At 45.4% G+C, this 288,358-nt stretch overlaps 1 protein-coding gene and 2 pseudogenes across 1 annotated transcript; all 3 read left to right on the top strand.

Annotated features, from left to right (window-relative positions):
* Positions 1 to 44,560: 44,560 nt before the first annotated feature.
* On the top strand, positions 44,561 to 212,575 carry AUH (AU RNA binding methylglutaconyl-CoA hydratase). Its single transcript, XM_062208586.1, has 10 exons — positions 44,561 to 44,822; positions 69,248 to 69,315; positions 69,425 to 69,512; positions 95,772 to 95,858; positions 120,185 to 120,277; positions 122,643 to 122,699; positions 202,436 to 202,623; positions 206,415 to 206,465; positions 207,852 to 207,899; positions 212,239 to 212,575. Exons 1-10 carry the CDS (start codon positions 44,561 to 44,563, stop codon positions 212,314 to 212,316), a joined length of 1,020 nt encoding a protein of 339 aa, XP_062064570.1. The 3' UTR covers positions 212,317 to 212,575.
* LOC133771897 (small ribosomal subunit protein uS5-like) lies at positions 64,933 to 66,148 on the top strand (annotated as a pseudogene).
* On the top strand, positions 126,013 to 127,093 carry LOC133771898 (dolichyl-diphosphooligosaccharide--protein glycosyltransferase subunit 2-like; annotated as a pseudogene).
* Positions 212,576 to 288,358: the final 75,783 nt, after the last annotated feature.

The following is a 288,358-nucleotide window of genomic DNA, read 5'->3' on the forward strand; positions in this document are numbered from 1 at the left end:
GATGTTAAGCTCATTTTTGAAAACTAGAGATGTTGCCTCAGAAGTAAGAATCATTGGCAGCACCCACCTGGTTTTGGTTTCCTTGTGCTCGGCAGGGTGGGGACGAGAGCTGTTTCCGAAGTCATGTAACCACTGGGATGACTTGTCCAAACTGCCACTAGCACTGGAAAATCTTGAATGAGAAACTTGCCCCCGATGTGCAATTGTGTGATGCTCCAAACACCAATAAGGATAGAGAAATAAAAAAAAGAAATTTAGATTTATGAACGGCAGTCAAAAAAAAATGTGAACTAACTAAGCCGTCTTACGGGAAGTTTCATCTCAAGCTCGGCTGGTTGTTAGACATGGGCAGTATTTTCCACGTAGGTGGCTTATGCTGATTCCAGTGAACAAAAGGAAAAAAGTGAATCCAAGAACTAACGGAAATCAGGCAAATGTCTCAGAATGAGCAAAGGGGAATGCATGACACTTGAAGGTAAGGGAGAAGCACTGCTGATTCATCACACCCACCCCGCTTCTCAGAGCTGTTTGCTGAGTACCCATAACTTGATTGGCAGGCGAGGGGAAGGGTTAGCCTCCAGGCTCACAAAGTGCACTAAGCCAGACAGGTAGGGCTGCCATTTTGGATACCTCCGTTTTACCAATTGTACCCATTTGAGAAGGAACAAGAGAGAAGTACTTGAATAAAGCCCAAGGTCCTCTGGGAAAAGCAGGAATTTTTTTTTTTTTTTAAGATTTCAGGGGGCCAGCGCTGTGGGGCAGTGGGTTAACGCCCTGGCCTGAAGCGCCAGCATCCCATATGGGCACCAGTTCGAGACCTGGCTGCTCCACTTCCGATCCAGCTCTCTGCTGTGGCCTGAGAAAGCAGTAGAAGATGGCCCAAGTCCTTGGGCCCCTGCACCGACGTGGGAGACCTGGAAGAAGCTCCTGGCTTCTGGCTTCGGATTGGTGCAGCTCCAGCCGTTGTGGCCAGTTGGGGAGTGAACCAGCAGATGGAAGACCTCTCTCTCTCTCTCTCTCTCTCTCTCTCTCTCTTTGCATCTACTCTGTGTAACTCTGACTTTCAAATAAATAAATTAATATTAAAAAAAGAAGATTTCAGGAAGAAATCCTGAGCTTAGGAAAAGCTAGTGGGAAGGGCGGGGTTGAGGTGGGGGTAAGCCAGAAGTGTTTCTGTTTCTGCGATTGCACACAACAATTTAACAAAAGGGAGACAGCAAGCAGGAAGAAACCTCTAAATGAATGGCTCCTGAAGCAAACAGATATCTCAGTATAACGAGGTTAAAAGGAAAGTTGTCCTAACCGCTGGGTCAGATTTCCAGTGAAAGAGAACACTTCCCTTCTGAGAAAGGAACTTTGATACCCTGCTGGGGTCACAGGAAAACCCTCAGAACAATGATGCCTGCAGGTGCCTGGCACACACAGGTGAGTTGCTTTACAGAGAAAGTGAGAGGGAAATTGGTTTGTGCAGTGGGGGGGAGGGGGGAGCAGAGCTTGGGGGTCACTTTTGAAAGGAAGGCGTTAGGGGAGGAAAGAGAAGGGAGGAGCCGAGGCAGCTACGCTTGGCTCCAGGTCAGTGTGGGCTCCCCAGGAGGGGTGGGCAGGGGCAGCCTCAGGACCAGAGTGGCCATGCTGAAGGGAAACAGGCGAATAACTGGTTCTTCCATTTCTCCAGCGGATTTCCAGCAAGTTGCCACCAGGTTGCCCAGTACTTTGTATGAGTGCATTTCCGTGTGTGTTGGGCTGCCTACCCAGGTAGGTATTCCTGCAGAGCAAGGCACAGCTTGCCTGCAAGCAGGAGCCAAAGGCTGATGTCCCCGAGGGGTCTGCGGAGTCTGGAGGGGGACTTGGATGTGGACGGCGTGTGCCACTGAAGCCGGGAGATGGTCTTCTCTGGATCTCACAGGCTGGGGAGGCATCTCGACGTAAGGCATGGAAGCTGCCCCACGGATCGACCCGTTCTGGGCCACGTGCCAGGCAGAAATCCGCTTGTGAAGGAAGGACCAACACTCTAAAAGTAGACGTCAACAGTACACTCTCCAGGAGCGGACGCGGTGACCACAGCAGTGAAGCCCCTGCTTGTGACTCCCACGTCCTGAGGTGCCGGGTTTGAGTCCTGGCTACTGTTCTGATCCAGTATCCTGCTTGTGCATCCTGGGAGGCAGTAGGTGGTGGCTCAAGTGCTTCCCACGTGGGAAACTGGGAGGGAGTTCCTAGATTCTGGCTTTGGCCTGGCCCAGCCCTGGCTGTTCGGGCATTTGGGGAGTGAAGCAGTGGAGGAAACATAATTTTTTCTTTTGACAGGCAGAGTGGACAGTGAGAGACAGAGAGAAAGGTCTTCCTTTACCATTGGTTCACCCTCCAATGGCCGCTGCGGCCGGCACACCACGCTGATCCAAAGCCAGGAGTCAGGTGCTTCTCCTGGTCTCCCATGTAGGTGCTGGGTCCAGGGACTTGGGCCATCCTCCACTGCACTCCCGGGCCACAGCAGAGAGCTGGCCTGGAAGAGGGGCAACCAGGATAGAATCCGGCACCCCAACCGGGACTAGAACCCGGTGTGCCGGCGCCGCAGGCGGAGGATTAGCCTATTGAGCCACGTCGCTGGCCAGAAACATAATTGTTTAACTCTTCCTCTCTCCCTCTTTTATGCCTTTCAAGTAGATGAAAATAAATTTAAAAACAATAACGCACTCTCAAGAGGTGGCATACATGGAAAAGAATATACCTTCCAAAGAAACTCAGGAGCCAGACAGTAATCCTGGGCAGGGAACTAAAGGACATTTTTGCAATTAAGGACCCTGGATTAGACCTTGCCTCAGCACAGGAAAAGGGTTGAGCGGGGCTAATACCACCATGCTGGGGTGGGGATGGGAAAACCAATAGGTATTCTGCATCATTTGGAGAAGTGAATTGTATGGAGGCTTAGGAAGGAATCAAATTCAAAGATCAACAAACACAAAACTGGTTCCCAGAGGACCTTGAATCCAGGCTTAAGAAATTGCCCTTGATTCCCTTAGGAGTGGCCTGCCTGCTTTGAAAGACAGGGAGGAAGCTGGGGCTGGGGTGGATTCCGGTGTGAGGTCAGAGGAGCAGGTCGATAGGGGAGGCCAAAGATTTGGAGAAGTCCAGACAAGTCAGAAATATTCTAGAACGGCTGGCGCCGTGGCTCAAAAGGCTAATCCTCCACCTTGCGGCACTGGCACACCAGGTTCTAGTCCCGGTTGGAGCGCTGGATTCTATCCCGGTTGCCCCTCTTCCAGGCCAGCTCTCTGCTATGGCCCGGGAAGGCAGTGGAGGATGGCCCAAGTGCTTGGGCCCTGCACCCCATGGGAGACCAGGAGAAGCACCTGGCTCCTGGCTTCGGATCAGCGTGGTGCGCCGGCCGCAGTGCACCGGCCACGGTGGCCATTGGAGGGTGAACCAACGGCAAAGGAAGACCTTTCTCTCTGTCTCTCTCTCTCACTGTCCACTCTGCCTGTCAAAAATAAAAAAAAGAAAAGAAATATTCTAGAACCATTTATTTCCTTCTCCCTGTCACTGATGGGTACGATACCACAGAGCAGGTGACTTATGGAGAAAAAGGGTTTGTTTTGGCTGAAGGCTGTGGTCCAAGGTGGAAGACCTGCATCTGGTGATGGACTTGCAGGTAGAGTCGGGAAGGGGTACAGGGTGAGAGACAGGGAGCAGGCGTGTGTGTGTCTCTTATGTTTCTCTCCTTTTAAAGCCACCAGCATTCAGTAATAGGAGACCCCGTGATTATCTTAGCCAATCCAGATCACCTCCCAGAGGCCCCGCCTCCGATCACTACAGCTGTGTTGTATCCAACCTCTTCACACCTCACAATGGAGATCACGTTCCAGCATGAGCTTGGGGAAGGGGCAAACCGAATCCCATCACAGCAGTCTGGAAAGGGTAGAAAGTAAAGAGTGGGGTAGGTGGGCAGCCACGCAGAGGTCAGGGCAGCCCCACCGGTAGGGAGTTGGGCGGGAGCCATGAGGTCTTTAGTAACCAGGGTTTTCAGAATCACCCCATGATGAAACTCACCATGGCCCTGCGTCGTGACTTCCCTGCCCTGTGGGGAGTGCTGGAGGTCCCTGACCTGAGCCACCCTCATGTCCAAGCGGGGGCGGAGAAAACGTCAGGTGACCTTTGCACATTGCATCGCCAGGTTGGCAGTGTTCTAAAACGTACTGAGGAGCCAACAGCAGTCACTTGCCTTCAAAATATATACATTTATTTGAGAGGCAGAAACAGAGCTCCCATCTCCTAGTTCACTCCCCAAACGCTAACATAATTTGGGCTAGAACCAGGAGCCAGGAACTCAATCCACGTCTCCCTCATGGGTGGCAGGAACCCAATGATTTTAACCATAACCACTGCCTCCCAGGGTCTGCACGAGCAGGAAGCCGGAGTCAGGAGCCAGAGCTGGGACTCGAACCCAGGCACTCCAATGTGAAACTGGGCATCTGCATCAGTGGCTAACCCACTAGGCCAAATGCCCACTCCTGCTCGCTTTCGACATTTGGATTTATGACTTCACTTCGTTCTCTTGGTTCTTTGCATGTGGACATAATTTTTCTTGGGAGAGAATGGGGGAGGAATTAGAAGACGAGAGAGCATTTGGAGGAGAAAGGAAGTGGTGTAGGTAGGAAGGAAGAGATGGGAGACAAGAAGAAGCTGAGAAGAAAGTGAATGGATAGGAGGGGGGAAGGTCTGGTTTTAGGGGAAGCCAAAGATGGCTCCCACCATGGGCTGGAGGGGGTGTAGCCCAGGAAAAGTAGTTTTTCTCCTCTTCCAGTACTCCTAAACTAACACAAAAACAGTATTTTCTACTAAACGGTTTAATACCTGCATAGTGTTTTGAACATTGTCACAATCAAAATATAGTCACAAGGGGTGGGAATTGGCACAGCAGTTAAGCCCACAGCCCATAGCAGAGTGTCTGTTTCAAGTCCTGCTGCTCCACCTATTGATTCAGCCTTCACTAATGTACTCCCTGGAAGGCTTCAGGTGATGGCTCAAATAGTTGGGACCCTGCCACCCATGTGGGAGACCTGGATTGGGTTCCAGGCTCCTGGCCTCAGCCTGATCCAACACTGGCTGTTGCAGGCATTTGGAGAGTGAAGCAGTAGATGAAAGATCTCTCTCTCTCTCTCTCTCTCTCTCTCTCTCCATGTGTATGTGTGTGTGTGCCTTTCAAATCAAATGAAAATAAATAATACAAATGTTTAAGGCTATATCTTTAAAAATGATGGAGTCACTCTTATCCAACACTAATCCCCCAAAATGATAAGTAAAGGCAGGAGGTTGTGAAGGAGAGGCTGTTGATCAGGAGCCTGTTCCTGATAACAGGAACCATCAGAAAAGACAGCGAGAACCTCAGCTTCCTACAAAGAACAGTTCTGCAGGGAACTCTGCTGGACTCAGTCTGACACCACCATTGTTATTGATTCTTAGAGCCAAGGATAATTGATTCAAACCAACTTACATAATCCACCTCATTTTGCCTTTATAAACTTCCCTTTGCCTCAAACTTTTTGAACAAACTTGTACTTTACTGGGCCACACATATTCCTATCGCAATGCCCTGCTACTCCCAAATAAATCTCTTTATTTGTTTATTGCTTTTTACATAGGCTGGTGGGGCATGTTTATGAGTTAGAAGGCAGCATTTTTTAAAAAAAATTATGTATTTGTTTTCATTTTATTTCAAAGCCAGAGAGGGAAACGGAGAGGGAGAGGGAGAGGGAGAGGAGAGGAGAGGAGAGGGAGAGGGAGAGGGAGAGGGAGAGGGAGAGAGAAAGAAACTTCTAACGCTCCCACCAGGAGCGTTAGCAGGGAGCTGGGTTGGAGGTGGCACAGCCAGGATTCAAACTGGTACTCATATGGGAAGTCAGGGTTGCAGACAGCATCTTAACCTACTGCATCACAACGCCGGCCCCTCCGCAAGCTTTTTGAACTACCTTGGGTGTCACCCACTCTTCTTTCTCTCCTCGGTTGTCAGAAACATGATTAAGCCATTCTGGACTTAGAGCATACACTCAAACGCAGTCAGAAGGTTGCTTCTTTTCCTGGCCTAAAACCCTAAAGCCATGTCCCATATTGTATGACAAGAAGTCTTCGCAATTTTACCTCACTTTCCCAGGTACATCAACATTTTCTGAGTGCTTCCGAGTGAGGAGGTTGAGCCAGGGTTACTGAAACAGGTGGATAGTAATGAACCTATTCTTAGTCTTCTACAAAGAATGATAAGTATCACAGAAGTTTATTTTTCTTCCTTGGTTTGTAGTTGCTTTTGTACTATATGCCTCGCATAGTGCCTAACATCATACCTACATCACTACAGAACCAAATTGGGATAACTATTTTGATAACTCAAGTGGAAGAATTCTGAATATTTTTGTATTGCAAATGAGGATGTTTTTAGAAAAGCAAGATAATTGTCTCTATTTTCCTCTTGCCATGAGCATACACATGAGGCCTGAAGTTGGCAAAACACATGGAAAACGCCTTTGCTGCAGGTGGCATATCCTTAGAGTCACACAGATGGAAGAATCGAGAAAGCGTCACTCTGAGTATTCATCGAGGTTGAAAGTAAATTAATGCCAGGCCAGAATGATCTATGATGGGGAAAAAGTGTGAAATGACAACTGAAAGCGACAAACAGTGGCTATGCAGAAGAAAGCACCTGCTATTTTTGTCATTGTCTGACATTTTTGCCAAGTTCTTTTATACCTAAATGCTACAAATAGAGTACGAAATAGTAAACTCTGCCTTAAATAAGAAATAATGGAGTAACAACAGCTCATGCCTTTACAAGCCCTCAAGGTGTAGTAGAAACTTAAACCATGATAGCCAGCACTACAGCGAGAGTGCTGGAAGCATTTCCCCTGTGCTTTCCTTCCTCTACAACCCGGAGTGCAGAAGCAGGTACCCAGGCTACGGGTGACTGAAGATTTGGAAGCTACTTCAAAGAAATGTTTTGCCTGTGCAGAGGGAAATTGTCTTCCCCTGGGGAGTGAGCATGCATGCATGAGGAAGTGCTAAAGGTGTTTAAAAAGTTAATGGAAATGGAAATTGTGCATATGGAAAAAAAATTGCATGCATTTTTAAAAAGCATGTGCACCTTAAACTTACCTTTGGTTCCATTTTCTACCCACTTTTTGAAGTGCGCTTACCGAGTGGCCTCTGTTACCCTTAGGGAACACATCCTGAGGCTGCCAGTGGATGCTTGAACTGCAAATCCCTTTTTCTTATCATGTACCAGGGCCATAACGTTTGCAGTTTAAAGTGCAGTAGCAAAACTAGTAAAGACTTTTTTTTTTCCCTCTTCATGATTTTACAGAAAACATTCTCTTACCATACATCTTAGCAGCTTCAGCATATGATTTTTTTTTTCTTTTATTAAGCTGAAAATGTTCATGTTTATACTTAAAGGCTTTCTGGCTTCTCTTCGGCCTATCTGAATTGCCAGCATCACCACTCTTGTACTTTGGAGCAATTGTTAAATGAAATAAGGGTCACTTCCAAAAACAAATCCCATCTGCCGAAGTGCTACTGTAGATCTGATAACCCAGGCTAACAAGAGCACAGCCTACCCAGTATGGATGCCCTGGACAAAGACAGGATTCTCATTCTTTGGTGGGACAGAGCAGGATAGTGTGAGAGCGCATCACACCAATCAAGATGCCGTGCAATTTAAATCTCATGGATTGCTTATTGCTGGAGTTTTCCTTTTACTGTTTTTTTAAAGGTTGTTTACTTATTTATTTATTTTTATTTGAAAGGCAGAGCAACAGACGAAGAAACAAATAGAAACAGATCTTGTGTCCTTTGGTTCACTCCCCAGATGCCTGCACCAGCCAGAGATGGACCAGGCCAAAGTCAGGAGGCAGGAAGTCCTTCTGGGTCTCCTATGGGTGTGGGGACAAGAACCCAAGGACTTGGGCTGTCATCTGCTGTCTCCAATGGCATGCACTAGCGGGAAGCTGGGTCACAAGCAGAGGAGCCAGGACTCCAACCTGGACACTCCAGTATAGTATATGGTTTCCCAAGCAGTGGCTTTTTTTTTTTTTTTTACAATAACATGACTTTATTTTATTTATTTATTTTAAAAGATTTATTTATTTTATTTGCAAGGCAGAGTTACACAGAGAAGGAAAGAAAGAGAGAGGAAGACCTTCTATCCACTGGTTCACTCCCCCAAATGGTGGCAAGAGCCAGGGCTAGCCCAGGCTGAAGCCAGGAGCCCAGAACTCTATCCAGGTGTCCCATGTGGGTGCAGGGGCCCAAGTACCTGGACCATCCTCTATTGCTTTCCAAGGCACATCAGCAGGGAGTTGGATCAGAAGAGGAGCAGCTGGGACATGAACTGGCACCCATTTGGTGTTGCAGGTGGCAGTTTAACCCACTATACCACAATGTCAGCCCCAATAACATAATTTTTTTTTTTGACAGGCAGAGTGGACAGTGAGAGAGAGAGAGACAGAGAAAGGTCTTCCTTTTGCCGTTGGTTCACCCTCCAATGGCCGCCGCGGGTGGCGCGCTGTGGCCGGCGCACCGCGCTGATCCGATGGCAGGAGGCAGGTGCCTATCCTGGTCTTCCATAGGGTGCAGGGCCCAAGCACTTGGGCCATCCTCCACTGCACTCCCTGGCCACAGCAGAGAGCTGGCCTGGAAGAGGGGCAACCGGGACAGAATCCGGTGCCCCGACCGGGACTAGAACCTGGTGTGCCGGCGCCTCAAGGCGGAGGATCAGCCTAGTGAGCCGCGGCGCCGGCCCAATAACATAATTTTAAACACAAATATTTTCCTTAACTCAGCACAGGATCAAGGATTGCATTATAATGTTAATTCTTTTTCCCCCCAAAGAAACCTTTTATTTAAGAAATACAAATTTCATAAGTACAACTTTAGGAATATAGCGATTCTTCCCACCATACCAGCCCGCTCACCCCAACTCCCACTCCTCCTCCTCCTCCCTCTCCCATTCCTAGTCCCATTCTCCATTAAGATTCACTTTCAATTAACTTTATACACAGAAGACAAACTATGCTAAGTAAAGATTTCAACAATTTGCACACACACACACAAACAAAAACTGTTTGAGAACAAGTTTTACAGTTAATTCTGTATGGGAATTAAATGCACAGTGACTCCTGTTGTTAATTTAACAACTAACACTCTTATGTATGATGTAAGTGATCACCTGAGGCTCTAGACATGAGCTGCCAAGGCCTTCCTTTTCCATTGGCTCACCCTCCAATGGCTGCTGCCAGTGCACTGCGTCCACCTTTTTTTTTTTTTTTTTTGACAGGCAGAGTTAGACAGTGAGAGAGAGAGAGAGACAGAGAGAAAGGTCTTCCTTCCGCTGGTTCACCGCCCCCCCCAAATGGCTGCCACGGTCGGCGAGCTACACTGATCTGAAGCCAGGAGCCAGGTGCTTCTTCCTGGTCTCCCATGCGGGTGCAGGGCCCAAGCACTTGGGCCACAGCAGAGAGCTGGACTGGAAGAGGGGCAACTGGGACAGAACTGGCGCCCCAACCAGGACTAGAACCCAGAGTACCGGCACTGTAGGCAGAGGATTAGCCTAGTGAGCCACGGCGCCAGCCAATCTTATTTATATGATACCTTTAACACTTAATCCTATCTATATGATCACTTTATCATTTAAGATGACATTTTTACCACCCAGCTTAATGGGATTTGGGGGTCCCATGGAAAGTTTTTAAACTGTACCCTTAGAAGTAAGTCTATAGGAATGTATGCAGAACTATACAGCTTTACAGTTACAAACTTCCTTCTCCCTCTTATTCCCACTCTTATTTTTTACTGAGATATATTTTCAATTGACTTTATACACATATGATTAACTCTGTGTTAAGTAATGAGTTCAACAAATAGTATGAAGAAAGGGAAAAAACTGTTCCTCAAAAGTCAAGACAAGGGCTGTTCAAGTCATTGCTTCTCAAAGTGTCAATTTCACTTCTACAGATTGCCTTTTAGGTGCTCTATTAGTTATCACAGATCAGGGAGAACATATGGTATTTGTCCCTTTGGGACTGGCTTATTTCATGAAGTATGATGTTTTCCAGATTCATTCATTTTGTTGCAAATGATTAGATTTTTTTTTTTTTGCCTCTGTGTAGTATTCCATAGAGTACACGTCCCATAATTTATTTATCCAGTCTTCAGTTGATGGGCATTCAGGTTGATTCCATGTCTTGACTATTGTGAATTGAGCAATAAACAAGGGGGTACAGATAACTCTTTTATTTGCTGATTTAATTTCCTCTGGATAAATTCCCTGGAGTTGGATGGCTAGGTCGTATGGTAGGACTATATTCAGATTTCTGAGGTATCTCCAAACTCCCTTCCATAGTGGTTTTACCAGTTTACATTCCCATCAACAGTGGATTAGGGTACCTTTTCCCCCACATCCTCCTCCGCATTTGTTATTTATCGATTTCTGTATGAAAGCCATTCTAACTGGGGTGAGGTGAAACCTCATTGTGGTTTTGATTTGCATTTCCCTGCTGGCTAGTGATCCTGAACATTTTTTAATGTGTTTATTGGCCATTTGGGTTTCCTCTTTTGAAAAATGTCTATTTAAGTCCTTTCCGAAGCAGTATCTTAACCACTGTACCAAACACCTGCCATATATTTCCAAAGTTTAAAGCACTAACCTGTGCCAGGATCAACCAATCATCAACCAAGTGGGATCTTGTCCTATTTGTATCTCCTCAAGGTAAAACAGGGCTTTCATTTTGGGTATTCAAGGCGAAGTTTTCAGGACAATTGTTGTATGGATTAAATAATACCTATGATGTAGTACCAGTGTTACTGATCTTTCTTTGAAGACAACTTAAAGAAATTATCTCACCTGGCTCTGGAAATGTAAAACAAAATCATCTTGTTATTTTAGACCAGAGATTTCCATTTTTTTCTCATTAGTTTATTTAGCTCACAGTCCTAGTCATAAAGAAAAGAAGGAAGGGTGGGAGGAAGGAAAGAATGAAGGGAAAAGAAAGAAAACAGAAAAAGAAAAAAGAACGCATCTATCTACATACTTACATACAGATCCACTATCTATCATCTATCCATCCATCCATCCAACCAACCACCCATTTATCCACATTTTTATATATCTATCTATCCATCTACTCATTACCTATTTATCCATCCATGCATCTATTTTTTATAAATTTTAATTTTTTAAAGATTTATTTTATATATTTGAATGGCATAATTACAAAGAGAGGTAGAGACAGAGAGAGAGAGAGAAAGAGAGAGAGAGAGAGAGAGAGAGAGGTATTCCATCCGCTGGTTCACTCCCCAGATGGCCACAACAGCCAGGATTGGGCCAGGCCAAAGCCAGGAGCCAGGAGCTTTTTCTGGGTCTCCCACGTGGGTGCAGGGGCCCAAGCACTTGGGCCATCTTCTGCTGCTTTCATAGGCACATTAACAGGGAGCTGGGTGGGAAGAGGAAAAGCCAGGTCTCGAACCAGCACACATATGGGATGCTGGTGCTGCAGATGGAGGCTTTAACCTGCTGTGCCACAGTGCCAACCCTGGTGCATCTATTTTATATAAATTCTTTGCAAGAAGCTTCTCTGGATGAAACTTTTGCAGAATTTCCATTTGGTCTCGATGTGTACAATTGTAACTGACCCCAAAGTCATTCTGTTTAGTAATTTTCTACCTTGTATTCCAGCAGCCTTTCACAATATTTATAAGATATTAAGTTTACCATCTTCTCTTGGTCACTAAGTTATAGGCTTCTGAAGTAAGAGAGGTATTGAGGTATTAATTATTTTAAGTGGTGCATTTTTAAACTTCTTATCTCTTTTTATGAGTGTTCACTAATGAATTCTTATTAAGCCATTAAGGTAAGATAATTTATTGTTGCATGTTTTTTTCTATAAAATGAGAACAGCTTGTCTTGATCTGCCTGAATCATAGTAACAGAAGCTTCCAGAACATCTGCTTTGGTGTGAATATCTAATGGGACTTACACAGAGCAAGCTGTTCTTGTCTGGACTCAGACGCGACTCAAGTCCCTGAGAAAAGATGGCACCAAATCAACTACTGCTGGTTTTATTTACATTCTTTTATGTCATTCTATTTTTTGCTCTAGATGTTCTGTTATTGAGGCATTCTTGTGACTTGCAAAAATTCCATTAAGATTCTACATCTAAACCTAAGACTACAGTGTTAAATCAGGAGAAGGCGTCCATTGTACATGCAGAGAAGGCATATTTTGTGACTCCTTGTGCTATTCTTGGCACTTGAGGGATCCCTGCCATGAATCAGAGAGGCTCCGGGACACTAAGCCAACCTTCCATAACACAAGGTTGTGTATCTGCAGAGCCGTCAGTGTAGCATTAGCTGCAGCATCAAGTCACTCGCAACCAGTTTTATACACGTTGTTTGGTTTAACTTCCTTTTTTACGTTCTTTCTTTTTATTTTCTTAACAGGAATCTATTTGCTTATTTTTTTAAGATTTATTTATTTATTTGAGAGGCAGAGTTATAGACACAAAGAGTGAGAGACAGAGATCTTCCATCCGCTGGTTCACTCCCCAAATGACAGTAACGGCCAGGGCTGGGCCCAGTTGAAGCCAGGAGCCAGGAGCTTCTTCTTCATCTCCCACTAGGGCCAACTTCCACTGCTTTCCCAGATGCATTAGCAGGGAGCTGGATCAGAAGTGGAGTAGCTGGACCCCAGCTGGGGCCCATATGGGATGCCAGCACTGCAGGTAGGGGCTTAACCTACTACACCACAGCACCAACCCCAGAAATTTATTTTCTCACAGTTCTGGAGGTTGGACAGTTCAAGATCCAGGAGTGGGCAGACTCTGTATCTGGGGAGGGGCTGCATCCTGACTTGCAAATGGCCTTCCCTTGCTCGGATTTGCCTTCTGGAAACAGCCGTGCTCATGCCAATCTTCTCGTGTGTGTGTGTGTGTGTGTGTTGTCATAGATACTAAGTTTTGCTGCTCAAGATGTGGTCCTGGCTCCAACAGCCAATCCGACTTGGAGGCTGCTTGGAACCCCGAGTGTCAGGCCCGCCCAGGAGTGGGAAGCTGCACTCTGACAGCATTCCCAGAGATGATTCCCATGTGCTCGTTAAAGCTTGAGAGGTATGATCTATTGGAGTGGCCCCCAGAAGTCTACCTTGGTGAAATCAGTGAAAAATGAAAATTATAGGATGCTTTTCATAGAGCGGGATGTATTCGACTTCTTTTAGGAGACAGTTAGGACCCTGCTACATTTTCTCTGTTGTTTCTTGCATAAAATGGTGTTGAAGGGCAGATGATAGGAGATTGATTTTCTTGCTTGGTAAAATAAAAATTCAACAATCTTACATCACCTATCATTTTTTTTTTAACCTGAGCAAAGAAATGTGGAATTCTGGGAATCATTGATCTATGGGACTAAGGCCACGTGTGGAAGGCCCCACAGGAATGCTGCCCCTCCGGGTAGGTGATTGGCACAGTGGTTAAGATGCTGCTTGGGACATCTACATCCCATATTGGGCGTCTGTGTTCAAGTCCTGGCCCTGCTCTGTATTCCAGGCCCCTGCTAATGTGCGCCCTGGGTTGCTGCCACCTAAGCTCTGGTCCCATCCAGCTGTTACAGGCATTTGGGGAGCGAACCCGAGAATGGAAGATCTTAGTCTCTGTTTCTCTCTCTCCTCACCCCAACAACCTCTGTGTCTCTGCCTTTCAAATAAGATGAAAATGAATCAATAAAACCTGGGGAGGGGGTACTGTTTAGAGAAAAGAAATGCCACACCTCCCCGCTGCCGTCCTCCAAACTATTCTATTCCTCCACGTCCTGGCGCCCACCACGCACAGCCCTGGGTCTGCTCCTGTGGAGCCACTGCTGCTGTCCGTCTCCGTCTCACCAACTCCCTCACATCCTCTGAGGCCAGCTGCGAATCCAGCACACCCATGACCACGTCCTCTCTGGTGCTTCCACAGGGCAGCTCTCACACTCGCATTACTGTTGGTGGATGGGTCTTTCTGAATGTGTTAACAGAACAGAACGGCACCGCCAGAGTGATTCTCTTGAAATACTCTGTTTGATAGGTAGAAAATGATAAGCAGAAAAGCTGTGGGCCCAGTGCTGTGGCGCAGTGGGTTAAAGCCCTGGCCTAGAGTGCCAGCATCCCATATGAACGCTGGTTCAAGTCCCGGCTGCTCCACTTCCGATCTAGCTCTCTGCTATGGCCTGGGAAAGCAGTGGAAGAAGGTCCAAGTGCTTGGGCCCCTGCACCCATGTAGGAGACCCAGAGGAAGTTCCTGGCTCCTGCTTTGGCCTGGCCCAACCCCTGTCATTGCAACCATTTGGTGAGTGAACCAGCAGATAGAAGACTTCTCTCTGTCTGTCTCTACCTCTGTCTGTAACTCTGCCTTGCAAATAAAAAAAGAAAAGAAATCTTGAAAAGAAAAGTAAAGAAAAGAAAAGCTGTTAGTTCAAGAGACAGCTGAAGAGATGGTGGTTGTGTTACTTCATCCCCCTTGCCTTTGCCTCTGTTTCTTTGTTTGGAAAACAATACCTGATTTAGCTCAGTGGACTGGATGACCCTGACAGTAAAACACAAGGAATCCGGCAGGCGCCGTGGCTCAATAGGCTAATCTTCCACCTGCAGCACTGGTACTCCGGGTTCTAGTCCCGGTCGGGGCACCGGATTCTGTCCCAGTTGCCCCTCTTCCAGGCCAGCTCTCTGCTGTGGCCCGGGAGTACAGCGGAGGATGGCCCAAGTACTTGGGCCCTGCACCTGCATGGGAGACCAGGAGAAGCACCTGGCTCCTGGCTTCGGATCAGCGCGGTGCGCCGGCCGCAGCGCGCTAGCTGCGGTGACCATTGGAGGGTGAACCATCGGCAAAGGAAGACCTTTCTCTCTGTCTCTCTCTCTCTCACTGTCCACTCTGCCTGTCAAAAAAAAATAAAAATAAAATAAAAAACACAAGGAATCATGGAAGAACCTTTCAAAGGTAAAAGCTAAAACATTGAACATATATTAGGCGATTTTCTTTCTCATGGTTTACTTATCTCACTGGAAGCTGAACCATAAGTGAGTCTTAGGTGCCTGCACCATATTTCTAGGGCTGCCGTAACAAAACACGATAGGCCAGGCGGCTAGAACAACATACACTTACACTCTCACAGCTCTGGAGGCTGAAATCAGAGATGAAGCTGTGGGCAAGGCTGGTTTCCCCTGAGGCCTTTCTCCTTGTGTCCTCCCAGGTTCCATCTCTGTGTGTGTCTCTCCTAATCTCCTTGTGAGAATTCCCATCCAGATGGGGTTAAGGCCCACCTTAACGACCGTACTTTAATTTCGTTTCATCTTTAAAGACTCAGCCTTGGGGCCAGCACTGTGGCTCACTTGGTTAATCCTCTGCCTGCAGCGCCGGCATCCCATATGGGTGCCGGGTTCTAGTCCCGATTGCTCCTCTTCCAGTCCAGCTCTCTGCTGTGGCCCAGGAGGGCAGTGGAGGATGGCCCAAGTGCTTGGGCACCTGCACCCACATGGGAGACCAAGAAGAAGCACCTGACTCCTGGCTTCAGATTGGTGTATCTCCAGCCAGCCGTAGGGGCCATTTGGGGGGGGGGGTGGTGAGCCAACGGAAGGAAGACCTTTCTCTCTGTCTCCTCTCTCACTGTCTAATTCTGTCAAATTAAAATAAATAAATAAATAAATACTCAGCCTTCATATTCTGAAGTTCAAGGTTGTAGGACCCTCAGCTTAGGAATTGGGGGTGGGGAAGGCATAATTCAGCCCCTAACAGTGACTTATTGACCTTTACACAAGTATCTGCAGTAGTCTGAATAAAGCAGAGGTACCTCCTACATGGTCTGTCCAACTCCACAAACTCAACCGGTTGTTAGGGTTCCCCATCTGCCCATTGCAGAAATGCAAACGCCATCAGATGAATCACGGTGAAGCTAAGGTGGTTCACCCTTGGAGGATAGACTGTGACCCAAACCCGACTCAAATGACAAGGGCATTTTGATGATATTTTTAACATCAGAGAAGTATAAAAAGAACATGCCACTGGACAGAAATAAAATGTGAAGGCTCCCCCTCTACCATCTGATCTTCCTGTGATGACCGGTGGGAAACCGTTGAGTGTGTATTTTTTCCTGCTGGAAGTGCTGCTTTGTGCTCATGTATGCAAACCTATACTGAAACGTACACACATATGGAGACTCCATCTGGAGGCATTTTCACATTCGTTTTGCTTTTATCAGTAACCCATCATTCCCTCTTGGTTTCATGATGTAATTTAGTGGAGCTGCATTTAACAGCTTGAAATGACAAGTAATCACCACATTTCACTGGGAGAGGGGATGGCAAATAATGTGCCCTTCCACTTGCTGGTGACAATGGGAAGCCCCGGTGCTTGGCGATGTGCTGGTGTAAACTTTGTCAATTGCCACTGTGATGGCTAATTGGTGTGTCAACTTGACTAGGGCAAGGGCTGCCTAGATAGCTGGGAAGACGTTACAGTCATGCACCACGTAATGACATTTTGACCCACAATTTATTGTGTATATGACAGTGATCCCGTAAGATTACCAAGGAACTGAAAAACCCCTGTGCCATCAGAACATCGTAGCACAATGCAGTACTCACCATCTGGGGTGATGCTGACACAGGCACATTTACTGAGCTGCCAGTTGGATGGCACGTAGTTAGGTACAGTACATAATACTTGGGTATGTTAATAAAGAACTACATTATTGGTTTATGTATTTATTATACCATCGTTTTAATCATTAATTTAGAGTAGATTCATTCTATTTTTTTTTAACTATACTGTATTCTGCCAGTACCAGCCTTATACAGGGGCATTACAAAAAGTTCCCAGAAAAATGAAATTATAAAATAAGCTTAGGAAAAAAAAATTTTAAAAAATAAGTTTAGGGCCAGTGTTGTGGCACAGCAGGGTAAGCCATAGCTTGTTACGCCAGCATCCCATATTGGAGCACCCGTTTGAGTCCTGGCTGTTCTACTTCCAATCCAGATCCCTGCTAATGCACCTGGGGAAGCAGAAGAGGTGGTTAAAGTACTTGGGCCTCTACCACCCACCAGGGAGACCAGGACAGAGTTTCTGGCTCCTAGCCCAGACCTGGCTGTTGTGGCCATTTGGGGAGTAAACCAGCAGATGAGATATCTCTGTAACTGTCTGTTTCTCTCTCTTTCTCCACCTTTCAAATAAACTGGAACATAAATAAGTAAATACATTTTTAAACAGTTAACTTGATTCAAATGAAGCTGATGGAAACGAAGAAAGTAAGGTAACAAGTGAAAATAACTGCAAGGAAACAGGCAGATAAATCCAGAAGGTGGGACTTTCAGTAGTAAAACTGGCCTGCTGATTCAAATACTTACAACCACATAAAAGGAATCAGGGCACAGGAAGGAGCTACATTTTACTGAGAGATTATAGCAGATGTCAATGCGATATATAGTCTTTAACTGGATCCTGATGTGTACACAAAAAGGCAAGGTTTGAGATAATTAGAAAACTTAAATATGAGTTGATGCTGGAGTTACTGGGTAATTATTCATTTTGTTAGGCATGATAATGACCATGAAATTAAAAGGAAAGTTTTTTTTTTTTTTTAAAGAGAAGTACACTGAGGTATTAATGGGCAAATGCCATCATGTCTGTAAGTCATATTGCAAGACTGCAGGCAAAATGGAAAATGCCTTTTTTAATAGAAAGACACAGAAAAATACTTAGGATTAAAATTTCCTGTCTATAGCTTAAATTAAAATATTTAAATGAGGGTAGGCATTGTGGTGTAATGGGTCCAGGTACTGCTTGGGATGTCCAGTCCCTGCTACCCTGCTTCCAACCCAGCATCTTGCTGATGCATTCTGGGAGGCAGTAGATAATAACTCCAGTGCCTGGGCCCCTGCAACCCCTACAGGCAATCCAGATGGAGTTCTTGGTACCTGGCTTTGGCCTGGCCCAGCCCTAGCAATTGTGGACATTTGGGGAGTGGTCCAGTGGATGAAAGATTTCTCTCTCTCTCTCTCTCTCTCTCTCTCTGGTGCTCTGATTTTCAAGTAGATGAAAGTAAATAAATTAATATTTAAAGAATATATAAATGAAAAACATAACATATATTGTCATTATCTAGGGTCACCCTACTATGCAATAGAACATCAGAAGTTCCTATTCCTATCTAATAATAACCTAATACCTATTAAACAACTTTTCCTCAAAAGGATTTTGGATGTTTTCATAATAAGCAATAAGAGACCAGAAGTTGTGTCTCAATGGGTTAAGTGGCTGTCTGGAATTCTGGCATCTCATATGGGTGCCAGTTCAAGTCTTAGCTGCTCCACTTCTGATCTAGCCCCCTGCTAATGCTTCTGGGAAAGCACTGGAGGATGGCCCAAGTCCTGGGGCTCTAGCACTCATGTGGGAGACCCAGCTGAAGCTCCTGGTTCCTAGCTTTGGCTTGGACCAGCCCCAGCTGTTGTAGCCATTTGGGGAGTGAACCAGTGGATGGAGGATTTCTCTCACTGTATCCCTCTCGCCCTGTAACACTGCCTTTCAAATTAAAAAAAAAAAAAAAAACAAAAAACTTAAAAAAACAAGTGTTTGAGAAGATAGATTATGTTTACCCGGATTTGGATATTATACAATATCAAACATCACAAGGTACCCCCAAAATAGGTAGAGATTTTATGTATCAGCTTAAATTATAAATGCTTAAATATATTTACAATATATATATGTATATATATATATATATATATTTAAATGAAGCAGGTAGAATAGAACCAGACATGACTAATGCCCACTGGCATCTGAGTGCCCCTTCTGACAGGCAGAGAGGTCGCACAGCAGTGAGCAGATTGTCAGGGCTGGCGAGCAGAATGGATGCAGAGTAAGGAAGAACTTCCCGGCTGAGCATTTGTCCACCTGACCGACACCCCCTTCTGCCTCAGCTCGTGCCAGGGCTCTCTCTGAAAGCTCTTGCTTTGCTTTGTTGAATCGCAAGATGGTGGAGCCTGTGTCTACCTGGGTCCCTGAGTCATTGCTCAGTGAAACACAGCCCCTGACCTCCCTTCCAACCCATGGTGAACCTGAAGCCTAGATGAGAGAGAAATGTTTTACGAGCCACTGTAAAAGATGATGGATTGTCTGTTGCTGAAGTGTCAGCTAGACCTTCCCCACTGATACGACCGACAAGCATTCAAACTAGGAGATGAGATTGTTGTATCAGTCTTTCTACCCTTCTGGCATTTTTGTTTGCAGTAAAAAGTCTAGCTAATACTTTTTCAAACTTATTTTTAAATTTTTAAAATTAAAAGAATTTAAGATTTTATTTATTTATTTATTTATTTTATTTTATTTTATTTATTTATTTATTTATTTGAGAGGCAGAGCCACAGAGAGGAGAGGTAGAGTTACAGACACAGAGAAGGAGAGGCACAAAGAGAGATCTTCCATCCACAGTTCACTCCCCAAATGGCTGTACTGGCCTGAGCTGGGCAGATCTGAAGCCAGAAGCCTCCCCTGGGTCTTCCATGTGGGTGCAGGGGTCCAAGCACTTGGACCATCTTCTACTGCTTTCCCAGGCCATAGAGAGCTGGATAGGAAGTGGAGCAGCCGGAACGTGAACAGGTGCCCATATGGGATGCTTGCACCACAGGCAGAGGCTTAGCCCAGTACACCACAACACCAGCCCCTAAAAAAATTTTTGAAAGGCAGAGTGAGAGAGAGAGAGAAGAGGGTGGAGAGGTAGGTAGGGAGGGGGGCAGGGAGAGAGAGAGAGAGAGAATCTTCCGACCTTGGTTACTCCACAAGTGACACCAACTCTTGATATGGAACGTGGCAGCTTAACCTGCCTGACCACAATGGCCGCCCCTACACTGCTTGCTTCACTGAGCCTTCATCTTATTAACTCCTCCACTGTGGTGCTGAAGCTACATTATCTGAGAGGCTGTTCTGGTAGAGTAGAAAAAGTCAGGACTCAGTGTTGCTTCTCCCATTAATTCTGATGGGCAAGAATCACCTTCTCTGGGTTATGGATTTGTTCCTGCAAAGTGAGGGGTTTAGGGCAGTCTCAGAAGTGCTTTCCACGTCTACAATGTAATGATGAAGTAATCTCAGTACTAATACTAATTATGTTTAGAAGGATACACATATATGGATATATAGCATACACAGTTTACGTCTGTTTCTACTTTCTTTGTATTTGCATTTCTCTCTTGACCATATTTTGTTTCTTATGTAGATACATTGCTAAGTAACGTATTTGGAAGAAAATAATGAGGTGCCAGCTCTGTGGCAGAGTAGATAAACTGCTGCCTGCAGCGCTGGCTCTCCCTATGGACACTGGTTCAATTCCCTGCTAATGTGCCTGGGAAGCAACAGAGGATGGCCCAAGTCCTTGGGAATCTGCACCCATGTGGGACACCTGGATGAAGCTCCTGGCTCCTGGCTTTGGCCTGGCACAGCCTCCGTGTTTGTGGCCATTTGAGGAGTAAACCAGAGGATGGAGGACTTCTCTCGCTCTTGTCTCTCTCTCTCTCTCTCTCTCTCTCTCTCTCTCTCTCTGCCTCTCCCTCTCTGTAACTGTTTCAATTAAATAAATAAATCTCTTTTTTAAAAAATGAAAATAATGATTGAGGGTGGGAAAGAAAGTTCTGTTTTATGATCTCAAGGCATGAGTCATAAATAACAGACTATGTAAGGAAATAGGTGCACATAAAGCCCCTTGAGAATGGGTGCTGTGGAGTAGCTGATTAAGCCACCACCTGCAACACCAGCACCATATATTGGAGTGCAGCTTCAAATCCTGGCTGTTCTACTTCCAATCCAGCTCTCTACTAATCCGCCTGGGAAAGCAGCAGAACATGGCTTAAGTACTTGGGACTCTGCCACCCATGTGGGAGACCCAGATGGAGTTCCTGGCTCCTGGTTTTGGCTTGCCACAGTCTCAGCTGTTGCAGCCATTTGGGGAATAAACCAGCAGGTGGAAGATCTCTCTCTCTCTCTTTCTCTCTCTCTCTCTCTCTGTCTTTCTCTCTCTCACTGCCTTTTGAATAAGCAAATACATCTTTTAAAAGTTTATAAAAAAGCACTTCTAAGTGGTCCATTGCTGAAAGGGGAGAGCTTGTGTATGGAGCATATGTTTTACAAAGCTAAGGACATTGGAAACTTGTAATTCCTAGGAAGAAAATAGAGATATTTTAAGTGTCAAAATTCAGGATTTTAGTGCCATTTCAAGGCAATACATAAGCAAAAATAGCAAACTGCAAAAACCACACAGGAATACGCTAATGAACATTTACTCTGTGGCTTTGAAGAACAAGAGGTTGGAAGCTAGCATGTACAATGCTCCCTCCTGTCACTTCTGTCTCCCTCCTGGCGTGGTTCCTCTCCCAACTCTCTTCACTTTGTCCCAGGGAAGAAGAGCAGCTCATTGGATGGGTCATTTGGTAAGAAGGAAGGAAGGCTTTGTGGGTAGCCCTTGGCTGTCCCTCTGTCTTTGGGATCGCCCCAAAAAGCAAGCATGCCTTCTCTGGCCCTTGGCTCCTTGAGTCTACGGGCACTAACTGCCCCAAGATGTGGAGCTAACTGTGACAACAACTACAGCGGTTGTCTGTCCTGTCAGAGACTGAGCAGGTGGGTCTTATCCGGAGTCTGGTTTTGGTGAGCCCGTTCGGCCAGCAGGTGGACAGCCATGTTCACTGATAGCCCTCTGAGTAGGAAAGAGAAGAGATGCCACAGAAATGGAGGCTCCCTCCCTTCCAGTGCCAGCCCCATTTCTCAGCTGGGTGGGGTGGGCAGGAAAGCACAGGGTCCTGTGCATTTGGGACATTGTCAATATTCAATTCTGCTGTAGAAGAGTAAACCAGTGGACAGGCGGAAACTCACGTGGTTGAGACTAGGTAAGTTAGCAAGCTCGTAGCTCGAAAGAGACTTGGAAACTCCTCAGACAGCTTTGATTTTAAAAGTGCTTAAGGAGCACAGCTTGCATATGTTCAACTCAGAGAGAGAGAGGAAATGAAAGACTAGGCGATACCTAAAATGCACGGTTCTCAATGTTCAACCACCTGTTGGTGACGTCCTTTCTGGCCTCACAGATCCTCTAACAAATGCAAATAAACTCCACAGCTGTCCAGCAAGTTAATTAATATGCTGTAAAGGGAAAAGACATCCTTGCCCTGTGGGTCCCAAGCACCTGTTCTGCTTGGGCCCCAGGACCAAACCTCAATTCTGTCCTCATGACATCATGGACTGGGACCGCAGATGTGACTGACACTGTGTGAACACTGCCTGAACAGGATTTAGAAGGTCTGGCCTGCCACCCTGGGGCACCCAATCTGCTCCACCAACCAGCCCTGTTCCTTCCCCCGCGGGCTTTAAATGACTCCATTAACTAAGAGCTTGGGACAGTTGAATCCTGCCAGTGAGGCTGTCCTGTGACCTCCGGGACCACTTGGCAGGTGATGTCAAGTGGGTGACGAGTACAGAATCCATCCCAGCTAAATTAGCAGGGAAACAAGGTCATGCTGCGGAAATGTTCCCTAACATCAAAGCGATGTTAAAGAGGAAAAACATCCACCCTGGGAGGACTATGGGAAACTGACTCAGGGGCTAAATGGAGAAAAGGCATGAAATAAGAGATTTAGAAATAAATCCAGATCAAAACTCAGTGGAGGCCTGACCAAATCCATGAGCAAACAAACAAACAAAAGCCACAGGTGGTGGCCTCTATCCTGGTGGGTGCTTTGGTTATACACATGAGAAGGGTTCAGCAGAGACCAAGCTGCCCCAACAGCTATCTGACTCCGGGGAGCTTGCCCTGGGGTCTCAGACACCCTCATCTCTGCCTGGAGGGCATAAAGGGGAGCACTGGGTAGCCGGCATTATGGCATGGTGGGTTAAGCTGCAGCCTGGGGACCCCTGTATCCTGTATCGGAGTGCCTGGTTCATGTCTTAGCTTCTCTGCTTCATATCCAGCATCCTGCTAATGCAGAAGCTGGGAGGCAGCAGAGGGTGGTTCAAGTACTCGGTCCCCTGCAAACCATGTGGAAGACCTGGATGGAGTTCCAGGTTCCTGGTTTAGCCCTGGACATTGCCACCATTTGGGGAGTGAAGCAGCAGATGGGAGTGCTCGCTCTCTCTCTCTTTTCAAGTGGATGAAAATAAACATTAAAAAACAGAAGAGAAGAGCAAGGTGTTCCACTAGTATGAGGATAGCGTCTGTACCATGAAAATCTTGCTTATGATCCTGTCACTCAAGTGACCAGAAGGAGGAGCTTAACACTAGGTCAGGCTTTTCACAAAGGAGACATGAATTTCACCGAATCTTAATAAATATAATGAGTTAGCAGGACAAATGAAACTCTGCTGAGAGGCACTTTGTCATTCTAGTTTTCCTTTGAAGAATGTCTTATTCATGGAATCACAGTAGTTAAGCTTTGAGCCAGATTTTTCTCATTGAGCAGAAAACCTTTTGAGATGATACAAATTGTGCACATCAATAGCTGGTTCCTTTCTGTCCCAGAGTAGCATTCCATGGTCCTATGGAACCACAGTTTATTTATCCATTCCCTCATTGAAGGACATTGGGTTGTTTCCAGTGTTTGGCTATTAAGAGTAAATCTTGTACTGGTTTTTATGTGACAACAACTTTTCATTTCTCTACAATGATAACCCAGGAGTAGGATGGTCAGGTCATCCAGTTAGAAACTGCTAACTCCTCTTCCAAAACAGCTGCACCGCTTTGCATTCCCCAACAATGTGTAAAACTTCCGGTTTCTTCTTATTCTTATCAATACATGCTGTTGTCAGCATTTTTCCTTTCAATCATTCTGATAGGTGTCTAGGAGTTCCTATTTTTTTCTCTCTCTCTCTTTTTTTTTTTTTTTGGAAAAACTTTGGGGATTAACTTATAATTTAGAAAAACATAACTTTTTCATTAATATCTGAAAGCAAATACATAGAAAATGACTTAGGAAAAAATCCATACAGACAAAAACAGCAATACAACTTTTAGGCATCATCAGAAGGGGTTTGGTGCCAATTGTTAGAAGGAAGCCTAAAAATAATAGGTTTTCTTTGACCAAAACCAACTAACTAACAAAAACAAAAACAAAAGGCCAATGGAGACTTTTCAGTGTTGAGATAAACAATTGTATCTCAATGTCCTTGGGGATTGGTTCTGAGATCCCTTCAGATACCAACATTTGTAGATGTTTGAGTTGCTTCTGTACAATGGTGTAGTATTTGCAGAAAATTTGTGCACATCATCTTCTGTACTTTAAATCATCTCTAGATTACTATTTAATACAAGGCAAATGCACTGCAGATAATGGCAAGAAAAAAAGTCTATACATGTTTAGTGCAGTCACAATCATGTTTGATCCATGTTTGATTGAATCTATGGATACAGAACCTACAGAAATGGAGAACAACTGTGTATTTTAACCTCTGGTAACCTCTCCACATGGCTACTGGAAGACCGGAGTCTGGGACAAGGACCTTCACCACAGCTCAGCTTTGACTAACAAAAGAAACCCTTCTCACCTCACTTCTATCCTCATCCCTTTATTGGATGTGGCTGCTGCATGACCATGCTTTCCTATCCCTGCTTGACATCAACAAGTAGGCTGTTGGACAGTCAAACTCTAATGTGCCAATACATACATGTATATGCATATGTGTACATGTGCACACACACACATGTGCCTTGACAATACCAAGCATTACAACAACCGAGCCTACCACAAACTGGAAACTAGCCGAAACCACTGACCACCACAAGCACTGTGGACAAGACTACCCTCAGATCAGCCTTAGGGAGACCCCACATCTCTGACACAGAGGAACGTCACAGAGTAACAGAGCATGTGTATTCCCTGCGTGGGTTCACTGGGGTCTGACAACACTTCAGGAGCTTGGGGGTGGTGGGGAGACTCTTGAGAAGAAGCCACTGGGGACTTTTGGTTTCAGGCAATACTTAAATAAAAGTAACAGTCGCTATGGGCTAGCGCTGTGGCCCCCAAGGGTTAAGCTGTCATCTGTAACGCCGGCATCCTATATCAGAGTGTAGTTTTGTGTCTTGGCTGCCGCTTCCAGTCCAGCTCCCTGTAATGCACCCGGGAAGGCAGTGGAAGATGGCCCAAGTGCTTGGGTCCCTGCACCCATGTAAGAGACCAGCGTGGGATTTCTGCTTCCTGGATCCTGCCTGGCCCACCCCAGGCCATTGTAGCCATTTGGGGAGCAAACCAGCAGATGGAAAGTCTCTCTCTCTCTCTCTTTCTCTCACTCTGATTTTCAAATAAATGCAATGAATCATGTTTAAAAGCAGCATGACAATTATATACATTAATAGACTTGGTGGTAACACAGGATGAAGACAACATGAACACGTCCAGTCCTTTCTTCTCTGGTTTTCTGGTGGAGGGAGCACACTGGAGTCACACTCCTGGCTTCTTTTCTCTCCCCAGTTCTTTTAGTCCTCCAAGGGAAGAGGGGAGACTCATCTGATTGGTCATTTGGAGAGACAGAAGAGCTTGAGGGGTAGCCACTGGGGCCTGGGACCCTACCTGTTTGAGGCTCCCAGCTCTCCTGAGAGCCTGCTCTTGCCAGGAAAGGGGGGAAATTTGGCCTATTGTTCAGCAAAAAACTGTGTTCAAAGATATAATTGGTAACATGTTTTCTACTGATTCCTAAACAATACCAAGTGATGGAACTCATTGGTCTGCAAATTGTCAGACTATAACAGGGTGGAGAAATCTAACACAGGAATCACAAAAATTCCCTCCCAAAAAAGCACCACACAAAAAGGATATGGCTCAACCCTCATCCTACAGAAGCCATAGCACAGGAGGCAAGGGAGGAAGTAACTCAGAAAGCATGTGCATCAAGAGCAAATTATCTCACAGAAAATAGCAAGTTGGGGTCCTGATGCCTCAGAACGTTCAGAAACAACGTCTCCAATAACAGGGGTCAAATAAAGTCACATTCCTTTAAACAATGTTGCTGTTTTAACAGCTTTCCAAAAATGTAACTCATGCCATGCCAATGAAATAAGTCTTTCATCCCTCAAGGGACAAACTGAATTATCAGAGGAGACAGAGAGTAGACAGGTTATAGGCAGGTAGTATGCAGACCCCTGTCATGAAGAAATACTATCCCACTGCCACAGATACAAACTCAGTGTCTGCCAGCTGGCCAGACCTGCACTACTGGCCAGTACTTTAGAGGCCCCCACATCTTTCTAGAAATGGCAGGTGTTCGTGAGTAGAATAACCAAAGAACATACTTCATGGGTAAGCTTGTCAAGGAAGGGGCAGGGTTACCTGGGCTAGTACATTCATTTATTCTAATAAACTGGCCAGTAGAGTCTCATTTTTTTTAATTTTTAAGAAGTTTTTAAAAAATTGCTTTACTTGTGTGTGTGTGTGTGTGAGAGAGAGAGAGAGAGAGAGAGAGAACACTTTCAACTGCTGGTTCATTCCCCAAATGCCCACAATGGTCAGGGCTGAACGGGGTCAAAGGCAGGAGCCCCAAATTCCGTTCAGATCTCCCATGTGGGTGACAAGGACCTGGGTACTTGAACTATAACCTGCTGCCTCTCAGGGCACAGGGCAGGAAGCTGCAGTTGGAGTGGAGCCTGGACTTAACTCCTCCAATGGGATCCAGCTGTCTCAGGCACCATCTTAACCGCTGTGCTCAAAATATGCCCCAGATTTGTGCATTTCTGTGTGCCTTTTATTTCCTCTAGAACCCCAAGTAGGAGAATTAGATGATGTTTCTTTCACTGGGTTAGCCTATAGAGATTTAAGAATCACCAAAATAAGCCAGAAGCTTATTTTTGTCAAGCTGGAGTGGATAACAAAATAAACTCTTACTGTTTTCAGGGTGCTGGTCTTTTAAAATCATCCCTCCCTTATGGATCTAGTCAAGAGAGAGTCCATACAGTAATTAAATAGCTGCCCAACTAGATACACCAAAATGCAATAGAAATACATTAAAAAGTCAATGCTGATAAACATAATTTAAATAAGCTCTAAAATGTGGTCAGTCCAGGTGGGCCCTGTGGAGCAGTGGGTTAAGCCACCACTTACAATGCCTGCATCTTATATCAGAGTGCTTGCTCCAAGTTCAGCTTCTGATCGAGCTTCCTGCTAATGTACCTGGTTGGCAGCAGGTGATGGCTCCAGTATTTGGACCCCTGTCCTGGATGTGGGAGATTCAGATTGAGTTCCTGGCTCCTGGCTTTGGACTGTTACCCTGGCTGTTGCAGCCATTTGGGTAGTGAACCAATGGATGGAAGGTCTCTCTCTCTCTCCCTCTCTCTCTCTCTCTCTGTTTTTGTCTCTTTCTCTTTCTGCCTTTCAAGTAGAGGAAAATTAACATATAAACAATTTTTAAATTGAAATGTAGTTGTTGATTTGATGAATAACAGCATGGGTAATATCCATATTTAACATGAATACTTGGATAAATTGTATTAGTTTGGTAATTCTGGCTTCAACAACAGCTATTTGTTGAAGATGGTCTCTGTAGCAAGAGCAAAAATGTAGCCGAAAGAGGGGCACTGGAACACAGAGACTCAGAGGTTCCAGGAAGGCTTATTTTGCAGCAGCATACTGAGAGGGAGCCAGACCACCACAAAGAAAACTGCAAGGTACCTGTCTGAGTCAGATTTGTTTGAACAACTAGATGAAGATGAAGATGAAGATAAGATGAAGATGAAGACTGAAAGAGGGGCCGGCGCCGCGGCTCACTAGGCTAATCCTCTGCCTGCGGCGCCGCCACCCCAGGTTCTAGTTCTGGTTGGGGCACTGGATTCTGTCCCGGTTGCTCCTCTTCCAGGCCAGCTCTCTGCTATGGCCCGGGAGTGCAGTGGAGGATGGCCCAAGTCCTTGGGTCCTGCACCCGCCTGGGAGACCAGGAGAAGCACCTGGCTCCTGGCTTCGGATCAGCGAGATGCGCCGGCTGCAGTGACCATTGGGGGGGGGGTGAACCAACTAAAGGAAGACCTTTCTCTCTGTCTCTCTCTCTCTCTCTCTCACTGTCTATAACTCTACCTGTAAAAAAAAAAAATTAAAAACAAAAGACTGAAAGAAGAAAAGGCCCTCTCCCTCCCTTCTCTACAACCAGGACATCTCCCAGTACCTAGTGTACAAGCTCCAGCGAGCTACTTTTTGGGGAGTCATTTTCCTTAGAGAACGCTACCCTCCCACTGTCTCCTTTACTTGTCACAAATAAATAAAGCTGTCCTCTGAGTGGTTCCAGCTCGAGGCTGATTATTCAATGACACTCCCAAGAGAATGGACGCCTTGCATCCAGTAACACTACTCTGGAGTTGAAGTTTGAGTTACACCAACCAGTGCAGAACTAATAGCCACCAGCGATACTGATGACCAACTCACAATAGAAGTTGGTAAGCTGGGACTGGTGCTATGGTGTAGCAGGCTAAGGCTCTGCCCGTGGCATTGGTGTTCCATATGGGCACTGGCTTGTGGTCTCCTCTTCTGATCCAGCTCTCTGCTAATGGGAAAGCAGTGAAAGATGGCCCAAGCACTTGGGCCCTTGCACCCATGTGGGAGACCCAGAAGAAGCTCCTGGTTCCTGGCTTTGGATCGATCCAACTCCTGCTGTTATGGCCATTTGGGGACTGAACCAGCAGATGGATGATCTCTCACTCTGTCTCTCTCTCTCTCTGTAACTCTACCACTCAAATAAATAAATAAAATCTTAAAAAATAAAAAAGGAAAGAACAAAATTGGCAGGCGGTCAGACCTTCAGCCAGACACAGTTTATTGAGGCCTTACACTTGAGCACAAGGGAGACAGAACAATGTGAAGGAGTTCCTCTGACTGGCTCCCCAAGGGAGCTGAACAGAGGTTTTTATCGGGTTGGGGAGGCGTTTCACACCCTCTGGGTCTCTGGCTCTTTCCCCTCAGCACACAGCGCTTGGATTTGCACCTGCTCAGTGTTCTGCATAGGTGCGGTGGCTCCTTTGGCACATGGCGTGCTCACTTCTGCATTCTCAGGAAGGCCATATATGGGTTGTGCTGGGTTGTTCTGGACATGTGCTCCGGGATGGGACTGTGTTAAGGTTAGAGTCTGGTTGCTTCTTGCTCCTGGTTGGTTTGGAGCTGGGTAGAGCTACCCATGGTCAGGGATGGTCACATGATCTGGTTGCTAGGAGCCTGATTTCTTGAGTCTTGTTTCTATCCTGGGTCACCAGGATGCATCTTGTTCTTGATGCTATAGTTCAGAAGAGATTTGGCATGCTAGAGCTTTATGTTGACATGCTCCAATAAAGGATGATACCAGATACCAACAGACTTTCCCTAAGGGACAATGTTAGGATTTTTCCCAGGATGCCTTGTGTTTGGAAACAGAGGACCCTTGAAGAAGACTGCTTAATCCAAGTTTATCAATGTATTGCACAAATGAGGCTATGACAACTGGATATCCTTGTAGGGCCAAAATAAAATTAAATCATTATGCTACACCATAGATAAATAATTCTTGTTAGATTAAAAACATAACTGTGGACCGGCACCGCGGCTCACTAGGCTAATCCTCCGCCTGCGGCACCGGCACCCCAGGTTCTAGTCCCAGTCGGGGCGCCGGATTCTGTCCCGGTTGCTCCTCTTCCAGGCCAGCTCTCTGCTGTGGCCCAAAAGGGCAGTGGAGGATGGCCCAAGTGCTTGGGCCCTGCACCCCATGGGAGACCAGGAGAAGTACCTGGCTCCTGGCTTCGGATCAGCGCAGTGCGCCGGCCGCAGCAGCCATTGGAGGGTGAACCAACGGTAAAGGAAGACCTTTCTCTCTGTCTCTCTCTCTCACTGTCCACTCTGTCTGTCAAAAAAAAAAAATAACTGTGATAAATGAAAAGTTTAAGAATTCAGAAACAATATAGGAAAAATATGTGCTAAGACCCTCAGGGAAATAGACAAGATACATATGACAAGAAAAGACTGGTAAATCTGACACCATTAATATGAAGCCTTCATTCAACCAAAGAGAGCAGAAACACAGTAAAAATAGAGGTCAAAGAGTGAGAAAAGATATCCAAAATGTACATAAGATATCTGTAAAGAACTACAAACCAGTAAAAATGGGACTCATTCCCCAGAAGAAACCTGGGCAAAGGATGTGCATAAAGAATTATCAGAAGAAATCGAAGTGTTGATTAATCAAGTGTAGAGTACACAGTCTCATCAGCTGAGACATTTGCTGAGAAATGCAAATTTAAACTGCAGTGACCAATCAATTCATAGCTACGAGAGGGAGAAAAATTTTTTGAATACATTATCTTTGGAGAAATAGAAATTTTTTTGTACTAATGATGAAATCGTAAACTCACAGAACTGCTTTATGATAAAGTTTTTCAAAATCTTATGAGCTGCACTGTGGTGCAGCGGGTTAACGTCCTAGCCTGAAGCACTGGCATCCCATATGGATGCCAGTTCAAGACCTGTTTGCTCCACTTCCGATCAGCTCTCTGCTATGGCCTGGGAAAGCAGTAGAAAATGGCCCAAGTCCTTGGGCCCCTGCACCCACGTGGGAGACCGGGAAGAAGCTCCTGGCTCCTGGCTTCAGATCGGCGGAGCTCCGGCCATTGTGGCTAATTGGGGAGTGAACCAGTGGATGGAAGATACCTCTCTCCCCCCGCCCCTCCTCTCTCTGTGTAACTCTGACTTTCAAATAAATAAATAAATAAATCTTTTAAAAAATCTTATGAGCCTAAAACTATGCAGATCTTTTGAACAGTGTCAGGTTTTGGTTAGTATTGGAAAATTTGGGGCAAGTGTATATAAGAAGACAAGTAACAGAATATCCACTTTAGTATCACTGACAATAGTGAAAATATTTTGAAAGCAACCTAAGTACCTATCAACAGAAAATGAATAGATAATGCCATCCATCTAAGTAAACACAAACAGTAAAAAAGTGAGAATAGTGACATGTGTCAAAAAAGATACTTTTCAAAATCAAACAGTAAAACAAACAACAAGTACAATGAATTTGAAGAGTTAACAGTATGAAGACTTGCAAGCAAATAAGTACACAAAATTTTAAAAAGCGGTTATCTCTGGGAAGAAAGAAAGAGGGGACAGGGAGTTTTAATAGTTTCAGTTCTATCTAATACCCTTAGAATAATCTTAACTATTGGCAAAATACTAGACTTTGAAAGTACTTGGTTATGGGCCCATGGGGGCTATTATGTTATCCTGTATAATTATCTCTTTTCTAGAAGTATTTTATCACAAAAATGCAACAAAGGAGTTCATTCTTACAATAATTTCAGTTGCTATAATTTAACAAACCTAATCTGGAATAGATTCTCAGCCCTTGTCTTTATGCCACTGACATTTTTTAAGATTTAGTTTTTTAGAATGTTCTTCATTTTGGATTGTCTAATACTTTCTCCTGGCTGGAGTCAAGTCACTTGGACACGATGCAGATGATGTGTCCTCCTTAGGATGCACATCTGGTGACATGTGATGTCACTCATTGTGATGCTAATTGCGATCATCTGGTTAAGCTCTTGTCCAGCTTCTTCACTGTATAGTTATTTTCCCTCTTACAACACAATAAAGAATCTGAAGGGAAATACTAGGATCTACTCTTCATCATGACAGCCTGTTAACCCAATTTATCATCCTTTGATGTTCCTTGATGGCATCAATATTTACTTAGGGTATTGTAATATGATGATTTTCCAACTTCAGCTTTCCATATTTATCACTTGGTGCTTGGCATTCAATGGAAAGCAATGTAAATAAAGTTTTATCTTTATATCCATCCATTCATACCCCCATCCATCTGTAAGTCCATACATCTTACCCATCCATCCCTCCATCTTTCTCTCCCCATCCATCCCTTCCTCCTTCCCTCCATCTATCCATCCATCCATCCATCACTATCATCTATCATCAGTATGGACTAATGGATTTATTTCCATTTTCACCCACCAAATTTCGTACTCAAATTATCCCATATTTTTCCCATGGAAGCTCCTAAAAGCTTGCTTTTGTGACAAGTGTCTAACATTTTTTAATCACTTCCTTCTTTTTTGTATAACAACATGTTCCAGAATCATCTTGTTCCATCTTTGCCTGAGGCCTGGAAGTGCTCCTCAAGGACTAGGTACATAAATCACGTGGATGAATTCTGTTCCCTCTCAGGGTGGGTGTGACATTCACTGAAATCCAGTTAGACTCAGTTTGCTTTCAGTTTTAGGTTTTCTCCTTCTCCCATTCTCCTAAGTTAATCTTACGTTTCCAGTATGCAGAACATGAACATGCCTCTAGAAGCCACACTGATATAAAAATAGTGTCACTACCTTCTGTATCCTTCCCTCTCACTCACTGAGTGTTTTCTGGTTTACCCTTCTTGTGTTTTTCGTTTGTTTTTGTAAACACATGCAGACACATGTATATCTTCATATTTTCCTTTTTCCCTCACTGAAGCTGTAGCACACCATATATGCCTATACTTTCATTTTTTTTTTCACTTAAACATATGTCTTGGAAGTCATCTATTCAAAGATTTCTTTTTTGTTCATTTTACAACTGCATAGCACCCCTCTGAGTAGAGAGATTTTGAACACTACAACAAGAATCGATGAATCAAGCACAGAGAGAGGAGAAAAGGCAGGGGATAGGTTTTCTGCAGGGGTAGAGGAAAAGGACATTGCAGTTACTTTAAAGAGTCACCCAGGGTTGTGGTGGTGAGTGTGCCAACTTCTCAGGATGCAGTTAGAGGTATGCATTCCATAACCTCTCTCAATTCAATTTCAATCTCCTTTTGAGAGAGAAAAGAGGAGCAAAAGAAAAATGCACATCCACCACCTTCCCCTTCTCTTTCTTACTGTAGCATCTGGGTTTTCAGACTGGAATCTGACCCAGACGTGACTGCCCTATACTTTTGTGCTTAGCCCAGCCTTGCGGAAACTGAAAATAGAAGTAAAAGATGCTAATAAATCCAACTATTTCTTATTTTTTTAACTCTTCATCCCTCCCTTCTAAACTGTATGTTTATGATAAAAATGAAATAGAAAATTATAATCTATAAAAATCATTATGCCACAGAATGTTTAAAAATCATATTCTACATTTCTGTCTCTCTGCATAGTATAAGAGCTAATAATTTTACCTCTGTGCATAGTTTAAAAAGGGAATCTCCTAGGCCTCCTCCCAAACAAATCATAATTAATTCTGTTTGCTGTCACCTTTCTTCCTGGAGTGTGGAGGAGGACTTTATATAATTGTCACTTAGTCCCATACTATCTAAACTAACCATCTATGGGACACTGTGTCCTCTCTTTCCCCAGAGCTCCACAGCAGCACCTCCTGTGAAATGGGCTGGCCTCTTACCAGCTCTGGGAAACAGAGAGAGCCTACTAATGATTTCAGAGAAGCACCCATTCCCTTAATTAAGTAAGGAGCTAGAAATGAAGATAGAGACCAGTTACTGTTGGGATGCAGCCCAAGTTTTGTGATCCTGGCTAGATGGTAACTGAGGTTCCACAGTTTTGTTCCTGCTCTGTAATTCAGAGCAGGGTGATCCAGAAGAGCAGTCTTATGGGAGACTGGGCCAAAAGAGCCCCCATTGGTCAAAACAGCTCCTCAACCAGTATTCCTCCCTGCTTTGCTGAGTCACTGATACCTTGGCTTCCTGGGGACATGGGGACTATGAAGCTAATAATTTTTGCCCCTAGAGTGATTTCAAGGATGCTTTGCAAACATCACTAATTTCTGTAGGTGTAGTGACATGACACAGGTGCAGAAGCACCGCTTTGTAACAGCAACACCACTTACTGTTTATGTGCATTGAGGGGCAGTAAGCAGTTTCCAAGAGTCAAGTTTCAAATATTCTTTTGGGTACTTTCAAAAAGAAACTGTACCTTAGTTGAATGCAGGATAATAACAACTATTTTTTAAATACTCATATGTATTATATGAAGGGACTTCCAAAATTCACAGAAAATGGAATTAAAAGCTAAGTGCAGTTGGTGTAAAACATTTTTTAAATCCTTGCTGGCCAGCGCCGTGGCTCAATAGGCTAATCCTCCGCCTGTGGCGCTGGCACACCGGATTCTAGTCCCGGTCGGGGCACCGATTCTGTCCCAGTTGCCCCTCTTCCAGGCCAGCCCTCTGCTATGGCCCAGGAAGGCAGTGGAGGATGGCCCAAGTCCTTGGGCCCTGCACCCGCATAGGAGACCAGGAGAAGCACCTGGCTCCTGGCTTCTGATCAGCGCGATGTGCCAGTGGCAGCGGCCATTGGAGGGTGAACCAACAGCAAAAAGGAAGACCTTTCTCTCTGTCTCTCTCTCTCACTGTCCACTGTGTCAAAAAAAAAAAAATCCTTGCATAGAATTTTTCCCCCCATAATATGCATCTATTATGAACATTGTGAAGATCCCTTGGGTATAAAATAACTAACAAGGCCTGGAAACTCTGCCTCCCCTAAGAGTACTTCAGTGCACTGGTTCTCAGTCTTAGTTGCACCTTAAAATCTTCTTGGGAGATTTTACAAATCCTTGGATCCAGACTGCAGCCCAGAACAATTCCATCAGAATCTTTTGGGGGTGGACATCAGTATTTTTAGAAGTCTCATTCAAACAGTTGTAAAAGGGTCTGATCAAAATGGACTCACTAGTGTCTAACCCTGGCTGAACAAACCTTGGTAGGTTGGGGTGGGGTGGGGTGAGGTGGAGGGCATCCAGGAAGGGCTCTTGTGTACAAGTTTCCAGATAACAGGAAATATTGCAAGAAATTCCACAAAACCACACCCTTGCTCAAAGGCCATGGCAACCTTAAACAGAAAATGCCCTGCAAGGATGTACGTCCAGCAGCTATCCACATTTGCAAGGGTGCTGCCCTTGTTATTGTAGATAAGGCCCCTGCCTGCTACAAGGGCATCCCATATGGTTGCTCCACTTCTGATCCATCTCCCTGCTAATGTGCCTGGGAAAGTCTTTGGGCCCCTGCCACCCACATGGGAAACCAGGAGGAAGCTCCTAGCTCCTGTCTGGATCATTCCAGCTCCTGCTGTTTTGGCCATTTGGGAAGTGGACCAGTGGATGGAAAATCTCTCTCTCCATAAATTCTGCCTTTCAAATAAATAAATACATCTTAAAAAAAAACCTAAAGAAATGATGACTTAATTATTTAATCTACCAGAAGTGACATAAACAGTAGCAGATTAATACTACCTGCTCTACAGTTCTAACCGAAAAGCCAAATGCTAAGTCTTGATATACTCTTAAAAATAAAAAAGTATTTGGGGGGCATGACTTTGGCCCTAAGTTCTTATTGACTTCATAGACAACTGCAGAGACAACATTTATGTGATGAACCAGATGAATAAATTTTTCCTAAATGTACAGATGTGGGTGTTTTGGCACAGTGAGTTAAGCTGCTCTTTGGAAAGCCCACATTTCATATTGAAGTGCCTGGCTGAGCCTGGTTATTCCCTGCCTCCTGTCCAGTTTCCTGCTGATGCACCTGGGAAGGTAGCAGAAGATGGCCCATGTACTTGGGTTGCTGCCACCCATGTGGAAGACCAAGATAGAACTCCTGGCTCCTGACTTTGGCCTGACCCAGCCCTGGCTGTTGGGGTATTTGGGGAGTAAACCAATGGCTGGATGATTTCTCGCTCTCTCTCGCTCTCTCTCTCTCTCTCTGTCTTCCCCATCCAACTTTGCCTTTCAAATAAATAAATCTTTTTTAAAAATGCTATACAGTAAGTCCCTTATACTTCCTAGAAACCGACACTACTGATAAATATTCATAAAAAGTAACATGCACTTTCCCAAGCAAGATTTCAAGCATAACTTTCTTTACTAGTAGCACCCCAGTGATGTGCTTGTTAAAAATACGTTTTCTTAGTTTCATATTTAATAGGGAATGACATCAGTGTTCATTTTAGGGCTGAAAGTGTGTCCTGGGTCTAAAGGCCACCCTATGCTGGGGCATTCACTGGGTTAGGATGAGTGGACCATGATGAGGCTGACATGAGCCACAGGGGGCTCTGGACTCCGCTCACTTCTTTCTACCCAAAACGTTGAATACCTCAAGGAAGCACCCTTAGTGTTGAAAAGATAAGTTAGATAATTTGTTTGAATCATATCATATTCTTAAATTTCTCTTTCAAAGTTGTGAGTTTATTCTTTCAAGTAAAATTTTGCTGTGAACGGAATTATGCACTACTTTTTTCTTAGGAAAAAAAAAGTCCAAGTCCCTACTGCGGTGGATGGCCTTTATTGGTCTTACACGGTAGCCACCCAACATTGACAGAGGTGCAGGAAATGCAGGTTATAAGGGGCCAGAAATGAAGGGTTCATCTTCCCTGTCTCCCAAGCCCTAACTGATTTGTTAACTAGGTTTTCTAATTCGGAGACAGGTCATGAGCAAGTGACTTCAGAGACGACGATCTGAAGGGAACCTCTACTGGACACAGTCATGGTCATACTGATGTTTGGAAGAAGGCCTGACTCACTTCCTGAACTATTTATAAATTCAGGTGCTTAAAAGAACCCAAGCATCCTAAGCAAAACCCTGCTCCTGATCTGGTGATTTCACAAAGGCACTTTCATTCAGTGCCGAGGCTGGAGATAAAACGCACCCATCAGATCAGCTACTTTGGCCCAGGCCCCAAACGGGACTACTCACAGGTCAGCACACTTAAATACTTAATTAATGATTTGAAAATGTTTCATGATTTTCCTGAAACACACTTCATTTTGGGAATGAAACTGCTATAATAACACATGTTTCTGCTTTTTTGTCTTACTAAGTCTCTGAGCCAATAGTCTTCAGTTTCTTTTTTTTTAAGATTTATTTATTATTTGAAAGTAAGAGTTACAGAGAGAAAGAGCAGAGAGAGAGAGAGAGAGAGAGAGAGAGAGAGAGAGAGAGAGATCTGGGTGCTGACGAGGGCCCTGTCTCACAGAGAAGCAAGGTGTGTTGCCAGAAGTCACATCACTAGTAAACCATGGAGTTGTAAGCAAATCATCAAGAGAGAGAGAGAGAGATCTTCCATCCACTGGTTCACTCCCCAAATGGCTACAACATCCGAAGCTATGCTGATCCAAAGCCAGGAGCCAGGAGCTTCTTCCAGGTCTCCCACATGGGTGGAGGGGCCCAAGCATTTGGGTCATCTTCTACTGTTTTTTTCAGGCCATTAGCAGGGAGCTGGATCAGAAGTGGAGCAGTCAGGACTTGAACTGGTGCCAATATGGGATGCCAGCACTGCAGGCTTGGGCTTTAACCTGCTGAGCCACAGTGTCAGTCCCCATCTCCAGTTTCTTAAATCACATATTCTATCAGTAAAAACTATTCAAACATATAAATCTAAATATATATATATGTATATATATATGTATATATATATGTATATATATGTATATATGTATATATATGTATGTATATATGTATATATATGTATATATATATATATGTATATATATATATGTATTCACACCTATGTATCTGTAGGTATGTATGTATATAAACATACATGAATAAAAGTTATAGGAAGAAGGGGTTGGCATTGTGGTCCAGTGAGGCAAGCTATTGCTTCAGGTACCTGCACCCCAGATCAGATTGTCTAGATCAAGTCCTGACTTATCTGTTTCTGATCCAGCTTCCTGCTAATGCATCCTGGGAGGCAGCAGAAGATGGCCCAGGTTCTGGGCTCCTGCCACCCATGCAAGAGACCTGGGTAGAGTTTTGGGCTCCTGGCTTTGGCCTGGCTCAGCCGTGGATGTTGCAACCAATTAAGGAGATGGAAAATATCTTTATGTCTGTCTCTCCTTCTTTCTTCTGTCATTCTGCCTTTCAAATAAATAAATAAGTAAGATAAATCTTTTTAAAAATGTTATAAGAAGAGGAAAAAATACAAGCAGAAGTTCTAAAATTTTTTCCCTACCTCAGCACCACTCTTGTACTACATACCCTCAATGTTACCAGAAACAAGCTTTAGGAAAACATGAAGGGCCAGTGCCACGGCTCAATAGGCTAATCCTCCGCCTTGCGGCGCCGGCACACCGGGTTCTAGTCCCGGTCGGGGCACCGGATTCTGTCCCGGTTGCCCCTCTTCCAGTCCAGCTCTCTGTTATGGCCTGGGAGTGCAGTGGAGGATGGTGCTTGGGCCCTGCACCCGCATGGGAGACCAGGAGAAGCACCTGGCTCCTGGCTTCAGATCAGCGCAGTGCACAGGCCGCAGCGGCCATTGGAGGGTGAACCAACGGTAAAGGAAGACCTCTCTCTCTCTCTCTCTCTCTTTCACTGTCCACTCTGCCTGTCAAGAAAAAAAAGAAAGAAAGAAAAGAAAAACATGAGGGGCTGGTGCTGTGGCATAGCAGGTAAAGCTGAATGTACTTTGCTGCTTTTTAGGCGAGGGAGAGATTTGATATCCGGGAGTCATGAATCAAAGAGACAAGCCCACTGCACAGTCATCTGTTGCTGCCTTGTGAAACTGCTAAAAGAACAAGAGATCAATAGATTAGCCACAGTATGTCTGTTCTTTGAGTGGAAGAAAACGTGTTGCTAACAGGGCTTCCACAATCCATGTGTCTTGCCTACCTATGAAAGACTCAATGAAATAATTACATGTCCTGGGAAAAAAGTAGAAGCAAGAGTAGAAGCAAGAGGTGGGAGATGAGGACAAAATGTCTTAAGGATTTGCTTACAACTCCACGGTTTACTAGTGATGTGACTTCCGGCAACACACTTTGCTTCTCTGTGAGACAGGGCCCTCGTCAGCACCCAGGAGGGCTGGGCTGGGCTAGTGGCACTTCCTCCACGCAGTGAGACTGCTGCAGGTCTGGGGCTGGGCAGGTGCATGGGGATCAGCAGAACTGGTTATGGGAAACTGAGGAACAGGATCCCTCTGGTAATGCCTGGCTTATGTCACACATACTCAGTCGGTTTAGGACTAAAGTATGAGTCAAGCTTTGCCTTCTTCTCGAAATGTATTGTGTGCGTTGAAGTTATAGATATTTGATGTGCCTATTTTGTACTTTTGGACAGGTTGAGAGCAGATAGCTGAAACCATGGAAACAGAAGCCATGGATAAGGAGGACCACTGTACTCATTCCCTTTTTCTCCTGTCTTGCGGGTGGCATCTCTTGGATTCAGAGAAGCAAGCCACATGCTGGAGATGGCAGAGCCTTTTTACTGTCCCTGTACTGTTGACATTGCCTCCTAGTCAAGCCAGCATATTCACAGATGCCTTTAATACAGCAACCCAGTTTGTGTTCATGAATCCGTTCTTTCTCTATGTTTCAGGCAAAATAGTATAAAATACGCTCTTATCTTCAGAGAGCCCCAAGTTCTGCTTTAGTTCTCTCACTATGTTTAGCTATTTGTGTGCTTGGTAATGCTTTCATATCACAGGTGACACCCACGCCCCGGTACAGGTCCTGTGCAGCAGAATTGTATTCTAGGGATGAAGCCTTCTGTCGTTTGGGCTGCATCCCAGGCACCCAGGGCTGGTGATCTTGTACTGCACACCCTAAATATTACCAGAAACAAGCTTTAGAAAAATAATGAGGGGCCGGCACTGTGGCGTAGCGGGTAAAGCTGCCGCTTGCAGTGCTGGCATTCCATATGGGCACCGGTTCAAGTCTCAGTTGCTCCACTTCTGATACAGCTCTCTACTATGGCCTGAGAAAGGAGTAGAAGATGGCCCAAGTCCTTGGGCCCCTGCACCCACGTGGGAGACCCGGAAGAAACTCCTGGCTCCTGGCTTTGGATCAGTGCAGCTCTGGCCATCTGGGTAGTGCTCTCTCTCTCACTCTCTCTCTCTCTGCCTCTGCCTTTCAAATAATTAAATAAATCTTTAGTAATAAAAAAAATGAAAGTGGGGCTGGCGCCGTGGTGCAGTAGGTTGATCCCCCACCTTTGGTGCGGCATCCCATATGGGCGCCGGTTCGAGTCCCGGCTGCTCCACTTCCAATCCAGCTCTCTGCTATGACCTGGGAAAGTAGCAGAAAGATGGCCCAAGTGCTTGGGCCCCTGCACCCACATGGGAGACCGGGAAGAAGCTCCTGGCTCCTGGCTTCGGTTTGGCGTAGCTCAGGCCGTTGTGGCTATTTGGGGAGTGAACCAGTGGATGGAAGACCTGTCTCTCTGTCTCTCCCTCTCACTGTGTGTAACTCTACCTCTCAAATAAATAAATAAATAAAATCTTTAAAAAATAAGAAAGAAAAACATGAAGCCTGTGGCAGATCAGATCAGGAAAAGTGTTAGCTGGGAGGCAAATGTTCCACTCCCATAAGGAAATAGTAGAAATCTGTATTGGTTCAGTTTACTGAGCACTCTGAATACCTCACCTTTTCCACATTTGCCTTCCAGATATTCCAAGCCCTACCCCTCTTTCTCAAATTGACGCTCTTTCTTCCTGTCTCACATTTGCAATCTTTTTCTGAAAAGTAGAAATGAACCAGAGGGAACTGAATTTTACTGACTGCCTCAACTGTGCAAAACAATGATTGAAAACAGGGTTTTGGAGGATGGCGTTTGGCTGAGTGGTTAAGATGTGCTTGCGACGCCAGCATCCCATATCAGAGTGCCTGCACTCTGTACTTCATCCAGCTTCCTGCTAACGCACACCCTGGAAGCAGCAGGTGATGGCTCAAGTGCTTGGGTTCCTGTCATCCATGTGGGTGACCTGAACTGAGTTTCTGGCTCCTGGTCTGGTCCTTTGGGAATGAAGTAGCAGATGGAAGATCTCTGTCTGTCTGTCTGCCTCGGTCTCTCTGCTTTTCACATAAATAAGTAAATAAATGAACAAGTGGAGGCTCTGGGGACAGAGAGAATGTGGTCTGAATTCCAGCTCCCTGGCTTCCTAGGTCAGGCTTCGGTAAGTAACTTAACTTCAGTTTCCTCTTCTACAAAATAGGGATGACAATGCCAACTTCAAAGCTTTCTGAATACGAAATAAAACGTCTAAATGCCTGGAACAGCCTGAGAGGGAAGCCGGCAGATGGCAGCTAATATTATCCATTCTGTTCTCATTTCTTGGTGACAGGTGCTTTACATACTTATCATCCCAATGAAATGGGCATGATAATTCTCAGTTTATAGACAATGACATTGAAGTTACAGATTGTGTGAGATGAAACAGATATTAGACTAAGCTGTTCTTCAGACGAAGACATTTCTGATGAAGTATTTACATTACGCACCACAATCTCAAAGTGAAGCAATGATGGAGTGAATCTGAAGCCATTGCTGTTTGATTTGGAATTTTTTGAGTCCATCCTACTTGGTATTTATGAGTTGTCATTCCTGATGGGTTATAATGGTCGTGGTGATGTTACCCATGATAACTTTTTTTAAAAAATCTATTTACCTATTTTCATTTTATTTGAAAAGGAGAGAGGGAAAGAGACACAGAGATCTTTCATCTGCTGGCTCACTTCCCAAATGCCCGCATTAGTCAGGATGAAGACAAGTCTCCCACATGGCTGGCAGGAACCATCTGCCAGCTCCCAGGAAGCTGATTTGGGAGCAGAGGATGCTGGACCCAAACCAGGTACTCCAACATGGCATGTGGGCATCCCAAGTGGTTAACCCAAATGCTGTGCCAAGCACCCAGCCCTGCACTACTTTTTCTTAATATGATTTATTTATTTATTTTACAGGTAGAGTTATAGACAGTGTGAGAGAGAGACAGAGAGAAAGGTCTTCCTTCCGTTGGTTCACTCCCCTCATGGCCGCTATGGCTGGCACTGTACCGATCCAAAGCCAGGAGCCAGGTGCTTCTTTGTGGTCTCCCATGCGGGTGCAGGGGCCCAAGCACTTGGACCACCTTCTACTGCCTTCCTGGGCCACATCAGAGAGCTGGACTGGAAGAGGAGCAACCCGGACTAGAACCCGGCACCCATATGGGATGCTGAGGCCGCAGGTGGAGGATTAACCAAGTGAGCCACGGCGCTGGCCCGGCACTAACTTCTAAGAATCAGCTTTTACCACCAGCCTGGGTTATCTGCATGACTGTTCCAGGTAAGGAAGACAGTCGAAAATGTTGGGGAAGGAGATAGTCCTGCTGCCGGCATTTCCCTTCCAGGTAACACATCCACTCTTTCAGTGGGCAGTCCTTCCATCTAACTTTGTATATAACTCAGACAACTTGTCAGCTTCCTGTAGTTGGCCTAATCAATCAATTAGGTAAGCTTGCATTATTTTAAATACTGGATGTTCTCCATAACTCCTATCTTAAAATTTACAATCTAGGGGCCAGTGCTGCTGCCTGCATTGCCGGAATCTATATGGGTACCAGTTTGAGTCCCGGCTGCTCCACTTCTGATCCAGCTCTCTGCTATGGCCTGGGAAAGCAGCAGAGGATGGCCCAAGTCCTTGAGCCCCTGCACTCATGTGGGAGACTGGGAAGAAACATCTGGCTCCTGGGTCCTGGCTTCAGATCAGCCCAGCTCCAGCCTTTGCAGTTGTTTGGGGAGAGAACCAGCAGATGGAAGACTCTCTCTCTCTCTTTCTCTCTCTCTCTCTCTCACACACACACACATGCTCTCTCTCTCCCTGCCTCTCTGTAACTCTGCCTTTCAAATAAATAATAAATCTAAAAAAATTTAGTCTGCTGATGAGTCAACATCAAGGTGTCAAAACAGAGACCAACATAAGTGAACAGTACTATAATTAGACTGCAATATGCAATGGTTGAGTTGTAAATAAAATTCACAGCTTTCCTGGCATAATGATTTCTCATCATCCTGTGTTGTCCTTGCATCCATTTAGAATATAAGTTTAACCGTCTTACACCAGGAGCAGGGCTCAGTCAGACTTGACAGTTTCTAGCTCCCCACTTTCCCCTAGTTCCTCCATGTGGTCCATCCTGGGATATGCCTCCTACAACTGCCTCCTGGTGACCACGTCCCAAGGGGACAGGTGGATACCATTTACTTTACTTGTCCCCAACATGGACTGCATAGAGAACCCCTCAGGGACCACTTCCAAGAGACAAGGTGACTGTGGAACTCCTGCCTACTTTCTGTACACACACCGGTTAGGGCTCCCCATTGGAAACTGGTTAGGACCCAGCCAGATCCCAGTAAAGGCCTTAGCCCCACAGGTCTCTCCCCAGCCTCGTTTGGTGGTTGGGATCCCTGTCACCTTCAAACTGCCTACCCACCTCAAGAGAGCCAAGACCAAACTGGAGAGAAACCAAATCAGCCAGCAATCAAAAGGAACATCATTATCGGAAGAGAGGGAAGGTACAAGGAAAGCAATGCTTTTCCTTGTTCTAAGAGAACCGCCACGGGTACTTTACCTAAGATGCAACGAAAGGCGCCTTCAGACTCATTCCCACAGCAGACACCGGAATGCCATTCCTTCCGTGTTTTCTCGCCATTTTGGGCAAACGCTGGGGGCACAGCATTGGGGAAAGTTGTGCTTAGCTCTCAAAAACGTAGCACATGGGCAATCGGAATATGCTCATAGCAGGACATTTTCCAAACGGTATTCCTGATACAGGGACAGGTGATTCAAAGCTAGTTGGTGACTTCCACACTACAGTGAAATGGAGTTCCTGCACGAGCCACCTGTCCCAAATCCCACCTCAGTCCATGGTTTGGAGGAACCCCTTTCCTTTTTTAAATTTTTATTATTTTTTAACTATTTACTTGAAAGTCAGGAGGAGAGCCAGAAGCAGAGCGAGAGCGAGAGCGAGAGAGAGAGAGAGAGAGAGAGAGATTTCACCCACTGGTTCACTCCCCAAATAGCGTCAACCCCCAGGAAGCCTGGAACCAGGAGCTTCCTCCGGGTCTCCCACGCGGGTGCAGGGGCCCAAGGACTTGGGCCATCTTCTACTGCTTTCCCAGGATACAGCAGAGAGCTGGACCGGAAGTGGAGCACCTGGGACTTGAACCGGAGCCCATATGGGATGCCAGCACTGCAGGCAGCTGCTTAACCTTCGAGGCCACGGGGCGGCCCCAGGCTACTACTCATCAAGACTCCTACCTCGGGGAAGGTCCAGTGCACCTGCAGAAGTCGGTGGGCTGGCGGACCCAGGGAGTAGACTCTCCGCTGTTGCTGTCCAGGCATGGCTAACCCACAGCCTCGGGCTCTGAGACACGGGTGCAAAGCAGAGCCCCTCACGCAGCGGCCACACTTTCAGCCAAACCCGAGGAGGCAAAGCATTTTAAGTCGCTCTGGCGTCTCACCTAGCACAGGGACCCCGGGGTAGGGGTAGGGGGTGCGGGGAGGTGACTCCCTTCGGGGAGTTCTCAGAATATATTAAAGGGAATATATTCCCTCTAAGTATCCGAAAGCCTTGGAAAACTCGTCCTCCTCCGCACCGGACAGATCAGGGAACAGGGGGCCTGCCCAGTGCCACACAGAAGCAGGTCTCAGGGCCCGGGGGCGCCGAGGCCGCACCGCCGCGCGGGCCTGAGAGCCAGGCCGAGGGGGCGTGGCCGGGGGCGGGGCGCCGTGCGCGTTCGCGGGCGCGCGGCCGAGCTGCGCCGGGCTGGGGCGGAGCGGAGCGGCGGGCCCGCGCCGTAAACAGACAACATGGCGGCGGCAGTGGCGGCGGCCCCGGGGGCCCTGGGCGCTCTGCAGGCCGGCCGCGGCCGTTGGGTGGCCGCTGGCTGCGCGCAGCTGGGCCCTGGGCTGCGGCTGCCCGGCTCCTGGGCGGGCCGGCTCGTGGGGCCGGCGATCGGGGCACTGGGCTGGGCGCCTGTGGCCAGGGGTCCCGCCCCGAGGAGGGGCTACAACTCTGAGGCGAAAACGGAGGAAGAGCTGCGGGTGCGGCACCTGGAGGAGGAGAATCGAGGTGAGGGGCGCGGGCGGCGTGGAGCCGCGGGCGGGGGCGGCTGCGCTCGGCCTCCGCACCCGCCGCAAGGTCGGGCCCCGCCCCGCCCCCACCCGCACCCCCACCTTCACCCTGCCGGCTGCGGGCGTGTGGTGTTGCCCCTGGTCGGTGCAGTGAATGCCCGGGCGCGTCCGGGCGAGCGGCTTCCCTGAGCCTTGGCCGGTTCGGCGCGGCCGGCTTGAGGGATGCAGCGTGCGCTCTGCGCTCCAGACGAGCCAAGGTCACTGCACTGGCGGGCCGTTCTGGCTCGCAGGTTTTGTGCTTGGCCGTGGGGCGGCTTTGGGTCAGGTCAGGTGTTTGGAGGTAGAGTTGTGGAAGCTGCAGTGAGAACGCGCGTCGTGGTTCCCAAAGATCTCGGACGTGACGCTGTCCTCTTGTCCGTTTCATCCGAGAAAGTTAGTCCCTGGGGAACTGTTCCACTCTAGGCGAACGGTTCTGAGCGCTTTGGGGTATGTGGGTGATGTTGAACTTGCCCTTGGGCCACGAGCCTGGAAGGGACGGGTACATTAGCGACCCGATAAAGAGGGTAAGATTCGGAGGGAGTACTTGGGTCGGTCCCTTTCGCTTGCAGTGTTGGGGTCCCCCTGGGCGGAATAGCAGCTCGCCCGGTGTACGACAGAGGACCAGGTGTTCGGTGTGGACATGCATGCATCGAGCACCTTTGTCACTAAAGCAGAAGTGAGAAATGAGTGAGTCACGATGGCGTCTTTTAGCGTAGTGAAGAGCCAGGGGATTAATAGGCTGTGCAAACTTTAAAGGCTTGGTGAGAGCAAAGGGCTGTGAAGATGCGTTTACCAGGGAGAAGGGCAAGGCATCGTTCAGTAAGCCGTGGATGTTGCTGCTAGGGAGAATCCTTGGGCAACCTCCCCGTGCCTCCACTCGAGTCGTGTAAAATAGGAAAGGTAACGCCAACTTGATAGGGTTACTGTGAAGATCAGATGCGATCCATACGCACTGCCACCCAGTATCCATCCCGCTGGAGGAGGTTGAGATATTTCATCCCTTACTTGTTTGTTCTTTCAGATGGACAGGAGCTTGGTCCGAGGTTAGGGGACGGGAGCCTGTGTGGTGCATTTGGGAAGTACCCTGAGGTAGAGGGGACTGTCCTGTAGCGTGTCAGGTAGCATAGTGAAAGCCAGCCGGGAGCTAGCTGCCGCTGGAGTGGTTAGGGCTGTGGATGGCACATCTCGGGTAAGCTTGGTTGTGCTGGGTTTTCAGTTACATTAGTATGTAACTGAAATGATATAATAGTATGCAACAGTATGTTGGATGCAAAGGAATTGCAAGTACAGCTAGTAGGAGACACCGTATTTTGGGGTTTTGTTATTTATTTATTTATTTTTGGTTTTAAATGAATGCAGATCGAAAGTAAGCTTACACAAAATGTCCAGGAAAGTCTTTAAGTTAGGATCTGAATGAGCCAAAAGAGGAGGTACCAGAGCATAGAAGGTAATTTAGTAAATCCTGATGTTTTCAGGTTATCTAAAATGTAGGAGTCAGTGATTTAGGACATCATAGTGTCTTAGGAAAACTGGCCCAGGCTTTTCTCAGAGTTGGCTATCGATACCTGTGCTTCGCTGTACCGTGGAACCAGCAATAAGCAGCATAAAGTGTACCAGGAGGTCAAGGATACTACTGGTGTAGCAATCTTGTCTTACAGGAGACCGGTCCAGAACTGGCATTCTCAGCTGCCGGGAGGGATAGAGGAGCCTCAGACTGGGTTTACAGCCAGTGTACAGATTTTATGCTGCTTTTGTTAAATTTATTCCTAAATATTTTGTTCTTTTTGGATACTTCTTTTAAAGGCAGAGTGACAGAAAAGGAGAGAGAGAGAGAGAGAAACAGAAACAGAGAGAGAGAGATCTTCCATCTGCTGGATTACTCCCCAAATAGTTGTAATGACTGTGGTGGCGTTAGGCTGAAGCCAGGATCCTGGAACTCAATCCTGGTCTCCCATGTGGGTGCAGGAGCCCAAGCTTGGGCCATCTTCTTCTGCTTTCCCAGGCCATTAGCAGAGAGCTGGATTGGAAGTAGAGTGGCCAGGACTCCAACCAGTGCCCCTATATGGGATTCCAGTGTTGCAGGTGGAGGCTTAAGCTCCTGCACCACAGTGCCAGCCCTGATATTAATAGTTTTTTGAGTGGACTTCTTAATGTTTTCTGCATATACAAGGACATGTAGCATGTAAATAATGATAATGGTATTTTGTTCTTTTCAATCTGAATATCTTTCTTTCTTTCTTGTTTTCTTTCTACTAGGGCTTTCTGTAACAGATTTGAATAAAAGTAATGAGCGTGGGGAGGTGTTGTGACTCAGCAGTTTAAGTTTCTGCTTGGGATAGCTCTGCCCCATTTAAGGTGCCTGGGATTGAGTCCTCTCTCCATTTCTGATCCAGCCTCCCACTAATATGCCTGAGAGGCAAGGCTTACTCAAGTACCTGAGTCCAAGACGTTCCCTGGCTGGAGTTGCTTGCTCCTGGCTTTGGCCTGACCCAGCCTCAGCTTCTGCGGGCGTTTGGGAAGTGAACTAGCAGGTGGAAGATCTCTCTCTCTCTGTTGCTCTGCCTTCCAAATAACTAAACATGAAAATAAGTAGGGAGAGCCAGCGTTGTTGTCATGCTTCTGATCTTGCGGTGGGGTGGAGAGAGGTGAAGAGAATTAGGACTTTCATCATCAATCATTAGTGAGGGATTTTTTTTTTTGTAGATTGCCTTTATCAATTGGAGAAGGTCCTTTTTTTTTGTAGTTTGTAGAGTGTTTCTTTGTTAAATTTTGTCAAATGCTTTTCCTGAGTTTGTGGACATGATCATATGATTTTTCTTATTTAGTCTGCTGATGTGATGGAGTATGTTAAATGATTTTCAACTATTGACTCAGTTTTGCATACTTAGAGTAATTGCACATGGTTGTGGTATATGATTGTTTTTATATATGATTGGGTTTGATTTGCTAATTTTATGTTGAGAATTTTTGCATCCATGTTTTTGAGAGATACTGGTCTTTGGTTTTTCATTCTTGTAATATCTTTGGTTTTGGTATGAGGATAATGCCAACCTCATGGAATGAGTTAAGAAGTGTTCTTTCTGCTTCTGTTTTTTCGAAGACATTGAAGAGGAATGGGATCATTTCTTTGATATTTAAGTAGAACCTATCTGTGAAGTCATCTGTTTCTGAAGCCATTTTTTTGGGAAGCTTATTAATTCCCAAGTTATTTTTTACTAGAGAGAGAGAGAGAGAGAGAGAGAAAGATAGATCGATCTTTCATGTGTTGGTTCAGCTAATTCAATGCCTTCAGCTCCTGGGCTGGATCAGGCTGAATTCAGGAGTCAGGAACTCATTCTGGGTCTCCCCCAAATACTTGAGCCATCACTTGCTGTCTTCTAGGATCTCCATTAGCAGGAAGCTGGAATCCAAAGCAGACCCCAGACTCAAAATCCAGGCACTCTGATGAAGAATGCAGTGGTCTTAACCACTGTGCCGAATGCTTATTCCGCTTACTAATTATGGATTCAACTTCTTTAGTAGATACAGGCCTGTGCGTTCTTTCTCCTTGTACGAGTTGTGGTACATCAGATCTTTCAAAGAATTGGTCCATTTCATCTAAATGATCATTTGTGACCATCGAATTGTTTGTATTTCTTTATTATGCTTATGGTATTCGTGGGATTCAGGAGTGATGACCAAACCCTTTTCATTTTTGATATTAGTGATTGCAGCAAGTCGGGCTAGAGGCTTAACAACCTACTGAAGTTTTTAAAGACGTTTTGGTTTTGTTGATTTTATCATTAATTTCTTGTTTTCAACTTTATTGATTTCTGCTAATTTTTATTTCTTTTTGTCCTGCTTACTGAGTTCAGGTTTCTTTTTATTTTTTTATTTTTTGACAGGTAGAGTGGACAGTGAGAGAGAAAGACAGAGGGAAAGGTCTTCCTTTTGCCGTTGGTTCACCCTCCGATGGCCACTGCGGCCGGTGTACTGCAGCCAGTGCACCGCGCTGATCTGAAGCCAGGAGCCAGGTGCTTCTCCTGGTCTCCCATGCGGGTGCAGGGCCCAAGTACTCGGGCCATCCTCCACTGCACTCCCGGGCCACAACAGAGAGCTGGACTGGAAGAGGGGCAACCGGGACAGAATCCGGTGCCCCGACCGGGACTAGAACCCGGGGGGGGGGGGTGCCGGTGCCGCAGGCAGAGGATTAGCCTAGTGAGCTGGCGCTGGCCTGAATTCAGTTTTTTTAGTTTTTTATTGTGGAAGGTTAGATCATTGACTTTTGATCTTCCTAATACATGCATCCAGTAGTATAATTTTTCTTTAAGCAGTACTTTTTGCCACATCCCACAAGTTTTTAGGTTATATTTTAATTTTCTTTTTTTTTGTTTTTTTTTTTTTTATTCACAGCTCAGCAGCGCTGTGGTCAACATGGCCCCTGCTTGCTGGATCCTTGCCGACAGCGTTCCCGGCCACCCCGGGGCCTCGGTTTATATCTATTTTAATTTTCAATTAGTTACAAATATTTAAAAATTTCTCCCAAGACTTATTTCATCATTATTTATTTATATATTATTTATATATTATTTATAAGGGCCTTTAAAATTTCCAAGTATTTCGGTATTTCCAGCCAACTATTAAAAGGTTTGTAGCTTATTTTGATTGTGGTCTGAGAACACACTTTTTATGATTTCTTTTCTTTTAAATAGTTTGGGTGTGTTTTGGTCTAGAATGTGATCTCTGGGAATGCTCGCTGTGAGCTACAGAAGAAATGTGTTCTGCAACTGTTGAATAAAGTATTCTGTGTTCAGTTTGCTCCACTATGCGGTTAGATCTAGTTGATAGTTGGAAGTGTTTCAACTTTACCCTTCCTGATTTTCTGCCCACTGAATCTGTCAATTAATAATAGAAGTACATTGATACTGGCGCTGTGGCTCACCAGGCTAATCCTCTGCCTGCGGTGCCAGCACCCCGGATTCTAGTCCTGGTCGGGGTGCCGGATTCTGTCCCGGTTGCTCCTCTTCCGGTCCAGCTCTCTGCTGTGGCCCTGGGAGGCAGTGGAGGATGGCCCAAGTACTTGGGCCCTGCACCCGCATGGGAGACCTGGAAGAAGCACCTGGCTCCTGGCTTCAGATTGGCGCAGCGCCGGCCATAGCGGCCAATTGGGGATGAACCAAAGGAAAAGGAAGACCTTTTTCTCTCTCTAACTCTGCCAGTCCTAAAAAGAAAAAAAAAAAAAGTACATTGAAATCTACACCTGTAATAGTGGATTTGTCCATTTCTCTTTACGGTTCTTTTAGTTTTTAATTCACATAATTGTATGGTCCGTTGTTAAGTGCAGCAACATTAAAGATTGTTATGTATTATTGGAGGAGCGCCCCCTTTTCCTTGTGTAACGCTCCTCTTTATCCTTGAGTCCATTTGCTCTGAAGTGAGCGCTCTCTGAGTTCATATAGCTATCAAATCGCGATTCTGGCTTTCTTCACTCAGTCTGCATCTTTATATTTCAAGTGGGTTTCTCAGGTGTGACGTGTATTGGGTCTTGTTTCTTGACTGCTCTGACAGTCTCTTTCAGTATTATTGTTTCTTTTTCTCCTTTTTCTGTTTTCCATTCTTTTTCTGCCTTGTCTGGTTTTCATCAAGCATTTCATATTATTTTATTTTCTCATATTTTAGCATGTCTTTTTTTTTTTTTTTTTTAGTGCTTACCTTAGAACTTGCAATGTACATTTATAGTGAATTCAGGTCCACTTCCAAGCAACACTATACTGCTTCCTAGTAGTAAAAATATTAGAGCAGTCAGTTTTTACCTCCTGTCCCCTGTGTCATTGCTGTCTGCCTTCTCTTTTCTGTAAGGTATAATTACTTAATACATGGTTGCTGCTGTTTTGAAGAAATTGTTATCTTTTTGGTCACTTAAAAACTATGAATCAAAAAGAGTTTTGAAATTTATTTAGTAGGTTTGTTAGCAGTGGTATGTATATAGTAATTAATCTGCTGTTTTTATTGTAGGGTAGATCAGATGGGAAAATACATTGTCATGGGGACCAGGCTTGCTATCATGATGGAAGGAAGGAAAGTACAAATGTGTAACCAGGGAAGATAAGAAAGAATCCTGTTTTGCTGCATTTGAGTTAGAGCTGTTAGGATGAAGTCATGGTTTCTAATCTAAAAACCCCGAGTGCGTTAATCATATAATATACATTTTGGGTCTAAAAGAAATAATCTTCCAGAAGCAGTGATGGGAGCTGATCCCTGGGTCATGGGTTCTAAGTACAGTTTGCCAGGTCTGCTACAGGGAAAGCGTAAAGGGGAACATGGGATATCTTTTTGGGTCAGCAGTCCAGGAGTGCTCAAGTACTAAAGGTCAAAGAAAGGGGCTTATAAAGGCTCCCCCAGGCTCTAGATAGGGTGATGTGAGCATGGAAATGTATAGTGGTGGTAATGGCTTTTAGCACTTTGAATAAGGAATCTGTGATGCTCAAAAGTAAGAGTGTGTGTGTGTGTGTGTGTGTGAGGAAAGAGAGAGAGAGAGAGAGAGAGAGAGAGAGAGAGAGAGAGAGAGAGAGACTTGTTTTTAATGGGAGAATGGAGGTGGAACATCACTGTTTTGGAACCAGCAAGGTAATAATGAAGTAATTATCCTGGCAGTGCAAGGTGAGATCTGAATCCTTTGTCTTTCTCCAGTCGGTACCCAGCTGTCCCAACGCTGTTTACTCCTTGTTATCCCACTGATTTGAAAGTCTTGTAATTACACTTTTATTATAAACTAAATTTCATCTGAACATTTGATTCTGTTTCAGTATCCCTGTGTTGTGCTCCAATGTTACTCTAATTCCTGAAGTGCTGTGTTGTGTTTTAATATATAATAGAGCTGGTTCTTCCCTCCTACACCACTGTTCTTCTTTTTTGTTTTCTGTGCTCTTCCTCCATTGTTATTTTTCTACATAAATTTTCGAATCTTCATGTATAGTTTCAGAACTTGAATTTTTAAATAAGGGAGATACTTGTGAGATTATTTTTTCCTATATAGGAACATGATATGTGTTATTTGTTCACTTCTACTGTGTTTTTTTTTTTTTTAAGAGGAGTTCTACAAAATCTCTGCCAGTAGGACTTGAACATTTTTGGTTAAGCGTAGCCCTGGGTCATTCCCCCTGCTCCCTTGCCTATTTTCTGGATAATAAAAACGGAGGGTTTTATCCTAAGGTATCTTATGAGTGCTTGTCTACCTCTATCTCTCCCAGCCTGAAATAGTAATTTCATTTCTCTTAGAGGGTGCTTTTTGCTTTTTATTTAATTCTTTTGTGTTCTCAAGGTTTATAGTCATCATCTCGTAATGAATTTCCAAGTTGTTTCTAAGGTTTGGCTAATATAAAAATTCCTGAAAGTCTTGTGCACATCTCATTTTGTTCAGGTGAAGGAGTTCCAAGTCATTTCAGTGTATTCTCAGTGTATGTTACAGTACTTTGCCAGTTTTTCAGGGACCTGGATTATTTATGAGGTTTATCAAAAGTATTCTGTCAGTGATTTTACATAGTTTACATAGTTTCTTAAGTAATAGTTGAATCAGTGAAATTTGCAGAATTTTAAATTTATTGTTAATTTAAAAAATCTTATTTATTATATTTATTTGAAAAGAGGAGAGAGAGGGAGATAGAGAAACAGACAGAGGTCTTCCATCCATTGGTCCATTCATCAAGTGGCGGCAACAGTTGGGGCTGACCCAGGCTGAAGACAGCTACACAGAACTCAACCTCAGTCTCCCACTTGGGTGTCAGAGACCCAAGCACCAAAGCCATCACTTTAATGCCCTCAGCTGTGCATTAGGAGACTGGAATGGGAAGTGGAGCTAAGACTTCAGTGCAGGTGCTTTGCTATGGAATGTGGGAGACTCAAGCTGAATTTTTTTTTTTTTAAAGATTTATTTATTTATTTGAAAGGCAGAGTTACAGAGAGAGGGAGAGACAGAAAAAGAGAGAGATGAGATGGTCCATCCACTGGTTCACTCCCCAGGTGGCCACAATGGTCAGAAGCCAGGAGCTTCTTCCTGGTATCCTGTGTGGGTGGCAGGGGCCCAGGGACTTGGGCCATCTGCTGCTGCTTTCCAGGCCATTAGCAGAGAGCTGGAGCGGAAGTGGAGCAGCCAGGACAGGAACTGGTACCCATGTAGGATGCGGCATTGCAGGCTGAGGCTTTACCAGCTGTGCCACAATACCTGCCCCTAGAGCAACATTTTCACTGCTGTGCCAAATGCCTACCTCTGCAAAAATTTTTAAAGTAAGGAAATTATACACAGTCATGTTGAAATGTAAAGAAAAAAGCATCCTACTTTCATGCCATTTCATCAGAATTAAAGATTTGAAACATCTCCTGAGTGACTGCTGTGAATGATAGTTTAATTCATTGTCTCTCTGACTTGTGTTACCTATATTATTTTTATAGACAGTATCTGGGTCTCCTGTTGGTGTAAGACGAGATGTGTGCTGTTCTATTTTGTTTTCTGCTTTTCAGTTTCTGGAATTTATTAGTTTAAGTTGCTTTTTATGTGAACGGGAGAGAGTGAGAGGGAGGGAAGGGAGGAGGGGGAAGAGAGAGAGCTGAGAGAGGAGGGAGGAGCTAGATAGGTAGATATCTTCACCTGCCTGGTCACTCCCCCAAATTCGCATAGCAGCCAGGGCTAAGCCAAGGTAGGAGCTGGTGATTCCATCCAGATTTACTGCATGGGTGTCAGGGATCTAAGCATTTGAGCCCTCAACTGTTGCCTCCCACGGTGTGCATTAGCAGGAAACCTGGAGGGAAGCCAAGGTGGCACTCTGACCCAGGCACTCTGATAAGGGATGTAGCTGCTCAGCCTGCTGTACCACTATGCCTGCCCCAGTTGCTAGCATTTATAACTTTGTTTTTATCATCAAGGTTTATGATAATTGCATTTTGTTCTCATCTTAATTGTTAAATGTCTTACCTCAAAATTAAATATGTATAATGCTTATAATATTGTTGATAATAATTATGTTGATATTGTGGTTGAAAGGGTATTAATTTTTTTTACTCTAGGCTGTTTTCATGCACAATGACAAGCATGCTAAGTTCTGACACAAATAAGGTGCACAAAGTGATAAAATTTATTTAAAAGATGAGAAAGTGAACATACACACATGTGAGCATGGGTTGCCTCACACAGAGAGATACCCATCAGGAGTGGGCAGTGGGGCAGAGGGTTTGCCTGAAGGGAGTAGGGGTGGTGGAGGGGAGGCGGAAAGAACACTTGGCAGCCCTCCAGCCATGGTCTGCAGTAGAAGCGAGACTCCCTCCGAGTTGTTGGCCTCCTTTGTGAGTTGGGGTGGTGCCTCTCCAGGAATGGAGCCATCTGAGAATTATATGGCACCTTCACAAGTTCCATGTGGAGCTCAGTATCTATATTTTCATGGCATCCCCTCTAGGTCCTGGATGAAGCAGATGCATCCTGGGAAAGGGGGCATTTTGATTGATAAGTAGGAGGATAGAATTACATGGGGGCTTTGTGACTTCTAGCTCAGCAGTCTCCTGCTTATTTATCCTACATTAGTACCAACTTCAGCAAATCCCTGGACTTGGTCTACTGCTCATCTTCATTACTAAAAACTGAAACTTAGGTACTGTCATCTCTGCAGTAGCCTCAATTTGCCTTCTTTTTGGTAAATTGATGTGACAATTTCATAACACAAAATTGACCATTTTTAAAAAAGATTTATTTTTATTTATTTGAAAGAATTACAGAGAGGTAGAGAGAGAGAGAGATCTTCCATCAGCTGGTTCACTCCCCAGATGACTGCAACGGCTGGAGCTGCGCTGATCCGAAGCCAGGAGCCAGGAGCTAGGAGCCAGGAGCCAGGAGCCAGGAGCCAGGAGCCTCCTCTGGGTCTCCCATGCGGGTGCAGGAACTCAAGCACTTACTTGGGCCATCTTCTACTGCTTTCCCAGGCCACAGCAGAGACCTGGGTTGGAAGAGGAGCAGCCAGGACTAGAACCAGTGCCCATATGGGATGCTGGCGCCACAGGTGGAGGATTAACCTAGTGTGCCACGATGCCGGCCCCAAAGATTTATTTTTATTTATTTGAAAGAGTTACAGAATGAGGTAGAGACACAGAGAGAGTCTTCCATCCGCTTGTTCACTCCCCAGATGGCCACAACGGCTGGAGCTGCGCCGATCCGAAGCCAGGAGCCAGGAGCTTCTTCTGGGTCTCCCACGTGGGTGCAGGGGCCCAAGGACTTGGGCCATCTTCCACTGCTTTCCCAGACCATAACAGAGAGCTGGATCAGAAGTAGAGCAGCCAGTACTTGAACCGGTGCCATATGGGATGCCGGTACTTCAGGCCAGGGTTTTAACCTGCTGTGCCACAGCGCTGGCCCCAAAATTGACCATTTTAACGTTTTCAAGTGTCCTATTAGCCTTTTGTTTATCTACCATTTAAATAAAAGTTTTGGTTTATTTATTTTATTTACTTGGAAGGCAGAGAGCGAGAACAAGAGAGCTTCCGTCTACTGGTTGAAACCCAAATGCTTGCAGCAGTTAGGGCTAGGTCAGGCTGAAGCTGGAGTCAGGAACTTCATCCAGATCTACCATGTGGGTGGCAGGGTCTGTATACTCGAACCATCATTTGCTGTCTCCCACATTGCTTATTAACTTAACCCACTTCCACAGCACCTACTCCACCATGTTTTTTTTTTTTTTTCTTAAGGTGTATTTATTCATTTGAAAAGCAGAGTTACAGAGAGACAGAGGCCTTCCATCTGCTGGTTCACTCTCCAGATGGCCACAATGGCTGGAGCTGGACCAAGCCAAAGCCAGGAGCTTCTTCACGGAAGTGAAGGACTTTGGCCATCTTCCACTGCTTTCCCAGACCATAGCAGAGAGCTGGATTGGAAGTGGAGCAGCCAGGATTCTAACTGGTACCCATACGGGATGCAGGTACTGCAGGCGACAGCTTTGCCCGCTATGCCATAGTGCCAGCCACTTCACCATGTTTTACCTCAGCATTGATCTCTAATTCTAAAACATATTCATTACTCCAAAACAAACACCCAGATACCTTCATCTGTCCCTCCTTACTCCCTTCTCCCTTCAGCCTCTGGAAACCACTTTATCTTCTATCTTTATTGATTCACCCTAGAAATAGAATTTCACAATAAATACTCTTTGTGTCTTGTCTGTTTATTCAGTGTACTTTCAAAGTTCTCTGTGTTACAGGGTATGTCAGTACTTGATTCTTTTTTGTGGCTGAAGAATATTCTACTGTATGACTGTACTCTTTTGGACATTATGAATATTTTTGAATATTTGTGTGTAGTTTGTTTAATTGTATTGTAATAATTTTATATTTTACTTTTGGAGGAACCCCAGTGTGTTTTCGTTAGCCAGCTGTGTCAATTTACATTTCTGTCAGCGATGTATGAGAACTCCTGTTTCTCCTGTCCTTGCTAGACACTTTTTTTTCTTATTTAAGCAAAAAATTGTGAAAGTCATCCTTGTGGGTGTGAAGTGAAAATGCATTGTGATTTTGATTTCTGTTTCCCTGATGACTAACCATGGACATTATTTCAAGTGCTTCCTAGGCATTTGTTTATATTTGGAGAAATGGCTGTTCAAGGTCTTAGCTCATTCTTAATTCAGTTTTTTGATTTTTTTTTGTTTTTTTGTTGTGAGTTGTAAGAATTGTTTATGGGTGCCGGATTCTGTCCCAGTTGCCCCACTTCCAGGCCAGCTCTCTGCTGTGGCTTGGGAGTGCAGTGGAGGATGGCCCAGGTCCTTGTGCCCTGCACCCGCATGGGAGACCAGGAGAAGTACCTGGCTCCTGGCTTCGGATCAGCGCGATGCACCGGCCACAGCAGCCATTAGGGGGTGAACCAAGGGCAAAAAGGAAGACCTTTCTCTCTGTCTCTCTCTCTCACTGTCCACTCTGCCTGTCCAAAAAAAAAAAGAATTGTTTATAACATGGCTATTAGCAGCTGTATGGTTTGCAAATATTTTCTACTCTTCTGTGGACTTTCTTTTTACTTTCTTCACACTTTTGGTGAAATCTAATTTATCTTTTTCTTCTTTTTTGCTTGTGCTTTTGGTGTTTTATACACACACACACACACATATTTACGTTTTACTCATTTGAAATGAAGAGAAGAAATAGGAGAGAGAGACAGAGACAAAGGTCTTCCATCCACTGGTTCACTCTCCAGATGCCCACAGTGGATGGGAGGCAGGAGCCTGGAACTCCATCCGGATCTCCCCTAAGGATAGCTGAGACAAAAGTGCTGTAGCTACCAGCTGCTGTCTCTCAGAGTGGACACTGTCAGGGAGCTGGACTCAGAAGTGGAGCTTGGGCCTTGAACCCATGCACTCTGATGTGGGATGTGAGCACCCCACGTGGCGTTTTCAGCCCCGTGCTGATCATCTGCCCTTTGATTTTGTATTTGAGAAACTGTTGCCTAATCCAAGGCTCTGAAGATTTGTACCTATTTTTCCTTCTATAGGTTTTATAGTTTTACATTTGTGTCTTCTATCCATTTTGTGTTAACTTTTGTGTAGAGGAAAGTGTCCAACTCCATTCTTTTACTAACCTAGTTTTTCTTGCCACCATTTGTTGAAAAACTGTTTTGTTGCTATTGAATTATCTTGGCATCCTCATAGAAAACCCAGTGTTTGTAAGTGTAAGGCTTTATTTTTGCGCTCTCCTTTTAGTCTGTTAATCTATACTTCTGTCCTTATACCAGTACCACATTGTTTCATTGTAATTTTGAAATCAGGAAATGCGAATCCTCCACCTTAGTTCTGTTTCAAAATTGTTTTTCATTATTCTGGGTCCTTGTTTATCAGTTTGTCCACTGCCAAAAAAAAAAAAAAAAAAAAAAAGCAGTTTGAATAGTTTGAATTTAATTGTGGTAAATAGATCAATTTGGGGAGTGTTGCATCTTAATATTAAATCTTCTGTGAACATAAAATGTTTTTATTTAGGTCATCTTTAATTTTTTTCAATGATGTTTCATAGTTTTCAGGGTGATGTTGAACTTTACTGATTAAATTTATTCTTCAGTATTCTATTCTTGAAAAATTAACTGCTTTTCCATTAAGTAATATCCATATTTATTCCTGAGAACTTTCCTTGATCAGAAGTCTGCTTTGTCTGAAATTAATATAGCTACTTCCTCTTTTATTTGATTAGTGTTAGCATGGTACATTTTTTTCCATTTACTTTTTTTTTTTTTTTTTTTTTTGGACAGGCAGAGTGGATAGGGAGAGAGAGAGACAGAGAGAAAGGTCTTCCTTTTTGCCGTTGGTTCACCCTCCAATGGCCGCTACGGCCGGCACATTGCGCTGATCTGAAGCCAGGAGCCAGGTGCTTCTCCTGGTCTCCCATGCGGGTGCAGGGCCCAAGGACCTGGGCCATCCTCCACTGCCTTCCCGGGCCATAGCAGAGAGCTGGCCTGGAAGAGGGGCAACCAGGATAGAATCCGGCACCCCAACCAGGACTAGAACCCGGTGTGCCGGTGCCACAAGGCGGAGGATTAGCCTGTTAAGCCACGGTGCCAGCCCTCCATTTACTTTTTTTAAAAAATATTTATTTTTAAAATTTATTTGAAAGGCAGAGTTACAGAGAGAGATAGGAAGTGACAGAGAGAGAGAGGAGGAGAGAGATCTTCATCTGCTGGTTCATTCTCCAAATGGCCACAATAGACGGGGTTGGGACCAGGCCAAAGCTAGGAACCAGGAGCTTAATCTGAGTCTCCCATGTGGGTTCAGGGACCCAGGCAATTGGGCCATCCTCCGGTGTTTCCCAGATGCCATTAGCAGGAAGCTGGATTGGAAGTGGAGCAGCTGGGACTCGAATGGAATTGTTGCCCATATGGAATGCCAACACTGCAGGCAGTGTTTTAATCCTCCATGCCACAGCCTTGTCCTGACTTTTATTTTTTTAAAGATTTATTAATTTATTTGAGAGTCAGAGGGGGTGAGAGAGAGAGAGAGAGATCTTTTATCCACTGGTTTACTCCTCCATTTACTTTTAATATATATGCATGCGAAATATTTAAGTTGTGTTTCTTATAGATAATCTGTAGTTTGGTTGTATTTCTTGATCCACTCCGACAGGCTTTGTCTTCACTGTTCTAAGTGATACTGATTCAACTTGACATGATTGACATTCAAATTGATATAATTGGATTAGTATCTGCATATTTATTATATAGTTGTTACAGGTACTTTATAATAACAAAATATTCCTAATTTCTTACTCCATTTTACAATGCCTTAGCACATCGACAAATTTTTATATCAATTAAGAGTACTATGAAAGTTTCTATTTTACTCTTATTTCTGCTCCAGTGCTTTTCCTTTCTTTATGTAGAGCTGAATGACCTATATAATTTTCATTTTCTCTAAAGAGTTTGTTGTAACATTTCTTATGCAGGACAGGCAAGTTTCCTGGTAACAGATCCCTCCATTAAAATTTTTAAGGCCAGCGCTGTGGCATAGCGGGTAAAGCTGCCGCCTGCAGTGCTGGCATCCTATGGCATCCTATGGGTGCCGGTTTGAGTCCTGGCTGCTCCTTTTCCAATCCAGCTCTCTGCTAATGGCCTGGGAAAGCAGTAGAAGATGGTCCAAGAGACCTGGAAGAAGCTCCTGGCTCCTGGCTTCGGATTGGCGCAGCCCCGGCCATTGGGGAGTGAACAAGTGGATGGAAGACTTCTCTCTCTCTCTCTGCCTGTCCTTCTCTCTCTGTGTAACTCTTTCAAATAAATAAATCTTTAAAAAATTTTTAAATTTATTTTAATTTTATTTAAAAGAGAGATTGAGATAGAAAGATCTGTCTCCTATCTTTGAGTTCACTCCCCACATGCCTGCAACAGCCAGGACTGGACCAAGTTGAATCCAGGAGCCCAGAACTCAATCTGGGTCATCCACATGGGTGACAGGAGCCCAAGTTCTTCATCCCTCGTCTGCTGTGTCCCAGTGACCAGGACTTGTATGAAGCACTCCGTCACATGGGATGTGGGCTCCTGAGTGGTAACTTAACCGCCGTGCCAGGCATCTGCCCTACCCTCAACGTCCAGTTATCTGAGAAAGGCTTTACTTTTCCTCCACTTTGGAAGGGTAATTTTACAACATACATAATTCTAGGTTTTTTTTTTCTCCTTCAACACCTTATATACAGGCATGCATCATTTAACTGCAGGACATATTCTGAGAAATGTGTCGTTAGGTGATTTTGGCATTTTCCAGACATTGATAGTGTGTACTTACACAGACCTAGGTGGTTCAACCTATTACATGCCAAGGCTATATGGTATAGGTATGGCATCTATTAGCATGAAGAAGAAAACCTCACAAGATTAAATCAAGCACAAGCGAATACGTGCAGTCAAGAGACAAGGTAAACATAATGTGCCTGAGACTGCCGCCTGCATACACAGCATACTGTCTTACAGTAACTTCTTTATAAGTGAGAGTACACTTTCTAAAATAATGATAGAAAGGGTAATTTAGTAAACATGTAAGCCATTCAGTAGTTTATTATCATGATCAACTAGTAGACAGCATACATAATTGTATGTGCTGTATTTTTGTGCGGCTGGCAGCATGGTAGCATTGTTTATTCCAGCTTTAGCACAGACGTATGCGTAATACATTGTGCTGTGATAGTGATACAGAGACCATGCCATCACTGGGTGATTGGAAATTTTCTTTTTTTCTTTCTTTTTTTTTTTTTGACAGGCAAAGTGGACAGTGAGAGAGAGAGACAAAGAGAAAGGTCTTCCTTTTCACCCTTGGTTCACCCCCCAATGGCTGCCGTGGCCAGCGCATCGCGCTGATCCGAAGCCAGGAGCCAGGTGCTTCTCTTGGTCTTCCATGTGGGTGCAGGGCCCAAGGACCTGGGCCATCCTCCATTGCACTCCCAGGCCACAGCAGAGAGCTGGACTGGAAGAGGGGCAACCGGGACTGAATCCAGTGCCCCAACTGGGACTAGAACCTGGTGTGCTGGTGCTGCAGGCGGAGGATTAGCCTAGTGAGCCAGGGCGCTGGCCATGTGATTGGAAATTTTCAGCTCCAGTATATGAGTTCACTGTCATACTTGTGTATGTGGTCTCTGGTTGACCAAGGTGCATGGCTGACTGTATTTGCCTCCAGTCGCATCTTCTTTTGGTGTCTTCTGGGGAGAAATTGGATGTAATTCTTACCTTGTCTTCTCTCTCTCTAGGTAAGTAGTTTTCTTGGCCTTTATCCTGCTTGGTCTTCTCTGAGCTTCCTGGGATTGATTTAGTGTCTGCTATTAATTTGAGGAAATAGTTTCAAATAATTTCTTTTGCACCTTTCTCTCTTCACTTTCTGGAATTCTCATTATATGTATGTTATATCTCTCATAACTGTCCTGCTGTTCTTGGAGACCCTGTTAGGTTTGCATTAGTCTTTTTTTCCTCTTTGTTTTCCTGCTTTGGCCATTTCTATTGCGGTATCCTCAAGCTCAGAGAGTCTTATCGCAGCCAGTGGTGAGGTCCCCGCGGAGGTTTTACCTTTCAGCCATGTCCACGGTGAACCTTCAGCCATCTGTCAGTTATGGTTCAGGTTCACCTACCCCCACTTGTCCCTGCAGGGGCTTCTGCTTCTGGGTTTCTGCCCAGACAGACCATTGATTCTCCACATTTGGGGTCAACAGAAAGTCCTGTGGTGCCATTTCTCTGATCTAAGAAGAGATACTGTTTTTTCAGTTTGTTGAATTTCTTACTTGGGACTGAGGGCTGATTTCTAGCTTCTTATCTGCTGAACTGAAAAGTGCAATTCTTGTTATTTTTGATGCAATTGCAAATTGAATTTTTCTGATTTCATTTTTGGATTATTCATTGTAACCATATGTAAGTATAATTGATTTTTTGTATACTGATCTTGTATTATTGTGACTTTGCTGAATTCATTTACTAGTGCTGTATTTTTTTTTGTATTTTTGGGGAGTTTTTTTTCTACATAGGATTATGTTATTCTTTTTCAAGATTTATTTATTTATTTGAAAGGCAGAGTTAGAGAGAGAGAGAGAGATGTAGAGACAGAGAGAACTGGTTCAGTCCTCAAAATGCTGCAACGACCAGAACTGAGGCAGGCCGAAGCCAGGAGCCAGAACTCCATCCAGATCTCCCATGTGGTAGCAGGTGCTCTAGCACTTGGGCCATCTTCTGCTGCTTTCCAGGCGCATTAGCAGTGAGCTGGAGCTAAAGTGCAGCAGCCAGGTTTCCAACTGGAGCTCAGATTTCTGACGTCATGGGCTGTGGCTTAACCTGCTGTACCACAGTGCAGGCCCCAAGCTTGTGTTCCTTTTGAATGGCGCAGGGGGGTGGGGCGGAGAGAGAGCATGAGCTGCTAGTTCACTATCCAAACCTCTACAGTGGTTGGGGCTGGGTCAGGTTGAAGCTAGGAGCTGGAAACTCAGTGTGGGTCTCCCATGTGGGTGGCAGGGACCAAACCATTTGAGCTATTCCCTGCTGCCTCCCAGGGTACACACCAATAGAAAGGTAGAATTGAGAGTAGAACTGACCCCAGGTACTGCAGCAGGGCATGTGGGTGTTCCAGGTGGTGTGTTACTGCTCTGCCAAATGCTGCCTGTGTTACTTCTTTCTAATCTGATGCCATTCACTTCTTTTTCTTGCCTAATTGCCCTGGCTAGAACTTCCGGTACCTTACTGAATAGCAGTGGTAAAAGCTGACATTCTCCTTGTTTATCTTAGGGGAAAGATTTTCAGTTTTTAATTGTTGAGCTCAGTTTTTTTTACCAGTGCCCTTTATCCTGTTGAGTTATGAAACCTCCTGTGTATTACTAGTTTGTTGTATGTAGTGTTTGCTTACTCTTTTAAAGGGTGTTGGATTTTGTCAAATGCTTTTTCTCCTTTAGTTGAGAGGATCATATGATTGTAAGAATTTTTCCTTTATTCCTATTTATGTGATTTATTACTTTGATTTGTTTGTTGAGCCACACTCTTGCATTCCTAGGTTAAAAATCCCACCTGGTCATGGTGTATGCACCTTTATATGCTGCATTGGGTTGAGAATCACCATCCTGAAAATCCAATATCTTAATGCTTCAAAATCCAAAACTTTTTGAGCAGTGATATGGTACTGTAGGTGGGAAATTGCACACCTGCCTTGTGTGAGAGGTGCCCGGCACAGTACAGGGATAAAGTTACCTTCAGGCTGTATTCTGAAGTTACATATGAAATAAAAAATACACATACTGTGCAACATTACCTTCAGGATCTATTTTGAGGTTATATATGAAATATATACAGATCTTGTGTTTAGACTTAGGTCCCAGCCCCAAGATACATCATTGTATACATGTGTGTGCATCTTCAAAATCTGAAAAATTGTGAAATCTGTTACACTTGTAACCCATGCATCTTGGGTGAAGTTTATTTAACTTGTATTTTGTTGAGGATTTTTACATCTGTATTTATAATTGGTGTGTGTTCCCTCAGTATGCTCTTAGTTTCTTTTAATCCTTTCTTTACATTATAACTTGAGTGGCCTTTTTAAAATGCAAATTTGATGAGGAGACAAATTTTCATAACTTTATAAAAATTATTAAGAAACCTTTAGCCAACATAACCAAATGATGAAATAATAGGAGCGTTGTTATTAAAGGTATTGACAAAAATAAGGAAACTTATTTTGTTAGTATCCTATACTGGATTTGCCATCCTTGCCAAAATGAGGTGACAAGAGAAGGAAATGAGAAATTAAAAATCAACATTGGAGAGAAAATGTGCCTGCCAGTATTTCTAGATATTGATTGGTGAGTTGCTTAGAAAATTGAAGAGAACAACTAATTAAACCTATTAATAGTACAGAAGTTTACCAGGAAAATATTAAGTAAAATATCACTAAACTTTCTAAGTGTTTACAACATGTGATTAGGAATGAAATACAAATGAAAGCAATGCAAAGAATAACAAGTAGCCTTCTAAGATATGTGTAAGAAGTATATGAGAAAAAGCCTCTAAGTACGTCTTCACTGACCAGGACACCATGATCAGGAAAATGTGGAGCAGGACACTGTGTCCTAGAGCAGGGTGGGAAACATCTGGCTTGCAGGCTGTCTACGACCTGCAAAATCATTTGGTTTGGTCTTGCCAAGGCAACCGCAAGTGGGACTTGAAATACGATAAGTCTATAGAAGGCTAATTTTTAAGTTGATAATTTAATATGGTCCACAAATGATGTTATAAATATGCAAATGGCCCTTGGCAGAAAAAAGTTTCTCTACCCCTGGCCTAGAGGGAATGATTTAATAGGCAAGAAATAAGAACAGTTAATTTGTAAAAGAATGTAAAAGACTTTTAAACTTCTTTGATTTGACCTTAGTTCAGAAAAATGGTGAAATGTGATGTGAAGTGACATCACTTTCCTGGGTATGGTCAGAGTTCCACAAGATTCAATGTTGAATGAAGACCAGGGATTTTCTATAGCATTTCATAGGCCCCATACTGGCTGAAAATGATATGTATAGATAAGGTAGACTCTTCACACACATCATTTTCTTTTAAAGATTCCTAAATATAATCATGAGAAACCAATGGAAAGTAAGTTGTAGTAAAATAGTCAATTTCAGTATGAAAGTTCCAAAACTGCTGGAGGTAACTGATTTAGTGGATTTTGGTGACACTTTGCATATTCATAATGCTGCCGGCAGTGTCACATCTGGCACATACTATGGTAACACTTTAGTACTTATTCCATCCGGACTTCATGCTAGAGGCTGGCGTGGTGGCGCAGAGGGTTAAGCTACTGCTCCCAACGCTGGCATTACATGTCGAGACAACTTCCTGCTAATGCACCTGGGGAGCACTGGAAGATGGCCCAAATACTTGGGCTCCAGCCACCCACGAGGGAGGCTTTGGCCTGGCCCTGAAGTGGCTGCCACAGCCATTTTGAGAATGAACCAGTGGATTAAAGATTTCTCTCTCTCTCTCCTCCCACCTCTTCTTTGCTCCCTTTTTGCTCTACCATTTAAATAAATAAATAATCTCTTTTTTTTCCTTAACCTTTCCTTCTTCTCCAAGAGAACACCAAATGATGGATGATGCCAGTGCAGCAGGAAGGCCCAGAGGCTCTGAGGGCCCTGGAGTGGGAGGCTGCAGCAGCGACATCTGGGCTGCAGCCATGGAGCTCGCCAGAGGCCAGGCCAAGGACAAGGAGTAGCTCCCTGTCACCAGCCTGGGCCACTGGGTTAAGGACATAAAGATCAAGTCCCTGAAGGAGATCTAGCTCTCCTCCGTGCTCATCGGGGAGTCTGAGATCATTGCCTTTTTCTGGGGATGTCCCTCAAGGATGAGGCTTTGAAGATTGCACAGTGCAGAAGCGGACATGGGCTGGCCAGTGGACTAGGTTCAGGGCTTTTGTAGCCATGAGGGACTACAATGGTCATGTCAGCCTGGGTGTGAAATACTCTAAGGAGGTAGCCACTGCCATCCCAGGAGCCATCATCCTGGCCAAGCTGCTAGGGGAACAAGATTGGCAGACCCCACACTGAGCCTTGCAGATGCTGTGGCTCTGTGCTGGTGTGCCTCATTTCCATTCCCAGAGGCACTGGCATCGTTTCAGCCCTGTCTCCAAGAAGCTGCTGTGGTAGGCTGGCATTGATGACTGCTATGCCTCGGCCAGGGCCTGTACTGCCACCCTGGGCAGCTTTGCCAGGGCCACCTTTGATGCCATATCCAGAACCTACAGCTAACTGCCCTGTCCTGGCCCTGATCTCTGGAAAGAGACTCCCAGAGAGTGTCTGTGCAGAGGACCCAGGCTCCAGCTGTGGCTACAACATGGGTTTTTAAGCAAGAAAAATACACTGAATTAAGCCTTTTTTTTTTTTTTTAAATACATTAGAAGGGATGATGATAAGGAGGTATTTGTGTTGTAAGCTTTACTTGATCTTCCCAGTCCCAGAGAGTTTGAGACAGTTAGTATCTCAGCAGAGTTGGAAAGCGAGTGTGAGGAAGGTTAAGTAACTTGCCCAGGGATAAATAACTGGGAACTGGCAGACCCCAGAGCCTGTGCTCCTAACTTCTCTTAGTTAATATCAACGTAGATGTCTCAAAAGCACTTAGGATTCACTTTAATTCAAAACCGACCTCACCAGCTTTACTCTCCCCTGCTTTCACCTTGGTATGTTTCCGTGTGTTTTTTCTCATTCAATGTCATCTCCTTTCCACCAGTTTCTGAAACCAGAAACCTAGTGCACACTCTTGCTACCCCCTCAGATTCAGTCAGCCCTCAATCTTGTCAGCAGTAACTCCTTCTAGATCTGGTCTCTTGAAAAGCTCTTGAGCCCTTTCGCTTTTTATTTCTGGGGCTGCCAATGTCAGCTAGACTGCGGCGTGCACCTTGAAGCTTCTACCCTTACTCATTTCTGGTGTGACCTTCAAGTATGGACTGTTGCTGCCCCCCCCCCCCCAAATGTTGTATGTGTGTGTGTGTGTGTGCATTTATGCCTCCTTAACCACCTCCTTAGGATAAAGACTAGATGTTTAAGCAGAGCCTGCAAGGGACGTTGGGCTGTGCTGACCTCGTCTCTCTCATCGGCCACTCTTCTCCATCTGGGTGACAGGACCTTTAGTGGCACCATGAGTAGTTTGTGTGCTGCCTGCCTGGAGTTGAGCCTGCCTTTCCCACCCCGACCTTTAACTCCTCCTCATCCTTCTAGTCTCGGATAAGCTTTCCCCTGGCCATCTGCCCTTGTCCTCAAAGTACTGTAACACTGTAGCATGGAACACATTTGATTGGACATTTTAATGGATGTTACTGTTTGTCTTTCCCTCTGGATCCTTGAGGGCTGTAGTGCATACTCAGTGAATTTGCGTAGATAACACATATAGTGTTCGCTGCTTAGTTTTATCCTTGAGGAAGCTAAAGCTTTAATGGCATAGTGTGGTGTTAGAATGTGGAGTTGGATTGCTACTCAGGAGCTGAGATTAGTTATTTAACCTCTGCAGGTCCCAGTATTTTTTTTTTTTTTTAATCTCTTAACAAAGGGTAATGGTAAAGCCTGGCTCTGGGTGGTTGTGGGGATTGTGGGAGTTAATGCCTGTGGAGCGCTGGGGGCAGTGCCTGGGCCTGCTAACCTGCTCAGTGGGAGCTGCTGTCCTCAGTATTGGAATCCACCCAAGGTCATGCACTGGTTTCTTGCAAGAGCCTGTCACAGAAACTAATTCTCCTTCCTGCTCTTCTCCATCATGAGATCAAGTGGAACTCTTGCAAATTTATTCTGTTCTGAGTTGAAATTTATCTTTATACTTTGTTTTAAAAATGAGTTTGCACTGCTTCTTGCACAGAGAAGGTGTGTGTACATTTTGGTGCCTTCAGTTTAATCCAGTTTCAAATAAGGACCATACATACCCACCCCAACTCAGTGAAGGTGTTCCTGCTACACAATGAGAATTGATGCTTACTGAGGGAATAAGAGGGTTGAATAGATGCTAAAGAACTTTGCATGTGAAATTAAGGTTTTTTTTTTTTTTTTTTTTTTTTTTTTTTTTTTTTTTTAATTTATTTGACAGACAGAGAGAGAGACAGAGAGAAAGGTCTTCCTTCCGTTGGTTCACCCCCCAAATGGCTGTTATGGCCAGCGCTTCGCCAATCTGAAGCCAGGAGCCAGGTGCTTCCTCCTGGTATCCCATGCGGGTACAGGGCCCAAGCACTAGGGCCATCCTCCACTGCCCTCCCTGGCCACAGTAGAGCTGGACTGGAAGAGGAGCAACCGGGACTAGAACCCAGCACCCATATGGGATGCTGGCGCCACAGGTGGAGGATTAATCAAGTGAGCCACTGTGCCGGCCTCGGGTTGTTTTTTTTTTTTTTTTTTTTTTTTTTTTTTTTTTTTTTTTAATTATTTATTTATTTGAGAGGCAGAGTTAGAGAGAGGGAGAGACAGAGAGGTCTTCCATCCACTGGTTCACTCCCCAAATGGCTGCAGTGGCTGAAGCTGGGATGATTTGAAGCCAGGAGCCAGGAGCCAGGAGCTTTTTCCGGGTCTCCCACATGGGTACAGGAGCCCAAGCATTTGGGCCATTTCCTGCTCTTTCCCAGGCTATATACAGAGAGCCGGCCAGGAAGAGGAGCAGCTGGGACACGAATTGGCACCCATATGGGATGCCCACGCCACAAGCAGAGGCTTAACTTCCTGTGCCACAACACGGACCCCAAATTCAGATCTTTTAATTCAGACATTTTGAAATAAATAATTAAATGATTTTAAACATGACATGAATTCCATAAACAGAATTATTTTTAGAAAGTGGATCTGGCTGTAGCAGTTGGAATGAGAGCCTAGATTTAGAAGGTAGTCCTTGATAAAGTTAGAGGAGTAGGAGTGTTGTGAAAGAGTAATGAACTTTGTTTTCTAGAGACTGAGTTTAAGTTCCCTGTTGGACTTCAAAGTGGAAGCCCTCAGGTTAGGTATGGGACAGAAGTGGTGGGTGAAGCCTGGGATATAAATACTGAAAATTTTATAGTATGACAGAAACAGGAAACACACTGTTAACAAGCGGCATACCAGTAGAGAACAGATGATGTCATATTTGTATGTGACAAGATTTTGTTAGCTATTACTTCTGCATACTGTATTCTTGAGGATGATGAAACCACATTTTATGTAGTGTCCCGTAATTCAGAGATTGTGCTAAGTGTGGCCTTCCATCTAGTTAGTCTGATAGAATGATGTGAAAGTTAGTAAAATGTTTTCAGATTACCTGATGATAAGTAAGAAGAGAGGAATTGAGGCCGGCGCCGCGGCTCAATAGGCTAATCCTCTGCCTTGCGTCGCCGGCACAATTGGGTTCTAGTCCCAGTCAGGGCACTGGATTCTGTCCTGGTTGCTCCTCTTCCAGTCCAGCTCTCTGCTGTGGCCCGGGAGTGCAGTGGAGGATGGCCCAAGTGCTTGGGCCCTGCATCCCATGGGAGACCAGGAGAAGCACCTGGCTCCTGGCTTCAGATCAGCGCGCTGCGCCGGCCGCGGCGGCCATTGGAGGGTGAACCAACGGCAAAAAAAGACCTTTCTCTCTGTCTCTCTCTCTCACTGTCCACTCTGCCTGTCAAAAAAAAAAAAAAAAAAAAAAAAAAAAAAGAGAGGAATTGAAGAGGACCTCGTGTCATGAAGTTCGCCCTAAAAAGGCTGAGGAAAAGCTATGAATATTAAACAGGTTAATTTTATCTGTGTTGCAGGTATCATTTTCTGTAAGAATAGTTTTCTCTTAAGAAAAGAACAAGTTCCTGCAGTGGGCCCCAGGGAGGTGCAGCTTGGTTGGGCCCCAGGTTGGCTAGAGGTGTGCTGCGGAGTCGTTCTCTGAATCCCTCACTAACTCAACTGCCTGTGTTCTTTTCTCGCCTTAACTAGGAATTGTGGTGCTTGGAATAAACAGAGCCTATGGCAAAAATGCACTCAGTAGAAATCTGATAAAGATGGTGAGTGTGAAGATTCCGCATGTGTTTCTAATGCTCAGACACAGTGTTGACATCTACCTGGAAATGATTCTGTCCTTTTTTCTTCCTTACCCTCCCTGTTTTGGTTTAGCTCTCGAAAGCTGTGGATTCTTTAAAATCTGATAAGCAAGTGCGGACCATAATCATAAGGAGTGAAGTCCCAGGGATATTCTGTGCTGGTATGTAAATGAATGTTATTGCAACATTAAAGACTGTCTGATGTTTCCTCAGGAATAGCCTGGTTTTCATTAAAATGTTCTGTGCTTTGACTTCCATTACCAGCTCCTCTTTGTGTTTGCTGTTTCACCAGGAAAAAAAAAATAAGCATAGTCTGTCAGTGTTAGAAACTTCTGCAAAATGTGAGTTGAAAATACTTTGTTATTAAAATTTGTGTGTAGAACATGAATACTATTTATGAAACATGAGTTAGGGAGGAAAAGTTGGGTATCCTTTCACAGCTTTGTGCTTTATACTTATTAGTTGCTTTAAAAATACTTTTAATCACTAGTGGTAGCAGCCCCATCACAAAGTGTTATGTGTAGACATTTGCTTTCAAATTAGTATGGTAGTAGCCACCCAAATATGTGCCCATACATTGAACAGTACTTTTCTGTTGGTATCTACAGCACTGAAAGGCGGAACTAATTCATGTGTATGTATTTTTTTTGTTTGTGGTACATAATCCAAAGCTAAAGATTAAGTCATCTTGCATATTTCCTTATCTCCAAGTGTTTCTAAGCCATGATATTGAATGAGTCCATTTCAGCTAGTAAAAACTACAGGTGATCAAGGTGACCAATACTAATAGCATGCAGTATCATTGTGAATTACTAATAAGCAAATAAAAGTACATGGTGACTGAAGCAGAAAAAATATTTTTTCAGTAAAACTATCAGTGGGATAATCCCCTTGAAGTAATCAAAGAATTTGAGGGAATGACCTGCAGTGTTTTACTCTTTAAGCAATTATTTGTGGAGCATTTTGAGTACTTAGCACCCAAAACAGTTCTAAGGATATGAGGGAATATTTTTAGAGTGTTTTTAAGGGTGTCTTAGTTGTGGTCAATGTTCTTCATCTTCATTCTCAAGGGGCCTCTCTCCCTCCTCCTCTCCTTCCCTCCCTCCCTCCTTTCCTTCCTTCCTTCCAGATTTATTTGAAAGGCAAGGTTAGAGAGAGGGGAGTGATCTTCCATCTGCTGGTTCACTCCCCAGATGGCCACAATGACCCGGGCTGGGCTGGGCCTTGCTGGAGCCAATAACCAGGAACTTTATATGGGTCTCCCACGTGGATGGTAGGGGCCCAAACAGTTGGGTGGTCTGCTGTTGCTCTTCCCAGGCCATTAGCAGAGATCTGGATAGGAAGCGGAGCAGCCAGGGACGTGAACTGGCACCCATATGTGATGCTGGCATTGCAGGTGGTGGCTTAACACGAACGCTGGTCCATTGAGAAACCTTTTAAACCTTAATCTTTATTTTTTATTTTTTTTGACAGGCAGAGTAGGCAGTGAGAGAGAGAGAGACAGAGAGAAAGGTCTTCCTTTTCCGTTGGTTCACCCTTCAATGGCCGCTGCGGCTGGCGCGCTGTGGCTGGCGCACTGTGCTGATCCGAAGCCAGGAGCCAGGTGCCTCTCCCAGTCTCCCATGCGGGTTCAGGGCCCAAGGACTTGGGCCACAGCAGAGAGCTGGCCTGGAAGAGGAGCAACCGGGACAGAATCCGGTGCCCGGACTGGGACTAGAATCCGGTGTGTTGGTGCCGCAGGCGGAGGATCAGCCTAGTGAGCCGCAGCGCTGGCTAAACCTTAATCTTTATGGCTTCCACCTTAAAATGCTGCAGAATTTTATTATATTTGTTATTTGGGTAAATGAGTTATATTTTAACCCGGGTAAGATTTTATTGCTTTTTCAAAGCATAATGTAGTATATCTACAAGGATGAGATTTTACTGTTGTAGGCTTAAAAAAAAAGCATGGAATTATTACCCTCAACTGTTTGGGATACGACGGTGTGAATTTGTCAGACGAGAACAGTCCTATGGAGCTCGTGGGGCTGGTGGAGACTTTGATGTGTATGGTGTATATGAAGCACACAATACAGCACAGTCATTCAGGAATTTCTGCCTATCCATGAAGATTATGCCAGGACCATATGCAAGTCCACAGTGCTCCAGTCTCTTACATGGAAGGGTGTGGTATTTGCATATAGTATACTCACATTATCTGTGTACTTTAAATAATTTCTGGATTGCTTATCCTAATATAATGTAAATGCTTTGTTAACACTTGTTATGCCCTAATGTTTAGGTACATGTTGATTACAGATGCAGTGTTTTTACCACATATTTTTTGGTCTTTGCGTGGTTGAGTCTGAAGATATGAGGGCTAACTATATTCAGTGAGTGGTAACTCTTAATATTTCTTACATGCCTTTATATATTTTGAATCTTTTTTCTTAAATATTGTGAAAAATTAGCCAAGAGAATTAAAGATCCTTTTATCAGTAACTTAAAGGAGCCAGATGAACCTAGTCTGGAGGTTGACCAGTTGTCTGAACTCTGTGACTGGCTGCTGGGAGGCCTGGAGGCTCCTGGGGCTGATTGGAAGGATGGAGAATAGGGTTTAAGGAAGGGCCTACCTGTGTGGATCTTTGAGGAGGGTTTTGTTAAACTGTGAAACCAGAACAGCACTTCAAAATTCAGTGTAAATGATCACCTGGCAGTGACTTAACTCCCTTCCTTCCTCCCTCCCTCTCTCCCTTCCTTCCTTCCTTTGGTTCACTCCCCAAATGGCCGCTATGGCCGGTGCTGTGCCGATCCGATGCCAGGAGCCAGGTCCTCCTCCTGGTCTCTCACATGGGTGCAGGAACCCAAGTACTTGGGCCATCCTCCACTGCCTTCCCGGGCCACAGCAGAGAGCTGGACTGGAAGAGGAGCAACTGGGACAGAACCTGGTGCCCATATGGGATGCCAGCACCACAGGTAGAGGATTAACCAAGTGAGCCATGGCACCGGCCCCTTGACTTTTTTTTTTTTTTTAAAGATTATTTATTTATTTGAAAGTCAGAGTTACATACAGAGAGAAGGAGAGGCAGAGAGAGAGAGAGAGAGAGGTCTTCCATCTGCTGGTTCACTCCCCAATTGACCACAACGGCTGGAGCTGTGCCGATCAGGACCCAGGAGCCTCCTGCAGTCTCCCACACGGGTACAGGGGCCCAAGGACTTGGGCCATTTTCTACTGCTTTCCCAGGCCATAGCAGAGAGCTGGATTGGAAGTGGAGCAGCCGGGACTCGAACCAGCGCCCATATGGGATGCCAGCACGGCAGGCAGCGGCTTTACCTGCTGCGCCTTAGCACCGGCCTGGTTTTGACTTTCTATTGGTAATAGTTTTTTTTTGTTTGTTTGTTTTGTTTTTCTTGACAAGCAGAGTTAGACAGTGAGAGAGAGAGGCAGAGAGAAAGGTCTTCCTTCCATTGGCTCACCCCCCAAATGGCCGCTAAGGACGGTGCTGCGCCAATCCGAAGCCAGGAGCCAGGTGCTTCCTCCTGGTCTCCCATGCGGGTGCAGGGCCCAAGGACTTGGGCCATCCTCCACTGCCTTCCCAGGCCACAGCAGAGAGCTGGACTGGAAGAGGAGCAATTGGGACAGAACCAGTGCCCCAACCGGGACTAGAACAGCTTGCGGTGCAGGATTAGCCTAGTGAGCTGTGGCGCCGGCCGGTAATAGTTTTTGTAACTATCTCAGACTTACTGGTAGAATTCTTTTTGTTTGTTTCTTCTGCATCTCTGTATTGGTAATTTCTTCTGCATCTCTGTATTGGTAATATAGTAATATTCTTTGAAAAATAAAACTTTAGTGCTTTATTACAGTTTTAAGCTGTTACAGGTTGCCTTTTTCAGCACATACTAAATAATATGTGAAATGTTGCTTATCAGACTAACAAGTTAGCCTTGAATATTTTTTTTCCAGGTCAGTAAAGCTATTTGCTTTCCTTAATGTGCTGTTTCAACTTTTGTATCATCAGGGTAATCTGTTGTAACTCATAGGGCTGGAGGTTCTTGACTCACTTGTAATGGAAATTGACAGGTGGTCAATGTTCAACCCAGACAAGGTTTGTTGGGGGCTTAGAACCTTCTGGTTATCTGACTGAGCTGCACTGAGGTTTTTATCGGGTTGGGGAGGCGTGGCCACACCCCAAGGGTCTCTGGCTCTTCCCCCTCAGCACACAGCACTTTGGTTTGCACCTGTTCTGCACAGGTGTGGTGGCTCTTTTCACATGCGGTGTGCTCAAATGGTTGTGTTGCTCTCTACTGCCTCCCAGGAAGGTCGTGGATGGGTTGTAATGGGCTGTTCTAGATATTTGCTCTGGGTTGGGGACGTCCTTAATGGGGGCTGTTCTGTGATTGGGGTCTGGATGCTTCTTGCTTTGGATGGGTTTGGAGGTGGGTGGGATAGTCAGTAATCAGGGATGGTTGCATGGTCTGGTTGTGAGGGGTTTGATTTAGTGAGTCCTGTTTCTATCCTGTCTCATTTGAATTGGTGTAAGTTATTTACATTAGTAATTCAGTATGTGTAGTGAAACCTTGAGGTCAAGGACCTGGTTAAGGGTCTGGTAGTAGCTGAAAGTATGTATCTTTCTCTCTCTCATTTTATTTTTTTAAAAGATTTATTTTATTTATTTGAAAGAGTTACAGAGAGAGAGTTAGAGAGAGGTATTGCATCTGCTGGTTCACTCCCTAGATGGCCACAACAGCCAGCGCTGCGCTGATCCGAAGCCAGGAGCCAGGAGCTTCTTCAGGTCTCCCACGCGGGTGCAGGGGCCCAAGGACTTGGGCCATCTTGTACTGCTTTCCCAGGCCATAGCAGAGAGCTGGATCTGAAGAGGAGCAGCCGGGACTCAAACTGCTGCCCATATGGGATGCCGGTGCCTCAGGCCAGGGTGTTAACCTGCTGTGCCACAGTGCTGGCTCCCTATCTCTGATTTGTAGGAAGACTTATTTATTTGAAAGAGATACAGAGAGAGAAGGAGGGAGAGGGAGAAATCTTCTATCTGCTGGTTCACTCCCCAGATGGCTGTGACGGCGGGGGCTGGGCTGGTCTGAAGCTTCTTCTGGGTCTCCCACATGGGTACAGGAGCCCAAGCAGTTGGGCCATCTTCCACTACCTTTCCAGGCCATTAGCAGAGAACTGGATTGGAAGAGGAGCAGCCAAGACATGAACCGGCACCCATGTGGCATGCCAGTGCCTGCTATACCACAGCACTAGCCCCATTACTGAGGTTTTTCATCTAAATTTCAAAGAAGTATGAAGTCCTCTGCCTGCGGCGCCAGCACCCCAGGTTCTAGTCCTGGTCAGGGCGCTAGATTCTGTCCCAGTTGCTCCTTGTCCAGCTCTCTGCTATGGCCCGGGAAGGCAGTGGAGGATGGCCCAGGTCCTTGGGCCCTGCACCCGCATGGGAGACCAGGAGAAGCACCTGGCTCCTGGCTTCAGATCGGTACAGCTTGCCGGCTGCAACGTGCTGGCCTTAGTGGACACTTGAGGGAGGGTGAACCAACGGAAAAAGGAAGACTTTTCTCTCTGCCTCTCTCTCTCTCACTGTCTAACTCTGCCTGTCCAAAAAAAAAAAAAAAAAAAAAAAGAAGTCTCCTTCTTAAGTTCTTAAACTGTATAATAACATGTCTAAGTGGGCTAGGTTAATTGATGTGTGATGTCCACATGTTGTTATATATTAGTATATTGTTATGAGTTTTTGGCTGTTTATTCATAATGATATCTAAGTGCAGATAAAAACTACATCAGTTATGAAGGAATACATGTGTACTTTCAGCTGGTGGGCCGTACCCTGGCCATTTCTTCAGGGTGGCAATCAATGTTGTGTACTATATCCTGTACACGTTCCCTTAGAAGTAACCATTCTGATCATGAAAACTAATGGTGAAGCATTGGCCTAAATGTGTGCCTCCTCCCTCCCCTATGGTTTCTAGGAATTGTTTATTCATTTAAAGTTTATGGAGGGGGCTGGCGCTGTGATGTAGTGGGTAAAACCACCACCTGCAATGCTGGCATCCCATATAGGCGCCGGTTCTAGTCACAGCTACTCAACTTCTGATCCAGCTCTCTGCTATGGCCTGGGAAAGCAGTAGAAGATGGCCCAAGTCCTTGGGCCCCTGCACCCATGTGAGAGACCCGGAAGAAGCTCCTGGCTCCCTAGCTTTGGATCAGTGCAGCTCCGGCTGTTGCAGCCTTCTGGAGAGTGAACCATCGAATGGAAGACTCTCTCTCACTTTCTCTCTCTGCCTCTGCCTCTGTGACTCTCTGTAACTCAGCCTTTCAAATAAAGTAAATAAATCTTAAAAAAAAAAGTTTATTGGGGAATGCTCTGTAGCATAATGGTTTAAGCTGCCTTCTGTAGCACTGGCATCCCGTATCCATGCCAGTTCGAGTCCCCGCTGCTCCACTTCCCATCCAGCTTCCCAGTGATGTGCCTAGAAAAGCAGTGGAAGATGGCCCATGTACTTGGGCTCCAGCACCCATGTGGGAGATGCAGATGAAGTTCCTGGCTCCTGGCTTTGGCTTGGCCCATTCTTTGCCCGTTGCAGCCATTTGGGAAGTGAACAGTGAATGGAAGATCTCTCTCTTTCAGCTTATCCCTCTCTCTCTGTGATTATGACTTTCAAATAATAAATAAGTCTTGGGAAAAAATAGTTTATTTTTGTATCTTCAGCATATATTTGAAGAAAGCTAAAATAATTCTATTTCAAATAGTATAAGTAGGCAAATTTTTAATATATTGCCTGAATTGCTACTGCATTAGATGTGAACGTGTATCATGGTATGTTTGTTCAGCTATTCTAAAACCAAGTAGCACAGTGCATATGCATTGTTTTTACCATATTGCTGTTGAAATGGAATTTCATGAAAAATTACTGAGACATGATTTTTTCCCTTTGAAATTCCTAAAATAGATGATAAACAATTCTTGGTAATTGGTTCTGTATGTAGAACTCTAAATTGAGTGTTTCAGTGAGTTAAACCAGTATGGGCTTTTTTTTTTTTAAAGTAAAGATAGTTTTACTTCTGCTTTTGAATTCTAGTAAATTGTGTTATGACTAAAGACTTCTCACTAAAATTGTCAGAATGCATTGTTGAACATTGTGTATATTATTCTAGTGGATACATATGTCCTGACATGGATAGGTGAGAGCAAACTTTTGACTAATAAAGTCATTTGTTGAACATCGCTTCAGAGTCTTAGATCAGGAAGCTGGAAGCTGGAGCCAGGACTCTGAACCAGGATGGGATGTGGGCATCCAAGTGGTGTCTTAACTGCCATGCTAAATGCCTGTCCTTGTAATCTTCTCTTAGTTTATAGTGTGTCAGAAGAAGGTTTTTCATTTGGTTGGTTGGTTGTATGTAAGTTTTGAAAAGTTCATTTATGTAATGTGAAAGGCAGAGTGATAGAGAAAGAATGGGTGAGACAGAGATTTTCGTAGTTTATTCTCCAGATGCCTGCAGTAGCCCGGACTGGGTCAGAAACTCCAGTCAGGTCTCCCATGTGGGTGGCAGGGACCCACCATCTGGTGACTTCCCGGTTGAGCATTTGCAGGAAGCTGAATCAGAAGCAGAGGCAGGACTCCATCCCAGGCACTCCTGTATGGGATGCAAGAGCTTCACCTGCTGCACTGCAGCACCTGCCCCTGTATGTAACTTTTGAAAAAAAAAAAAAAAAAAAAAAAAAACATGTTTCATTGAGGTATGAAGTTCTTGCAACACAATTTACCAATTTTAAGTGTGTAATTGCGGAGTTTTGAAAGATATTTATGCACAAAATCATGGTACGGACCACGTTTATCACTTAAAGGTCTCTTGTGTCCATTTGCTGTCAGTCCCTTATTCTTATGCTGGCCCTCTAAATCACGAATCTCCTTGCTGCTACTTTAGTTTAATTCTCCTAGAATTTCTTGTAAACAGACTGTTCCTGTAGGTGATCTTTTGTGTCTAGTCTCTTTCACTTGACATAATGCTGTATTATATATTTCAGTAGCTTCCTTTTATTACTGGGCATGATTTTCATTTTATTGCTGAGTATTTTATGTGTTGAACAATCCATTATATGGATATATCACAATTTATTTTTTTTTTTTAAGATTTATTTGAAAGAATTGCAGAGAGAGAGAGAGAGAGAGAGAGAGAGAGAGAGAGAGAGAAGGTGCCTCTTTTTGCTAACTCACTCTCCAAATGGCTGCTATGGCCAGGGCTGGTCCATGGCTGGGCCAGGCCAAAGCCAGGAGCCAGGAGCTTCATCCGGGTCTCTTATGTGAGTGCAAGGGCCCAAGGACTTGGACCATTCTCTGCTGCTTTCCCAGCTACATTAGCAGAGAGCCGGATCAGAAGTAGAGCAGCCCTGACTTGATGGGATGCCGGTGCTGTGGAAGGCAGCTTAATCCGCTGTGCCACAGTGCTGCCCCTACAATTTATTTTTCTTCTGTTAACCAGGTTATGCCAGGTTATGGTCATTTGGGTTCTTCCATATTTTTGGCTTTTATGCATGTTCTTCTATGACTATTTACGTATATCTAATGTATGTTTTTATTTCTCTCAGGCAAATACTTATGAGTCGAATAACTGAGTTTCATCATTATTGTATATTTTGTTTCATAAGAAACTGCCAACTGTTTTCTTATCATTTTATATTCCCACCACATGCAGATTTTCCACATCCTCACCAACACTTGATATTGTCAGCCTTTAATTTTAGACATCCTAATGGATATGTAGCCCTATGTCATTGTGGTTTTAGTTTGTATTTCTCTAATGACTAATGATTTTGAGAGTTTTCTTGTTGCTTATTCCCTTTATATGGTGTTTGGTGAAACATTTTTTTTAATTTTTCTTTAACTCAGAAAGCCAAGAACTACTTAGAAGGGAAGAAGGCTGTTTCAGCTTACGGTTTGGAGGTTCACAGGTGGTGCTGTGGGTTTCATCATTTGGTGGGGCTGGAGGATAATGGAAGGAGGGTCACATGGCAAGTCAGGAAGCAGAGACAGGAAGCACATTCCTTCCTCTATGTCCAAATGTCAGTCTTTATAAAGCCATCCTGATTTTAGCCTACTGAAAAGACCCTGCCTTCTGTAACCATAATTGGATCAATATTAATCCATCCATTATTAACATTAATTCATTAGCCACTAACATAGGCATTGGAGCTTAAGTGCATGAGTTTGGGAGGATTCTGTTCAGACCATAGCATGTCGATTCACATCTTTATCTCGTGTTTCCTGTGGAATATCTTCTTACTGAGCTGTAAGAGTTGTTACAAGTCTTTTGTCTGATACATTTTATAAGTATTTTCTTCCACTCAGTGCCATGCCTTTTTTTTTTTTTCTAAAGATTTATTTATTTGAAAGACAGACTTATAGAGAGATAGAGCCAAAGAGAGAGATCTTCCATCTGCTAATTCACTCCCCAAATGGCCACCATGACCAGAGCTGAGCTGATCTGAATCCAGGAGCCAGGAGCTTCTTCTAGGTCTCCCATGTGAGCGCAGGGGCCCAAGCACTTGGGCCATCCTCTGCTGCTTTCCCAGGCCCTAGCAGTGAGCTGGATTGGAAGTGGAGCAGCTGGGACTCGAACCTGCACCCATATAGGATGCCAGCACTTGCAGGTCAAGCTTTAACCCACTATGCCATAGCGCCGGACCCCATGTCCTCTTTATTTTTTTTAAAAATTTATTTATTTGAAAGTCAGAGTTACACAGAGAGAGAAGGAGAGAAAGAGAGGGAAGTCTTCCACCCGCTGGTTCACTCCCCAAATGGCCGCAAAGGCCGGAGCTACACTGATCAGAAGCTAGGAGCCAGGAACTTCTTCCAGGTCTCTCACATGAGTGCAGGATCCCAAGGACTTTGGCCATTTTCTACTGCTTTCCCAGGCCATAGCAGAGAGCTGGATCAGAAGTGGCACCCATATGGGTGCCAGGCAGTGGCTTTACCCGCTAGGCCACAGTGCCACTCCTCCCCATATCTTCTTTATATTTTATTTTGAAGAACAAAATTTTCAGTTGATAATTGATTTATCAATTTTTTTGTCCTTTATTTTTCAATTAATTTATTTTTGGTGCATGTGAATTAAGAAATGTTAAGCCACAAAGATTATCTCCTATGTTTTTCTTCTAGTACTTTTGTAGTTTATCTGTTTTACGTTTAGACCTTTGATCCATTCTGAGTTAGTTTGTATATATGTTTTGAGATAAGGGAAGGATTGAGATAATATGGTATAGAACTTTTAGCATCCCCAACCTCTAGGGAGGGGAGGAGAGCCAGAGATTGAGCTCTGTCACCAGTGGCAATTGATTTATCAACCATGCCTAAGCAACGCAGCCTGCATAAAAATCTCCAAACAATGACGTTCAGGTTGGTAGACATGTCTGTGTGCTAGAAGGATGGTATGTGTGCCCATAAGAAGCATGGAAGCTTCACACTGACCCTATTCCTTGCTGTGTGTATCTTCCATTTGTTCCCGAGTGTAGCAGCTTCATAATAAAGCAGTAGATGTACACAAAATGGTTCCTGAGTTCTAGAAGTCATTCTACTGAATTAATAAACCTGAGGAGGGGTTTGTGGAAACACTCAAATTTACAGCTAGTTGGTCATAAGTATGGATTGTCCTTGGGACTTGTGATCGGCATTTGAAGTGTAGGCAATCTTATAGGACTGAGCCCTTGATCTGTGGAGTCGGTGCTGAATTTGGGAATTACTGTCAGAAATTAATTGAATTGTTGGACACCCACTTGGTGTTGGAGAGTCAGAGAATCATTGTGGAGCTCCCCCACCCATTTTGTGCCAGAGTGTAGACAAAAAGTCATTCCAGTTGGTGTGTGGAGTACAACTTACTAGACTAACTCAAAGAACTCAGGAAGCACTTTACCTATAATTACTGATTTATTATCAGGGATAAAAGTGAGGAACATCTGGTTGGAGGAGATGCATAGGGTTGAGCTGGGGTGGGAGTGGGGAGAGCAGAGCTTCCATATGCTCTAAGTGTGCCACCCTCCCAGCACATCCATGTGCTTACTAATACGGGAGATCCATAAAACCTTTTATTGATGGGGTTTTAATGGAGGCTCCATTACATAGGATGAGAGTGGAGAATGTCCCATTAGTTGTATAAGGCCCACGAAATCATTTGGTCTGGCTCTGCCATAGCAACTGTAGGTGGGACTAGAAATTCAGTGAATCTATGGCAGGCTAATTTTTTTAAAAAAAGATTTATTATTTGAATGGCAGAGTTACAGAGAGAGAAACAGAGAGACAGAGAGAGACAGACACAGAACTCTTCCATCTGCTGGCTCACTCCCTAAATGGCTCCAATCACTGGGGCTGGGCTGGTAGGAAGCCAGGAGCCTGGAATTCTGTCTTGGTCTCCCATGTGGGTGGCAGGGGCCCAAACTCTCAGAGCATCTTCTAATATTTTCCAAGTAGCATTAGTAAGGAGCTGGATCTGAAATGGAGCAGCTGGGATTCGAACTGCAACATAGTTAGGATGCCAGTGGGCTATGGCTTAACCTACTGTGCCACAATGCTGGCCCTGCATGCCAGTTTTCAAGTTGACAATTTTGTATGAATAATGTTATGAATATCCAAATGACCTTTGTCAGAAAGAAGGTTTCCCACCACTGAAAACAGGTTTTGCACTGACCCAGACCTGAATAAATGAGTGTGGAACTACATCTGGGTATCCTACATGGGTGTTAGGGACCCAAGTACCTGAGCTGTCACCTGCTGCTTCCCAGGACGTGCCTTAGCTGGAGCTGGAAGTGGAGCAAGATCCTGAACCCAGACACTCAGATATGCAGCATCCCAGGTGGCATTTGACTGCCATGCCAAATGCCCTCCTCATGTGTTTCATGTGTTTTGATGCCAGTATTAGTTAGTGGCATTTCTTTTTAATTTCATTCTCAGTTTTTTCTTGCTTAAAATATATGCAATTGATTTTTTCTATATTGTCCTCATATCTCCTGTGACTTGGTGAAACTCAGAACCGTGTTTTTCGTTTTTTTTGTTTTTTTAGATGGAGCTTTTTATGTAGGTGGTCAGAGTGTCAGCCATCTGCATGTAAGAACAGTTTTGCCTGTTCCTTCCCAATCCTTTTTTTCTTATTGTGGTGATTATGGCTTTCATCACAGCCTAACCTTTGCTTTTGATTCACTGACTTTTTTTTCCCCATTTACTTTTGGTTTAATTTACTCTGCTTTTTCTAGCTTCTTAAAGTGGAAGCTTAGATCGTTGATTTGAGGCCTTTTTATACAGGTAGAACTGTTTACTCTTTTAGTCACATTACATTTCTTCATTGAGCATGCCAGAGTTGCCATTAACCATGAGTCAAACTATTCATGCCCTTTCTGAGGAAGTGATAATTTGTTTCTGACTGTATTTCCAGTTTTAAAAATTCTGCCTACATGAAATTTTAGAGCCTCTAGAGACTATTTTCTTTTTTAGGGGTAGGAAATTATATTAGTAATGACCTGCTGACTCATCCCCTGCTTCCACTCTTGGCCCCTGGCTGCGCTCACCCAGCAGAGCTTCAAGCAACCAGTGGCTCACAACACCCCCTCCTTGAGCTAGTCCTCAGAAGTGAAGCGAGTGGGAGGCAGGTTGGTGATCCTTAGAGCTGCCCACGTCCTGATCCTGGAGCCTGTGAACCTGTAACCTCACGTGGCAAAGGGAAAGATCTGGAGATGGAGAGAGTCTGGATTTTCCTGGAGTGCCCAGTGGAAAGATGGGGTTCACGAAAGAGAGGCAGAAGGGATCTCAGAGGGAGCGAGGGGGATGGGAGGCTGAGGCTGGAAGTGTGGAGTGTGGGCAGCTGCTGGAAGCTGGGAGGGCAAGGAAGCTCAGCCTTCCTTCATGGCCGTAGGAGAGCCCTGCCAGCCCATGTGAGACACCTCATGCCACTCTCTGTGTGCCCTTGTAAGTTTGGGGACCTTTGTGCAGAGCACTAGGAAACAGAAATGTGAGTAAGGTCCCCCCTGTTCTGGCCACGTGATCTCTGCCCTGTCCACCTCCCCCTTTCCGCTTGTCCCCTCCTCTGGGCCGGGCAGAGTTTCTTGTCCTCTGTTAGACACAGCTTGTTCTCTGTCACTGGACAGGCCTCTGCGCGAGTGTCTTCTCCTTATCGAACTGTTCCCTTGCCACTGAAGTCAAAGCAGGCCTCCCTACTTCCCCTTCCCCGTCACATTTTCCTGTTCGCTTCATCTTAGCACTTTTCAGTTCCTGAATTTATTTTTTACTTATTTATTACCAGTCTTCCTCCCCCACAGTTGAGCTCTTTGGCTGGAATTAGGGCAGGGGCCTGTTGGCCAGAATAGTGCCGGGCTCATAGAAAGTGCTCAACAAGTGGTTCACGGAATGATTGTGTGCACAAAGTTGGTTGTCGAGGAAGCAATATTGGCAGAGTGTCCTGGCTAGCTAAAATATGCTCTCATGTATACAGGTTCGTGCAGGTGGCATCTGTGGTTATGAAATGTAGTTTGTTCTTGAGGTGTTGTCAGGGTCTCACAGGTGGAAGGCTGTGCCCGAAGTACCAGTAAATTCCACCACTTCCACGCATGAATTTGTAGCAGGGGCCGGGGAAATCACGACTTCAGCCTTACTACTTACTGTTAAAACTGTCAGAAGAACGGAGTTTTGGATGTACGCCTAAATGGACTTTAAGTTCTGCACTCCACCACCCCCAGAAAGGGACGCCTTGGAGGAGCCGTGCTGCCTCTGGGGTGAGCCGAGAGTGGGCCACAGGGCCTGGGCTGTTCTCCCTTCGTCTCCCTAAGCTGCCCAGCTGGGGGGGAGGAGGGCAGTGGAGGCGTGATCAGCCAGGCAGGTCCTTCCGTGAGGCCAGGGAAACTTGGTTCAGCTCTTCACCCTGGGTCAGCTTTTGTAGAACTCCAGCCACAAGAAAGGCAAAGTTGATAATATTAGGAAAAAAATTCAAATTGTATCAGTCTGCTCCTGGCAGTTTGCTTTCTTACTGTTTTTCCTAGAAACTGGCATTAGTCAAGATTGGGGTCAGCAGACTTTTCCAAGTCAAGGGGCGTATACTTCGTGGGCCTTTTGTAATCTTTGTCACAGTGCTTTCTTTAAAAACACCCTACTCTTTAGAAAAGTAAAGGCCGTTCCTTAGCTTGAGGGCCTTACAAAAACTGGGTGAGAGCTGCCTGCAGGCTGTAGCTCGCTGACCCTGTCTAGCCTAGGTTCCTTGCTGTCCTCTTTGCTTGGCCCTGTCCATTTCTTGGAACCTGTCTCCTGCAGCTTGAGGAGCCTGGCTGAGGGACACTGGGTTCTTTGGGAAGAAGCTCGAAGAGACCAGGTTGTGGCAGCGGTGTGTGCTGACGCACAGGAAATGTCCGTCTTTCATGTGTGATTGTGAGTGATGTGCACACAGCTGTGTGCTTCTAGTTATGGAAGTACTTCTCACAGCGCATGCTGGACGTGAACGCCAGTGGCAGTCAGGAGGATCTTGAGATTTCCAGCTCCCAAAGTCCCCTGATTAGAATTTCCACTTGATACGGTAGAAGTTTCTTTGGGGCAAAATAAGATTGAGAGACATGGAGGTAGTCAGTAGTTTTACGTGGGCTAAATAAAAGTGACGGCACTACGGTTTGTAATTAAATAGTGTTATCATGAATGTGCTCATTTAGAAAGTTTCTAATAGTGAGGATCAAGTACTTGTTCTCTCTTCTTAACTAAATGGTGGGTGATCTTCCTCTGGGAGTTATATGCAGTACCAGTAGGTTGGTTGGTTCTGTGACAGAGGGTGAAGCCGCCCTCCTAGAGTCTGTCTGAGAGAATGTGGCTGGTGCCAGCAGTGGCTCCGCTCATGGAGCACCTGCCCCACCTGGGTGTCGCTGCTGGTCCCAGCTGGAGCACCTTGCAGCCCAGCGTGATCTCTAGGGTTTGTTCAGATCACACAGCTCTCTGGTTGTTTTTGTTTCTCTTACAGTTAATTTTAATCATAGTACTCAGCCTAAAGTGAGAGGGATGCCTATTCCAGAGGGCTACATGCTTTATCTGTGTTCTCTGCCCTGAAAGCCCAGCCCATCAGCCATGACCTCCTCAGGTTAGGGAGGGCTCCATGCGCTAGCTGTGTGGGCTCCCGCCTTGCCCATCTGCACAGTGCCTTCAGTCTGCGCCCACCCTGCTCGTCAACAGCTGGACCAGCCATTTCCTGGATTTTTAAGGGAGCAGATCCAGCGCCAGTTACTCCAGAAAAGCAAGGTCTAGGGGTCTCCGTGGGCTCCTTGTTACTTCGGTGTCTTTGCTTCTAGGTCCTTTGTTGAGACAGAGCTAAGAATGAGATAAATAGAATTATATTATATATGCACACATACATTTCCATCTCTCTCTGTGTATGTGTGTGTGTGTATATGTATATATATATATATATATATATAGATAGATAGATAGATAGATAGCCATCAGTATACTAATACCTCCACTTCCACTTCATTACCACAAGGTTCGTTTTCATTTTCTCTCTTTGCATATTTGTATTGCCTGCTCAATCCTGTAATATACAGAATGTAATTTCACAATTGGTGATCTATACCACTATGGTAAACACACCTAACTAGAGTTTACTAGTAATTTATTGGTAGTGCTTTACAAACTTAGACTAAGGATTTAAAATACTGTAATACAGACTACTAAAAATACTGTACTGAGAAGTTATGCTGGTTGTTTCTTCTTGAATGTGGGTTATGTTTTATTCATTTGAAATAAAATTAGGTTTCCTTCCTGTTTACTTTATTTTAAATATTATTAACGTGCTTCAAAAGCCAAAACCATACAAAGAGGTACAAGCATGGAAGTGTTATTATAACCGTGTACCTGTGGCTCTGGCGTCCCATATGGATGCCAGTTCTAGTCCTGGCTGTTCCACTTCTGATCCAGCTCTCTGCCATGGCCTGGGAAACCGGTGAAAGATAAACCAAGTGCTTGGGCCTGCACTTGCATGTGAGATCCAGAAGAAGCTCCTAGTTCCTGGCTTCGGATCAGCTCAGCAATCCGAACTGGTGGAGTGAACCAGTGGATAGAAGACCTTTCTCTCTCTCTGTAATTCTGCCTCTCAAATAAATAAATTAAAAAAAAAGTAGTGAAATTTTATATTTAATTGGAGTAAAAGATGGCTTCAGATCCTGAATAAGGAGCTCTAAGTAAAAGAATTCAGAAAATTAATGAAAAATGTATATGATGAAATGAAACTGTACATGGATTTGAATTTTTTTGCACCAAAATAAAGTATTTTTTGTTTTTAACATTATTTTTTATTTATTTGAGAGGCAGAGATGGAGACATACAGATGGAGTTCCCTTCTCCTGGTTCACGTCCCAGATGCTCACAATAGCTGGGGTGAGGTTGGCCTGAGAGCCAGCAACTCAATCTGGTCTGCCACATAGGTGGCAGGAACCCAGTCACCTGAGCCATCACTGCTGCCTTCCAGTGTCAGTGTTACCAGGAAACTGGGGTCAGGAGCTGGAGCCAGGATCTGAAGCCAGGTGCTCTGATGTGGGACACTGACATCTTAGCTAGGCTACATGGCCACCCATCAGCTTACCTTATAATTCTGTTTTCCATGAACTTTTAAAAGTCCCTCTCATACTTAAGAATTGGTGACTTTACTAAGGAGGTAGTGCTGTAAGGACAGTCATGTCATATCAAGAAGGTCACGCTGCTGGTCCCCTCTGTACCTTGTCTGGAAGTTTCCTAATCATAAGGGACAGCCCTTGGGCCCCCACCAGTCAAGATCCCAGCCCTTAAGAACAGATGCAGTAGAGATGGACCAATATTGTAATATTTAACATTACCTCACCTGGAAGGCAGTGAGTTCTCAGCTTTGTGTAAAAGGAAAATACTATCACAAATTGACTTAAAACTGTAAGGTTTTAGGATTTCTTGAATCGGTGGTTCCGAAATTCCTTTCACTTTACTTTGCTCTCTGTGCCTTCTTCACCTGCTGCTTGGGAGCCTGAGCTCTCTGCATTTGTGGGCCTCATCTCTGCACATGAGGCTTGTTGAGTAGAAGAAGGTACTGTCCTCCTAGCTGGAGCCTTCAGACGGACTGCGCTGATGAACTCAGGCTAGCCAGGGCCCACCACTCCATGAGGAAGTCGGTTCATCTTCCAAGTACAGGGCCTGTGGGGTGCGGGGAGAACAGGACAGAGGCCAGAGGAACAGTAAGTCTAACACGAGGAAGTGGGAGGAGAGGAGCAGATGCTAGGTAGATGGTCACTATTCATCTTCTATAACTTTCTACTATAAATCAGCTGTAATGAAAATGTTAATTTTGTTCATTCAATTCAGTATTTTTGGGGGAGCCTGCCATATGTCAGGTACTTTTCTTGGATCCATGGATACAGCAGTAAATAAAACAGAAAGGACCCCTGCTCTTGTGGGACCGCTGTAGGCGGAGGAGAGGCACCATCCGTGTTTACTAAGAGGATATGTGACAGTATTCTTGCATCTTGGGGATGATTGTGCGTGTACAGTTACCAGACACAGCTTTAAATGAAAAGTGTCGAAGACAAACATGTCACAGGCGATAGAAGGCAAAAGATGACGTGGAAATAAAAACAAACCACTGGGTTGATCATTCTTACTGATATTTATAAATTACAGGTGAAAATATTTTGCAACTAGGGAGCAAAGAATACGGCTGTCCTGTTCTCAGCCAAATTGTGAACCATCACTTCAGTTTTACATTGCAAGTGCAGGGAGAGCTAGTAACTGTAATCTCTTAGAGCTACATTGGAAATCTGCAGTCAGCTTTTATAAAGCTCTGTGATGCTACTTCAGAAAGTTTATGGAAAGTGGCATTAAAAGGTAAATTTACTTTGAAAAAAGTTTGAAATCCATGTGTTTGAAGGTTCTTCAAAAAGTTCATGAAAAATATGGGCTATGAAAGAACTGCATGGATTTCAAAATTCTTGTTAAAGAAGTATTTATTTATTTGAAAGGCAGAGTGATGGAGGGAGAGACAAAGATGGGGGAAGGAGGGAGGGAAGAGAGAAGAGAGAGAAAGAGAAAGCGAAAATGAGAGCACTTTGATCCATTGATTCAATCCCCAGATGACTACAACAGCTAGGGCTGGGCCAGGCTAACTCCAGGAGCCAGGAACTCAGTCTGGGTCTTCTACATGGGTGGCAGGTGCCCAAGGCCATCTTCCACTGCCTTCCTAAGTACATTAGCAGGAAGCTAGATTGGAAATGGAACAGCACGGACTTGAATTGGTGCTCTGATATGGGATGCCAGAGTTGTAGGCTGTGCCTTAACGTGCCATGTTGCAATGCTGGCTCCTTCAAATTTTGTTTGCACCAAAATAAACTGTATGTTTTAATTCATTTTTTCACAAACCTTTTGAAGTACCTTGGTGTGTTCCAGGATCATGACATCACCAGTCATTCAAATGTTAGAGTCCTTTTCATGTGTTTTTATAAGCATATATATATATTTTTAAGTATGTATATTTATAGGAATGTGTGTACACACATAAGATCATATTAGGAAAATGTAAAATATGAATTTGCCATGTTTATGTTTTTGTTAAAATTTCTAATATTTTTTCATCATCCTCTTACTGTTCTTAAAACTATTTGTAAGATGCAGCTGGCATTGTGGTGCAGCAGTTAAGCTACCGCCTGCAGTGCTGGCATCCTATATGAGTGCCAGTTCGAGTCCCAGCTGCTCCACTTCTGGTCTAGCTCCCTTCCCTGCTAATGCTCCTAGGAAAACAGAAGAAATGGCCCTAGTGCTTGGGCCCCTGTCATCTGCATGGGAAACCTACGTGGAGTTACAGACTTCTGGCTTTGGCCTGGCCCAGCACCAGATGTTGTGGCCATTTGAGGAGTGAACCAGCAGATGAAATCTACTGCCCCCCCCCAACTCTTTCAATAAATAAATAAATCTTAAAAAATTATTTGTAAAGTGATCAAAAATATTAAATAAAGTCAGAATGAAGCACCGGCTCCAGCTGATAGAGAGTGTTGGTTATTTGTCCTAGTCTTATGTAACATACCTGTGTGCATCATTGTCTGTGCTGGTTGATTCCTAGGTACTCATTTCAAGCACACAAGGAATATTTATGGAAATTAACCATCTGCTAGGCCATAAAACCTCCACAGATGTCAGAGGACTGCTATCACTACAGAACATTCTGTCCTCACAGGCAGTTAAGTTAGAAGTCTTTACACAAAGGTAATCAGAAGAAAAGTCCCCTGCATTGGGGTACTTCAGGTAACTTCTAAGTAGCTTACAGCTCAACAGAGGAATCTTCATGGAAATTACGAAATATTTGGAACTAAATGATAACAGAACTACAGTATAATATAATGAAAGTTGTATTTTAGAAAAGAAGAATGGCTTAATGACAAAAACAGCTATGGCATAAACTCCAGTAGGGCAGAGTAAGTGGACATGTACTATTGACGTGGAAAGCGCTCCTTGAGTACTAAGGATAATAGAGCCAGTGCCAGCTCTCTAAAGTCAAATAGTCACAATTTTGGCTAATTCATCAAGGCTGAGGGAATGAATATGCAATATTCAGATTGAAAAGGGGGCCTTAGTCATAAATTCCACAGAGATTAAGCAGGTAATGTAATATTCAGAAGAACTTTATGCCAATAAATTCAGGAATTTAGGTGGAATGGATAACTTACTGGAAAATGAAACTTAACCAAAACTGACTGAAGAAATAGAAAACTTTAATAATCTCAGAACAATTTGGAGATTGAATAAGTAATTAAAAATCTTTCCACAAGAGAAAGCACCTGGCCATGATAATTTCAGAGGAATGTTCTACTCAAACATTTGTGGAACAGATAATTTCAGTTTTACATACATTCTTTGACAAAATAGGAAAAGAGCAGCCCATTCCCAGCTCATTTTCTTAGACCAGGGCAACCTGAGCTAGCCATGATACAAGAACAGCACAGGTAGATGCGTATCCTTAAATTACGTGGAGACGTCCCAGCCAACAGGGAGAGTCCACTGCATGCAGGCTGAGATGCAGACGGGAGCCCCAGAAACCACTGGTCGTCTGACCTGATGTTTTTCCAGAATGGAGGGAATAAAAGCTTATTTGCAGTGGGATCCAGGGTGGCCAGGGGCCTGAGTCAGCAACATGTCACAAAGCTGGAATGATGTAGAAATGATGACTTCAGTCATTGCACAATAATGGCCTTCAGATTTGTGAAGCATTTCATCTTTTAAGAGGAAAGTGTGGCTTGGAACTACTATTTCTCATCCATTAGATTGGTACCATTTAATGAGTGTCTTAGTCAGTGTTCTCCAGAGAAACCAAATCAACAGGGTGTATGTGCAATTGAATCACAGAATTATGGAGGCTGAGAAGGCCTAGGAGCTGCTGTCTGCAAGCTGGAGACCAGAAAAATGGGTTGGGTAGTCAGTCTGAATCCAGAGGCCTGAGAACCAGAGGAGTCCATGAGATAATCCCAGGACAAGGGCGGGAGAAGATGAGTTGTCCCAGCTTAGGTAGTGAGGCAGGAAAAAGAAGAGGCCACTTCCTCTTTCTCTGCTTTTTCTTTTACTTGACCCTCAAGGCATTGCATAAGGCCCACCAACACTGGGATGACCATCTGCTTTACTTAGTCCATGATTCAAATGCTGATCTCATCCAGAAACTTTATGGCCTAGGCAAATTGGCGCAGTTAACCACCTCAGTAAGTATGACAGTGCTATGCGCTGGAGAAACTGAACCAGTACAAAGTTGGTGGCCGGGAACCACTTTGGAAAACAATTTAACATTAATCTTTAAATGACTTACTTACTTAGAGAGCATGAGCACAAGCGATCCTATCTTCTGGTTCACTCCCTACAGGCCCACAGTGGTCCCAGGTGGGAGCCAGGAACTCAGTCCAGGTCTGCCGTGTGGCTGGTAGGGACCCAGTTATCCGAGCTATCACCAGTGTCTTCTAGGGCCTGCATTCACAGGAAGCTAGAGTCAGGAGCCAGAGCCCAGAATTGAAAGCCAGGTCCTCTGATACGGAATATGTATATCCTGAACTGCTACACTAAATGCCCACGCAGATAACACCTTTTTAAGGTCATCATTTGCATTCCATGTGAATGGATGGAGTCATTAGAGGGGCATGACAAAACAACAGTGACTTCCCAGCCTGGGGATGGGGTTTCTGGGAATTCAGGCAGTGCCGCACCCCCCCCCCCCCCCCCCCCCGCCTGTGTATGGCTGTCTGTCAGATATTTGAGTTATGGACGTTTTCATTCATAAAACTTCTCAGGCTGATCTCTAGGGTGCGGTGGTTCATCATTTTCCCTTTCAGGGCCGCACGAACCTTTGCTTCGTTACTCTAGGGTGGGGGAAAGGCCTCTAAACTGTCCACAGAGAGACTTTACAGATGCTACGTTGAGAATTGCAGCTGGGCTCCTGACTTTGGCAGTCCCAGTGCTTCACTTTCAGCTTAAGTCACAGACTGCTTCCTAGGGTTGTTGGAGAATCATTGAGTGTTTGCTGACTTGGTGGCTTTGCAAAGGAGTTAGCTGTAAAGGAATGGCATTGCTCTGGTGAAACTCGTCCGTGTTTCTGTGGAAAGGTTTTCTCCGCGTGAGTAAAGTTGATGAAGAACCCTGCCTTTCTCTAGAAATCAGTGATTTTCATAAAGTAACGGGAAGAGAGGAGATGGGCCCATCTGTTTCATCAAGATGTATTTCTAGGAGGTTTACGTTGAGTATTTAATAGTTACTGGACTTGCAATATACTTATGCTTTAGTTGGTTTTTTTTTTTTTTTTTTTTGATGTATTTATTTGAGAGCAGAATGAGAGAGAGAGAGAGAGAGAGAGAGAGAGAGAGAGAGAGAGAGAATATGAATCTCCCATCTACTGGTCCAGTCCCCAAATGACTGCAGCAGCTAGAGCTGGGCCAATCCAAATCCAGGAGCCAGGCGTGTTATCCAGGTCTCCCATGTGGGTGCAGGGGCCCAAATACTTGGGCCCTCCTCTACTGCTTTCCCAGGTGTGTTAACAGGAGAGCTGAATCAGAAGTGGAGCAGCTGGGACTTGAACTGGTGCCCCTATAGAATGCTGGCATTGCAGGTGGCCGCTTCACCCACTGTGCCACAGTGCTGGCCCCTATGCTTCCGTTCTGTGTTCATAATACTTGTAATGAACATTTGGACTTGAAGAGAACTTTTAAATTAATGCTTTAGGTTATAGGGAATTTCATAAGCAGTAGATCAATTTATGTGTGTATTTCCTTGCAAAGAAATGTGATAGGGTGATCAGTGAAAGATTTTAGGGCACAAACACCAATTATATCTGGGGAAAAAAATGAGAGTTGCTGTGGTTTGAATATGGTTTTTCCAAAGTGGTTCAGATGTCCACTTCCCATCTTGTAGTGCCTGGGTTCAGGTCTGATTCCAATTCCTTGATGACCCAAGTACTCGGGTTTCTGCTGCGTGTGTGGAAGACCTGAGTTCCAGGCATCTGGCTTCGGCCTGATCCAGTCCTGGCCATTGTGGGTATTCCAGGAGTGAACCAGCAGATGGAAGTTCTCTCTCTTTTTCTGTCTCTCTACCTTTCAAATGAATAAATAAATCAAAGTTAACACTTAATTGTCATTGAGGTGGTGTTGGGAGGGCTTTTAAGAGGTTATGAGCTCCTTAAGAGGGATTAATGCTTTTCTTAAAAGGCTGGCACTAGGGTAATTCTCTTGGTGGTAGGTAGACTCTTGTTGTAGAGGGCCTGCATCAGTTTCAGGATGTCAGTTTTTACAAAGCTAGACTGCCCCTTCTGTTTTGCCTCTTAACCGTTTACCTACTCTCTGCCAGGAGTCAGAGCAACCCACAGCTCTTGCCAGTGCTATGCTTTAGTATTTCTTCTACTTTAGCATTAATTTTTCTGTTTCTTATTTCTTGATAGGAATTCTTGATAAGGATGTTTGCCTGCTTTTCAGTTGCTCAGGGAAGCCTGTTGAAAATTCACTGACTGCAGATTGGACAGTGTCTGTTTTTGCTTCTGGCAGTTTTTTCTTTGTATACTTTGGGGCTGTCTTTGTATGCATAATGCCAATTTAGAGTCTTTATGACGTTGTAGTAGATTTTCTTTTTTATTATTATACAGTGACCTTTTAGCTCGAGTAATTTTTTTCCCCTTAGATCTCCTTTGCCAGATATTGGGTAACTTCCCAAGTTTCCTTTTGGTTAGTGTTTGCATCACTCTTGCCCTTTTACTTTAGCCATTGTGCATGCCCTTATATTTTAAAATATTACTTGTAAGCAGTACAAAATGAGCTTGAAAAATCTGTCCTCATGATCTTCTGCCTGAGTAACTTGCTTGAGTGTTCTTTTTTTTTTTTTTAATATAAAAACTTATGTGTTTTTATTTATTTTTTGAAAGAGAGAGAGAGAGATAGATAGATATTTTTCATCCTTTAGTTCATTTCCCAAATTCTTGTGACAGGACTGAGCCAGGCCAAAGACCGGAACCTAGAACTCAATCTGGGTTTCCCATGTGGGCAGCAGGGAACCCAGATTCTTGAGCCACCCACCCTCTGCTGCTCCCCAGGGTGCATATTCATAGGAAGGTGGTTGGGAAGTGGAGGGGCTGGAACTCCAACCATGTACCTCCTGCTGTGTGTGTGTATAAAAATGTACTGCAACATCATATTTGAAGAATTGGCTTGCTTAATTGGAAATTCTAGATTGGTAGTTCAATGGTCCCTCTTGCCCGCAGAGGGTATGTTCTGAGAGTAAGTGAGTATCTGAACTGCTGGATACTACCATTCCTGCATGTCGAGGAAACTCTGTATAAAAAAGCTATGCATGTGCCTCGAAAAATTTTAGCACCAAAATAGCTTATCTTTTAATTCTATTTTTCTACAGATTTTTTGTTATTTATTTACTTATTTGAAAGTCAGTTATAGGGAGAGACAGAGATGTTGATTTTTGGTTAATTTTTAATTAAAAATTTTTGTAGTTGTCATTTTATTTATGTATATTTTTTTTTATTTGAGAGATCGATAGAGCTTACATTTGCTAATTCACTCCCCAAATGCCTGTAACTGCCAGGGTGCCAGGACGGGGCCATGCTGAAGCCAGGAAGTCTGGATCTCCCTCTGGGTCTCTCATGTGAGTGGCAGGGGCCCGAGTACTTGAATTTCCCTGATGACTAGTGTTCTTGAGCATTTGTTTTATCATATACCTATTTGGTCATTCATATATCTTCTTCGTTTTTTTTTTTTTTTTAATATTTATTTTATTTATTTGAAAGGCAGAGTTATAGAGAGGCAGAGGCAGAGAGAGAGAGAGAGAGAGAGAGAGAGAGGTCGGTTAGTCGGTCGGTCTTCCATCCACTGGTTCACTCCCCACATGGTTGCAATGGCCAGAGCTGTCCTGATCTGAAGCCAGGAGCCAGGAGCTTCCTCTGGGTCTCTCATTTGGGTGCAGGGGCCCAAGGATTTGGGCCATCTTCCACTGCTTTCTTAGGCCACAGCAGAGAGTTGGATTGGAAATCGAGCAGCCAGGACTCGAACTGGCACCTGTATGGGATGCTGGCACTTCAAGCAGCAGCTTCACCCATTATGCCACAGCGCTGGCTCCTTGTATACCTTCTTTTAAGAAACGTCTATTCAAGTTTTTTGCACAATTTGGCTATTTTATTGGCATTGAGTTGTTTGGGTTCCTCATATATTTTGGATGTTTTCCTTTATCACCCATGTAGTTTGTTAATACTTTCTTCCATTCTGTAAGTTGTTATGCTCACTATTTTGTTTGCTTTGCAGAAGCTTTTTAGTTTGGTTTAATCCCACTTACCTAGGTTTGCTTTTGTTAACACTTTTGTTTCAAAAATTTGTGTGAGTGATTATCTTGAATATCTTTCTATAATTGTATTTTCCTTGAGTGTTATTATTTGATTTATCTGTATTTATACTCCTAAGTTTCATTTTTGTGCTACATAAATAATATTCTGTTGTATAAATTTGTCCTAGTTTTATTTACTCAATTGGTGGATATTTTGTTTCTTTCCTTTTTTTTTCTATTTTTATATGTTACATTGAATATTATTTAATGGATTCTCTTGGGTGTATGTTTGAGAGGATTTCTAGGGTATACGTTTATACCTAAGAACTGATGGTATGTGCCTTGTCCACTCTGGTTCTCACTCTCCCTGGAAGTATGTGATATCAGAAAGCCCTGTTCTGGATATTATATATTGTTGTGATTATTTTATTGTAGACTAACTGGAGAATACATAGCTGAGTGTATGCCTCCTAGTGTATTGTAATTTTACCTTGTTGTTTGTTTATATAAATGGGGACCAACCTTTCCTTAGATCATCAATTATATTAAAATAAATGTCTTTGTTGATCTCAGTTAATTATCCTATAAGGAATTCCATGTTTGTTCCTACAAGGAATCCCATATGTTTGTTTTTTTCTGTTGCATAGTTATCTTCTGTAATAAAATCATGATTATGCAGTTGCCAGTTCACACTTGAAAGTGAGCTTTTCTCAGATGTGACCACAGTCCTCTGGGTGAACAGCCACGATGGCACCAGGGTCTCACAGCACTGAAACGTGATATGCATTTGCCCTGATGGGCAGTGAGCAATTGTAGGTAGAACTCATGGCGTCTTTTTAAGAACAAAGGAGCTGGCCCCCACTTAGAGACAGTTAATGTCAACATGAATGCATTTATGTGTACTTTTAAATGAATAAATAAACATTTAAAACTTTCTTGGTTTCAATTTCCAATAGAATAGCTGTTGGTTGATATAATCCAAATGGAGTCCCTGCCTCTCAGAGTTTGAACAGGTCCTAAGGTCAGAAGTTTTGAGAAGGATCTGTGCTGTAGTATATTAGCTTGTGCCTCCATCTGTGGTGCTACTGGCATCCAGTGTGGGCATCAGTTTGAGTCCTGGCTGCTTCATTTAGGATCCAGCTCCCTGCTGGAGGCATGGGAGTGCAGTGGAGGATGGCTCAAGTGCTTGGGCCCCTCATCCATGTGGGAGACTTGGGTGAAGCTCTTGACTCCAGGCTTCCGATTGGCCCAGCTCCAGTCGTTGCCACCATTTGGGGAGTAAACCAGCTGATAGAATACCTCTCTTCCTCTCTGTCTCTGCCTGTCTGAAAGTCTGCCTTTTGAATAAATAAGTAAATCTTAAAAAAAAAAAAAAAAACCCGGGAGGGAAAAAAAAAAGAGGGTTGAGAAGCACTGCTTTAATCACATGGAAGATGTTATGAACAAAAAGGTAATTTATTCTTGCTGGTGACGGTCATCATGATGGAGAATTGGGTAGTATAATTTCTTTAAAAGGTGAATTCAGCTGAACTTCAAGTTATATATCACTCTTAAGTAAATTTTTAATTCTTTGCCTTACAACCTTGTTTATAACAAGATTATATTTGTAATTAAATACTTTGCAGGTGCTGACCTTAAGGAAAGAGCCAAAATGAGTTCCAGTGAAGTTGGTCCTTTTGTCTCCAAAATCCGAGCAGTGATTAATGATATCGGTAAGCACACTTGCATTCTCTGTTCAGTAGGAAGATAATCCTAAATGTCAGATTTTAAGTTACCCACTATCCGTATATATAAGTTTTTATCAGATACTTATATAGTTATATAACCATGATGTTTATGGTTATTTATAATTTTATAATTAAGATAACTTCTATATGATGGGATGGCATATATGAGTACTTATTTGAAAACAGAATAGTTTGACCTAAGCCTTTGCCCTAAAAATAGCTCTTTCTCATACACAAGAACATACACAAACATATGAATTTGAATTTTTTGTTTTCTTTTGCATAAATAGAATCATATTATTTCATTAATGTTACCAGATATATCAATTTATTATTAATACTTTTTAACTTACTGCTGCATACTAATTCATAGTCATTTTTAAAAAGTAGTAATTTATTCTGTTTATTTGAAAGGCAGAGAAAGATGAGGTCACCCATGGTAGCTGGGGCCAGGTGAGGATAGGGACCCTGCTTGAGCCATTACCACTGCCTTCCAGAGTCCACATTAGCAGGAAATTGGAATTGGAATCGGAGCCTGGACTTGAACCCACACACTCCTTGGGGATGCAGGAGTCCCAAGCTGTGTCTAAACCATTACGCCTGATCCACTAATCCCTAGTCTTACCCAAAATATTTAATTCTTTGTTAATGAACATTTAGATTTTCTTAAATAAACTGGTTTTTTGTTTAAACTAAAACAGTGAATATCCTTATATAATGATAGATTCCTAAACATAGAGTTGCTTTTCCAAGTATCATATATTAATATTATATTTTAATAAATGCTAGCTAATTGCATTCCAAAAACATTGTAAGAATTTATATTCTCATTAATTATATGACAGTATCTGTTCCATCATACACCTGCTAGCATTCAGTGTTGCTGTTTTTAAAAATATTTATTTATTTGAAAGGCAGAGAGACAGAGAGAAGACGCAGAGTGAGAGAGAAAGCTTCTATCTGCTTGTTCATTCCCCAGATGCCTGCAACAGCCAGGTCTTGGCCAGGCTGAAGCCGAGACTCAGGACTTAACCCACTGTGCCTCAACACCAGCCCCTACCTCATTTCATTCTGTGCTGGTGTATTATCCGAGGCCCTTCTTTGCTTCTGTCTCCAATGTCCAGCTCATTATATTCAGATGTCTTGAGCTGGAACTTTGTTTAGAAGTTCGTCAGAGAGCTTGATCTTTCAAGTCAAAGTTGATGCTGCCTAAAACTTTATTTCTATATATCCTAGGACAACTGGCTAAGACTGGTCTCTTTGTTGAAATTATCTTGATGCTTCTTTAGGAATCTTTCTGTTTTGTGGATTCCGAAATTGCAAAGTGTTGTGAGACGCTCTATCTTTACAGTAGCGTTTTCTTTTTTTTGATTATATCAGTAACTTTTCATTCTGGATCCTGATCCAGGCTCCATTTTTTCCTCCTTAGTTCTTTAATATTTGTTAATAGGACTTTTTATTACATCGTTATGCCAACATTTTTTGAGCTGCCTTTTATAATGACTTGGAGAGATTTTGAAAGTCATGTAGAAACTGAGTATCTTGGATAATCTATACATTAATTATGTTGGAAACCTGAGGCAGGCAGACTTTTTCTTAAGGGAACATACAGTAATGTTTTAGGCTTGGCAGGGCCACAGGGTCCGTGTCGAAGCTGAGTACGCAGCTGCCACAGTGTAGTGTGAAAACAGTGACAGACCATGTAGAAACAAATGCACATAATTCTGTTCCACTAAAACATTGTCTGTGCCTGCTGAAATTTGAACTTCATGTGATTTTTATGTCATAAATGGTTTTTTTTTTTCCAGTCACTTAAAAATGTAAAAACTTGGGTCAGTTATTGTGGCACAGCCTGTTTAGCTGCTGCTTGGGATGCCTGCATCCCATATTGGAGTGCCTGGCTGGAGTCCCAGCTACTCCGCTCTTCCAACTGAGCTTCCTGTTAGTGTACCCAGAAGGCAGCAGATGGTGGCCCAGCGCTTGGGTTCCTGCTGCCCGGGTAGGGGACCCAGGTGGCGTTTCAGGCTCCTGGCTTTGGTCTGGCCTAGTCCTGGCTATTGTGGGCATTTTGACAGTGAGCCAGGGGATGGAAGGAAGACCTAATGCTCTGTGTCTCTCCCTTCCAAATAAATAAGTAAGTAAATCTTGTTTAAAGAAGTGTAAGATTTATTCTTAGCTTACGGTTTTACTGAAACAGACATCGGGTCTGATTTTCTTTCTGTCTCAAGAGCCTCCCAGCTTCTTTATTTTCCCCTGTTGTTTGGAGTTGGTTCTAGTCTTCCATCATTTTTATTTGTTTATTTTTAAAAAAAATTAATGAATTTTAGAGACAGAGAGGATGAATTCTCATCTGCTGGTTCATTGCTCAAATGCCTCCAACAGTAGGAGCTGGACCTGTCCTGAGTTAGGAGCAGGAGCCGGCAGTTCCAGCCAGTGTCTCCCGTGTTATTGGCAGGAATTCAGTTACTTGAGCCACTCAACTGACTGCCAGGCTCTGCATTAGCAGGAAGTTGGCACTGGACTAAGGTGCTTCAGGTATGTGGGCACCTTAACTGCTTGGGTCAATAATACTCATATCCTATTTTTTAAAATATGTGGACTTCCAGTTCATTTGAACAACTTGCTCATGCTTCTCTCAGACCCTTTTGATTGGTTTTTGCTTTAAGATGTAAATTTTTTTTTTTTTTTTAGATTTATTTATTTATTTGAAAGAGTTTAAAGAGAGTGGGATAGACACAGAAAGAGAAAGAACTTCCATCTGCTGGTTCACTCATCTATGGCTTCAGTGCTGGAGCTGGGCCTATCTGAAGCCAGGAGCTTCTTCTAGGTCTCCCGCATAGGTGCAGGGGCCCAAGTACTTGAGCCATCTTCCTCTGCTTTCCCAGGCATATTAGCAGAGAGCTGGATTGGAAGTGGAGTAGTCAGGACTGGAATGACACTTCAGTATGGGTTATCAGCATCACAGGCAGCTGCTTAACCTGCTTACCCACAGCACTGGCACATTTAATAGACTTATTTAAAAAAAAATTATTTATTTGAAAGGCCGAGTTACCCAGAGAGGGAAGGATAAGCAGACAGAGAGAGGTCTTCCGTCCTCTGGTTCACTCCCTGGTTGGCTGCAATGACCAGAGCTGCGCTGATCCGAAGCCAGGAGCCAGGAGCTTCTTCCAGGTCTCCCATGTGGATACAGGGGCCCAAGGACCTGGGCCATCTTCTACTGCTTTCCCAGGACATAGCAGAGAGCTGGATCGGAAGTGGAACATCCGGAACTCAAACTGGCACCCATGTAGGATGCCAGCACTGTAGGTGTAGGCTTTACCTGCTGTGCCACAGTGCCTACCCCTTAATAGACTCTTAAACCAGAGAATACATCTTAGGATGTATGTCATGTGTTAGACTCTAAAGTCTGTTAAATTTCAGAAAATTATAATATACAAATATTATATATATGAAGCAGTTAACTTAGAGATAAAAAAGATGTATGCATATATAGAGATTTTAAAATCAATTATTTGTAAATTTAAAAAGAACTATTGAATTTTACTCATGGGTCAAAGAATAACTATAAAGGAAAAAAAAAAAAACTCTGAATGATTATGAAATCATTGTATATCCAAATATGTGAGATATATATTGGTTAAGGTAATACCTGAGGGAAATTTGCAACTTTAAATTCATATGTTATCAAGTGAACCCACTGAAAGTAAACAGCAAGTCATCACCTCAAACAATTAAAGTTGTACGTCCAAAGACAGTTGAAGGAAAGCAATTATGCAAGGATCAGAGATTTGTGAGGCAGAAGACAAACAGTTGGAAGGATCAATATGAAGCCAAGCCCTTTGCAGGCATAAGTGATTGTAGCAGTACGTGCTGCAGGCGACAGAAGGGCACAGTTATGGATACATGAGAAAGTGTGGCGAGAAAACTCTATGCGAATAAATGTGAAATTTGTGTCTCATGAAGAAATTGTGGGCTGGAGTAGTTATATAACCAGAAGAAAATTGAACCAGTGGTTATTATTTTTTTTAAAGATTTATTTATTTGAAAGGCAGAGATATAGAGAGAGAAGGAGAGAGAGCAAGGTATCTTCCATCTGCTGGCTCACTCCCCAAGTGGCCACAAGGACCAGAGCTCAGTCCATCTGAAACCAGGAGCCACGAGCTTCCTCCTGGTCTCCCACCTGGGTGCAGAGGCCCATGAACTTGGGATGCCTCGAATACTTTCCCAGGTGTTAGCAGGGAACTAGATTGGAATTGGAGCAGCTGGGACTCTATAACCAGAGCCCATAGGGGATGCAGACATTGCAGACCGAGGCTTAACCCTTCTTTGCCACAGTGCTGGCGCCTGGTTATTATTATTATTATTTTTTTTAACATAAGAAAGCACCAGGCCCAGTTTGTAGATGTTAAGGATGTGTGTTTTGGATGTCTTAGCTAACTTGTCAGGAACAGACCATACAATCTTACATAGACTGTTCCACTGATGGTAGAGTGAGATTTACTGCTGAAACTCACTGGTTTCAGGCTAGTATCACCTTTATAACCAAATTTGACAGAAGCAGCTGAATAAAGGAATATGAGGAGCTGGTCTCCTTGTGAGCATAGCAGCAGGTTATAAAAAAAAAAAAAAAGGAAGACTAAGTTGGATTTACCTAGCAATACAAGGGTAGTTTCTATGGAAATGTTAGAAAATATTAAATTTAATTCTTGACATTTGCCAATTAAAAAAATAATGTTCACTTCAGTAGTTCAAGAAAAAGTATCTGCGAAATGTCAACATCTATTCTTAGGAAAAGCTCTCAGTAAACTAGGATTAGAAGGAAACTTTCTTAGCCTGATGAAAACTGTTTCTTGATAGTTAAATGTTAGAAGCCATCTGCTAAAGTCAGGGACAAGATGAGAGGTTCCATTCTTACCACCCCCGACCAACATAGTTCTGAAGTCTTGACCCTTGAATAGAGCTAGGTGATAGAAATAAAGCAAGTAGGGACTGAAAACAAAGAAATCACAGTGTCTGTCTCATGTGGTGGGATTTTTTGTGATAAACTTATAAGGATCAACAAATTATTAGAAATATGGAAAGCACCACAGGATGGCGGGATATGAAGCCTATGTTAAAAATAATCTGTTGCCTTTTGTTGTACCAGCAACAGACAAAAGATGTCAAGAAGAAATACTTTTGAAAATAAGGAGCAAAAATGGAACTAGGAATATATGCAGCATATATATATAAAATTATGAAACTTTATTGAGGGCATTTAAAAATAAGTGAAGACACATCATCCTCTTGGATAGGAAAATTCAGTATCAAATGGATGATTCTCATAAATAATGTACAGATTCAGTATCTTAAGTTCTTAGCATCTGTTATGTGAAGGACTTAAACAAAAAATGGACCTCAAATAGCCAAATATTCTTAAAGAAAAAAAAAAGAGAGTTTTTGCCTTATCAATATTCAAGACTTAGTTTTAAAAATATAGATATTGGGGACAGCACTGTGGTGAAGTGAGTAAAGCTGCCGCCTGCAGTGCGGGTATCCCATATGGGCACTGGTTTGAGTCCTGGCTGCTCTACTTCTGATCCAGCTCTCTGCTATGGCCTGGAAAAGCCGTAGAAGATGGCCCAAGTGCTTGGGCTCCTGCACCCACATGGGAGACCTAGAAGAAGCTCCTGGCTCCTGGCTTCAGATTGGCTTAGCCATTTGGTGAATGAACCAGTGGATGGAAGACCTCTCTCTTTCTCTTTCTTTGCCTCTGCCTCTCTGTAACTTTGCCTTTCAATAAATAAATTAATATTTAAAAGATATAGAAATTGCGGTGTGTATTATTGGATTAATTTAGGGATAGACATGTGGCCCAGTGGGGCACAACAACAAACCCCAGAGCAGACCTGTCCAAGTGGGGAAGCTGATGCATGGGGAATGACTGTCTTACTAACTTTAGAAGAAGAAAGGAAAACATTTATGCTCTTGAGTGGGTTGAATAATGTCTTAAAACAAAATGCAACCTATGAAAGGAAAAATTGGCAACTTGTATCAATTTAAATTTAAGAGTATATTTTAATTAAAGAATACTGTGATGTAGAAAGTTAGTTACCAACTGGGAGAAAATACTTGAAACACATAGTGGCCAAAGGATACCTATGTGTCCATGCACAGGTGCCTATGAATCCACAAGTCAGTAAGACACCACCAAAAACATTTCACACCAGAGGAAAAAGGAGTATGGTAAATCTGGGAAAACAGCAGCAGCTCATTAGTAGCCATAGAAATGCAAATTCAGAGCACCACAGGATTCCATGGGACATGGACCAGATTAGCCAAACATTTTAAAGCCTGTCCTTTCTAAGAGTTACTGAGGAGGTTAATATCTGGGAAGGAAGCTTTATATTCTTCCATTGGGAGTTACATTGTTGTAACTGCTTAGGAGAACAACTTGATATTGTCTTACAAATTTGACCATCCACTTTCCTTAAGACAGGGTAATTCACTTGTTGGGGGCATTTACTAAGAGGGGTGACTCTAAGTCTGTTTTTAGGATACCCATAGTTAAGAAATATATCCACAGTTTGTGCCAGTAAACACATAGGAGTGGGAGAATGTTAAGATGCCAGGTTCCATTCTTTGTGCACTGCAGTCTGATACTCCCTGTGTTAGAAGAATTTCTGATTTGAGTCTCTATTGAATGGATTGCTGCTTGAATTTGAAACATTATTATCCTGTGGATATTTTCCACATGCATCCTTGGGAAACTTACATTGTTAATAGCAACAAGCTGAAAACAACCAAACTTCAGTGACATGAGACTGAATAAATATTTTGGTATGTTTGTACAATAAAATAGGCAGCATTGCACATGTGAGTAAATGAGTTAATATGCACCTGTAACAACATGAATAAATTTTTGAAGTACCATGTTGAATTAAAAACAGCAAGATACAATTTTTATAAAACTAGAAGCATGCAAAGCTGAACCTTGATAGTTTAGAGGCATCTAAGTATGTAATGAAATCACAAACACAGGAAAAATGCAGGTGCTAAAGAGCTGCGTGGGGATGGCACTTTGGGTTGGGAGGAGACAGGTGGGAGTTGATGAGGACACATATGCAGATGGGGATTGGTTCTGACCTAGGTCTGTCTGTGAGTGGGGAACGTGTGGAAATTGTGTTATACTGCATTACAGGAATATATTTCTTGTGTCCTTATAGAGCAAACTTGTTAAAAAGATTTCTCTGCCATGAGTGTTGCAAACATTTCTTATACTTTTTCCTGTTTTTTTTTTTTTTCCTTCTTCTTCCTTATATTCAAGAAAACCCAGAGTTTGTATTTTTAGGAAATATCTCTTAGTGTTAGTTTCTCAAAGGAGAGAAAAAAACCCTTGCATGCCTAACAGAATGGATTTATGGATCAGATACTGCACAGTGGCTTCCAATGACTTCTTGGCCCATTTCATGGGTTCTCCTCACGGCTTGTTCATTTTCTGCAAGACGAGCTTCTTTGATTTATCTTTTCTGTGGGAGGAAATGCCTTGGCTGGTGTGTGTGTTACACTCCCAAAGCTACTTCACATACAGACAGACCTTCCAGTAATTTGGTACCCTGACCAGGTGTGCTGGGGCCTGCCCACAGTCACTCAGGTGGCTGTCAGATCTTCAGAAATCTCGCAGCTGGCAGTCACATCAGGGAGCAGCCCTGAAGCCACGTTGTCCCTGACTGTTGGGTACCACTTTGCCGCCCTGGAGAGCCTCTCTCTCTCTGGGATCTAATAGGCAAATGGCTTTTCTTCTTGGCCAGGATCCTTCTTCCTGGCTGTGAGAATTTCCTGTGCTCTGCTTGCTTTTAATGAGAGAGAATCTGTTAAGTAAAAGCTATTTTATTAAAATAGAAATGAGAAAGAAGTTCTGTATTTCATTCAGTCACTGAATATGTTAGTGTTCCTAGTTTCTTAGAAGATCTGTTCTTACACAGTATACAATAACTCTAGGATACTAGAACAAAATTCAGGTTTTGTTTTTATTGTTTTGTTTTGTTTTTGTCTTAAATAACAACAAAGAAAGAATTCAGATGGCTCTTTCCCAGTTTCTTCATTCAAAGGACAGACTTCTAAAAGTAATCATTGTTGCAGGTCCCCTCCCCCTTCCAGGTAAGTGGGATCTGAGTTGAAAGCAATGCACTGATTATTTTGAATTATCGGGTCAGCAGTTCAGTAAGGATTCACAAACATGAAATTACCCAAATCTGCCAGTTGTCATTTGCCGATTTACCATCCCTTGTCCGGCGTCAGGATGTGTACATTCCTTGCAGTGTTTGGTTGGGACCCGGCTTATGCCTATCGCTGTTAGGACCCACATTGTGCAGGTTAGCCAGTGTAGATATATGAGGGCTGCACACGTGAGGTACCTCACAGATGGCCGTTCTTGTCTTTGATAGGGATTTAAATCAGATGTTTCATGAGGAGCTAGAAGATATTTTTAGAATTCTCTCTAAAATAGAAACTCTGGGCAGGGAGAGGGTATGGGGCAAATCCAGTTCTTTGAAGTTGAGGCATTGAAGACTCACGGCTTGATCAAGAAATACCTAAGATAGGTTTTCTTTCTTTTTTTTTTTTTAATTTTTTTTTATTTTTGACAGGCAGAGTGGACAGTGAGAGAGAGAGACAGAGAGAAAGGTCTTCCTTTGCCGTTGGTTCACTCTCCAGTGGCTGCTGCGGCTGGCGTGCTGTGGCTGGCGCACCACGCTGATCCGAAGGCAGGAGCCAGGTGCTTCTCCTGGTCTCCCAGGTGCAGGGCCCAAGCACTTGGTCCATCCTCCACTGCACTCCCGGGCCACAGCAGAGAGCTGGCCTGGAAGAGGGGCAACCAGGACAGAATCCGGCGCCCCGACCGGGACTAGAACCTGGTGTGCCGGTGCCGCTAGGCAGAGGATTAGCCTGTTGCGGCACGGTGCCGGCCCGATAGGTTTTCAGTAGAATTTTAGATCCGATGTAGCATGAGGTGAGTGATGTTTTTTGTAAGCAGTTCCCCACAATAATCCTTTAAAGCACCTTGCATTTCCACCTTCTTTTTCCTTTCTCTGAGGAAATAAAATTGCAGAAGCTGTAATTTAGCTTTGTAAATGCAAAGCTGAATTTGCATGGGAATACAGGTAATTATGTTAAAAGAGACAGTTGACAAAATTAATGTGCTAAGAAAAATCTTAAGATTTTTTTAATGAGGTTGTATAAAAAGAAATAATTTAATTTTGGAAGTTTTCAAATTCTGTGGTTAGCTTTCCTTCATGTGGTTGCAAATCTGTTCATCAAAAGCTCTCTCTCTGAATCTAATAACAAAGAAGATATTTTTATACAACAGAGTAAAAAATCTCATACAAATTTATGGGATAAACCTATTCTTTAACAGTGTTTCTCATTTTTATTAGTATGTTTCTCAGTTTTAGAATTGTGACACATTTGAATTTTGGAATTGAGAAGCTCAAAGTAACAAAATGTATCACTAATAATTCTCCAAAAAAAGCAAAATGATCATACTATAATGGATGTATATGTGTATTAACCCTTTTTCTTGGCCACCCTTCTGCTGAGGTTTCTTAGTGGGATCAAACTTTTCCTGCCCTAGGTATATTGGTACAAGTGAGTATTCTTCAATGTTTTGGTAACCAGGTGCTATTTCTTTTTTAACATCTTTATCTTACGCTTAAGGTTACATTGTATTATGTAAGAGAACACTTGCCATAACGTGATGCTTATTTTATTGTAGAAAGTTAAATTTTTATATCGTCAAAATGTGATGAATTCTTGAATTGTTTAGTATAAGTTTATTAAGCCTTATGGGCTGAACAGAATCTCTTGATGTGGATTCAGGAAATGTGGATTTCAGCTTTCCTTTTACCATCTGATTCTTTGCATCTGCCCTCCCCTGTTGTAAGAATGACAAGTGAGCTTTCTCTGTTTTGTTTCTTCTTGTGTACCTAGTCTCAAGCATTGTAACGGGTACATGCATGGTAGCTGTCAGATTGAAAGCGTAAATGGCCTAGTGTCTTGTTGGTGCAGATATGTTAGCCAAACTGTAGTTCTTTCCTCCTATCTTCAGGTCAAGTCCTCTCCTGGAATCTCTTTCTGTCTTTGCATAAAATTCCAAGAGTCATGCTGCAAGTTGCCAGAGCCTGATTCTCTTTGTAGTACCCCAGTCCCTCTCCCTGTTGCTCCTTGGCGGTAGGATGGTAGGTTGAACAGGATGGATGCTGTGATAGTAAATGAGGACAGTGGCCCCTTTCCTGGATTGGGATGGGAGGTGTAGCTCAGGAGATGAGGTGTGTAGACTTATGTGCAGAGGTAGTGGTGCCTAGCAGACATCCTCGTGGAAGTGTCAGGTTGGCAGCTGGATAGCAGTTTGGAGTTTACACAGGTAGCCGCACTCCAGAGGTAAATTTGGGAGTCATCAGAATTCTGATGCTGTGTGAAACCACGACCCCGGCTGAGACATGTAGGGAGTACGTGTGGAGAGAACCAAGTCCGAGACCTGTGAGCATTGTGGTGCTCAGAGGCTGAGTTGAAGATCCAGCCAAGGTAGGGAAGCAGGTGGAAAACAAAGTCACTTTTTTTTTTACCTTCTTCAACATTTATTTATTTATTTGAAAGTGTGACACACACACACACACAAATACCTTTCATCTGCTAGTTCTATCCCTAAATGACTGCAATGGCCCAGGCTGGGACAAGCTGAAGCCAGGAGCCTGGAACTCTGGATCACCCACATGTTCGGCAGGGACCCAAGTACTTGGGCCATCCCCTGCTGATTTCCCAAGTGCATTAGCAAGGGCTGAGTTGGAACCCATGCTCCAGTATGGGTTGCTGATATCGTAAGCAGTGGCTTTAAACCCACTGCACCACAATGCTGGCCCTGGGAAAATGATTTTCTAAAAGTCAAGTGAAGAAAATGTTTCGGCAAGGAGGATCAAATCAGATACTGTTGACCAAAAAAGATGAACAACTCAGAATTGTCACTGGTGAGCCCAACAAGCACTTTCATTGTAGAGGAGTGTTGGGGCTATGGATAGCTTTTTCTTTTCCTGGAAAATGATGAAAATCTCCATTCCTTGGCAGTTTTGGGAGCTCTCTCAAACCCCTAGTCTGACGTTTAGGTATAGGTCTGCTTCAGAAAGTACTTACCTGAAATGTGTCTTGGCTGTGGATGAATACCTCCCGTGACTTGGCTTCTTGTAGACCAAATATAAATGAGCATATGCGGAATGGTTTTCCCTCAAAAATATGTGTATGCTTTCTGTGAAGGATAACATCTGACTTATCATGTCTTAGTAATAGCCTCTGATGTAAGATTCAAAGCCTTGGAATATGAGTAAGACGTGAGTAAGTTTTTACTGAAATTTTAAATGTTGCATTTTTCACTGGACATGTTTAACCATTATCTTCATTTTAATTACATAAGAGGCTAAACTGAGAAATGTGCTTATAAAGGTATAAATCTACTTAGATCTCTTTCTTCTACGCCATATTATGATTTAGAGATTCTTGGGTAATGAATACAGAAGAACTGGCATAAATTCATATCCCTTTTAAGATTTCTTTTGATTTAACAGTGTCTGATACTTATTTACAGAAAATAATAGACAAGAGTGATTCCTTGTACTTTAATGCTTTATCACCATTTTATTAAAATCTTAGCTCTTTTAGATATTTCAGCTGTATTTTGCTTTATGTGAAATGAAGCATAGCTTATTATGAAAATACTTAAATTTAATACCACAGTGACTATTAAAATACAATTTGAAAGATTGTACATTTATTAAATTTCCTTTGCTATTGCTTACATGATTACTTGGCTTTTATTTTAGATATATTTTATTAAGAATTGCTTAACAAAGAACATTTTCAAGGTATGCAGAAATGTTTGTCATTGTGCCAGACTGATCTGAAATGTTTATTTATGCTCACTATGACTTAATTGTTTCAGGGTCAAGGAGATTTTTTAAAATATATAATTATTGTAGTCAAATTAGATGCAACCCAGCATGAATTTTACTTTTTTATTTTCCCAATTTGATGTAATGAGCAGAAATTGGAGTGCTGAATTATGGTGTGTGAAACATTGATTGATAGAACATGCTAGTTCATTGTCTTTGTTTTCCATGCAGTGACTTACGGATCTCAATTTTAGTTTTCTTTATCCTCTTGCCAAGAGTGATGGAAAATGAAAACAAGTCTGCAGGAGCCAATTATTTTCTCTTACGTGTTGTTAACATCTCTTTCCTATTGAGTCATCGTTCAGTGCATAGTTAAACTTCATGGTTTACAATTTATGCTTCTCTCCTTTCCTTTTTTGGAATTTTATTGACTTTGTTAACTTTCCCTGGATGTTAATATCATTATGAGTTCTGACAGTTTTTGTGAAAATTATATCATGTAAGCAGGAGCATTGGGTGTAACAGCTAAGCTTTGTTATTGACTCCAAAATAGTACTCTAGAATTTGACAAGACTTAAAAGAAGGGATTCACTCTTTTGGGGCTTTTCTATGTTTGCTGTGTCCCATAGGGAACGTCTGAACATGTTCTTTGTAAGCACTAAAATCTCTTTAGGAACCCTCCCTCCTTCTTTCTCTTATACGCAGTAATTATTCTCAATATTTTAATTTTATATACATATAAATAATTACATATGAATTTGGACTTTTTCTTGACTTTTATGTGAATATATTTTTAGATAGAAAGATACCCATCTTTGTTAAGATTGTAAGATTTTATTTTTGCATTTGACTGAGATACCATATGCATCTTTTACCCTTATCTTCTTTTCTTTTTTGTTTCCCTAACATTCTGCCTATGGTTGGGTTTTACTTCATGATCCAGGTAGAGTTTCTTTCTTCCTAGATGAATGTAGTTCTTTAAATGTACTGGTATGTTTGGTGTTAGGTCTATCGTTATGATTTTCTGTGGCCTTTGATTTAGGTAATTTGACAGTTAAAAAGCATCTTAAGTATGTTTGGTACTTTTCCGGCTTGTTCCATGTATGGGTTTATTCCAAAAATGTGAAAGCGTTGTATGACTATTTTTGTATCATTCAAGATAATGACTAATCCCAGCTCCCCAGGCGGTGCCTGTTACCTTTTTTATACTTTCCTGTTGTTTTGCGTCCATTATTGTGGTATGAGAGCAGGAGACCTCAGGGCCCCCCAGCATTGGGGTGCTTCTCACCACCAGCAAGCAGGCAGGCAGCTCTGCAGTGAGCACCACATCCCCCAGTCTGATTCGGTTCTGACGCGGGCTACTTGGAGGTGGTGTCAGATCTCATAGGGATCTCAGGGGCTCCGTCCCCAAGACTGCTCTCCCCACTTTAGATTCAGATCACGAGCCAAACATTGGCCTGTGCTTCTGACTTACCTTCTCTGAGTTGGAGTTCCCATAATCTCCTCTTTCAGTTACTTTGCTAGTGTGACGGACAGGACTCTGGGAAGCTTGTTTCATGGTTTATTATAAGGGGTATTTTAGGGGACAAAAGTAAACAGTCAGACGCAGAGGCCTGTAAGTCATGGTGCAGAGGGTCCCCAGTGCAGGAGGTCTGTCTGTTTGGAATTGGAGTGACCACCCTCCCTGCACATGGATGCATTCTTGTTCACTTCGTGGAAGTCCCCATGTGGTCCCCTACCCGCAAGCCCTCTGAACCCCTCAGGTTTTCATGGAGGCTTCTTTACATAGTCACGATTCATTAACTCATTGGCCTCTGATGATCAACTTAACTTTCAGCCTTGGCTCTTCTCCTTGGAAGTTGAAGATGGGGCTGAAAGCCCCAACCTTCTAAACTTGGGACCAGCTGCCATCCTGAAGCTACCTAGGGGCTGTCAGTCATCTCATTAGCAAAACAAACAGTCGCTTAGATGAGTCCAGTGATTTTTGGATCTGTGTCTCTGGAATTAAGGGGGCAGATCAGATACATCTTTACAGTATCACAGTAGTGAACTTGAGGCACTGTTTCTTAGGGAACTTGGTTATCATTACCGAGTTGCACTGATAATGCAGCCTTTCTGATAAGGTTGCTGGTGGGAGTGTGTGGATGGAGACCTACCCCCGCAGCCCCTCACCTGCAGATTTCCCGCAGGCAGGCTTTATGTCAGTGGGATTTTGATAGGCAGTAAATGCCCCAGGGTTGATCCTTCCTTCTTTCATGGTCATGCACTGCCACAGTATGGGCGTGGGGGCCCAGAGAAAGCTCAAGTCAGAGCTCCCTTGCAGTCAGCCAGCTGGTGCCATGCGGTTCCCAGGATTCCCTGGTCAGACCCAGCAAAGTAGTGTTGCTCGTGGAGCACAGAACCAGCCTCCTATCCACTTCCCTCAGAGTCTAGCCTCTCCCTGTGCTCTGATGCCTCTCACAGGTACTCAGGGGAAGGATGGAAGGAGGCTCACCATCCTGAAGCCTTCCTCAGGCCTCCAGTCTAGGATGGCAAATCAGTGATGGGCAGTCATGGTCAAGAGTCACACCCTGGGGCTTGCTACACTGCCTGTACCACAGATTGTAGTGGTGCCAGGCAACCAATGACAACTCTGTGCCTTAGTGTCCTGTAAGAAGAGGAGATCCTTGTAGTCATTGTAACTCTGGTCTCGTAAGGCTGATAGGGGTTCCCATGGTATCTACTAGGTTTTTCTGACGTGGCCACCAGTGTAAGCATTCCGTAAGTCCTTGCTAGGTGTATGTATGGATCCGATCCTCGTTAGAAACATTATGCTCCTTTTCTCGGTTTCACAGTGGTCGCTGTAGCAGAGATCTGACCTGGGGTTTGACATTTGAACTCCCCACAGTTATGTTCTACTGCTTCTCTGAAAGCCATCAGCATGGTGCTTGGTGTGTGTTTGAAGCAGGGACTGACTGGAGTTAGGACTAATTCATTGAAACAGAAAGTGGCAGTATAAGCACAGTGTACCAGCTCAGCATTGATGAACCCAGACTAGACTAGTCTCTGATGTGTTGGCTTGGATATTGTCAGTACAGTGTCACTCAGAGTGTGCTCATGTGGAGTTGTGTTATTGACCCTCAGTTATATTAAAGAAGAGATTCTTTTCAATCACTGGATTGCTTTTGAAAAAATTGTAAGTGTTCTCTTCTGTTTGACTAGGGGAGTCACTATCTGTTTTGCTGAATTTTTCCAAATGTAGGGTTATAAGCTTTAGATGGAACTGAAGAGACTTTGTTACCCTAATCATTGAGTATGGTACACAGCATACAGTCAGGGTGTCCTTGGGTTCCTGTGGCTCAGTCTTACCCTGGAGCACTAACAGTCCAGAAGTAGAACAAAGGGCACTTTTACTCATGTCCCTTTGGTTTCAGTGCAATAAGAGATTATTATTTTATACCGCTAGAGCATTTTTTTTTTTTTGTTTTCTTTTTCTAGTAAAAAGTAACTATTTTTCTTTATGGTGTGAATCAGTACAACCTGAAAATACTGTTATGGGCATTGTGGAAACACCTGTGGGAGGGAGTGCCAGCCTTCAGTGTTTGTTCTCGATCTGCTGGTACCCTCAGGAAGGACTACTGCTGTCCACTTGGTAGTTGTTCATCGCAACAACTTGTAGAGTTTCTGCACTTTACTTGGCTTTTAACCTGGTGGTAGAAGTGCAGTTGGCTTGCGGATGCTTGCTCTGTTTGAGGCCTCTGCTGCCCGAGACTTCTCCCTGAGGCTGCGTCTCCGTCTGCGGCCTCCTCGCCTTCCCTTCGCTGTGCTGTTGGCATCAGGCTGGCTCCTTTTGCAAAGGCCGGACTTGGTTCAGGGCTCTGTTTTGTTTTGTTTCGATGATTCCTTTAGAACTCACTGATAGGGGTGGGAGGAAGTACTTTAAGCAGAAGGTAAAATTAGCTGAGTTTAGAGATAGGTAGGGATTTATTGCAGTTTTTGGCAGACTTTGGTTTTACTTCTAATTTTGAAAAATCTTGGTGCTCAGACTCCTAGCATTCTCTATGCGGCATTTTAATTGAAATGTTTCATTTCTCTTTTGCATAGAACACTGTTCTAATAAAACCGAGTTTAAAAGTCAGATAACGGACACTGGCATTCTCCCGTGACCATTGACTTGTTTATATTTTTGCAGAAGCTTACAGAGAGCCTACATTATGTGCTGTAATCTCCTGGAGAGCTGACAGTAGGTACTGTGATTTCCCACACACAGGGTCCTGTCTCTGGCTTGTTGCCCCCGGCTGTGGTGTCCGGAAGGCTGCGAAGTACACTAGAGACCTTCCTCAGAGCTGCTGTCTTTCCCTCTTAAAATAGAAAAACTGTTCAATTGTTTGCTTTAATTATATTTTTAGGAGCATTTCAAAGGATTATTATCTTCTTTGTCATACCTGGCTCATTTCCTGGTACAAAACTCAAAATAGCATCTGATCCCGTTGGTTGCATAACATTGAGTCATAATTTCTTCCTATTGCCGTTGGGAGTAGCCACTGCTCCTTGGATTTTCACTTCCCGTCTCATTCATTTGTGCTCTTATATAACTGCCATTTTAATATTTCTTCATGTCCTTGGAGCTGATAATCTGCCTTTGTAAAGGTGTGTTTTATGGGGTGCTCTCTGAAAGTGCTCCCAAATAGAAGGAGTGCAAAATGTAAAAACAAGTAGTATATACTTTGAGACGATGCATATTTTCTTGGCAAATAAAAAAAAAAAAAGAGACTGAGACACACATCTTTTAGGGAAAAACTAGGAGTATGTATTCTCTGAGTATTTATAATGGTGTAAAACTATATATTAATTACTTAATATAATATATACTTATTTAAGTATAGTGTAAAACTATACTTAATTATGTAGTGAAGAACAAGAAGGCTACTTAATTCTTTAGTAGGAAAAATTTATAGATAGCTTTCTACAATCCCAATTTGTGCAAATTAATATTTGAAAGTATTTAGTAGTTTAGCTACTTATTATTTTTGTATGAGGACTCCAAATTTATTTTCATTTTGTATTATATATTTGTTATTTGTTTATTTGAAAGACACAGAGAGACAGAGAGGGATCTCCCATCAACTATCTCCCCAAATGCTTGCAATAACCAGGGCTGGGCCAGGCCAAGCTAAGAGCTTAGAGCTCAGTCTGGGTCTCCCGTGTGTGTGGCAGGGAGCCAACTACTTGAGCCATCACCTGCTGCCTCTAAGCGTGTGCATGTGCAGGAAGCAGGCATGGAGAAGAGAGCTGGGATGGAAGCCCAGGCACTATGATATGAGATATGGGTGTCCTAAGCTGTGTGTTCACTCCTGTGTCAAATGCTTGTCCTGTTAATATATTTCTTACAGTGTTAAAGACTCAATTTCTCATATTATGAACTGTCAAATTTAAAAAGAATTACCATTCCAAAAGTATAAAACTATGAGGAGAGTGTTATATCCTCTAACTTCAGAATTAACGTTATGTCCCGTTGACCTATATATAGGACACCTAGAGAGGCAGATTGAGCAACAAATATGCCACTTATGGTAACTTTGAAATATTTGCAGAATTGAAAACTTGGACCTAATGGATTAGGAAAACGCAAGCATGAAGCAACTCATTTGAGCCCCTCTTGCCCCAGTCCCTAGGTCAGCCGCTGGGTGCCTTTCCACTGCTCATCTTCCACCGTGGTCAGTGTGAATGCCACACTCCCGGTCAGGTGGTCTCTGACACCTGTCTGCCAAACATGCGCTCCCGCATTTTGTTTTGTTAGCATAAATTTGTTTCTTACAGTACCTCTGATAATGGGGTGGGGCATGTTCATGGATCAGTCTCATTGAAGTACTTTTTAGTGCATCAGATGTTTTCCTTAATGACTCTGTATACTTTGAAAGAGATAATGCTAAGTGTAATGTTTAAGGACAAAATTTGTTAGAGATATGAACTAATAAAAACACAGGCGGAAATCTCATCACTGCCACCCTTTATGGTGTAATGCTGAGAACATTGATCTTGATCTTCCTGCTTTTATTTTGTTGTAATTCAGATTTATACAGCTGGGAATGTTCATACTTTCACAATTTAAGGCCAATGTATTTCTTCACCCTTTTACTAGTCTACATTTTTAGTGTGTCATTGGATGCAAGAAAAATTTTCTCTTCCATGTATATCACATCAGTGTGTTTCCATTTAGGGCAAAAAAAATCTAAGGAATGTGAGACCACTTGTTTACTATAAGTTACACTTTTCTGAAACTGAAACTCAGTCTTTTCTAAGTAGTGCAGATGTTTTAGGTCTGGGTTTGATTTTATTATTTTTTTAAGGATTTATTTATTTGTTTGAAAGTCAGAGTTACACAGCAAGAGGAGAGGCAGAGAGAGAGAGAGGTCTTCCATCCTCTGGTTCACTCCCCAATTGGCCTCAACGGCTGGAGCTGCAGCGATCCGAAGCCAGGAGCCAGGAGCTTCTTCTGGGTCTCCCACACGGGTTCAGGGTTCCAAGGACTTGGACCATCTTCTACTGCTTTCCCAGGCCATAGCAGAGAGCTGGATAGGAAGTGGAGCAGCCGGGTCTTGAACCGGCACCCATATGGGATGCCAGTGCTTCAGGCCAGGGTGTTAATCTGCTGCGCCACAGCGCCGGCCCCTGGGTTTGATTTTAGACACCATCTGAGATCACTTTGCTTACTTTTTTGTCTTGAAGAGTCGATTTTAAAGATGTAAAAAGACGAAAGTGTTCTTTCCTATCTTTGTAGACATAGTGCAACAGAGAACACTTCTGTGAATGGATGTGTGGAGGGGTTTTCCCCCATTCACGGAGTAAGCAATCCTGCATCAGATTTCCGGTGGACATCAACTACGTGTCCTGTGATTCAGCTCTTTCTATCTGGAGATAGCATCAGAGTCCACAGTTTGAGAGCTCAGTCCCACAACCGCCTGCCACTACAGACGCCAGCCTGCAATAGTGGCTGTCGCCTAGACTTTTGGTGGACTTGCTATTGTGGGGTAGAGAGAGATCTGGTCTACCCCTGTGTTGTTCTTCTATGGGCTCTTTGACTGCATCTAGAAACCAAGTGGAACATAAGGCTGATTAACAAGAGAAAAACACACATGTTTTCAAAAATTTATTTCTGTGAAGGGAACAAATCTCATGTATTTCATATATATATTTTTAAGAACGTAATGATACCGCACTCCCTGCTCCTTTCTTTCTTAATTTTAATTTTTGTATGATATACTTTGAGTTTATTTTATAATTACAAGCTTGACCTCCACTGAGTAAAGAATTCAACAGCTAGAAAGACCACTGTTCCTCAGGTGTTTAAACAAGGGTCATAAACATTAATCAGATCTCAAGATGTCAATTTCACTCATATATACTATATATATATACTTTATTTTTTTGACAGGCAGAGTGGACAGTGAGAGAGAGAGAGAGAGAGAGACAGAGAGAGAGAAAGGTCTTCCTTTGCCGTTGGTTCACCCCCCAATGGCCCCTGTGGCCAGTGTGCTGCGGCCGGTGCACCACGCTGATCCGAAGGCAGGAGCCAGGTGCTTCTCCTGGTCTCCCGGGTGCAGGGCCCAAGCACTTGGGCCATCCTCCACTGCACTCCCAGGCCACAGCAGAGAGCTGGCCTGGAGGAGGAGCAACTGGGACAGAATCCGGTGCCCCGACCGGGACTAGAACCTGGGGTGGCAGCGTCGCAGGTGGAGGATTAGCCTATTCAGCCACGGCGCTGGCTATGTACACTTTATTTTTTTGTGTACTCTGTGTATTAATTACCACAAGTCAGAAAACACAATATTTGTCATTTTTGTGACTGGCTTATTTCACTAAGCATAATAGTCTGCACTTGCATCCAATTTGTGGTGAAAGATAGGATTTCATGTTTTTATGGCTGAATAGTATTCCACTGTGTGTGTGTGTGTGTATTTATCACATTTCTTATCCAGTTGACAGTTGAAACCTTCTGGGTTGGATTCCATATCTTAGCTATTGTGAATTGAGCTGCTATAAACATGGGGTACAGATAACTCTTTCATATACTGATTTCATTTCCTCTGGGTAAATTCCCAGGAATGGGATAGCTTGGTCATATGGTAGATCTATGTTAAAATTTCTGAGGAATTTCCATACTGTCTTCCATAAGGGTTGGACTAGTTTGTATTTTCACCAGCAGTGTATTGGGGTATCTTTTCATCTACATCCTCACCAGCATTTGTCGTTTGTTGATTTCTGTGTGAGAGCCATTCTATCGGGGGTGAGATGAAACCTCATTGTGGTTTTGATTTGCATTTCTCTGATGGCTAGTGATCCTGAGCATCTTTTCATGTGTCTGTTGGCCATTTGTATTTCATCCTTTGAAAAATGCCTGTTTATATCTGTAGCCCATTTCTTAACTGGATTTTTTTTTTTTAGTTGTTGAGTTTCTTGAGTTCTTTATATATTCTGGATATTAATCCTTATGAGATGTATAGCTCCAGATGCTTTCTCCCATTCTGTTGGTTGCCTCTTCACGTTGTTGAGTGTTTCCTTTGCTGTGCAGAAGCTCTTAGGTTGATGTGATCCCACTTGTCTATTTCTGCCTTTATCACCTGTGCTTCTGGGGTCTTATCCAAGAAGTCTTTACCTAGGCCAATGTCTTGCAGTGCTTCTCCTATGTTTTCCTCTAGTAATTTGATGGTTTCAGGTTTAAGTTTAGCTCTTTGATCCATGTGGGTTGATTTTTTTTATAGTGTCTAAAGTTAAGGGTCTTGTTTCACACTTCTGCGTGCAGAGATCCAGTTTTCCCAACAAGGGTTGATTTTAGCTTGTTTGTTGGTTTTAGATGTGTGGATTATTTTCTGGGGTTCTTAATCTGTTATTGGTCAAGATGTCTATTTTTGTGCCGATGCCATGCTGTTTTGATTGAAACTGTCCTGTAGTATCTCTTGAAATCTGGTTTTGTGATGTCTCCAGCTTTGTTTTTATTGTTTCAGATTGCTTTAGCTATTTGGGGTCTCTTGTGTTTCCATATGAATTTCAGAGTTTTTGTTTCTAGATTTGAGAAGAATGTCCTTAGTATTTTGATTGGGATCACATTGAGTCTATAAATTGCTCTGGATAATATTGACATTTTGATGATATTAATTCTTCCAATCCATGGACATGGAGGATTTTTTCCTTTTTTGGTGTCTCCTCCCATTTCTTTCTTTAATGTTTTATGATTTTCATTGTAGAGATCTTTCACATCTTTAATTAAATTTATTCTAAGGCACTTAAAGTTTTTGAAGCCATTGTGAATGGGGCTGGTCTTAGAAGTTCTTTGTTAGCCATGGCATTGTTTGTGTATAGAAATACTATTGGGCTTTATGTGTTGATTTTATATCCTGCAACTTTGCCAAATTCTCTGAGTTCCAGTAGTCTTGGTGTGGAGTCTTTTAGTTTCCCTATGTATAGGTTCATATCATCGGCAGAAGGATAAATTGACTTCTCCCATTGATATACCTTTGATTTCTTTTTTCTTGCCTAATAGCTCAGGGTAAAACTTTCAGAATTATATTAAATATTAATAATGAGACTGGGAACTCCCTTGTCTGGTTCTGGATCTTAGTGGAAATGCTTCCAGCTTTTCTCCATTCAATATAATGCTGGCTATGAGTTTGTCATATATTGCCTTAATTGTGTTTAGGTATCGTCCCTCTATACCCAATTTGCTGAAGGTTTGAAAGGATGTTGTAAAATTTTATCAAATGCTTTCTTTGCATGGATTGAGATAATTATCTGATTTTTATTCTTCAGTTTCTTACTGTGATGTATCATGTTTATTGATTTGTGTATATTAAGCCATCACTGTATCCCAGGGATAAATTTCACTTGATGCAGATCTTTTTGGTGCATAGTTGGATTTTGTTTAGTTAGTATTTTGTTGATGATTTTTGCATCTATATTGGTCTGTTGTTCTCTTTCATTGTATCTTTCTCTGGTTTTAGAATGAAGGCGATGCTGGCCTCATAGAACCAGTTTGGGAGAGTTCCCTCCCTTTCAGTTGTTTGAACAGTTTAAGACGAATTGGCATGGATTTTCTTTAAAAGTTTGGTACAATTCAGCTGTGAAGCCATCTGGTACTAGGCTTTTCTTTTTTGGGAGGGTCTTTATTACTGATTGAACCTCCATCTTGGTTATTGGTCTTTTTAGGTTTTCTGTGTTTTTGTGCCTCAATTTTAGTAAATTTTATATGTCTTGAAATCTATTCATTACTTGTAGATTTTCCAGTTTGTTGGCATATAACTATAGCAATTCCTGATTATTATTTTTAATTCTCTTATAACATCTTTTTTTTAATCTCTGATTTTATTAGTTTGGATCTTCTCCCTTTGTTTTTTTGTTAGTTGGGCCAACAGTTTGTTAATTTTATTTTTTCAGAAAACCAGCTCCTCAATTCACTGATCTGTTATTTTTTTTTATCACAATTTTGTTTATTCTCTAATTTTTTAGTATTTATTATCATTTCTTTCCTCTTATTTTGGATTTGTTTTGGTGCTTGTTTTTCTAGGTCCTTGAGGTGCATTGTTAGAGCACTTATTTGATACCTTTTCGAAGTAGGCTCTATTTGTATAAACTTTCCTTTTAACACTGCTTTTGCTGTATCCGTAAGTTTTGATATGTTGTGTTGTCTCCTCCATTTGTTTCTAGGAATTTTTTTTATTTCCTCTTGATTTTTTTTCTGTGACCCACTGTTCATTAATGAGCATGTTGTTCAGTCTCCATGTGTTTGCATATGTTCTGTTGCTTGTGTTGTTAATTTCCAGCTTCATTCCTTGTGATCAGAAGAAGATATATGGTATGATTTCAATGTTTTTGAGTTTGTTGAGACTTGTTTTATGGCCTAGCATATGTTCTGTCCTAGAGAATGTTCCATATACTGTTGAAAACAGTGTTTGTTCTGCAGCTCTGGGATGAAATGTTCCGTAGATAGCAATTAAGTTCACTTGGTCCATAGTGTAGATTAACTCTGTTGTTTCTTTGATATTTCTTAATATTATTTATTTATTTATTTGAGAGGTAGAGCTATAGATATAGAGAGGGAGAAACAGAGAGAAAGGTCTTCCATCTGATGATTCACTCCCCAAATGGCCACAACAGCTTGAGCCAGGCTGATCCAAAGCCAGGAGCCAGGAGTTTCTGGATTTCCCATGGGCCTAAGCACTTGGGCCATCTTCTGCTGCTTTCCTAGGCCATAGGAAGATAGCTGCATCAAAATAGGAGCACTGGGACTTGAACTGGCTTCCATATGGGATGCTGGTGCTGCCGGTGGAGGCTTAGTCCAAAACATCACAGCGCCAGCCCCTCTTTGTTGATTTTTTTGTCTAGTTGATCTGTCCACTGATGAAAGTGGGGTGTTGAAGTCCCCCATACTGTTGTGTTGTAGCATAGGTTTCCCTTTAGATCCATTAACATTTGTTTTAAATAGCCAGGTACACTGGCATTGGTGCATATACATTTTTTAGAGTCAAGTCTTCGTGTTGAATTGATCCCTTAATCATTACGTAGTGCTCTCCTTTGTATCTTTTAACAGTTTTTGTGTTAAAATCTATTTTATAGTCTGATACAAGGATGGTTTCTCCTGCTTGTTTTTGATTTCTGTTTGCATGGAGAATCTTTTTCCATCCTTGCACTTTCAGTTTCTGAGTATCTTTGTTGATGAAGTATGTTTCTTAAATCCATTCAGCCTGTTTGTGTGTGCGTGTAAGCATAGATAAATACATACATACAGAGATCTGTGTATCTATATCCAGCCTAGCTTCACATTCCCATAGTTCAAAGTAAAATTAATAGACTTTTGCTTTATGGAATAGCTAATTAATAGTACCAGTTACTTCAGTTACCTCTGAAGTGTGCCGCGTCAGAGCGCCTGATGTCTTTCCCCATCAGCCAAGCTAACGGGACTGCTGCGTTCTCGATTTAGCGTGTGTCGCTTCTTTGAATGAGATTCATCCTCAGCACTGAAGTAACCCATGCAAGCTCACAAATCTCCCAGTTATGCATCAGTCATTTCACCTTGACGTTTCTGTGAACTGAGCATCTTGTCAATGACTTTAGGCTGTTACGGCTAGTTGTAGTACAGTGATGCTATTAATTTGACAGAAAAATCACCTGTTACAGTAATTGAATAGTGTGGGAAGGTTTAAAGGCATTATTTTATATCCATTTGATGGAACAGTGTACAGTCATTAACTATATAGTGTTTTGAAGACTGACAGTGAAAATGTTTATACTTTGTTACAGGTAAAAGAGACTAGTCCCTATATGGTATCCCATTTAAAAGTATAATCATGAAAAAATACATGAAATGCGTGACACAGTACATGAATGACCTTATTAAAGAAACATAAACATTTTCTGTTTCAGCTAATCTTCCAGTGCCAACGATTGCAGCAATTGATGGACTTGCTTTAGGTGGTGGTCTTGAATTGGCTTTAGCATGTGATATACGAGTAGCAGGTGAGAATACATCCCACTGAAGATACATTCTTTTAAAATAGTTTGTGTTTACTCTTCAAGTGATTCCTAATGTTTTGTTTTGTTTCCTGTTGTTCAGTAAACACTTTTTTCAATTTGTAGACATAATTCTAAGAATATAATGGTGTTCCCTACCTCCCTTTCTCCTGCCTCCCACTCTCGCCTTCTCACTCTTTTCCTTCTCTTTCTTTCTGAGTACTTCACCAAATAAGTTTAACACGTAAAAAAAAAAAAAAAAAACAAAACTTTAGTTTAGTAGGAATATAGGCAATTGCTCTAAGCAATGATTGAATGCAAAATGACCATTTCGTCTATATATAGTCAATTTTTAAGTAATCAAAGATCACTAAAACTTTAATAGTATAACATTCTTAACCATTGATTTGACAAAGATATAAAACAAAGTTTTATAAAACTATATTTGCAGCAATACTGATAAAGATTGAAGTCATACCATGTTTATTCTCAAGACATAAAATAATAAAACTAGAAGTCAACAATAGGAAGAACAATAGAACACTCATAAATACTTGGAAATTAAACAACATGATACTGAATGATACATGCATCATTAATTAAACTGAAAAGGAAATCAAAAATGAAAATATAACATATCAAAACCTGTGGGATATACCAAAAGCAGTATTAAGAGGGAAGTTTATAGCATTAAGTAAGATAGAGAAATGTCTCAAATTAATGATCTAATAATACATCTTGAGGACTTAGAAAAACAAGAATAGGGGACCGACGCTGTTGTGTAGTGGGTAAAGCCACCACCTGCAGTGCCAGCATCCCATGTGGGTGCCAGTTTCTGTCCCAGCTGCTCCTCTTCTGATCCAGCTCTCTGCGATGGCCTGGGAAAGCAGTAGAAGATGACCCAAGTTCTTGGACCCCTGCACCCGCGTGGGAGACCTGGAAGAAGCTCCTGGCTCCTGGCTTCGGATCGGCTCAACCCTGGCTGTTGCAGCCAATTGGGGAGTGAACTAGCGGATGGAAGACCTCTCTTGCTCTCCTTCTGCCTATCCGTCTCTCTCTGTGTAACTCTGACTTTCAAATAAATAAATAAATAAATCTTTTTAACAAAAAAAAAAAAAAAAAGGAAAAACAAGAACAGATCAAACCCAAAATCAGCAAGAGATGAAAAATAATAAGGATCAAAGCAGAAAATAAATGAAATTGAAACTAAAAAAGTAATATAAAGATCAACAAAACAAAAAGTTGGTGTTTTGAGAAGAAAAACAAAGTGAATGACATGGCTGCGTATTGAAAAAGTCTACATAATTTTTTTTAAAGAAACATTTATTTATTTATTTGGAAGGCAGGGTGACAGAGAGGAGACTGAAAGGGAACTTCATCTGCTGGTTCACTCCCCAGATGGTCACAACAGTCAGGGATGGGCCGGGGTGAAGAAGCCAGGAGCCCAGACCTCCATCCAGGCCTACCACAGTGGTGGCAGAGGCCCACATACTTGGGCCATGTTCATTGCCTTCCCAGGTGTGTTAGCAGGAGCTATATTAGAAGCCAACCAGCATTTTGCTATGGGATGCTGCTGTTGCAAGCGGCAGTGTAACCTACAGTGCCATGGCAGTGGCCCCCATAATTCCGTTTTTTCATACTCTTATGTGACTGTGCTGTGGGATTTGTGGTTTTTTGTCTCTGTGTATGTTTTCCTCTTTCCACTTTAGGTCCCTTTTTCTTGCAATGCAATTAATGGGTTGTAAATTGAAAAGCTAAGGTACATCGGATCTGTTTCTGAGGGAATGTGGATTCTGTGAGTTAGGATGCGGGATGTAGTCTGAACACATTTGCATATGTCGGTGAAGGAATAATTAAGTTGTTGTAAAGTAGCCATGAAAACAGACATGAAGAGAGGCAGCCTGTCCAGCTCTCTGGACAGTAAGTCATTTGCCAGAAAGTAACAAGGCAGGTGGTCTGGAGATGCTGCTCTGGCTCATCTGAGACATGGAGCTGTTTGACCCGGGGGAATTCTGGGCAGCTCGCACATTCGTATTGTCAGACTTAGCTTCCTCCCGATCCCGGATAATGAATGGGATCTGAACCTTCACATATGACTTGGCAATATCAGGTTTAGTGAAGTGATCTTTCTTCATTAGGAAGAATTCACTGCTAAGCAGTTTTTAATAGAAAACGTGTGTGATTCTGCCAGTATGTCACATAGCGGGTTTACTTATTTCCATGACTAAGTATCTTTTGAAGTGGTTCTTAAAAGAATTTATGCCATTAATTTCATTACAAAACAGTGTGTTTTTAATACATCTCATTTTACTCACTTTGCAGGTTGTCGTTTTTGAGTATAATGATTTTAATTTTCTTCCTTTGTTTTTAGCTTCCTCTGCAAAAATGGGTCTCGTTGAAACAAAGTTGGCCATCATTCCCGGTGGAGGTATGAGCGTCCACATCAGTGTGAGGCGACAGCACGTTCATGGGAAGGGCAGCGGGCTGGTGTGAGGCTGCACTCTTCGCTCCTCTGGCAAAGTCCCTGTCGCACACGTGTTTTTGGTTAGCCCAGGCAGATGATGTGTTAGCTGTTGATGGCGTTAGCTGCTGCTTTCTCTCACCGCTCTTTCCTGTGATGTTCTGCATTGCTTCTTAAGTTGTCAGTAATGGTTCTGTTTACGCTATCCTCACTCTTTGGGTCTGGTTTCTGAAAGAATTACACAGGTATCCTACAGCTTTTGTGTATACATTTGAGTTTGCCACCTTCCTGAGAGCTTCATGCTATTGTTCACTCCTTTGTGAAGGAGGAGAGAGCATTTCCCAGGCGTTGAGCCCCGAACTTGTATTTCTGTGCAGTGGGTCAGAGGTTGGGGTCAGTGGGCAGCCTGAATTTGGTGCTGAAGAGGTGTCGTTTCTCTTTTCTGTGAAAAACACAGGCGGCCTTCTTGTATTGGAAGTCATGTAAGAAAGCAGCTTCCTAACATTGGTACTGACGTCTTACATTGCCCAGTAAATCTGCATTTTTAGCTCTTTTGCTTCAGAAAATTTGGAGACACTGCATTTTGTGATTTTTTTTTTCAAAAAACATACTTAAGGATACATACTTTTTAAAAGATTTATTGAAAGATGGAAACACACACATACATACACACAGGTATCTTCTGTTCACTGATTCATGAGAGAGAGAGAGAGAGAGATCGATCCTCTGTTTGCTGTTTTACTTTCCAAATGTCCGTAACAGGTAGGACCATGCTATGCTGAAGCCAGGAGCCAGGCACACTAGGAGCTCAAGTACTTGAAATATCACCTACCACTTCCCAGGCATATTAGCATGGGGCTGCATCAGAAGTGAAGCAGCCAGGACTTAAACCAGTACTCTGATAGAGGATGTGGGCATTGTACACCAGCTGTGTCACTTGCCAGATTCAAGTAACTTTTCTTGGTCCATTTTACGTACCACAAATAATAATTTCATGTATGAATGAAGTAATAGTAACAATGTAAAAATTGCAGTGCTGAACATGGCAGACAGGTTTGTATGTGAATAGGTTAAATTGTATGTTTAACCTTATTATGAGAGTATTTATCTTGATTAGGGTATGTAGATAGAAATTAAAACATAAGTTGAAATGAGATTGAAGACTGTTCAGGTCAAAGTGTAAGAAAGACTAAGTTATTTGTAAGACTAAGTTATCTACTTTTTTAATCCATGAAAATGCTCTGCTTGTAGGCTAGAAGCATTTACTATCTACCTGTTCTACCACACCTACTTTTTTCATAGTAACTAATGAAAATGCAGGGTCTCTGAGGAAATAGATCCCCTTGAAGAGAATTATCAGATGAATAATATGTGAAATAAAACAGAATTTAGAGAAAGGGTGGCATGATATGTTTCTGAAATCTTTTTAAGAAGCAACCATTTACTGATATTTAGATGCAGCTAATCCTAGAAAGATAGTAGCTGTAGTGGATTGAATAGTGCTACACCCCATCCGGATTAAGGAATGTCAACCCAGAGCCTGTAGATGTGACCTTATTTGGAAAGGAGTCTTTGCAAATAAAATTAAGTATTTTTTTTTAAAAGAGTTATTGGTTTATTTTTAAAGGCGGAGTTAGAGAGAGAGAGAGAGTTAAAGATCTTCTGTCTGTAGGTTCACTCTCTAATGGCCACAATGGCCAGTACTGGGCCAGGCCAAAGCCAGGAGCCAGGAGCTTCATCAGATTCCCAAACACTTGGGCTATCTTACACTGCTTTTCCTAGCCATTCGCAGGGAGCTGGATCAGAATTGGAGCAGCCACATCTTGAACTGGTGCCCATATGGGATGGTGTCATCACAAGCAGTGTCTTTACCCACTATACCACAACGCTGGCTCCAAGTTAAGGATCTTCACATGATGTCCTCTTCGTTTCTTTGAGCCTTACACCTGATGACAGAGGTCCTTACGGAGAAGGCACGCAGAGAGTAAGGGAAGGGGCTGTGGGGACAGAGACAGGGAGTGATGGCATCTACAAGGCAAGGAATGCTGCAGCTCCCAGCTGCCACCAGAAACTGGGAGCAGAGGAATGGCCCTGGTTGTCCCTTGGTGCTTTTAGAATTAAACAACCCTGCCAACACCTTGATTTTTAACTTCTGACATCCAAAGCTGTGAAAGAATAAACTTTTTTTTAAAAGGTACTGAGTTTGTGGTAGTGTTTTATAGCAGCCCTAGGAAATGAATGTAGTCACATTTTAATGATGCATAAGTAATTGTTTTTGATGAGGGTTTAATAGGTGCCAGAGATTGGGGTAGGAGTACGATGAGCCTGGTAATTTTAGATATTTACTAGGTATTGAATGTAAAATGTTTTACATTAAAACCACTAGAAGGCAGAATGGTTGTATGAAAATAATATTTGGAATGATTAAATGAAAAATTTGATTAAATATACCACAGAAATGGGGTGAAACTTTTTTTTCCTTTTACTTGTGTTAAAGAAATGCATTTATTTATTTGGAAGGCAGAGTGACAAAGAGAGGAAAGGAAAGAGAAAGATATGTTCCATCTGTTGGTTCACTCCCCAGATGTTCCTAGCAGCTATGTTTGGGCCAGGCTGCAGCCAGGAGCCAGGAACTCCATCCAGGTCTCTCTTGCAAGTGGCAGAATCCCAGTACTTGGGCTGTCTTCTGCTGCCTTTCAGGCACATTGGCAGGAAGCTGGATCAGAAGCAGACTAGCTGAGGCGAGAAGGCGTATTCCAGCATGGGAAGTTAAAGTGCTGTGCTGTGCCCCTCGCCCTGCAGAAAGGTGGTAGCTTTCATTTCTGCCATCTTCTTTCATTGTATCACTGTGCCATGCCGTGTGAGGTTCAGAAGAGAGAGTTTTATCCCCAGTATCCTTAAGTTCCGTAGCTTCCTCTTCAGCAGTGGCTCTAGTAGCCAGACAGCACTAAGTTCTGTGCATGTGATCGGATTTGGGTTATATATTCTCATGAATAGAATCGTGAGCTCTAGGATGCTGGTGGTAGCAGCTGGGAATGGCTTGGGGCTTGGGGCTGCAGAGGCTGACCTGTGCCTCGAGTCCATTCTGCACACAGAGGCTGCCCGTGAGTCTCCGTGTCCCATCTGGGGCACTCGTGGAGCCGTTTTTCCAAACAGAAGTCAGCCTGGGTTGTGGGCTCAGTGAGACCTAATAAGGGAAATGGTGCGCTGCATGCCAGCACTGTGTTCCTGTTGGCCCTACCGGTCATAGTCAGGGCCCAGGGGCTGATGTCCACTTACTACCTCGCCAAGTGTGCCGTGGAGTCTGAGAGCCCTACTTGATGGCCCGTTCACAAATTTGGACTCTGCCTTCTCTTCCGTCTTGGGAGTCAATGGCCTTGATGCACAAGTTCCAGATGTAAAGACAGCACGTGCCATCATCCAGTCTAACCTTGATCCCAGCAACGTGGATTCCCTCTTCTTCACCACTCAGTCCTGCCAGGCCCTCTCGGGTTATGCGATCCCTATTTCAAATGAGGCCGAAGACCTTCTGGCAGCTGTCCACGAGGACTCATCTGTTACCAGTTATCTGTTATCTCCAGTTTGAAGAAGGACTAGAAAACAATGTGCTATTTGTGGCTGCTCCCTCATGCTCCTTGGAGCATGTAAGGACTGAACTGTCCGTAAGAAGGTCAGGTCATCTCATTAATTAACACCATCTTCAGCAAAAAGAACTCTGAATTATTCTCAGAAGCCTTCAGCATGTCTCTGCTGCTGCTGGCCTATCCCAGAATCATATGCCACTTGGAGTTGTGCTTGCTGGCTGTGCTTCCAACACTCACAAACAGGATACCCTGTGGTTGCAAGTTACCAGTGCCCTGTTGCAGCCTCTGGCTCAGGCCATTGTTGAACTAGAACATGCTAAACCTACTGCTTTCAGGGCCAGTGTCCTTCAAAAGATGTCTTTGACCTATGGTGGGGATGTGTTTGAATTAAACTTCACGAATTCCAAATTTTCCAGTGATTGTTACGCTTCTCTGTCAAGGTTGAAGGTGACAGCTGTCACATTGCAGATACCTTAGAGCCCCGAGTCAAGATTGCCACTGAAGTTGGTATCAAAAAAGTTGATCTTTCTGCCCAAAAGCCACCTGCGTGACCTTTTGAGCCAAAACCAAGGGCACGTTCTTCACGGACAGCCACCAGAGCTTCACCTTGTTCTTCCGGCCGTTAGATGTGAGCACTTGTGCTGAACTCACCCCTCAGCAGACATTTGTCTGACTCTGTAACCAGAAGACTGGCAGGAAATGTTGTTTGTCGCTGAGCTGGACAACAGGGACGTGTACAAGTGTAAACGGGATACCTCGAAGACAGATAGAATCTGACTCTGCCTCTGGCACATACACTCTGCTTCATCAGAGATGCTGCTTTTTTTTTTTTTTTTAAAGATTTATTTATTTAAAAACCAGAGTGACAGAGAGAGAGAGAGAAGGAAGGGGGGAGGGAGGGAAGAAGGGAAATAGAGGGAGAGGGAGAGGGAGAGAGAGAGAGCTTCCATCTGCTGGTTCACTCCCCAAATGACTAGAGTAGTTAGGACTGAGGCTGAAGCCAGGAACTCCATCTGGGTCTCTCTTACAGGAGGGCCCCAAGTGCTTGAATCATCCTCTGCTGGTCTTCCAGGCGCACTAGCAGGGAGCTGGATCAGAAGTAGAGCAGCCGGGACTCAAACTGGTGCCCATGTGGGATGCCTGTGTTGGAGTTGTGAGCTGCTGTGCTACAACACTGACCCTGAAGATGCCACTTTGAAGAACCCACTCCTCTGGAAAGTGGCTGCTGTGGTCGTCAGGTTCCCAGAGGAAGAAGCTCCATGGACAGTCTTGTCCCAGAATCTTTTCACTCCAAAGCAGGAAATTCAAGCGTGAGCCCGAGAAGAGCCCCGGTCAGTGGTGTCCAGGATGTTCACAGCCCTGATTGCTCTCGCCCTTGCTCCTGCCCTTTGCTCTGTGGATTCAGACTGATGCCAGTGTCTCCAGCTCCACTAGCGTGCTTTTCTTTTCTTCTGGTACTCGTGTGTGCTTACTGGACTCAGCTCAAACAGACCCTGAAATACCTGGCCATCTTGGAAAGTGTTGTTTCTGATTGGCAATCAATGCCGGTGCTGTAGGCATTCAAGAGAACAGTACATTAGTTCTAGAAGAAGGATGGGGATTCTGAAAACTGAAATGAATGTTGAGAAATGGAGTCAAGAACAATTCACAGTGTGAAAAGAAGAATGCAAAATATTTCATTTAACAAGAAACAAGCTGAGATTGTGGTTACACTTTGGCTTGCTGGTTTTCAGTTTCCCGGACATGGAACAGATATCTGTGAGCCCATATACTCAATTTCCTGGGCAAGGCTCCCCAGCAGGATGTTGTGAATATTCCAGACTTACCCTGTTGTTTCATTTGAAAGCTGAAGTTTAAAAGTAACTGTTTTGGAATAAAGAGAATGATCACAGGGAAAATACATTTGTCACAAAAATCAGAATGCTTTAACATTTTCCTGAATATTTATAAAGGATAGTCTTCTTTTTTTGTTTTTCCTCCTGAGACTGAGGAATATATTTCATTTGCTTCTCTATTTTAATTTTTAAAAAAGACTTATTTAGGCCGGCGCCGTGGCTTAACAGGCTAATCCTCCACCTTGCGGCACTGGCACACCGGGTTCTAGTCCCGGTTGGGGCGCCGGATTCTATTCTGGTTGCCCCTCTTCCAGGCCAGCTCTCTGCTGTGGCCCGGGAAGGCAGTGGAGGATGGCCCAAGTCCTTGGGCCCTGCACCCTCATGGGAGACCAGGAGAAGCACCTGTCTCCTGGCTTCGGATCAGTGTGATGTGCTGGCTGCAGCGGCCATTGGAGGGTGAACCAACGGCAAAAAGGAAGACCTTTCTCTCTGTCTCTCCCTCTCTCACTATCTACTCTGCCTGTCCAAAAAAAAAAAAAAAATTAAAAAAAGACTTATTTATTTGTTAGAAAGGAGTATGACAGAGTGAGAAGCACAGAGAAAGAGAGATCTTCCATCCACTGGTTCACTCCCTAAATGGCCACAACAGCTAGAGCAGGCCTAGGCTGAAATCAGGAGCCAGGAGCTGCATCCTGGTCTCCCACATGGGTGGCAGAGGCTTGGGCACTTGGGCCATCTTCTGCTGCCTTCCCACATACATTAGCAGGGAGCTGGATCCAAAATGAAGTAGCTGGTACCCAAACTAAACAGCATGCTGATGTCACAAGCCTTGGCTTAACTTGCTGCGCCACAATACCAGCCCCCAGAGTTGCTCCTATAATACCATGAAGATTTCAAGTTTGTACCTCTTGGCATTTAAATTAAAAAATGCATCTGATTGCATATGAAGCCCGTATTCACGATGAAAAGAAAAGCACATAGAAGTTTTGGTTCCCTTTCACATTTTACATTTACATTGCGTTTTAGAAACCAGCAGAGTATTTAAGGTTTTTTTGGCTTTTAAATGGTGATGTTTTTGTTTCATTAGTTTATTAATGTGACAAGGTCAGAGAGACATACAGAGATCTTCTGTTCATTGGTTCACTCCCCCCTTAAATGAGCACAGCAGCCATGGCTGGGCCAGGCTGAATCTGGGATCTGGGAACTGAGTCCTGGTCTCCCACGTGGCGGGCAGGGACCCAGCTACTTGAGCCATCACTGGTGCCTCCCAGGGCGCCCATTAGCAGGAACTGGAATAAGCAGTGGAACTGGGACATGAACCCAGGCATTCTGCTTTTGGATACACGCATTCCACGTGCCGTCTTCACTTCTGGAAACTTCCATCCCAGTAGGTATGTTTTAACTAAGATTTTGTGTATTACCTAAAGGAACTTTGCTGGAAATTTTATTCAGAAAAATCCTCTTCTGCCCTATCCATAGATTGTTTCACTCACAGATATTTTTGCATCTCCATTTTTCCCCTTCCCTTCACCTTTCTCGTAGATGATCCTCCTGCGAAAAGATTGCTTTTTGTTTGTTTGTTTCTGAGTAGGTGAGTTTTGCCACGATCTCTGAGATGTGCTCTGAGGCTCTGAACGTTTCTGTTAGCTGACTGGGAGATCTTCCTTCAAACACAGTGAGCAGCACTTGAGTTTCCCCCCTTCCTGGTGCATCTCTTTTGGTGCCAAGAAGGTGCTTGCTTCCTGTTCTGAGTGTCCCTGTGAACAGCCAGGGGCGTGATCTGCTGGGAAGGTCTGGCCGAGACCAGTGGTCTGGGCTTCTCTGTCAGCTGCCTCTGCTCTTTCTTTTTTTTTTTTTTTTTGACAGGAGGAGTGGATAGTGAGAGAGAGACAGAGAGAAAGGTCTTCCCCTTTGCCGCTGGTTCACCCTCCAATGACCGCCGCGGCCGGCGCATTGTGCTGATCCGAAGCCAGGAGCCAGGTGCCTCTCCTGGTCTCCCATGCGGGTGCAGGGCCCAAGCACTTGGGCCATCCTCCACTGCACTCCCGGGCCATAGCAGAGAGCTGGCCCGGAAGAGAGGCAACCGGGATAGAATCCGGCGCCCCGACTGGGACCAGAACCCGGTGTGCTGGAGCCGCAAGGCGGAGGACTAGCCCGTTAAGCCACGGCGCCGGCCTGCCTCTGCTCTTTCTTACTCACGCAAGAGCAACTGCTGACAGCCAAGAGATGGGTGGAAAGTAAATGGGGAGAATTCAGATGTGAGTTCTATATTGTGGGAAAAATGAATGCTACCTTTCCTCTTTTGTTATTATAGCGAAAATAAGTATCTTTGGGTCAGTACATGAATCGCATCCCATATAAGAAATGTAATTCTGACAAATTATGCTTTTGCATGTATGTCCATGGTTCTGTCCTGGACAGCATTGGCAGGGCAATCCCAGTGAAAATTTGCCTCCCAATTTGAATTCCTGTCTGTCTGATTGAGACAGAAGACTTAATGTGATGCTGCTGTTGATCCTGTCATCTTTTGACCTTTGATGATACCAGTTTACAGGGAAGCTGTGTGAGGGTACGTCAGGTTTGGAATTTTAAAAGATGCACATTTTCTGTGAATTACAGGTTCCTTGTATTAATCAGCTTTGTGTTACTACAACAAAGTACCTAATGCAGCTGAGTTAAAGAGATAAGGTTTTTATTTTAGCTCAGTTTTTGGAGGCTCAGCGAACACATGTCACGGCAGATGCTTTGTCTCTGGTGAGGGGATGACAGATTGTAGAAGGCGAAACCCACGTGAAGGAAAAGTCACATGATGAACCAGGAAACAGAGACTTTGGACCCAAAGTTGGGATTTTATAACTCTCCTTTTGTGAGAACTACCTTGTGAGGGCATAGACCCACTAACCAAAGACCTCCCACCAGGCCCACTTCCTGAAAGTCCCCACACCTCCATGGGGACCATATCTTTAACACCTGGACCTTAAAGGGTACCCAAACTTATATCCAAACATAGCACAAACAATTGATCAGAAAGTAGCCTTCAATTTTCTTGAACTTGAACTTGAATAAGAAGAGCAATATAATTATTTGTAAGGTATTTTTATAAATTGAATAAGTTGTTATGAAATAATTGTTTGAAGAGATAGTAATATGTAGTTTAAATTAGAAATTCAATTTCAGTCTTTATTAGAAAATATTTTGTTTATCATCAAATGATTATTGAAAGTATATAGTTTAATGAAAAAAGATACAAAGCAATATAGAAACATTAAAAGAAAATTGAGCTCCATTAAGTAATAATTATATCAGATAGAATTAAAAGATAGAATGTGGTTAACTGTCAGGTAGTTGAACAGACATTTCAAACTAATTTAAAAGGCAATAAAACATAGCAGGCAAAGCAGGCTAAGCCACTGCCTGTGACGCCATCCCAGGCTGGTTCATGTCCTGGATGCTCCGCTTCCATTCCGGCTCCCTAGTGGTGGCCTGGGAAAGCAGTGGAAGATGGCCTAAGTGGTTGAGCTCCTGCTACCCATGTGGGAGACCGAGATGGAGTTCCAGGCTCCTGACTGAACCCTGGCCATATGGCCATTTCAGGGGTGAACCAGCAAATGGAAGATTTCTCTTTGTCTCTCCATTACTCCTTGGAACTCTGACTTTCAAATAAATAAATAAATCATTAAAAAAAAATCCTTCTGTCTCATAGAGCCATTCAAAGTGAGTTGCATTTTCATAACAAGGTGTGCCTTTACTGTATATACTTATTATTTTTTTAAGATTTATTTTATTTATTTGAAAGGCAGAGTTACAGAGAGGCAGAGGCAGAGAGAGAGAGAGGTCTTCCATCCACTGGTTCACGCCGCAGATGGCTGCAATGGCTGGAGCTGAACCGATCCAAAGTCAGGAGCCAGGAGCTCCCTCCAGCGGCCCAAGGACTTGGGCCATCTTCTACTGCTTTTCCAGGCCTCAGCAGAGAGCTGGTCAGAAGTGGAGCAGCTGGGACTCGAACTGGTGCCCACATGGGATGCCAGCACTGCAAGTGGCGGCTTTACCCACTATGCCACGGAGCAGGCTCCTGTGTATAATTATTAAATAGGTTGTCGCCACAATGCACAGATGTTGAACCCATTCCTCCTGTGTAACTGAAGTTTTCTGTTTTTTGATCAGCACTTCCCCCAATCTTCCCACCCACCCAAATGCCAATTTGTTTGAAGAATCCAGTGATTATCTTATGTAGGCTTACACATTCTGGATTTCACTTAGCATTTCCTCATGGTTAGGTTTAGGTTAAGAAATTATGCCAGGACTATTTCACAGGTGGTACTGTATGTTTCATTATGTAGCTCTTGATGGGAGAGTCTCCTGTCCTTGGTAATGGTAACTTTCATTACTTGCCTATGGTAATGACTGGTTGTGGATATACTTGAAGTGTTCTCTTGGCATCTTTACGGAGAGAGAGAAGATGGGAGCACCCCGGTTTCATAGACGGAGAGGGAGGTTCCCCAGTCTTGCTCAGGGGCGCCCTCCCCAGGTCGGGGCTCTGGGACATTACTGCACATCCCTGTCAGCCGTGTTCAGTCGCAAGCAGTCTTCTGGCACATTTTCCACTCTATTTTAAGGCATGTCTGTGAGGTGATGACGGAATTTTAAATCCTGTGAGTGTGTTGTCCTGAACACAGTCGTCATTTTGGAAAGCTTTGTTTATAACCTTTGTGGAAATTCTCTTAGCATTTACATCAGAACTTGAGCTTATTTTTTTTCAATATCCTCAGCCGTGACTCATCTTTGTCCTGTGAGGATGAATTTGATTTTCATAAATAGCAATAGATCTTTCTGTGCCAAATCTGATGAATAAGGTCATACTATTTCAGGAAGAAGAAAACTTTAACAAAAATAAGACTGATTTTCCTAAGATGCCAGACATTTCGTCCCCGTTGTGAACACTGGACAGCACTGTTGCGTTCAGTGTAGTGTTTCCCGCGGTGACTTCCTTGAGAGTGACCACTTGCCAGCTGCCTGAAGTTTTGTGTAGTTATCCTATACACGTGCTTATGCTACAGAGTCTCATCTCTTTACCCATTAGACTGCAGTTTAGTAACTGGTTCCTTACATTTAGCTTAGGGTGATTGAGGAGTTGTCGACTGCACACTGTGTATGGGCCACTTGGGTACCTGCTGTGTAGGAAACAGACAACATGGAGGTATCAGCACTGCTCCCTTGGAGTTGGCCCTCTGAAATCTGGTGGGAGAGATGAGCCATGTGTACACGTGTCATAAATGCTCTATGATTGGGATGCTGAAGTGAACAGGAACAAGGCAGTTTGAAACCAGGCATCAGGAGTTTCGAGAACATAGCATGGATTCTGTCGGCCCCCACGATGGAAGACCTGATAGGTCTTATTGGCAAGCTCTGTGGCGTAGGTCCCTGGTCACTCCTTAGAGCTCGGTGCTACTGCTGCTTCCTTTGCTCACACTGTGGTCCAGGCGTACTTGCTCACTTAGCAGATGCCTGTGGATTGGTGTAGATCCTGGGGATGTAGCTGTGAACAAACCAGGAAGGATCCCAGCCGCGTGCTGCTTATGTCCCAGCACAGCAACAGTGGACATGGCGAGTGGTCAACTGAGTGCGATGGCAGAAGTGGGAGATGCTGTAGAAAAAGAAATAGGGAAGGGATCCGAGGGAGTGCACTTTAAAATGAGGAGTTCAGTACAAGTCTTAGTGAGAAGGTATGTTAGATAACACTTCAAGGGGTTGGTGAGAGGAAGAGTGTTTCAGACAAAGGTATCTCCCCGTAAAACGTGCATAAGGAATTATGCTTGGAACATTCATCCTATCACTGTGACTTCAGCAGAGAGGAGGAGGAGGGCGACAGTGGGAATGTCCCAGAGGCAGTAGAGGAGTCAGGTGACACAGGCACTTATGTATCCACTGTAAGGATTGCAGCTTTAACTCTCAATGCTATTATTTTTAAAGGTTCATTGTGATCTCTGTGCGAATAGCAATAACAAGGTTAGAAGTAGGAAGCCTGTTTTTAAAAGATGGAGCTAAGAGAATTTCTTGATATATTTGTTAGGGAGTTTAATTAAAATTATTTTTGTTAAAGATTTATTTATTTATTTGAAAGTCAGAGTTACAGAGAAGTAGGCAGAGAGAGAGAGAGAGAGAGAGAGAGAGAGAGGTCCTCCATCTGCTGGTTAACTCCCCAAACGGTTGCAATGGGGCCAGTCCAAAGTCAGGAGCCTGGAGCTTCTTCTGGGTCTCCCACATGGGTGCAGGGGCCCAAGCACTTGGGCCATCTTCTGTTGCTTTCTCAGGCCATAGGCAGAGAACTGGATTGGAAGTGGAACAGCCGGGACTTGAACCGGCGCCCATATGGGATGATGGCACTGCAGGTGGTGGCTTTACCCACCACGCCAAAGCTCCAGCCCCATGGAGCACTAGCCCCATAGATGGGGAGTTTAAAAGAGAAAGAGATAGAGATGTTAAGAACGACTCAAGGGACTGGTGTATGGTGTAACCAGTTAAGCCACTTCCTACAACACCAGCATCCTATATGGGTGCCGGTTTGAGTCCTAGCTATTCCACTTCTGATCCAGTTCCCTGCTAATGTTCCTGGGAAAGCAATAGAAGATGGCCCAAGTCCTTCAGCCCCTGCACCCATACAGGAGACCTAAATGAAGTTCCTGGCTCCTGGCTTCCACCTGGCCCAGCCCTAGCCATTGCAGCCCTTTGAGGCTGTGAACCAGCATGTGGAAGATCTCTCTCTCCTTCACTCTGCAACTCTGCTGTTCAAATAGATAAAATAAATCTTTTTTTAAAATTATGACTCAAAAGACTGGTTCAAGTAACTGAATATAGAATATGCATTTTCCTGAGAAATGAAAACTGAAAAAAGCATGTTTGGAAGTAGCATTCAAGTGTATTGTTTTAGACTTGTTTGGATAAAGGTCATCATTCAATATCCAAATGCAGTATTTATTTTTTTTTTTTGACAGGCAGAGTAGATAGTGAGAAAGAGAGAGACAGAGAGAAAGGTCTTCCTTTTTCCGTTGGTTCACCCCCAATGGCCAATGTGGCCGGCGCACTGCAGCCGGCGCACTGCGCTGATCCAAAGCCAGGAGCCAGGTGCCTCTCCTGGTCTCCCATGCAGGTGCAGGGCCCAAGGACTTGGGCCATCCTCCACTGTACTCCCTGGCCACAGCAGAGAGCTGGCCTGGAAGAGGAGCAACCGGGACAGAATCCGGCACCCTGACCGGGACTAGAACCCGGTGTGCCGGCGCCGCAGGCGGAGGATTAGCCTATTGAGCCGTGGCGCCAGCGCAAATGCAATATTAATCAAGTAGATGGTTATATAAATGTGAAGATAAGAAGAGTAATCTGGGTTGAAAATACAAATGTGGCATTTATTTTTTTCCTGGAATCCACTCTCCTGGTGTAAATGTATCTTGAAATCTAGAAACCAATATTGGAATGGCCTGGGCAGACTCCTGGAGAAAACCTTTATCTAGGTCATGCTTAAGAAACAGCAAAACAGATTTCCTCTCAGTATTTGCAGTGGCAACCAGGAACCAAAACATCAGGAATTCTTTCTTTTTCTTTTTTTTAAAGATTTATTTATTTGTTTGAAAGTTTCAGAGTGAGAGAAAGGGAGAGACAGACAGAATCTTCCCTTCACTGGTTTACTCCCCAAATGGCTTCACTGGCCAGGGCTAGGCTAGGTGGAAACCAGGAGCCAGGAGCTTCTTCCAGGTCTCCCACGTGGGTGCAGGGGCCCAAGGACTTGGGCCATCTTCCACTGCTTTCCCAGGCCACAGCAGAGAGCTGGATTGGAAGTGGAGCAGCCAGGACATGAACAGGTGCCTATGTGGGATGCCGGCACCATAGGCGATGGCTTTACCTACCGTGCCACAGCGCTGGCCCCAACATCAGGAGTTCTAAGGGACGGCAACTTCTTCAGTCGGAACTGTGGTCTGCAGAGAGCAGGACAAATCCTCGCTGCTTTTCTTTCCTCTGTGCCTCTACCATTTGATCCTGGACACTGGCATAATCGCTGGGAATGAAGAAAACAGCTCTAGTGATTTCTGACAGGGGAGATAGTGAAGAGAAAGCAGTCAGGAAGGTTATGCCATGGCATTGTTTAAGAACTCCTGGATGGGGCTGGCAGGGTGGTGCGGTGGGTTAAGCTGCAGATACAGTGTCAGCATCCCATATGAGCGCCAGTTCGTGCCCCGGCTGCTCCACTTCCAATCTGGCTCCCTGCTAACAGCACCTGGGAAAGCAGTGGAAGATGGCCCAAGTTTCTGGGCTCCTGCTACCCATGTGGGAGACCCAGAAGAAGGCCCTGGTTCCTGACTTCAGCTTGGCTCAGCCCTTGCCATTGTGGCCATTTGGGGAGTAAACCAGCAGAAGGAGGATATTTCTGTCTCTCCCCTCTTTCTGTAACTCTGTCTTTCAAGTAAATAATATAAATCTTTAAAAAAGAAAAAAAGAACTCCTGGATTCTGGATTCATCCCTGAATTGTGCCTGTGTCTCTGATGCACAGCAGCAGACCAAACAGTCTGAACAAAGTTTGTTCAGTTAACAAACTAAATGCAGGTTCAAGACTGGTCAAAGGCATCGAAAACATAATCAACCTTGAAATCACAATCTGCAGAATGCTACTCTGAATGTATGACTCTAATACAGTCCAGCTGACTGAATGTTACAACAAACACTTCCAGATCAAAATCCCGAATAGGAGATGATAAATAAATTCCAACCGAGATGACGATGATGGAGTTACCTGACAAGAGTTTAATTCAACTCTTCTAAAAATGCCCCAAGAAGTAAGGATGAAGGGTTTGAATCTTCTCCAATTACCTGTTGGTGACAGAAGGTATTGTGTCCCAGGGTTGGGAGTATGGCCACGAACACAATGCCAGACAGATGTGATCCTGACTAACCTGAGTTCACAGCCCCAGGGACAGAGCGAGCCAGCAGGCCTCGGGAGGAGGGTGGAGTACCTGCTAGGTCCTGCAGGAGGACGCAGTTGGCTTGTGTGGGTAATTCTGTTCCTGGCAGGGGACTGTACTCTGCTACTCATGCGTAAGTTGGAGCTGTGCCTGGTTTCCTTGATGCAGAGGGCTGTTTTTGGGAGTATAGTAGGGAAAGGAACTTGTTAGATCATTTATGATCCTCCAGTTTCCCTAGATGTTAAAGTAGCACAAAGTGTTGGGCTTTAATGTTAGGTCTTACATCACATGGGCACTCTTGAAACAGAAAATAAAAAGGTAGAGGTTGAGCATCCCTTATTCAAAATGATTGGAACAAGAAGTATTTCAGATTTTGGAGAATTTAAGTTTTGAAATATTTGCACAGACTTTACCTGAAGCTTGAGTATTCCTATTCTGAAAATCCAGCATGTCACCAAATCCAAAATTTTTTCAATGACACATTGGTGTTTAAAATGTTTATGATATCAGAACATTTTGTATATTCTAAAAAGTTTTCATTTATTAGATAGAGAGAGAGAGAGAGAGAGAGAGAGAGAGAGAGAGACACGGACACGCTTCCATCTGCCGGATGGAATGCTCACAACAGCCGGGGCTGGTCCAGGCTGAAGCCAAGAGCCAGAAACTCAATCTGGGTCTTCCACATAGGTGACAAGGACCCAACTACTTAAGCCATCACCTGCTTCTTCCCATGGTACATTAGCAGGAAGCTGTTACTGGGACTTGAACCTAGGTACTCTACATGGAAGGTAGGTATCCTAAGAGATAAATTTTTAACTGGTAGGCCAAACATGCATCCTGACCATTTTGTATTTCAAAATTTTGGGTTAAGGGTGTTTAACTTGTATCAACAAATAAACATTTTAGGACTAAAAAGTATAATAGCTATAATAAAGCACTGCATGGATTGAATTGCAGAATTACGATGACAGAAGAAAGTGGGAGTGGAATTAAAAGATCAATAGCTAATATTCAGTCTTCACAGCAGAGAATAAGAAGAACATAATTAAGTTAAAGAATCTGTTCTCTCCCCCTGCCCCCCAGTGTTAGAGGAAAATGACACATTATTTATAGGGAAACATTATGAGTGACTGACTATAGATTCCTCATCATTAACTATGGAGTCCAGAAGCAAGTGGAACAGCATTTCTAATTGATGGAAGGAAAGAAGAGAATAGCAAACAGAATTCTAACAGCCAGGGAGGTGAAGGTGAAGTAAGAACATCCTCAGATTACGTAAGACTGGGAGAATTTATTGCTTGTACACCCAGTGTGTTATTGGCAAGAGGATAGATAGCACAGTAATCAGTGGAGCACAACAGAATCCAGAAGTAGACCCACACAAATATCTCCAGTTGATATTGACAAAGGGGCACAAAACATGCAGTGGAGAAGATAAGTATTGGAAAAACTAGACATCCATGTACAAAAATTAGTAAAGAAGCTCAACGCAAACCTCACAGTTGTGCACAGTTAGTTCAAAGTAGATAAATGTAAAGCTGTACGAGTCGGTGAAGCTACAGGAACTTGGATAGAGTCTCTCTTGTTTCCTAGAACATAAACCAAAGGCCTGGCCTGTGGTAGGTACTCAGTCAGTATAACTGAATGTGTGAATTGCTGCTACTGGAGAAGATGGAATAAAATGAACTTCAGAGTACTTATACAAAGAAGACTAGAAAACTAATACTATGGGAATATTATTTTTTTGCTTCATTTTCCTTCATTAATTTAATTTTGTATGTTTTATATGTCCAAATTATATAAGTAATGAAATATAATTAATGGGTGATTTTGATTATAAGAAGTTTTGATGTCTTCCTTATAACCTCTAATTTGTTATCAGTCTTAATAGCCGTAACATTTTTGATTTATGTTTTCTTGTTCATTTTGTGAGCAGTGTGTTACTTTCCAGTTTTCCAACCATGATCACCGTAGCCTTATTTGCATTTTAATATTCTATAATGTTTGTTTTATCTGTCAAGTTAAATCAGTGGTCTCAAGAATCACTGGAAGCAGCACAGACAGCAGATGTTCAGAGATCTACCCTTGTCTCAGAGACATCAACTCAGACGTGTAGGGAATTAATAAAGGAGGTAAATGCCACCTTTCAGTTGGGAAGAAGAGCAGTGTGCTGCTGTCATATTTTAAAAATAAAACTTCATTCACTTTTTGTGAATTGCCCGTTTTTGTGACTACTCTTTTACATCTCTGGTGCCTGTCGTATGACAAACAGACCGTGAGCTCCTCAGGCCACCATCAGAGGGCTGTTTCAGTGAGGGCCCTCGAGCATTTCTTCTGAAAACTCGTATGTCTAGTCTAATAGCAGATGTCTGATTTGAATAGTAGAATCCCGATTAGATTCTTTTTACTATGAAATTTAAATACACTTATGAGCTCAGCAGTAACATTGCTGATTACCTATCTGATGATGAGCCATGTCTTCCTATGAGAATTCCCACTGTCAATAAATCAGTTTCAGTTTTTTAGTACTTCCTTGCCTATATTTGATATGGCCAGTCTTTTTTTTATTTAGTCTTCCTTATAAGTGTGTGATATCTGATTGTGGTTGTAGCTTGAATTTTCCTAATGCCTACTGTTGGTGAGCATCTTTTTGTGTACTTATTTGCCATCTGTATTTCTTCTTTGGTGACATCTGTTCAGATCTTTTACCCCTACCCCACTTTTTAAAGATTTATTTACGTATTTATTTGAAGGCAGGGTGAAAGAGAGAGAGAGAGAGAGAGGAGAGAGAGTTCCATCTAATGGTTCTGTTCCCAAAACGCCACAACAACCAGGATTGGGTCTGGCTGAAAGCCAGGAACCAGGAACTCCATCCAGATCTCCCACTTGGGTGACAAGGGACCCAAGTACTTGGGCCATGTACCACTGCTTCCCAGACGCTTTAACAGAGAGCTGGTTTGGAAGCAGAGCAGCTGGGCCTTGAACCAGCACTCCAGTGTTGGATGGCAGCATCACAAGCAATAATGCACTACAGTGGTGGCTGTACTCTTACCCTTTATAAAAATTGCTTTGTTTTATTTTTGAATTCTCACTGAGTTTTTATGCTTTTGAGTGTGTGGATACAAGTCTTTTTTATCAGATATATTCTTTGCAAGTGTTTTCTTCTTGTGACTTGATTTTTTTTCATTCTCTCGAAAATGTCTTTCAAAAAGTAGAGTTTTGATGAAGTCCAGTTTGTCAATTTGTTGTTTCATGCATTGTGCTGTTAGTATCATTTCTAAGAATTTTTTGCCCATACCAAAATCACAGATGTTTTTCTCCTGTTTTGTTCTAGAACTTTATTGATTTGGTTTACATTTAGATCTATAATGTGTTTTTTTTAAAAAAATGATTTTCATTTTTATTTGAAAGGTAGAAAAGAGATCTTCTGTCTGCCAGTTCACTTTCACATGTCTGCAACAGCCCGGCCTGTCCAGGCTGAAACCAGGAGCCGGGAACTCTATCTGGGTCCCATGTGAGTGGCAGGAACCCAAAATACTTGAGCTGTCACCTGTTGTCTCCCAAGACACACATCACTAGGAAGCTGAATTGGAAGTAGAGTTGCCAGAACTGGAACCCAGCATTCCAGTGAGCGAGACAGGCATCTCTAGCAGCCACTACACCAAATATCCACTCACTATGATCCATTTGAGTCACTTTTTGTAAATGGTTCTTTTTCCATATAGACATCTGGTTGTTCCATTTTCATTTGCTGAAAACATTATTCCTCTTGTATGCCATGGCATCTTTTTTCAGAAGTAATGTTCCCATGTGTGTGAACTGTTGGACACTGTTCTGTTCCATTCATCTACTTGTCTATCTTGAAACCAGTACTGACACTGTCTTGATTACTATATAATAAGTCTTGCAATTAGTTTTAGGCCTCTTAACTTTGTCACTGTTGCTTTTTGTATCCAGGTCCTTTGGATTTCTATATGAATTTTAGAATCAGTATGTCAAGGCATGTCAATTTCTTAAAAAAAAAATCCTGCTGAGACTTCATTTGGGAGTACCTTCTATATGTAGATTAATTAGTGGAGACTTGACACCTTGCACTATTCTCTCAGCAATTTGTTACGTTTTCTAGTTTGGCACACTGTTCTATAAATGTGAAATAGATTAAGCCGATTCCTAGTGTTAATCAGTTTTCTCAAGTGTGTGTCAGTCTGTCTGTCTCTCTCTACTGCCATTATAGAAAGAGAGAAATCTGAATTTCCAACTATAATTTAATTTGTCTATTTCCTTTTTCTGTTATATTGGTATTTGCCTTATGTATTTTGAGGTTCTGGTTTGATATTCATCAGCCTTTTGTTACTACAATGAAATACCTGAGAGAACTAATTTTCTTAAGAAAGCAGGTTTAGTTAGGCTCATGGTTTTGAAGGTTCATAGTCCTTGATCCTGCAGGCCCATTGGTTCAGCCTCTGGGATGGCCTTCTTGCTGACACTGTCCCAAGGTGGAGCAGAGTGTCACAGGGGAAGAGGGAGTGTGCAAGTGTCCGTGTTTGTGCTCTGTGGTCTCTTATAAAGCCACTAGAGTTCAGTCATGGGGGCTCTTCTTAACCATTAACACAAGACTTTGGGGATAAAACCTTTAACATGTGGGCCTTTGTGGGACATTGAGCAGCCAAACTGGTATCCAAATGTTAGCAGTTATTAAGCATAAACATTTGGTTTGGTCATATTTTCTTGATTAACTGACCTTTATGTTATTATTTATAGTTTAGTTATTCATTTGAGAGAAAGCTCACATCAGCTGAGATTGGGCAATGACATAAGCTGGGAGCCAAGAACACAATCTAGGTCTCCATGTGGGTGGTATTTGAGTCAACACTGCTGCCTCCCAAGGGCTGCTTTAGCTGGAAATTGGTATCAGGAACTGGAGCTAGGAGTGAAACCTAGGCACTGCAGTGTGGGGCGCATCTTAAGCTCTAGGTTAAACACCTGCCCACCATATATCATTTTTTAAAAGATTTATTTATTTGAAACTCGGCTTTACACACAAAGAAAGAAGGTGAGGCAGAGAGAGAGAGAGAGGTCTTCCATCCGCTGGTTCACTCCGCAGTTGGTCATGCCGGCTGGAGCTGTGCTGATCCAGAGCCAGGAGCCAGGAGCCAGGAGCCTGGAGCTTCTTCTGGGTGCAGGGGTGCAGGGGCCCAAAGACTTGGGTCATCTTCCACTGCTTTCCCAGGCCATAACAGAGAGCTGGAATGGAAGTGGAGCAGCCGGGTTTCAAACCGGCGCTCATATGGGATGCTGGCATTGCAGGCGGCGGCTTTACCCGCTATACCACAGCGCTGGCCCCACCTTATATCATTTTAAAGATGATGTTGTTATCTCTGGTAATACTGCTTGCAATCGAGGTCTGATATTTATATAGGCATTCCAGTTTCCTTTTGGCTGGTGTTGTCTGATGCATCCTTTTCTGGTTCACAATGGGAGCTTTTTTCCCCTTTATTTTTAATCTATCTTTGTCTGTTAGCAGATGCTACTGGATTTTCTTTTTTAAATCTTAGCTCACAGTCACTACCTTTAATTGAAATATTCAAATCATTTATATTTAATATGATTATTGAATTGTATTTAAATCTTTCATTTTCTTATTTTCTATTTACTCCATCTGTTTTTGTTCCCATTTTCTTTTTTGGCCATCATCTGGGTTAATGGAACATGTTTTTGTGGTTCTAGTTTATTTTTATTGGTTTATGCACTATTATTTTTATTTTGTCATTGTTTTGATTATTTTAGGACATATGCTGTACATCTTTCATTGTGGTGCTCTACCATCAGTGGATAGACCATTTCACATATAATTATATTATATTAAGTACTTGTATTTCTTTCTGTGATCTTTCTGCTATACTGCTACTTGTTTGACTTTCACATATTATATGCCCACATTGCATTATGATTTTTGTTGAAATGTTATTCATTAAAGAGATTTAAGTAATTAGGAAAAGCCTTATATATTTACCTCCATTAATTATTTTCAACTCTTTCTTAAAACTTCTCTGTGTAGATCATTTTCTTCACCAGAAAGTTTTCCTTGAATAGTTCTGTAGATTAGATTTGCCTGTGATGAACTCCTTGAGCTTTTGTATGTTTGATCAAGCCTTTATTCTACCTCTGCATTTGAAAATATTTTTCCTGAGTATTGAATTCTAGGTTAGCATTTGTATTTTTTAGTATTTTAAAGGTGTTACTCCATGGTTGTCTTATTTGCATTTTTTTCCTGACAAAGAGTCTATTATCTCTTTTATTCTCTGTGTACAATGTGTTGGTTTTTTTTTTCTGTAGCGTATTTTAAACTTCTCCTTTTCACTGGTTTTGAGCAGTTTCCATTATGTTGCACCCTGGTGTGGATTTCTTCGTGTTCCCTCTGCATGGTGTTTGTGGGACTTCCTGAATTGCTGCTGTTTCCGGTGGCTTTTCACACACCTGGTGGTTAGTATGTGCGCCGCTGAGTCCTTAAGGAGGGCCCGCTTCAGACTGTGGGAGCTACGCCCCTGCACAGCACTGCACAGACTGTAGTCACTGGAATGGGGCTCTTGGCTCCTTCTCTCCAGCTGAGAGGTCCGTGGACTCAGGCCGGTTCTCTCCTCTCTGCTCTATGTCCTGGAAACCCCTTGGAGGCCTAAGATTGGGCAGTAGCAAGGCTCATCTCAGTCATTTCCCATCGTTCAGCAGTCACTGACCTCTGTTGCTTCAAGTCCAGTGTCTCGAAAACAGTTTTTTGGTTTCTCAAGCAGGAGTAAATGCGGTCTTCAGCGCTGGCTTGGCTGGAAGAGGAAGTACTATAGTTTCTGAAAGGGGTAAATGCATCATCCTTCAGTTGCATGGTTTTTGTCAAGTGACTGATTGCTTAAGCCAGCACAGTTCCCTAGTATGCACTTGGAGGGACTGTTATTTTCCCTTTCATTGAAATCTCATCAGATGACTTCCAAGATTTATTGCCCACAGGTCAAATCATACTTAAAAGTGATGATCTCAGATTGGCATGAGTGGTCTAAAAGACCACTTTTACTCTGAAATAGATTTGCCAGTTTTTAGTTACTTGTCTTTAAAAAATAGGTACCATGTGTCAAAATTGTGGAAGAAATGAAAAAAAAAATCCTTAATGTTCAAGTTTCTTTTAAAATAAACTACTCGAAAAGCAGTGAAAAAGATCTTCTATTTGCTGGTTCATTCCCCAGATGTCCACAGTGTATAACACTATTAAATTTTCTTGATTTATATTTTTATTCCTATATAATTTATAATTCTTAGAATACTTTCTTTTAAGTTTCCCAGTTACTTTTCATATTTCTTATTTCCTATTGATAATTTCTTAGTGTTAACCATAACATGTACAGGTAATGCTTTCTGTTGCAGTACTTTTAGGAAGTAGTTGCAGTTTCATTTTTTATAAAAATAGTTACAGTTAGGGCAAGTGCTTTGTGCAGTAGTTAAGAGGATGCTTGAATGCCTGCATCCCGTATCAGAGCGCCTGGGTTTTGTCTCAGCTCTGCTTCCAAGTCCAGCTTCCTGCTAATGTGCACTCTGGGAGGCAGCAGGTGATGGCTCAAGGGGTTGGATTCCTGCCACCTGCATGGGAGAACTGGATTGAGTTACCCGTTCCCGACTCTGGTCTGCCCCAGTCCCAGCTATTGCAGGCATCTGGGAGTGAGCCAGTAGAAGGGAGATCTGCCTCTCTGCCTTTCTAATAATAATTATTAAAAAAAAAGTCACATTGACCAATTTTTGTAAATATATTCCAGGAATCTCTGTTTATAAGGTCTAGTCCCATTTATGTTTTACATCTTATTGTTTTATTTTATTTTTTTTCTTGGACCTGTCAAATTTGGAAGAGCTTTGTTAAAGTATTCGTTGCTGTTGTCCTGTCCCTTTCTTGTTTTGTTCTGTTACATGTATTTTGATTTTGTGTTTTTGGTTATGGCCTTCATCAGAGCCCTTATTTTCCCACTAGCAATTGCTTTTACTTAATGACTTCGATACTGAGATCCCTAGGGCCCTCTGTCTTCTCCCTTGAGTTGCAAAGTGTGTCTAAAGAGATGTTGTGCGGGAGTCTGCAGATGTATTCTACAGTGCACTCCTGCTAGGAGGTGGTTTTTAATCCTGTTGTCACTTTGTTTACTTCAGGAAGAAAACCACAGAGTAAATTTATTTGTAGGCCAGCATCTCCCATACCCTGTGCCTTCTAAAAGCTGTTATTCTTGTGTTTTTGTTTTTTGTGTGCTGCGCCGATCCAAAGCCAGGAGCCAAGTGCTTCCTCCTGGTCTCCCACGTGGGTGCAAGGCCCAAACACCTGGGCCATGCTCCACTGCCTTCCTGGGCCACAGTAGAGAGCTGGACTGGAAGAGGAGCGACCCGGACAGAATCCGGCGCCCCAACCAGGACTAGAACCCGGGGTGCCGGCGCCGCAAGGCGGAGGATTAGGCAAGTGAGCCGCAGAGCCGGCCTATTCTTGTGTTTTGACAGTGTATATCGTGCCTGATTTTATTTCCATGACACTATGTGCAAGATCAGTATTTCTTTATTTTTTCATGTAGCGTAAAACTACTTTTTGTTTTGCTTTGTTTCGTTTTTAAGCTTTGTGTTTCATTACTTGATTCTTTAGATGTGGCACTGGCAAAGTCATTCAGTAATTTTTGTTTGAGTTTCTCTGAAATAATCCTGACCTACTGTTGAAGTGTTTTGTTTTTGTTTTGTATTGCTTAGAAAAGAGTGCAGAACAATTTTATTAAAATCATATTGCTCTGTAGATAAGCATAGGCCATATTTTTGAGAGTTTCCAACTTAGAACAATTTATATATACAACATCCATTTTCATTCAGTACTAAACATTTGAAACTACACTGGGCAACTCTAGGATATTGGAATTTTTTTTTTGTCAGTTAATTCAATTAATCCTCCTTTTTTGTTCAAATTTTGAAAATATAGATAGCATTATTAGAGCCAACATAATTTACATGATACATAAAGGAAATTCATATGTAATACTGACTTTGGTTATTATTTCTGTCCTTGTGTGGAAGAACTGTTTAAACCTTTTAATGCATTAAACTGGGCTTTAGGAAGTTATTTTGGTGCCAGTCTCAAAGGACAGATCGCTGTTCTCTCCTACCCATGAAACTAGGTCACTGATGCCTGGCACATCCCTTTGACACAGGAATCGTGTGACGTTCAGGTGTGCAGAAATGGTGATATGTCAGCAGGGCCACTTTTCATTTCATGAACATAATTTCCAGTGCCCTGGAATTCATGTATTCCTTGACCTGTTAATAATGACACTGGGTCACTAGCATTTCAAAGGCAGAGGAAGCCTCTGAAGTGACCGTAGTCATCTCGTTAGGTGATGAGTTACAGGGTTTCTGTTTAGCCTGGGGGTTTGGCCTGTTGAGGTGGTTGACATTTTATGAAAACAGAGCAGCAAACTTGGGTCTGACGCACAGTGGGATTCCCTGCCTGAAGTGGTTGAGAATACTCCTCTGTCATCTCTAATGGACAGTCGTCAGTTGTCCGAATCTGTGGCTTCCACCCCCACAGAACCAACCATCCTCAGTGTGAAAATATCCTATAAAAATGCGTCTGCACTGAACAGGTACAGACTGTTTCCTCGCCATTATTCTGTAAGCAGTACAGGACAACAGCTATTTACAGTGTGTTAGGTATTGCCTAGAGATGATTTACAGGTTCAGGAAGGTATGTGTGGGAGGTTCTGTGTAAGCACCACCCCACTGTGTCGGGGGAACTTGAGCACCTGTATGTCTGAGCACCCCTGGGGGTCCTGGAATCAGCCTCTCCCCATTACTTGGGGACAAGAGACAGCTGTAGTTTGGGATTGTTTTCCTTTGAGCAACTTTAAACATGCTTAGGGAAGTTTTCTGTTTTCATTCACCAGCAAGAAACAAGTGCTTGGTAGATAGGAACTAACCACAAGGCTCCTCTAGAATTAAATGACCATTGGTCCTATAATATCTCATGTCTCAAATGAACTATTTTCAAATCAGTCAGGTATCAGTTTGGTGTTTCAAAAAGATGATGAGAAAATACAAACTACCCCAAAATCTCTAACCTGTCCCATCTGTCTGGTGATTTGGGGCCTTAGCGGGGCTCCTGGTTCGAATTCTCCCTCTCTGGCCTCGGGAAAGTGTGTTGCAGGTCTGTGCTTCTGTGTTCGAGTAGTCATGCGTATCTTATAATGGCAATGTCAGGACACTGGGAATGAGTGCTGTGCAGAGCTTTGGAAAGGTTCTGGTAGATACCAACGCCCATCTGTGTAGTGTAGGAGCCATGGTTAGTGTTGCTCTGTGTGTTTTATAGCAGTCAGCGTTCTTTTTTGCCATGTTTGTTCCTTTCTTGCCCAGAAACTTGTTATTCTCTTCCCTGCAGTGAGGGGTACTTAGTTCTATTTGGTTTCCCCAACAGGGCAAGTTCTAGGAAGAGTATCATTCTGAACTACTCTAGAAGGAAATTCTCATAGGGTTGACCATATCCTGTGTAATTTAGCCTGGCATAATTGAACAGGAACTTCTAAACTGTAGATTAGAAGGTAAAACTGCTAAAGGCAGGGTATGGATTTGGGGCCTCTTCTGTGCTCTAGCTTTTGAATTTCTCTGTTTAGGAGACTTTTTTTCCCTTGTGTTATGTACAGCTCACTTTCGTCTTATTATTGTTAACAGAAAGACAATTTATTTAATGTGAATTAAGTCTTGTGTTCTTCAGACATATATATTGAGCTGCCAATCTAATGTTTACCTCATTCTTTGATAATTTCCTTACACTTGAATTTGCTGTTATGAAATTTTCACTAATTATTTATTCATAAGCCCCAAAACCACTACTGGGAATGTGGTGGATAGCAAAGTCTTGCTAAATCTGAACAGATTTGGATTTTATTTGAGTGTACTCAAAGCGCGTCACTAGATCGTGAAATAAGACCCTGATGGACATCATGTCCTCTCGCAGTTTGCAATTACATCTCTCTGCTGTGTGATGGTGTGGTGTTCTGGCACCCCGCGTACCCTGAGGGAAGGCACTGCTCCATTTTGTTGACTCCTGTATCAGCAGTGTCTCCCTCAGTGCTTGCTAACTGATAGGAGCTTACAAATGTTTGTAGAATGAACCAGATGATTTTTTCCCCCAAGTTTTGTATTCTTGAGAATTTTAGGAGGCATACCCAGAAATTGTGTTTTATGTTCTTGGAATTTGTTTCTACAGAAAATACGTATGTTTTTCACATTTGTGTTGTGCTTCTGTGTTTTTTTATAGTCTGTTTTTAAATAGGCATCATTTCAGTGCCCTTTGGGGACAGATGATTCAGATTCTGGGTACTTTGTAGAAGCTGTTTCTCCACTATGAATAAAACAGGCCTTGAGAGAGACAAAAGAAAGGTTAAGATTCAAGAGTTATTTTGTGACTGCAAAATTAAAGCTGCAGGAAGTGTCAGAGAGCCTGATACCTATTTTAAATACAAATGACTGAATTTTCATGAGTCAGTGACTGCTGTGGAAATGGAGCCACCCCACTCTCAATGCCTGGTGTTTGGGTTTTGGTGTAATTATGTTTTACTGATTTACCTCATAAATGTACACATATGGGTGTTATATTTGATGCCTTAAATATTTCAGTTATAGAGACGGAGAGTTTTAAAAATATTTCAGTTTGTACCTCTATTCTGTGCAACCTTAACTAAAATATAAATTTCTAATGTCAGCTGATGTTACAGAAATCTAAATTGCTGTTCGAATCTGTGAAATGTAGCATATTGGTTTTCAGCTGTTCTCACAGACAGTGCTGGCTTCCACAGTAGCCAGTTGGAGAAGAATCCTTTTGTCCTACTCTGTAAGATCTCAGGGAAGAGCTTTCTCTTTGGTGTTTATGTTAAGTGAAGGGCTTGGTGAGTGGTCTTTTCATCCTGGCCTTGGCAACACCTGTATCTTTCTTTCTCAGTCTCTGGGTTGCTGCTGTGTGGGGTGGGGGTGAGGGGCTTTGTCCCCTTCCAAGGCACCAGTTCTCTGGCTGTTGGCAGCAGGTCCTTACCAGAGGTGGGCATCTGGGGCATAGTTTGGGGCTGCAGTCCTGGCTCATGGTGTCTCTAGCTTCCTGCCTGTTTTTGTTTTAAATACAATTGTTCAATGTTCCTGTTAATTCAGTAAGCGCCTTTTCTGTGTGAAGCAGCCAAAAGATGGTTTCTGTTGCTAGCTGCTAGGAAGTTTGGTAATAACTATCCATTTTCTAGCCTCCTACATTCAGATTGGTGAGTGCATTGATGCTAAAGCCCAGTGTTACATGGGCTTAGAGTTTTGCTCTTTGGCGCAGCAAGTTAAACTGCCTTCTGCAGTGCTGACATCCCATATGGGTGCCAGTTCTTGTTCCGGCTGCTCCTCTTCTGATCCGGCTCTCTGCTGTGGCCTGAGAAAGCAGTGGAAGATGGCCCAAGTGCTTGGGCCTCTACACCCATGTGGGAAACGTGGATGAAGCTCCTGGCCCCTGGCTTCAGCCTAGCCCGGGCCCAGCTGTGCAGCCATTTGGGGAGTGAACCAGTGGATAGAAGATCTCTCTCTCTTTCTCTCCCTCTCTCTGTAATTCTTTCAAATAAATAAATTAAAAAGGAGAGAGAGAGAGAGAGAGAGAGAGAGAGAATCTTGCTGCTGCTTTTCCTACAGAGTACGTTGTATGCCTACTAGGACTTACCTCATTTCCAGTGAAGCATTTTTGTTGGATTATAGGCCTGGGAGCTGTGTTCATCTCTGTCAAGTATTTTGTCAAGCACTTCTGTGTACCATACACTTGTGTCTGGAAATACAGCAGTAAACAGAGGAGACAAAGACACCTGCCTTCATGCAGCTTGCTTGCAAGGAGGTGTGCAGATAAGTAATGGGTTAGATGCTGTTAGTGTGACAGTGAGAAAGATTGAGCACGTTAGGGAGGAGTGTGAACCGATGGACCGAGGGGCCGTCAGAATGAGGGTTAAGATGACCTGGGGGGACAGTGAGATGATTGTGATGGTCCTGAGGCAGAGGGGGGAGAGCGTGGGCCCAGGTCCCATTTCTGCTGGGACAATGCACAAACCCAGATGGGAGCAAGGCTCACAGCTTGGCAACAGCCTTGACTCCTGAGATGTCCTGGTTGGTGCAGGGTCCTGACAGGACATGTGGAAGTAGCATCTTGGATGACCACTGCGGGCAGGCGTTTGGTTCAGTGGTTAAGAAGCCACTGAGATGCCTGTATCCCATATCAGAGTTTTTGCATTCGAGTCCTGACTCCACTTGAAGCTTCCTGCTGATACACCACCCCCCTCTCCCTGCAAAGCAGCAGGTGATGTCTGAAGTACTTGGGTCCCTGCCACCCACAGGGGAGACCTAGAATGAGTTCTGGAATCCTGGTTTTAGCCTATCCCTGCCCTGGCTGTTGCAGGTCTCTGGGCAGTGAACCAGCAGATAGGAAGATCTCTCTCTACCTTTCAAATAAATAAATAAAAATTAGCCCATATGTCCCTTCATTCTATATGTGGGATACCTATAAAGACAAATTGAGCAATAAATACACCACTTATGACATCTTTGAAATAAATAATGTCATTGAAATATTTGCAGAATTGAAAACTTGAGGCTTAATGGGTGAGTGAGTGAGTGAGTGAATAAATAAGTAAATAAGTGATCATCAAGTCCCAGCAGCATGGGAGCAGCCTGCATGTACTTCAGCAGGTATAGGTATAATGAGCTTAAATACACAGTTGTAGAAGGTGGTTTTTCAAAGTACATTAGAACTAACATTTTAAATACTCTACTATAAACATTTAAGCACATGGTCTGTTAAATCTGGGCCATATGCTCTGTCATCCTAATGTCTATTTCAGTCGTGGCACTACGCACAAAGAATGTGCAGGACGACCAGATTTTAGAATAGCATCATCTCCAGGGGAGCTGCTGTTTAGTTTCCTTATTTAACATACAACAGCATCTGACACCTGATACTCACACACTAATGCAATCTATGTGGAAGTGGCTAGGAGTTGGAGAAACTTAGAAACATTTTGAAGATTTTCACATTTCATTACAAAAGAACTGATAGGATATTTTACTAAACAGAACAGCTACATGTATAAGTATTTGTCATAGGAAAAGTCCTACTCAATGTTGGGTCTCTTTTCCTCACCTTTACTTTTCACTAAATACATTCTGACGGAGTATTTATTTTTGTCTGTGTGAATATTAAAGAAAGCTAAGTAGAAGCAATCTTCATGTTTTGTTGATTACATTCCAGGAAAAAAAAAAAAAAAGGAAGAAATGGCAGAGCATTAAGCCTGAATACCATTTGCTATAATTACCCTGTGTGAAATATAACTGGTAGCTGTCAAGCTTTGATTGAAACTTACTGAAGGTTGACACCAGCTGCATGCATTAATTGTTTCAGCAAGCAAGTGCACATACTGCAGTTACCATTTGGAAGCACACTCATTTCTATTTAATTTGTTGTAAAGTATTTTATGATTGAGTTTGGATGAGGGCTGCTAAAAGTTCACATTTATCTTTTGCTTTATTTCCAGCAAACAAAAGTTCCCTTAGCTAAATCCTAAGTACATCTATGAAAGTGATATTTCCAAATTGTGTAATACTGAGCACTTGGAGGAGGGGAGCGCATAAGTACTACTTTAAAGGAGTGTTTTGAACCATGCTTCTTTTAGATGCTTTTTTTGGACTCTTAATATTTATTCCTAAATATATGAATTTCAGTTTATAAGTATCTTTTTAATAAAGCAATTTGATCCTATTAGATTATTTTTTATCCCTTTTAACTGGAAGGTTGCAATCTCCAGTGTAGTTTTTCTGTAATCATATTCAGTCTTCACAAAGTGTAGACATTTCGGAAAGCATTGAGACACACACATTATCCTCTGTATCAGTGACGCACACCAGGAGGGGAGTATATGTGCGCCATTCACAAGTGTATTTCTGTGGGTGCACAACCACAGCGTTTGATCTGACAGATACCGTGTACAGCAGCAGGCAGGCTCAAGTACTAGTTCCTTATTCACATCTTTTAAAAAAGAATTTGCAGTCTTTTTGTTTTAGTAATAGATGCTATTTTTAAAAAATGTTTATTTTTATCTACTTGAAAGACAAAACAGCAGAGGAGGGGAGAGAGAGGGAGAAAGAGAATGCCAGCCATGTTATCTGAGTGTCCCATGTGGGTGGCAGGGGCCTAAGCACTTGACCCACCATCTGTCTACTGCCTCCCAGATGCATCACCAGGAGGCTGGATTGGAAGTGGAGTAGCCAGGACCCAAACCAGGTGCTCAGATGTGGGATGTCCCAAGCCACAGCTTAATTCAGTGTCCTAATACCCGCCCCTCTTATTCATACTGATCATGATTAGAGTTAAATAGAGATTCTAGTTGGAGGTGAAACAAAAGTTGTGTATTCCTTTATTGTCCCACAGATGGAATCTGTTTTAAGTCCAATGGGAACCCAAACAGTGTGCTTGTGTTTTAAAGTCATCTACGTGTGAATCCTGGGAAATAGTTCAATGTCACTGGATGGTAGAGAGTGTGCGGAGACATTTGTTGTTTTTGGCCATTCTGCACCTGTCTCCTTTGCTGCGAACATCCTGGTGTCCATGGGGCAAGCACAGGGCCTGTTCTCACCTGGTGGGGGTCTGCGAGGAGCCAGTGCCCCTGTGCTTCCTCTCCTTTGGTAGAGCCTCGAGCCCCTGCACTCTGGGCTCTTCTGCAGGGCCTCCCAGCAAGAGGTGGTGCAGGGTGCTTGGACAGGGCTCTGGGCTGCTCTGGCTTCCCCTCCACCGTCGCCTGCCCTTCTTCTCTGCCTGTCATCTTTGAGAGCCTCTATTGGCTTCTCTGAATCTTCCCCAAATCCCAGACTTTCACCTTATGCTAACCAGTGTCAATATTCGGTGCTTACAACCTTCATAAGAACTTCAGTGGACTTAAGAAGTGAATCTTTTTAAAATTTAAAGTGAAATGTTAATTTTACTGCTGGTTGGTGTCAGTCAGTTTGAAGCCAGCTTAAACTCCATTACTGGTAGACAGTTTTTCCACAAGACCCGTGAACCCAGCCAGGTGATCCATTTGTTTCTCTTTGCAGTTAGGTTTCAAAGATTGTTTTGTACCGATTCGGAAAGCAGGCCATAAAGGGGTGTTGCTAAATTGTTTTAGGAGAGTTTCCCAGTGCCCCAATATTTAAAACGATGGTTAATCCCCAATCGTCGGTTGATGCTTTGTGTCTTAAAGGGGGTAGACAAGCTAGAACAGTTCTTCACAGAACTTTTATGTAATATAGTTAGTTTATGTGTTTTCGCTTTTCATTTGAGAAAGAGGTAGAGCGAAGTCTTCCATCTAGTAGTCTACTCCCCAAATGCCTGCAACATCCAGGCTTAGGCCAGGCCCAAACCAGGAGCCTGGAACTCCACCTGGGTCTCCCCTGTGAATGACAGGGACCCAGGTACTTGAGCCATCACCTGCTGTTTCGCAGGCAGTGCTAATGCTTGCAGCTGGATTAGAAGGGGAATAGCCAGGACTCAAACCAGCCATTCCCATATGGGATTTCCACATCTCAAGCAGTGACTTAACTGCTGTGCCAAATGCCCACCCCTAATGTAGTTTTATTAGTATAAACAAAATGTAAAGTGACAGTTGGGGTAGAAGTAAAAGATGCCTGAATTTTTAGTATTATATTATGGAATTCACTCATGCAGAATAAAATATACTGTTAGCATTGAGTGTATTTGTTTTTTATTGAAATTAAAATACTGCTGGGAGAATTATGTATTAAAAAGAAATTAAGAATGATTTGGAATGAAATGGATAATTGGAGTTCTTACATTTAGATCTGTCACTGCATAGTTTTTATATTAGCTCACTATTTTGTTTCTATCACAACTTTTCATTCTAAGCCTTCTAGAGTTAGACATTTCTGTACATTAATTCATCTTTTATGAGGGAGCTCATGAAGAATGATTTCTCAAGTATTTAGAAAGTGTCAGGGGCTGGCACTGTGGTTCACCAAGTTAAGCCATTGCCTGTAGCACCAGCATCCTAAATGGGCAGCAGTTCGAGTCCTGGCTGCTCCACTTCCGATCCACCTCCCAGCTAATATGTCAGGGAAAGCAGTTGAAGATGTCCCAAATGCTTGGGTCCCTGTACCCATATGGGAGACCCAGGTGAAACCCCTGGCTCCTGGCTTTGGCCTGGCCCAGCCCTGGCTGTTGCGGTCATTTGGGGAGTGAATCAGTGGTTGGAAGATCTGTCTGTCTTTCCCTCTCTCTGAATCAGTGGTTGGAAGATCTGTCTGTCTGTCTTTCCCTCTCACTCTGTAACTCTGCCTTTCAAATAGATAAATAAATCTTTTTTTTTTTAAAATGAAAATGTTAATTATCAGAATTATATCACCTCATTAGGATAAACCTGGATAGAAGAATAGTCACAGTAGCATCTCGCTTTTATTCGTGTTTGTTTCGTGTCATGTACAGTATCCTGGGAGGTATTTAAATATATCACAATTGAGTGTGTGTGGATGTACTTCAAAAGAACATTGTGAAATGGTTTGAATTAATATATTAACATAAGAACTAGAAGTGTTTTGGGATTTAGACAGCATGTCTTGGGGTGGGTGTTGGGATATAGTGGTGGACCCTGCTTGGGAAATCTACAACCCATATTGGAGTGCTTAATTTCAAGCTCCCACTCTGCTTCCCATCCAGCTTCCTGGTAATGCACGTCTTGGAAAATAGCAGGTGATGACAAAAATACTTGGGTCCCTGCCACAGATCCAAATAAAGTTACTTTTTAAAATATTTATTTATTTACTTGAAAGACAGAGTTACAGAGAGGCAGAGGCGGCTGGGGGGGGTGGGGGGGAGGTCTTCCATCTGCCAGTTCACTCCCCAGATGGCTACAATGGCTGGAGCTGTGCTAATCTGAAGCCAGGAGTCAGGAGCTTCTTCCAGGTCTCCCACGCAGGTACAAGGGCCCAAGGTCTTGGGCCATCTTCTACTGCTTTCCCAGGCCATAGCAGAGAGATGGATTGGAAGAGGAGCAGCCAGGACTCGAACTGCGCCCATATGGGATGTTGGCAGTGCAGGCAGTGGTTCTTCTACCCGCTGTGCCACAGCTCCAGGCCCCCCAAATAAAGTTATGAGCTCTTGGCTTTGGCTTGGCTCACCCTGGGCTTTTGTGGGCATTCGGGGAGTTAAACAGTGGTTGAAAGATCTGTCTATATTTCTGTGTCTGTGTCTGTGTCTGTCACTCTGTCTTTCAGATAACTGAAACGTCAGACGTGTCTCTGAAATGTCCTGTTCTTTTAGTGTGAGTTGGTTCTTTGCACATGCACAGGTTTGCAGGCACTGTGTGCCCTCCTGATGGAGGAATGAGTTACCTGGAATGAGTTCATAATCCACAGTGTGTTCTCCTTCTGGAAATGTTACAGGAATCTCACATGTAATGCCACAGTCTAATTTAACCCGAAGTTTAGGTGAACACTTGTGATTTCAAGCATAAAAGAAAACAGTGTCTCCGTGTGAATGAACTGTAAATGGTGAAATAGCAGCTTGGATTTGGAGTGTGTTAGGGGTGCTGGTCTCTGAGAAGAGGCTGACTCCATGGGTTCTTAGTTGGCTTTCCTCCAGGATATCCTCCTGCTATCCAGAGTTGATGTGGCAGATCCCAGTGGCCATCGCTGAAGTCGGGAAGCAGTGGGAGAGATTGTGGACCTGGAAGTGGAGCTCCTGTGCAGCATGATGTCTGCAGGTGGAAGGCCGGAACCAGCCAATCCATGCTCTGGCCGTTCTCCCGAGCGCTAAGGAAAAGGTGGCCATATCCTTAAGGAAGGGAAAGTGTTCACAGGATAGGGAAAAGCAGATGGAACAGGGAGATGAACTGCCTCCATTGCCCTGTCCAGGGCACCCAGGGCATGGGAGAAGCAGCAGCCAAATGTCCCTGAATGTCAGCCCTTGGCTCCTTGAAGCTACTGACAGCAAGGGTGGGGACTGAGAGAATTACAGTTCGGGGGATAGTCTCATGGCTGCTTTCCATTGGGAAGTGCTGGCTCCCAGGGACAAGCAGATAAGGTCCAAAGGATTCAGGGAATGTGGGCAGCTGAAACCAGACTTGAACACCCTAAGGTAATCTACCTGGCTGTTCCAGCTGTTGAACAAGAACCAGACACTTGGAGAAGGAAGCAGATCAGTGGTGGATGTGAAAGACCAGCCTCATCATCAAGGTGTGGAGTTCAGGAATCAGCCGCTTGTTAATTGAGTGACTAGTTATTGATGATGAAAGGTTACCTAGGTCTCTGAACATTTATTTCTTTATAAAATGAAAGAGGGAATAGTTATATTACAAAAAGGTTTATTTGATTTGTCATCTTTAAAACATTCTTTATAAGCTGTAAAACACCATGGATGTGGCAATTATCCAGCTGCTGCTAGGTTGCCTTTGTCTGCTGTGGGCATAGCGAGTTCTCAGCTTTCGTGATGAACCAATGGGTTAAGCTAGCTCTTCCTTTTCTGTTGTCTGGACTGAAATAAAAAAACCCAGTGACCTCAAGATCTGAATTTGTTCCTGACTGTAGCTTTGCTTTTCAAACTCCCAAGCAAAGCACACCTAAAGTAAAACATAGCTGTGGAGCGCACAAGCAGTCTGCCCCTATGTTTACAGACCCTGAGGTCTCATTTTACACTTTATATAAAACTTGCTCTCTAGCCTGTACTGTGTACCAGCTGTTCCTTTTAGACCATACATACTTATGAGTAAGACGCTAACAGGGAGGAGGAGCTACTGCCTGCTGTGTCACTTGGTAGGTAGGACAGGGTTGCCTGAGCCTGTGGCTTCACATGCCCACGGTTGTAGGGGCACAGACCCAACTTTTGGGCCCTTCTTGTTGAAGAAGATGGGACTCTGTGAGGCCTGGTGTCCAGATAGCTGTCTGTGAAACCTTGTTGTAACAGTTATTACAAGGGGTTTGGTCTGGCCGGCGCCGTGGCTCAACAGGCTAATCCTCCGCCTAGCGGCGCTGGCACACTGGGTTCTAGTCCCGGTCGGGGCGCCGGATTCTGTCCCGGTTGCCCCTCTTCCAGGCCAGCTCTCTGCTGTGGCCCGGGAAGGCAGTGGAGGATGGCCCAAGTGCTTGGGCCCTGCACCCACATGGGAGACCAGGAGGAAGCACCTGTCTCCTGCCTTCGGATCAGCGCAGTGCGCCGGCCGTGGTGGCCATTGGAGGGTGAACCAATGGCAAAAAAGGAAGACCTTTCTCTCTGTCTCTCTCTCTCACTGTCCACTCTGCCTGTCAAAACAACAACAACAACAACAAAAAGGGGTTTGGTTTGATTACAAAATCAAGTGATCTGACAGGTTCATTTTTACAAGTGGGTTTCTAGATACTGTGTATTCTTACCTATGTAAGCCAGCTGCAGAGGGCTTTATTCATAGTCTATTGTTGTAGAAGCTACAAATTAACAAATCTTACTTGCTTAAAATATTCTTGAAGACTAGCCATCAATACATGACATTTTACTATAGTCTTTCTACTTTTGTGTGTAATTGTAACTTTTGGTTCTTAAAAGGAAATTTTTTTTCACACCTTGAAAGGCAGAGAGAGAGCGATAGAGAGGTCTCCCATCTTCTGGGTCACTCCCCACATGGCTGGAACAGCAGGGCTGGGCCATGCTGAAGCCAGGAGCCAGGTCTCCCCTCTGGGTGACTGGAGTGCCAGCACTTGAACCAGCACCTGCTGCCTCCCAGGATGCATTAGGAGAGCAGTCATTCCCAGAGATGGCAAAGATACGTGGGATTCTATTTAAAGGGCCCATGAAGAGCCAGCAGTTAATGAAAAGGACTTGCTGCTTATTAGTGTGTGTTTGTGAAACTACAGTGTTCCAAGGATGAAGAGAAGATCCTAAAAGTTTTCATAGAGGAAGAGAAACAAGTTACCTGTATATGAAGACCTATTAAACTGGTGTTACGATTTTTTTTTTTTTTGACAGGCAGAGTGGATAGTGAGAGAGACAGAGACAGAGAGAAAGGTCTTCCTTTTTGCCGTTGGTTCACCCTCCAATGGCCGCTGCGGCCGGCATCTCGCTGATCCGAAGCCAGGAGCCAGGTGCTTCTCCTGGTCTCCCACGCAGTTGCAGGGCCCAAGGACTTGGGCCATCCTCCACTGCCCTCCCGGGCCATAGCAGGGAGCTGGCCTGGAAGAGGGGCAACCGGGATAGAATCCGGCGCCCCAACTGGGACTCGAACCCGGTGTGCTGGCGCCGCAAGGTGGAGGATTAGCCTGTTAAGCCACGGCGACGGCCTGGTGTTACAAATTTTATCAGCAACACTGGGGGCTAGCAGTGTTGCCTACAAAACCCAAAGGTAAACATACTTTTGAATCTAGCATTCTATGCCTGGGACACTATTGGTCAGATGTAACAGCATAATACAGACATTTACATTTTGCAAGGCCTAGAAAAGTTACACCACCCCCACCCCCACTCCTCTGCGTGCATTGCCTTTACTAGGAAAATAGTGGAGTGTGTACCTGGGTAAACCCAAGGAGTAAGTTGGCCTTCAGGAAATGCAAGAACCACTTAATTGGGCAATCAGAGCAAATCTTTCTAGGAATCGTGGCTTTAAATTAGATCTGGAGATTATCCATTCCAAACTGGATCAGGGGTTCAAAAGACTTTTGGAATAAAGCTGGAATCGACAACGTGGGGATAACTATCTTCTGTCACCCCATGTTCACGGAGAGCAAGCAGTCAGAAGCTCCAGAAACCCCTCACCCGCCTCATGGCCTCAGTTGGATAGAGGAAGGCCGTGCTTTAAATCAATCAAGCAAGAAAAAGAGGTCCATTTCATCTTAAAACTAGAATTTTAAAATTTCTTGGAGTGGTCAGGAAATCATGGCATCCCGGGTTCTAGTCCCGGTCGGGGCGTCGGATTCTGTCCCAGTTGCCCCTCTTCCGTCCAGCTCTCTGCTGTGGCCTGGAAGTGCAGTAGAGGATGGCCCAGGTGCTTGGGCCCTGCACCCGCATGGGAGACCGGGAGAGGCACCTGGCTTCTGGCTTCGAATCAGCGCGGTGCGCCGGCCGCAGCGGCCACTGTGGGGTGAACCAACAGAAATGGAAGACCTTTCTCTCTGTCTCTCTCTCTCACTGTCCACTTTGCTTGTCAAAAAAAAAAAAAAAAAAAAAAAGAAATGGGTTTTTAGCACATGTCTTAGCCTGGCATGAAATAATATTTACGTATCATAATATGAATGCCCGTTGTTGATTTTCAATACTCTGAAGTAGTCTATGATAAAGAACCCATGATTGCTGCTCACTTCAAGTTATGAATGGCTGTACTCTTGATGTTGTTAAAGGAAAACCGTAAGCTTACCAAAGTGGGTCGTGGAAGGTCAGAGGCATTATGCATTGTGGTTCCAGTGTCAGCAGGGAACTAATAGACATTTGTATGTCTGACAGGTCGGAGGACAACTCAGAGCCATCTGTGGGTTTATATCTCCTTTAATCAGAATGGTGGTGAAAAATGCACAAGAAATAGCCACTTGCCTCCAATCCCTGCCTTTGTGTCCATGGCAGCAGTTGGACTGACACGCTGACATCTACACACATCCACATGCAGGCAACTGCATACACGTCCACATCCATGCACAGGCAACTGCACTTGGCCGTGCCCCCCTGTTGCTTCTATGGATTTACAGACAAAAGTGGCCCAGAGCCAAACCATTGTATAACAGATGCATGAGCAGCTTAGCCAAGCAGGTGGACCTGTCCTTACTGTAGACACACAGAGATATGGGAGCACAGAGATAAGGCAACATGGGCCAAAGGTGTGGGAACTTGATAAACACCCTCTTCCCAACTTCATCTCTTCAACAACGTGGACAAGTTCATTACTCAGGTATTCTGTTTACTCACAGATGGGGGTAGGGGTGGGGGGCCACGGTGAGGGTACAGATACTAGAAGTACAAATGAGCTAAATTCTGATTTTTACTTTAGAAGAATCGGTAGGCATTTTGTAAAGTCATTAAATCCTAAGTCCTATTGATAAAACTTATTACTCAGAGAATATAGAGAGAACTCAAAAAATTGAAAAAAAAATAGAAATTTTATCTTTGTGAGTCAGACATGAGGAAGAGTGAAAACACATAAATTCTTGTGTATTATTAGATTTCTGTGTACATATATTTTGAGAGACATAACAAAATATTTTCTAATTTAGTGTTTCACTAATCCAGGCCTATAATGAAATTTGCTGAGGAGAATTTGTCTGAATACTTGATCATGGTTTTAGGAAATAAAATATGTGAAAACTTTTGCTCTGCTCTTAGTTTTTAACCTGGCTCATTTTAGACAGCAACAGAAAAGTTGAGTGAATCATTGTTTTTACTATCATTTAACCTAACACTTTGTTTTTCCTCAAAATATTTGCACTCTTATGCTGTTACTTACATGGAACATAAGTGCACCTAGTTTACTTTTGTTTCAACAGATTTGAAATGTATCCCTGGATCTAACAGACTAAGGACATGGATGACAGAGATGATACTTTGTGTGGTAAACCCTGGTATAGAAGTGAGGATGGAACTTAAAAATTCTCTCTAAACCAGTAGATAGACATCAGTAGACATTTGCTCATTTGGAATTAAATCAGAAGTGAACTGTGTATGATCTTGGTGCTATTCTCTTTCCACTCTGAAGATAAAACTCATGGTAGATTGAGCTAGGAAGGACACATGGAATACCTCAAAATGCAGATCACTGCCATAACTTCAGCAAGACAAAAGTGCCCCCTTGCTCAAGCCATGTAGCCATTTTCATGGCTGCTCTTACCACTTTTGTTCCTTTCCAGTGGGGTAATTCCTGTTTCTCTTTCCCCCAAGCAGATTTCCACTCTGTGATTATATCCAAAAGTCCTGTGCTCCTTCATGTGCAGAAACAAGTTATTTTTTTAAAAAATTATTTATTTATTTGAAAGGCAGAAATACAGAAGCAAGGAGAGGGAGAGAGAGAGAGAGAGAGAGATCTTCCATCTGCTGGTTCACTTACCAAATGGCTGTAATGGCCAGGGCTGGGCCAGGCCAAAGCCAGGAGCCAGGAGCCAGGAGCTTCATCCAAGTCTCCCATGTGGGTGCAGGGGCCCAAGGACCTGGGCCATCTTCTACTGCTTTCCCAGGCCACAGCAGAGAGCTGAATCGGATGTGGAGCAGCCGGGACCCGAACTGGCACCCATATGGGATGCTTGCACTGCAGGCCAGGGCTTTAACCCACTGTGCCACAGTGCTGGCCTGAAACAGGTTCTTGATTACAGAAGGGCCATCTGGCTCCCTGGCTGTAGTTTACTGACCCCTGCGATGCAGCAGGTGGGAACATGGAGTCTGGAACTAGTTGGCTCTCCTGTGTATCCTTCAGTATGAAGATCCTGGAAATGCCAGTGCCATTGAGCTTTGTGAGGGAGGGTATGGAACGTGCTTGAGGACAGTGCCTGGCTCAGAGCAGCCGCTCTGGATTTCAGCCGTTACGGAAATAAGGTGCGTGTGGCTGTCAGGTTTACTCTCCTGCGCAGACTGAACTGGTGAGAGTCTCTAGTGGCAGTGCTGCTGTCCAACTGGCTGTGTTTGCAGGGAGAGGGCAGACCCTGGCAGCTCAGTGAGGTCTTTGCTGCCCCTGCTAAGTGATCCTGTAGCCTCTTCATCTTTAGTAATATAACACTACACTAACACTCCTCTTAGAAAATGGAGATGCAACTCAGAAGCATCCCAGGTTACACTGGATTTTATAGAAACACAGCTGTTGTAAAGTTAAGGTTGACAGGTATTGAATAGGGAGCTTGAAGAAATTCATAGGAATTTTGTATTATCTTGTTGTTCTGTTTTTTTTTTTTTTCCAAACTTTCTGAAGCTCCCTCATAGAAAGCACCCTTTAAAGATGTTAGCTAACTCTAATGTGTCTTGAAGGCATTTTGCAAAAATGATATTTATAGATCTAAGCAGTTTGTTAAATAATAAGAAGTAAGTGGGATGTAAGCTTGAACCGCTTTTATGCTTCTTCAGGTATTACCTTCAGTTGAACCTTTTATAATCTTTTTTCCCAGTCTTTCATGTGTTAATAAGATCCAATAGCCATATAGTCACTTCTGGCTGTTAAAGAGAAAAAAAGACCCCTTCGGTGTGGCCCAGTTTGAAGCTCCTGTCTCATGTGCAGTCTAGAAGTATGCCTTCCTACTGGTTCTTGCCATGTTGGAGTAACAGATTTGCCTTTTGGCTTTCAGATAACTGGAAAACAGGACAAACATATTAATCAACTTTTTTCAGTCACTGGATTATAGGTAGGAGGGTCTCCAAACAGTTCATGGAAATTGTATATTGTGAAAAAGCTGTGTGCGCTTTTCAAAATTTTTCATACCAAAATATGAACTTATCTTTGAAAGTCATTGTCCATGAAATTTTTGAAATATGTTCATAGTGTAAGAATGTGATTCTGACAAAGAGTTAAACAAGAGATGTCCTAAAAAAAAAAAAAAATTCCTGCAGCTTTCTGTCTACAGGTATTTTCTAGACGGCAGTGCAAGAGAGAGGGATCCAGGCAGTGGGTGGCAGGCTCTCTGGAGCGGCTGGAGTGGGTTATGAGGCGTGTGATACAGGAAAGGAAGAAGGAACACTGAGATCTCGAACGATGCTAGCTGACCTGATTTGGGCCAGGGGTGCGGCATAGTACCAATACTGTGATTGAAAGATAGGTCATCAGTAAAAATCCTGCAGACATTTAAAAGATAATACGGCAATAGGATGAACAACTTTATGCCAGCAAATTCTCCAACTTTTAAGACATAGACCTACCCAGACTGACATTAGAAAAAGGAGAGAATCTGAATACTTCTGTACTTTTTAAAGAAGTTGGATCTGTAAGTACGGATTTTCCCACAAAGAGCACTCTGGGCCCAGATGACTCACTGGTGAATTCTGTCAGCCTTTGAAAGAAGAAATACTGTCATTCCTACTAAAGTTCTTCAGAAATTACAAGAGGAGAGAATACTTCCCTACTCAAAAGACCAGTATTATCTTCCAACAGAAGCAAACAGAGAGGTGGTGAGGGGAGAAATCTGTACACAAATATCCCACAGGAAAGTAGATATGAAAATTCTTACCAAAATTTTATCACATCAAATTCAGTAAGACAAAAAAAGATCTCAGTTGTAACTCAGTCAATATAATTGACCTTATTAACAGAAAAAAGTGTTGCCATCTCAATATTTGGAGAAAAAGCATTTGACACAATTTGGTGTAATTCATGATTTAAAAAACAACAAAAACTTAATAGAATTAGAAACAGAAGGATGCTTCCTCAGCCCGTCAAAGGGCCTTTACATAATACCTGTAACTTACATCTTTAACGATGGGAACAAGATATGAGTGTCCATTCTTAGCACTTCAATTCAATATCGTACAGTAGGTTCCAGCCAGTTCAGGGAGGCAATATATATAGGAATGATATACAACTATAGTTTTAATGATGTGTGATTATTTTAAAATATAGATGAGTGAAATTGACATCTTTTCATTTGATTATTTATAGTCCATGGCAATATTCCTGCTGAACCGCGGTCTTTTCACTTGTTGAACTCTTTATTTAGTGGCGCATTAAGCCTTTGACTATAATATAAATTTAAAATATGTTATCTCAAAAATTAAAAAGAGTCAGAGAGGGTAGGAGGGAAGTATCATTATATTCTTAGAATTGTATCTGTGACCTACATTGAATCTGTTCTCTTTATTAATATCACATTAACATGAGAATTGTTAAGAATTGTGTTGCAGTAATTAGCATGAATTTGCTGTGACCCTGAGAATGAATAAATTCCTTGAAATCCAAAGGGAATAAAAAAAGAAAGACAATAAAGAATTAAAACTCTGTATTCAGTGGTTGACATTGTGGTGCTTGTGATCCTGGTATGCTATGTTGGAGTCCTGGCCACTCTGCTTCTGATCAGCTTCCTGCTGGTGCTCCTGGTAAGGCAGCAGATGATGGCCTGAGTTCTTGGACCTCTGCTCCTCTGTGGGAGACCCAAATGGATTTTCTAGTTCCTGGCTTTGGCCTGGCCCAGACTTGCCTATTGTAACCATTCAGGGAATGAAGCAGCAGATGAAAAATCTCTCTCTCTCTCTCTCTCTCTCTCTCTGTCAAATCAATAAATAAGTCTTTTAAAAAAAGCACAAAAACTATTCACAGATAACATGTTCTTAAGGAGTCTCTCAAAAGCACCATTATATGTGATGAGTGAGTTGAGCAGGGTCACTGGTTATAAGGTCAGAATATAGAAGAAACTATTTCTGTATACTAGCAATAAACATTGCAAAAGGGAGTTCAGAAAATTACTGTCGTTTACTAACCATGAAATATTTGGAAATAAATTGAACAAAATATGTGCAAGATGTGTATGCCCAAAACTACTGAACATGTTTGAAAGAAATGAAAGAAGGCTTAAAATAGTTACAGAAACATAAAATGTTCATGGGTCACATGGTATAATATTTTGAAGAAAACATTTTTTTTTTCCAAATTGATCAAATTCCTAGTTGAAATCCTAGCAGCTTGTGTGTGTGTGTGTGTGTGTTTGTGAGTGAAATGGCAAGATGGTAGTAAAATTGCAGTGGAAATGCAAAGAATGAAATTGGCTGAATTGTGTTGCCCAGTTTCAAGCCTTGTTATAACAGAAATCAAGGCAGCATGTTCCTGTTATTAAGAGTGTATGTGGCCGGCGCCGCGGCTCAATAGGCTAATCCTCCGCCTAGCGGCGCCGGCACACCGGGTTCTAGTCCCGGTCGGGGCACCGATCCTGTCCCGGTTGCCCCTCTTCCAGGCCAGCTCTCTGCTGTGGCCAGGGAGTGCAGTGGAGGATGGCCCAAGCCCTTGGGCCCTGCACCCATGGGAGACCAGGATAAACACCTGGCTCCTGCCATCGGATCAGCGCGGTGCGCCGGCCGCAGCGCGCCTACCGCGGCGGCCATTGGAGGGTGAACCAACGGCAAAAGGAAGACCTTTCTCTCTGTCTCTGTCTCTCACTGTCCACTCTGCCTGTCAAAAATTAAAAAAAAAAATTAAAAAAAAAAAAAAAAAGAGTGTATGTACAGAGCAATGGAACTGAATAGAACTTCCTGAAGTAGAGTCACATGTACATGGTCAGGGACATGGCAGGAGAGGGGCTGGGATCTGCTTTTACTCCCCTGTGCCTTCCCCTCTGAGGAGTGACAGACCTCCCTTGTCTAGGCTATACCTTGTCTCCCGTCCAGGAAATAGGAGTGCCTGCAAGTTTGGAATTTTTAAAAAGCCAATAAGCTTTTGAATCCAATGTTATTTTCATCAGTTTGATAAATAATCATGCCTTGGCCATCCCAGAGGCTCTCCCTCACAAAGGAGCACTTGCAAGGGACTGTGACCCAGGTACACCTTCGGAAGAGACAGTCACAGCCTCACAGCCACAGGGAGTGGAGGGCAGGCTGCCACCAGGGCCACCTCCCACCCTCTCCTTTTTCCCCTCCCGTTTGAGTAGACAGCTGTGACTGCAGGCACGCCAGCCTGCCCTGGGAAGGGAAAGCTCACAGCCCTCCTGAGTTGGTCCGTGGCCACTTCATTCCTCTCCTCCCAGTCTTCAGCTACAGACTAGCAGGAGGTGTCCGGGGTGAATCTGGAGGCAGCAGAGCCAGTGTAACCAGCTCTTTGTAAGCTCGGTGGAGGCCCTGCCTCAGTGGTTTAGAATTGGGGTACTCGTTCTTGGTGCTCAAGTGGCATCAGAGCGTCCAGATTGGGACCACAGTTCAGCCCTGCTTAACTGTGAATACCATAACCATAGTTTTATTAACAGCATTGTTAGGACAGATTCCATGAAGTGTTATTTTATGCCTCTAAATAAGCCATAAGCTTAATTGCTGCAGTCTGGAAAGACGTTTATTTGTTGTACCATTTAAACCTCACTAGCTAATTTAATGGAACAGCCAAAAGCAATTTCGGATCTTATGTTACAGATGATCAATCTCTGTTGTTTCTAAGTTGAAACTAAAATAAAATGTGTATATGACATTATTGAAATTTAATTACGATAAAATAGGAGTTAATATGCCAGAACTTAGAGCTTATCCTTTCATTATCTATTTTAAAAATAGAACTGCCTAACTTACAGTGCCCCAATTCATGAGCAATAAGCTTGTTTTGATAATGAAGAAAATGTCATTTTCCAAGTCAATCCTTACATTATACTTTTGGTCCTAAATAATAAAGGTCATTTGAAAATGGTTACTGTGTACCAAGTTAGCATTTGTTAGTTTGACATGAAAATTCTATTTTATGACTAAGAATAGCTTTTATATAAAAATATGTACATGTACATAGGCGTATTTCATCATTAAATATTGCTGTCAGGGCAGTCATGGAAATGTCCTCTGTTCCAGTTTTTCTCAGATCTATTTCAGACCTAGGCATCTGTTACTATATTTATCTTTATCTTAATCAGCCCTTGCCGTGAGGTTTGGTTATTTTATTACAAGCAGCTGTGCAAAGCTTTTTCTTTTAAAAACGACATTCTTTTGTAGTTCGGCCATTCCTCACAGTTGACACATCTCAGCAGCAAATGCTGAGCAAGTGAGCCGGATGCAAGGCCCGACACCACTCTCTTCCCTGCCTTCGCAGAACTACTGTGTTGTCAGGGCAGTTTAGACAGAAGGCATTACAAAGACATGCCAGCAGAAGACAGAGTCAGTACCGTGGGTTAGTGCGCTTAGGCTATTTTGAACACGATGCTTCTTTCCTTCCACTGAGTTTGACTATTTTGAGGCCTGCTTATAATCTTGCCAACACTTAACTTAATCTGCTTTCATGCTGAGAGAAATCTAAACATATTAGTGTATATTTTTAGTGACTTTGTAAGAGTATCAGACGTCTAAAACCTCAAACCTGTGGCCCAAGTGGGAGCTTTTGGAATTTATAAGCCTTTTTAAGAACCTAAATTTAAACTTCATTCCAACCTCTGGGTGGCTGTTTGAAATGTTTTCAGTGCCAGGCTGTGAACACGTTCGGCTGACCTTGGAGCTTGTGGTCCGTGGCAGGTCCTAGGGCAGGTCTTAGTTTGTTGTTTCTTCCACCTCAAGCCTTAAAGGTAGATTACTCCCATATTAAAGATGGGCAAACTGAGCCTCAGAACCTCTTCTCAGGCCTCACAGGTAACTGAGGATATTTGATCCTTGGTCTATGGATTGCTCCATTCTGTCATTTAGAAGTTTTGTTCAAAGAAAATAATCTTCACAGTGTAAACATTGTGTTGAAGGCACATCAATGGCTGCTACTCAAGGCAGTTCTTTGTGTATTTACTGTATTGTATAATTTGCTATTTTTAGATCCCATCTTGAATGTTTATGTATTTTCATCTATTTGAAAGGCAGAGCAACAGAGAGACACAGAGGGACAAACACACACAGATCTTCCAAGTGCCTTCACAACCAGGACTGGGCCAGGCCAAAGCCAGCAGACTAGCACTCTCATCCGCGTCTCCCATATGGATGGCAGGGACCCAAGCACTTGGGCCATTAGCAGGAAGCTGAATGGGAAGCCGAGTAGCCGGGACTTGAGTGGGCACTCTGACACGGGGCCTGCATGCTGCAGGTGGCGACTTACCCTGCACTGCAGTGCTCGCCCTGCTCCCCCATTTCTTAGGGTTTCAAATCCATTTTTCTTTCTGCTGCCACTGTGGTAATTCAGACTTTGGTTATCTGCTGCTTGATCCAATCTAGCATCTTTCCCTAGACTCTGGGAATCTGTTCTCTCTTCAGTATGCTTCTGTGTGTGTGATTGCCAGACTAATTTTAATTGAGACCTCCAGGTTCACACATTGCTAACTAAGGAAAGCGTGTTGAAGAGTTTGAGTTTGTTGCCAGCTCTGCCCCACCTATCTAGTAGCCATGCCCCAACTCGGCCAGTTGAGAAGTCCTGTCTGTCCCAGATGCCTCCTCCCGTAGCCCTTTGTGCTGTTCCTCTTATTGTACCTAATTTTTTAGATCCCAAATCATACCTGTCTAGGAAGCTCAGGACCACGGAATAAGCTAGTACACACCATCCAGGAATGCCCCTCCCACACTGCCATCTTCCCTGCATCTGATTGGTGCTCATGACAGTTTAAATTTACTTTATTAACAGGCTTTCTGTTAATTTATTGATGTGTAGATCTTTAAATATGCCAGAAAGGACATTAGTTTTATTTTCATTTTTATTTTTAGAAATACAGTTGTTTTCCCCTCTTTTTTTTAGCTTCCTTACTAGCCTTCTTATGTTAATTTCTTCTTACATATTTATAGTTTGTCTCCTTGAATCATGCTCTATTTCATATGATTAAAGTATTGTCTTTGATATATAAGGATTATCCTCTCTGCATAGTGAAGTAGTTCGATAACCTTGATGGACTAATCAGAAAAGAGGCTGTGAGTGGTCATTCACAAGGAGCAAGGTCATTCACAAGGTGCAAGCCAGCTCTTCGGTAGACGTGGAAGGAATCAGGCCCGAGGTGAGCAGAGAGCACTGGGGTGGCCAGGAGACTCAGCGAGCCAGAGCCCCAAGAAGTAACGCTGGCAGCTTGGCTCTTCTTTGGGTTTCAGCCGTTGCCCCCAGATTGATCTCCTGCCTCCTCAGAGGTTCTGGGGAACATAACGTAATACAGAGGAAGGTACCATTTATTAGCTTAATTTTTAGAAAATAAGCCATGTTGTATTGGTAAACATGAATCTCTGGAATCAGAATATCTGATAAATCTTAGAGCGGTGATTATTTGTTGTCTTCATATTATACTGTGGAGAAAGCCCAGGTCTGTGCGTCCTGTTAAACCTGGGAATGGGAAATGGGAAATTAATTTTTCAAATTTCTCTTGAGTAGGAAGTCGCTTATCATATGTAGTCTGAGGTTGAAGTGTTTATTAGACCCCCACTTGCTTTTCATTTTGAATTTCTGAAAGATTGTAGAATCTCAGTGACCTTAATCATTCCAAGCAATGAAAGGACCTTGTTTAAGGAACTTTGTGATAAATTATTTTCTTCAGAGTAGTAGACTCTAGTCTGCTTTTTGAAGTTATAAATCATACATTGAATTAAAAGGAAAAGATAAAAATTTCAATAAACCCACTAGTGTTAAAAGTATTTTACAAGCAGAATATTTCCTATTCTCATAAAGTGTACGTGTGTGCCAAGTTTACTACTGTAAACTTGGGGAGGTTAAGAGACTTGTTGGTCACCTCTGTCTTAAAGGCCAGCATTCACAACTTATTTCTTTGTCCTAAGGGTTTTGTGATACCTTCATCTCAATTTAGTTCAAAACGTGCATGAATCTGCCTCTAGCAGTGTCTTACTCTAATAGTGTACTTCAAGCATTTCTTTTGTTTTTATTTGTACTATCTGACCTCAGTAATCTGTGTGTCCCCTGCCTTTGTGCTACTCCAGCCTGGTAGAGTTGGCACTCGCCGAGGAAAGCCACTGTCCCTGTATCCTTAGGGACAGAAGAGACAGCATGGTGATGAGTGTGTCAGACTCCCCGTGACTGCCTCTGGAACCGAGTGAGTGGTGGGGGTCATGCTCCCATTTCTGAGAGTTGATGTGGAAATTAAGTGCTTTTATAATGACATAGACCATGCCCGTGCCACGACTCACTAGGCTAATCCTCTGCCTTGCGGCGCTGGCACACCGGGTTCTAGTCCTGATTGGGGCGCCGGATTCTATCCCGGTTGCCCCTCTTCCAGGCCAGCTCTCTGCTATGGCCCGGGAAGGCAGTGGAGGATGGCCCAAGTGCTTGGGCCCTGCATCCACATGGGAAACCAGGAGAAGCACCTGGCTCCTGGCTTCAGATCAGCGCGGTGTGCCGGCCGCGGCGGCCATTGGAGGGTGAACCAATGGAAAAGGAAGACCTTTCTCTCTGTCTCTCTCTATCCACTCTGCCTGTAAAAAAAATAAAATAAAAAATAAAGACATAGACCAGGGCCTGGTGCGTGGGAAAATTAGGTCAGTGCCCCCTTCTTGCTGTGTATCCAGGCACTACTATTACCATATTGCTACTCCTTGATCACGTATAAAAGTTTTAAAAAATGACATCTGCTTTTTCCTTCAAAAAAAAGTAAGTACAGAGGGGAAAAAAAAGTAAAGAAATACTGATTGGGAGGTAGATGGAGTTCCTCAGTAGCTGCTGCAGCCGCACTAAACACAAAGGACCATTTACTTAGAGAGTGGACTTTGAAGGATCTGGAATAGCAAAAACGGAAACTCCTTAGTACGTAGTCATTTACATTTGCCCTCAGATGCCCAAGTCTGCAGATGTTCAGGCCTCTTACATGAAACGTAGAATTTGCAGAGGATACAAGCACGTCCTTCTGCATACTTTGAATCATTTCTGGATGACTCATACCACCCGATCACACGTGAATGCTGTGTAAGTGGTTACCATTCTGTATTTAGTGAATAATGAGAAGAATAAAGAAGTCTGTACATGTTCAGTGCAGTCACATTTGGTTTTTTTCCCTTAATAGTTTTGATTCTTGGTTGATCCAGCAGACAGAGACTTGACTCAAAGCAGTTCAAAGGGGACTGTGAGTTATTCTTTGCTTGATGAGTATAAGAATTTTTTAAAAGATTTATTTGTTTATGTGAAAGGGTCACACACACACACACACACACACACAGAGGTCTTCCATCCACTGGTTCACTCCCCAGTTGGCTGCAATGGTCAGAGCTGCGCAGATCTGAAGCCAGGAGCCAGCAGATTCCTGTGGGTCTTCCCAAGCAGGTACAGGGGCTCAAGGACTTGGGCCATCTTCTGCTTTCCCAGGCCATAGCAGAGAGCTCGATAGGAAGTGGAGCAGCCAGGACTTGAACCGGTGCCCATAGGGATGCTGGCACTGCAGATGGTGACTTTACCTGCTACACCACAGCACCAGCCCCTATGAGTAGAAGAATTTATCTGGAGAGCTACTGAACAGATTGTCAGGGAGTGAAAGAGAACATTCAGGGAGAGCTGCCTCTGTCCTGGCACACACTTCACATTTGGCTGTCATTCCCATTTCCTTTACAGGCTCTTTGGGAGCTTCTATCAGTGGAAACCTCAGCTTCTAGCTCGTCTAGTGAATCCTTATCACCATGGTTGACTTGTGTTTACCATTCTCTAATGACCTCTCTCAGAAACCCAGCTCTTTCATTAGTAGTAATTCCCAAAGTGACTAAATTGCCTATGAGTATTCACACTCCATAAACACACAGTACAGACATAGATTTTACCCTGGTTCCCTCTGCATTGCAGAAAGATCTGAGAGGAGTCGAAACTTCTTCACTGGAGAAGACACTGGGAGGGAAGAACTCATCCCGCTATTGTGGGCCTTACCCGAACACTGCTGCTATACTCACTCACTGGCAAGGAGAGGACACGCACAGACTAGACACGGTGGCAAGATCATTCTGTCTTCTGTACCTAATAGATAAGGAAATCAAGAATCACAGAGGTGAAAGGTCATCCTGTGGGTTACACCGCTCTCCTGCCACAGGCAAGCACCCTGGTGACTTCTCTCTATACTGAGCACATTATCAGGGTGTTCATGAGTGATTTCTTCTTTATAGCTGGCATTTACTTGTATTCATAGCAGCTAGAAGGAATATATGTATGTTTGTAATATAGCAATCCTCTAGAGCAGGGTGTGGGCATGTGGTGTGAGAGTGCTGTAGAGCAGGGGTGTGGACATGTGGTGTGAGAGCGTTCTAGAGCAGGGTGTGGACGTGTAGTGTGACTGTTCTAGAGCAGGGTGTGGACGTGTGGTGTGACTGTTCTAGAGCAGGGTGTGGACGTGTGGTGGGAGCATGTTCTAGAGCAGGGGTGTGGACGTATGGTGTTACTGTGTTCTAGAGCAGGGTGTGGGCGTGTGGTGTGACTGTGTTCTAGAGCAGGGTGTGGACGTGTGGTGGGAGCATGTTCTAGAGCAGGGGTGTGGACGTATGGTGTGACTGTGTTCTAGAGCAGGGTGTGGGCGTGTGGTGTGACTGTTCTAGAGCAGGGGTGTGGACGTATGGTGTGACTGTGTTCTAGAGCAGGGTGTGGGCGTGTGGTGTGACTGTTCTAGAGCAGGGGTGTGGATGTGTGGTGGGAGCATGTTCTAGAGCAGGGTGTGGGCGTGTGGTGTGACTGTGTTCTAGAGCAGGGTGTGGGCGTGTGGTGTGACTGTGTTCTAGAGCAGGGTGTGGGCGTGTGGTGTGACTGTGTTCTAGAGCAGGGTGTGGGCGTGTGGTGTGACTGTGTTCTAGAGCAGGGTATGGGCGTGTGGTGTGACTGTGTTCTAGAGCAGGGTGTGGGCGTGTGGTGTGACTGTGTTCTAGAGCAGGGTGTGGACGTGTGGTGGGAGCATGTTCTAGAGCAGGGGTGTGGACGTATGGTGTGACTGTGTTCTAGAGCAGGGTGTGGGCGTGTGGTGTGACTGTTCTAGAGCAGGGGTGTGGATGTGTGGTGTGAGCGTGTTCTGGAGCAGGGGTGTGGACATGTGATATGAGCATGTTCTAGAGCAGGGGTGTGGACGTATGGTGTTACTGTGTTCTAGAGCAGGGTGTGGGCGTGTGGTGTGACTGTGTTCTAGAGCAGGGTGTGGGCGTGTGGTGTGACTGTTCTAGAGCAGGGGTGTGGACGTATGGTGTTACTGTGTTCTAGAGCAGGGTGTGGGCGTGTGGTGTGACTGTTCTAGAGCAGGGGTGTGGATGTGTGGTGTGAGCGTGTTCTGGAGCAGGGGTGTGGACATGTGATATGAGCATGTTCTAGAGCAGGGGTGTGGACGTATGGTGTTACTGTGTTCTAGAGCAGGGTGTGGGCGTGTGGTGTGACTGTGTTCTAGAGCAGGGTGTGGGCGTGTGGTGTGACTGTTCTAGAGCAGGGGTGTGGACGTATGGTGTTACTGTGTTCTAGAGCAGGGTGTGGGCGTGTGGTGTGACTGTTCTAGAGCAGGGGTGTGGATGTGTGGTGTGAGCGTGTTCTGGAGCAGGGGTGTGGACATGTGATATGAGCATGTTCTAGAGCAGGGGTGTGGACGTATGGTGTTACTGTGTTCTAGAGCAGGGTGTGGACGTGTGGTGTGACTGTGTTCTAGAGCAGGGTGTGGGCGTGTGGTGTGACTGTTCTAGAGCAGGGGTGTGGACATGTGGTGTGACTGTGTTCTAGAGCAGGGTGTGGGCGTGTGGTGTGACTGTTCTAGAGCAGGGGTGTGGATGTGTGGTGTGAGCGTGTTCTAGAGCAGGGTGTGGACGTGTGATGTGAGTGCTGTAGAGCAGGAGTGTGGATGTGTGGTGTGAGCGTGTTCTGGAGCAGGGGTGTGGACATGTGATATGAGCGTGTTCTAGAGCAGGGTGTGGACGTGTGAGGTGACTGTTCTAGAGCAGAGGTCGCCATCCCTGTTTGAGTGGAAAGTGGCAGACTCTTGGGCAGTCACACACTGGTAGAGGCTTGTCTTGGGGGTGGCTGTTCCTCAGTGGTTGGAGAGTTTAGATGATTCATCAGCTACTTACAACTTGAGAAATTCTTGTGTTTAATGAGCTTTTAAATACAGGTGCTGTTTTTCAGAGGGAAGAAATCATAATGAACATATTTTCAACATTTCTTAGAGGTTTCTAATTAGTTGCCTTGGCAATAGAATAAGAAGGTTATTCAGAATATTGAGTTGCTACAGACATGTAGCAGAGACCAAAATACTCTATGTGACTTTAGAATCAAAAGCTAGCAAAATGCCATGGTAAGCCGGTAAAGTCAGGCTGCAGGCAGCTCTCTGGGGATGCTACGGCTCACCTGCATCCCTGTGCAAGTGGTGAGGGCTAGTTCTGTTGTGCTGACCCTCAAACAGGACCTCAGTGTTGTGTGTGTTGAGTAGGACAGTGGCCTTTTGGGCCCTTGGCAGCTTAGTGTGGGAGAGTAGTGTTCCAGAGGAGTAGAGAAGCAAGCCTGTGCCCCTGGGCAAGCTGGGACAGATGTGTGCTGAGTGGGTGAGGCGGGTGTGTGCCCAGGTGGGGTCCTTGTGACAGGGCAGCCTTCACAACCTGGCTGCCCTCACAGCGGGCGGCCAGTCCCCGCACAGCTTCACTGCCCTCCCACATTTGACCTGGGGACTGTGGTGGTTTTTTCTGTTGTTGTTGTTTTTTCTTTCTAAAATAAGAAGTTAGTGGAGAATACAACTTTCCAGGAACTGTTGAATTTTTCCTTTTTAAAATTAAAGTCTTTTGTTTAAAGTTAAGATAAATAGTTGAAAAAATACATTTTGAACATGGCTTTTAAGTTCACTTTCATCTATTATATTCATAATCCAGAGCAAAGGTATAAAGGGTATTTGAGCATGCTTTTAATGTATCTCTTATACTGTTGATCTTATGTTACTGCTACCAAAAAAAAAAATCTCCTGAACAAACAGCTTTTGTGTAATCAGCTGAAAGAACAGCCGCGGGGGTGAGGTTACAGGAAAGGGGCTTGACAGGTGATTTGTGGGATATTGTTTCCTATGTTGTCCCAGCGTCACTGTGGCTCTGCTATTCCCAGAGCTGCCTCCTTTGGAACTCCACGCCTGTGCTGAGAAACACTGTGTTGTGCCCTGAATTCTGCTGGTCTCTCTTACATCATTTATCTGGAACTATCCATGACCAACATCAAAGTTTTGTCACACTGGTGACCGTGAGCAAATAATGCCAGCGTGCTAACCTGCTGGTGGTGACCTGTCTGTAGGTAACCGTATTTGAATGTGAAACAATAAGGACAAAAGCTGGCGCTATAGAAAAAGTCTTCAAAAAGTTCACGGAAAATGCATATTATTAAAAAAGCATGAATTGCAAAATTCTTCTGTGCCAACATAAACTTTATCTTTTAGTTCCATTTTATGCAGACTTCCTGAAGTCCCCTCACAGGAGTCAGAGGTGATCAAGTATAAGGCTGGCCTGCCAGCTCTTGTAAATTTCTTTTGTTGCAACCCAAAGCCCATCCAGGCATGGAGGCTGCATTTCCACTCCCCTAGGGCCACCTCCCTTGCAGAGGCCGGCTTTGTGTCGCACCTGTCAGGCTGAGCCTCCGCTGTCAAAGGCCCAACACAGTCAGGCGCCTGTGCTTTCATTCTCACGTTTCTTATAATGGTAGCCATTTTTAGAAAGAAGGGATTTATGTACTTTGTTTTGAGACACTGTAAGTAGGCTCCTTAGAGACAGAAATAATAATGAAAGTTTAAGCACTTAAAAATCCAAGCCTGATACAAGGCAGTTAATTGAAGAATTGGTTTTTTTAGCTATAGGTTACCCATAGGCGAAAGAGTAAACTTAAGTTTGTTATCTCTCATCATGTGTATAAATGAACAAAAGTGGATCACAGACCTAAATATGAAACCTAAAAACAAACTCTACAACAAAATAAAGAGAAAAAAAAATCTTTGTCTAAGATTTCTTGGATAAGATATAAAGAGCATGATCCATACAAGAATAGCATGATAATCTTGAACTTCATTGAACTTAAGAATGTCTTGTCAAAAGATACTGTTAAGAGGCTAAAAAGACAGGCCCCAGACTGGGAGAAAATGGGTACAAACCACATGTCTGAGAAAGGAGCTGTATTTGGAATATGGAAAGAGTATTCAAGAGAAAGAAGATGATATAACCTAATTAAAAATAGTCGAGAGATTTAGTCCTTACTGCAAAAAGATGTGAACATGGCCGATAAGCACATAAAAAGATGCTCAGTGTGATTGGGGAAATATGAGTGAGCAGCATCTGGCATGGTGGGGTCAAGTCTCATCTCTGCTCATGATTCCACCCTCCTGCTAATACGCGTCCTGCAAGACAGTGGGTGATGGCTCAAGTACTTGGATCACTTGGATCTCAGCCGATTTGCTTTGGCTTTGGTCCAGCCAAACGTTGGCTGTTGGGGGCAACTGGGGAGTGGACTACTGGCTCTATGTTCCTTCCCTGTCTCTCTGTACCTCTCTCTGCCTTTCAAGTAAAATAAAAATAAAAACAAATAGAAATGTAAAGAACACCCCAGTGAGAGACTACTAAACACTTATTAGAATGGCAAAACTTAAAAAGCTACAACAAGTATTAGTGGGAGATGCAGAGCACCTGGAACTTTCCTACATGCCATGTGGGATGCTAAAATGTCACAAACAATCTGTGAAATAGTTTGAGGGGTGAGTGTTGTAGGACACAGGGTTGAGCAGCTGTGTGGGCTGCCCATACGCACATCAGAGTGTCTGACATCAAGTCCTGACTCTGCATCCCATTCAGCTCCCTGCTGGTGGAGGCAGCAGGTGGTAGCCCATGTGCTTGACTCCTGCCACCCACGTGGGAGACCTGGATGGAGTTCTGGGCATCTGGCTTTGGCCTGCTTGGTCCACGGCTGTTGTGGGCCTTTGGGGAGTAAGCCAGTACGTGGACGATCTCTCTCTCTCTCTCTCTCTCTCTCTCTCTCTCTCTCTCTGTCACTCTGCCTTTCAAATAAATCTTTTTTTAAAAAGTTTGACATTTCCTTAAAAAAGTTAAATGTGTATCTAACATATGACTCAAATCGTAAGACTTGTTAGCGGTTTATATATTCCTAACACATGTAATTTTCACAGCTGCATAGATAACTCCTTCATTTCCCCACATTCTGTAGATATGCTATAATCCATTAAATTCATCGCCTGTTGATAACCATCTGACCTGCTTTCATCTTTGATTATTTCACATAATGTCACAGTGAAAACCCTTGTGTGCCTAGGTTAGTTCACATTTTTATCAGTCTGGATTCCTCGAAGTAAAGTAGCTGACGTAAAGGGCCGATGATCCTGGGTTTTGCCTCACCTTTCCCCCAGGGGTTGTAACATTTCGCCCTCCTTAGACCCTTGCTGATAGAACCACTAAAGTTGGGATACATGGTAGTTTGGCAGATGAGCAAGGGCATCTCAAGGCTGGAGAGCTTATGTACATATCAGCAAGATTGATAGTTCTCATGTGTCTAAGGGCCATGTGATTTTTTAGAAAGATGTGTTTATTTATTTATTTGAAAGACAGAGCCACAGATGGGATTGGGTGAGGGACAGGAGCTCTAGGGGAGAGAGATCTTCCATCTGCTGGCTCACTCCCCAAGTGACCACAACAGCTAGGTGTAGGCCAGGCCAAAGCTAGGAACCAGGAACTCCATCTTGGTCTCCTACCTGAGTGGCAGGGACCCAAGCACTTGGACCTTCTGCCACTGCCTTCCAAGGCACATTTGTGGGGAACTGGATCAGAAGTGGAGTAGGTGAGACTGAAGCTGGCACCCTGATATGGGATGCTGGTGTTGCAAGCGACAGCTTAACCTGCTGTGCCACAACATTGTCCCCCAGCCTTTTGAATTTTTTTAATTGGTTGTTCATAGCATTTGCCCTTCTTTCCTTTTTAAGCAAGTTTTCAAATCTCACTTTTTTACAGTTTATTACATAGTAAGAATTTGTTGAGGGCGGGTGCTGTGGCCTAGTGGGTAAAGCTGCTGCCTGCAGTGCCAGCATCCCATATGGGCACTGGTTTGCATCCCAACTGCTCTACTTCCAACCTAGCTCTCTGCTATAGCCTGGGAAAGCAGTAGAAGACGGCTCAAGTCCTTGGACCTCTGCACCCGCGTGGGTGACCCGGAAGAAGCTCCTGGCTCCTGGCTTTGGATCGTCCCACCTCCGACCATTGCGGATATTTGGTGAGTGAACCAGCCAGTGGAAGATGTCTTGCAACCCCCCCAACCTCTGTGACTCTTCCTTTCGCATAAATAAATACATACTTAAAAAATAGAATTAGCTCTTGATCTGTGATTTTTGTCCAATTAGAAATCTTTTTTCATCCTACTTTTGATCTCTCTTTTTTTTATTTTTTTTTATTTTTGACAGGCAGAGTGGACAGTGAAAGAGAGAGACAGAGAGAAAGGTCTTTCCTTTTGCCGTTGGTTCACCCTCCAATGGCCGCCGCGGTAGGTGTGCTGCGGCCGGCGCACCGCACTGATCCGATGGCAGGAGCCAGGTGCTTCTCCTGGTCTCCCATGGGGTGCAGGGCCCAAGGACTTGGGCCATCCTCCACTGCACTCCCGGGCCACAGCAGAGAGCTGGCCTGGAAGAGGGGCAGCCGGGACAGGATCGGTGCCCCGACCAGGACTAGAACCCGGTGTGCTGGCGCCACAAGGCGGAGGATTAGCCTAGTGAGCCGCGGCGCCGGCCTGATCTCTTTTTGATTTTTGCTTGATAGGAGTTTTTTAATTAGTAAGAATTGTTAATTTCTTTTTATCTGTGGATGAATGTTAGAGGCTAGACCCTTGGTGAAGGTGGTTCTCGTGGGCCCACTCACCTGCCTTGGTGCTTAGCCAGTGTGACAGGATAACCCCCTAGCACTGCCAGGAGAGTCAGCCACTGCCCAGTCCCTCCATCCTCTGCACTGGTGCAGGGTGGGCAGCACATGGGCAGAGGCCACTGTGTAAGTGTTGGTGATGCCTCTGCACTGTGCACTAGGAGGCAGTGGGACTCACAGGACTGGGCCAGACAGCTGGATTGGAGCTGTAGGTGTAGTCAGCCAGCTCCATTCCCCTGGCACTTTGTTTTTCTTTTTTAACAACAGTTTTCTGCTTGTATTTATGTAATATCTTTTTCTTTATATCCTTCCTTCCTTCCTTCCTTGGTCCCAAGGTTTCCAGAATCAGATACTTTCAGTTTATTGTTATTTTTCTTCTTCTCCTCCCTCCTCTTTCCTTTTTCTTTGTTCTTTCTTCTTCCTTATTATCTAAGACTTCCTTACTATCTAAGAATTAATGCATTGCCGAGGTGGTTCCAAGATTCAGGTTTTTCTGAAAGTATAGTTTGCATCAGTTTCAGAACCCAGAAGGAAATAGGAAGGATTGAGCAGCATTCATTGAAATGATCATCTTGACTAAAGCAATACAGCTGTCTAGGAAAGCCGCCCTGGGACGGGACAGGGAAGCCACATACTTGTGGCCCCTGGAACTCTGGGGGTGGAAGCAGCCCCAGAGCCCACGCTGACTTAGACGCACCGTATCGAAAAATCTCTTTTACTCTGTTCTTGGCTTTAGTACAAAATTGTCTGTTGTTACAGTTCTTTGTTTTGAGAGAAAACTTCTCAGAAATACTCAAAAAAATGTTAAGCTAAAAGCAGAACAAAAAAAAAATAGCTATTTCATGTTCAGTATTTTCCTTTTCCCCCACAGAGTTTCTCCTGTGTCTTGTTATCATGATAGATCACTTTGTGAAATCAAATTTATAATACACATGCATTTAGTCTTTATGATTTCAGCTCACTTGAATGAGAAGTTGTTGCTGCCAGGTAGGCAGGCAGAAGCATCATTCTAGAAATGCTTATTTGTGTCTTTATATTCTTAGTGTTTGTTAGGCATCCTGTGAAACCCTGAAGCCAGCATCTGTGTGCCTGTGGGCTGGATGGGAGCATGCGTGAAGTGAGGAAGAAAAGCAGCCAGGAAGCAGAAGGGATCCGTAACATGGAGACAGTAATGACAGTAGGTGACCCAGGGCTTGGTGCTGGGGATGCAGCTAGGACTCGCTCTCACCTGGAGAAAAGATTCCTCCCCCCTCTGAGCCCAGTGGTGTGCCGAATGAGAAAGGGGGCATGATGAGATACAGCCTGGGTAGAGGGAGAGGCCAAGTGAAGAAAACCTTGGGAAATGGAGAGAGGATCTGCTGCCTGGGAGTGTGTGTGGACAGAGAGGAGACCAGGGGTAGGGCCCAGTGCCGGGGGAACACCCTGTCAGGGGTAGCCATCCTTCAGGCCTCCCTTGATGGGGCTGGACTTGGAGGAGCACATCGGAGGGTGCTGGTTTTCTGCCACAGTGCTGTGCTGTGCAGGTGGAGGATCAAGGAAGGTAAGAGGTCAACAGCTTGCATTGTTGAATTTGCCAGTTGTAGGTGTGTGTGGTGGAGATGAAGGGGGTGGCAGGGTGACAGATAAGACAAGTGACAGCTAAGGGCTCAGGTCGAAATGTGGCTGATGTGTTGTGGTCTGGTGAGACAGGCTGCGTGGAGGTAAGTGAAAGTCAGGCTGAAGGATTGTGGGAGAAGGCAAGCGGCCGCAGCCGCCACGCAGAAAGCTCAGCTCACTGTGGTTCACAGCGGGCGGACGCGGGAGGGGCAGGCAGTGCTGGCATGGTTCTGCTGGAGCTGCCAGCTTCAGTGCAGGCTGGGCTTTAATGTCCTTTCAGGCAGCTTTTCTCCAACACTCTGGTCTCCTGGGACTCACTGGACTTCTACTTTAGAACAGCAGTTTTCCTTTGTCCTCCATATCTGTTCTCTTATGTTTATTTGCGGACCTTCTAACTTCTTCATGTGCACTTGCTACCTTTTTTTGCAAGTATTTTACCTTTAGCACGAGTTCTGTCTTTAGCCACGTTTCTTTCCTTGACCCAATTTCTAAATCTTTTATTAGTTCTGTTGGCCCTCAGCACTTTTCATAGCTCAGTGGTGTAGCTTTTCATTTCAGTCTCTTGCTCCAGCATCATCTCTTTGAGTCCCTTGCATTGATGTCTTGCCAGTCCAACTTGTTTGCTGGTGAGAACTCTCGTGGGAGCTCTCCTTCAGTTGTCACATTAGGCTGCCTTACACACAGGGCAGTGTCCAGCGTGCCAGGGCCTCTGCTTTTTTCAGGGGGAGGAGTGGACAAGCTGATGTGGTTTGGTGGCATCACTGCCATGTCTTCTCTCTCGCACATGGTTTTAGCATGAGCCACTGTCCGTGCTGTACTTCTGCCCCACGGTGAGTGGGCTTCAGGGAGAGGACTCCGTATTGTTGTGTAGGGTTTTGGGCTGGAGGCAGTCCATGGTGCAGCTTCATATACGTTCTTTCCCACTCTTGCCTCCACCTGGCTAGGCTTTCTCTAGTTTCCCATGAGATATACCCTGGGCTTGATGTCTTTCCCAGCCTGGGACACGGGCCTGGAATCTGAGGACAGCAAGTCTCTGCCGGTCTCTTTGCTCCTGTCCTCCACCTTCTGCAGCTGTTTACACTGTTGCCAGCATGGACAGGGAGACATGAGTGTGCACACTGTGTGGGGGGAGGGGCAGGGACAAGGGCGTGGTTGTCTGTAGTGTAGGGTTGGAGAGCCGCAGCTGGGTCAGCTGTCCAGGCCCCATAGGCCCTGACTTGAGGCCTCTGTTTCCCTTTATGTAGAGGGTGAAGATAGCCCCCACGGCACAGGGGAGGGAAGGATTAAATGAGGTCCTATTTATAAGTCAGGTGGCACTAGAGTTGACTCCCCTCAACAGGTGTCAGCTCCAGGAACTGGCCTTTCACAGACCTCTCACTTTCCTGCTGAGCTCTCCTGGTCTTGCTGAGCTCGTCTCATTGATTTTCACTTTGGCCTTATATTTCAGTACCTGCTTCATCGTTGGGGGTGATTGGTGAGCAGAGGATCATGGTATTCTCTCCCTTCTTTCTCCAGCTTTCCTTGTCAGATAAAAACCAGAACCCAAATGACCCTGTCCACATTCTGTGGGACTGCCTGATGGGAAGAGGCGCCTTGTTCCTCACAAAGGGGGATGGTTTTTAAGTTTCTCAGTGGGCTCCTTTCACACCCCTTTTCCTTCCAGTGGGCAGAGGGGCTCTGCTGGTACTGACACCTCTCCAGGCTTTGTCCACTGGACACCTTCGGTGATTATGTCACGAGGATGTTCCCCTTCTCTTACTCATTGCGCTTTTTGCCACACATCTCATCCCTTCCCCCGTTGGATTTTCAATTAGCTTTCATTGCTTTTCATGGATTTCAAGGGAGTTTAGGAATTAGATGTGAGCTAAATATCTACCCTAGAAAAATCTGAAATATATATTTCAAGTTTGTAATCAATGAATTTTATGTTTTCAGTGTTTAAAGAGTTCTCCGTTGAAAATACAGTATGAGTCAGGTTTTTGTTTTGTTTTTTTGTTTTTGACAGGCAGAGTGGACAGTGAAAGAGAGAGACAGAGAGAAAGGTCTTCCTTTGCCGTTGGTTCACCCTCCAATGGCCGCCGCGGCCGGCGCGCTGTGGCCGGCGCACCGCACTGATCTGAAGCCAGGAGCCAGGTGCTTATCCTGGTCTCCCATGGGGTACAGGGCCCAAGCACTTGGGCCATCCTCCACTGCACTCCCGGGCCACAGCAGAGAGCTGGACTGGAAGAGGAGCAACCGGGACAGAATCCAATGCCCCAACCGGGACTAGAACCTGGTGTGCCGGCGCCGCAAGGCGGAGGATTAGCCTATTGAGCCGCGGCGCCGGCCATGAGTCAGTGTTAATCTCTGCATCCCAAATACATTTTCAGAGGGACACCTTGCTGAGTCCAGTGTTTACCTGAGCTCTATTTTGTGTCGTGATATGGAGACTTGCGTTGTGCCTGCTAGGGTAGCACTAATCAATGCCTATTGTGTCCCTAAATTCTTTTCAGCTGTTCCTCTGGAGCAGGGGGAGACCAAGGGTCTCCCACCGGAGCCTTCTATTAGTAAGTGTAGAACTGTCAGGACACTGGGGAGCCGGTGAAGGGATGCCGTGACGGCCCTGTCTTTCTGATCATTAGCCACATGCTCAACAGCGTCTGCAAGCAGCTGGTTGTGCAGTGCTGGTGGGAAGGAGAGAGAGTCAACACGGAGACAGGTTGATTTCAAATATGATTTACCTCCCACTGGGCCTTAAAGTAGTTTGAAATCTGAAACTCTAAAATCTATGTAAAAACATGTTTATTAAACCTGCAGCTTAAGTTTCTATTCATTTATGAGCAAACTGAGTAGGAAGCCTGCAGGTGGCCAGTGTTGTGGGATTTCCCCAGCATTTTATTATGATGGTGTTGGCCAATGTTATTTTAGCTGATTTTCTATTAATACAGTGTCTCTCCTTATCCTTGGGGGCTATGTTCCAAGGTTCCCAGTAGACTGCTGAAACAGCATATGGTACTGTAACCAACCTTACACTTAGCAGGTGTTTTCCTATACATGCACACCTCTGGTGAAGTTTAATTTATAAATCAGATACAGGAAGAGATATACCAGAAATAATGACTAATAAAAGAGAACAGTTATAACACTAGACTGTAATAAAAGTTAGATGAATGTGCAGACTCTCAGCTGCCGTGAGATGTGCATGCAGTGAGGGTGCTGTCCTGGGTTCAGAGGAGCAACGCTGCAAGAGATTTCATCACAGTGTTCGGGGTGGCAACATGAATGCCTGACTTGTCTATTGCTGGGATGTTCTGTGAATGTTTTCAGACTGCAGCTGACCACAGGTGACTGAATCCAAGGAACGCAAAACGGAGGATGAGGGCGTGACCTCTGTACTACATGGTGAACATCTTCTAGTACATCTTGAGTGATTTATACAAGCTAGCCAAATGAACCTGCAAGGAAAGGCTACATTGATACTGTGAAATGTTGAGTATCTTGTCAGTTGCTGGGTTAGAGGAGGGTTTAATTGTTTCATAGAATGTTTTCTTCTTATTTTTGTTGAGGCTGGGAGAAGGTTGCTTTTTTTTCCCCCCACTGTTTCTCTTGAGAAATGGCTTACAGTTTTGAAAAACGGATTAGATGTTGGATATATTTTACAACAATTTGTTTCCAGTAAGTTAGAGTTGCTTCATCTTGCCTGGCTGTGCTCTGAAGAATGCCTCATCCCACTGTGTTAATAGGAAACAGTTGTACTAGTTCCCTGAGTAACCGAATCTTACGTTTTACGAAATGTTTGTTGATTTTCTGTTCACCTTTGGAAGTTTTAGTCACTGTCAGATATCATGGTTGCTTTAGTTCTTGTGTTTTCTGTTGAAAGGTGCCTTGTTTTGTTTTGTTTTGTTTTGTTTTGTTTTTAGGGGCTGCTGCACACCAGCTGAGCCAGGGGCCTCAGAACATGTGGGCCGGGCACAGTGCTGTGAGTGCCTATGGTCAGTTTCCCATCCATGCTGCCAGCCTTCTGCAGCACTAGCCCACAGAACCATAGGATGAGGTAGAGATAGGCAGGGCAGAGCCCAGAGAGGGAGCAGGCAGACCCTCGGCACCCCTGGAAAGGAGCGCTGGCATTCAGCTCCCCTCCCGGGGGTGAGCCCTGAGGCATCTTTGTCTCCAGTGGCAGTTCCACTGGGATTCTGCTTGGAAACTTTCTGCCCCCGTTACTGTCTCTGATAGCAGAGGAGGGGGTTAGTAATCCATTCCTCCTTTTGTTCTAGTTAGCCCATTATATTCTCTCTCAGTTTTGCTCTGACTGAAGCCTCAAGGGAAACTTATTTAAGGGTTCTAAACTGTTCCAGTCCCTGCGGTTGAAGGTAGCTGGCGACTGGAAAAACAGGAGAGCTGTAGAGTCAGGATGAGTTAACCTAGCACTGCTGTACTACTGCGTGTAGAATCAGGATGAGTTAACCCACCGCTGCTGTACTACTGCGTGTAGAATCAGGATGAGTTAACCCACCGCTGCTGTACTACTTTGTGGGAATGGGGTGACTGCTTGCCTGTCTGTGTCTCTCTGCTTGTCTAGTTTCTGATGAGCACAATAATAGTAGTGGCCTTGTAGGATTGTTGTAAACATTGTAAGGATAATGTGTTACATTTTATAGTATGTAACAATTTCCTAATAAATGGTGGTTATCTATTAACAGTGGTGCTACTGTACTGGAATTTTCAAATTTTCATCATGTGGCCTACTTTTGTTAAGGAAAATAAATATTTCTCTCTTCATGTTGTCTTTAGGTAACATCAAATGGGTTTATGTATTATTTCTTTTTATCGCAAATATTTTATTGTCCATGTGATAACACATAGGCTGTGACAAGTACTTACCCAGATGTTTTGTGTTCCAAGCTGAGAGAAGACATCTGGATTGGGGAGGATTTTCCACTTACATCTTCAACCCTTTATTAGAATTCTCATTATTGAGAACTTCAGAGTTCAGTTTATGAGTTACAACCAGAGTGCCCACTCTACTTTTTGTTTTTTTGAGAGACATAGGAAAAAGAGTCAGAGATTTCCTACCCAGTGGTTCACTTCTCCGATGCCCAGATGGCTAGGGATGGGCCAGGGCTGAAGATAGGAGCTGGGAACGCAGCCAGGGTTTCCCACATAGGTGGTAAGAACCCAGCTGCTGTGCCCTCGTCACCACCACCCAGGGTCTCCATTAGCAGGAAGCTGGAGTCAGGAGCTGGTGCTGGGTAGGAAGCCAAAGTTCTCCTATATCAGATGTGGGTGTCCAAATGCTAGGCTAAATGCCGTTGGTTCTCAGTCAGTCCCTTCTAGAAATGCCAGGAAAACCGTGAAGTGCGGGTGTCATTTCGTCCTGACTGAAGGTGGCAAGTGCACTGTGTTTCCTGTGATGAGCTTTCCAATAGGCTATCTGCCATAGTCTCCTCTCCCTTTTCAATTGTATGTTCTACTCACCTTCTCCTGGACCTTGGGAGAATGAGAGATGATTTTGAACTTTGGGGAAATAATCTCAGTGTCTTCTAGGAAGACTGCTCTCTGGTAAAAGAAAGGTGGGTGGAAGGGATGCCCCTTGTGTTCTGCTGCTGGTCGTTCTTTGTCCGTGTGGTGGTCAGTGTCTGGCATGGCCACCTGCTGCTTACACCATGTAACCTGCCCCTGGATAGGAGGTTGGACGTGGCAGGAGCTCCCCTCCCACCCTCCCAGGTAGTTGTTGAAAGACAGTAGCTCCTGGCCTGTGCCTGTCTCTTGAATCCAGTGAGGCTGAGTCCAAATGGGGACATTTATCATTAGGGATAATGAAACTGTCTTTTTGTAACACAATAGTTGCATTGTTTATACTTCAGCATCTTCACTGTCCAGCTGGGCTAGGGATTATCGTTACAAAATTGGCTTATTCTCAACATTTAAGAGAGTATTGTTTTCTTAAGCCAGAGTGGTCTCATAAAGGATGGCACTGGAGTTGGCAAGGCATTAAGCCTGACACTTACTTGTGAGGCGGTTTACAAAGGGAGGCAAGTAAGACACATTTTATTCTCACAAATATCACTGCCTCAAAATAATCAAGTCAAGAATTTTCTTTCAAGCTGGCTTATGTATTCATATTTATCTGACATTACAATTATATGTATGTTATGCATGCATAATTCATATTATATATATATATGTGTGTGTGTATATACATATATATATATATATACACACACCATAAAACCTGGTCATCCCCAAAAGGAAATATTCAGTCCTGTTAGCCTTGTGAGTAAGATACTAATATAACTATAAATCCGTTGTGTGTTTGTCTATGGTGTGTGACATACGTAACATACGTTGTATAAGTCTCTGGGGATTAAAGCCGACCAGTGCAGCACACGTGTAAGATACATGCGGTTGTGGAGGCGTCTGATGGCACAGTGCCGTCGCTGCAGGCAGGATGTTCTGTCGGTGCAGCGCAAGTGATTTGTCTGCTGCACGCACGCCACCTCGGAGGTTCCATGGGGTCGCTGGCTGATTCACTTGGGTAGGTTTGGGTGGAAGACTGTTAGAAGGAGCTCGGTTTAGCTCAGCTTGAAGATGGCACTTTTCTTGCATATGGGACAGCTGTGTTGAAAGATAATCATTTGGTTCCTGGATGTCTCCTGTCTCCCTGGATCATTTCCTGTGACAAAAGTGGTCTAAACTGTAGAACACAACTTCTGTCCCCAGGCATCTGCTGGCTCTTTCCAGGTCAATTGTGGGGGATACTGTGCTAGCCTTTCACCCCCACTGTGGCATTGATGCAGACACAGGACATGCTGAAATGAACTGTAGGGCATGTGAAAGCGTCTTTGGTTTTGCTACAGAAACTAACTGCAGCTATAACGGAGCTCATGGGGGAATCACGGGGCTCTCAGAGGCTGTTTCAGTGGCAGGAGACTCTAGACCTGTGCCGTCTGGTAGCACAGCCACTAACCACAAATGGCTACTGAAATTTAAATAGATTAAAATGAACTGAAATGAAAACTCGAGTCAGCCTCGCTGCACATCAGGCGCTCAGTAGCCACTGCTGCATGAGACCCTGAGAACGCACACCACTGCCACCATCACAGCAAGTACTCTGGCAGGACAGCTTTAGACTGCTTACTTGGAGGCCCTCGTTTGCTTTTATAAACCCAGCCATTCCTCCCATTTCAAGAACCAAGGTGCAAGGTTGAGAGTTGATTTGTGATGGCCTAAGTAATTTGCCTATCACTCACTACACTAGAGCAGGCATGAGGTTTGGTCAGGAGAAGCATCTAGAATCTCTTTGGACCCATCACAGCAAGCACCTATAATCACAAGTGCCTGAAACCACACACAGTGGCATAGAGGTGCACAGTGCTGTTGGTGGATGCCAGTGGCCCAAGATAGACAGATGCATACTGCACAATGGCTCTTTTCAAAATGTTTTTTTGAAAGTGAGACTTTATATTCAGCTGGTATTTCACTGTGTGTTTTTCAAAAGATACAGTAGTGCTTCAGCAACTATTATAAAAATTACATGTAAAATATTTTAAAAATAACTTCTTAAAAAAAAACTTAGTTATTTTATTTGAAAGACAGAGTTACAGAGAGTCAGAGAGTGAGAGAGAGAGTGAGAGTGAGAGAGAGAGAGATCTTCCATCTGTTGGTTCACTCCTCAAATGGCCACAGCGGCCGGAGCTGGGCTGATCCAAAGCCAGGAGCCAGGAGCTTCTTCCGGGTCTCCCACGTGTGTGCAGGGGCCCAAGGACTTGGGCCATTTTCTGTTGCTTTCCCAGGCCATAGCAGAGAACTGGTTTGGAGCAGCTGGGATTCAAACCGGTGCCAATGGGATGCCGGCACTGCAGGCAGAGGCTTTACCTGCTATGCCACAGCATCGGCCCCCTAAAATAACTTTTTAATGAATAAAACTTTGGTGTATCTGTTTTTCTAGCAGTATGTAAGATAATAGTTGAAAAGGCTTTCTGTGATAAATATTGGTGAAAGTTATATCACAAAGGGTTTAATTTGTTACCAATCTGCTCTGTTTGCTCTGGGAAAACAAATTTGGTGTTCAGGCTTCATTTCCCTGCCTCAGTCTTTAAAAGTCCAAGTTTTTAAAAGCTAAATGTGTCTTTAGCACAAGCCCCTTAGAACTCAAACTGGTATTTTCAAATAGGTTCTACTCTGGTAAAACTTCACATATTCTCTCTCCCTGTCTCTCTCTGTCTCTTCTCTCTCTCTCTCTCTGTGTGTGTGTGTGTGTGTGTGTTTTCATAGATTTGCAACATGCTAAAAGCCTCAGGGAACAGAAAATATTACAACACTTTCAACAATGGTCACAAATTAAAGGATAAGTATTTTTATGGTTTTGTAGGGTTGAGTCACATTCTGTTGTAAGACAGTAAACAAACTGTGCTTGTTCACATAGCTCCTCCCCTTTGACCCTACTGCTTTCTTTATGAGAGCAAAGGAAGTCGGTTTTGTGAGCATCCAGCCCTGATCTATCCAGAAAGCTCTTGCTTAAAACCTCTGACAGCGAGTTCCGCAAGCAATCAGTTGCAAAGGGCATGATGATCAAAGCTGATGTTGTGTTTCTTCTCTCAGTTCAAGGCAGCAATAACTTTCAATGGAGCTTTCTGTTTACAGGATGGAATATGTAAGTAATTCAAAAGTCATATCTCCTTCTAGAAGTCAGAGACCATTTCTGATCATGTCCGTACATGTCCTTAGTGCAGCATCTGTGTGACCTGCAGTTTGCTGTGTTGTCCTTTATTAGTGAGGCTCCTTTCTCCATGAAGCTATAAAGGAAAACAAAATGAAGACAAGGGGAAAAAAATGCTCAACATATTCCATCTTTAACACGCCTTGTAATCCAACATTGTAAGTTACAGTCAGTTATTTACATATTACATTGTAATTGTGTCAAATACAGCTTTAAATTGTTTAATACACTTAAGTATACAAAAGGAGAAATGGCGTCTGTGTTTAGTGTTTCTTTGCCCTGTGCATTGACTGCCCTGGTTGGCTGTGGCCTGGGAGAAGGGCTGGGGGGGGAGTGGAAGGTTGCTGCCTGACCCTCCCCTGAGGCACTGAGGGTCTTTACACCCCAGAGGCAACAGGGAGAGCACAGGGTAGGGGGCACAGTGGATGGCTTTCTTACTTGTCTGCTCTGGCAAAAGCTGGCTGCGCTTAGGCCTCTCCTGGTAGAGATTACTGCTTCCAAGTATGTTTATTTTAAGTAATATAATCTCAGGAAAACGTTATCTAGGGAAAAGAATCCTTGATGTCTTCCCAAAATATTTGATAACATGATGGGCAAATCAATAACAGACATGACATTTCAAGTGTATTTTCATTCTATCCAAATAACATATAAACATGAAAGCACTGTTATATGATTAAATCAGTTTTGCCATCTCTGGTGGTGACTGCTAATTACCTACCCTTTTTTTTTTTTAACTTTTATTTAATGAATATAAATTTCCAGTGTACAGCTTATGGATTACAATGGCTCCCCCCCCCATAACTTCCCTCCCACCCGCAACCCTCCCCTCTCCCGCTCCCTCTCCCCTTCCATTTGCATCAAGATTCATTTTCAATTCTATTTATATACAGAAGATCAATTTAGTATAAAGATTTCAACAGTTTGCACCCACATAGAAACACAAAGTGAAACATACTGTTTGAGTACTAGTTATAGCATTAAATCAAAATGTACAGCACATTAAGGACAGAGATCCCACATGAGGAGCAAGTGCACAGTGGCTCCTGTTGTTGACCCAACAAATTGACACTCTAGTTTATGGCGCCAGTAACCACCCTAGGCTGTCATCATGAGTTGCCAAGGCTATGGAAGCCTTCCAAGTTTGCCGACTCTGATCATATTTAGACAAGGTCATAAAAGACAGGGTGAGGATAGTAACCAATGATCCTAAGAGTGGCATTTACCAGGTCTGAACAATTATACAGCATTAAGTGAGGAAGAGGACCATCAGTACACACAGGTTGGGAGTCGAGCCATTGGTGGTAGAGTAGAGGTTATGATTACAAAGGAATGAGGCCCAAGTACGCTAGACAGGGTCTAGAACAAAGGACAGAGTCATTATTAGAGGAGCTAAGAAAGGTGCTGTCTAAGCTACAATTAAGTTTTCTGATTGAGAGGCAAATAGAACCTGATAGAAGGGACTTGATAATAATCTGTTGGGCTTTAGGCCTTGTAAGTGAAGAGGCCCAGACCTACCTATCTCTTCACATGGGGTACATCCTAAGGGAGGTGTGAACCTCCTAGGAGAAGGCACTCTGTTGACTTTCATTACTTGGCTGGCCTGGGAGGAGAGCTGGCCAGGTAAAGGCAGGTGGCATCTCTAACAAGAAATTTACAGTTCTGCCTGCAATGTTGCTGACCCTACTTGACCATCCCCTCAGCTGCAGTGGTCACTTTGGAAGTTGGGCTGAGTGAAGGGCTTTTCAGCTTAGAGCCAATAAGATCTGTGGCTCTGACCTGGGCATCCTTCGACTCCAGGGCAGGTCCATTTCCAGTGATCCAACTCTTGGCAGAGCTGCCAGGGCTCTTCACAAGCTGACTTCTGCTGAAGCCCAGGCTTACCACATTGAAAGCCACTGCAGTGGACTGGCCTGTTGGGTCTCCTTGAGGGCAGATCGCTGTACAGATCAGCCATTAATAGGCCTGCCACCCATTGCTTCTGATGCCGAGCTTTCTTTTCCTCCTGGTTTGTGTTAAAGCAGACCAGAGGATGCAAGTCAAGGGAGTGCCCAAGTCCCATCTCTAATCTTCGGTGGCCTGAACTACAAGTCTATAGTCACAGGCATGTTCTGTAGTAGTTTTTCTAAGGTAGACAATGCCCATGAGGAAAATTATATTCTCACTTTAAAACTTTCTTTCCCTTTGGTCTGAAAGGGAGGTTTTTTCTACTTACTGTATACTTCGCTGTTGGCGAAGTAAATCTAGCTATGAGATTATTATTTAAGTTCTTATTTTGGCTATGCTATTACAGAAAAATGTTAGCCATCTCTTTTATAAGGTCTAAAGATTAAATTGTGCGTCCTACAGATTCCTTCATAATAGAATTAGTTTCCTACCTTGAAGAGAATAGAGAAATGAAAGAACAAGTTGGGCTTAGAATAGAGAAATGAGGGAGCAAGTCCTAGATTGCTTGCTGACAATAGCAATATTACATGAATACTTAGCAAACCGTTTCAACCATTAGATAACAACTTAAGAAAACATTTACCAGAAGGTCCAATGCCTTCTATAAATTTTAAGAATCATGTATTTGAAAATACCTCTTAAATATCTAACATGGTGTAGTTTGTTTAGCCAGTAAACTTAAGCACAACCATCTAAAATGTTTTTAGTTTCTTTCTACCAACAAGTTTAAAACATATGATACACAGATTCAGGTCACACAAATTAAAATGTATCTTTGATTGATTTTAGCAGCTTAAATTTATGGACAATCTTATCTATAAGCCATTGAAAAGAAAACTCTTAACAGAATTTCCCCATGTGGACATACAATATGTACACACATATAACATAGCATAATAGACCAATATAGCAATTTTAATAATAGCTTTTAAAATCTTTAACTCTTTTTGTAGATTGCCAATTGATTTGAATTGCTTTTTGTTTTTAGTAACCTCAGTTAACCATACTTTCTCTCAGTTGGTACTGTTAATACATTATTGGCTTCATCTGTTTACAGAGCCATCCCAAAGTACTGAATACAATAAAAGTGGCTGGAAAAAGTCCATAGGAACCTATAGGAGGACAGCTAAACACAGAACCAACAACGCTTTAGTTTTATGAGCAGCACATCATATATAACTGTGGATGACAAAAGACTTTAAGTTGCCATGTTTAAAATTATAAACTCATCAACCAACAAGAGGCACTTGCTTACTTCACAGTATTTTTGAAAGCACCTGCAGGATTTTACAAGTATTTAACCCTTTAGGCCTCTGGGGCTTTCTCATTAAGATAACTATCATGGCTAGTAACACAAGATCATTAGACTTTTTAATTCTCAAACATTTGTATTAATAGCATTTTCCATTATAGAAACTTAAAGTGTGGTACCACATCACATCTTGACAGTACTTCTAATATAAGCCAAATAGCCTGATTAGTTGATGTCTCTATAAGATGAGAGACATAGGTCCTTCGATTTTTTCAGTTGGGCCCAAACTGGAAAAACCAAAGTCCAGGATTTACTGGAAATTTTAGAGACCAGATTGTTTGAAACTTTAATTTTTTTGAATGCCTGTCAAGAATGCCATGAAGGCTCAAAATCCAAAATATCTGGTTGAAATAAGATTCCTTAAAATCATGACATAACATAGACCAAATTTGATCATTGTTACAAGGTGATTATTCAAATCTTTGAAAATAAGCACATATTTAAATAACCCATAGCTCTTAATAAAAATTCAGCTGTTTTTGAACAATTAGAATTTAACAGACATCAAGAGAACATAATAGATTACTTTAACACATTGCTTTAACAGAGCATCAGTGTTTAGTTCTATGTCAAAGAGAAATTGAGCTTCCTGTGATCTTTTGCTGTGAGGTTTCCTTCCTTTACCTTCTTTCATATTGGTGACCATGTTTCTGTGTTTCTGTGTGTAACACATCTTTAAGCATCTTTTGCAGGGCAGGATGAGTGGCAACATATTCTTTCAGTTTCTGTTTGCTATGAAAAGTCTTAATTTCACCTTCATTCACAAATGAGAGCTTTGCAGGATATAATATTCTGGGCTGGCAGTTTTTCTCTCTTAGTACCTGGGCTATGTCTCACCATTCCCTTCTAGCTTGTAGGGTTTCTGATGAGAAGTCTGCTGTGAGTCTAATTGGAGATCCTCTAAGAGTAATCTGACGTTTCTCTCTTGCACATTTTAGGATCTTTTCTTTGTGTTTCACTGTGGTGAGTTTGATTACAACATGTCGTGGTGAGGATCTCTTTTGGTCATGTTTATTAGGGGTTCTATAAGCTTCCTGTACTAAGATGCCTCTGTGCTTCTCCAAACCTGGGAAATTTTCTGCTAGTATCTCACTGAAAATGCCTTCTAATCCTTTCTCCCTCTCCATGCCTTCAGGAACTCCTAGAACCCGAATGTTAGGTTTTTTAATAGTATCCTGTAGATTCCCGACAATATTTTTTAGATTTCTAATTTCTTCTTCTTTTCTTTGGTTTGCCTGTTTCCTTTCCTGTTCTCTGTCTTCTAAGTCTGATATTCTCTCTTCTGCTTCGCCCATTCTGTTTTTAAGGCTCTCTAATGTGTTTGTCATTTGATCTATTGAATTCTTCATTTCATTATGATTTCTCGTCACTATCACAGTTTCTTGTTCTACTAGTTGTTTCATTTCATTTTGATTCCTCCTTAATATTTCATTTTCGCGCAAGAGATTTTCTATCTCGTCCATTAAGGATTTCTGTAGTTCAAGAATTTGTTTTTGAGAACTTCTTAATGTTCTTATCAATTTTTTGAGATCTGCTTCTTGCATTTCTTCTATCTCATTCTCTTCATAATCTTGAATTGGGGTGTCTTTTTCATTTGGAGGTGTCATAGTGTCTTCCTTGTTACCTCGGTTTTTGCATTTGTTGTATGGCATGTTGGAGATACTTGGTTTCTTCACTGTGGTGTTTTTTCTTGTTACACTATGGCTCTATATTAAGTGGACTGTCTGCTTTCGGTGGAGCCTTAGAGGCTTGAGATGAGTGTGGCCTGACAGCTCTGTTTGGTTCCTCAGGGTTGAGGGTGTGTCAAAGATGATACTCCCAGGTTAGGCGTGGTAAATCTCTCTTTCTTTCTTTCTTTTTTTGATTCAAAAGGGAAGTAATTCCGCACAGCTGAACGTAATTGGAGGTAGTTAGCAGGCAAATGATATACCCACAGGAGCCAGAGATTGGAAGCTCTTTCCCAAGGACCACACAGGGAATCTGTGCTGCCCTCAGTGTGGGCTCCAATTCTCCTGCAGTCTCCCACTGGGTTGCCAAGTTAGATCCTAATCTCCTGTTATTTCACCCCTCCCCCCAGAGTCAGGTTTTTCTGCTAGGCTCAGGATCGGTGCAGACCTGAGGTCGCCCTGCTTATGACTATGTCCAAAATGGCGCTTGCTCTTTGTCTTGCTAGCCTTTGAGAGGTGAGCGGAGAGAGAGAAATTCGTGTCCGTATCGGTCACTTTTTTTTTTTCCTCTCTCTCTTCTAGTTAGCCTGGTGAACTTTTCCCCACAGAGTTTCAAGCCTTGTTCCCTCTAGTCTCCTCTTTCCGCTTGCCCGCTGGTTTCTCGGGCTATTAAGGTTCGGCTCACCTCCCGTTCCAGCGCTGGTGTGTTGAGTCTGCCGCTGGTGTCCCGAACTTGGGCTCCCACGCTCTCCACGCAGGTCCACTGTGAATCACTAGTTCCAGAAGAGTTTCCTCTGCTGTTTCTTCCCCTACTCTTCCTTGACCCTGCAGTATCTCCACTTTTATTAAACTGTCTCTCCCCCGGACTAATAGTGTGCTCCCTTCCTATTCCGCCATCTTGCTTTACCTACCCTTTTAAAAACATTTTCTCTGGGCTGGTGCTGTGGTGTAGCAGGTAAAGCTGCCACCTGCAGTGCCGGCCTCCTATATGGGTGCTAGTTCAAGTTCCGGCTTATCCACTTCTAATCCAGCTCTCTGCTATGGCCTGGGAACGCAGTAGAAGATGGCCCAAGTCCTTGGGCCCCTGGTTCCACGTGGGAGACCTGGAGGAAGCTCCTGGCTCCCAGCTTCAGATCGGCGAAGCTCCGACCATTGTGGCCACCTAGGGAGTGAATCAGCGGATGGAGGTCCTCTCTTTCTTTCTGCCTCTCCTTCTCTTTCTGTGTAACTCTTTCAAATAAATAAATAAATAAATCTTTTTAAAAAAATGTAGATCTTGTTATCTAGTCTGTACTTGGTCATATGGGCAATGAAAGGGTTGATGATGTGGTGGCATTACATAGTGAGGTGTGGCTACCAAGGAGCCTGCCTCCATGTTTGTTGGCTAATGCTCATCCTTTGTGGGAAGAGAGAAGCCTTAAACTCAGTGCATGTGGGTGGTGTTGCAGCCTAATAGTAAAGCCTGTGCTGCCTGAGACGCCAGCGTCCCATATGGATGCTTGTTTGTGTCCCAGCTGCTCTGCTTCCAGTCCATTTCCCTGCAAAGCGGCAGAAGATGGCCCACGTGTTTGGGCGTCTGCCATCCATGAGGAAGACCCAGATGAAGCTCCTGATTTTAATCTGGCCCAGCCTTGGCCATTGCAGCCACCTGGGGAGTAAACCAGCAGATGGAAGATCTCCTAGTGTGTGTCTCCCTCTCTCTTTAATTCTGATTTTCAAATAAATCTTAAAACAGTGCAGATATTTTAAAGAATATTCAGAATGTGCATCATGATAGGTATGGAAATGTTAACTTTTAGAAATACAACTACTAAAAGGAACCAAGGTCTGCCTGGTGAGGAAATGTACAGGAGTTGAAGATTGTGTTATCTGATAGCAAGAAGTTGTCAGAGACTTATCTGAGTCATGGCAGAAAGGGCTCCAGGGGAGTTGCCAGTGACCAATGGAGGGGGTTTGAACATTAAGAAATATATACAGTAGCTGCGGTGGACTGTCGTCCATCAGATAGGTTAGAATCTATAAGCTGATGGTGATGGCTGGAGACGAGAACTTACTGGTTTCCTTTGCAGGATGCTAGTGAACCACCTTGTGGTTCCGAAAACCAGTCAGTAAAGGCAAAGTATCAGCCACTTGAAAACCTGTGCAAACTTGCTTTTGTATTATTGCTAAGTCACAAGCAGACGAGGTGGACACACCCGTTTTGTGTATCTTCATTCTGCTCTTTTGTCTGTGGCTACAAACGCTAGTTCAGGGCTGTCGACATCCAGAATCTTAGTGCCAGAGCTGGTGTAGGCGTGAACGATGCTCCGGTGTGTAAAGCTCTACCCACCCCTGCCCCAGCACAAGGCCCCCTTCACCCTGTGTTCAGGCATCTGCATGCCTCACGCCTCCTCTCCCTCCTCAGGCCACCATACTTTGCATGTGAGGAGTAAACAGCTTTAAAATTCTTTGTTTTGCTAGTCATTCTTGGCATTCCTCATTATCTTTAGCATAGCTTTTACATCATCTGTTTGATGGCATATGGAAGAAAACATAATTCATTCCTGATATATTTGTTTTCTGCATACACATATCCCCCTAATAAATTCGGTAAATGTTAAATAATTAGGTACTTGGTATATAAAATGGTGAATATTGTGCAGAGATCGTTATAGACTGTTACATTTAGTTTAAGAGGTCTTTTTTTTTTTCTCAGCTCTTTGATTAATATCTATCTAGGGAAATCAGAGATTTTGGATGGGCTAAGAATACTCTTATCACTTTTCCCATTTACAATGTTAGGTTCCCAGTATCCAAGTATACATTATATTAGTCAGCTTTTCATTACTATAAGTTGAATACCTTAGAGAGGTTACTTAAGAAGGAAGAAGGTTAATTGAGGCTTATGATTGTGGAGGTTCACAGTCCAAGATGGGCAGCCCATTTAATGTGGTGTCTGATGAAGACAGTAGACAGCAGTGCGGGTACAGGGAGGACCACAGGAAGCGGAGAGGGGAGCTGATATAACCAACCCTGTAGTGAGAACTACCTTTTAAGGGCAAGCCCCCAGTGACCGGACTACCTCCCGTGGAACCCACCTGTTAGTCACCCTAATTAGATTATGCTTCCACTCTCTTCAGCATCATTAGCTTCCGACTTTGGTGTTTAAACATGTGTGTGAATTGGGGAGCCAAATTCTGTTCACCCCGTGGTGGTTGCTACTCACCAAGGTTTAAAACAGGAAATTTATTCTAGAAACCTTGATAAGCACTCTCTACATTTACTCATCCTAGCCACAGGATTGAATTGCAGCCATTTGTGATTGCACCTGCAAGGGTCTCCTTTTCGTCAGTCCAGTGGCCCCATGGCCTCTGCCAGGCACAGCTGCTCCGTTCTGGGTTTGGACTTCTGCATCTCACTCCACAGGGCCCTAACCATCCAGTTCTCCATAGACCCCATTGACTACTGGGTCCATGAATGTTCCTACTCTGTCATCTCTCTCCTTTACCCTAACTTCCTCCCCACTCTGGTTAGATGTCATGGTCCTTTCTGATAACCACTTCCTTGCAAATGATCTTAACAACACACCCCCACCACCTCCCCAACCCCTACCCCCACCCCACCACAGGGGGAAATGTAAGGACTAAATAAGTTTTGTGCTATTGAAGTGCTTTAGACAGTGTGTAGTACCTGCTCAGTGTCTGCTTCTGCTTGGGCTTAGCTTCCCTCCTCTCTCTCTGCACTTGTCTGGCAACATCCCAATTTATCTGACTACTCTGTGCCTGCCTTGCAAATAGCTAGAAACTGCTGGGGTCAGGTGAAGAGGGGTGGCTCGGACAGAGACCCATGATAACTCATCTTCTTGGCCACATACTCAAATGTGTAATGGATTTTATCCTACTGTATTTCAATAGGATGTTTGCTTTTCCACTTTGCAAAATATGCATTCAGATCTCTTTCTTCAATCCACCTCTAGTTCCAGACATTCTTGGGCATAAATAACAGGAGACCCCATTTCAGCTGTCTTTAAGAAAGTAGAAATACCCTGTAACATTCCAAAAGCCACAAGGCAACGCATCTTCAGGGTGGGTAAGTTTGATAGTTTAGTGACACTTCTCTGCTGTGCCATCTTCAGTTTGCCCATTCATCATGGCCTCAAGGTGGCTGCTGTGGCTCCAGACATCAAGTGAATGTAACATCATCCTGGAGGAAGATTAGTTTATTCCTGGAGTCTTTATTTCCATGGAGGATGTCTTCCCTGTAAGATTCTCCAGCGTCAGCACCACTTTGCTGGGGTAAAATGAACTCGCTTACCCTAACTGACCCTGCTCACCACCTCTCCCTCATGGCAGCCACAGGGCCCTCCTTCCTCTTGACTGTGCCACGCTCAGTCCCACCTTTAGACTTTCACCGTGCTGAGCTCGTTGTGGGTAGTTTTCCTAATTCCTGTGGCTGCCTGGGTGCTGTTTCTATGTTGGCCTCCCTTTTTTCCTGACCACCCGCCTGAGTGAGCCATCCAGGATGCTCTCAGAGCCTTTCCCCACTGGAAACTCCAAAGCACTCCTCACAGTTTGCTCTCTTGTTTCCTAGTTGTTTTCTTCCCTCCAGCCTGCAAGGTGGTCTGTCTGGTACGCCACTGTGTTCAGCACCTGGGACAGTGCCTAGCACTTACTAGGTTGCATCACCAATAAATAATTAATGCTATTATTAAAAAAAAAAAAGATAATCTGTTTTATCAAGACATAGGAAAATTACTCATTATGTGACTGTGTCACTCATGTTTAATAACACCTAGGTGACACACTGGAGCCCGGGGTCCTAGACAGCCTGCTTGTCACTGCCCTTACATTGCCCTGAGCCCAGCAGGACCCATTCAGGGCCCTCCATGCTGGGAAATTGCATGTAGTCGGTCAGACCTGACGTGGGCGCCTGCCTGTCCAGCGGTGTCACATCAGAGAGGAGCCTCTGCACCCCTGGGTCGCAGCTGCAGGACCCTCTCCTGTCCAAGCTGCGTGCAGTAGGAGGAGGGAGGTCAGGAGGCTTCCTTAGGGAATGACAGTGTACTCCACTGCTTGTCAGAGGATGCTCTCTTCCCAGTGGCTTCCTGTTCCCCAGAGGAAACCCCAGACCCTCTTAGGCCCATAGGACCACAGAATCTGGCGTGCCTCTGGCGAAGTTACTTTTAAAGTGGAGCAGAAATGTTGGTGTTAAAAGTTTTCTCTTTAGGGCCGGTGCCGCGGCTCACTAGGCTAATCCTCCACCTTGCGGCGCCGGCACACCGGGTTCTAGTTCCGGTCGGGGCACCAATCCTGTCCCGGTTGCCCCTCTTCCAGGCCAGCTCTCTGCTGTGGCCAGGGAGTGCAGTGGAGGATGGCCCAAGTGCTTGGGCCCTGCACCCCATGGGAGACCAGGAGAAGCACCTGGCTCCTGCCATCGGAACAGCGCGGTGCGCCGGCCGCAGTGTGCCAGCCGCGGCGGCCATTGGAGGGTGAACCAACGGCAAAAGGAAGACCTTTCTCTCTCTCTCGCTCACTGTCCACTCTGCCTGTCAAAAAATTAAAAAAAAAAAAAGTTTTCTCTTTAGGATAGCTATTCCTGTGATATATGTTAGAATCCTGGATTCCCTGTGAGTCATGTTTAGTTTTTTGTGTCATATTGCGCTATTAACTTATATCTGTAAAACCTTTGCTCGCTTTGTCATTACTGAAAAAGATAAAAAAATAAAATTTGAAACGATAGATTTTGTATGCCTGAGGATGGTCGGGGGCAGTTGAGTTACCCTTAGTTCCATAGAAGTAAAAAGAGAGCGTAGGCCGTCAGTCTTTAGTCTTTGATTGCTGCACATGGAGGTATTTGTGCATTCACACTCACAGCAGCATCATACCCAAGAGCCAAAGGGTGGGAGATGAATAGATCAACAAGATGTGGTGTGTGTGTATGTGTGTGTGTGTAATGGGATATCACTCAGTCTTAGAAAGGAATGCATTTCTGACAGCTGCTGCATTGTGAGTAAACCTGGAGGCCACGGTCCTAAGTAAAATTAACCAGTTATAAACAGACAAGGTCTGTGTGACCGCACTTGCGGAAGGTACCTGGAGTGGATGACGTGTGGCGGCACTGAAAGGCCAAGGCTGGGATGCAGTGCTAGGTGCTGAGCCTGTATGACGTGCCCTGTTCAATGGGTTAGAAAGCTCTCTCCAGCTCTGTGCCTGTGACTTCCACACCAGGTCCCTCAGCAGACTTGTGCGGGATCCTGTTTAGGAACAGTGAGCTGCAAGCAATTCGCTTAACGGAGTAGATCTGTTTCATAGTGTTGGTTTCTACCTACAGGATGTTACTTTGTTAAGGTTTTTTTTTTTCCCCAAAATCCTAGTTTGTGGAGATTGATACTATAAAAAGAATGATAGGATAAATAGAATAAATTTCATGGATTTGGAAAATGTTGAGTGTCAGCTCAATAAAAGGTGCAAGAGTTGTTAATAACGAAGGTCGCCTCTATTGGTTTGACCAGTCTGCATTAAGCCTTTCACGGAACGCAAAGATGAAGTCAGTTTTCTCAAAGTTCTCATCAGCTCCATTAGTAAGCGTAGTTATCTGGGTCATGTGTGGGGGCTTCAGATCGCTCGTGGAAAATGTGTGTTATGAAGAAACCACGTGTGGATTGTAAAACTTCTTCGCACTCAAGTAAATGTACCTTTGAATTGCATTCGCCACACTTTGTGGCACGTGCCCTGGCATTCCTGGGTCTGTGCTCGTTGGCTGCCACCAGAATCCATACGTGACTGGGGCCTGCCGCACAGCGTGCCCCGTCCCCTGAGTTCTCAGCGGGTCCTGCCTGTCCTCACCACTCTGAGCAGCGTCGTCGTGTCATTTACGGGACAATTTCAATCTCAGTGGCTCCTTCCTTTCAGACCCGTTTTCTGCCATATCAAGTAAACACTCAGTCTCTCTGTCTCTAATTGGGCAACTTAAATCCCTAATGATAACTCCATTGTCCAGAAGTAACATTCATTCCTTTATCTCTGAAAACACGCTTTTGGAAATATAAGTCCTTGGGGCCGGCACTGTGGCGCAGTGGGTTAACACCCTGGCCTGAAGTGCCCGCATCACATATGGGTGCCGGTTCTAGTCCCGGCTGCTCCACTTCCCATCCAGCTCTCTGCTATGGCCTGGGAAAGCAGTAGAAGATGGCCCAAGTGTTTGGGCCCCTTCACTCACATGGGAGACCTGGAAGAAGCTCCTGGCTCCTGGCTTCGGATTGGCGCAACTACAGCTGTTGCAGTCATCTGGGGAGTGAACCAGGAGGTGGAAGACCTCTCTCTCTCTCTCTCTTTGCCTCACCTCTTTCTGTGTAACTCTTTCAAATAAATAAATAAATCTTAAAAAAAAAAAAAAGGAAATAGAAGTCCTTTTCCAATTCATTGACATTTTGTTTTTCTTTTTATCACCCTTATTTTCTAAATACTGGTCCTGGTTCTTAATATGGTTTGCTTGGTAATAGTGTCTTAGTCTCTGTGCGTCCACGTCAGGCATCTGTCAGAGTGTCATTGCAGAAGGAAAGTGTGCCTTGAAACTCATGCTCTTCTGTACACACACACACTTTCCATAGTGATGTGAGTAGAGAGTGATTTCCCTTTCCTGTTCAAGGAAACAAAAGTTATCAAAGCCATCCAGCTCAAGTGTTGGATAATAGAGGGAGTGGAGACTGGCAAAGCAGAGGACATTGCAATTAAAAGGCGCAGCTGCTGCCGACTTCCAGCTGGAGTTTGATTACTGGATGGAATCCTAGATCCCCTTCTTAAGTTAGTAACTACTGTGGGGGTGGGGCCCCCTTAAATGAAGGGAGCGTGTGCTGAAGGTCGGCTATGGTTTGCTTTTTCTCTTGCAACCTGGCATTAGCTGCTCCTCTGCCTCCGAGTCACGTGTGCCCCGGGCCGCCTGGCAGCTATTTGAGGAATCTGTACACACATCCTAATGTTGCAAGTACTTCCTGTTCTTCTTGGTGGAGATGGAGGCTAGGCCTGTGTTAGCTGCTTTTGTCTGTCTCTGTGTAGTGAGAGCCTGGCTTCATCCCTAGTAGAAGGTTCAGGAGTGAATGTTACGTGGATCCAGTGAGCTAGGCAGACGTCAGCCACACACAGGCATCTATTACTACAGGATTACTCTGACCTAAGTTCATCCTACACCATGCTGCTACACCGCTGTGTTCCCCTGGAGTCCGAGAGCCAATGAGCTCTCAGAGTCCCCACAGTAGTAAGGGGCGAAGTGGAAGTCAGAACCGACGCAGTGTTCTGTCTCCCTGAGCGGCTTCTTCCCCAGCCCCCGGAAGGAGGGTGTGTTTGTGTGAGAGCAGCTTCGATGAGGAGAAGCTATTGGGGGTCAGCGGGCCTGAGAAAGTCTGTCTAAGCTGCAGTCTGGCCCCCTGAGGCAGCGCTGTGTGTTCAGCCCTGTCGGCCTGTTGTCACTGACCTGGACTGGGGGCGGGGGGGTGCAGGCCGGGCTCAGCAGTGCCCAGCTACAGAGCGGGGAGCTGCAGTGCAAAACCTTTCTCGGTACCATTCTCACATATTTCTTGGCGTGATTTCATACATGAGTTAAGAAGTTCCGTTTGGAAGTAGTTTTCCAGTTAGTAGTTTTGACATGTGATCGTCCCGGGTTTCTTTGACAGGTGAAGAGGTATATGACACTGAATTACTAAAGAGGTCCTCACCTTTCTGTCTCCTCTACCCCAGGGGGCACCCAGAGATTACCCCGCGCCATCGGAATGTCCCTGGCCAAGGAGCTCATCTTCTCCGCCCGTGTGCTTGACGGCCACGAAGCCAAGGCCGTGGGCTTGATCAGCCACGTCCTAGAGCAGAACCAGGAGGGCGATGCTGCCTACCGGAAGGCCTTGGACCTGGCGAGAGAGTTTCTACCTCAGGTACTCGATTCCTTCCCCGTGACTGCAACACAGGGCGTGAGGCACACACCTGAGATGTCCTTGGCTTGGGTTCCAGATAAGCAGAGGCGTGCTAACTGGAAAACTAGGAATCCTGTGTTGGGTTAGCATTAAGATTTTCAGAATTTAGGGCCGGCGCCGTGGCTCAACAGGCTAATCCTCCGCCTTGCGGCGCCGGCACACCGGGTTCTAGTCCCGGTCGGGGCACCGATCCTGTCCCAGTTGCCCCTCTTCCAGGCCAGCTCTCTGCTGTGGCCAGGGAGTGCAGTGGAGGATGGCCCAAGTCCTTGGGCCCTGCACCCCATGGGAGACCAGGAAAAGCACCTGGCTCCTGCCATCGGAACAGCGCAGTGCGCCGGCCGCAGCGCGCCTACCGCGGCGGCCATTGGAGGGTGAACCAACGGCAAAAGGAAGACCTTTCTCTCTGTCTCTCTCTCACTGTCCACTCTGCCTGTCAAAAAAAAAAAAAAGATTTTCAGAATTTAGATTAGGAATTGAACCCTAATTTTAATTCTGAAAACTCTCCCTTCACTCCCCAGCTGGTACTCTAAGCTAAGCCCCACTGAGATGTAGGGAGACGCAGTGGGTGGGCTGCCACGCTGCACCCCCCCCCCCCCCCAGGTGGAACTCCCTGAAAGGGCTGCTTGTGGTGAGAAAGGAGGCTGGTCTGTGGAAGCCGGTCCTCCGTGCATGGCTTCACTGGAGGGAACCTGCTGGAGGAGCGCACTGTCCCTCTGCTCGTGTGTTTGCTATGGTGCTGCGAGCCCTCGCGTGTGACTCCTCTGTGCACGCTGTAACACCTGTAACACCTGGCCCTCTGCACGTGTGCTCACCTGACTGTGGCCGCCCTCCCCGGTAGGGTGCTGACTGTGCGCTGCTGCTCCTGTTGTAAGGGCTTCTCTTTCTGTCACTTTTCCAAATACATTTTTCAAAGATTGCTTTATCTGAGATCACACATTAAAAGGTTTTCATGTAAGAGGAAGAGGCCTCTTTTGCTCTATAAGCAGTTAATGATATCTCCTTGTTCCTGATGGAGTTTGAAGTTTTGTGGCTCCCCTAACCATTTCTGGAGTCAACATAGCTTTCTGTCCAGCTCAGGTTCCTTCCTGCAAACAGGACTCAGAGCCTGATTCGGGGGCCATGGATTTCCTTTAGGAATGTTTTGAAGTTTCTCTCCAACATATTGCAGATGGGGTTGCACTGCAGAGTTTGTTTCTTTCTCTTTTAAAACAAAGATTATTTATTTGAAAGAGAGAGAGAGAGAGATCTTCCATCTTCTGGTTTACCCCCCAGATTGCCACATTGACTAGGGCTGGGCTAGGCTGAAGCCAGGAGCCAGGAGCTTCATCCAGGTCTCCCACGCAGGTGCAGGGGCCCAAGCACTTGAGCCATCTTCCACTGCTTTTCCAGGCCATTTGCAGGGAGCTGGGTCAGAAGTGGAGCAGCTGCAACATAAACAGGTGCCCATGGGATATGGGCGTCACAGTCTCAGGCAGCGGCTTTACCCACTGTGCCACAGTGTCAGCCCAGTGGAATGTGTTTCTAAACCACACTTCCTGGTATTTGTAACAGTCTGGTTCTTCTTAATTAACTTAGGCACTTTTTGTTTTTTGGGTAGGGCTCATATTTAACTTGTTGCCTACATAAGGTAAAGCAGCCTTATGCTTACACTTAATGCAAGTTCAGATGTATTTGTTGAATTGATGGAGAGCAAATAAAAAAAAATATTTTTACTGCCTTTAAAAAAAGAGTCTCAATATGTTTGATGTTTCTCTCCAAAATATTAGGGAGGTGAGAATTAATTAAAGGGAACAGTATCAGAAGTAATAATTTAACTAAGTATTGGTTTAGTAAAATCCCATAGCTTAACACTCAGTGACCAAATCATATCTCAGTTGAAGTAAAGGTGTGTTTGTAAAAGGTCCTGGGATAACTCTGATGCTGATATTCACAGCTGCCCTGGCCTGTTGACAGGTATGTTCAGCCCCCTGCTTCACAGTGCCACAGAGGGGGTTTTACTTCCTATGATCCTTCACAGTGGGTACTCACTGTCCACGTTGTGTGGCCTGAGAACAGGCGCACCAGCCTGGCACAGCCTGGCGGCCGGCTGTGTCCCACCTGCAGTAGCCCAAGCCACCAACCTCTGCCCTGTGCATGCCTCCATCCCCTATCATCCAGTAGTGAAAACAGTAGTTGTTACAGTTGATTCTTCTCTAGGCCCAACAGATGTGTAAGGGGAGATGTTGAATGACCAAAATGTGTGACTGCAAAACCACATGTACAAGACACTGAGGGAAGCTTCAGCTGAACTCTTTATTTTTACCTTTGTTACTTGTTACAGAATAGTTACTCTCCCAAATGATGAGAAAGCTGCTGTAAAGTTAGTATTTCTACATGATTTCTGTGTTCATATCTTCATTTCTCTAGAAAATGACGTGTAGAAGAAGGGGCATCGACTTTGTTTCAAAGGGGAAACTAATTAAATCAAGTGCTGTCTCTATTGGCATTTTAAATTTTCAGTGTTCTCTTTCCCTCCCTCCCTCCCTCCCTCCCTTCCTTCCTTCCTTCCTTCCTTCCTTTTTTCTTTCTTTCCTAAACCTTGATATCCAAAGTGGAGTCTGTGGACTGGCCGCCTGACGTCTACCAGGGGCTGTTGAATCCTGCAGAGCCCACGTGTGCATCCTAACAAGGGGGTGGGATCGTGTGTGCCTGCTAGTCTGACAACACCTCTTTTGGCTCTGTTGGCAAAGAAAATGGGCAAGTGAAACATGCTGCTCTGAGAACTTGCTTGATTCTCAGGAAAGACGTGGTGCCTACTTGCGCCACACACGCAGGTCCCTTTAGAGGATCACACCTGGGTGTTTAAGTACTCTACCCTGGGAGAACCACCGCCTCCGGAGAAGAGCTGTGAGCACAGGACTCGGGAAGAGAATTTACACAGATCGAATCTGATGACAGAAACCCCCAGGGAAAACGGTGTTGCTCATGTATTCATCGTGTTAGAATCCCTTATTGTACCTGTGATTTAGAAATTGCCATGTGTTTTAATTCAAGAACATTCGGGTCAGAATGCACCACTGGAATCACATTCCTCACCCATGAACAATATTTTAGGCATTTAAAATGAGATCAAATAACCAAATTCCGGCTGGGGGACGCTGGTTTTCTCTGGGGCAGTTGGTGAGTGTTTGGCTTTGATAGCAAGCTGTAGTGTTTCCTTCTCGCAGAGGGAGTCTAGTTCTTCCCTCCATGCCCCGTGCACATCCTGAATGACACGTAGACTGTGCTTTTGGGGTGGGAGCACTGCCTAGGGTACACATCTTCCTGAATCCACATTTGTGGTGGTTAGCTGTCAGTGCTAATGCAGGAAAGCTACAGAGCCCGTGCCTGAAGTGGGCGGCGCTGGACCTCCAGAGCCTCGTCTCCAGCCCAGACTTCTGTCCTGACCCCTGACCAGTGTGGGCTGAGCCAGAGCCCCTCCTTTACTTTCCCCTACTCTTAGGGAGCGTTGAAGAAGAATGAGAAGCCCTCAACTGACCTGCTGACCTTGCAGAATCTACAGTTTGCTACATGATGGAATAGTGTGGAATCTAATGTGATTACAATCACTGTTTAATGAACACCTTGAAAGGCTTAGTAAAGAGAGGTTCCATCTGATATCCCACACAGCCATTGTTGCCTGTGTTGTGGATCCAGCAGTGGAAGTTTCTGGGTTTTTGGCATTATTTGCGTAAATAGTAATTAAAATCTGTATTTTATAATTTGAATTTTAGGGACCTGTTGCAATGCGAGTGGCAAAATTAGCAATTAATCAAGGGATGGAGGTAAGTTCCTTAATGTTTAAATCTGTTGTTCAAGTGGATAATGGTGACTTAATTTAAATGAACCACATTCAGATATGTACTTGATTTTTCTTTCTTCTAAAATATAGCTATTTGAATGCCACTGTTACTGAAAGTTATTGAAGTTCCTTCTAACTACATCATTGATTTCATTCTGCTTATAATTATTGCTGATTTAGTGTGATAATCAAAGAATTAAATAATTTCACCAATGTCCTGCTGCTTATGGCGTGCTTATTATGTTTGTAAATTTAATATCTTTTATTTAAAAGGCAAAAATAGAGAGGGAGAGAAACAGAGCTCTCCCATCTCATGGTTCACTCTCCAAAAGCCTATAATAGCCTGGTCTGATTCAGGCTGAAGGCAGGCACGTGCAACTCAGTCTGAGCCTCCCACAGGGGTAGCAGGGATCCAAGCACTTGAACGGTCACCTTCTGCCTCCCAGGATGTCTATTGGCAGGAAGCAGAGCAAAGACTCAAACCCCGGCATTCCGGTATGGGATGTAGGTGTCCCAGTGACATCTTAACTGCTGTGCCAAATACCCACCCCAGAAACACCACCTGTACCAAATACCCATTGACGTAGTAGATTTACCATCTGGCAGTTTTTAGAAGAAGACGTTATGTGTATTCTCAACGTCACCATCATATTACGGAAAACTTTCAAGGAGGACCTCCTAGCTCAAAGCCGAGTCCAGCTCCTTCCGCCTTTAACGTCCCTGGGTACATTCTGCAGAGAGACAGAGGAACAAGGTGACCCTGTAGGGGGCCCTGGGGTTATCCTGGAAGGCGACTCCAGAGGAGTACAGGCTGTGGGGAGGAAGCCAGGAGAGACTCCGTGGGTACCCATTTCCTTTGAATGCTTAACTCCAGGTGTTAAATTCTGGTTGAATTTAGGGAAGTTTGGAGAAACATATTTCTTTGCAGACACAGAAGCTACTATATCTTCCTGTGCTAATAGTAAAGAGAGATTGAGTTTGTTAGCAGTAAATGTTGCTTTATAAGTTTGCAAAGTATTTGGTTGGTTCACGTGAATACTTAACACTCACAATACTGACAGTTCGATGCTTTTTAAAGGCCTGTTTCATCCTGACAGTACCCCCATTTGGTAGGAACTGCAGCCTTCTCCTTGTTCAGAAATGCATCTCGGAAGCAGAGAGGTTCAATTACTATCCCCAGGTTGCACAGCTCCCAGGGGATCAGGTCAGGACTTGATCCAGGAAGCCAGGTCTCCTCTGCTGGTCAGACTTCCAATCTGCTGTTTCATGGGGAAGGGTTCTGGTTTAGGGAGATAGGGTTATTCGATTTGAATTTATGTTGACTTTCAAATGCTACGTTTTTCTAAAAAGAACCATATTTTCTCCTTAGGTTGATTTAATCACGGGGTTGGCCATAGAAGAAGCTTGTTATGCTCAGGTATGTAAGCCCATTGCAGGTTCTCCGAGGGACCCTCGCGTCTTGTGGTTCCCTTCTGTATCATTTGAATGAATTACGTGATACCAGTGAGCAGATTTACCCTCTCGCCCATTCCAGAATCATTACAGAGGGCTCACGTTGTTTCTGCTGTTCCGTTGTTATCAGCTCCTAAAACAATTCAGTTCCACAGACTGATGGATGGCACTGGTCTTCAGAATTTCGAAAGCTCTTAGAATAACTAAATAAAATCTGTGCTCAGCTGTCCCTCTGGGCTTCTGCTGTCTTTCGTGGAGTAGGCCCGCCTTCGCTGCAGCGTGGAGAGGTGGCCGGGCAGCCAGGGAGTGTGAGGCTGCCACGCGGTGTGGGTGTGGGAGACTCGCTGGCTTTTCTGGTTCCTAGCCTTCTCTCTTGCCCACTGAGAATTCACTAATGAAATTACGTTTTCTTTCTTTCTATACAAATTAGTAGATCTTTCTATACAGGAACGAGGTGTTTTTCTTTTTTTCCTGAAAGATGTAACTTTGTTTTAGGGCATCTAAAATAGCAAAAGAGTTTTGTCCTACTTTTCCCAAGTTCGAAACTATGTGAGCTTCCCCTGAAGCATGGCGAAGCTGTGAGTTAGAGGCAGTGTCCAGGGTGTTCCCCTGTGCCTTGTCTCTGTGTGCAAATCACGTGTGTCACGGATGAGCTCGTGTCCTGAGTGAGATCAGTTATGAGCGTTTAGCAGTGGACAGCCTCAAAGCACAGTCAGTCCTAAACCGCCGCCTAGCCACGTCAAAGGAGCAGAAAGCACAGGAGGTGTTATTAACATAGACACCAATAAAAGAAAGATAGCTGGAAAGACCCCATTATTGGGAGATTAAGTGGGATATTATGTGTCAAAAGAAAAAGTCTCAAGGAATTTTCAAGTATTTTGAACTAAATCAAAATGAAAATACAACTTAATCAAAATTTGTGGGATGTTTCAAAAACAGTGTTTAGAGAGAAGTTTGTAGCGCTGAGTGTAAACGTTAGAAAAGAAGAAAGATCTAAAATCAGTAAGCTTCCAGTTTCTTGGAAAACTATAAAAAGGAAGAGGCAATTAAATCCAGAGAAAGCTGAAGGCAAGAAATCATAAACATTACAGCAAGAATCAGTGAAATGAAATTGAAAATAGGAAAACAGTAGAGAAAAATCAACAAAACCAAAGGCTGATGCTTGGTAAAGATCTTTGAAATGTACAGACCTTACCCAGTTAACCAAGGGAAAGGAGAGAAGAATAAAAATCACTAATAGTAGTATCAGAAATAGGAGAGAAGCTGTCGTATCTGATCCATGAACATTAAATAAAGCATATTATGAGCAGCTCTTTGTCCACAGATTTAATAACCTGGATGAAAGGGGCCATTTCTTTTCTTTTTATATTGAATTATTTAATTTTTTAGAAAGAGTGACCAACAGATGCAGAGAAAACGCCCATTTGCTGGTTTACGCCCCAAATGCTTGTGATGACTAGGGCTAGGCCAGGCCGAAGCTGGGAGCAGAGCTCAATCTGGGTCTCCCACGTGATGGCAGAGACCCAGCTGGTTGAGCCATACCTCTACTGCCTTCCAGGGCATTAGCAGAAACTGGAATCAGAAGTGGAACTGGGACTCAAACCGGGCGCTGCAGTCTGGGGTGCAGACATTCCAAGCAGCTGCCTAACTGCCATTCCAAATGCCACCCAACAGCCACTTTCTCAGAGCACAGCATCTTTCAGAGCTCACACGAGGAGAAATAGATATTCTGAATAGTCTTATTTTTATTTAAAAAAAAAATCAGCAATTAATAGCCTTTCAAAACAGTGGGTACCAGACACAGTCTCACTGATGAAATGGACCAAACATTTAAATTAGAAATGATAGTAATACCACTCCTTTGCAATTTCCAGAAAATAGAAGGAATACTTCCCAGTTCATTTTGAGGCCCTCATTATCCTAACACCTAAAAGAGAGAAAGACATTGCAAAGTAGATGTCTCTTCAGTGTATAGACACAAAAATTCTGAATAAAATAATAGCAAACTGAATCCAGCAGGGGAAAGAATTGCATACCAGGACCAAGTGGGATTTATTCCACATATGCAAGGCTGGTTCAGCATTTGAAAATCAGTCTATTCAACTTATCATATATCAATAGACTTAAGAAGAACTAGTGCATGATCATGTTCATAGATCCAGAAAAAGTATCTGACAAACTCCCACACTCATTCATGATAAAAACTCTCCCCAAACTAAGAATAGAGGGGGATTTCTTCAACTTGATGAGAACATCTAGCAAAAGTCTGCTAACATTTAATGATTAGGAACAAAGTACAAGGATGTCTCTTCTCACTGCCTTTTCAAAAACAGCATACTGGAATTCCTAGCCAATTCAGTAAGACAAAGAAAAGTTTAAGGTACACAGGTTGAGAAGGAAAAAATAAACTGGTTCACGTATGACATGATCATCTATGTAGAAAGTCCCAAAAAAGTCAACCAAAAATCTCATAAGCAAGTACAGGAAGATTTCATGATACAAGGTTAATACAAAAAAATCAGATGTTCCCGTGTATATCAGCAATGAGGCCCTGAATTTTTAAATTAAAAATATGATGCCATTTTCATTAGCATGCAGAAAGTCAAAAACCTAGGTGTAAATATATCAAAATATGCACAAGATCTACAGGAGGAGAACTACAAAATTCTGGTGAAAAAACAACAACAAGAACTAAGTAAGTGGAAACCTATTATTACAGTGTTTATGGATAGGAAGAGTCCCTGTGGTAGAAAGTCAGCTAGTCCCATTTTGACACACAGATTTAATACAATCCCAGTGAAAATCCCAACAAGTTATTTTGTGGATATTGACAAACTGATTGTAAATTTGTGTCAAAATTCTGAGTATCAGAACAACCAATGCAATCGTACAGAAAAACAAAGTTGGAGGACTGATGCTGCCTGACTTCAGGACTTAATGTAAATCTACAGAAATCAAAATAGTGTCATTGTGGTGAAAGGAAAGGCAAAGAGACCAATCAGACAGAATAGAGAGCCCAAAAAGAGCCTCAACATCAGTAGGCTCAACTGATAGTTGACAGAGTAGCAACTTCAAGTCCTTAGAGAGAGGTTAGTCTTGACTTAACTCAAAAAGGGTCATACATCTAAATGTAAAGTTAAAAACTATAAAACTCTTAGAAGCTAGGAGATATTTGCAGTGACATCGGGTTTGGCATTGGCTTTTTGGATGGTTTTTAATTCCATTCTCCATTAACTTTCTGTAGTACCCTTGTACAGATAGCAAATAATCATTTGAAAAGATGTCAAAAACATTTCAGTGAGAAACTACAAGTTCAGCAATGAGGTAAAGGCTGCAGACACCAAGTGCTGATGAGGGTGTGGAGCTCCAGAAACCCTCCGTGGTTGCTGCTGGAATGTCAAATGGTTCCGCCACTTGGGAAGAGTTTGGCAGTTTCTTAGAAAGCAAAATACACTCTCATCCTGTGATCCAGCCATTGAGCTCCTTGGTGTTCATAGCCAAATGAGTTGAAAACATGGCCACACAAAAACCCTGCACACCAAGCTTTATTCACAATTGCCCAAACGTGGAAGCAACGAAGATGTTCTTCTGTAGGTGAATGGCTAAATGGTGGCACACCTATACAGTGGAATAGTAACTCAGTGATAAGATACAAGCTGTGAATCCACGCACTGACGTGAAGGAAACTTTAAGGCACGTTGCTGTGTGTGAAGAGTTCATTCTAAAAGGACTGCACACCATATGGTTCCAAGTCAGTGACATTCTGGAAAAGGCAAAACAGAGACAGTTTTGAGTGGTGGGGCAGAGATGAACAAGTTGAGCACAAGAGATATTTTGGGCAGGGAGACTGTTCTGTGTGATGCTGTGATGATGGACATGTGTTATGATCTGTCTGTCGAAACCCATAGGACGCAGACCGCAATGAGTGAACATTAATGGAAACTACTGATTTTAGTTAATAATGTTTCAGTATTGGTTCATCTCTTGTAACAAATGTACCACACACATGCAAGATGTTACTAACAGGGGAAATGGCAAGGCAGGAGGCCGTGTGTGGGAACTCTATTTTCCACTCATCTTTTTTGTAAATTTAAATTGCTCTGAAAAACAAAATCTTTTCATGTTTTTCAGTAGATTTGAAATAGAGAGCAAAAGCATATTTGGAATAAGATTGTTCAATTTAGTTTCCTAATATAGATTTCAACACTTTAGAGTGTGCTTCTAGTTTTCTTACGCAATGCTTGATAACTTGACTGTTGTTTTTTTTCATCTTTGGTATATGTCATGCATTTTGTTTTTCTTAGACCATTCCAACGAAAGACAGACTTGAAGGACTTCTTGCTTTTAAAGAGAAAAGGCCCCCTCGCTATAAAGGAGAATAGAAGAAACAAGTTCTGCAAATGCCACTGTAATAAATGTACCTCTGGAAGTATCTTTCAGATCCACTCTATGCCTCAGCACATGGAGTCTCAATGACCAAAGTGAAGAGTCAGTTACTCGTGTGGTGTACAAAGTGTCTGGAATGGACCCATATGTGTATTTCATTCTGATGTGTATTGTTTCATCTCCATTCAGATTTATAAAGCTCATAGTGTATATTGTCAAAAACAAATTAAAAATAGATACACATTTTTAAATATTTACTGCTTATGAAACTTTCCGTTCTTAATTTTTAAAATGTGAATAATTTATATATTGCACATTCTAGGGGATAATATTGATTGTATGTCTACTGTGCTGCATTAAGAAAATAAAAATATTTCTGTATACCAAAAATGTGAAGTTTTACCAAATAAGATTTCTAAGTTATTACATACATATGAACAGATACATACATCTCAACCTGCAAAGTGAACTGGATAGATATTCTGAGTGAAAAACTACCTGATACAAATAAAATTAGTGGAAAATAAAATCTTGGGAATTTTTCTTTTACCCTAGTTTTTTAACCTGAGTAAGCCATTGCACGTTGGTTTGAGAAGAGACAGCGGGTCCATGCTGTTTGTGTCAGCATTGAATATAGCATTGGAGGTGAGGGACTAGTGCAGCCAGAGATGGGCCAGTGAAGTCCACGGGAGGCGGCGTTCTCTTGTGCTTCCAGGACCTCCTCCCAGCAACTGGCCCACCCCCTGGCCTCACCAAGGCCGGGCTGATTCACAAGGAAGAAAGAACATGGTGCAGCTGGCCCATGGACGTGCTTGGCACGGTGGGTGCAGAGTAACGTGGAGACTGCTCTCTGTTTCCCTGCCGCCAGCTGACTGCATGTGGTTTCTGCAAGGGAAGGAGGGGCACACAGCAACCCTTTCTCCTCTGCTGACAGATACAGCCTGCCCGCCTACCCAGGCCAGAGCTCTCCAGTGTCTGAGGTCCTGCAGCCGTGCTTGGTGGCGGTCGGGGGGTGTAGAAAGGAAGAACAGTATCGCGCTCTCAAGTAACTTGATGTAGCTTCCATTTTATCAAACTGGACTGCTTCTGAGCCTGGGCATGGTGGATTCAGCACCTGTCCCTGGTGTGTCGGGGGCCCCGGAGCACCCCTTGCACCTTGCTGTCACGCGGCCCAAGTGCCTCCCTCAGGAGTTCCCCTCCTCCACTGCACGTGGACATCCTCGTCCCAGGACCTTCCCTGAAATGGTCCTTCTTTGGTTTGGGAAGTCGAAGCCTGAATCGCAGTCCTAAACTTCTGAGGAGAGACAAAGGTGGACCCAGCGGCAGCTGCTGTTCATCCTGCCGGAGTGGGCAGCCTCTGTGTAGTGCGCATGTGCCCAGGTAAGCACTGTTTTGCCTTGATCTCCTTAGGCGCTGAGACTAGGCAGATTTATGGTGATTGCTCAGCTGATCAGAGTATACAGAAGGGGCTTATTAAAACGCATGGCAGGCCCCCTGGTGCTTATCCCTGCAGCCCTGCACACTTGTTTACTCATCAACTTGCCGAGCTGTTCTTTTCAGGTGTGATAATTTGCAAATAAAGGGCTGGTGCTTGTTTTCATAGTCCTCAAAAGGTTCCAGGGCCACCTTGTCCCGTCAGTGACATGCTAAAACGCCACTTCCATTTTTACTGAGTAGGAAATAATTATGTTAATGGGAAAAAGATTATTGCGTGTGCTGAATGACTTCTCTCTCGTACTGTGGATTCCTAGTCTGAACTACTCTGGCTGGTTGAGCACCATTTAATTTCCAGCAAATTTGCACTAAGTCACTGGAGTGTGCAAGCGTACTTCAAAAAGTACATGGAATTAAGAGAAGTTTATGTTGGTACAAACATATGTCTGTTCTCTGTACAAATGCTTACCTTCCACTGGATTTTTTTTTAAACCAATCCATGTTCAGGACTTTTTAAACCTAATATATTTTCATCTCTTTGAAAGGCAGATAGTGTTTAAAAAAAAAAAAAAAGATTTATTGGCTGGTGCCATGGCTTAACAGGCTAATCCTCCGCCTTGTGGCGCCAGCACACCGGGTTCTAGTCCTGGTTGGGGCACCGGATTCTATCCCGGTTGCCCCTCTTCCAGGCCAGCTCTCTGCTATGGCCCAGGAAGGCAGTGGAGGATGGCCCAAGTCTTTGGGCCCTGCACCCGCATGGGAGACCAGGAGAAGCACCTGGCTCCTGGCTTCAGATCAGTGTGATGCGCCGGCCACAGCGGCCATTGGAGGGTGAACCAACGGCAAAAAGGAAGACCTTTCTCTCTGTCTCTCTCTCTCTCACTATCCACTCTGCCTGTCCAAAAAAAAAAAAAAAAAAAAAAAGATTTATTTATGTATTTGAAAGGCAGAGTTACAGAGGTGAGGGGTGGCATGAGGCATCCTCCATCCTCCATCCACTGGTTCGCCAAATGCCTGCAACAGCTGGAACTGCGTCAATCTGAAGCCAGGGGCCAGGAGCTTCTTCTAGGTCTTACGTGAGTACAAGGACTTGGGCCATCTTCTGCTGCTTTCCCAGGCCATAGCAGAGAGCTGGATTGGAAGTGGAGCAGCCGGGACTAGAACGAGCGCCCATATGGGATGCGGGTACTGCAGGTGGCAGCTTTTCCCTCTACGCCACAGCGCAGGCAGACAGTGAACTTCTATCCACTGTTCCACTCCCCAAATACCTGCAGCAGTAGGACTGGGCGAGGCCAAAACTTGGAGCCTGAAACTCAGTGTGAGTCTCCCCCGTGTTGGTGGCAGGGACCCAGGTACTGGAACTATCAGTTGTTACCTCCAGGGGTGACATAAGCAAACAGCTGGATCAGAAGTGGAATAGCCAGGACTCAAACCAGGCAGGACTCAAATACAGGATTCAGCACCCTTCGTGGTAACTTCACTATCTGTGCCAAATGCCTGCCCCCCGACTTGGGTTTCCTTACAGCAGAACAGCAGTCTTGGTGATCATTACACTAGTTCTCCCTTACCTGCAGTCTCGTTTTGCATAATTTTAGTTACCTGCAATTAACTTGTGGTCCAAAAATATTAAATGGAAAATGCCAGAAGCATAAGTTTTAAATAACTTTTATTACAGTACATTGTTGTAATCGTTCTATTATTTGTTGCTGGTAATCTCTTATGTGCCTAACTTGCTTATCACAGGTCTGTATTGGAAAGACCATAATATATGTGAAGATAGGTTCAGTATTGTGTGCAGTTCAGGCACCCACGGAGCATCTGAAGACCTGTCTCCTGCAGATAAAGGGGAATGGCTGTAGTCCTTGCTCTCTGGGAAGGGGCCTGCTGTACTGGCTGGTCTGCAGAATAGCCCCCATGCCTTCCCCCCGCACAAGTAGAGTGTGTGTGTGTGTGTGTGTGCACGTCCTCCCTCCAAACCCCGTCAGCATGGCACAAGCTGACTCTCCAGTGGATGCAGCCTGTGTTCAGCTTAGGTTTCAGAAGACTCGGAAAGGGGCAATGGTTCATCATGTCTAGCTACAGTTCAGAGGACAAAAACAAAGAAAAGCACTTGACTGTCCCTCGGAGCTTGAGAGCTGCTGGATCCAGAGTCATTGGCACTGGTTAATTTATAACTTGCCTGTGAAAGGGAAAGAGCGCTCCAAGTCACCGGAATTCTGAGGGGAGAGAAGAGCTCTGATAATGGCCAAAGCAGGAATCCGATGTTCCGTGATTCATTTCCGTGACTTTTAAGAATCATTTTCAAGTGTGTATTTGTTTTCAATAATAAGGGATCTGGTTTTCGTATGCATCACGTCCTTTGTCGTATCAGATGTTGGCTTGGCACCAGCTTTTAACTTTTCGAGCAGCTCTCAGAAAGAGTGCTTTGTGCGTGGGCGAATTCATGGTCCAATCATGTACTCGTGATACAATACTTACCGAAAATGTGTATTTTCATATGGGCTTGCCGCTGCCTGGCAAGTGGCCCTCTTCCACACTTGCCCTGCGTTTCCACTGTGGTGATGTGCTGCCCTACATTTGCTCTTGTTTGAGGTCCAAAGGTCCTGGCAGGCAGACACTTTCAAAGAGTTAATCATGCCATTATTTGTCTACCAGCCTAGTTAAATATTAGCTAGCATGTATGTCAATGTTTATTGGGCTTTATCAAATCGCAGTAAAAGTTATTTTCTCATGGTCTATTAAGGAATCCCAGTATACATGATATACATGTGTTATAAAAATGCATGAGGCATTTTAAAATTATTACTTAGTTGCTGCTAATGTGGTAAATAAATAGCAGATGTCGGGTGGAGTCAGGAACTGGACCTAGAGCTATTGACCTTTTCATCACTGTGGAGCTTGCAAACAGCCAAACAGCATAAGCAAAGGCTGCTGATAGGTGTGTTTTTCTCAGCCCAGAAGGCGCAGCGTCCTTTGCCCTGAGTTGTTCACCAGTTTCCTCCTGACCTGGAAAGATACGGAAAGTGTGCTTATCAAACGATCTGGTGACCCGGGCTGGCAGGTGACAGTCGCAGCTGACCCGCTCCGCACCTCCTCCAAACCAGACGCTCACTCTCTAAGCTTTTGCACACCTCATACAAAAGCCTCGGGCAGTGGGTTTGTCAGTTTCTAGTTTAACAAACAGAGGCTGAAGGAAGGATTCGTGCTGGCCGTCTGTGTTCAGGGCCTTAGTGATGGCACCACCAAGTCCACAGAGCCAGTCTTGGGTGTGAATGATGCATTGGGTGCGTCAAGGTGCTGGAAGGGGCGGTGTGTGACCTTTCAGCTCGGGTCCCTTTAAAACCTGTGGCTCACGTGTCAAAGGACTTGCAGTTTGATGATACCTATCTAAAGAAGGCAAGGTGAGTGCCCCATGAGCCAGGAGCATCTCGGGCATCATTTGAGCAAGGAGGCAGATGTGTTGCTGTCTCCTGCCCTGCTCAGACTCACCTGGAGTATGGTAGTCAGTCCTCAACATCATGATGTCCTATGGTCATGGGTTCCCCGTGGTTTCCTTGTAAGCACACAGGAGCTCTTGGGGCGCTTCTGAAACCAACAGTGAGGCCGCCGACAAAGCATCTTCCTGATTTGTAAAGGAATTCAGTAGTTGCTCATGATGGCAAAGACCCTGTCTGGATGCAGTCTATAAAGGAGTGCTTTATAGTTCAGGAAGTCTCATGTGGATGTGGTGGTATTTCATTTGTTTCACATTTCAGGACAGAGCAATTACAATAGGGAGGTGGGGCTCACAGCCATGGCCATTTCGGAGACATGCCCAAGAACCTGCACTGTTCACCACAGGAGAGACACGCAGCGACACGTGGCAGCTGCCTGCTGTGGAGTTGTCGTGTGAAGGTGAGACCTTCCGAGGCTGCCGCGGGCTGCGGGGGAGCCACCCAGCTGTCACTCTCCCACCCTTTCTCCTTGCTGCTTACACTGCCCCGGGTCCAGAAGCCTCTGAGTGTGGAAGCAGAAAGTGGGCAGCGGTGGGACAGAGCAGGTGCCTTGGGAACTTGCACAGGTGGACCTTGACGACAGCCCTGGGCCCTTGGACAGTCTCTGTCCTTGACACAACACTAGCTGGCCTCCCTTGAGCACTGACACAGACCCAGTGGATGTGAAAGGTGGGCCTTTGCTGCAGATGCTGGTCTTTGGGGCAAAGAGAGCAGGTATCTGTCCCAGGTGTATCTACCTAAGTACTTGGTCCTCGGGATACTCCACAGCGTACAGAGTTTTCCTTTAGAGTTTTAAGAAAAATGATCACCTTGTCGGTATGCCATGTTTACGGCACATTTGAGGGACCAGGAGAGGATTGTCCTGGAGAAAGCACCCCACTTTCCCATCACCTGTTGGATTTTGTGTGGCTGCCCGGCACTTGCAGCTCCCTCCTTGCCCCACTGCCATGGTGGGCCATGGCCAGGCCATGAAGAGGCAGATTTCTGTCTGGACTTTGCTTCGGCTGACCCCTTGCTGCCATGGTGCCTTTAAATGGCTCAGCCCCGAAAGCGATGAGAGAGATGGAAGTGTTCTCTGATGGCAGTCTCTCCGGAACCCATTCCCCAGAGCAGGTCCCTGAGTCGTCTGGGTGCAGCAGTCGGCTCACCCTGTCATCAACGTGCAGCTCGTGGTGGTGTGCAGAGGAAAAGGCCTTGGAGGCTGTGAGCACTGGCAAGTGTACTCTCTTGACCTTTTCAAAAATAGCCTGAGCCACTTTCACTTTCAGCCTCTGAGCTGCGGTGAATGAGTTCTTTGTGTAGTTTACAGAAAGCGAAGAACTGTTTGGCAAGCGAGAGAAGTTCAGACTCAGCCTGTCTTGCATTGAGTAACATTTCTCTTGAGTTGTCTATTAACACTTTGCTATGGAAGACCAGAATCTGCTTGATATGGCCTATAATTTGAATGCTTTAAAAATACAAGTATGGGAGCCCATGTTGAGGCACACTGGGCTAAGCTGCTGCCTGGGATGCTGGCATCCTGTATCAGAGTGCTGGTTCGAGTCCCGGCTGCTCCACTTCCCATCCAGCTCCCTGCTGACGCACCTGAGAAGACAGCAGAGGATGGCCCAAGTCCTTGGGCCCCTACCACCCACGTGGATGAGACCTGAATGAAGTTCCTGGCTCCTGGTTTGGTGTGGCCCGGAGTGAAGATCTCTTTCTCTGTGTCTCTTCCTCTCTTGATGTCACTCTGCCTTTCAAAGAAATCAAATATTTAAATATATGTATATGTGTGTGTGTGTGTGTACGTGTGTACAAGAAATGGTGACACACCATAGGAAACAAAACAGCCTACATCTGACGTGGTGGAAAGACATTCTAGTCATTGTAGAAGAGATTGGAATATTTGTTCTTGACACCTGCCTGGGACTCTTGGGTGCCCACTCAACACCAATGGGACTGTGCACATAATACTGAAGAGCGACTTTCTTTGCCTGTGGTCTTTGTGGGAACGCACAAAGTGTGACTTGTGATTGTTAAACCTCTCTTCTAACAAAGACTGACATAGTAGAATTACTAGGTTATATAACTTCAAAACTGACCAGATGCACCATCTTTATAATCCAGCAATGTTTGAGGGTTCTTATTTTTCCACATCTTCATTAACATGTGTGACCTTCTCTTTGATTGTAGCCATCCTAGTGGGTGTAAAGTGGTGTCTTACTGTGATTTTGACTTGAAGTTTCCTGGTGACCATGGCTTGTTGGCCATGTGTGTATCCTCCTTGAAGAAATGTCTGTGCAAACCCTTCGCCCAGTTTTAATTGGGTTGTCATTTTATTATTTGTAAGTGTTCTTTATATATTCTGCATACAAGTCCCTTGTTGGATGTGTGATTTGCAAATCTTTTCTTCCGTTCTTTAGGTAGTCTCTTCATGTTCTTGATGGTGTCCTAGAAAGCACAAAAAGATCTTTAATTTTGGTGACACTTTATCTGCTGTTTCCTTTGTTGCTGGTGCCTTTGGTGTGATTTCTGAGGAACTGCTGACTAATACAAGGTGATGAAGATTTATGTTTTTGACTGAAGTTTTAGACTTCGCATTTAGGTTTTTGATCAATTTTGGGTTAACTTTTGTAGGTGGTGTGAGACAAGGGGCCCAACCTTCATTCTTTTGTTGGTTTCTAGTTGTCCCAACACCATTAATTGAAAAGACCGTTCTTTCTGTCCTGGTGCTCCTGTCAAAAATCAGTTAGCCATAAATGTAATAGTTTCATTCTAACCTTGCAGCTCTGCTCCGCTGATCTCTCGTCTGTCCTCATGCCAGCACCATGCTGTCTTAATTATTGTATCCTTCTACTAAGTTTTGAAATTAGAAAGCATGAGTCTTCCAAGTTTTTCAAGATTTTTTTGGTTATTCTGATTTCTTCATATTTCCCTATGACTATGGAATCAGCCTGTTGATATCTGCTCCCCAGGAAGGCATCTGGGATTTGAAAGTCATTGTGTTAAATTTGAAGATCAATTTGGGGAGTATTTCCCTCAGAACAATAGTATTTCCAATGTCTGAACATAGGGATTTTTTTTTTCTTTTTAGTTCATCTTTAATTTCTTCAGCCATGTTTTGTAGTTACCTGTGTGTCTTCAACTTCTTCTTTTTTTTGTTATATTTATTCCTGAGTATTTTATTATTTTTGATTTTATGATAAATGGAATGGCTCTGTTTTATTTTTGGACTGTTCGTTGTTAGTTCATAGAATTCCAGTTGATTTTTGTTATCAGAAATAATGTCCTTTGCTCTGAGCTAATTTATTAATTGTAATAGTTCTTTTAGTGGTTCTCTTAGGGTTTTCTGTAAACAAGATCATGTCATCTGCAGATGTAGTTTTATGAATTCCTTCCCAATCTGGACACCTTTTACTCCTTTTCCTGTGTTATTTCCTTATCTAAAACCTCCAGTGCAAAGTTGTATAGAAATGGCAAGAGAAAACATCGTGTCTTATTCCTGGTCCCAGGGGAGAGCATTTAGTCTTTCACTGTTAGATATGAAAGTAGTTGTGGATCTTTTCACAAGATGTCCTTTATGAGGTGAAGGTTCCATTCTGTTTAGCTTACTGAGTGTTTTGTTTTTGTTTTTAATCCTGAATGAGTGTTAGAATGTGTACAAGTACTTTTTCTGCACGAACTGAGGTAACCACAGAGTGCTTATTTTTATTCTGTTGATGTGGCTGTTACATGGAATGATTTTTTTCCAATATTGAGCCTTGCATTCCTGGGATCAATCCCTTGTCTGTGACGTATGTTCCTTTTATATGTTGTTGGGCACAGCTAGCTAGCACTTTGTTTAGGATTTTAGGATCTGTGTGTGTAAGGAGTTAGTCTGTTGTTTCCTTGTGATGTCTTTGATGGGATATCAAAGTAATATTGGCCTCTTAGAATGATCTTAGAAATGTTCCTTTCTCTTCTGTCTCAAAAGAGTTTGTACAAGGTTGATACTGTTTCTACTTTTTGGTAGAACTCATTGGTGAGGCCATCTGGCCCTGTTCCTTGCTTTGTTGGACATGTTTTGATTGCTAACTCAGTTTCTTTACTTGTTACGGCTCTATACAAATTTTCTGTTTCCTCTTGAGTCAAATGCAATTAGTTTGTGTCTTTTTAGGATTTCTTTCTCTTTAATCTGGTTTTCCTAATCTTTCATGTATAATTTTTCATATTCCTTTGTGATCCTTTTTACTTTTATAAAATCAGTAGTAACATCCCTATTGTTTCTAATGTTAGTCTTTTTTTCTTCGTTGGTTTATCTAAGTTTATCAGTGTTGATCTTTCTGAAGCACTATTCATTTCATTGTTTTTTGCTGTTATTATTTCATTCTAATCTTTATTATCCCTCCTTGTGCCTGCTCAATTTAACTTGCTCCTACGTTTCTAGTTTCTTTTTTTTTTTCTTGTTTTTTTTTTTTTTTTTTGACAGGCAGAGTGGACAGTGAGAGAGAGAAACAGAGAGAAAGGTCTTCCTTTTGCCGTTGGTTCACCCTCCAATGGCCGCCGCGGTAGCGCGCTGCGGCCTGCGCACCGCGCTGTTCCGATGGCAGGAGCCAGGTGCTTTTCCTGGTCTCCCATGGGGTGCAGGACCCAAGGACTTGGGCCATCCTCCACTGCACTCCCTAGCCACAGCAGAGAGCTGGCCTGGAAGAGGGGCAACCGGGACAGGATCGGTGCCCCGACCGGGACTAGAACCCGGTGTGCCGGCGCCGCAAGGCGGAGGATTAGCCTGTTGAGCCACGGCGCCGGCCCGTTTCTAGTTTCTTAACGGAGATGTTCGGCTGTTGATGTAAGACATGTCTTCCCTCTGATAAAGGCATTTGCAGCACCACATTTCTCTCCGAGCATCGCAGTAGCAGCATCCCATGCTTTAGTTAAGTGTTGGTAGAAACGCATTAACATAGTCCCAACCTGCTGTCTTTGGGAAAGACCGATGGCAAGCGTGGCCTGTGACTGGCATCTTGGTAGGTTCCCACCATTCCCAGAACTGACACAAACTGTGCCTCAATGGTTTCTACGCTTGCTCTCTGAGTATTTTTCAGGTAGAATGTGCCTGCATGGCAGCCACCAAAAACCCTGGGCTCCCAGCGTCTACTGCAATGTTGGCCATATTTCAGAGATTGTTACAGTTCTTTTCTGGGGGTATTAAATGCATCCTATGTGACTCAACTGTGAGAAGACCTTTGGAAGCTTGTGACTGATCTCCCCCTATCTGCCCCAGCCATCTTGTCCCTTTGATCCTTTGCTTGAGGTCCTTTGGCTGTGACACGTCCCAGCCATGGATATGAGTAAATGTCAAGTCCTCGGAGTTTTCCCAGTGACTTACTAAACCTGAATGTGGTCTTGCGAACTTTGACACATGGATCTCAAAGTGTTTAATTTTCTTTGTGATTTTTTGTTTTACATGCCCATCCCCTACTTTTTTTAGAATTCTATTCTTTAATCCACAAACTTTTGAATTTTCCTTTCAAAAAATTGATTCCATATTTCATTCTGTTGTTTGTTGGAAAATAGACTTTATATAACTCTGGTCGTCTTTGACTTCACCGAGACTTGTGTTTTGACCTAGCATATGATCTGTCCTGGCGAAGGCTCCACGGGCACTAGGGAAGAATGCGTATTCTGCTGCTGTTGGATGGACTGTCGAATAGATGAGCATTTCTAGTGTTTCATACATTTATTTACTTCTTTTTTAAAATTTAATTTTTTTTTTTTTTTGGCCAGGCAGAGTTAGACAGTAAGAGAGAGAGACAGAGAGAGAGAGAGTTATAGACAGAGAAAGACAGAGAGTTATAGACAGTGAGAGAGAGACAGAGAGAGAGAGTTATAGACAGTGAGAGAGAGACAGAGAGAAAGGTCTTCCCTCCATTGGTCCACTCCCCTAATGGCCGTCATGGCCGGCACTGCGCCAATCCGAAGCCAGGAGCCAGGTACCTCCTCCCGGTCTCCCATGTGTGTGCAGGGACCCAAGCACCCGGGCCACCCTCCACTGCCTTCCTGGGCCACAGCAGAGAGCTGGACTGGAAGAGGAGCAACTGAGACTAGTACCCGGCGCCCCAACCGGGACTAGAACCCGGGTGCCGGCGCCGTAGGCGGAGGATTAGCCAAGTGAGCCACGACGCCAGCCCATTTATTTATTTCTTTGTCAGTCTTCTGTGTAGTTGTTTTGTCCATTTCTGAAAGTGACATTTTGAAGTCTGCAACTGTTATTGAGTTGTCTGTTATTTCTTCTTTTAATTCTGTCAGTTTTTGCCTCATGTATTTTGATTGAGGTTTTCCTCTTGGATGCCTATGTGTTTATAATTGTTATGTCATCTTGTTGGATTAATCCATTTAACAATATTAAGTATACTTATTTGTCTGTCTCTAGTAACCATTTTGTTTTAAAATCTATTTTGTCTAATTTTAGCCACTCCAGGTCTCTTTTGATCACTTTTTGCATTGTGTATTTTTTGTATAGAATTACTTTCTACTTATTTGTATCTTTGAAATTGAGGTGAGTCTCTTGTAGACAGCATAATGTTGGGTTTTATTTTTTTTATAAATCTGTTCTGCGATTTGATTAGTTTTTTTAAACATCTACATTTATTATAATTATGAATAAGATAGAATTTATATATGTCATTTTACGATTTCTTTTCTACATGTTGTATCTTTTTTGTCTCCTTTCTTCCTCTATTACTGCCTTCTTTGTGTTGATTAGGTATTTTCTAGTGTGCCATTTTAATTACCTTGTCATTTCTCTTACTATATATTTTTCAAGTTCTTTTCTTAATGAATTCTGTGGGAATTACAATTAGTATCTTAACTAGTCTGTTTTGGATTACTGCCAACTTGATTTTAATAGTGTGCAAAATCTTTACTCCCATGTATCTTTTTACCTTCCCCCATACCCTGTGCTATTGTTGTCATAGAATTTAAATCTTTATGCATTATAAGCTCATCAGAACAGCTTTATAATGGCTGCTTTGTGACGTTGCCTTTTAATTTGGACTGGAGAAAAAGCAGCTTTTGCATGTAGATTTGAGTTACTGGCTAGTGTCCTTTCATTCCAACCTGAAAAGACTCCCTGTAGTATGTCTTGTAGGACAGGTGTACTATGAGAGATTTTCACTTTTCTGTTTTCTTGGGATATGTTGATTTTTCCTTCACTTTTGAAGGGTAATTTTGCTAGACATAGAGAGGGTTCTTGGCTGACAGTCTTTTGCCTTCAGTACTTTTGGCACATGTGATTTCTTATGAAAGTGTGGCTGTTCACCTTAGAACCCCTGTGCGTGACCACTTGCTTTTCTGTCTTGCTGCTGTCAAGATTCTGTTTGCGTCTTTGTCTTGGACAATTTTAGTAGAGTGTGTCTACATGTGGATCTCTTTGAGTTGATCCTATTGTAGCGGTCTTCTCAGGTGTGTAGATTTATGTCTTTTGCCAGATTTGGGGACATTTTTGTTCATTGTCTTTCTACCTCCTTCTGTCCTTCCCCCTGGCATTTGATAGTGTACTTGATGACATCCCAGGGTCTCAGAGGTTGTTCACGTTCCTTGGATTTTTTTTTTTCTGTCTTCAGAATTGATCATTTCTATTGATGTCTTTGCATTTACTGATTCTTCCCTCTTTCATCTCAAATCTGCTTTTGAGACTATTTAGTGAATTTTTTGTTACAGTTACAGTATTTTCAGTCTTAGAATTGTCTCTGTTTCAAATTTATTGGTATTGGTAGTCTTTGTTCAGTGAGATCTCATCATTCTACTTTAGTTTTTTGAGCACATTTTAAATAGCTGTTTTAAAATATTTTCTAGTTAATTTCGACATATGGGCATTCTTGGGAACAGTTTCTATTGCATATACTTTTTTTTTACTTGTATGAGTCACACTTCCTTGTTTCTTTGCAAGTCCCATAATGTTTTGTTGAAGAGTGGGCATTTTAAATAATACAATGCGGCAATCTGAACATTCGGTTCCCCTCCCCCATCCAGGTCTATAGTTGCCCTTCATCATCATTGTAATTTGTTTGTTTATGGACTTGCAGGGCTGATGCTGTATTTGTTGTATGTGATCATGGAAGTCTGTGCTCAGTCAGCTCAGCGAATGGACTGACAGTTAAATGCCTGGAGCTGCGAAGCCTCCAGCTCTTGCTGAGGGGCTCTGTGAGCATGTTGAAGCATGAATGGGCCGATGGTTGACAGCTCTGCCTTAGCACTCACTTCCTCCTCATGGTCAGTCAGAGGTGAGAGCTAGGGCCCTCTCAGTCTTTCATGAGTCTCAATACGTGCATGGGGCCTGCCAGATTCTGTGGAATATGTCTGAGGTTTCCATGACCCAGCATGGAGGTCTCATTCCCCAGTTTCCCTTTTTAGGTTTTCTGGCCTGCTGCTCATTTGCCCCAGCTGTTCTCACTGCCTCAGGTGGCTCTGACATTCAGCACTTGTCCCTGACTACTGCCTGCAAATGCTCTGTGGGTAAAAGCCCTTTCCAATGAGTCAGGGCAAATAAAGGCAAGGCCTGTGAAAGGGGGCTTTCCCATTAGTGAGTCTCCAGGGAACTGACCAACAGATCAAATCATCACAGGGTTCTAGGACCAGGGATGTTGGACAACTGTCAGTTTGCACAGTAGTGTGTTTCAAGTGTCCCCTCCAAGACTCATGTTGAAACTTAACTGTCCCTTATTACGGTATTAGGAGGTGGGACCTTTAAGATGTGATTAAGCCTTGAGGGCTCCACCTTCACAAATGGACTAATGCCATTGTTACAGGAGTGGGTTAGTTGTTCTGGGAGTGGCTTTATTATAAAAGAGCTCCCATTCGCGCACTCTCTCTCTCTCTCTCTCTCCTCTCTCACCATGGTGTGCTGCCCTCTACCATAACAGGAGACACCAGATACCAAGAAGGCCCTCACCAGATACCAGGTACTGGACCTGCCAGCCCCCAAGAATGTGAGAACTGAGTTTTCTTTTCAATTACAAATGCTCCAGTCTGTTGTATTCTGTCACAGCTCTAAGAATGGACAAGACACATGGCTACGATGATTGCAAGCCCTTTGGTTTTCAACGTGTATTCAGTGCTGGGACAAGAGGGTGGAACAGAGCAAGTTAAAAAAAAATGTTACGTCCTGCTCTGCCTGAGGTTCGGTCATTTTTTTCCTGGAATAAATGATCCTCAGATTGGTGTTAAGTCTTTGGCTACATTCTGAGATTTTTTTACAGAGTTTTCTAGACAGTTTTTGCGAGTGCTTTTGTTGGCACCTATGGAAGACCAGAGTTTGGGTGGCTGTGTGTTTGCTGCCTCCACTACCGCTCCCCTCACCCACTGGCCCTAGTGTAAGCGTGTGTACACAGCACGGGCTGTTACTGTTCGGTAAGGTGTGTAGAGGAGCTTCCTGGCCACTCGGGCGGCAAAACTGACGTCTGTTGAGTTCTACTTTACTCCCCAGATGGCAAGGTTAGCGGCAGCCAAAAGGGTGGAATTCACTGCTGTGTTGTGTTACAAGCGTGTGTCGTGAGGAAGAGCCCGGGGAGGCTGCCCCTGCTTTGTCATTGGGGTGGGTGGTCTGGGATAGATTTCTGCTCACTCAGCCCCCAGTGGCTTAACCAAGAGCCATAAAGCAAAGTGGATCAATCTAGAAACAAGGCATTCAAGGAGTAAAAATCACAAGTTAGTTCCTGAACTCCCAGCATCTGTTGTGTTTTGTGTTTTACAGAAAGTTGTCTTCCCTGCTCCTAAGTTCCTGTTCCAGTGTTGGATGTTTATGCCATGATGACAAAACTGTTCATTCGTTTGAGCTTGTCAGACCTTGGGCAGGATATCAAGTTCAGTGAGCATTTGCTGATGATGGAATCTGAGAGTCCTTTTCTTAAAAGAAAAAGAAAAAGTACAGATAAGATGAAATTTGATGATTTATTATTTCCAGTGTACAGTGGGGGACCAGGCTTCCTCTAGCTGGCTACTAGAATGTGCGTGTGGCCACTGGTTCCGTTTCAGCCGAATCATTAGGTTGAAAACAACGCTGTCCGCTGTGACAACTCTGAGGGCAGAAGATCACATGAAGTCATCCCACCTCCTCTCATACACAGGCCTCATTGTTGGTACCGTGGCTAATTACTGGTCGGCTCGCGAGGAGGTTGTCTTGATGTTACACAAACAGTTTATGCTACACAAGCTCTTTATTCATGTAATAATTACAGCATATTTGTCTTACGTATTTCGCAAGTGTTCTCTTTGGATAATACTGGCAAGATTAAGTAATTGTTTCTCGCTAACAGAATTGCTCAAGAACATCAAACATGACGGACCGAGGGTTGATGTATTATGCCTATGTCTTTGGCTCCCAGCCTCTTTTGACCCTTTTGTTTTCCTTATGTATAAAATAATATTCCTGTGGGGTCGTGTCTATTGTTTCTAGCACAAATGCCAAGAACTGCTCGTGCAAACTAAGTTGCTTTCAATGTCAAAGGGATAGTTTTTTTTTTTTTTTTTAATATAATGATCAAGAGTACTGCATCCAAGCCAGCCGCGACCCTGTGCCAGAAGTCAAGGACTTCAAAGCAGCTTCCTTCTAGGGCTCTGAAGGAACTGAAATTTCTATTTCTCCATATCATCCCACTTAATTATGGGCCATAAGTGACTGCTGGCAGGGAGCACGCATCACATGGCTCCAGTTCTGCTTCGGCGAAGGTCAGCAGAGGCACGAACACTGGCCTGCATTATGTGGCCCGTACTCTGCTCCCACGACACGTGCTTCGGGACCCATGTTGCAACGTCGTGCCGCTGATGAATAACCGCTTGCACAAGAAGTTTTTCATTACCCTGACGGCAGGCGTCCTGGAAACGATGAACTGTGTGACATAACTCATCCCACAAACCTGGGAGACTCAGACCAGGCTCCAGAGTCTCTGTTTCAGAAATAACTGGATGGATTTTGGCTTCTTAATGTGAGCATGATTAACAACTATTTTAAAGCTACTGAGCAAAAACAGAGAAACCTATTTAGGATTTTTTTTTTAACAAGTGGGAGTTTGATAGGAGTTTGGTTCCTGTGTGAACACTCTTCTACCCTGTTTTAATTTTGCCTTATGTGTTTTCCAGTTTTGCTACGTGAAAAATGTCAAATTTATTGAACAGTGCTCCATCTGATGAGCTAACAACTGAATTTATAGTTGATTTGGTTAAACATTTTCGGAGCCACAAATATACGACTCTCGTATTCTCACACACTGTATGAAGTTACCGTCTGATTGTTACGGAGTCCATGTCCCTACAAAGGTAAACTAAAATTCTACAGGCTTTCCGACCTTATCCCTGGAGAACAGTCTGAAAGCCGGGGCGTTGGGACTCTTCATCGTGACTGCGGTTGGCACCCAGGGGCTGCGCATTGAGGCTGCAGGCTGCTGTCCGACTTCCAGCTGTGTGCCTTTGTCCCCTGGGCCTGTGTCTGAGGGCAGCACCCAGCCACATAGCTGAGCTCCAGGCAGGAAGGGGGCTCCCTTCCCTGGGTCCCAACTCACAGGAGAGGCCTGCGAGGGGCGCCAGCTGAGATCCTTGGCACTCACTGTGGCCAGAGGGGTGGGGAGCTGAGCTTGGAGGAGGAGAGGCCTTCGGCAAGACAGAGGCGGGGGACTGCCATTCATGCCCCCCGACCCAACGCACCTCTCAGGTAGCCAGGCCCCACTTGCTGCTGTGGCTTGGATGTGGTTCCCCTACAAAGGTTCGTGTGCTGGAAGCTTGGTCCCCAGTGTGGCAGCATCAGGGTGGTGGGACCTGGTGGCAGCAGGTGGTTTGGTCACTGAAGACCCCGCCCTCCTCAGGGATTGTGTGGTGCTCTGGTCAGTTACCACAAGAGGGCGCTGTTACAGAACGAGCAAGTCCAGCCCTGGGTGGCTGTGGGCACGGGTTTCTCCCTTGCTCACTGGGGATTCTCCAGGCATGGCCAAGCCACCTGCCCCGAGGGCCTCATGGGAGGAAGCTGAACAGAGGGACCAAAGGATCTTGGACTTTCAGTCCCCAATACCATGCGCTAAATAAACTGCCTTTCTTTATGAAGTACCCGGCCTCAGGGATTTTGTTACAGCAACGAAGAACAAACTAATACACTTGCCTTAATGCGTGTCCTCCTCTCCAGCCGCAAATGCCAGCACCCTGCTCAGTCGGGGCCGCCCCAGGGCTCTGAGGCCAGGTCTCCAGCTCCCTCCAGTCCCCTCGGGGCTCGGTGCTATGGACCCGGCTTGGTGCCTGGTGCAAAGCCACTAACAAATGGGTAGACAGCGCCCTGAGAGCTCCAGGGCACACAGCCCACAGGACAAGCAGGGACTGGCGGGCCGCAGGGCTCACACATCCTCTGTTGACCGATCCCCTGACCGTGATGGAGGGCCTTGGTGCTTCTTGCTACCGAGATTCTTGCTGAAAGGGTTTCTTCCTGAAGGGAGGTTGGAGAGATTTTCTTGACTGGGGCCTTTAGCGCCCCACTGGCTCATGCACCACCTCACGTTTCTTTTTTTTAAAAGATTTTTATTTATTTATTTGACAGAGTTAGACAGTGAGAGAGAGAGAGAGACAGAGAGAAAGGTTTTCCTTTCGTTGGTTCACCCCCCAAATGGCCGCCATGGCCAGAGCTCCGCTGATCCGAAGCCAGGAGCCAGGTGCTTCCTCCTGGTCTCCCATGCAGGTGCAGGACCCAAGCACTTGGGCCATCCTCCACTGCACTCCCAGGCCACAGCAGAGAGCTGGACTGGAAGCGGAGCAACCTGGACTAGAACCCAGTGCCCATATAGGAAGCCAGTACTGCAGGCGGAGGATTAACCTAGTGAGCCACGGCGCCAGCCCCAACCACCTCATATTTCTATATGTAGTTTGGGGGTCTTGGTCTCTGTGTTCTGGGCTGGGAAGAGACCCCTTAAAACCTGAATTGGGGGCCATTACTGTGGCGCAGTGCGATAAAGCCTCAGCCTGCAACACCAGCATCCCACGTGGGTGCCAGTTTGAGTCCTGGCTGCTCCACTTCTGATCCAGTTCCCTGCTAATGTGCCTGGGAAAGCAGTGGAAGATGATCCAAGTCCTTGGGCCCCTGCACCCTTGTGGGAGACCCAGAAGGAACTCCTGGCTCCTAGCTTCAGATTGGCTCAGCTCCAGCCATTGCAACCATTTGAGGAGTGAACCAGCAGATGGAAGACCCTCCCCCCCACCTCTCTCTGTAACTGTTTCAAATAAATATTAAAAAAAAAAAAAACTTTCCATAACTTCGAGGCAGGGCGGGCACCCGTTGTCTAGTGGTTAGCAGTGTGATTCTTGGCAAATTGCTGGAGTGGTTAGGGGCTGCAAGGCCGCCTGCCTTCCACAGTGGGCCCAGAGTGCTCTCCTGACCTCGGCTTCATGCAGTTTGCCTTAAAGCAAGAAGAAGGAGAGGACATGGGGCAGGGGACCGTGGGTGGCCTCCTCCAGCACCCACGCCAGCCAGAGGGGTGGGCAGCTACACCCGCTCCTGGGCAAGTGAGCCAGCCATGGGGACAAGCCCATGGATAGGGCACCGACGCCTGTGTCTGAACCCTTCTGGTTCTAGCCTCAGCTTGAACGGAGCCAGTCAGGAAAAAGAGATCCACAGACTCAGGGGCAACTGGCCCTGTGGGCTCCTTTGCTCCCAGGACCCAGCTTTCTTCTCCTTCCTCTCCCTGTCCCCTGCAGGAGATGCAGCTCCCAGCCTCCCTTCCACTCCCCCTGCAGATACACAAGGCCTTGGTGGGAGGAGGTGGGCTGTTTTGCTTGGCAGCCTCGTTAGGACTTCTGGATTGGAGTAAGGAGGACAAGCAGGCGACGCCCACCACACTTGGTGTCTGATTCCAGCAGGTGCCACATGGTGCCAGGTGGGGGGCGGTGGGGCGGTGGTACCTGTCCAAGCTCCTGTCTTTGTTACCTTTGCGTTTGCGGTGCAGTGCCCCCCCCCCCAGTGTGTGTTTTGTGGACCCCAGGAGCCCGCTGGCTTATCTCAGGGTTCTTCAGACCCCTGTTGCTGCCACCTAAGTAAATTTGTCACAAATATGGCACTGTTTCCCCCAAGCCGTAAGAGTGGTTATGTATGGTAGGAGTTCCACCCAAGTCATCATTTCATTCTAGAGGGGATTTTGTCCCCTGTCTTCACAGAGGGTAAGAAAGGTGCAGGTGTTCTCAGGTTGGGCTCCCCAGAATGGTTTGCTGTCCACATGGAGGACAAAGGGGCAGCCCTGTTTCCTAGTGCCCAGCGAGCCGTCAGCCGCTCTGTGGCTTCTGTGAGATGATCAGGCTGTGCAGGTGAACTTTGCCAGCCTGTGCTTAAAGAAAACTTGCCAGTTGGCTGGCGCCGTGGCTCACTAGGCTAATCCTCTGCCTTGCGGCGCCGGCACACCGGGTTCTAGTCCCGGTCGGGGCACCGATCCTGTCCCGGTTGCCCCTCTTCCAGGCCAGCTCTCTGCTGTGGCCAGGGAGTGCAGTGGAGGATGGCCCAAGTGCTTGGGCCCTGCACCCCATGGGAGACCAGGAGAAGCACCTGGCTCCTGGCTTCGGATCAGCGCGGTGCGCCGGCCATAGCACGCCGGCCGTGGCGGCCATTGGAGGGTGAACCAACGACAAAGGAAGACCTTTCTCTCTGTCTCTCTCTCTCACTGTCCACTCTCTGCCTGTCAAAAAAAAGAAAAAGAAAAAAAAAAGAAAGCTTGCGAGCAAGAGAACACTTGCTTGTCCTTTTGAACAGTTTCCCTGATGTCTCTGCTAGGTGAGAAAAAGGAGAGAGGAAAACAGGAGGGAGGAAGCGGGAGTTACCAGCCTGCCCGCCTCGCAAGCCCTCGCAGCCGGTTCTTGCCTTCTAGAAGAAAGGACTTTGCAATGACCTTGTTTTCTTAGTACTTTTGATGGCTTTGTGTGACAGCAGTGGCAGCGGGGTATGTGACTGGGGAAGCGGGCTGTGCAGTGTGAAAACCAAAGGATGGCCAGGACTGGCCCCGTCCCTGTCCCTGGCCTCCTTCTCTCAACCTGGCTCCGCCAAAAGCCAATAAAGTGGTTAAACATTGACTTGGAGGCGTCCTTTGGGAATCTGTGTGTTCCAGCCCGCCCCCCAAGCAGAAGAAGCGGGGGGGGGGGGGGGGGGGGGGGGAGCAGGCCCTCACCACGATGCCTACGTGCTGGCGCTGACGCTGACGGCTGCTTCCCGGAATGGGACACAGATAAGAAGCCGGTGGCTGGGCTCAGGTTTCACGTGAACTTCACCACCATTGGCAAACCCTGTGTTGTAACTGCACTTAGCAAGTTTCTGGTGCTGGCTTTCCTGAGCGCTATGGATTGGGAGAGAGGGAGAGAGGGAGAGAGGGAGAGAGGGAGAGAGGGAGAGAGGGAGAGGAGGAGGGAGAGAGAGAGAGAGAGGGAGAGAGGGAGAGAAGGAGGGAGAGAGAGGGAGAGAGAGAGGGAGAGAGGGAGAGAAGGAGGGAGAGAGAGGGAGAGAGAGGGGGAGAGACAGGGAGAGAAGGAGGGAGAGAGAGGGAGAGAGGGAGAGAAGGAGACAGGGAGAGAGGGAGAGAAGGAGGGAGAGAGAGGGAGAGAGGGAGAGAAGGAGAGAGGGAGAGAGAGGGGGGGAGGGAGGGGGAGAGAGAGAGAGAGAGAGAGAGAGAGAAGAGAGAAGGAGAGAGAACTCTCACACCCATGATTTCCTGTTGGTAATTATTCTGGAAACCCCTGCTGGCCCATTTTGCCCTGAAGAGGGGCTGTGGTTGGGATAGTTTATTACCTTGGTAGTAAAAGTTTAACTTAATCTGCAGTCTTCCTTGCAGGATTTTGTGACCTGTAGGAGAAAAATGGCATTGAAGACACAGGCGATCCGGCGAGGGAGGGATTAGCTAAGGCTGATAGAGGGTATGCAGAGCCCCAGCCAGGCCAGGCAAAGCAGGACAGGGCCCCCCACCCCCACCCCCCCACTTCACCCCCGCCCGGCCTGCAACCTGGCCTGGGAAGCCCCCAGCTCTCAGCTTCCTGGGTGAGTGCAACCAAATGTCATTTCCAAGCGGGGCCTGTGGGCCAGGCTACTCATATGTCAGATTCCCATTCTCTGTCGTGTATCATGCCGCCTGTGTTTCCACAGAAGTGTGTGAGTCACCCCCCCCCCCCCCGCCCCTGGGTGGGGGAGGGGGCGCTGTGAGAGGGAAGGAGCGGCCACCAGCCACCGGAAGGGAGAGGTGGCAGGAGCCTGTTTATAGCTTTGTGAGTAGGCTTTCTTTTCCATAGGTTAATTTTTATCTTAACAACCAAGATAAGCTTGTGTGGCCTTTTAAAAAGAGACCTCTTTAAATACAAGGGACTATTTGAACTTGGTTTTAAAAAGCCAAGGGCATTTTTTTTTTGTGGTTCTCGGTTTATAAATAAAACCTATCCATGGTTGTTTAATGAGCATGTAAAATGCCTGCGACTGTTTTTAGTGCATTGCCTGAACGCTGGTGCACTGGTGCACCGGCAGCTCCCTCCTCCCTCCTGCCGCCTGGTGATGGGTCAGCGACACGCCCACCCTGGGTCGGGGAGCCCAGGGCTCCGAACAGATGGGGATTCTCAAGGCAAATGCTATTCTGGTGCACTTACTTAGGAAAAAGATCTAAAAATAGCCTTGAATGAGCAGAACCTGCAAAATAAGTTTTCGGCTTCTTTCTGCTCCTGCCAGCTTGGAAACAAAGCTGTCAGCGGTTTCTGTGAGGGGAGGAATCAGTACTTTCTTAATTTAGAGAAAGCAGCTCCACCAAGCCTGTAATTGGGTACCTTTAAATCTCTAAGTGTCTACAAGCCACCACCTGTTGTTCCAGAGGCTCTGACGCAGATGGGACCAGCTCGCTGCCTGGGGCCGGGCTGGGCTCGGGAGCAGTTCGTCTCTCTCCGGGGCCACCAGCTGATGTGCGGGACCCAGGGCCCAGGGGCTCCCAGCCGCAGGCAGCCCAGGCTCCGGGCCCTTTTGCACAGAAGCACTGCTGGAAACAATTTCTGCTCTCTGAAGGGGTCTGGGCCCTGAGGTCGAGAAAAAACCCTCAGCCAGGGAAGGCGGGGCCTCAGGTGAGTGCAGGTTGACTTGGGTAGCAATGGGCCAGAGCGCTGGGTTTTAGGGGGTCATTCAGCCCTCAGCATCCAGAGGGGTCTGCACCTGCCCACTCAACAAAGCACATCTGGACCCGACGTGCACAGACTTGCTTTCTGGTCACGCGTCCCCAAGCAGCACAGGCTGACAGCTGCTAACGTGGCGTTTACCTTGCGTTTGGTGTTCTGCGTCATGAGAGGTGAGCTCATGTGTACGGGAGGATTGCGTGGGCGTGCTGCTAAGGAACACCATGAATACAAGGCACGGCGCATCCCAACGGAGGGGCATCTGTTACCAGTCTCCTGCGGATGCCTAGGTTCGGTTCTACTTGGAGCCACCTTCATGGTGGGAGGGGAACAGCCGAGGGTCGTTGTCCCCAGCCTAGTGCGTCAGCACTGTTTTTGTGAATGGGTCCCACGTGCTAAGGGGTGTGCGTGTGTGCGTGCCTGTGTGTGTGTGCGGGAACAGGAGAGCCGCCCCCAAGGGCATGGAGCCCAGCAGGTCCTGCCGGAACCATGCGCAGCACCCCAGAGGAACAGCCTCTGCCCCCAGGCCCGACTGCTCACCCACAGCTCAGAGTCTGCTGCCTCGGCAACGCTCTCCAGTCGTTTTTCCGTATTTCACCCTCCTGTGCCTCCTTAGAGTGGGAACAGCTCCCAGTGCCGCCCCGCACATCTGCTCGTGCACACGCGGCTGCTTAGGAGACGGATCCTCCAGGGTCAGGGCTGGTGACCTAGTGACCCAGCTGAGGACCAGAAGGAAGCAAGGAGCTGCTCAGGGGTCGGGCTTCCTGGGAGCCAGCCTGGGCTGTGTCTCCTAACTCCATCCCTTCCACGGGAATCCAGTAGGCCTACGTTCCCATGATGCACCTGTGTCTCATTCCAGACCAGGAAGTAGGAGACACCATGATCTGGAAGTTAAGCTCGGTGTGGAGGTGCCAGTGAACCTCCCAGGAAGCCTCCGGCACACTGAGCTCCTCCCCCATTTGTATATTCAGCTGGGGCCCCACCTCCTGTCCCGTAAAGGGGACGGCTGTTGCGTGTGGGAGTGGCCCCTTTGGCTTTTTGGCTTCCGGCTCTTGTTGGCCGGTCTCTGACCTCTCCCATTCTGAGCCACTCGAGCCTGGCAGGTCTCCCTGTGGGGCGGCCCATGCCCACAGGTGAGTGTGCGCTCCCTCTCTCACTGGTGAACAAGTCCCGCTCCCCCTTGTGCACTGTATTTATGCCTCTGCTTTGAAGTCTTCCCTCTGTGGGGGCAAAGATGTGGAATATGGTAATTGACATACACACACACTTCAGGATTGTTTATTGGGGCCAACATTATAGTGCAGTGGGTCAAGCCACTGCCTGGATGACGGTTCCTATCCCAGCTGCTCCTCTTCTGATCCAACTCCCTGCTAATGGCCTGGGAAAAGCAGAGAAAAGATGGCCCAAGTGTTTGTCCCCTGCCACCCATATGGTAGACCTGGAAGAAGTTCTTGGCTCTTGGCTTTGGCCTGCTCAGCCCTAGCGGTTGCAACCATCTGGAGAGTGAACCAGCAGGTAGACAATCTCTTGCTCTCTCTGTCTCTCCCTCTCTCTGTGTATCTCTAGCTTTCAAATAAATAAATCTCTTTAATAAATATTTATTTAGAGATCGGTGCTGTGGCATAGCGGGCAAAGCTGCCGCCTGCAGTGCCGGCATCCCATAGGGACTGGTTAGAACCCTGGCTGCTCCACTTCCCATCCAGCTCTCTGCTAATGCACTTGGGAAAGCAGTAGAAGATGGCCCAGGTACTTGGGCTCCTGCACCCACATGGGAGACCCAGAAGACGCTCCTGGCTCCTGGCTTCAGATCGGCTCAGCTCTGGCCATTGCAACCAACTGGGGAGTGAACCAGCGGATGGAAGACCTCTCTCTCTCTCTCTCTGCCTCTCCTTCTCTCTCTGTGTAACTCTTTCAAATAAATCTTTAGAAAAAAATATTTATTAGAAAGAGAGAGTTCTTCCATCTGCTTGTTCGCTCCCTGAATGCCTGCCACAGCCAGGGCTGGGCCAGGCCGAAGCCAGCAGCCTGTAACTCCATCTGAGTCTCCCACATGGGCGGCAGGGACCCAGGGACTTGGGCCACCACCTGCTGCCTCCCAAGGTGCACATTAGCAGGAAGCTGGATCAGAAGTGGAGCTGAGGTTTGAACTCAGGTGCTCGAATACAGGACATAGGCATCCCAAGGGGCGGCTACCCAGCTGCCTGCCCCATTTGTTTACATTGTTTATGTACAGTCAGATGTCACTGGCTGTGCTCACCCAAAGGCTGCAGGTCCTGAGGCGGCGAAAGCGTGGCCTACTTACATAAGCAGAGGTTCTCTACGGAGTAGCAAGTGTGTCCGGGGACAGCCGAGCAGGGCCCGGGGAACAGGTGTGCCACAGTGAGCTATGTGCACATTCAGAAGACCCAGGCCAGGCGGTGGTCTTAAAGACAGTAACAGAGGACCACATCAGAAATTCTGCAACAATCATCGCGAGCCTCAGGGGTCGGTAACTAGGAGCAGATGTCCTCGCAGAAGCATTTTCTGGGCAAGGTTGGGTGTGCCTGTGCAAGGTGCTGGCTCCGGGGGTCTTTAAGGATCACTCTCATCAGGCGGTCGTGTGTGAGGGCGAACTCCAAGAGTCAAAAGTATCTCACATTCAGTTAAAAGAGTGCTGTCAACAAGTCTAGGTCCCACAGCATCATCTTTAGAGGAAATGAAATTCTACAAAGGAATAAAAAGAACATAATACTTTGAAAAACAAAACGGGGGGCTGGTGTTGTGGCCCAGCAGATTAAGCAGCCACCTACAATGCCGGTACCCCATAGGGGTGCTGAGTCCCGGCTGCTCCACTTCTGATCCAGCTCCCTGCTATGGCCTGGGAAAGCAGTAGAAGATGGCCCAAGCCCTTGAGCCCCTGCACCCACATGGGAGTTCCAGGCTCTTGGCTCTGGTCTTCACGTGGAGAAAGTGGAAGCTCAAGTTCAAAGCCTCTGAAAGCCTAGACTTAAAAAGACAAGCTCACATCTACCACGTCCTGGTGGTCAAAGGGAAAAGCAAGTGGACAGCAGGCCTCTTGGACCAGCCTAGGGAGGAAATCAGATATTTGTGGACAAAAAGCTCAGGCCTGCGGTTCGAGATCCGGCTACTCCACTTCTGATCCAGCTCTCTGCTGTGGCCTGGGAAAGCAGTAGAAGATGCCCCAAGTCCTTGGGCCCCTGCTCCCACGTGGGAGACCCGGAAGAAACTCCTGGCTCCTGGCTTCGGCCATTGGGGCCAATTATGAGTGAACCAGCGGATGGAAGACCTCTCTCTCTCTCTCTCTCTCTTTCTGCCTCTCCTCTCTCTGCATAACTCTGACTTTCAAATAAATAAATAAATCTTTAAAAAAAAAAAAAAAAAAAGCTCAGGCCTGGCACCTACGAAATAGCCTGTCCACAGCTACTGATTGCATGGCTGTGAGCCCGTTAGCTGTGGGCTAATATTCATGGTGCAGCTGCTGTGTGTCTGCCCCGTCCTAGGGAGCAGGGACTCTCACCACACGGAGAGTGCCTGTGGGTGCTGGCCAAGGCAGGTGTCATGCAGGGAATGCGCTATGACCAGACATTAGCAGCCCCTACCCCACCTGCAGGACGAGGTGGATCTCTGTACATTTTTGAGATGGTTCAGGGCCCCTGATTCGTCTGCCTCAGTCAGTCTCTCTGGAGTCACCACCACTCCTGTCCTGCCCTAGGATGTGCAGCCTGGATCCGCCCCCTCTCCTCCTACCTCCTTCAGGCTGGGATATTTGGGGGCAGGGGGCTTTGCCAAGCTGAGGACCATATCATGCCTTGTTCCTGGGCCTGCCTGGACTGTGGAGAACATGAAGGCTCCTGAATAGTGCATGGGCCACCAGGCCTGGCAGGTGCACAACTGACATCATAGACCCATAAGTAAATTCACATTTGCTTTTGGATGGGCAAGTCTCTTGGGCCCCTTCTCCAGGGCGACAGAGCCTCCTGCCTACTCCTGGCCACCCCGGTGCCTCCATCCTCTTGCTCCCCTCCCCCAGGGCCGCTTGTTTTCTGGAGAAAGGAGTTCCCCTTTCTTGTATGGCCCTGAAGCCCCTTATTTCCCCTCCCTCACCCCTTTTCCCCAGGACTCCCTGTCTGCAAGCATGTCTCAGGACTTACCTGGGCACTCCCTCCCCCGAGGGACACTGCTGGTTGCTTGTGACATTGAAAACTGTTGACCCCTGAAACTGGTGGCTGCAGGATTAGGGGTGGGACATGCCAGGAGGGCTCCCTGGAGGAAGTGGATCTGCTCAGGGCTAATGGAGCAGCTGGGAAGACAGTGAGAAAGCCCGTGGGAGGCCAGCCTCTGAGAGCAGAGGTTTGTTCACGGAACTCCTTGCACAGATCTCAGCCCTAACGGGGTAGTACAACCACCTGGGGGAGGTTTCCCAAAACTCCCCTGCCCCAGCTCCTGTGCCCTAGGCCACTTAATCAGAGTCTCCAGGGATGGGACCCAGGCATGGGTATTTTTGAAAACTCCCCAAGTTATTATCATGGGACGGCCATTTATCAAGACACGGTGAGAGTCATGGATTCAGTAAATCAAAGTGTGTTTAGTTTCAATCAACTAGCACTTCGTAGACCCAAACTGTGGACAAGAAGGGTGTCCCAGCATGCAAAGGGACATTCTGCAGGGCTCACAGCCAAAGCCTCCCTGGGCCTCTGAGCCCTGCTGTCTCCACCAAGGGGGAAGCCAGGCTGCCTATGGGCAGGTGCACGCTTACTCAGCGCACGACATCTCAGATTTATCCCATCAGTGAAATAAACACCCAACCTGAGATCAAAAGTCTGGACTGTACGATGTTATGAGTAACTCCAGACGCTGTGAGTGGCTCAGGACCCCCGAGAGACACGGAGCAGCTGTCTGGGCCACTTGTGCAGTGCACGTGTGAGTGTGACACTGGCAGAACACGCATAGTGTGTCCTAGGAACCGTGCAGAATCTGTCTGCCTGCTCATTTTGGCAGCTAAACTGAAAAATAGAAACCAAAAACCAAGAGACAGAGAGAGTGAGAGAGCGAGATGAAGAAGAGGAGGAGCAGGAAGAGGAGGAGAGGGAAGGAAGGAGGAGAGGAGGGGAGGGGAGGGAAGGGAAAGAGGAGAGCAGGGGGTGAGAAAGGAGGGGAGGGGAGCTGGAGAGGAGAGGGGAAAAGAGGAGGGGAGGGGAGGAAGAGAGGAGGGAAAGAGAAAGGAGGGGAGGGGAGATGAAGGGAGAGGAGATGAGGGGAGCTGAATGGGATTCTTACAGCGTCACATTCCGGGTGGAAAGCTGAAGTCATGAAACCAGACAGATCTCTCTTTCTTTCCCTTAATTAATTACAGGTTGTAAAGTCAGGGTGTGAGCTGGGTGCAGCCTTTTTGTTTTTCAGAGCGGCGTTTGACAGCTCCGGGATTTCATCACCTTCTCAGGTGTGCTGTAATTGTGTGAAACGCGCCCAGCTGCACTTGCGCAACTCCGTGTTGCTGCAGGGACGGTGCTGCCCCGTGGAGCCCACTTACATCATGTCGTGGGCAGAGGAGCATCCCACTTCGCCGTCTCATCTGAAAGACAAGATGTAGCTTCTTCTGTTTTTCTTTCTTTCTTTCTTTCTTTCTTTCTTTCTTTCTTTCTTTCTTTCTTTCTTTCTTTCTTTCTTTCTTTCTCTCTCTTTCTTTTCTTTCTTTTTTTTTTTTTACAGTAGTAACCTTAGAGATAAAAGCACTAAAAAAGAAACTAACAAACACCCAGAGTCCCCCACCCACCCAGCAGCGTGCCTCACCCACCTGTAGGATTCTGAACACAGCGGCGGCATGGAGGAGCTGATCGTGGATTTCAGACAGGGTTGCCTGCTTTGCGTGGGTGGGCGCTTCCTGCCTTGTTTTCCTGGTCTGTGAACTAGAGAGCAATGGCAACTCAAGTGACACACTTGTTCTGCATTCCTGTACGTACAGCGCTTCGAACTGTGCCAGACAAGATGGAACTCCATGCCACTGACTGCTATTAATCCCACGGCTCTTTCCACGTCTTCCTATGCTTGTGAAAGCTGACACGCACACAGGCATTCCAGCAAGCCCATACTCACAAAAACGTACCTGTATGTAAAGTGCACACAACCATGCGCACATACATACACAGGTGCACACATTCCAACAAGCCCGTATAGACATACGTGCACCCTTGTGCACACATAAACATGCATACACACACATCTGTGAACACACACACACACGTCTCCCCACAAATGACATAGTATCATACTCTGCACAGAGTTTGCGACCTGGGCTTGGCCTCTTCTCAGCCCCCACCCCCGTCACACCTACCCACAGGGCCACTGTTCCTAAGAGCCCTCTCCCTGCCTTGAGGGACATGTGGTGGCTCTGAGGGCTCACTGCCACCCTCTGTGTTGGGAACAGAGAGTTTTCATTTTCTTGACACTGTCAAGTCGCTCTGCAGAATTCATGCCAATTTTCCTTCCCACTGGAGAGCGCCTCTCTCTCTACATCCCAGGAGTGGATGCGCACCTGCACCCTGCCCATCTGATCACCAGGACATATTCTCTTGTTTTCTTTTGCATTTCCGTAATCGCTATTTATGTTATGGCTTCTCCTTTGCCTTGTGCAATGCGTAAGCACCATTGTGAGCAATGTCACTATCCAGTTCATCTTCTAGCTGAACAGCCGTGTAAGTGGAGTACACGTGTTCAGGCAGTCTCCAGCATGCCCCGACAGGTCATTTGCCAAATGAGCATGCTTAGGTGAAGGCGTTCGAAACCTGAACTCTTTATGTTGCTCAGGATGGCATTATCCTGAAAGCGCTCACCCTACAAGCCGAGATGAAGGTACCCATTCAAAACCTGTTTATGGGGCACCTTCCTTGAGTCAGGCACATCTGTTTTTTAATCTTTTGGGTGACATCAGTAAACATCAATGTTAAAAATTCCTTGCCCATGGTGCTGGCATTGTGGTGTATCAGGTAAAGCTGCCACCTGCAGGGCCGGCATCCCATATGGGTGCCGGTTCTAGACCCGGCTGCTCCACTTCCGATCCAGCTCTCTGTTATGGCCTGGGAAAGCAGTGGAGGATGGCCTTTATGTCCCTGCACAAATGTGGGAGACCCAGAGAAAGCTCCTGGCTCCTGGCTTTGGATCAACACAGCTCTGGCCGTTGTAGCCATCTGAGGAGTGAACCAGCGGATGGCAGATCTCTCTCTCTGTCTCTGCCTTCCTCTCTCTGTGTAACTCTGACTTTCAAATAAATAAATAAATCTTTTAAAAAAATTTCCTTGCCCGTGTGGAATTTGGATCTGTCCCTGATGGTATTTATGTTTGGGTGACACGGATGAAGAGTACATGGCCGGTGGTGGCTGCTGCAGGCTGGAATCCTCAAGTGCCAAGGCCACACAGGACTGGTGGGAGGTGATCTGCGCTCCTGATGTCCCCGGCGGCCAAAGGAAGGACCAACAGGTGGCACTCCAAGACCCCTGAGCTCTCCTATATCCACATAGGAAATGAACTCCAAAGGTGCCTGCCTTGTCTGAGCTGCACTGCAACTGGTGGTAAAATCAAAGCCACTGCCCAACTTCCCGCAGGGCAGCTCGGGGAGCGCTTAGAACTTGCTCCCTACCACAAAGCATCCACACACTTTGGGGTCCCCCTTGGGGCCCCTGTAGAGTCCAACTAAGGGCAGATGGGTTTGAGACCCATTGGGACCAGCCTTGGGCCCGCATTATCTTCTGTGTCTGGCTCTTGCTCAAGCTGATGGCGATGGCCCTTGTCTCCCCTGGTCTTATTTGAAATATCCCAGCAAAGAATTTCAATGGCTTCCCCTCGGCTGAGGCTCTTTCCTCTGGGCCAAGCAGCAGGCCTGGCTGGGTGGCAGGTGTCCCTGGGCTGGCCGGGTGCAGAGGCTCACCTGGGCCGACACACATAGGATTCTAACTCCACAGCAGCTCCCACCAAACAGTGTGGCCTGGAAAGCGAGGCGATTTCCCAAACCCTTAGGGGCTTCTTCTAAAAGAGAGCTAAGTCACTGGTGGCTTTGTAGGTCTGATGTGTGAGTGACAGGGCTGGGCCCAGGCCTGCGCCGTTAGATGGTTCAGGAATGTATCCTATTGCAGCCACAAGGAGCTCTGTTAGTGGAGTTGGGGGCGTGCCCTGGGGTGTGAGGCCCTGTAGAGTTTCCTGTGATTGCATCCCTAGCTTGGTGGCTTAAAGTGACACAGATCATGTGTGTGTGTGTGTGTGTGTGGGGTGGGGGGGTTGGGGGTTGCTGTCGAGTAGTTTGTGCTGCTCGTGTACTCCAGGCGCTGGGTGAATTGTTCGCGGCTGTTTTCCACCATTCTGTCTCTTCACTCTGGAGTGTACCCTTTGCTGTGCAGAAGCGTTTTGCTTGGATAAAATCCCGTGTGTTCACTCTGGCTCTCTTTGCCTATGCGCTTGGAGTTCTATGGCACAGCAGGGTAGCCACAGTCTATGACAATCTAGAATATATTTCAGAACCACTGCAAGGGTCCGAAAGTTTTCAACACAGAGAAATCACAGATGATGGAGGGGAAAAGCTAACTAACCTGACCTCATCCTCACACGTGGGATGCAGGCATCAGGTTATCCTGCCGTGCCCATGACATACGTACGATTATTACGGGTCAGCCAAGAAAATAAACCAGAGCACAGATTTCTTCGCTGGCTGCTCTGGCTGCTGAAGTCCAACATGAACCAGACCTGGCGGGAGTCAAGGTGTGGGTGGGAGGCCGCAGGGAGAATCCTTTGCATTGTGAATTTCCAGCTTCCATAGGGGGCTGGATGTTGGTCCCTCCCCCTGCTTCAAAATGCAAACGTCCCGCCTGCCTCCATCCCCATGTCACCTGTTCTCTCCTGAGCCTCCCTCTGGTGAGGGTCCTCGGAATAACGATGCCCCCCAATCGGAAACTGACTCACCCTGGAAAGTCCCTTTTTCCGTGTACAGTGGCCTCCCTGAGTCCCAGGGCTGAGGACAGGTATATATTTGGGGCTCATCGGCCTAGCAGGTGGGAGACACCCGGAGAGACTCACACTGCTTCTCTGGGCAGTGGGTGCAACAGGGGAGCTGCACACAGCATCCGTGTCCTCCTCCAAGCCAACGAGTCCAGCTAGGACCAGTTCCTGTGCGTGGCCACGGCCTGGGCTGAGGGGTCTCCAGGTAGTAGCCACTGAACCCTAGCCCTCTCTGTCCAGAGACACTGTGGGTCCTTGTGAGGGAGGACAAAGCAGCCAGGGTGGCTGGACGTGGGGGCACAGGACAGATGACAGTGCCAGAAATGGCCAGCCTCACGTATTGCCGGGGAGACATCACTCTCTGGGTAGGGACTGGACAGGTGTCACAGCGGGGCTGGGAACAGGAGGAGGAAGTTCTCATGGGCTGACCGTGAACTCTGTGTGGGGGCGGGGGCGATGAGAGTGCAGGGGAGCCAATGGAGCCAGTACCAGGAGGACAGAAATTACCTCCTAACCCTGGCCCCAGGGGATCCGGTCCAGGCTGAGGTCTCTGCAGGCCATGGAGGGGCGGGGGTAGGTTCTCTATTTTGCCTTTCTTACTGCCCTCATTGAGCCATCACCTGTAGAGACGAATTTCCCATTTCAACTCCTTGGGGACCACTGGGACTTCGCAGGGACTTCTTTGCCCGCCCTGACAGCTCCAGCCCTCCCTTCTCCACCTCCTCTGGAGCTTCGGATCCCTCTTACCCGTGGTTGGAGGGCTCACTGCTGAGTGTCATGGGGTGGGGGCAGCGTCCCCCCGTAACAGGTGACTGCCCAGGGCACTGTTTGCAGACAGCACTGGGGAGGCCTGAGACACCCCAGGGAGCCCCTGGGAGACCTCTTGTCTCCCACTCAGGGCTTATTTTACACCTGTGCCCACTGGACAGTGAGAGTTTTGTGCTCGAGCTGCTTTCAGACAACTGTGAGCCTTGGGCTGTGCCCAGCCATTCCTCTGGTGTCACAGGGAGATGCCCCGTGGACTGGCCAGTCCCGTGGCCCCAGGCCTTTGGGAGGAGCAGGATTGCACCCACTTCTCCTGAAATACCCCCCCTCCCCACTGCAGGGTGGAGCCCGGGGTAGAGCACTCTACCCTGGAGAAGTTCTAAACCGGAAACCTCCATGTTGCTCCAAATGGCATTAAATGGGGTGAGCGAGCACTCCAGCAAGTCCCAGGTGTCGGGTGGGCTTCCTGCATGAGTGGGACCCCCACGGCCTTGCTGCCTGAGCTTTTCTGCCCACCTCACACCCTGCACAGATAGGCCCGGGGGGTGGGGGCTGCTCAACAAGGATTGATAACGGCAGGGGTGCCGTGGGCCAGGCTGTGCCTGGGTTTTGCACCAAGCACCACGCGGGTGCAGTGTCTGGAATCTACCAGCCAGATTCTGAAACTGCTGTGGCTGTCCAGCCCCGGTCAACACCTCTGAGCTGGGAAAAGCTAGGGCCCCCTCCTCTGCACCCTTCATGCTCAGCAGGACCCAGTTATGGCCTGAGCTACATTTCCCCCTTTCCCAAGTCCATCTGGCTCAAAAACATCCCTGGAAAACCACAGAAATCACACAAGGCCCACTTCCTGGCAAACACAGCTTCCCGAGCCAGACATGGCTGGCCACAAATGGGTTTACCGTGAAATCAAGTATGACAGTGACATTCACTGTGTCTTCCAACAGCCTGGCAGAGGTGCGAGAGAGCAGCACTAGTGTGTTTTAGGACCCTGTAGGTAGGGCACTGCCTGCCCGGTCTGTATGAGGAAACCTTCTGGGAAGAACAGTGAGCCCCAGGCCAGGGGCTGTGCGATCACTACACCCTGCGGCTCTCGCCGCGAGATGGAGGCTGCAGAAGACAAAGACTGTGTCATTTCCAGTTTGCATCTGTAAGTAACCACATGTAAGTGAAGCTGGAAGCTGAGTCAGAGAGACAAAGACGTTGCAAGCGCTCTTGCCGCCCAGGCCTGAGATGAATCCCATTCTTCCTGCTCCCCTGAGAGCACCAGGCGGCCAGGTGTCCCGCTGCACCGGGCTCACCCACTTGGTCACACAATCGCTGTCTCCTAGCCACGGGTGAGAATCCCCTCTCCACCTGTTCATCGGTCCTCGAGGGATCTCACAAGGAGGTCTGGTGCCCAGGCACACCCCAGACTTCAGCATCTCCTGGCACATTAACTGAAAACCATTTCTTCACTTTGAAAACACAGAGGAAGGCTGGGGACAGGGGGACCGAGACAAGCACAGGGGCAGCCTTGGAGGCATCAAAAGCTGTGTTCGGTGTCGGCTGTGCCATTTGGAGGGAGCGATGCCCTCGGGGGCTTGTGACCCGTGATACCCTCCAGACAGGCAGCATCCCGCCACGTGCCCAGCCCCTGGTTCTGGAATGGTGTGCTGTGATCAACCTTGAAGGAAGGGCCAGTTTCGGCAGGTGCTCCCTCTCTCCCGGTCCTGGACCAATCCTTCTGCAGGCCAGCAGGGGCGTGAGTCTGCACACAGGGCCTCCCCGGGCATGGGGCGGTCGTGCGACATCGCTGTGAAGGGTCACAGTGTTTGTCTCTGCAGCTTGTCGGGGACCTTGTGTCGGAGCAGACAACATTCTGCAACCCCCAGGGGGGCCACGCTGGGCCAGCGCCGGCAGCGCCCCACCCCAGGTTTTCCACACTGGTTCCCACTTCAGCTGCGAACAATCTTTTTATTGTTCCTATAAACCACTGGTGCTGTCAGACTGCCAGCCGGAAAATGCTTTGCGGGACCACGCATCCTGATTTTCAGCCACCACGGTGGCGGCCGCGGTGCGGGTGGCTCTTGGGTTTTCTGCTGCCATCCCTCTGTGGGAGACTGGGCGGTGCCTGCCCCTGGACATCACGCAGCCCCTGAAGATGTTCGTAGGGTCAGGGCCACTGGTGGAAGCGACTTGCAGCCTCCAGGAAACACACTTGAGTCTTCATTACCAGCTAAAACCATTCTCATCTCACTGTCACAGACATCTGAGCAGGAAGGTCCCTCAGCTACAGTGCAAACCACAAGGCTTCTTCAAAGAAGTCACACGTCCAAGCCTTTAAAATTCTGCACCATGCACCTGTTGACATGAGCACAGACCCACGGATCTCACTGCATTTTCCTTCCATCATTCTTTTTGTACCCATCCCTCCCCCCAACACACATGGTTTTTCCAGGGTCCTAGTTAATAACACTTAGTCATTGGGTTTGCTGGGTTTTCTTACCCACATTTAGTATTTTTTTTTTGAGAAAAAATAATTTATTGTCAAATTTGGCAAGCACTTAAAACACATCATGGGATGAACTTGAACGTTATTGACTTGGGAGTTGAATTCGTTTTCCCTGGCTTAAAAGAGCCGGTTCTGCAGCAGTGGAGCTGGCATCCGCTGTAGGAGTCTCCTGAGAGTGTGAACTTGTTAATTTTAGTGCTTTGGGGAAGTCCTTTTCTTGGGATGCTTTGTTATGTTTTGGTGGGAGGTCATGCTGCTCTCGTAAAACATGTTGGGATGCGTTCCCTCCTTTGCAGCTCCCTGGAATGCTGTCTGTACCATTGGTGGGGTTTGCTTCTTTCAACAACTGCTGAAATTTACTTATGAGACCATCGGGGCCTGGAGCTTCCTTGGTTTATGACAACAAATCCAATTTCTTTAACGAATAGAGAGCCATTAAGATTTCCCCTTTCATCGGGTGTAAAATCTGGTAAATTTCTCCTTTCAAGGGATTTGTCTATTTCATGAAGTTCCAAATTGACTAGTATAAAGTTGCTCTCCAAACTGGATTACCCCTTTCAAATCTATAACATCTGAAGTGATCACTAGTCTTTCATTTCTGATGTTTGTGATTTGTGTTATTACTATTTTTTCTTGATCAACTAATAGTGAGTTTCTCTATTTGTAAATTTAAAAAAAATTTTTAAATTTCTTTAATTTATTTGAAGAGGAAAGAGAGAGAGAGAGAGAGAGAGAGATTCTACCATCCTCTGGTTCACTTTTTTTTTTTTAAGATTTATTTTATTTATTTGAAAGAGGGTTACAGAGGCAGAGAGAGAGGTCTTCCATCCGCTGGTTCACTCCCCAGGTGGCTGCAATGGCCAGAGCTGCACCAATCTTAAGCCAGGAGCCAAGAGCTTCTTCTGGGTCTCCCACGTGGGTGCAGGGGCCCAAGGACTTGGGCCATCTTCTACTGCTTTCCCAGGATATAGCAGAGAGCTGGATTAGGAGTGGAACAGCTGGGACTTGAACCACTGCCAGCACTTCAGGCCAGGGCGTTGACCCACTGCGCCACAGTGCTGGCCCTGGTTCACTTTTCAAATACTCAAAACAGCCTTGACCTGGGCCAGGCTGAAGCCAGGAGCCAGGAACTCAACGTAGGTCTTCCACCTCCCTCGTGAGTGGTGGGGAGCCAAGTACTGGAGTTGTCACCTGTGGCCTGCCAGCGTGGAGGTCAGCAGGGAGTTGGAATCGGGAGCACAGCAGGAACTCAAATGCAGGGAGTCCAGTGAGAGATGTGGGTTTCCCAGGCAGCATCGCAGGCACAGCGGTGCCCGACACGCGCCCCTGTCATTTTGCCCCAGTGTTTACTCTGTGGATTTCTGCTCTTTCTCTTCACGTTGGGTTCACTTTGCACCTCTTTTTTTCTTTTTTTTTTTTAAGCTTCTTGACTCGGTTGGGATCTCAGACATTTCTTCTTTTCTCACGAACACTTTCAAAAGTGTAAATTTCCCTCCTGGGACTGCTTTAGCTGCCTCCCATCCATTGTGATGTCACATTTTCACTATCAGTCAATTTCAACTATTTACAAAATTTTTTCTGATTTATTTTTTGAAACCTGGATTATTTATAAATGTGTAGTTTAATCTCCAAATAATGGGGGATTTCCTCCATATGTTATTGATTTCTAATTTAATCCTGCTGTGGTCAGACAATCTACTTCGTGTGACTTCACATATTTTAAATTTGTTGAGAGTTGTCTTTAAGGTCCAGCTTCGGAGGCGTCTCAGAAAGTTCATAGAAAGTGTATATTATGAAAAAAAAATGCTAGGAATGCAAATTTTTTGCCCCAAAACAAACTTATCTTTTAATGCCTTTCTCCATGAACATCAGAAAGTATGCTTTCTCCATGAACACCGAAAAGTATGCTTCTATAGTTTATCCTAGTGCATTCTCTATTTGGATTTGAAAGAATGTGTGGTGTCACAGCAACGGCAGGTAGATCCAGGTCCCCTGTGAGTCAGCGCCTGGGCACGTCTACCCCTGTTCTTTCCAGTTGGCCTGTAAGTTGCTAAGAAAGGAGTGGTAAGTCTCACTATGACTGCAGGATTCTTTCTCCAACAAGCTAAGCACAGAAAGGGGTTCACTTCTTCCATGTGATATTGGACATTTGTGGAAACCCCAGAACCAGGCTGATCCTGACTGCTGCAGTTCTGGTCCTTGCTCCTTTAGGAGTAAGACAAAGAAGGATGGGCACCCATCCTCTCGTCTCTTCTGGCCAACACTGTGCCGAGAACCTAGAAATAGCTGTAGATAAAGCAAGAGAAAGACGTAAGAGGCTGAAGTGTTGGGGAAGAAAAGGGAAAACTGTCTCTCTTTGAACACGACAGGATTGTTTACATAGCAAATCTTAAGGAATCTAAAAATCACTAGTCTAAGTTGCAGGATACAAAAATCAACTTCATATGCATATAGTAATAGTAATTGGAAAATAAATTTAAAAAATTACAGAACATTGCTAAAACAGACACTGAAAAAGGCCTGAATCTATGGAGAGATTGCTCCAAATCACAGTTGAATTGGAGGACTGAACAGTCCTAAGATATCAGTTATCCTTAAAGTGACCCACAGTTTCAATGAACTCCCAATAATAATCTAGACAGATCCTGTTTCCCTAAAGTTTCCCTGAAAATGCAAAGAAGCTAGATTAATCAAATATTTTTTTTAAAGTTTGAAGGCCTATATCACTTGGTTTCAAGATTTCCTGTAATGAAGTAGTGTGGTACTGCCGACAGGAAAATACGAACTCGCTGAACCTGACGGATGACCACAGGTCGGAGCTGCTCACTGAGAGTCACTTCATGTTCAGCCAAGATGCCTGTTCAACAGGGAAAGGAAAGTATTTCCCATAACCAAATGTCTATATAGTAAAAAAAAATCAACAACACTTACCTTGTTCCACATACAAAATTCACTTGAAGTGATCTAAGACACTTTCTTCCTGGAGGAAAGTAGAAGAGAAAACCTTCGTGATCCTGAGTAGGTAAACAGCTTAAATAAAATACAAAAAGTACAAACCATAAAAATGTGGATAAACTGGACTTTTCAAAACTGAACACTTTCCCTCATCCAAAGACACCATTAAGAAAACGAAAAGACAAGTCACAGCATGGGGGAAAATTCTAGCAATACTTCTGTCGGCAGCCGACATGTAACCTAATATATAAACAGTCATTGAAACTCAATGTTCAAAGGACAAACAACACAATTTAGAAATGGGCAAGTTATTTGAACAGACACTTCAGCAGAGAAGAGATATAAATACCCAGCTAACACATGGAAAGATGTTAACACTGTCAGTTGTCTGGGAGATGCAAACAAAGCCACAAATAGTCAGCACTGCACACAGCTACTAGGGAGGTAGAATTACAGACTGATGATAGCAAAGTGGTCTTGATGGGACTCAAAGCAGAGCAAACGTTTTAGAAAATCATTGGACAAATCATACACCTGTCACGTGGTCCTATCTTCCCACTTCTAGGCATTGCCCCCAAATAAAACATATGTCCAAACAAAGTTCCCAGCATTTTCATCCATAAATCTTCATGGCTACCAGCAGGTGAATGGAAAAATCACTTAGTGTGGTGGACCAGACCGTGCACTGCTACGCAGTCATGGAAAGGAGTGAACTCTGTGTGTGTCACAGCAAACAGGAAGCTCAGAACCACTAGACTGAGTGGGAGAAGCTAGGTATACAAGAACACACACTTTAGGATTCCTTCTATACAAGATCTATTAATACAAACTAAACTAGGTGACAGAAACCACGTGAGTGATGGCCTGGGGGCCGTGAGTGGAAGGAGAGGCTGCAAAGGTTCCCCAGGAATTCTCTGTAGATAAAGAAGATGCTCTACCTCTTGGCCATGGCAATGCCCCCCCCCCTTTAAAAAAAAAAAAAAAGGATTATACGGCCGGCGCTGCGGCTCACTAGGCTAATCCTCCACCTTGCGGCGCCGGCACCCCGGGTTCTAGTCCCGGTCCGGGCACCGATCCTGTCCCGGTTGCCCCTCTTCCAGGCCAGCTCTCTGCTGTGGCCAGGGAGTGCAGTGGAGGATGGCCCAAGTGCTTGGGCCCTGCACCCCATGGGAGACCAGGAGAAGCACCTGGCTCCTGCCATCGGATCAGCATGGTGCGCCGGCTGCAGCGCGCCTACCACAGCGGCCATTGGAGGGTGAACCAACGGCAAAAGGAAGACCTTTCTCTCTGTCTCTCTCTCTCACTGTCCACTCTGCCTGTCAAAAATAAAAAAATTTAAAAAAAATTAAAAAAGGATTGTTTATTTAAAAGGTAGAAAGAGAGAGAGAAGAGAGAGAGAGAGAGAGAGAGAGAGAGAGAGATCTTCCATCCACTGGTTCACTCCCCAAATGGCCACAGAAGACAGGTCTGGGCAAGGCTGAAGCCTGGAGCTAGGAGGTGCATCTGAGTTTCCCACAGGGTGTTGAGCCATCTTCTGCTACTTTGCCAGAAGCGTTAGCAGGGAGCTGGATCACATGCAGAGCAGCTGGGACTCAAACCACACTCCGGAGTGAGAGGCCAGTGTTGCCAGCTGTGGCCTAATCTGCTGTCCACAGCGCCAGTCCCGTAGCAGAGATTTACCACTCCATAGAATGTAAACGGATGCCACTTAAGGATGTAAGTTATATATTTTTAGAGATTTATTTATTTATTTGAATTCAGAGTTACACACACACACAGAGAGAGAGAGAGAGAGAGAGAGAGAGAGAGAGAGAGAGGTCTTCCATCTGCTGGTTCACTCCCCAGTTGGCTGCAACGGCCGGAGCTGCACTGATCTGAAGCCAGGAACCAGGAGCTTCTTCCAGGTCTCCCACGCGGGTGCAGGGCCCAAGGACTTGGGCCATCTTCCACTGCTTTCCCAGGCCACAGCAGAGAGCTGGATTGGAAGTGGAGTAGCTGGGATGCCAGCGCAGCAGGCTCAGGCTTAGCCCACTATGCTACAGTGCTGGCCCATAATAAACCTATCTTTTAATTCCATTTTTCTACAAACTTTTTGTAGTATCCTAGTACAACTCATCATTTTAGACTGAGGATAATTGCTAAAAGCTTTACAAGAAGATTTACTGTTCCTATTAAGTGAAATTTTTTTCTTTCTTTTTTTTTTAAACATTTATTTGAAAAGAAAAGTTGCAGAGAGAGAAGGAGAGACACACCCAGAAAGAGATCTTTCATCTGTTGGTTCACTCCCCAAATGGCCACAATGGCTAGGGCTGGGCCAAGCTGAAGCCAGGAGCCTGGAACACCGTCCAAGTATCCCACATGGGTGGAAGAAGCCCAAGCACTTGGGCCATCTTGCACTGCTTTTCCAGGCCATTAGCAGGAAGCTGGATCAGCAGTGGAGCAGCAGCTGCTTGAACCTGTGTCCACCTGGAGTGCCAGCAGGCAGCAGCTTAACCTACTGTGCCATAGCGCTGGCCCCAAAACTCATTATTTTTTTATTTTATTTATTTGAAAGACAGAGTTACAGAGAGAGGTAGAGACAGAGAGGTCTTCCATCCACTGGGCCACTCCTCAGATGGTCACAACGGCTGGAACTGAGCTGATCTGAAGCCAGGAGCCAGGAACTTCTTCCGGGTCTCCCATGCGGGTGCAGGGGCCCAAGGACTTGGGCCATCCTCCACTGCTTTCCCAGGCCATAGCAGAGAGCTGGATGGGAAGAGGAGCAGCCGGGGCTAGAACTGGTGCCCATATGGGATGCCGGCACTTCAGGCCAGGGCGTTAACCTGCTGTGCCACAGCGCCGGCCCCAAAACTTATTTTCTTTTAAATGAAGATTTCATGCATTGGATCTGTTCAAAATGACACACCTATTAATAAGGGAAGGACATGAAATCCACATCTTCTGAAACTGTCACTTGCTGCATCATGGAATGGTGACATTAAACCATTTCTAGCTTTTTGGGTCACTTTTGTGCTCTAGGAAACTGGTGCTTGACAAAGAAAGAAAGTAAGGCTAAATATGAACAGTCTGGATTTTGCCATGGAAGTGTGTAATACTTACTAATGTGTTGATGTTGCTGCTAAGATGAAATGTTTTTAAGGAACAGAAGATAAATGCGTCTAGATTTTGTTGTTTGCCATACTCAGTATGTTCTAGGGATAATGCAAATTATTCCTTGAATGGCTAAATTACGAGATTTTACCTTTTCACGGCCTTTTCTGATAAATCCTGTTGGGTGGGACGTTGGTCTCAGGCTTTTTTCTGATTGTGTGATTAAAGGTCACCACTTTGGGTGGTCAGCCATGTCGGTGCTCCTAAGGCACCTGTCTCCAGTTCACGGTGGGCAGAATTCCCAGGTGGGCCTTGTGGATTGAGTCCCTTCCCAGGGTTGTGTGACTGTGCAATGCCCAAGGGATTTGCAGGTCAAATTCACCGGTTGACCTGCAAATGAGGAGATGATCGGAGAGGTGCACGCTAATAGTGAGAGCTTTCAAAGCAGCATTTCCTCTGGCCGGCCACCGAACGGGAAGCTGGAGAGATGTGACACAAAGGCCGTTCTGTGTTGCTGGCTTTGAGACAGAGGAGGCCATGGGCAAGGACCTGAGAGTGACCTCACTTTGCTGAGGACAACCCCAGGCTGATTTCAGGAACTGTGAGGAACCGGGTTTGGCCAACAACCTGGCTGAACTGGGGAGTGTGTTCTTTCCCTGAGCTTCCAGATAAGAGCACTTGACTTTGGCCTTGGGACAGTCTAAGCAGAGAACCCAGTCCAGCCCGCCTGGACTTTTGACCTCCAGAACTGTGAGATAATAAATGGGTGTTGTGGTAAGCTATAAAGTCTGCTATGCAGTAATAGAAGTTTATTATTTGTTGTGTAGTGATCGAAAACTAATATAGAGCTATGATAATATAATCATAGTAATAAACCATTTGATCTGCTCCCAGTTTTATTGCCATTGCCTGGAATAATGAGTAGGCTCACTTTTGGTTTTGTTTGGTTTTATAGTTGTGGACAAGGTCTCGATTTTCTAAACAATGGGGAAAGTTCAGGTAAATCATGACCTATCTTTGGGGTTGCTCTGCTGAGTTAGTTTTTTGTTTGGGGGCAGGGAGAGAGAGAGAGAGAGAGGGAGGGAGGGAGAGAGAGAGAGAGAGATTCTATCCACCAGCCTACTCCCCAAACACCTGCAACCACCTGGACCAGGCCAAGGCTGGGAGCAGGGAGCTCCATCCAGGTCTCCTGCATAGGTGACAGGGACCTCATTATTTGAGCCATCACCACTGCCTCCCAGGGTGCGTGTTAGTAGGAGATTGAAATTGTGAGTAGAGCATCTGGAACTGAGACCTCCTGCCCTGAGTGCTGGGTCCCTCACGGTCCCAGTGCTGGATGCCTGGCCAGACCAGGGACCTATGTTCTCACGGAGTCTCCTTTTGGGTCCTGAAGCATCTTGGAACATGCCCACCACCCTCCAAGTTTTGTGTATTTAAGGAGGTCCTTGGAAGAGAGCGGCAGGTGGGGCTTAGCAGGTGTGACCCGTCGTATGCACAAGTTAGAGAGCAGCAGATCCCCTGCGACTGCTCCCCAGCCTCTGGGGGTTTCCTTCTGCTGTCCTGGTGGAGGGCTTGGAGATGGTGCGGGCAGCTTCAACCACACGGCAGGGCCAGCCTGGCAAGGGTCCATGGGCTGCTTGTCCTGTCCTCTAACCTGAGCTCACCGTGGCTGATGGGGGTGCCATCTTTCCTCTCCTGACGACGCATCCCTGGCAAATGGGACTCTCAGCTCTGGCTCTGCACTTGCACTGTCTTCTCTACCTGAGCAGTGCTGCCCCTCCACCTCCTCCTGGGTCTTTGTCCAACCCTTCGACCCCAGCTGACATACTAGATCTTTCCATAAGCCTTGTTTGGATTCCCCCTCCTGTCGTGCCAGGGAGAGGCCCCGAGGCTCATGTCCATACAGCATTGAGCCTCTAGTGCGGCAGCAAGTCACCCCAGATTTGGTGGATTCGCACAACCATTTTGCTTTGCTCACAGCTCCACAGGCCAGGGATAAGTGATGTGCTTGGCTGGGTGCTTTTCCCCCAGGACTGTCCCTGGTGCACACAGTCAGAAGTCAGCTGAGAGTGACCGCGGCCATCGGAAGGCTTGACTGAGTTGGCCCCTCAAGATGGTGCACCCACATTGCTGGGCAGTGGTGCAGGTTGTCGGCTGGGGGCTCGGGTGGGGCTGCGATGGAGCATCCACACCTGACCTCTGTCTCCAGCTGGAGCTTCCTCTCGGCATGGCAGCTGGGTTCTAAGAGTCCCATGTTGTCAGCAAGTGCTCTGGTTTGACTGTGTCCCCCCAAGGTCCTATCTTGGGCACTTAACCCCCCGATTCCTCTGTTGCTGGTTTTGGAGGTGAGGCCTCTGGGAGGTGGTGAGGATTAGACAAGGTCATGAGGTTGGGGCCTCCATGGCAATGGTAGTGTCTCGCCGTGGGGTGACCTCCCCTCGTGATGACGCAGGAAGGAGCCCTTACCATATGCTGGTGCCATGGTGTTTACATCCCAGCCTCCAGAACCGTGAGTCAGGTAAGCCTCCATCTCCCACAAATTACTCAACTTCAGGTTCTTTGCTGTAGCTGCAGAAAATGGGCTAAGGCAGGAAGCATTCCAAGCCTCAAAGCTTTTCACAGCCAAGCCTGGAGCTCCCACAAGTCACAGGTCAACCAGGTCATCCCAGCCAGCCCAGATTCAGGTGGACAGGACCCAGACCCCTGCCGGTGGCAGGGACAGCACAAGATGTGCAGCTACTCGCTTCCTCTGTCACACGTGGCCACCTCCCATGACGCTCCTCCAGCAGGGCTGGCTACAACTGTGTGCCTTCCCCAGCACCAAGCGCAGGACCCAGCCCCACAAACACATATGTGTGGACGGTGGAGTGAACGGAAACAAGATTCAGCAGCAGTGAGGGGAGAGAGTAGCAACTCTTGCAATGCACGGGAGCACCCTGCACGGGATGTGTAAGGGTCTGTGCCCGTAGCTAGGCTACTGGTAGGGACAGAGTTGACCCAAGTGTGGGCCGGTTGTCAGTCTGAGCTCCTGATTGAAAAAGCCCCATGGGCTGCCCTTAGAGGGAGGGGCTGCTTGGATTTCAGGGACAGTGGGCTGCAGAGGGGTATGACCCATGCCACCCTGAACATGGCACTGGGTCTGCCCACTGTTTACTGGGGAGAAGATCCTCCAAGCTCAAACCCTTGGGAACATCCCCTTGCCAGGGATGCACGCAAGCTCCGTTTCGAGGGCATCTCTGAACCAAGGGTCCGCCCGAGTTCTTGGGGCAAATGGCTGTCCTGCCACCACACAGGCCAAACAAGCTTTGACAGCCCCCAGTTAACCCCCTCGTCTGCAGAATTTTATTTAGTGCAAATGCTGGTTGACCCACAAACATCCTGTTTTGCTAAATACATCAACCACTCCTGGAAGCGGGCTGTGGTTTTCAAGCGTGGGTTATGCCTTCCCTCCTACACACTGGCGTTTTGTTCCGGCTGTCTTCTAGGGTCGTCATGCTTGGTCCCGGTCTCTCTGAACACAGGCACGTCACAGCATGACCACCGCAGACAGGCAGACCCTGACCAGGTAGCTCTCTGAGCACGAAGAAGGGTTGGTTGCAGGGGGCAAGGGACCGGCCTCTTGAGTAGTGAGTTCCCTTAGAGGTGCAAGGGCTTGTGGGGTCCACCAGGTGGGACTTGCACTGCCAAGTATCTCTGATGGAAAGAAAGAATGGGGGTGCTGAGGTCAGAGAGGACAACCCTCCACCACAGCTTCCAGAAGCAGGGGCCAGAGGACACAGCCACTGTGAGCTGGAAGGTGGCCAGCTGGGCCCCTGCGCAGTCTCTGTGCAAAGGGAGACGTGGGGCCAGGCAGAGAACGCCATGAGGGAGCTGTGCAGGTGCAACAGGCACTCACACAGTTCTGCTGGTCTGCTTGGGCTGGTCTAGAGTTACACTCCAGGACATCTCAAAGGCAAGAGTGTCTCTTTTTGTTGTACAAACGGATGGAGCATCAGAGGGAAGGATGCCTCCTGGGGGGTGTTCAGCTGTCTAGACATCGGTTAGGATGGTATCCCATAATAGAGTGTAGGTTCAAGTGCTGGTGGCTCCACTCTCCATGACAACTTCCTACTATTGTGCACCCTGGGAGGCAGCAGGGGATGGCTTAAGTTCTCGAGTCCCTGCCCCTGATATGGGAGACCCAGGTTGAGTTCCTGGCTCCCAGCTTCGGCCTGGCTCAGTCCTGGCTGTTGTGGACATTTGGGGGAGTGAATCAACGGATGGGCGATCTCTGTCTCTTGGTTTATCTATCTCTCTGCCTCTCTCTCTCAAAAAAAAAATGAAGTTTATAAAGGGGGCTGGCACTGTGGTGCAGCAGGTTAAGCTGCCATTTGTGACACTGGCATCCTATTTTGGAGGGCCGGTTTGAGTCTTAGCTGTTCTGCTTCCCACCCAACTCCCTGCACCGGGGAATGCAGAGAAAGATGGCCCGGGTGCTTGGGCTCCTGCCACCCAGGTGGGAGACCCAGGTGGAGTTCCAGTCTCCTGGTTTTATCCTGGCCCAGCCCCAGCTGTTGCAGCCGTTTGGGAAGTGAATCAATGGAGGGGAGGTCTCTTTGCTTGTCTGTTTCTGTCTCTGTGCTTTTCAAATAAAGAAATAAATAACAAATGGCTCCTGGCCAATGAGAGCTACAGGGCCACAGCTCTGCTCTGGTGCTGGCTCTGGCTGAGACACCATGTCTCTCCCCAGTCTCCCTGCCTCTCTCTGTAGGGTTTTATGAGGGTCAGATTTGTGATGTTGCCCATGAAGCCCGTAGCACAGTGCTCAGTACAGAGCGCCTGGTCTTTCTGATTCTGTGGTTTCTGTAACAAACAGTATCAACAAGTGATTAATTCCCATGTCTGTCTGAAGGTGGAAATCTCATAGTGCCCCATGTGAGGGGCTTCCCAGCTGTCACTCATCAGTGACAGCGGCTTTGCCTCATGGCCTGGTTTTCCACAAAGAAGTCTGGGCGGGGAGCCTGGCCCTGGGGCTGGCTCCCACCATGCATCGTCCTCTTGCAGTCCCATAAATGCGACACCAGCCTTTCAGCATCTTGGGGCCTAGCTCATCCTTCCCAGAGCCGCGATCTGTGGCCGTCATGGAGGTGTCTTGGATCCGAATCCTCCACGCCCAGGGTGTCGAATGGCCACTTCTTTTCTTTGGCCCACGAGGAAGGCCTGAGTCACCGGTGGTGCAGAGTGATGGACGGCCATCACTTTGTAGTTCGCTGAAATGATTTCATCGCGCAGGGTGCTGAGTTAAGTTTACTTTTGAGAAGAGTCAGTTTCCAGTAGTGGAGGAAATAAACCCACAAGAATTCTTTAACACCCAGTAACTCTGTGAACTTGAGTTGTCCTGAGTGAGGTGTGGCCAGCAAGGTCGTCCCCCAAGGCACCGGACTACTGTCTTCTCTCATCTCCTGGGGGCCAAGAGTTAAACATTCTAGAGTTTTCTGCCACCTGCTCGCTGCAGGCTTTGCAGCCTACAGAGGAGTCCAGGAGAGGATTTTACAGCCCTTGTCACTGCTCTGTGGAGCGTACCTTGTGGTTCTGAATTTCTCCCGTCAACCCAGGGAGTCTCGGGGGGATGGCAAAGAGGTCCACACCATCCTAGAAAGTCACCCTGCCAGCCATGTTTCTCACCTACAAATGCAGTGCGTGGTGGGGGCGCCCTCTGAGTGCGGGAATGCACCTCGCACCTGTTCAGCTCACAAAGGCTCCCTTGGATGCCTGGGAGCCGGAGACCCTTAGTTCAGCTGCAGATGGAGGAGCAAGAGATACCATGTGCAGGAACAAGATCAGTGAATGAACACGTGGGGACTGAAGTGACCTGGGGTGGAGATGGACGTGGGAGCCCAGCCCAGAAGCAGAGCAACCATGGCGGCACCCGAGTCAGGGAACCCCTGGGGTCCTTGGGTCCCACCCCAGGCAGGGGCAGGGCCAGCTCTTCATACACACTGTCCCATCATCCTCCACTTGGCATCCCTCATGCTTGCGTGACATCTCAGGGTTTCTGCCACTTCCGGGAGGAGAGTCTTTGATTCTTTTCACTGAGAGGAAGAGATGCTTGAAGATAAAAGGCCACGTGTGCTCAGGGCACACAGCAGAGGGTGCTGAGAGGAGGGCTTTGATGTCAATGTCACCTCGCCCCCGCTGAGCCACGCAGTGCAGGGTAGGGAAGGCACAGCCGCAGCCCTGCAGGCGCCCCTTGGGTATGAGCTGCCCTGCTCCACGAAGAGCCAGTGGGGCCTGGTGGTGCCGACGCCGAGTTTCTTGCCGGACTCCACCTTTTGGTGATACCTGTCTCATGGCACAGCTCATCCATCCTGATGGGTGGCCTTCCCAGCAGGGGCCAGGGACATGGGCACCCTCAACAGAAGCAGGGTTGTTCAAGACCAGTCTGGCCGGGGCCCCCAGAAGTCCGAGCAGACCCTGAGCTCTGCTCTCTGTCCACTTCCATTCATACCACACTTGTCCCTGCCTCTGGATGTCGGCCTCAGGATGTCGTCTTCCTTCCTCCCAGACACCTGCTAAGCATCCCTAAGCAGCTGTCCCATGGCCCTCCCCACCCTGCTGGGCACCACTGTCGCCGCTGACCACCACCAACTGTCCATAGTGGGAGAACTGGTGCCTGGGTTTGCCCGCTGCGTTGACTTTGGAGGCCTGGATGAGAATCCGGGGCGCACGGCACACAGAACTTCGTAAACGGCTTCCGTGAGATGGCATGGTTCTCCAGAACCACACACATGCCCAAGAGAGGACACCAAGGGTCACCAAAACCCACTTGCAAATGCCCACAGCTCAGGTGAGTGTTGCCTGCAAGGCCAGGCGGTAAATACCTGTCTCTTCTGCCCCCAGGCCCCCTGAGGCCGGGGACCACCATCCCTGGGGCTGGGGGGCTGCGGTGAGCAGTGACTGTGTGAGAGCCTCTTAGAGACAGTTGGCACTAGAACGAGCTGAGCCTGTTTGGGACAAGAGCCAGAGGTGTTTGGAGATGTGACAGGTTCGGCTGGTGGATTTATTTTTCTCACTGGTACTTTAGTGCAGGGGCTGGTAAATGAGCATGTCCTGGTAAATGACAGAATTTTTTTTCCATTAATTTTTCCCCCAGAAACCTCTTATTTAAGGCATACCAACTTCATGCATTTCATAAATACAACTTAAGGAATATAGTGATTCTTCCTACCATGCCCACTTTCCCACCTGCTCTCCCACCCTTCTTCCTCCTCCCTCTCCTATTCCCATTCTTATTTTTTACTAAAATCTATTTTCAATTAACTTTATATACAGAACATTAACTCTAAGAGTTTAACAGATAGTATGAGAGGAAAAAAAAAAAACTGTTCCTCAATAGTTTTGTTGACTTCTCATTTGATTTCTTCGATGACTCACTGTTTGCTCAGAAGCATGTTGTTCAGTCTCCATGTGTTTGCATCTGTTCTGGAGATTCTTGAGTTGCTGATCTATAGCTTCATTCTACAGAGGTCTGAGAAGATTCATGGTATAATTTTGACTTTTTTTTTTTTAATTTGCTGACACTTGCTTTATGGCCTAGCGTGTGGTCAGTCCTATAGAAAGCTCCATGCACTGCTGAGAAGAATGTGTATTCTTTACAAGTGGGATGAAAAGTTCTGTAGATGTCCGTTAGGTCCATTCAGTCAATAGTGTCGATTGACTCTGCTGTTTCCTTGCTGATTTTCTCTCTGGTGGATCTGTCCACTGCTGAAAGTGGGGTCATGAAGTTCTCTGTTACTATTGTATGGGAGTCTCTGTCTCCCTTTAGATCCATCAACATTTCTTTTGAATAGCCAGGTACCCTGTAATTAGGTGCATATACGTTTATAATAGTCACTTCTTCCTGTTATCACGGAGTGATGCGATTCCTCATCAGAAATCTCCTCTGTGTCTCTGCCTACTTGTTCTGTTTTTCTGGAGGACCCTGATCAACAGAGAACGGATGGGCGGGGAAGATGAGCCAGATGTCTTGTTGGGCTCCTGCCTCCTTCAATCTGTGTGGTTCTGTGCCCTTCCCGGGATCTTGGGGAACAGTGAGGCGGGAGGGACAGAGATGCACAAGTGGAGGTGGCTGGTGGGGGACCAAGAAGGGCCTGAAGGCCCACTGAAAAGATGGTGATTTGGAGAGCAAGAAGGCAAGAAGGGGCGGAACGTGGTCAGCACACAACCCTTCATGTGGTTGGAGAGCCGCAGAGCAGACTGGAGCTGCCCTGAAGTCCCCGTTCATTGGCTGGGCAACAACTCCCCAGGGCCGTGGGATTCTGCACCCGGCGTGTAAAAAAAAAATGGCCAATTCCAACTGACCATGGCGCAGCAGGCACCCCACACACCCCATGCTGAAGCTTTTATGCTTAAAAAAATGTAGAAACTTCTAGACTGGGGGACAAAATGGAACATTCTACAACAGGGAACAGGTAAGCAGCTGTGTGTGGGCAGGCAACATCTCAAGGAGTGAGTTAGGGAAAGGGGTGCGCACTCTCTCTCTCTCTCTCTCTCTCTCTGTGTGTGTGTGTGTGTAATCGATGGATTTTTCCTGAAAGAACTCACTCAGCCCTTAGACACAGCTTCTTGAGAAACTGAGACATGGGTATTTCCTGAGAGTCCTGTGCTGGTTTTATGCGGAAGAACAGAATGGGATTGTAAACCGTGGTGGTTTTGCCACAATCTGACTTGGGGGTGGGGGAACTTTGCCCTCTGGGAGAAGAACCGGCCCCTCCCACCTCTGCTCAGTGCAGCCAGGAAGTGCCCTGGGATCCCTGAGCCGCCGCCCCCCCAGTGCTGGCTACCAGCAGGGACCGGTCTGGGCCCCTTCCTCACCACGTGCACAGCCATGATCTCTGGAGCCTGCTGGGTCTGCAGGTTTGTGACTCTCAGAATCCGTTCGGCAGAGTCCCAACAGCTGGGACCTCTGGGCGGTAATGGGGTTCACGCCCCTCTCGGAGAAGACCCCGAGAGCCATTCCCTCTGTGGGTCAGGAGAGGAGGCCACCTAAGAATCAGGAGGTGCGCTCCAGGCCCAGGATCTGTGCCTCCTGCCCCAGAGCTGGGAGGAATCCACGTCACACCGAGTCACCGCCTTTGCCGAGTCTCTCAATGGCTCCAGCCAGGGACAGTCGGTGCTCCCCTGGGTTCCTGTGATTCGATGGCACTTTCTGGGGTCACCCAGGGCAATGATCTCTGCAAAGTCCTCTAGCAACTCAGTCTAACACACACACACACACACACACACAGGTCCCGGATTTAAGGGGCTGTCCTGCCTGCCATGCCCAGTCTGGGGAAACGGATCTCTTGACTTGGGAGCCACTCCCTGAGAGCCCCACACCTCTCCCAGGCAGGCCGCCTCCAGCCCTCTCTGAGCAGAGCCTCTGTCGCCGGGGGAAAGATGGCACTTGGCTGAGCCTTTCTCTCAAGCAGGTGCAGCTGAACAAATGTGACAGAGGGCACTGGTTCTGTTGGTCCCTTTCCCTAATGCACCAATAGTTGGCCTTACAACAGGTGGCCTTACAACGAGACAAGCACTAATAGCACAGCTGGATCCGTAGCCCTCCTTGTCTGAAAAATCGAGGTCTTTTGAAAGGACAGTCAAGTTTCTTTCTCCTCTCTTTCTCTCTCTCTTTTTCTTTCTTTTAAAGATTTTATTTATTAATATGAGAGGTAGGGTCACAGAGAGAGAGAGAGAGAGAGAGAGACCAAGAGAGGTCTTCCATCCACTGGTTCACTCCGCAAATGGCCGCAATAGCTGGAGCTGGGCCAATCCGAAGCCAGGAGCCAGGAGCTTCTTCTGGGTCTCCCACGTGGGTGCAGGGGCCAAGGACTTGGGCCATCTTCTACTGCTTTCCCAGGCCATAGCAGAGAGCTGGATCGGCAGAGAAGCAGCTGGGACTCGAACCGGCGCCCACATGGGATGTCGGTGCCATAGGTGGAGGCTTAGCCCACTACACCACAGTGCCGGCCCTGACAGTGGTGTTACTTTGAGAAGATAACCCAGGCATTCAGGACTAAGCCCCACCGCACCGAGAGAAAGCACAAGAGCCCGAGCTCCGTGAAGTGGCTGAGATGTTCCCGGCCTGGGGGTCCGCTCGGGTACTCCGCTGTGTTGTAATGATAAGAGTCATTTAAAAGGCAAGCCCCCGCAAGGCCAAATGTGGTCAAACTGTTGCAGGGCGCAGGGGTGACACACACGGGGAAGGAAGCAGAGGTTTGTGGCGCAGAGCGGGTTTCACGATGAGTTGTGCCATTTCTCCAGAAAAAGCTCTGCCGACGGTCACGCTGTGCTACTGGGCAGCTGGGGCGCCGATCCGACGGCGGCTTCAGGTCAGGTTCGCAGGGACCTCTGTCTTCACAGTCGCAGCCAGTGAGGGCTTTCTGGGAGGAGGCGGGGAGCGGGCCTCAGCGTCTGCTGTGTGCTGTGCATGGTCCGTCACCTGGAACCTCGGAGCCTGAAGCACTGTTCTCTCTCCCTGGTTTCGTGGGTGGCCGGGGATAAGGAGGCCAACACTTCTGCAGGGGTCCCGTGGGGGTCTTCCCTGCTGGCAGTTAAACACGACAGGGCTGAGTCACTGGGACTTGGGACCTGCTCAGGCCCAGCTGGGCCTCTCTCTGTGGCCTCTGGGTCTCTCACCTTGTCTCTCTAGTGGGTAGATGGACTTTTTTTTTTTTTTTAAGAAGATTTACTTTATTTATTTGAAAGGGAGAAAGAGAGAGATTTTTTTTTAAAAAAAAATATTTATTTGAAAGGTAGAGTTACAGAGAGGCAGAGGCAGAGAGACGAGAGAGAGACAGAGAGGTCTTCCATCTGCTGGTTCACTCCCCAAAATGCCACAATGGCTGGAGTTGGGCTGATCCAAAGCCAGGAGCTTCTTCTGGGTCTCCTGTGCAGGTGCAGAGGCCCAAGGACTTCAGCCATTTTCTGCTTTCCCAGGCTATAGCAGAGATCCAGATAGGAATGGAGTAGCTCGAACTCAAACCAGTGCCCATACAGGATGCTGGTGTTGCAGGCGACAGCTTTCCCCTTCCATACCACAGCGCCAGCCCCTAGATGGACTTTTAAAATCAGAGGTTGGCGGGGTTTTTTGGAAAGGGCTGACTATTTGAGGTTTTACAGACCACTCTCCCTATGTAATGCAAAAATGGCCACAGACAGTACATGATGGGTGCTTACGAGCCACGGTTAGCTCAGTCTTATCTTACCTGGAGGTGCAAGGTCCCAGGAGCACGACAGTGACACCGGTGATCCTTTGCAGGAGGTAGATCCACAGGAGCACAGGATCACCTGTCACACTCTGTTGGCCAACTTCTGTCAGAGTCAGTCCAGAGCAGCACCACTCCTGCACCCTCTGAGCTCCAGTGTCTGTGGCACCACAAATCAAACTGACAAAGCACAGAGCCACAGGAGAACACACATACAGATTCTCAGTGATGTTAACATAGTTTTTACACGTGCATGGCAGGCCACCAAAAAAGGAAGTGAACACCCGAAAGGGTGCTTAAGGCAAGAGCTTCTCTACCGTTTTAACAGAAAGTGATACATTTATGGAGACGTGACAAGGCCCAGGAAATGGACTTGGGTTGCTAGCAGCAATAAATCGTGGGAAAAAATGTGTTAGGGAGACTTATGGAAGATCAAGTTATTTCTTAAACATCTATTTTCATTTATTTGAAAGGTAGAGAGAGTGAAAGAAGAGAGTGGGAGAGAGAGAGAGAGGAACCTTCCTCTGGGATTAGGCCAGGCTGATGTCAGGATCCCAGAATTCCAGCTGATTCTCCCATGTGGGTGGCAGGTGTTAGGTTTAAGATTTTTTAGGGTTCTAAGAAGGCGAGGAAGTGAAGAGATAGAGCTGAAGACTTTTATTGAAGACAGGACAGCATGGAAAGGGTGTAAGGTTTATGCTCAGATAGCAAGCCCACCAGGCAGTGGGTAGCCTCCGATTTATGATTTTTTGTTGGGATGGGGCCATGTGCACATGCAGACACTCACACGCACTGTGATAGGGTGGCTGTGAACGGGCAGAAGAACCTCTTGATAGGCGTTAATCAAAGCCAACGGTTTCCAGTGTATGGTCCTATCAGCTTGGAATGTCCAGGGCAAGTGGGCGGCTGTAAGAGCCAGCAGAATTGTAGGCCACAAGATTCCATCATGACATCCCCAGGGTCATTCTTGCTCAGTTTGCCAGGTCAGCCTGTGACACTGGCATCCCATATTGGAGCACCAGTTCGAGTCCTGGCTGCTCCGCTTCTGGTCCAGCTTCCCACTAACGCACCTGCCAGGTGTGTCATTCGATCTTGCCTAACAACAGCCTAGCAGGTAACACAGGGATCCAAGTGCTTGAGCCAGCACCTGCTGCCTCTCAGGGTGTGCATTAGCAGGAAGGTTTGTGGTGCAGAGCTGGCATTGGAAGCAGAGCTTGGCCCCTAGCCACACCCTCCACTATGGGGTGCTGCACCAAGTGCTCCCCCCACGGGTTATTAAGGTTTGTCTGTGCAGACTGAAGTCAGTGCCATGTCCTCTTCCCAGCTGAGACGGACACTTTGACAAGGAAAGCAGGTGCCAGTAGACAGACAGGGGCGGGGGGACAGACTCCCTGGCTCTGTAGTTTCTCAGTTGCCTTCAGCTTCAAAGAGCCCTTGGGGCATGTTCTGGGGAGGCTTGTCCTGACTGCAGAAGGACAGACATGAGGAGTTAGGGTTCATGGGGCTGACTCTGGACAGGCACTCCCACTGGAGTGCGGGGTGTAAGCTTACACTTTGGTGTTGGAGTCGCAGGACACATCGGTCTACGCCATCCTCCTGGTGAAAGCAAGCGATGGTGTTTACCTGCAGAAATCAAGGTTTTGTGGGCCTTCGCTTACCGTGAGTTCCTGGAACAAGAACAGGAGGGCTTGGCCATTTTCTGTAAGTGCTGCTCCTCCAGGGTTAACGATAGGACCTAGGGCGAGGATTTCGTGGTGGGGACAGACGTCTTCTCTGCCTGCGCCCCCTCATTCCGTGCTTTTGCACCTGGGCACAGGAAACAGAAATGCCACCTGGTGCGTGCTCACTCTCAGCGTGTTCTCAGTAGTTTCCCAAAACATGGCACGTGAGTGCATTTGCACATCAAGTTGGTAGCACATGCTTACCTTTATACAGTGCAAGACAGAAAACTGAAAATGATTATTTCCGACCCTTCATGGTTCACTTTTTCCCTGGTGAGCAAACCTCTCCCTGTAGAAGAGTTTCTGGAATGTACCCCCAAAGTGCGTCATTTCTATGCAGAGTGTGTGTGTGTGTGAGTGTGCCTGTGTGGAGTGTGTGTGTATTGTACGAGTGTCCGTAGTGTACGTGTGTTTGCATTGTAGATGCACATGCGTATGTGTTGCATCTACGTGTGCTTGTGTGTGGTGTGCATGTATTGTATGTATGTCTGCATGAGCTCATGTGGTGTATGTGTGCACATGTGCATATGTGGTTTATGCATGTGTAGTGTACCTGTGTAGGTGTGTGTGATGTATGTGTGCACGCATGCACTGTAGATGTGCACGTGTGTGGGAGGCACCTGTGTGTGTGCATGTGTCTCTGTGTGTAGTGTACATGTGTGTGCATGTGTGTGTGAGTGCGTGTACATGTGTGAGTGTGATGCAGCAACAAGAAATCAGCACCCCAGCTTCTGTGCTGCTCTCCCATGGCCCCAGAACTCTCCTGGGGATCATTTAGAACCCCGATGAGCTCTAACGCCAAAACCCAGACAGGCGGCTGTGGAGGAGCGCGAGGCCTTCCTTGTGTGTGGTGAGAAGACCGCTTTGCCTGGAGCTGGGGAGGGCATGGGCTTTTTTTTTTTTTGTCTGTTTTTGTTTTGTATAGAGTGGAGTTTGGCCGGAGCTGCTTCCCTGGTGGCGCTGGTGCCTGATGGAGGCTGTGGTGACACGGGTGCAGAAAAGGAATCAGGGTCCTTGGGCACAGGAGGAACCTCTGCACTCTGCGTCCAGGCTCTCAGAGTGGGCCGGGGCTGGGGGATCGTGGCCCAGGCACCAAGGTGCCTCCCCCATGCGAGCCCGGGCATGCTTTGGGGATGTAGGACACCTGCGGACCTCAGCGCTTGACAGTGCACCTGCACTTAGGGCCAGCCTGGATGCTGGATGTGCGCCGCCCTTCCCGTGTGGCTGTCCCCCTCCGCGGCACACCCTCCTGTGGCCACTCGCCTTCCGCATCCTCCCTTCTTTTCTCGCTGGGGCCCAGGCAGAGGACTTGCCTGCTCCTGTCCATTCACCTGCAGGTGAAGACGGGGCCTGCAGAAGCCTCTGGGCACGAAGAGAGCAGCACACATGGTTTGGGGACATGGGAGCCTCCTGGTGTTTTTCAGACTGTGGACTGGGACTCACGAATGAACGGTGAAATCAATGTAAGAGGGTGTAACGGATAGGTTTTAGGAATGAGTGGAGGGGCTGGCATTGGGCAGTGTTGGAGACGACTGCATGCTACACTTCGGTGCCTGATTTGAGCCCCAAACCCTCCACGTCTGATCCAGCGTCCTGCTAAGGCACACTCGGGAAGGGCGTGCATGATGACTCAAGTACTGGGACCTGGAGGGAGTTCTGGGCTCCTGGAGTCGGTCTGGCCCGGTCGCAGGCATTTGAGGGGTGAAGCAGCAGATGGAAGATCTCTGTCTTTCAAATAAAAAGAAAAAAAAAAAACAGAAGCAAGAGCAAACATCAAATTTAAAAATGAATAGGATATTGCAACAGAGTGCATCTTGGTAAATTTTTTAAAGATTTATTTGTTCATTTGAGAGGCAGAGTTACAGAGAGAGAGAGAGAGAGGAAAGGTCTTCCATCTGCTGGTTTACTCTCCAAATGGTTACAGCAGCCACAGCTGAGCAGATCTGGAGCCAGGAGCCTGGAGCTTCTCTCACGTCTCCCATGTGGGTGCAGGGGCCCAAGCACTTGGGCCATCTTCCACTGCTTTCTCAGGCCATGAACAGAGAGCTGGATGGGAATTGGAGCAGCAAGGACTGAAACCGGTGCCTATATGGGATGGCGGTGACACAGGCAGAGGCTTAACCTACTGTGCCACAGTGCTGGCCTCTCTTGGTACGTTTTTTGCATTGATTTTTGTACTTTTTTCTATCTTTGCATTTCTCATGTTGTATCAGAATCCATGTCGCGTACAGTGTGTGCGTTGTCATGTTCCTTTGTTTTCCTTTCTCTATTACTATTCCCTCTTAGGTTTTCTCTTCTAAGTATTGAAAACAAGCAAGTTTTGATTTCCCACTTCCCTGCTGAGAGGCTGGGTTCCCAGTGCCCCTTCCTGGGCTTTGTCCTTCGCCTGGGGACGCTGGTGACCTGAGCTGACCACCTCACCTCCCCCAGACCCTACCGGGACTCCCTTGGGTGCCCTGCAGGAGCCTGGCCCCTAGCTCCATCCCTTTGTTGCCGCTCCTGCTCAGCAAGGCTGGGTGCCATCCTCTGAGTGCCCGTGTCCCTTACACTCTGCGCAGGCAGCCCTCCCCAGGTGTTGCCGTCCCTGGGCCTTTGGTGTCCCTTAGTAAGAGCCTCTGCTCCAGTCTGGCCCCAGCCTGGGCCAACATCCGTGTCCCAGGGCTGCCACACAGCTCTTCCCTCCTGTCTCATCCCTCCACACCCTGCGGCATGCTCACGGAATTGGTGCAGCCACTCTGGCATAAGGTTTATTTTGAGCCAGAAGTAATAATGATAGTAATAATAATAATAATAATAATACATAGCAGACATGGGACAAGCTCTCTCCAACCTCTCTCTGCCAGGAAGGGCAGGAAGAGCCTTCATCACCAAAGACAACTCCAGACCCTTATTAGCCCAGGGATGGTGCAGAGGAACCTGCATAACAGACTTTCCTAACAAACCCCTAACTTCCATCAGTTTCCCCACATATTTGCCTTCCCACAATTTGCCACCCCCAGAAAGCCAAAGTTCATCTCTTTTGTCTTGCCACTCCCCTACACATTTATTATTCTGTGTTACAATGCTACACAAGGGGCTAATATGGATTAAGCCACCACCTGTGATGCCGGCATCCCACCTGGGATGCTCAAACCTGGGTGCTGGTTTGAGTCCTGGCTGCTCCACTTCTGATCCAGCTCCCTGCTAATATGCTTGGGAAAGCAGCAGAGGATGGTCCACGTGGCCTTTATTTATTCAAAATAAATGAAAAAAAAAATCCTTGAGAGAGAGAGAGAGAAGAGAGAAAGAGAGAGAAACAAGCCAGACGACACACCAGAAAGCCATCAGAAAAATTCAGGATGCAGGGCGTTCTTCAAGACAAGGCAGCTGAGCTCTTCAGAAGCCAGCCTGGTGGGAACAAAAGCTTGCGTCTTGCTCGCAAGGGGCTCTAGACACCTGCTGTCCACATGCAATGGTGGCGGTGGTGGTGGGACTTGGGTGTCATTCGAGAAATACACAGCCCCCCTGCCAGGGAGAGCTGGGGAGATTTGGAAGAGAACTGGGCATCGGCGGTTGGTAGGGGAAGACCATCAGTTTTCTGAGGTGTGTAAGACTGCGTGGGCGACTGTCCTTTCTCTGTGGTGATGCCCATTGAGGGTTGAGTAGAGGATTGTCACGATAGCTGCTTCTTCAAAATGATTCAGCCACCAAACAAAAGTGCTCACACACAGAGATGCCGCCACATGGAAACAGTGGCTGAATCTGAGTTGCAATCTTTTTGGGTGCTGATAATTCTATTTGTTTTCAACTTTTTGATAAGCCTGAAATGTCCTAACAATTAAATACGGGGGGTGGGGTAGAAATAAAATGCAAAACTAATTCTGCTGCTCCTAGAACTGAAAGTATTCAAAGGCATCAGGATAAATCCAGATGTTTTAGGCTTGCTGGTGCTACGGACAGGGCCCCTCCCCTATGGCCTTTTGATTTTTCCCACAGTCTCTGTCCTGGTCCCATAAGTACACTAGCCTGCTCTATTTCTTCCAGACCCTTGCCTGCACTGTGCTCTTGACTGGAAGGCCAATTTTTTAAAAATTTTCTTTCTTTCTATTCTTTAAAGATTGATTTATTTATTTGGAAGTCAGAGTTGCAGCAAGAAAGGAGAGAGAGAACTTCCATCTGTGAGTTTACTCCCCAAGTGGCTACAATCGCCAGTGGTGGGCCAGGCCAAGGCCAGGAGCCACGACCTTCATCCATGTCTCCCATGTGAGTGGCAGATTGGGAGGGAGGGAGCAAGGGAGTGAGGGAAGTGTGGCTTCCTTTTGGAACTGTATCCATGGAATGCATAAAATCTGTTCTCTTTATATTAAAAAAAATTCTGTAAAAAGGCACTAGAGAAAAGTAAAAAAAAACAAAAAAAAAAAAGAAACAGAAGCAATTTATCTGTATGGCCAGAGCTCCTAGCAATATCTCTGTTACTTAAGGAATGTTCCATAAGTTGTTAAATAATTGAATGAGAGTGAATGCAAACTTAACTTTTTAGCAATAGTGTTATTTTAAGTGACCACTGACAGTAGGCTGTGGTTTGTGTGTTGTTTGTCACCTAAGGGTTTGTATGTTGGAAGCTTGGTCTCCAGTGTGGCAGTATTAGGAGGTAGTTGGACCTTTAAGAGGTCAGGCCTAGTGGAAGGTCTCTGGGGCGCTGCCCTGAGAGGGAATTAAGACAGCGTTTGTGGGACCCACCCTGAGTTAGCTCCTGCAAGAGGCAGTGTTGCAGTAGAGCGAGCTTGCTCTGACTTCCTGTCTTGCCTAGGGTCTCTCACTCTCGCACTCACTCCCACCGTCATGATGCTCTTACCAGAGATGAGCTGAGCTGATCCTAGCACTGTGCCCTGAACCCGCCAGACCTGTGAGCTGAGTAAACCTCTTTTCTTTGTAAAATACCCAGCCTCACACATCTCATTATAGTTACCGAAAACAAACTGGCACACAACGCTTTATTCAAAATGTGTTTATTTATTTAAGAAATAGAGAGAGATCGAAAGTTCCCATCGGCTGCTTCACTCCCCAGGTAGCCGCAATGGCTGGGACTGGGCTGAGCCATAGCTGGGAGCCAGGAACTCAGTCACGGGTGGCAGGGATCCAATCGCTTGAGCCGTCACCACTGCCTCCAGGGTCTGCATTAGCAGGGAGCTGGAGTCAGGAGTCAGAGCTGGATACTGAACGCAGGTACTCTGATATGAGATGCGTTTGCCTTTACCACTAGGCCAAATGCCTTCCCCACACACAGTCTTTGAATGTGCCGATGTAACACGACAGTTGGACCTATATTGCTACCACATGTTTTAAGAGACGGTGAAGCCAGGATAAAGTATTTATTTTACATCGCACTTCTGCCCTTTCAACCTGTGGGGCTCTGATGAACTACGAATCTCTTTGACGCTTGCTTTTCACATGGAAGAAGGGGGGATTGGCAAAACTGAGAAACCACTGCTGCCCTGGACTGATGGCTGCAGACTTGCACTGCTTGCTGGCTGGCTGGAGTCATCCTGTGCTGCCGCCGGGGCCACAGTCTGGTATACGTAACAGTTTGAACATTGCAGAGGGGGCCTCCAGCAGCCAAGGCTCTATGTTCACACACTACAGAAACCTAAAGTAATGCAGACCCTGGGTGCCGTGACCCTGGCACATCTTTATGATGAAAGTGTTCCCAGAGAAGGATATCATTATTGTTCCTGGTAGCAAAAACCTGGAACTGATATAAACACATGTCAGTAGAAGAATGGTGGACCAAGCCAATGCACAATCATTGTATAGAGTATTGAACTAGAACCTCAGGTAGACTTTTGTAGGTCTACGTCTAAGAAATAGTCTTGATGAACTCTTAAGGGAACAAAGCAAGTTTCAGAACAGTGCTTGTGATACGATTCTGTTTGTTTATACAGACAGGAGAGCAAGCCAGGCATCGCTGTGACCCTGTGTTGGATGAGCGGGGACGGGTGCTGGGCAGGCTGCCTGCCCATATCTGCTAACAACGGTTGCCTCGGGGGTGCGAGTGTGACTCAAGTCTTGCTTTTTCTTTATGAGAATGTTCTTTCTTTGACTTGTTACCATAAGCACATACTACGTTTAGTTTTTTTAATAAAATGCAGAATGGGAAAACCCCACAAGTCCCTCCTCTCCCACAGAACAAAAACAAAAAAAACTCAAGCGTCCAAAGTGGAGCTACAATGATTTCTGCTTCCCCACTCGAGGCTGTGGGCAGGACCCCCCCTGGGGGGGGGTGGAGGGGAGGCAAGTAGGGAAGAGGAAGCAGGAGCCAAGGTTCAGACTCCTCCCACAAGACGAGAGAGCCCACCCTAGTCACGGCACTGCACACCTCATTCAGGTCTCCCCGTCTCCCCACCTCTGTCTTTTCATCTGTCTGGGGATGGGATCCAGGGTCCCACACGGCAGTGGGCTGGGCTGTGGCTCCTCGGCTGCCTCCAGCCTGCGAGCACTTCTCAGTCTTGCTTGGACTTTCTCGACTTGGACAGTTTTGACCAGCACTGGTCTATTATTTTGCAGGATGTCCCTCAATTTTGGTTTGTCTGATGCGCACTTACAGTAACATTGAGCGTATGCGTTTCAGGCAAGAATATCTTGGAAATGGTCTTGTGTTCTTGTAGCATGCTTGTCTGTGTAAGGGGTCTTAGGAGAACTCATGGAAAGCGCGCATTATGAAAAGCTATGCCTGGATTTCAAAAATCATTCGCAACAAACAGGCATTAAATTTTAATTTGAGAGGCAGAGGGACAGAGGGAGCTTCCGCCCACTGGTTCACTCCCAAAATGCTTGCAATGGCCCCCAGCAGGGGCTGAAGCCCGGAGCCTGAGAAACTCAATCCAAGTCTCCTACATGAGTTGTGGGGTACCCCATTACTTGAGCCATCAGCAGTGCATCCTGGGGTCGGCCTTAGCGGGGAGCTGGAGGCAAGAGTTGGAGCCAGGTGTGAAATCCAGGCACTGTGATGTGGGGTATGGACGTGTTAACTGGTGTCGCCTCAGCTAAGCTGAATGCCCACTGCTAAACTTCTCTTTTCATCCCATTTTCCACAAATTTCTTGAACCTCCTCATACGATAGGTGCATCTTACCAAGGACACATGCTGGAACGTGTGTTTTTCTTGATTTGGTTAACCTTGGTCATTTGGCTAAGGTAGTGCCTGCCTCATTCCTTAGTGCAGAAGTAGGAAATATTATAAAGTAAATATAGATCAGAAATATAAGATGTAAAAGCAAATATAAATACGAACTAGTAAAGCTATGACTTTTCCCTTGGTGGAGGTACTTTGAGTCTACGTAAACAACTGTTGTCTCCACAAATATTTAATCTTGCCTGCCACCATCATTACCGCGGGATTTGCCCAATGTTGATTTTGTGCTTCCTGATTCCTTTTGCATTTATTAGTAGAATTCTTCTCTAAGGGTGAGCTATCTCTTCACCTACTTATTTACTTATCTCTTTACCTATTATTTACTTATATTAGTATGGAATCATGATATTTGTGGTTTTTTTTCTATATGACCTAGATGTCTATGACCAGTTTAAAGAAAGGAATCATGGATTATATTCAATTGTGTGTGTGTGTGTGTGTGTGTGTGAGAGAGAGAGAGAGAGAGAGAGAGAGAGAAAAGGGAAGGAGAGAAGAAGAGAAGGAGAGAAAGAGAGAGAATATATAAATGGCATGCCATGTAAGTTTATATACTGAATCTCATTGTGATGGACATACAAAATTTGCTTTCAAACCAGAGAAAATCTTCAAAATGATCACAATTTTCTTATCATAAAATAGGAGTTTTTAAACATAGACAATTATATTCCATCAACCTGGGGCGTATCTATTCAAGACCGTTTCATCAGGTTCAATGTCAGAAAGCCCTGAAAGTGACAGGTGGAAGGGCGGTGCCTCCCCAGCAGGGAGGAAACAGCACAGTGAGGAAGGAGCCAGACCAGCTCTGTAAGATGGCGAAAGTCCTAGGACCTCCTGCTAGGGATGCTCTGTGCTAGGATGAGTGTTGCTGCCTCCTAGGTACCCATGAGAGCACCCGGCAGTGGCAGGTGCCCAGCAAAAGGTGGCTGTTAACCCTGGAAGGATCAGAACTCCCACCCATGGGCCGACGGTGGCCTTGTCCTCTGGTCTCTGCTCTGCTCCCTTGGTTTTTGGGATCCCCCCCCAACGGTTCCCTGCCTGTCCTCACCCAGCTCCCTTTTCTTCACATGCGCCTGTGTGGATTTCCTCTCGCACGTGGGTCTCCTGTGGGGCAGGTGCAGGGATGGGAGAACACTGGGGGCGAGGAGGGGCTCTTCTCTCAAGGTGTCCAGCAAGGCTGGCACCTGCCACCTGGCCTTTTGTATTCTTGATTCCAGTCTGTGGCATTTAATCCCTCCCCACACACACAGGGACACACATGTGTCCCCTTGGGTGCTCCAGGTGCCTCACAGGAGTGCAGTCACACAATACATGGTCTTAGGGCACCGGCTTCTTTCACATAGCCCAGTGGCCTCAAGGGGCCTCTGTGTGATAGCACGTGTCAGCTTTCCTTTCCTTTGTAAGACTGAATCATAGCCTGCTGCCTGTATGTGCTACATTTTGTTTATCCAGTTCTTCTGTTGATGTAAAATTGATTTTAATAATATATTTACCTTAATCCATGTATCCCACTTATTGTAATTTCAACTGTAATCAATATAAAATTATTTGATCTGTTTTATTTGAGAGACAGACATGCACATGTGCACACACACACACAAAGAAATAGCAAGTGAGATAGAGAGAGAGAGAAAGAGAGACTACCTGCAGGTTCACTCCTCAAATGCCCACAATATCCAGAACTGGCCTGGAATGAAACTGGGTCACAGAAACTCGGTCTTGGTCTCCCACATGAGTGCAAGGGACCCAAGCACTTGAGCCATGACCACGGCCTCCCAGGGTGTGCGTTAGCTAGGAGTTGGAGTCAGGAGCTCCTAACCACAGCAGGAGTCAGGAACAGGACATCGAGCCCAGGGACTCTGCCTGGGTTAGTGCCTTAACTCTGACTGGCTGGTGTCCAAAGCAATATCTTAACCACTGGTCTAAATGCCTGCTCCACTGTAAAAATCATGGATGAGATGTTTCACATTCTCCATTTTGTACTCACACTGCGGTCTACCGTGTACCTTATACCTGAGGGCACACCTCACTTCAGACTCACCCCATTCAGGTGCATGGAAGCCACACGTGGCCGAGTGAGCGCTGCCTTCTACAGGAGGTCTCCGTGGGCAATTCCTGCCGTCACAACCCTTCCGGACGGCTCCTGGATTTGCCCCGTGGGAAGGGTGTGTCGGCATTCAACCTCCATTCTCATTTCTCCTGTGTCCTGCAGAGAGGCAGAGGCTGCGAGGCTGCCTCCTGCACTACGTCTTTGTGCACCTGCGGCTCAAAGGGCCCCAGCAGCACTTGTGAGGCTGTGGTTCTTGCTGCCAGCACGGGAGTTTGGTTTTCTATGCATTGTGGACCCAGGTCACCTTGTCTATGCACTGGCTTCATGGAGGGGCAAGACAGAAGTTCCCTTGCAGAAATGGTCACACACCTGAGAGTGATTGCCTGGCTCTGTCCATCTCTGGATAGCCGTCATACAGCCCTACCTACTTGACGGGGTGCAGGTGAATTCCACGCTAAGCAGGTGAACTTGGACAGACACCGTGGTGGCCTTGGAATCTTCCAGTGGCAGTAAGGAGCGTGTGTATACACCAGATGTGCCGTACCATTAAAATACGGACAAGTCAATGGCATTTCACACAACCTGCCCATTGTGTACAAGGATCCTGGTTGCATTTACAATTCCAATGGGCCTCCTTGGCCGAGGAAGCCCCATGTCATCAAATAGCTAATAAATGGAATACTCAGATTTCTCTCTGACTTCCCATAGGCAGCATCTCCAATTACACAAAGTACTGAATATTAGGTCATAATTGAATTTTATAATAAGTGAGGAGGAAAGAAGAGCTTGGGGAAAGAGTCTATAACTCATGCCAACTTGGAAAATGGATACACTAGATGGGAAGAAAGTTGATTAAGACTTTAAAAGGACATTAATATTGTGGGTGATGTTTAAACGACAATTTCCTCTACGGATTATAAAGCAATTTAGGCAAGTGATATGTAAATATTGCAGGGATAACTTTTTTCTTTAAGAAGAAATTAGACTCAGAGCCTCCCCCCCGCCCCCCACCCCTAGCTGTCAGTCACTTAACTGAGTTGTCTCGGTTTTCCATTTAAATGTGATCCACATTTGTCAGACTTGAGTGTTTCCAGAATTGTGTTGTAGAGTCTTTTGAGAGAGAAGCACATTCCAAACAGTCACACTCATGTAATATTTATGCTAATGCAAGCCATGTAAAGACTGCCGGAGCGTCCCTCTGGACACCGTGTGAATGAGTATCAGCATAGCTCTACTTGACAATGATTGTTAGAGATTTCTGTAAACCAGGAATGAGACGCTCTGCCGGCGCCCTGACACCCGCACTATCCCCTCAGGACACACGCATGAGCATGCCTGTGCCCTTTCGCATTTACACACACACACCTTCCTACACACCTGCACACATGGACATCTGAAACGTGGTCATGCACACAACACACACACACACATACATGTGCACACACAGGTAGATGCTCCTTGACTTACATTGCAATGGAGTTACATCCCGATAGACCCAGCGTAAGTTGGAAAGATTGCAAATTGAAGACACATTGACTGTGCCTCATCTGCCGAAGCTTGGCCTTGCCTACCTGAAATGAGCCCAGAACACGGGCGTCAGCCTGCAGCTGGGCGTCGTGGCCCACAGAGCCTGCTGTGCAGAGCAGCGCTGAATGTGCCGTGTCATTTATCTCTAATTTTTAAAAAAGACTTATTTTATGTATTTGAAAGGCAGAGGTATAGATTACAAGGACAGAGAGAGAGAGAGAGAGATCTTCCATCTGCTGGTTCATTCTCTAAATGGATACAATGGTCAAGGCTGGGCCATACTGAAGCCAGGAGCCAGGAGCTACTTCTGGATCTCCCATGTGGGCACAGGGGCCCAAGGACTTGGGCCATCTTCCACTGTTTTCCCAGGCCATTAGCAGAGAGCTGGACTGGAAGAGGAGCAGCTGGGACGTAAACTGACACCCATATGGGATGCCAGCACTGCAGCGGAGGCTTAGCTACGATGCCACAGAGCAGGCCCTGACTGTTGGCTTTTAAGGTTTGCGTAGGTACTCATGCTGTTTCTGGGGTCTCCCAATGATGGAAACTTCCAGACTTCCTCTTGGAATGTGCACTGGTCAAGAGGACAATTCCCAGGGGTCACAGTGAGACAGGGCACATGCTGAGTGCTAGCCTCGGCTCTGAGCACCGAGCGTGTGACTTGGTCGTCACCAGGAACTAAAACAGATGCTGCTGTCTCTCCAGAGTTTGGAGAGGTCATCAGCTTGCCCTTGGTCACACAGAGAGGGTCACATCGGCGCTGACCTCATGACTCATTGAGCAAGGCCCCTTTAGAGCCCCAACCCCTTAGAATGTGGCGTTTTATGCCTACAGCCCACAAACAGGTCTCATCTCCGTGGGGCCAGAGCCGGGGGCACATGTTCCTGTGGCTCTGTCACCTACTCTGCTACCTAGGTACTTTAAACAAAAGCTGCCTGATGTGTGTCTGGGGGACCACATTGAGGAAGATACCGCCTGGGGTCGGGATGAGGTTGCTCTGTGGAGTAGAGGATCCGTGTGTAGATCTGCAAGTCTAAATTGCATGGCTCTTGGACACCAGGCCTGGCCCATTTACACTGAGACCGGGAGTGTGCTGAGAAGAAAGTGTATGTTTTCAATGGTGCCCAAAAAGGATCCCCATAAAAAGGAGTGCACGACACAGCCTTGGGGAGGGAAAAGCCCAAACCTGCAGTCAGTGCATCCCTGCACCAAAACGGAATCATTGGAAAACCATTACTGCCTTACATTGCTAGAGAATGAACTACTGAGTTCATGTTGACAAGTTTTATTATTGAAGTAGGCTGACTGACCAAGCCCCTCTACCACCGTTTCAGCCCCAATTTCCACAAAATAGTAAAAAAATAGAGAAAAATTTAGAAGAAGAAAACCTTAATGATACATGAGGGCAGTAGAGTTTTCTACATAAAAATGAGAAGCAAATTAACATGTAAAATGGGTAAAGATGCCTAATGATCAGAAAGTGGCTGCCACAGCTCCACATCCTAGGTTCTTACATGGTGTTTGCTATGGTAGTAAAAAAATCACAAAGGAAGTAGACTGGCATTTGGTAATGAACAAGCTTGTTACATGAGTATATGCATATTAATATATACATGCAGAAATGGCTCAGTTATGCCAACAGAAACCATGCCTTCTTTTCAAGCACAAGCAGACAATTCCCAAACATTACAGCTAAAATGAAATGCTAGGAACATCTCAAAAATTCCCAAAATGTAAAAATTATACAGCCCACAGTCTGAAAAGATTGCAAAAATATTTAAGCATTCATATTCAAGGGTTGGCAAAATGAATCTATTCTCAGATTTTCAAACACTCTTTAAAATAAAAAAAAGAAAAGAAAAATTAAATTTCCATGTTGGGGATTGGGAAATGAATGTCCATAAGATGTTCTTTCACTCTGTCGTGATGGATGTGGGCCGAGTGCCCGCCAGTGAGTGCCGAAGCAGACACGTCTCAGTGCATTGTGGGAAGCTAAGATGATGGAATACAAATATAAGCTTATTTTGGTGCAAAAGAATTTTGACATCCACATCATTTTTTACAATGCACATTTCCCATGAACTCTGAAGGGACCTCTTGCATTGTGGATTTCAAAATGATTTGCACCAAAAGAAACTTATCTTTCAATTCCATTTTCCATGAACTTTTTGAAATGCCCTTGTGTACTTTTTACTAAGTATCAGTGAGAGAAAAAGATCTCAGACTCATTTCATGTGTGAGCCTAAACATGAACATCTTAGCTAAAATAATGGTTCACTAGTTCTATTTGTATATTAAAGAAGCAAAATATGGTGAACAATTAGAGTTCCTAATATAGAGTGCCTAGTCTATATGAGAATGGTTTGGCCAGTGCCGTGGCTCACTAGCCTAATCCTCCGCCTGCGGCGCCAGCACACCGGGTTCTAGTCCCGGTTGGGGCGCCGGATTCTATCCCGGTTGCCCCTCTTCCAGTCCAGCTCTCTGCTATGGCCTGGGAAGGCAGTGGAGGATGGGCCAAGTGCTTGGGCCCTGCACCCGCATGGGAGACCAGGAGAAGCACCTGGCTCCTGGCTTCGGATCAGCGCAATGCGCCAGCCGCAGCGGCCATTGGAGGGTGAACCAACGGCAAAAAGGAAGTCTCTGTCTCTCTCTCTCACTGTCCACTCTGCCTGTCAAAAAAAAAAAAAAAAAAAAAAAAAAAGAGAATGGTTTAATGTCAGAAAATCTATTAATACAATTACCCCTTAGTGGACAAAGGAGAAAAAGCAGGGGCAGACCTTACGGTGCAGCCAGTTGCAGCTTGCGACACCACCATCCCATATTGGAGCACCAGATTGAATCCTGGCTGCTCTGCCTCCAAGCTTATATGCAAGGATAGCTGTTCCGAAACATTTCCCAAAGACAAGTAACAGATGGGAGGAAGCTATTTAGCAAAGAAATAGGATCCAGAATGTAGGAAGGGTGCACAACCACAAAACCCATACAAACCAGAGGATAGAACACAGGGCAGAACAAACAGTAATCCACAGACCTTGGACAATAAACATATCTTAAAAACGCCCCTCCCGGGGAACTGCAACTTCAGGTGAGGGCTTCTTGACTTGGCCTTCTGGCCATTGGATTGGACACAAAGGGAGGAGTCGTTAATGAAACTGTATTCCATGCACTAGAGGGAACAGACCGGTGCACAGGTGTAAGACAGAAAGCTAACCGCAGCAAGCACTAGGAAGCACCTGTAGGTGGAACTCAGTGCATCTACTTAAGCCAATGCCGGAAGTGTGTGAGCACCACCAGCCAGCACTGGGGCTCTGAGGGCGGAGGGGTGGGCCACCCACTGTGTCTTTCAAGTGTTTGCTCTGGACACTAGGGTCTCTTCCTCAAAAGTCAGACACGAGGACCTACTGATGGAAGTTTTTTTTTTTTTTTTATTTTTTTTTAATTGCCCTAGGCACTTACTTAGGTCTTCCAGAAAAATGTTACTCTTGATGTTTCTTCAGCGAGCTACTCAGCATAGTGTATAGACGGTTTGTTCTAAAACCAACCCCAGAACTGTTCAAGGATGGAATTTAGCATTCTGGCTCCCAAGAACAATAAGTAGGCTATATTAAGTTGCCATTGCCATGCAGGTGGCCACATTGCATATGCGGCTCTCTTTGTTTTCTCAATAAACTAAAGATGCCTGAGGCACATTTTCTCAATGTGTCTTTCAACATCAAAGCAGGCACCAACCATCCAAGAAATTCCCAGAATCGCACAAGACCCAGACCCCTGCCCCCAAGCGTGCAAGATCTTCTAGGAAACTTGGTCCTGTCTGGGACCCCGTGTGTCACCTACACAAAGGAGGAATAGTGCGAGTCAATGTTCAGGGCCTGTCTAGAATTAATAAAGTAGGGGCTGGTGCTGTGGCGTAGAAGGTTAAGCCACCGCCTGCATCGCCGGCATCCCATATGGGCACCAGTTCCAGTCCCGGTTGCTCCACTTCCAATCCAGCTCTCTGCTATGGCCTGGGAAAGCAGTAGAAGATGGCCCAAGTGCTTGGACCCCTACATCCATGTGGGAGACCAGGAGGAAGCTCCTGGCTCTTGGCTTTGGATCGGTGCAGCTCCAGCTGTTGCAGCCATTTGGGAAGTGAACCAGCAGATGGAAGACCTCTCTCTCTCTGTCTCTCTGTAACTCTGCCTTTCAAATAAAGAAACGAATCTTTTTTTTTAAAAAAAGAATCAATAAAATATATTTAAAACAAAGTCTTGATCCAACATTAAAGCTCATTGTAGCAACTGGTTTGGATGTCCTTGACTTTCTCCATCTTCTAATTTTAGAATGGAACGAAATTATTTTTGAGTGCATGCTTATGAATTTCCTGGCCACTTTTAAGCCCTTAAAAATTTAGCACTTTCTCTCTCAAGAGAAAAAAAGAGACTGTAGTAGCAGGGAAATTCATGTGCTAAGTATACACCAGGCAGTGACTTTTTATAGCGAGGAAGGCACTTCAAGAAGTTCGCGGAAAAAACGCAATTAAAAGACCAGTTTGTTTCGGTGCTGAAAAACTTTGCAATCCAAGCAGATTTTTTTTTTTTTTTTTTTTTTTTTTGCCGCACGTGCAGTTGACATCAACTTTTTGAAGCCCCCTCAGAGAATACGACTTCAAAATCAATTTTGGCACCTAAGTAAACTTTGAAGTTCATTTTTTTTCCTACAGAGTTTTTGGATTGCTCTTGGATTCCAAGAATAGAAGGTGCCAACCTGAACCCTGCCAGCCGTGCTCTCTCGTCAGGGAAATGAAATCCAATCGCTGCTAATTCTTGTTGTGTCATCAACGTGCAGCCCCCTTGAGGAGAAACTCCCTTTCTCTCTGCCAGAGCGCCTTCCCAGGTCTCTCCATTGTCGGGAGCCAACAGCAGACAACACAAATGATCACGCACACCCAGACACACTCACGACGCCCGGAGTGGCTTCCATTCACCCCTCTCTCGGCTGTGGTTCCCGACCAAGGCAACCCAGAACGCCAGCAGCGAATCGAGTCAGCTTTCCTGCTTGTCCCTAACCCAAGAAAGCGCAAAACGGCATCTTTCTGGCTGCTGTGTTCTGTTTCAACTCGCTGATTTCCTATGCAGCCTGGCAGGGTCCCTCCACCTGTGATGGATGCTTGAAAAGGCTCTCGTGGCCGGCGCCGTGGCTTAACAGGCTAATCCTCCGCCTTGCGGCGCCAGCACACCAGGTTCTAGTCCCGGTTGGGGCGCCGGATTCTATCCCGGTTGCCCCTCTTCCAGGCCAGCTCTCTGCTATGGCCCGGGAGTGCAGTGGAGGATGGCCCAAGTGCTTGGGCCCTGCACCCGCATGGGAGACCAGGAGAAGCACCTGGCTCCTGGCTTCAGATCAGTGAGATGCGCCGGCCACAGCGGCCATTGGAGGGTGAACCAACGGCAAAGGAAGACCTTTCTCTCTGTCTCTCTCTCTCTCACTATCCACTCTGCCTGTCAAAAAAAAAAAAAAAAAAAAAAGAAAGAAAAGGCTCTAGTGACCAGCTAAGGGATGAAAAAGAAGGCACAGCCACCCCCACAGAGCCTCGTGGGGAGATTTTTGAGAAAACATGCCGGACACCTCTGAACAGGTGGAGCATCCCAAGGAGTTACTGTGTGTAGTAGAAGTTGGAAGGTTTTCCTATCCACCTGTGGCCGGGCGGAGGGAGGTGAGCTCGGGCCCCTCCCAGGGTGCTGAGCCACAGGCAGACGCCCGCTCAGTGCAGCCGGCCATCACTGATCAGTCAGTCCCCCTGTCTCCCCTTCTCCGTCCTTTCTTTCCCTGGCTGCACGGGTTTTCTGAGTCCCTCTCCAGCCTGCCTTCTCATTTGCCCTCTCTCCCAAACGAAATCCAATTCTCGCAGCTCAGCTGTGTTTTGTAGCTTTATGGGCGATCCAGACCACACACTCCCTTTCCATTTGCAGAGCTGCCTGGTCCATGGATGCCTCTGCATCACTTAACCTTGTTCCAAAGGCCCGCTCTCCTCTGCCTAACAAGGTTGCTCAAAGCCTCCTCTATAGTCGCATGCAGCCGCTCTCCGGCCGCCCACGAGCCTCTGCCCGGCCCCGGCCCCTCCAAGCTTTTGTTCAAAGGTGCACAGGCACCTCCTGATGGTGATTTGTTGCCGTGACAGCGCGCCTGACCCAGCCAGCGCGACGCTCTGTACTCAGGGCTTCGCGACTGGCACGTCTCAACATTCCTAAAAGCCCAGAGAGGATCTCAAAATAGAAGAAGAAATGAGAATTTAAATTAGAAGCAAAGGCCCTTGCAGGGCTGCCGGCTTCGGGGAGGAGGGTCTTGCACCGCATCCCCCCACCCCAATTCCCTGGCTGCATGGTGCTTGTATCCCAGCATGCTTTTGGTTTTGCAATGCCGGAGTCGTCCACCCAGGCCGGCAATGGGAGCTCCCAGTTGGAAAGGAAAGCAGGTATCCGGCCGGCTGGGGCTGCAGAGAGTGAGCCCAGGACCTTTTCAGAGCCGAGGGATATCCCTGGGCTCCTCAGACACCCATGGTGCAATGGCTAAGGGTCCTTTTTTTTAAGCAGCCAAATACAAGGAGGGTAGGCATGAGAAGGCAAAATTGAGTTTGACTGGAAGTTTGAGCGTCTGTCCTTGGTCTTTGGCTAGGGTTGTGATGCTGTGACCCGAGCCCATCAGATAGAAGCCCCAGGGGCTGCACCGCAGGGCAGAGTTCTGTATGGCTGGGGATGTGGCTTGTGGGACAGGGTGACAAGGGTTGTGCGTGGCCTGGCGAGGGGCCGTGTATGCTCAAGAGGGTTGCAGCACATCGCCCTAAAGAAGGGAGACCAGCAAGACCCTGTTCTTCCCAGCCTGGAGCATGGCCCCTTCTAGAGCCCTGATTCCAGTGGATGCTGTTGGCATACTGGACTTGGCTTCCTGGGACCTCATGGGGAGGCGGGCACTACTTCTCGTGCTGGTGCCTGGCCCACTGCTCCAATATACCCTTGGTGTTAGCTGCATGGATAGGCTACACATTTTCCCCTTCAGCAACAACACCCTGAGCTGCTCTCCTTTAAACACACCAGCAAGGGCTGGCAGCTCTCAGGACAATGGCCCGAGTGGAGCGCCACCTCGTGCTACAGTCTGAACATCTCTCCCTAGTTCCTGAAGCCTAATTGCCAGCATGGTGGCGTTAAGAGCTGGGGCCCTTAGGGAGTGATTAGGCATGAGTTTGGAGCCCTTGTGAATGGGATGCAGGCCTGTGCAGAGGAATCTTCGCTTGCATTCACACCTTTTGCCTCTTTTCCTTCTGCCAGGTGAGGACGCGACAGCCAAGGCATCACCTCGGAGGCAGACAGCAGCTGTCCCGGACACTGAGCCTGTCCAAGCTGTGACCTTGCACTTCCGCTTCTACACCTGTCTGTTCTTCGTAAGTCCTCCAGTCTCAGCTATTCTGTGACAGAATCCCCCGTGGATGGCAACACCTCTCCTTCCTTTATCTCCAGTTTCCTAAGGATCAGTCCCCAGCTGGTGTGAGGATGCATGGAGTGAGCGCACTGGAAAACCAGACTTGCGTTGTCTCTTGTGGGTTTGCTGTTCGTCCCTCTCTGTGCCTGGGGGAAAAAGGGGTCATGGCCATGACTGTCCTGACCCTCCTCCCCCTTAGCTCCTTTAACACTGGCTCTCCATGATTGTTTTCCCAAAACATAGGCACGATTCCTGATGACGTGAGAGGGTCACCGCTGGGAGATGCTGCGGGATCCTTGCATTCCTAGGTGAAGCTGCAGGAGCACCCCCACTGAACCTGTGGCTCCTTGGGTCAGAGGCTGAGAATTGACCCCCAGACCCACTGAGCACAGGGTCAATATGCACTTCCCAACCAGCCACAGGATGGTGTGCCATAGCTACAGCTGCTGTTTGCTGCGTGTTTTCTTCTAGATTGTCTTCAAAACTCTGTAAGATACCAAAGGGGCACAAGTTGTCCATACTGGAGTGCCTGGGTTCAAGTCTGGGCTCTGCCTCGGATTCTAGCTTCCTATTACTGTGCATGCTGGTGAGCCAGCAATGATGACTCAAGTGGTTGGGTCCCTGAAACCTATATGGGAGGCCCGAATTGAGTTCCTGGCTCCGAACATCAACCTAGACAGTCTTGGTTGTTGCAGGCATTTGGGGTGTGGACCAGCAGCTGGAAGCTCTCTCGGTCTCTGTGCATCTGTCTGTCTGCCTTTCAAACAAAGGGAAAATAAATAATTTTTAAAAATTTAAATATTTATTTGTTGGAAAGGGTTACACAGAGAGGGGAAGCGTGTGCGTGCGCACGAGAGAGCACTTCTAACTGATTCTATCCACTGATTTACTCCCCAAATGGCCACATAAACCAGGACTAGAACAGGCCAAAGCCAGGAGCCAGGAGCCAGGAGCTTCTTCCAGGTCTCCCACGTGGGTGCAAGGGCCCAAGATCTTGGGCCATTTTCTGCTGCTTTCCCAGGCACATTAGCCGGGAGCTGGATCAGAAGTAGAACAACCAGGTCACGAAGCGGCTCCCGCATGGGATGCCATGTCGCAGGCAGCAGCTTAACCTGGCGCTCCACAGTGCTAACCCCTATTAAATTTTTTTTAAAGAACTACAAAACCACGTGCACACTCCACGGACCACCTAAGAAGCAACCCTGTGATTTCCTGCAGTGGGTGGGACAGCGGGCCCTGGCTTTGGGGCTAAGCCATCATTACTTTGAGGAGGGAAGGTGCTGAGGGACCCTCCCTTGGTACAGCTGTTACACCACAGCCTCTTGGAAAACAACAGCAGGAGAAAGTGCTTACTATTTACGACAGAACAGCGTATGTGGATGTTGATTGTAAGATTCACACTGTTACAAGAAACCTGAATACGGCGAAGACTGTGCACTTTTTCTGGGCTGATGCTAACTATTCCAGTCCTTTCACGGGCATTGAAACAAGTGGATCTTTGCCCATAACTTAGAAGCAGTAGAGCCATTGCAAGATCCAGGTTGCCCAGGGATTTCACTGTGTTTTCAACCTTTGGGGGTAGCCTTTCAGTTTTTGGAGATTTGTGGGTGGTGTGGACATGGAGGGTGGACCCCATCAGACAGACTTGCGTTCAAACGCTGGCATTTGCTTGGGTGACCCATCAGGTGAACGCTCCAAGATCTAATTCCTCAACAGTCAGACTGGGAATTACGGTAGCCCCTACTGGCTGGAATTCTGGCAATTAAATCGCTCAGCCCACAGCTTCACGGTGAGCAAGTCTTCAACAAATGCCAGTCTTTATATAAGGTTTTTACCACTGATACTTAACTTCCTCGTTCACCCATTTGCAGCTTTCGTGTTATTCTGTGCAGAAGGAAACCGGTCCTGTGCTTAGTTGAAAACTGTCTTGGTTATCACAGTGCCTGTTGCTGTCCAGACATAAGTGCTCTTTCCTGGGAGCAGGCAGGCAGTTCCCCAACCCCTGAGAGCAGGAAAAGAGGCTGGAAGGTTGGGGGTCTCCCCAGTGGAGTGTGGGCTTGAGTGGGTGCAGGCATCTCCACTCACTCACTTTGTCTTCCAAGATTAGCTGTGCAGTTCATATGTTATCAAGACCCAGCAGGGAGTATCCTCCAGGGTGTGCTCAGGGAATACTTGCCAAGAAAATGGATGAATGGAGGAGAGTGGGTGGGTGAATGACTTCCTTTGTTTTTCTCTGGGGGGAGATGTACTTGATGGCAGAGCAGGTGCTAGGAGCTGCATGAGCTACATCCCAGCCCTGCCACTGACCTTAGGGTTACTACATGGCCCATCTCTGTTTTCCCTTCTTCATTCACCCACCTGGTGGACACCCAGCTTACAGCAATCGGGTGGGTAGTAAATGAGCTAACGCAAGGTGCTCAGTGCAGGACTTGGTAGAGCACTAACAATACCACCAGCAGCATCCAAGTCACCAAGAACCATTCTTCTGGGCTTATACCTCTCCAGCTGAGGCACCTCTTGGATTTCTTAGGTGGAGAGGGGGGTTAGAGCCAGCCTCGGTCAATTTGATATTTCCACTGCCTGACACCATCACAGCCAATCAATAATAGACCACATACATGATGGTGGCGCCATTAGATTATGGTGGACCTGGACACTCCTGTCACCTAGTGACATTGTGACTGTCATGACCTCGTGGTGCCACAATCACTCACATGTTGCTGGTGAGGTTGCTGTGGGAGCAGCTAGCGCACTACCAGTTGTGTTAAATAGACCACATGCAATGATGCACAGCACACAGCACTCGATAATGACAATGAATGACAGTGGTACTGTGTCATGTCCTTACCACGCTACACTTCTATTGTTATTTTAGCATACACTCCTCCTTATAGACATGTTTCCCATAAATCTGCTACATGGGCAGCAGCTTCACGCATCTTGGCTCTTGATTGCATCATCTTTTGTGCTTGATTTGATCTCGTGTTGATGTGTGCATCACGGCTCCTGAGCAGGTGGAATTCGCGGCTGATATTGCTAATACAAGGGCGCCTCTTGTGACTGACCTGGAAATGAAACGAAAGAGAAAGAGGCCCATGGAGGTGAAAATGGTGCTGATTTCCACTTGCCATGCAGGCACGTTCCACTGCACCATATCTGTGACCTTGAAGAACCAGAACAGAGTGAGGAATGCTGCACGCTGGATGACGTGCACCCACGAACAGCCCACTCCAGGAAAAGGAGTAGTCTTGAGATGACGAGTTTAGCTTGTTGTGGGGCTGTTAGGTGGGCTTCGTACATCTGTGTGTGTGCTGCTGGGGAAGCAGGGGAAGGAGGCTAGGAGGGGAAGCAGCCTGCAGCACACGCACAGGGAGGGAGAGGTCCACGCAGCCAACAGCTGTCCCAGAGCAATGGAGCATCAGCCACACAGCAGGGTACTGCAAAAGTCCAGGGAAGGGGCCGGCGCTGTGGCATAGTGGGTAAAGCTGCTGCCTGCAGGGCCGCCATCCTATATGGGCGCCAGGTCCAGTCCTGGCTGCTCCACTTCCCATCCAGCTCTCTGCTGTGGCCTGGGAAAGCAGTATAAGATGCCCAAGTCCTTGGGTCCCTGCACCCACATGGGAGACCTGGAAGAAGCTCCTGGCTCCTGGCTTTGGATGGGTGCAGCTCAGGCCATTGTGGTCAATTGGGGAGTGAACCAGTGGATGGAAGACCTTTCTCTCTCTTTCTCTCTCTCTCTCTCGTTCTCTCTCTATGTAACTCTGACTTTCAAATAAATAAATCTTTAAAAAAATAAGTTCATGGAAAATGGAATGCAAAAGCAAGTTTAGATTGGTATAAAGGCATTTTGAAATCCATGCATACTAATTTTTTAGCATTTATTTTATTAATTTGAAAGGCAGAGTTACAGAGAGAGAGAGAGAGGGAGAGAGAGAGGTCTTCTATCTGCTGGTTCACTCTCCAAATGACCACAACGGCCAGAGCTGAGCTGATCTGAAGCTAGAAACCAGGAGCATCTTCCGGGTCTCCCACATGGGTGCAGCTACCCAAGGACTTGGACATCTTCTACTGCTTTCCTGGGCCATAGCAGAGAACTGGTTTGGAAGTGGAGCAGCCGGGACTCAAACCAGCACCCATATGGAATGCTGGCATTGCAAGCTGGGGCTTTAATCTGCTGCACCACAGCACCTGCCCCGTGTAGTATTTTTCTAGCATGCATTTCCCTGTGAACTTTTGAAGACCTGCTCTCTATACTTGACAGTTTGTAGTAGTCATAGCAACTAAAAAAGAGACAGGTGAAATATATTCTATTTAACCTAAGATATCTAAAATATTACTGTTTCAACATGTCATTGGTATAAACGTTTGCCATTGAGCTATTTCACAGGTCTTTCTGTATTGGATCTTCCACACTGGTAGGCATTGTGCATGGACAGCACATCTCTGTGCTGCCCTACCACAGTTCAAGTGTGCCTAGTGCCCACTTAAGGGTGTCAGGACCTTACTGAGAAGGGCTGAGACAGCAGCGTGGAGGAGGTGTGCAATGAAGGCTGGACCACAGGGCTTCTTCCGTGTCCAGCAGGGC

Source organism: Lepus europaeus, chromosome 12 (genome assembly GCF_033115175.1).
Source record: "Lepus europaeus isolate LE1 chromosome 12, mLepTim1.pri, whole genome shotgun sequence".
Taxonomy (NCBI): domain Eukaryota; kingdom Metazoa; phylum Chordata; class Mammalia; order Lagomorpha; family Leporidae; genus Lepus; species Lepus europaeus.

Coding starts and splice junctions, on each gene's coding strand:
- AUH (XM_062208586.1), top strand. CDS start 44,561: ATGGCGGCGGCAGTGGCGGCGGCCCCGGGGGCCCTGGGCGCTCTGCAG. Junction 44,823..69,247: donor CCTGGAGGAGGAGAATCGAG/GTGAGGGGCGCG, acceptor CGCCTTAACTAG/GAATTGTGGTGCTTGGAATA. Junction 120,278..122,642: donor ATGTGATATACGAGTAGCAG/GTGAGAATACAT, acceptor CTTTGTTTTTAG/CTTCCTCTGCAAAAATGGGT.